The sequence below is a fragment of the Diplotaxodon limnothrissa genome, linkage group LG7, assembly GCF_057381915.1.
Source record: "Diplotaxodon limnothrissa isolate DT_005_m linkage group LG7, D_limnothrissa_male_GT1.1, whole genome shotgun sequence".
Lineage (NCBI taxonomy): Eukaryota > Metazoa > Chordata > Actinopteri > Cichliformes > Cichlidae > Diplotaxodon > Diplotaxodon limnothrissa.
Window position 1 is genome coordinate 10,854,180 of NC_140602.1, and position 253,772 is coordinate 11,107,951.

General features: G+C 40.9%; 15 protein-coding genes across 18 annotated transcripts in view; 9 read left to right on the plus strand and 6 right to left on the minus strand.

Moving 5' to 3' along the window:
* Positions 1-46,131: 46,131 nt before the first annotated feature.
* Positions 46,132-73,988, plus strand: kcp (kielin cysteine rich BMP regulator). Its single transcript, XM_085357378.1, has 50 exons — positions 46,132-46,228; positions 46,924-47,438; positions 47,764-47,833; positions 48,482-48,753; positions 48,859-48,922; positions 52,625-52,698; positions 52,824-52,913; positions 53,038-53,127; positions 53,237-53,326; positions 54,326-54,412; positions 54,539-54,625; positions 54,747-54,822; positions 55,429-55,511; positions 55,597-55,690; positions 55,774-55,853; positions 55,939-56,024; positions 56,133-56,223; positions 56,341-56,440; positions 56,527-56,612; positions 56,793-56,886; positions 56,969-57,118; positions 57,489-57,595; positions 57,679-57,772; positions 57,864-58,037; positions 58,129-58,211; positions 58,296-58,389; positions 60,029-60,211; positions 60,322-60,492; positions 60,592-60,765; positions 60,857-60,939; positions 61,011-61,101; positions 61,176-61,258; positions 61,354-61,527; positions 62,589-62,847; positions 65,595-65,677; positions 65,773-65,866; positions 65,936-66,109; positions 66,274-66,356; positions 67,494-67,614; positions 67,703-67,785; positions 67,912-68,011; positions 68,104-68,192; positions 70,344-70,446; positions 70,571-70,713; positions 70,973-71,145; positions 71,967-72,078; positions 72,165-72,266; positions 72,363-72,527; positions 72,628-72,928; positions 73,706-73,988. The coding sequence occupies exons 1-50, from the start codon at positions 46,135-46,137 to the stop codon at positions 73,942-73,944; spliced, it is 6,408 nt and encodes a 2,135-aa protein (XP_085213504.1). The 5' UTR covers positions 46,132-46,134; the 3' UTR covers positions 73,945-73,988.
* A 4,792-nt stretch (positions 73,989-78,780) lies between these two features.
* LOC146627814 (uncharacterized) lies at positions 78,781-81,090 on the plus strand. The gene is made up of 8 exons (XM_085359073.1): positions 78,781-79,020; positions 79,114-79,432; positions 79,519-79,916; positions 79,998-80,294; positions 80,376-80,552; positions 80,641-80,745; positions 80,838-80,929; positions 81,015-81,090. The coding sequence occupies exons 1-8, from the start codon at positions 78,883-78,885 to the stop codon at positions 81,088-81,090; spliced, it is 1,602 nt and encodes a 533-aa protein (XP_085215199.1). The 5' UTR covers positions 78,781-78,882.
* Positions 81,091-81,301: 211 nt separating this feature from the next.
* dnaja2b (DnaJ heat shock protein family (Hsp40) member A2b) lies at positions 81,302-88,342 on the minus strand. The gene is made up of 9 exons (XM_085357379.1): positions 88,212-88,342; positions 87,259-87,318; positions 86,689-86,915; positions 86,525-86,605; positions 86,276-86,409; positions 85,967-86,163; positions 85,678-85,822; positions 83,435-83,562; positions 81,302-83,347 (listed from the first exon to the last, which is right to left on the minus strand). The coding sequence occupies exons 1-9, from the start codon at positions 88,287-88,289 to the stop codon at positions 83,159-83,161; spliced, it is 1,239 nt and encodes a 412-aa protein (XP_085213505.1). The 5' UTR covers positions 88,290-88,342; the 3' UTR covers positions 81,302-83,158.
* Positions 88,343-90,309: 1,967 nt separating this feature from the next.
* On the plus strand, positions 90,310-107,828 carry ppp6r2b (protein phosphatase 6, regulatory subunit 2b). 4 transcript variants are annotated; one of them, XM_085359176.1, is made up of 26 exons: positions 90,310-90,683; positions 92,045-92,115; positions 92,221-92,376; positions 92,504-92,602; positions 92,949-93,135; positions 94,167-94,304; positions 94,425-94,490; positions 94,639-94,751; positions 94,839-94,952; positions 95,167-95,287; positions 95,716-95,877; positions 95,959-96,192; positions 96,310-96,374; positions 96,461-96,576; positions 96,698-96,783; positions 96,889-96,966; positions 97,065-97,162; positions 97,251-97,308; positions 97,456-97,577; positions 97,686-97,855; positions 97,978-98,134; positions 99,904-99,986; positions 101,563-101,773; positions 101,956-101,979; positions 102,674-102,799; positions 104,182-107,828. In XM_085359176.1, the coding sequence occupies exons 3-26, from the start codon at positions 92,249-92,251 to the stop codon at positions 104,213-104,215; spliced, it is 2,790 nt and encodes a 929-aa protein (XP_085215302.1). In that variant the 5' UTR covers positions 90,310-90,683; positions 92,045-92,115; positions 92,221-92,248; the 3' UTR covers positions 104,216-107,828. The 4 variants fall into 4 exon arrangements, with proteins under 4 accessions (XP_085215302.1, XP_085215303.1, XP_085215305.1 ...); XM_085359177.1 differs by having other exon boundaries at positions 99,907-99,986; XM_085359179.1 differs by having other exon boundaries at positions 102,674-102,803; positions 104,182-104,215.
* Positions 107,829-108,537: 709 nt separating this feature from the next.
* Positions 108,538-112,384, plus strand: LOC146627817 (MOB kinase activator 2). The gene is made up of 5 exons (XM_085359184.1): positions 108,538-108,904; positions 110,599-110,738; positions 110,888-110,984; positions 111,248-111,372; positions 111,467-112,384. Exons 1-5 carry the CDS (start codon positions 108,822-108,824, stop codon positions 111,703-111,705), a joined length of 684 nt encoding a protein of 227 aa, XP_085215310.1. The 5' UTR covers positions 108,538-108,821; the 3' UTR covers positions 111,706-112,384.
* Positions 112,385-120,603: 8,219 nt separating this feature from the next.
* adm2b (adrenomedullin 2b) lies at positions 120,604-126,331 on the plus strand. Its single transcript, XM_085359185.1, has 3 exons — positions 120,604-120,661; positions 120,792-120,912; positions 125,926-126,331. Exons 1-3 carry the CDS (start codon positions 120,604-120,606, stop codon positions 126,329-126,331), a joined length of 585 nt encoding a protein of 194 aa, XP_085215311.1.
* Positions 126,332-129,062: 2,731 nt separating this feature from the next.
* On the plus strand, positions 129,063-134,439 carry miox (myo-inositol oxygenase). Its single transcript, XM_085359183.1, has 10 exons — positions 129,063-129,205; positions 129,302-129,382; positions 130,534-130,614; positions 132,301-132,463; positions 132,555-132,622; positions 132,837-132,946; positions 133,248-133,315; positions 133,429-133,478; positions 133,878-133,990; positions 134,068-134,439. Exons 1-10 carry the CDS (start codon positions 129,188-129,190, stop codon positions 134,174-134,176), a joined length of 861 nt encoding a protein of 286 aa, XP_085215309.1. The 5' UTR covers positions 129,063-129,187; the 3' UTR covers positions 134,177-134,439.
* Positions 134,413-139,906, minus strand: lmf2a (lipase maturation factor 2a). The gene is made up of 14 exons (XM_085359182.1): positions 139,753-139,906; positions 138,796-139,049; positions 138,689-138,717; positions 138,322-138,515; positions 138,009-138,187; positions 137,756-137,900; positions 137,462-137,590; positions 137,270-137,375; positions 137,080-137,176; positions 136,822-137,004; positions 136,549-136,717; positions 136,125-136,236; positions 135,794-135,902; positions 134,413-135,339 (listed from the first exon to the last, which is right to left on the minus strand). Exons 1-14 carry the CDS (start codon positions 139,844-139,846, stop codon positions 134,953-134,955), a joined length of 2,187 nt encoding a protein of 728 aa, XP_085215308.1. The 5' UTR covers positions 139,847-139,906; the 3' UTR covers positions 134,413-134,952.
* Positions 139,907-140,582: 676 nt separating this feature from the next.
* Positions 140,583-166,815, minus strand: c2cd5 (C2 calcium dependent domain containing 5). The gene is made up of 30 exons (XM_085359180.1): positions 166,497-166,815; positions 165,956-166,064; positions 165,722-165,808; positions 165,419-165,590; positions 165,232-165,327; positions 164,779-164,934; positions 164,457-164,694; positions 160,861-161,018; positions 158,545-158,769; positions 158,029-158,117; positions 155,205-155,313; positions 150,139-150,253; positions 149,888-149,986; positions 149,669-149,780; positions 149,502-149,581; positions 148,920-149,106; positions 148,586-148,834; positions 146,957-147,001; positions 146,346-146,486; positions 146,199-146,262; positions 146,004-146,065; positions 145,783-145,881; positions 145,558-145,647; positions 145,371-145,449; positions 144,845-144,937; positions 144,381-144,413; positions 143,965-144,096; positions 142,637-142,830; positions 142,405-142,551; positions 140,583-142,315 (listed from the first exon to the last, which is right to left on the minus strand). The coding sequence occupies exons 2-30, from the start codon at positions 166,043-166,045 to the stop codon at positions 142,190-142,192; spliced, it is 3,567 nt and encodes a 1,188-aa protein (XP_085215306.1). The 5' UTR covers positions 166,046-166,064; positions 166,497-166,815; the 3' UTR covers positions 140,583-142,189.
* A 9,211-nt stretch (positions 166,816-176,026) lies between these two features.
* tnni1c (troponin I, skeletal, slow c) lies at positions 176,027-178,917 on the plus strand (the record flags this gene model as incomplete). The annotated part of the gene is made up of 7 exons (XM_085359074.1): positions 176,027-176,059; positions 176,349-176,390; positions 176,548-176,679; positions 176,777-176,866; positions 176,980-177,162; positions 177,263-177,359; positions 178,901-178,917. Coding segments are annotated over 7 exons (594 nt in total), but the record flags the coding sequence as incomplete, so codon positions are not given.
* Positions 178,918-181,507: 2,590 nt separating this feature from the next.
* Positions 181,508-199,730, minus strand: b4galnt3b (beta-1,4-N-acetyl-galactosaminyl transferase 3b). Its single transcript, XM_085359181.1, has 20 exons — positions 199,298-199,730; positions 193,454-193,509; positions 193,291-193,374; positions 191,387-191,482; positions 190,123-190,213; positions 189,913-190,013; positions 189,754-189,821; positions 187,970-188,048; positions 187,763-187,829; positions 187,474-187,608; positions 187,215-187,324; positions 186,375-186,475; positions 185,892-185,959; positions 184,666-185,797; positions 183,839-184,098; positions 183,056-183,209; positions 182,887-182,959; positions 182,630-182,783; positions 182,401-182,527; positions 181,508-182,057 (listed from the first exon to the last, which is right to left on the minus strand). Exons 1-20 carry the CDS (start codon positions 199,431-199,433, stop codon positions 181,946-181,948), a joined length of 3,204 nt encoding a protein of 1,067 aa, XP_085215307.1. The 5' UTR covers positions 199,434-199,730; the 3' UTR covers positions 181,508-181,945.
* A 1,378-nt stretch (positions 199,731-201,108) lies between these two features.
* fkbp4 (FKBP prolyl isomerase 4) lies at positions 201,109-206,044 on the minus strand. Its single transcript, XM_085359187.1, has 7 exons — positions 204,746-206,044; positions 204,214-204,304; positions 204,036-204,119; positions 203,762-203,947; positions 203,485-203,628; positions 202,982-203,077; positions 201,109-202,875 (listed from the first exon to the last, which is right to left on the minus strand). Exons 1-7 carry the CDS (start codon positions 204,790-204,792, stop codon positions 202,774-202,776), a joined length of 750 nt encoding a protein of 249 aa, XP_085215313.1. The 5' UTR covers positions 204,793-206,044; the 3' UTR covers positions 201,109-202,773.
* ddx11 (DEAD/H (Asp-Glu-Ala-Asp/His) box helicase 11) lies at positions 204,791-222,519 on the plus strand. Its single transcript, XM_085359186.1, has 28 exons — positions 204,791-204,926; positions 209,149-209,291; positions 209,381-209,596; positions 209,684-209,770; positions 209,875-210,011; positions 210,595-210,652; positions 210,790-210,897; positions 212,630-212,717; positions 212,828-213,030; positions 213,141-213,215; positions 213,412-213,489; positions 213,578-213,624; positions 213,709-213,788; positions 213,890-213,931; positions 215,102-215,169; positions 215,257-215,295; positions 215,393-215,528; positions 217,117-217,251; positions 217,341-217,453; positions 217,539-217,611; positions 219,019-219,122; positions 219,218-219,367; positions 219,482-219,550; positions 219,652-219,752; positions 220,342-220,426; positions 220,535-220,610; positions 220,694-220,848; positions 222,487-222,519. The coding sequence occupies exons 1-28, from the start codon at positions 204,791-204,793 to the stop codon at positions 222,517-222,519; spliced, it is 2,835 nt and encodes a 944-aa protein (XP_085215312.1).
* Positions 222,520-222,764: 245 nt separating this feature from the next.
* Positions 222,765-228,681, minus strand: washc1 (WASH complex subunit 1). The gene is made up of 11 exons (XM_085357380.1): positions 228,578-228,681; positions 227,941-228,081; positions 226,877-226,988; positions 226,633-226,779; positions 225,195-225,331; positions 224,957-225,092; positions 224,678-224,873; positions 224,369-224,533; positions 224,009-224,167; positions 223,453-223,524; positions 222,765-223,366 (listed from the first exon to the last, which is right to left on the minus strand). The coding sequence occupies exons 1-11, from the start codon at positions 228,583-228,585 to the stop codon at positions 223,221-223,223; spliced, it is 1,419 nt and encodes a 472-aa protein (XP_085213506.1). The 5' UTR covers positions 228,586-228,681; the 3' UTR covers positions 222,765-223,220.
* Positions 228,682-233,489: 4,808 nt separating this feature from the next.
* iqsec3b (IQ motif and Sec7 domain ArfGEF 3b) overlaps positions 233,490-253,772 on the plus strand; it is a 34,592-nt gene continuing 14,309 nt past the window's right edge. Inside the window, exons 1-7 of the mRNA XM_085357381.1 lie at positions 233,490-234,013; positions 239,375-239,449; positions 243,946-244,063; positions 245,096-245,530; positions 246,539-247,266; positions 250,166-250,327; positions 252,549-252,671. Of these exons, the coding sequence (XP_085213507.1) occupies positions 233,490-234,013; positions 239,375-239,449; positions 243,946-244,063; positions 245,096-245,530; positions 246,539-247,266; positions 250,166-250,327; positions 252,549-252,671 (2,165 nt within the window). The remainder of the gene's footprint in view (positions 234,014-239,374; positions 239,450-243,945; positions 244,064-245,095; positions 245,531-246,538; positions 247,267-250,165; positions 250,328-252,548; positions 252,672-253,772) is intronic.

The following is a 253,772-nucleotide window of genomic DNA, read 5'->3' on the forward strand; positions in this document are numbered from 1 at the left end:
AAAGAGCAGACTAGTAATAGTAATAGTAATAGTTAGCTACATGTTTCTCTAACATGCTTTCCTTACTTTTATTCCCAGTTCATCTGCAGACATGTAATCTTAACTCTACTCTGTCAGTGCTGGTAATACTCACATGCCTCCTGTATCAGGGATTTCTAAAGATTTTTTTTTACTATTCATCAGTGTTCTCATTACATTGTCTTATATCAGAAATACTAACAACTCCCAAATTTTTTTTTAATCAGACTTAAGGAATCGCTGGATTTTAAAATTTTTTTTTTTAGAAGAATCTCTACCTTGACCTTGTTTACTATACCACCAAATAGTTTAACTGTGGGTCTGCGATGCTCTTGAGTAACTGTTTGGATCTGTGAGCACATCCCACTGAAATAACAACTTTACCATTTATATGAAGTAAAATAAACACACAGAAGCCTGCCTTTACACACTCATCTGAACAGTTTGTTTTATAGATCAAGATTGATCTGCCATCCACACTGTTTGATAAACTTCGGCTGACTGACCTGTTGTTGTCAAATCCGCTGAAGCTAGTTGGTCAGTCTGCATATCCTCCTGACTTCTGATGGACGTGGCATGTCTGAGTCTCAAAACCCCAAAAATCCACCAAACATGGTTAAGAAAGACAGAGTGACGCTTTCAAAAATAAAAATAAGTGACAGCAACAGGTAAAACACACACATACACACACATTGACACCACCCTCCCCACATACATTAAAAAGCAGACAGCAGCTTATGTGTGTCTGGGGATAAATGCCAGCTCAGAGGCTAAAGGCTGAGGGCGTGGCTTACCTGGCCAAAGAGGAAAACGCCAAAGAGATTAGAGATGACAGGAACCTGACAATGAGGTCAGAGACTGGGGTACCAAGTGAATTCAAGAGATTTGTATGATACTCTGAGACTCTTCACCTTTATAGACATTGTGTCTGGCAAACTCAGCTGTCAGTATTACAGCGCATAACAAGAACATCATTTTGTTTAGTACATTAGGTCTAGGATGGTCATACATAGATTTAAATTTCAGGCTGTGAGATAGTTAAGAAATTTTTAAATGATTCTAAACATTTTCTTTGGCAATACAGCTCGTCCCTGCTGGATTTGTTCAATTAGCAATTAATGTGTGACAACTAATAGACCCTGACAAGGGATTAGCTGTTCATCTTCTGGAGATTAACCCACATGTCTTTACACACTTATCTCAGCACACCCATGCAAAAACAAACAAACAGAAAAACAGAACCTCCCAAAACAATAAAATTAAGGAGTGTGTACACATACCTTTTGGGATCTGGACTGGGACAAAAAATCAGCCCGGGCATTTTGACTAGTGACTGGCCCACCATGGTATTTTAGGAAAAGCCATAAAGCCTTTATAATAAACTTAAACCTACACCATCCTCCCTATTCTGGTATTCTAAACAGTACTTAGAAAAAACATATAACAACATAATAATAATTACATATACCTATCTAATAGGGGTGCAACGATACACAAAATTCACGGTTCGGTTCGGTTCGATACTTTGGTGTCACGGTTCGATATTTTTTCGATACAAAAAAAATGTTCATGCCTTTTTAATTTGTCATTTATTAAAATTATAAATATATATTTTAACTCAAAAGTACAGTTTTTAAATTTAATGTTGCTGAAACAAAAATAATTAAAAAAATAAATATATCTGATTGAGGAATCACTCATCTTTGGAAAAGAGAGTTTATTACAGAGAAATGGCTCTTTCCAAAATAAAAGCTATACTATACGCTTCTTCTGGGCTATATTCTCAGCAGCATATTGTAGCGGGTCAGGGCTGTTCGGGGTTCTGTTTGTACAGTTATGTTTTGTTTATGTTGCCATAGTGACGGGTGACGCCCTCTTGCTGCGACGGTGTGTCCTTCCGGGGTCAGAGGGCGCCCTGTGTGTTGTTGTTGTTGTTGTTGCTGTGCGGTTGCCGCGCTGAGCAGTTAGCTAGCGGCAGTGTTCTTCTGCAGATGTCAATAAACGGCTGTGCTCCCTGGCTAGCTCACGGGAAGCAAGACCAAACAACACCTCCGTCTCCTCGTTGTCTGAGCTCGCCACATTGGTGTCAGAAGTGGGATGATGGTGGCACCCCATGTTCTGACCCGAGTGACTTTAACCACGCCTGTCGTGACCGGCGGTGCGCCAAAAGAAGGCACCTGGATATTTGCAAAGTGAAAGCAAAAAACAAGCGCAAATTCAAACGCGATTTCAATATGTCACATATTGACAGTGGCTCACCGATGCCAATGACATAATTACCCAGCTACATTTCCGAAAGAATGCAAAAGCATTGACATATATCTTTCCTTCCTACAATAGCCCGACGGGCAGGGCAGAGATAGATTTTGGTAGCCCGACTGGAAAAATCGCTAGCCCGATTTTGCAAGCCCTGTGTTACAGGCATGGCCCTTTAAGGATGAAGCCTGATGGGAAATGTATTCGGGATGTGTGTAGCGGGACTGCCTGGTGTGTGTGTGTGTGTGTGTGTGTGTGTGTGTGTGTGTGAAGAGAGAGAGCGGAGAAGGGGAAAAAGTAACGGTTAGCTACAGAAGAGACGGAAAGAAAATAAATAAAAGGAATATAATAACTCCCTCGACAGCCAGAGTTGTGTCGGCGATGCTCGCTGTGAGTAAACTGTTTCAGCCCACTGTACGCTGTGTTCGTGCCTTAGAGAAGAAATAAAGTTCGGTGAAGCAGTTTCCTACGCCTCCTTCGATCTTTTTGCTAGCGGAGTTGACCTGTATAGTAAGCTGTTGCCGGCTACGAGTCAGTTACGGAACCTTCAAGTAACTGCCAGAGGTTTCCTTACTACGGTTCGGGGCCGCGGATCTGGCGCGGTAACACCTGTATCTGATTGAGGAGTCACTCATCTTTGGAAAAGAGAGTTTATTACAGAGAAATGGCTCTTTCCAAAATAAAAGCTATACTATACGCTTCTTCTGGGCTATATTCTCAGCAGCATATTGTAGCGGGTCAGGACTGTTCGGGGTTCTGTTTGTACAGTTATGTTTTGTTTATGTTGCCATAGTGACGGGTGACGCCCTCTCGCTGCGACGGTGTGTCCTTCCGGGGTCAGAGGGCGCCCTGTGTGTTGTTGTTGTGGCTGTGCGGTTGCCGCGCTGAGCAGTTAGCTAGCGGCAGTGTTCTTCTGCAGATGTCAATAAACGGCTGTGCTCCCTGGCTAGCTCACGGGAAGCAAGACCAAACAACACCTCCGTCTCCTCGTTGTCTGAGCTCGCCACATTGGTGTCAGAAGTGGGATGATGGTGGCACCCCATGTTCTGACCCGAGTGACTTTTCCCCCGCCTGTCGTGACCGGCGGTGCGCCAAAAGAAGGCACCTGGACATTTGCAGGACTTTGTGTGGGGCAATGGGGTCGTCGGGAACGACTGACCCCTTAGGCGGGGGCTATGTAGCGGGTCAGGGCTGTTCGGGGTTCTGTTTGTACAGTTATGTTTTGTTTATGTTGCCATAGTGACGGGTGACGCCTTCTCGCTGCGACGGTGTGTCCTTCCGGGGTCAGAGGGCGCTCTGTGTGTTTTTTTTTTTTTAAATAAACTTTATTTAACAAACAATGAGTATACAACATACGAACAGATGAAGTATACAAAACAACAGAACATGAACACACAAAGCCAGGGGTAAAAGAAAAAGGTAACAATTATAAGAATACACGCAAAAATTCACATACATAAATTGTTTTGAGAGCCTTTTTGTTGGTGGAGTCTGATATTGATTGTATGTACATTTCCACATCCTTAAAATAATGACAGAAATATGGTGTTTTGTTAGTAAACTTACATTTATGGATATAAAATTTAGCTAAAAGTATTAACAAATTTATCATAAAAAAACATTTATCATGCTCTGTGTGTTGTTGTTGCTGTGCGGTTGCTGCGCTGAGCAGTTAGCTAGCGGCAGTGTTCTTCTGCAGATGTCAATAAACGGCTGTGCTCCCTGGCTAGCTCACGGTAAGCAAGACCAAACGACACCTCCCTCTCCTCCTTGTCTGAGCTCGCCACAATATTAAACATATCAGGTCCCCATAAGGAGAATCATGTGCTAACGGCTGTCTAAATGACTCGGGTAAAGTTTGTAACATGCATGCTTGTTGTTTTTGTCTGCTTCCACTTGTCTTTGCACTAGGATGATGTCGGCGTAAATGTGCAGTCATATTCGTTGTGTTCCCACTAGTGCTCCGTTATCGAGCTACCCCTGCGTGGGGCTAGACGGCTAACACGTTAACGAGCTAACTGCTCGCTAACACACTAGTTCCCACCCATGTAATTGAGCATTGCGTGGCACATCCAACATACTGTTTTACTTTAGTCCATGACGCGCTTACCTTCAGGGTCATATGTCACATGAAAACCAAAATAATTCCAAACGCCACATCTGAATGAGGGTGGGGAAGGTTCAATTTGCCATGTTGCAAGGAGAGCTTAACTTCTGTCTCGCTAGCTTGCCCTGCGCTCGTCCTTCTGATGATGCTGTCTGTGTTGAGCGCTCAGTGGATCTGCGCTCGACAGTGCAGCCTAGGCTGAGTAGTCGAACGCAGATTTACTGAGCGCTCAACACAGACAGCATCGTCAGAAGGAAAGTTGATAAAATAAATTACAAATTTTGTATTGTTCATACATATGCGTACCGAACCGAAAGCACTGTATCGAACGGTTCAATATCAATACGAGTATCGTTGCACCCCTACTATCTAATAGGGTTGCCAGAATCCCAGCAAAAAAGCAAAAGAAAAAAAAAATAGGGAACCACTCCCCCACCCTCTGCCTCAAGATTTTAATTTAATGCACGTATAAAACAAATGCACAGAAATTTATTATTTTTCTCCAGTATTTAAATATATTCATCATCTTTCTTCAACAGAATTGCAGACTGCACAGATGGTACCTTCCCAAAGGAAAGAATACTATAACGTACTAGGGTATATACTAGACTTAATATTTACTGAATACAATAATGGATTTCTATACATTTTACATCAGATAGAAACTTTGGTTGTAAGATTCAGATAATTATTTATTAAAAGCTAGACATTTTAAATAAGAATAAGGAAGAAAAGTATTTCTTTGTGCCCCCCTTTCCCTGTTAATGCCCTACCTGCCCCGCTGGCAAAACATTGCTAGACCCGCCCCTGCACAGCTACCAGCGTCAGCTACGTAAAAAAAGGATCCTGGTGTTATTTGTCTCTCAGAAACAGTTCATAACTTCCCTTCAACTCATTCATGTCACCTAAAAGGTAAACCTGTTTCTCCATCACCTGTTCAGCTCTGATGATTCAGTAAGGACATCTCCTGGTTTCATCTTCATGTTTCCCTCTCACCACATATCCAAACGGATATCATGACCAGCAGCTTTACAGCTGTGGCTCCAGCAAACATCAGCTGATACTAGAAATTAATATTAAATAAGTTCTAATAACAGCTGATCAAGCTTAAACGTGCTGCTGTTCTTTAGCGTGACCTCCGCCGGTTTCCTCTTCCTGGCGCAGAGAGAAAAGCCGATCAGCTGATCATTAATCAGTTTCATGATTGAATTAGCAACTTTCTAGCTGAAGTAGTACGGGACAAATCGCATTCCTTTTCACCTCAACTTTAAAGTTCGAACCCCTCGGCTGTAATTGGTCCAGTCCAGAGTCGATCATGACCAACTGGCCAATCCACCACTATTCACTTATACCGCTAAAAAAAAAGAAAAGAAATAAAACCCCATCGGCCCATAAAAACGAAAAATCACGAGCGGCCCATATGACGGATGGCCAGTCCAGCCCTGAGTGACAGCCTCAAAGGGGGGAAAACGGCTCAAGACTGTTTAATCTGTATCTTATGTGCACTATATATCACTATATCACAATAATTTTTCATATCATATGATTGTTCCTAGAAGCTTTCAATCGTATTAGTGTGTTTTAATAAGTTAGAATATTCATTTAATATCAACAAAAGACTTAAATTGGATCAAAAAAGGTTATATTGTGTTTATCTCATCAGCCATGACTGAATATGGCCACTGGATGTCAGCAGAGATGTGGTTAAAATAGGAGGCAAGTCAAAGAGTTGACTTTCAAAGCTAAAGTACCCAAACATTTGCTTCTTTTCAGAATGAGTGTATTTTTCTTGTAATAGACTTAAATACTTGCTGTGATTAAGGGAAGGATAAACCATTTATAATTGTGCAATTGTGTTTCTCTCAATAGTAAAATTGTAAGTAAGTTTATTTTATTGTGTTTTTGACTCAAAACAGCTTTATAGAGGTAAATAAATAAAAAGACAACTTCTGAAGATTAAACCTCATATCTTTAGACACTTGTCTCAGCACACCCATGCAAAAAAACAAAAAAACAAAAAATACCCAGAACCCCCCAAACAATAAAATTAAGGAGTGTGTACACACACCTTTTGGGATGATTTGATGTGAAATGTGTTTGGTGACAGACTCAGAGAAAAAAAAGGCTTAAGGCTGTTTAATCTGTATCCTATGTGCACTATATATCATTATGTAATAATAAGTGAAAGGCAAAGTGGACAAGTAGCAGATCAGAGTTTCAGAGCAGGAACACCTGACTAAAAAATTGCCAACTGAAACTCAAAAGCATAAAGACACGATTTTAAGAGCTGTGGTGTGGATTTGTCCTTGATCCAACACAGCTGATTTAAATGGCTAAATTACCTGCTCAACATGTCTTGAAGTTCTTCAGAGGCCTGGTAATGAACTTATCATTTGATTTAGGTCTGTTGACCCAGGGTGATATCTAAAACTGGAGGCCTGGAGTTCTCTACACCAGATTTAGGGCTTTTAATACTGTACCTGTACAATAGGTACAGGTAAATAGAATAATGGAATATATAATCACAGAAGAAAAAACTTTTCCCCTCTTTTTGTGTTAATGGGGGGGGGGGGGGGTTGAAGCTGGTTTGCAGACTCCACTGGGTGTATGACGTGGGTGTGTGGATGGAGTGCCCACCTGCTGCCCAGTGTGTACTGTTAAGTGAATTCACATGACATTTGTTTCAGATGCTGTTTCTCTGCTGTTTCTCCCAGTAGTGAAAGCTATATGTTTAATCTAAAATATATGTGTTCATACTCTTTTTTTCTATTGCAATTATCAATTATTTTTGAGTAGACTAAAGGCAGTGTATGGCCCAGGGGGACAGTTTGCATCCAGCAAATGACCCCAGTCAGATCGGCACATGCGAGGTGTAAGAGACAAATTCTGGATATTAGTATTAGTGTTTGTAATATTAAAATAAGTTTATCTAATGTTACGCAGATATGCCTCTGACAAAATATTGGATATGCTCTTTTGTTCTCTAGTTAATGGCATCATCATATACATGTAGTGCCTCAGTACTGTGGAGCAAATATTACACCAAGTAATAGATGAACAATTAAATGACAGAAAAGTTCCTGTGTTTTCCACTCTCTGTAAACGAAATTTCAGTTGATTACAATGTGTCCACAGTAAAATAAATAAAAAGTAAAAATCAATCAATCAATAAAATAGGACATCTAAAGTATTTTTGCTTTATAATGGCACGATAGTCGGGACAAAGAGCTACCAAACCTTTTTCTATAATTTTACACATTTTATTTTGCCCAGAGAGTCATTTTGACATTTATTTCATTAAATAGAACAGCCTTTCTTTAACATGTAGTAGAACACACACATCCAGCTGAAATTGCACTTTTTTTTCTTATATTGAGATATTACAGGGACTATAGGTGGAGCTAAACTTATTTACACTGACAGAAAGGGTTTTTTTCTGGCCTGGACAACTTAAGATTAAAGTGCACTGTATGTGCACAGCCTTATATGCCCCCTAGAGCTCTTACATCGGGTGATCTTTTGCTCTTGGCCACACCAAGGTCGAGGCTGATTCTTAGAGGTGATAGTGCATTTGCGGTCGTGGTGCCTAAATTGTGGAATGATTTGCCTCTCCACATTAGACAGGCTCCTACCTTCAACCTTTTTAAATCCTATCTTAAAACACATTTCTACTCACTGGCTTTTAATACTGCACGAGAGTCATGTACTTATTTATTTGTCATTAGCTATCTGTCATTGATGTTAATTGATATTGCTATTTTATTGTGTGTTATTTTATTGTGTAATTTGTATGTTTGTACAGCACTTTGGTCAACACCACTGTTGTAATTAAAAGTGCTATATAAATAAATAAAATAAATGTGGCTCCAAGTGTAAAATGAGTTTGACCTCCCTGATTATAGTGTTAAACTGTACGGCTGTGACAGGAAATGGCCACTGGATGTCAGCAGAGAATGAGAATGATTGAATATCCTTATTTTCTTTAATTAAGGTATTAATAAATCAGTGATTTAATAATAGAATCATTTTTTGCTGTATATTCACGTAATAGTAAAGTTGTAAGTTTTATTTCTATTGTGGGAAAAGGAAGAAAAAGAGAAGTCAGAAATGCTTTATAGAGGCAAATAAAATTTTTTTAAAAAAAACAAAACAACCCACTACAAGAGAAAGTGGACAAGTAGCAGGCCAGAGACTTCATGTGAAGATCAAGTCTTAGAGACTGAATGAAATTTATCCCCGCATTTTACACTTAAGCGTATAAAGTGGATAAAACAGATCCCAATTGCTGTTTATTTTGGGCACTAATGCGCAGGAGAAATAATTAAATTGTTTGTCTTGTCAAGATTTCACTGCAAAAACGTATTTGCCATCCAACAACTGACTGCATTAAGGCATTCATTTAAAATGGATAAGTTAATGAGTTTGTGAGGTTTAAAAAAGAAGTAAAGTTGAATGTGATGGACATACAAGTCACGAGAAATTATTTTAAAAGTACTGATAAATAGAGCACCTAATCTAGAACTTTGTAGAACGCCACATGACAGATCACCAACACCTAGACCACCGAAACCATAAGCATTCTCTGGAGTTGCCCCACCCCTGACTTTGTAAACATTCATCAGTTCACTGATTAAGGGAACCGCCTTTAGTCAGCCCTCACAATCAACAAGTTACAAGCTATTCAGAGGGACTGGGCATTATTGTCCTTAAAACAATCGAAGTGCCTTGAAGGTATTTTTGGTATTGGATCTGAGGTGCTTGGATTTTGATCACAGCTTTTCCCCCCCTCTTGCTTCACGACAATGGAGCACAAACAAGGAGCATTTGTGCTGCTGAAGATACATTTGCTCTGTGTACTCTTTATCTACGGACAGTCTAGTGTAAATTGCAAAAAAGGTAAGCTAAGACAAAAGGCGTTTGGGTCACAGAAGTCACTAATTGTTTGGTTTTACTGTTACTATTGTTACTGTTATTATTGTGATGCAAAAGAGAGAGGTCATTAATTAATGTTTCATACAGAATTATATCCTCAACTTAAAATCAACAATGTTTAATGTTTAAGGCTGAATTTTATTTTAAGGCTTATCCTATTCCATTGTTTGTCTTATTTTTTGCTGCTCTAACATTGCACTGTCCAATTTCTGCAATAACACAACAAATTTCCCAAGTGTGGGACTAATAAAGATTTATCTTATCCTATCTTATCTTATCCTATCTGGCTGTTGTCTTTTCACACATCGCTGTCTCCTGTTTGAAGGAAGGTTGGCTCTCGTATCTTAAATTTCTCCACATGTGAGAAATTCTTTGATACTTTTAATTTATATCTATCCCCTTATAACTAATCTTTTTAATAATACCTGTCGTTCCATTTTAGATAGCTTTTAACAATGCAATAAGAGATGCGATGGCTGCCTATTTTTTCACACCTGCAAAGATCAGAGGTAATCCAAAGGTGTTGTTTGACTCCATTAGTGGTATTATTACTCCTCTTGCACCTGCAGCCCCCTTTCTTCATAGGGGAAGTAAAGATTTTCTCTCTTTCTTGCTAGAAAAAAATCAGTAATGTAAGAAAAAAAAATTCCCATCAGTATCTTCATTGTCAGTTCCTACTCCAGCTCAGCCTGTTATTTTAGAAACTTTTTCACACGTTTATCTTACCTCAATGAAAGCGTCCTCCTGTTGACTTGACATTTTACCTGCATCTTTATTCTCCTCGCCTAATCAACAGTTCACTGGTGTCTGGTAAAGTTATTATTTTAAAAATGTGATATCCACCCCCTTTAAAAAAATAAAAAACCAAGTTAGACCCTTCTCTTCTTAGCAGTTACAGACCAATCTCAAAATTGCCATTTATTGCTAAGATTTTAGAAAAGGCCTTGCCGTATTAAACCATTTAGTCGACCTTTGTTTTTGTTGTTATGTATTTTATTTTATTTTAGAGGAAAAAAAGAGAAAACAAGCAAAAAAAAGAGCAACATAATAAACACAACACCATCACATTAATCTAGCTAAGTGTAAATAACAGTATACTAAATATTGAAAGTTGTGCAGCACGCAGGACCGACAGCACCCAATGTGCTTTGAGGTAGCAGCCAAGAAAGGTGTAGTTTGTGTCTCTGAAGAGTGAACACCGTTGTGCACACCTGTGTGGATGAGCACGGCTGTATACAAAAGGTTTCTCCATGTAACGATCTGCTAGAGGGTGTGGACAGGGCTATGGCTCCCTGGGGACAGGGCATGAAGCAGGCATGGAGGAGATCCAGGCCCCAGACATTCACAGGCCCCAGATTGCGAGAGCCCAAGAAGGACCACCAGAGGGGCATCCATGCCACCCTCCTGGGAAGAGCTGAGGAGAGCCCTAGATGAAGGAACACCCAGCAGCCATGGAGCAGAAGCCAGAGTGGGCTACAGTGGTGTGCCAGTAGGCTCCGCCGGCAGCCAGCTGTGCCAGAGTGAACTGAGCCGCAGGCCCAGAGGCCTGAGGGCCCCCCACACCCCGGAAGAGGCCCAACCAAGCCACGGGCGCCAGACCCTGCCAAGCAGCCACCAAGAGTAAGCCAGTACATACCTGAGCGCCCAGCACCAGACACCAAGAACCACCAACGCACCGACGCCTGAGGGCATCAGCCACTGGTAGGGAGTGTGGTGAGGAGAGATAGGCCTCCATACTTTGGAGGGCCTGAGATGTTCCCAGAGAGGTGGAGTCTAACACCCGACCTGACATATAGACACAGACAAACAGGCACACAGAGACACAAACGTGTATTCCCACCCTCATGCACATATACACAAATACTCAGCAATCACCCAACGTAAAGACAGACACAAATGGACATTGTACACACAATCATACTCCCCAAACATACTCTATACCCCAGGTCCAGGTACCCTCGCCCCCAGAGGGGGAAACTGCACCTAGACCCAGGAGATGTTACCCTGTCTCCCTGGGTGGAGGCAAGCAGACCGCCCCCGGCTCCACAGCAGCAGGGAGGCCCCGCATCCCAGCCCCTCCGCCTGATGCCTAATAGAGAACAGGGGTGTGTGAAGACCCCATACCTCCCTCCTCCCGCTCATCCCACATAGCAGACAGGTCTGGTCCGAATCTGGTGTCGAGCTGGCACTGCTGGCTGACTTCTGGCATGGTAAGTGGGATGTCATCCAGATATGGTCCAGGCCTGGCGTAGATGGTACTGTTTATGTGATGGCATGCCATATCTGGCCCGATTATGGTTTGGTGTATGAGGCCCAGGCTCATAGAAAACAGGTCTTCCACAGATCTGGCATCAAGCTGACACTTCTGACTGACTGGTGTCGTTTCAGGATGTATGTCAACCAGATGTGGGCCAGGCCTGGCAATGATGGCACTATTTATGTTCCTATTTTTCCTATTTTAGTTAGAAGACCCAAATGCCACGTTGCAATACTATACTGCTACGGTAGCCAACATTTCAAATACAGGTTTGACAGGTTTGTGAGTGTACACTTTATCCAAAAACTAGTGAGGGTTTACTCATGTTTACCACTGGGTGGTTCTAGCTCAGGTGGTAGAGCCGGTCACCTACTGATCGGAAGGTTAGTGATTCGATTCCTGAGTCCACCAGTCTGCATGGAAAGAGAGTGAATGTAGTTACGAAGCACTCAGTTTTGAGGAAATAGGTAAATGTGGCATGTTGTATAGAGCACTTTAAGTAATCCGGAAGAATAGAAAAGCGCTATATAAGAATCAGTACATTAACTGCCTGAACAGAGTTTCATCTTGTTACTTTTGCACTGTTATGTTCCGGCACATGTTGTTATTACATGGCTTGATTAAGGTTCACATTAGGCTGACATCTGGGTCCAGAGCTGAAACTGTTCTAGGCCAGCACAGGGCCAGCAGTGTGTCTGCAACTGACCCGTGGCTGCACACAACTTACACATGGCCGACATACTGCAAAGAATGACAGCCCTTTGGTGGCCCAGATCAGGTTGGCCAGAGCTAATCCACACATGGTCCAGCACACAACCACCAGTGTGTCTGCAACTGGCCTTGTGCTGGCCCATGTGTAAGCCACCTCTGGCAAACCAGATCTGGGCCACCAACGGGCCGTCATTCTTTGCAGTATGTGGGCCATGTGTAAGCACATTGTGTGGGCCAGATCTGGGGCATACCCATTTTGCTATGTGGGATGTGTAGTGTTATTGTGTGTTGTTCTAAAGTGCATTTAAAACACAGTAGTCAACCGTAGCTTGCCTCCACCAGTGTGTGAATGTGAGAGTGAATGAATAGTGGCATTGTAAAGCGCTTTGGGTGCCTTGAAAAGCGCTATATAAATCTAATCCATTATTATATATTTTTATGAATGTTTGCACAATGTCACCCCAAAAATTGCCGGTTCCATTTTCTTTAAAAAATTATAGAGAAATATGTGGTTGCTCAAGACTTTTGCACAGTACTGGATGAATAAATTATTACCTCTACACATAGCTGGTACATATACAGTATATGCACTGGGCCATATCTCATTATCTTTTAATTCAGGTGTTTTCAATTCCATATGATTTCACACACAGGTGTATAAATCATGCACCTAGTCATGCAGTCTACATTTACAAAAATTTGGCAATGAATGGGTCGTTGTAAAGAGCAAACCTACTCAGGCCTTAACATCAGCACAAACACTGTGGAGCAGGTTTACTTGAATGAGCAGCTCCTATAGGCATAATGTGTACGTAGCCGACTTCATTTTTACCCAAACTATGTATTTTTTCTTAACCTCATTATTTCTCCTCATTATTGCCTCTGATCATTTATTGTATTTTGAATACTCTTGCACTATTTCTATCAGTGGACTCCTCATGAACAGAAAATCATATCTGATTATTCACTGATAAACCAGATTTTTACTAACTCCCAACTATAAGATCCTGTCATTCCCACCCAGTTTACCAGGATTTATATTTTAGGAACCAAAGATTCTCTGACTGACACCAGCCATCATCCTCAGGACATTCAGAGGGATCAGATGCAGAGAGCTGTGGTACTGGAGCATCGAAGAGCTCCTCGAGATGTAAATGATAGACTACAGAAGCTAGAGATAAGGGTGGGGGAGATGGCTCGGGTGCTGGATGAGGTCAGAGCTCAGGTAAAGTGATGCACTTAAAGCATGAGTTTCACAAAACATTGACACAGTGAACCATGACATGACGTACTAGGATTTTTTTTGTTTTTTATAACAGACTGACAGACTGTTGAGCCTGGAGAATAGGATGGAGGAGCTGGCTCGTAAGCTGAATGTGGCCACTGTATGAGCAAAAAATCACATAATGAAACATGACATGGCATACTGGGATTTTTAATTTTGATTTATTACTTATATTTTTACTTCTTTGGCCCAATGGCAAACTATAGAGAAATGATAGCCTGCAACATCTGGAGGATATATCAAGGGAGCTGGATCGCATGCAGAAAACGATCAACACTCAGGTAAAGATTGCACTTAGTGAGTTTTCACAAAACAATGACACAATGAAACATGACATGACATACTGGGATTTTTTTTTTCTTTTTTTCATAACAGACTGACAACCTGTTGAGGCTGGAGAATAGGATGGACAAGCTGGCACATACACTGAACGTGGCCATTGTAAGAGCCAAAATGACATAATGAAACATGACATGACATACTGGGATTTTAAACTTTGATTTATTTACTTTTATTGTTACTTTTTTTGGCCCAATGACAAACTACAGCAAAATGATAGCCTGCAACATCTGGACAATATCTCAAGGAAGCTGGATCGCATGCAGAAAATGTTCATAGCTCAGGTAAAGATTGCACTCAGTCCAATGAGTTTTCACCAAAAAATGACACACTGAAACATGACATAACATACTAGGATTTTTAAAAAATAATTTTTTATAACAGACTGACAAACTGTCGAGGCTGGAGAATAGGATGGACAAGCTGGCACATACACTGAACGTGGCCATTGTAAGAGCCAAAAATGACATAATGAAACATGACATGATATACTGGGATTTTAAACTTTGATTTATTTACTTTTATGTTTACTTTTTTGCCCTAATGACAAACTACAGCAAAATGATAGCCTGCAACATCTGGAGAATATCTCAAGGAAGCTGGATCATATGCAGAAAACGGTCAAAGCTCAGGTAAAGATTGCACTCAGTCCAATGAGTTTTCACAAAAAATGACACAATGAAACATTACATAACATACTAAAAAAAAATTCTTTTTTTTTTATAAAAGACTGACAACCTGTCGAGGCTGGAAAATAGGATGGACGAGCTAGCACGTACACTGAACGTTGCCATTGTACGAGCCAAAAAGGACATGATGAAACATGACATGACATACTGGGATTTTAAACTTTGATTTATTTACTTTAATTTTCACTTTTTTGCCCCAATGACAACCTACAGAGAAATGATAACCTGCAACATCTGGAGCATATATCAAGAGAGCTCGATCATATGCAGAAAACCGTCAAAGCTCAGGTAAAGATTGCACTTACTCTATGAGTTTTCACAAACAAATAACACAATGAAACATGAAATTACATGCTTGGATTTTTTTTTTCTTTTTTTTTATAACAGACTGAAAAACTGTCAATGCTGGAGAATAGGATAGACGTAACCACTGTGCGAGCCAAAATTGGCATAATTAAACATGACATGGCATAATTAAACATGACATACTGGGATTTTAAACTTTTATTCATTTACTGTTATTTTTACTTTTTTGCCCCAATGACAAACTATAGAGAAATGACAGCCTGCAAAATCTGGAGGATATATCAAGAAAGCTGGATCATAGGCTGCACTTGGTCAGTGTTGAGGTAAATATTCCACTTCATATTTCTTGATGCATGTTCAATCATCCAGGTATGGAAATTCCAATGTTGATCCCCCGAAAGAACAACTCTTCTTACAATGCTGTGATTGCAGCCATTCCCCAACTCTCTGTGAATGGTAATCATGGACATTGATAAGTGGTTTTGATTATGACAGTTTACATATAAATGATCAAGAAACTGACATCTAGAGCCCATTGTTAGTCAGTGGTGCTAGTTTCAGTCATTGTGCAAAGGTACTGTTTATAAGGTTGGAGAAACCTGGAGTCAGCTGAGACTGAAGAAGTCACTTGGATGATTGATGAATCATTTCTGCCACTGAAACTGCTACGTCCAGATAAACAGAATCAACCTTTTAGGATTTCACTTCATAATATTCCACAATGGTCCCGCAGGCCCACCACCCGCAGGAGGCGCCATAGGGGTCGGGTGCATTGTGTGCCGGGTGGCGGCCAGGAGCGGAGGCCCTGGCGGACTGACCCCCGGCTGCCAAGACTGGCAATAGGGACATGGAATGTCACCTCTCTGGTGGGGAAGGAGCTTGAGTTAGTGCATGAGGTTGAGAGGTACCGGCTAGATATAGTCGGGCTCACCTCTACACATGGCTTGGGCTCTGGAACCAGTCTCCTGGAGAGGGGCTGGACTCTGTCTCAGTCTGGAGTTGCCCCTGGTGGGAGGCGGCGGGCTGGGGTGGGTATCCTAATATCCCCTCGGCTTGCTGCCGGTACGTTGGGGTTTTTCCCGGTGGACGAGAGGGTTTGTTCCCTGCGCCTTAGGGTCGGGGAACGGGTCCTGACTGTCATCTGCGCTTATGCGCCGAGTGGCAGTTCAGAGAACCCAGCCTTCTTAGAGTCCCTGGGGGGGGGGGGGGGTGCTGGAGGGTGCTCCACCTGGAGACTCTGTTGTCCTGCTGGGAGACTTCAATGCTCACGTGGGTAACGACAGCGAGACCTGGAGGGGCGTGATTGGGAGGAACGGCCTCCCTGATCTGAACCCGAGCGGTGCTCTGTTACTGGACTTCTGTGCTAATCACAGTTTGGCCATAACGAACACCCTGTTCGAACATAAGAGTGTCCATAAGTGCACGTGGCACCAGGACGCTCTAGGCCGTAGGTCGATGATCGATTTTGTAATCGTATCAGCAGACCTGCGACCATATGTTCTGGACACTCGGGTAAAGAGAGGGGCTGAGCTGTCAACTGATCACCACCTGGTGGTGAGTTGGATCAGGTGGCGGGGGAGGACGCTGGACAGACCTGGTGCACCTAAACGCGTAGTGAGGGTGTGCTGGGAACGTCTAGCAGAGGCCCCAGTCCGCGAGATCTTCAACGCACACCTCCGGCAGAGCTTCAACAGCATTCCGAGGGAGACTGGGGACATTGAGTCCGAATGGACCATGTTCAGCGTCTCCATTGCCGAAGCTGCTGCATTGAGCTGCGGCCGCAAGGTGGTTGGTGCCTGCCGTGGTGGTAATCCCCGAACCAAATGGTGGACACCAGAGGTGAAGGGAGCCACCAGGCTGAAGAAGGAGTCCTATTGGGCTTGGTTAGCCTGTGGGACTCCGGAGGCAGCCGACAGGTATCGACAGGCCAAGCGGAATGCGGCTCGGGCAGTGGCTGAAGCAAAAACTCGGGTGTGGGAGGAGTTCGGAGAGGCCATGGAAAAAGACTTTCAGACTGCCTCGAAGAGATTCTGGCAAACCGTCAGACGTCTCAGGAGGGGAAAGCGGTGCTCTACCTGCACTGTGTATAGTGCTGGCGGAGCGCTGCTGACGTCGACTGAGAAAATTGTCAGGCGGTGGAAGGAATACTTCGAGGACCTCCTTAATCCCACTGACACGTCTTCCGAGGAGGAAGCAGAGTCTGGGGATGAGGGGAATGACCCGCCAATTTCCGGGGGCGAGGTCACTGAGGCAGTTAAACAACTCCTCGGTGGCAGAGCCCCTGGTGTTGATGAGGTCCGCCCCGAGTTCCTGAAGGCTCTGGACGTTGTAGGGCTGTCCTGGTTGACACGCCTCTGCAATGTTGCGTGGAGATCAGGGGCAGTACCTGTGGACTGGCAGACCGGGGTGGTGGTCCCCATCTTTAAGAAAGGGGACCGGAGGGTGTGTTCCAACTACAGGGGGATCACACTCCTCAGCCTCCCTGGGAAAGTCTATGCCAGGGTGCTGGAAAGGAGAGTTCGTCCGTTAATCGAACCTCAGATACAGGAGGAACAATGCGGTTTTCGTCCTGGTCGCGGAACACTGGACCAGCTCTTTATCCTCTCCAGGATACTTGAGGGTGCATAGGAGTTTGCCCAACCAGTCTACATGTGTTTTGTGGACTTGGAGAAGGCATTCGACCGTGTCCCTCGGGGTGTGCTGTGGGAGGTGTTGCGGGAATATGGGGTGTCTGGCCCATTGCTACGGGCCATTCGATCCCTATACAACCGTTGCAAGAGCTTGGTTCGCATTGCCGGCAATAAGTCGGACTCGTTCCTGGTGGGTGATGGGCTCCGCCAGGGCTGCCCTTTGTCTCCGGTTCTGTTCATAATTTTTATGGACAGGATTTCTAGGCGCAGCCAAGTGGTGGAGGGCTTTCGCTTTGGTGGCCTCAGAATCTCATCTCTGATTTTTGCAGATGATGTGGTTCTGTTGGCTTCATCGGGTGAGGGCCTCCAGCTCGCACTGGAACGGTTCGCAGCCGAGTGTGAAGCAGCGGGAATGAGGATCAGCACCTCCAAATCTGAGGCCATGGTTCTCAGCCGGAAAAGGGTGGAGTGCCCACTCCGGGTCGGGGATGAGTTCCTGCCCCAAGTGGAGGAGTTCAAGTATCTCGGGGTCTTGTTCGCGAGTGATGGGAGAAGGGAGCCGGAGATCGACAGACGGATTGGGGCTGCAGTAATGCAGACGCTGTACCGGTCCGTCGTGGTGAAGAGGGAGCTGAGTGTAAAAGCGAAGCTCTCAATTTACCGGTCGATCTACGTCCCTACCCTCACCTATGGCCATGAGCTGTGGGTAGTGACCGAAAGAACGAGATCGCGGATACAAGCGGCAGAAATGAGCTTCCTCCGAAGGGTGGCTGGCCTCTCCCTTAGAGATAGGGTGAGAAGTTCGGCCATCTGGGAGGGGCTCAGAGTAGAGCAGCTGCTGCTCCACATCGAAAGGAGCCAGCTGAGGTGGTTCGGGCATCTGACAAGGATGCCCCCTGGGCGCCTCCTGGGTGAGGTGTTCCAGGCATGTCCCACCGGGAGGAGGCCCCGGGGCAGACCCAGGCTGGAGAGATTATATCTCTCGGCTGGCCTGGGAACGCCTTGGTATTCCCCCGGATAAGCTGGAGGAGGTGGCTGGGGAGAGGGAGGTCTGGGCCTCTTTGCTTAGGCTGCTGCCCCCGCGACCCGGCCCCGGACAAAGCGGATGAAGATGGATGGATGGATGGAATATTCCACAATGAGTTTTCATGAAAAATGGCATGAAACATTGCAGGACATATCTGGACATATATTTTTGTTTGTTTGTTTTATAACAGAATGAAAAACTAAAGAGAGAGATGTACTTCCTGAAATCATGTTTGAAGGAGCAATGCAAAGAAGGTGACTCATGTTCTTTCTGTGAGAGCTATTATCTGTCATATATCACTATCGGTGTTTCTTTTCATTTCATTCAACAGTCAAATGCTTGGGCACACCTTCTCATTTAATGGTTTGTCTTTGTTTTCATGATTATTTACATTGTAGTTTCTCACAATGTAAATAATGTAAATAAGGCATCAAAACTATGAATGAACATATATGGAATTATTTAGCAAACAAAAAAGTGTGAAATAACTCAAAACAAGTTATACATTTTAGATTCTTAAAAATAGCCACAATTTGCTTTGATTATTGCTTTGCACACTTTTGGCATTCTCCTGATGAGCTTCATGAAACCTGAAATGGTTTTCCAACAGTATTGAAGGAGTTCCCAGAGATGCTGAGCGCTTGTTGGCCCTTTTGACTTTGCTCTGTCATCCATCTCATCCCAAACCATCTCGACTGGTTTTAAGTTAGGCAACAGTGGACTCCAGGTCATCTGGCAGAGCACTCCATCACTCTCCTTCTTGGTCAAATAGCCCTCAGACAGCCTGGAGGTATGTTTGAGGTCATTGTCCTGTTGAAAGATAAAAAATGGTACAACTTAAACGCAAACTGGATGGGATGGCATGTTGCTGCAGGTTGCTGTGGAAGCCATGCTGATTTCATTGTGCCTTCAGTTTTGAATAATTCCCCAACAGTGTCGCCAGCAAAGCACCCACACATCATCACACCTTGTCCTTGATGCTTCACCGTGGGAACCGTGCATGTAGAGACCATCCATTCACCTTTTCTGTGTCTCGCAAAGACACGGCACAAGGCAGAGGGTCTCAAAGATCTCAAATTTGGATTCATCTAACCAAAGCACAGATTTCCACTGGTCTAATGCCCATTCCTTGCATTTCTTGGTACAAACAAATCTCTTTGCTTGTTTCTTTTTCTTACTAGTGGTTTCTTAGCAGTTATTCGACCATAAAGGTGTGAAGTCGTCTCGATTTTCTGAGGCATCTGAGGTCCTTCAACATCTGTCGTACAATGCTCAGGATTTTCTATGAGTTTTTTGTGGCCAGTGCTATCCTCTATGCTGTTCCATGCTGGGGCAGCAGGTTGAGGGTCGCAGATGCCAACAGACTAAATAAACTGATCCGCAAGGCCAGTAATGTTGTGAGGATGGAGCTGGATTCCCTTAAGGTGGTGTCTGAGAGGTGGATGTTGTCTAAGACAAAACAATGCTGGATAATACCACCCACTTCATGATGTGTTGGCTAGTCACAGGAACTCATTCAGTGAAAGACTGAGATTACCAAAAAGCACCACTGAACAACACAGGAAATTAATCCTGCTCATGGCCATCTCTCTATACAAGTCCTCCATCTAATGCACAGTAAACACTGCAATAGTTACACCCTTTTTGCACACGCTCTTTTCTACTCTGTAATATTCTATTTATTTATAAGACCTCTGTTAGTTCTTGATATTTATAATTGAGTGATGTCTATATGCTTTTACTTAAATTTGTAAAATCTGTAACATATTGTATTGTTTAAATTGTTTAGCCGGTTATTGTTACTGTCTTAGAGCAGTTGTAACCCACATAATTTCCTTAGGGATTTATAAAGTATTCTGATTTTGATTCACGCAGTCTCCTCTGAACAGTTGATGTAGAGATGTGTCTGCTACTGGAACTCTGTGTGGCATTCATCTGGGGTCTAATCTGAGGTGCTGTTAACTTGTGATTTCTGAGGCTGTTGACTCAGTGAATTTATCCTCAGCAGCAGAGGTAACTCTTGGTTTTCCTTTCCTGGGGCAGTCCTCATGTAAGCCAGTTTTGTCATAGCGCTTGACGGTTTTTGCGGCTGCATTTGGGGACAGATTCAAAGTTTTAGCTATTTTCCCAACTGACTGACCTTTAGTTCTAAAGTGAAAGACAGAGATTACCAAAAAGAGATTACCTAAAGTAATTCATTAAAGTAATGATGGACTGTCATTTCTCTTAACTGACTGGTTCTTGCCATAATATGAATTCTAACAGTTGTCAAATAGGAATGTCAGCTGTGTACCAACCTGACTTCTGCACAACACAACTGATGGTCCCAACCCCATTAAGAAGGCACGAATTTCCATAAACGAACCCTGACAAGGCACACCTGTGAAGTAAAAACCATTTCAGGTGACTACATCATGAAGCTCATTGAGAGAAGGCCAAGGGTTTGCAGCGCTGTCAACAAAGCAAAGGGTGGCTACTCTGAGGAATCTAAAATTGAAAACTTTTTTTTTCTTAGCTGCATATGGTAAATGGTAAATGTTAATGGCCAGTATTTGTATTGCGCTTTATGAGTCCCTCAGGACCCCAAAGCGCTTTACACATTCAGCCACAGCCGCACTGACAGAGGTGAGGCATATGTATATACATCTTGCTTCATATATTTGATGTCTTCAGTATGTATCTACAATGTAGAACATAGTCAAAATAAAGAAAAAACATTAAATGACAAGGTGTGTCCAAACCTTTGACTGGTAGTGAAAGCTTATGCATAAGTTCAACAAGGAAGATCTATGGTCTCACATCTGTCCACTCCCAGGTGCTGCTGGCTAAATCTAAGCTTTATCACTTTCCCACACTGGCATCACTGGTCTAGTCCAATCACCTTCTCCTGGTCTGCTCCAGGCCAATCAGCATTCATGACACACGTCTCCGAGTGAGTGTCCAGCATTCAGACAGCTACCTGAGGACACTCTTCATGTGAGAGAAAATCTGCTCACACAGATATGTAAAGCCAAGCTCCATGAACACGCGCAGCTATGGATTCCAGCTGCTTCAATGTTGCATTAACTGGCATTAACTCAGCCAGAGTTGGGAGACAAATCTAGCTGCTCATTAAAGATTTCTGGTTTGATCAGAAAAGAAAACATTGGACCATATACCTGAAAGTCCCAAAAACGCATTGTGAATTCTGTCTCGAGTCTACGGATGTATCCGTGTATTTCCGTGGTGCTGATGCTGTGCTGAGCGGACAGCTCCTGAAGCTTTTGAAACGTTGGAATGTGGAGAGCTAACAACGTCCCTCTCACCAGTAGGCTAAGTTATTTTTAGCCAATTACAAGTTGAATCTGGTAGTTGGGGTTGTTAGCTAAGATACCGTCATTAAGAAGTGGCACAACTAATATGTCTATGTGAGCTAATTTGCGAAAGAAAGAAAAGTATTTCTTTGTGCCCCCCTATCCCTGTTAATGCCCTACCTGGCCCCCCTGGCAAAACTTTGCTAGACCCGCCCCTGCACAGTTACCAGCTGTCAGCTACTTGGAAAAGGATCCTGATGTTATTTGTCTCCCAGAAACAGTTCATAACTTCAACTCATTCATGTCACCTAAAAGGTAAACCTGTTTCTCCATCACCTGTTCAGCTCTGATGATTCAGTAAGGACATGTCCTGGTTTCATCTTCATGTTTCCCTCTCACCAGATAACCAAACCGATCATGACCAGCAGCTTTACAGCTGTGGCTCCAGCAAACATCAGCTGATACTAGAAATTAATATTAAATAAATTCTAACAACAGCTGATCAAGCTTAAACGTGCTGCTGTTGTTTAGCGTGACATCTGCTGGTTTTCTCTTTCTGGCGCAAAGTGGGCGATAAATAAACAAGAGAGAAAAGCCGATCAGCTGATCATTGATCAGTTTCATGATTGAAGTAGCAAAAGGAGAGGGAGGAGAGAGAATGAGAGAAGAAGAGGCAGCTGTGCAGTGTAACGACAGAATAAATCCAGCTTTGTGTCTTTTTCCATTCTAGCTGAAGTACGGGACAAATCGCGTTCCTTTTCAGCTCAATATGAGACGCGTAATATTTTCTCTGAATACGGGACATTCCGTTTTTACGGGACGGTTGGCAACTCTACTAACTAACCTTATAAATGAAATATAGTTCACTATCAGTAACATCATAACACCCACCCAGCTGTATAGACACTCTGTCATGCTAGCTAGCATGCAGTACGAGTTATTGTAACGGACTGTAAAAAGTCAGCACAACGAAAATAAACTCCACCTAAACTTGGTTTATATCTGACTCAGATAGTCTGCAGGTCATAACTTCTTACCTGAAGTTTAGTTCACCTGACACTCGGACCGCCCCGCCTCAGGTCTCTCCTCTTGCCTTGTAAATCTCTGACAGGTGAGTATATCATATATCTGTAGAGTGTAATGTTGTTAGGGCTCCCTTACACAGACTCTTCAGAATCAGAATCAGAAAGGGTTTTATTGCCAAATGTTGAGCAGGTTTACAACATTAGGAAATTGCTGCAGTGCTTCAGTGCAAACATACAGGGAGTGCAGAATTATTAGGCAAATGAGTATTTTGTCCACATCATCCTCTTCATGCATGTTGTCTTACTCCAAGCTGTATAGGCTCGAAAGCCTACTACCAATTAAGCATATTAGGTGATGTGCATCTCTGTAATGAGAAGGGGTGTGGTCTAATGACATCAACATCCTATATCAGGTGTGCATAATTATTAGGCAACGTCCTTTCCTTTGGCAAAATGGGTCAAAAGAAGGACTTGACAGGCTCAGAAAAGTCAAAAATAGTGAGATATCTTGCAGAGGGATGCAGCAGTCTCAAAATTGCAAAGCTTCTGAAGCGTGATCATCGAACAATCAAGCGTTTCATTCAAAATAGTCAACAGGGTCGCAAGAAGCGTGTGGAAAAACCAAGGCGCAAAATAACTGCCCATGAACTGAGAAAAGTCAAGCGTGCAGCTGCCAAGATGCCACTTGCCACCAGTTTGGCCATATTTCAGAGCTGCAACATCACTGGAGTGCCCAAAAGCACAAGGTGTGCAATACTCAGAGACATGGCCAAGGTAAGAAAGGCTGAAAGACGACCACCACTGAACAAGACACACAAGCTGAAACGTCAAGACTGGGCCAAGAAATATCTCAAGACTGATTTTTCTAAGGTTTTATGGACTGATGAAATGAGAGTGAGTCTTGATGGGCCAGATGGATGGGCCCGTGGCTGGATTGGTAAAGGGCAGAGAGCTCCAGTCCGACTCAGACGCCAGCAAGGTGGAGGTGGAGTACTGGTTTGGGCTGGTATCATCAAAGATGAGCTTGTGGGGCCTTTTTGGGTTGAGGATGGAGTCAAGCTCAACTCCCAGTCCTACTGCCAGTTTCTGGAAGACACCTTCTTCAAGCAGTGGTACAGGAAGAAGTCTGCATCCTTCAAGAAAAACATGATTTTCATGCAGGACAATGCTCCATCACACGCATCCAAGTACTCCACAGCGTGGCTGGCAAGAAAGGGTATAAAAGAAGAAAAACTAATGACATGGCCACCTTGTTCACCTGATCTGAACCCCATTGAGAACCTGTGGTCCATCATCAAATGTGAGATTTACAAGGAGGGAAAACAGTACACCTCTCTGAACAGTGTCTGGGAGGCTGTGGTTGCTGCTGCACGCAATGTTGATGGTGAACAGATCAAAACACTGACAGAATCCATGGATGGCAGGCTTTTGAGTGTCCTTGCAAAGAAAGGTGGCTATATTGGTCGCTGATTTGTTTTTGTTTTGTTTTTGAATGTCAGAAATGTATATTTGTGAATGTGGAGATGTTATATTGGTTTCACTGGTAAAAATAAATAATTGAAATGGGTATATATTTGTTTTTTGTTGAGTTGCCTAACAATTATGCACAGTAATAGTCACCTGCACACACAAATATCCCCCTAAAATAGCTACAACTAAAAACTACTTCCAAAAACATTCAGCTTTGATATTAATGAGTTTTTTGGGTTCATTGAGAACATGGTTGTTGTTCAATAATAAAATTATTCCTCAAAAATACAACTTGCCTAATAATTCTGCACTTCCTGTATAACAGCTCTTGTTTGCTGAATAGCCATAATGCAGACAAAACACAAACAACAAAAAGCACAGTTCAAACTGGAATGTAGAACTTATATGATTGAGCAAACAAGGCGCACACATGAGGAGATGACGAGGTGACCAGGAACAGGGATAAACTGAGGGTTTAAATATGCAGGATGATGAGAGGATGGGCAACAAGTGGAAAGACACCTGGAACTAAGAATCTAAAAGCAAACACCAGTAGTTCTGGACGTTGGTGATGGAACTGATCTAGTGGATCGGGCTCAGGAACTTGTACAGGTGCAGGAACCAGCTGGGCCCTAGCCACCCTCACCTGGGGAACTGGAACTTTTGAACTGGGGCAGGGGTAGGCAAGGTCCAATTCCATCTCACTCATGCCTCAAGTGTCTGCATTTGGGTCCTTCTCCTCTCTGCCTCCTCCTCTCTGCCAGTATCACAATCTCTCATTACAGATTTTGTGACACTGGCAGAGATCTGCACAGAGCACTGCTGCCTTTGACTGAGAACATTGTTGAGCAGTGGAAGGAATATTTCGAGGACCTACTTAATCACACTGGCACATCTTCTGTGGAAGAAGCAGAGTCTGAGGACGAGGGGGACAACTCAGGGGGTGAGGTCACTGAGGCAGTTAAACAACTCCTTGGTGGCAGGGCACCTGTGGTTGATGACATTCGCGCTGAGTTCCAGAAGGCTCTGGATGCTGTAGGGCTGTCTTGGTTAACACGCCTCTACAATGCTGCAATGACTGCAATGCAGTCAGTGGTTGCTGGAGTACTTTTCTATGCTGTGGTGTGCTGGGGGAGCAGCACAGCAAAGAAGGACTCATCCAGGCTGGAGAAACTGATCAGGAAGGCTGGCTCTGTGGTCGGCATGAAGCTGGACACTCTGGTGACAGTGGCAGAGAAAAGGACACTAAAAAAACTGCTGGACATTATGGACAATGCTGGGCATCCTCTGCACACGGCCATAAACAACCAGAAGAGTCTGTTCAGTGACAGGTTGCTTCTCCCAAAGACAAGAACCAACAGACTTAAAAACTCCTTTGTCCGACACGCCATCCGACTGTTTAACGCCTCTCTGGAGGGGAGAGGGAGGGGAAACAGGAGGACAAAAGAGGGGGGAACAACTAAGCTGTAGTGCCTCTTCACTTCACTGTGAGATACCTTTTTTGCAATACTTTTGTTAATAGTCAACGGTGCAATAGACCTCAATACTTTAAATGTGCAGTTCACTTGTATTTTTATTTTTATTCCTATTTATTCTATTTATCCCCTTCATATATTTTATTTATATATGTCTCTGTATTTATATATGTGTGTGTGTGTGTGTATATATATATATAATATTCTGCTCACGCTCTGTAACTTCTGTCGGTGCTGTGCTTTTGGAAACCGAATTTCCCAGAGGAACCCACCCGAGGGATTAATAAAGTTTTGTCTTATCTTATCTCTTATCTTATGAGATCAGGGGAGATACTTCTGGATTGGCAGACTGGGGTGGTGGTTCCCATCTTTAAGACGTGGAGAAGGCATTTGACCATGTCCCTCAGAGTGTCCTGTGGGAGGTGTGCTTCTGGAGTATTGGGGTGTCTGGCCTATTGCTATGGGCCATTTGATCTTTATACAACCGTTCCAAGAGCTTGTTCTGCATAAATGGCAATGAGTCTGACTCGTTTTTGGTGGGTGATGGACTCCACTAGTGCTGCCTCTTGTCACAGTTTCTGTTGGTAATTTTTATCGACAGAATTTCCAGACATAGCCAAGTGGTGGAAAGCTTCCACTTGAGTAGTCTCACAGTCTCATCTCTGCTTTTCGCAGATAATGTGGTTCTGTTGGCTTCATCGGGTGATGGCCTCCAGCTTGCACTGGAGTGGTTTGCAGCTGAGAATGAAGCAGTGGGAATGAGAATCAGCATCATCAAATCTGAGGCCATAGTCCTCAGCCGGAAAACAGTGGAGTGCCCACTCCAGGTCAGGAACGAGTTTCTCCCCCAAGTGGAAGAGTTCTATCTTGGGGTCATATTCACAATTGACGGGAGAAAGGAGCAGGAGATCGACAAACAGATTGGTGCTGTGGCTGCAGTGATCCGGACCCTGTACCGGTCCATTGTTTACCCTCACCTATGGCAACTAGCTGTGGGTAGTGACCAATAGAACCAAATCTCTTGGGTGGCTGGCCTCTCCCTTAGAGATGGGGTGAGGAGTTCAGTCATCTGGGAGGGGTCAGAGGAGAGCTGCCGCTACTCCACATGGAAAGGAGCCGGTTGAGGTGGTTTGGGCATCAGATAAGGATGTCTTGGGTGCCCCCTGGGTGAGGTGATCTAGGCATGTCCCACCCAGAGAAGGCTCCAGGAAGACCCAGGACACACTGGAGAGACAACATACCTGTTGGCTAACCTGAGAATGCTTTGGTGTTCCCCCAGACATGCCAGGGAAGTTGGCCAGGGACAACTTCCCTGGTAACTGCTCAGGCTGCTGCCCCCACGACTTGGCCCCGGATAAGAAGAAGAAGATCCATGGATGGATGGATGTTTCAACCAATTCTTGTCATTTCACACAGTGAAGGCACTGTGTGAGCAGTGGTTGGCAATGAGATTGTCTTGCATATATTTTTGCCCTTCGGTTGACGTGTACATCACTATACGCTATACGTGCTACACATGGTGTTTTCAATATATTCCCCGCAGCACTTATCATGACTTTACGTACCGTAGTTCCATACTATTTTTTTTTATTACAGTTTCCTTTATTTATTAAAGAAGTTCTTATTTTCTTGTTTGTTTTAGATGCTACTGTGGTGTGTATATGTATGTGTATATGTGTATTGGCATTAAACCTTGTGAACTGACTGCATGTCTACAGCTCATCTCCTATTTAAATAGTGCCTGTTACAGTTCCCATATGCTTGGCTTGATGACAAAAATGCCTTTTGGCACAGTGGGCAGCCTCACTCAGAATAATGTAGCTCAGGCGGTAGAGCAGGTCATCTACTGATCGGAAGGTTGGTGGTTCGATTCCTGGTTTCCCCTAGTCTGCATGCCAAATGTCCTTGCGCAAGATACTAACCCCAAATTGCTCTCCGATGCATCCACCGGAGTATGAGTGTGTGTGTGTGAATGTTACTTAGAAAGCACCTAGAAAAATGTGCTTGTGTTAATGGGTGAATGCACAAGTTGTGTAAGCGCTTTGAGTGCTCAGAAGAGTAGAAAAGCACTATATAAGAAGCAGTCCATTTACCATTTAATGACCTCTCTAAAATGACTCTGGAAGACATTGTTTTGAGTCTTTTGGAGTCATTAAAACAACTAAATGCTGAGATGACTTTGCTGTTTAATAACTTGTTGATCTGTTTGGTAGGGAATCTCCCAGAAAAAATGAAACCCTGTCCAGATTTCTTTGCTCTTTTTTCCACAGTAAATATCATACATTGCTAACAGGCTTGTTTACTTAGTATGTGGAAGACACTTCTGGTTATAGTTAGAGTCTATAAAGTGTGTGTGTGTCAACATTGCATCCAGCAAATGATATATGCAAACAGACTTACTGAAGTTTTCACAGATGATGTGGACTAATGATTTTGTTTCCTCTCCATGGGATTGTCCTGGTCACGTGTCCCCCTGATTCTAAAGATACATGTGATGTGAGTATTTATGTTCAGCCACAATAAACAGCAGAGACAAATGGGTAATGAATTTAAATAAGTCTTCTTGTCCTGTTTTTCATTTCATTATTTCTGTCATTTTTGTATCTCTTGATTTGAATAGAAGGACAATAGAGAGTGCCCATCCCGGCCATGCCCTACTCAGAACTGTGCAGAGAATGTGCCCGGCTGTCCAACACATACATGTGATGTGAGTCTTTGATGTTCAGGCACAATAAACAACCATCAATAATATTTAATGAGCTTAAAGGAAGTCTTCAGGTCCTGTTTTTCTGTTCACTCTTTCTCTAATTATTTTTTTCCTCTGAATTTGAATAGACGGGCAAGAGGGAGTGCCCTCCTCAAGACTGCAAAGAAGAGAATTTACCTGGACACTGCACTGAGCAAACCAGAAGTAAGGACAAAAAACTTTACTAACCAATACATCTGGGAGAAGCATAAGAAAAAAAAATTAAACATGTCTTTTTTAGCACTTAAAATAATAATTAATTTTCTCCAAACTCTTTGGTAACTCTGTCTGGACTATTTATTGTATCGCTTGTTCTTCAGCTGCTTGCTTTAGGGATGACCACAGATCATCTCCCTCTATCTCACACTACCCCTTCCATACTTTTCTATTACACCAACCCTGTGTATGTTATATACATTATATATTCTGATCATTTTTATAGTTATCCTGACATAACTTTGCTTTCTCCTTTTTACTTTAATTCACAAAACTTGACAGGACAACAAATATATATTAAAAAAAAAGGACCTTCTTGTTGGTTTGGGGTTGTTAGAAACAAACTCTGCACTGAGCATCTTCATTGCAGAAAGGTTTAGGGTGGATAAAAACACATTTTGATGTACAAATAAAATGTATTTGCTTTTTTCGCTGTAAGATTTTGCACAAATATTTTAATATCTTCATACCTAGAAGCACAGGAATAATACAATAATGTGATGTGTTTACAGGTTGCACCCATTCTGGTGTAAATTATAACAATGGAGACTCTTGGAGGTCGGTGGAGAGTCCTTGTGATATCTGCCAGTGTTTGGTGGGTCTGACAGCAACTACATGCTCAGGTTTTCATCTGGTCACTCACCTTCATCTCTAATAATGCTGTTCACTCTTCATCACAGGACGGTTATGTTCGCTGTGAGAGGGAGCAGTGTTACACTCCCTGTAGAAACCCTGCTGCTCCTCCTCCAAATACCTGCTGTCCAGTCTGTGAAGGTGGGCTTAATTGCTTTGTGTAATAAGGTTTGTATATGTGTTAGACTGTAGAGGCATAATGTGTCTATTTGTGTGTCTTGTAGGCTGTGATGTGAATGGACATGAAGTCCCTAATGGAGCTGTGATCCCTGTTGGAGACCCCTGTGAAGAGTGTAGATGTGAGGTGTGTCTATAAGTTAACATTAGATTTGATTTTGATATGTGTAAGTGAATTAAGGATTATTTTGTTTGTTCTTTCTCTCAAAGAATGGAAATATGGTGTGTTCATACGTTTACTGTCCTGCTCCATCTTGTCACAATCCAGTGTATCATGCTGACGAGTGTTGTCCACGGTAAGGAGCCTGCCTGCTGCGATCATCCATATCATATTTTAAGCCTGTAGAGTTCTTGTCCTTTTAAAATGTATTTAATCAATGTTTACATAAACCTGTAGATGCGAACAGTGTGAATATGAGTCCAAAGTGTATGGAAATGGAGAAAGTTTCACCTCAAAGAGTGACCCCTGCCTCCAATGCTACTGCTCTGTGAGTTTAGTTTGATAGTTATGGTTACATGATGTTCATGTGACTGAAAAATGGATCTAAATTTATTTGTCTTTCAGATTAGCTGTGATATATGTGACAACTAAGTGGAGAATTTGACATATACATTCAATATTTTTCTTTCTCTGTCTCTTAGGCAGGTGAAGTGTTTTGTAGAAATATGGCTGCATCATGTCCTACATCACACTGTACTCATCCAGCTAGGCACAGAGGAGAGTGTTGTGCCACATGCAATGGTCAGTGTCAAAAATATGCGTCTAGTTCCCTCACATATTTCAACTTTTACAGAAACAACCGATCAGCTATTTGTGTTTTTTCTTCCAGACTGTCAGTATGATCAGAGGGTGTATGCTGATGGGGTAATGCTCAGGCTTCCTGGGAGTGGACCCTGCTTGCACTGCAGGTGTAAGGCAGGTGTATATAAAATGTTTTGTATCTAGTGCAAAAAAATCAGGCAAAGTGTGCGTTTTATGGCTTTTCCCACATCAGGAGACATATTTCTGCTTTCTTTGTGCTTTTTTCTTTTCTGGATTATAACACAGTTTGACTTCACACTTTTCATGCCTGTTAATATCATTGACAGTTCTTTTGGTGCTTCTGTTTTAGGGTGGGAATATAACTTGCCATGAGAAGAAGTGCCCTCCTGTCCACTGCTCCAACCCGATTACACATCCACATCTTTGTTGTCCAAGCTGCTAAAGAAATTTCTGACTCACACACACACTTACAGTGCATGTGCTGCTTACAAGTGAGTGCCCTATATGAAAACCTTCTCTTGCTATTGTAGCATGTATATTGGATGAGGTGGAATATGAAGACATCCCCAAAGACCCCTCTCATTCCGTTACCCACACCTTTCCAAAAATGTCAGTGTGAATTTGTGCTGTACACAGAATTGTAATTTTTGGATCCCCCATTTTAGCCAACCTACAGAGACCCCGGACTTGGAGGTTTTGGATTTTTTTTTCCAGGATTCACATGTTTATTTTTAATCATATCTTTTTTTTCTTGTTTTTCCCAGGGATGTTTTAGGAAGACCGAGGTTGGTGCCAGTATTCTTCTTTTTTTTTTTTTGTAAATAATAGCCTAACAGCTCTGGATCAGCATGAGGCTATGTGGCAAATCCTGACAAGAAACCACAGGGGGATGCCCAGCGGAGAGACTAAAAGATTCCCCTATGTTTTGAGGGTAAATGGGAATCATAGCACTGCAACTGGCTTATTTCAAATCAAATCAAATTCAAATCAAATTCAAATTTTATTTGTCACGTACACAGTCATACACAGTACGATATGTAGTGAAATGCTTGGACAACTGCTCGTGACCTAAAGAGAACAAAAAAGGAAAAGGCTATGAATAAGATAGGAAATAAATATGAAAAATTAAAAAGGGTAAATTTAACTAGGAAGGAATAAAATATAAATTAAGGTTAAAAATGAAATAACTGTACAACACAAATTAGAATGAAGGGTAAATTTAACTGGGAAGAATAAGATAAAGATAAATATATAAATTAAAGTTGAAAATAAAATAACTGTACAACAAAATACACAATACACAATATAGAACTATATAAGAATGTATGAAGAAATCTAAATATAAATAAATATATACACAATAACAGCAGCTGTACAAGTATTAACTGGAAATGAAGAATATAGTGACCAGTGTTGTGCAAAACCAAAGTCCAGAAAGTCCAGTGTGTGTGTAAGAACCATATGTGTGGGTCAGTACTGTGTGGTGGTGTGATTGAGAGACCGTATCGCCTGCGGGAAGAAGCTCCTCCTCAGTCTCTCTGTGTTGGTCTTCAGGGAGCGGAATCGCTTTCCTGACCTCAACAGAGAGAACAGTCCATTATTGGGATGGCTGAGGTCCTTCACGATCTTCCTGGCCTTGGTCCAGCACCGCCTGCTGTAGATTGAGTGCAGGTCAGGGAGCTCGGAGCGGATGGTGCGCTCAGCTGACCGCACAACCCTCTGTAGAGCTCGTCTGTCCTGCATGGTGCTGTTCCCGAACCAGGTTAAGATGTTTCCCGCCAGGATGCTCTCTATGGTGCACGAGTAAAAGTTCCTGAGCACCTTGGAGGGCAGTTGGAAGTCTCTCAAGCGTCTGAGGTGGTAGAGACGCTGTCGGGCCTTTTTCACCACGGTGTTGATGTGACAGGACCATGACAGGTCCTGCGTGATGTGAACTCCGAGGTATTTGAAGCTGTCCACTCTCTCCACTGGGCACTCGTTGATGACGGGGGTCTGGTAGTTCCTCTCCTGCTTAGTGCTGAAGTCCACTATCAGCTCCTTTGTCTTACTGACGTTTAGAAGGAGGTTGTTCTTCTGGCACCAGTTCTCCAGATTCCTAATCTCCTTCAGGTAGGCCGTCTCGTTATCAGAGATCAGGCCCACCACGACGGTGTCGTCAGCAAACTTGATGATGGTGGTGGAGCTGGTAGTGGCCACACACGTTGAACGTTGAACAGCCTGTTTTTGTTTTGTATCACAACTGTGTATGTTTTTTTTATGGGTAAATCTTGTTTTATGCATTTCAGCATTTTCTCACATCTTTTAGTAAACCTCATTAAACAGCATATCACATATATAGCAGTAATAGACATTTTAAGTCACATAAATTTCTCGTGTATTTGAGAAATGTCACATTTATCACACATCACTAAGACATCAGTGTCGATCAGTAAGATTTGAGTATTGATATAAGATGAGTACTCTACATGTGTGCTGAGATATTACTGTAAATTTTTACATGTAGTTTTTCTGATTCCGAGTATGATAGAAGACAGATACCTTGTGGCAAAAGATGGGCTGGCTTTGAATGGAGTGAAGTACGCAAGTCTGTGGGATCTCACAGGACACTCATCGGAGAAAGTGTTTTAGAAGAGATTGTACACAAGGAGAGAACTGGAACATGACAAATTTTCTGAATATCTGCCGCAGTACATCAAAGTGTAAAATTCTGCAATTTTATGATCCTGAGTGTTTGAGTCTGCATGCTTACTACAACAACGGCCAGGCTTTGCTGCTTGTCTATGCTATTGTTTTGCTATTACAAACAAAAAGTAAATCAGGCCTTCAAGCCCAGTTTTTGGTATTACCTATTCTGTATTTTGGGGCTAAACAGTAATCAGTAATCAGATACAGGGTACCTGCCAGCTAACGAAGAAGTCAAAACAGTAAGATAATGCCACCATCTGCTTCATTTCTTGTAACTATAACTTACAGTAGCCACAGTCCAAGTACAGTTGACATTGACTATACATAGAAAGGCTATTTCAGTTCACTAAAGGTAATCAGAGACATTTTTGAAGAAAGAAAAAGATTGACTGTGTTACTTCCTACTACTCAAAAACCACCAGATTCCAGTCAGGTTGCCAGAACCTTGGACCAGAAGTAATACGATAACATAAGTATCCATAAAACATATTTCATCATCTCATCCAAGTCATTTATACTGACAGAGATTAGAGTTCAGACTGGCTCGTGATGTCATCAGTAAACGCTAAAGAAAAAGAGAAAAACAGTGTGTTACTTACGTAGTCAGCTACTTCCGTGCAACTGATATAAGATGCGGTAAGCTGAACACAGCTTCAACTGTCTGTTTGTTGAAAAATAGTAACGGACCGCATTTTCTTGTTAGTAACTGTAACGGCATTGTAACGATAGGAATAGTAATTAGTTAGATTACTTGTTACTGAAAAAAAGTAACGCCGTTATTCCCATCACTGTATATCAGTCATGTGTTGTGTTTGTTGTGTTGGCGCAGTCCAGGGTCACAGGAAACACTTTCCACACTCCAACTGTAACCACTCAGTGCACCAACCTGTAGGGATGGGAATCAAGAACCGGTTTCCAGCAGTCCGTTGTTGATTCTTGCACTCTCACTACAATCAGCTGATTCATGGGTCAGAGCATTACTTTTATTTTTATAGGAGAAATGATGAGAATGCAGTGGTAAAGTGGAGACAGCTCCAGGATAGAAACAGCTGCATCATACTGTTAACACAACTTTGGCTCTTAGCAAGCACCTGCACAGACAGCATGCTAACAACTCAAAGCACTTGCCTCATTCACACAAGAACTTTTTCTAAGTAAAGAATACATTTAAAAATATCCCACTCACTGATTGTTTTCCCCAACCTTATGTTCATCAGGATACACTGGCTGCCTGTCCATCAGAGGATAGACTTTAAAGTTCTGATGCTGGTCTATAAAGCTCTGAATGGTTTAGGACCAAAATACATCAGTGACCTCCTGACCCAGTATGAACCTTCCAGATCCCTCAGGTCATCTGGATCCGGTCTTTTATCAGTTCCCAGAGTCAGAACCAGACACGGAGAAGCTGCATTCAGCTTTTATGCTCCTTATATCTGGAACAAACTCCCAGAAAGCCTCAGATCAGCTGAAACACTCAGTTTATTTAAATCCAGGTTGAAGACTCACCTATTCTCAGCTGCATTTGAATAAAGCACCAAATCCACACTTTTAAGCTTAAATTTCAAAACTTACATTTAACTACTGATTTTATCTACTGTTCTGATTTTATCTGTTTTGATTTTATATACTGTTTTGTTTGTTTGTTAATTAGTTTGTTTGCTTGTTTTAATCTATTTTAAATCATGCTTTTTATTTGTTTCTAATGTCTCTGTAAAGCACTTTGAATCACCTTGTTGTTGAATTGTGCTATACAAATAAACTTGCCTTGCCTAGATATTATATTATCATTACAAATATCAATATTGTGTAAGTGATTAAGGATCAGCTTACTGTCACAATCTGGTAGTAGGAACTCAAGCGCAGAGCGGTTAGACGTCTCCAAAAACAGTTTATTTACAGCACCAGTGCACGATATATACAGTGAAGGGAAATCCAAACTCCAGGGAATCACGGGGAAGCTCTCTCACACTCGCTCACGTCTTCTTGCCCAAACTCACCCACGTTCACACGGCAGGGAAGTCACAGGTCCGGGGAGGAAAGTCTGTAGCAGAAGAAAGGGAAGTCACTCACAAATCACAAAGCAAAGGTTCACAGGAGCTGGGAGAATCACTAACGTCTGTAGTACAATTATCCAGCAACGAGAGGAACTGTGTTCCAGCCTCAAATAGTGCTCCTAGGTGATGACAGCTGATTGTTGTCAGGTGTGTGGGCCAGGGGCGGGAGCCCACAGTGAGCTCCTCTCTCCCAGGCAGAGAGGGAGAAAGAAAACCAAACAACACATGTAGCCTTGTGGGGCCGGCCAGGCAGGCACAGGGACCATGACACTTACATTCCCAGATCCATTTTTCAAAGCGTATCAGAAAATTCTCTACTCTCTGTCTGTCTCATCTCAGTGTGCATGCTAAATAGACAGGAGTTCAGTAATGGGCAGGCATGGACGCTGGGTTCCTCTTCATATTTGAACACTACTGAAGTGATGGTCTATTTTCACATGTTGGTGAGGTGCAACTCCCGAGTGTCTTAAGTTCCTTTTTTTAGGTGTTGTTTGTGTCACCTTTTTTAACTGAGTAGTCAAAAATCAGTCAGATCAACAGTAATCTGTCATCCAAGGTCAAGTAAAAACAAATTTGAGAATCTACTCATGTTGGGTTCAGTTAGGATTGTAAGGAGACTGGCAGTGGTAACTCAACTTAAAGAAGGAAAAACCCTCCACTCAGAATGAGACACTGACAACAACTTAAAGGGGAAAAAAAGTGATTTGAGTGTATTCTACATTTAAATGGTCCAAAACATAGACATGAACAAAACATTTAAATAATTTCAAACAAGTAATCTTCAACAATGTACAATATATCACTTAAAGTGTCCATAAATGTATTAGGTAGCTGTCCTTTCAGTTCAGTGCACTTAGTATCCAGTGTTCTTAGTAAATTATTTGGACTGTCTTTGGTCACGGGTTTGCTTTTTGATGCATCAGTTTTTGTGTTAAGTGGAATCAGATCTGTACGGTGGCCCTGAGAGGCCAAACGGACTGCAACTTCAGAAAACACTTGCAAAAAGGAAAATGCCTGCAAAAAGAAAAACGCTGCAAAAAGGAAAATGCCTGCAAAAAGAAAAACGGTGCAAAAGCACACACAACACAGCGGAAATGTTTCTGGGGAGACAATAACCCGACCGACCAGTTGCACGAACCAAAACATGCTAACAAGTGCACTGGGACTGGGAGACACTTCAAAGAAGTGGAAGCGGGGCGGCCAAAGAGTAAACTTTCAAAAGTAAGTTCTGAATATTATGTCACTTATTTATGTGCAAATGTTTAATTACAAAGGATATTAAAACATTACTGTTGGCCACATGCCGGCAAAGTTATGTGACATTAGCGATGTTTGTACTTTCAGTGTTTACTTTGTTTTAAAGCCTTTACTTTATACGCCATTCGATAGTTGACCTTAATCTTACAGAGAATGTGATGATTTTATGCGTAATTAAAGTCAGTCATATATCCACAAACACGACAAGCTGAAAGTCAGTGATGCTGCTCGGTTTGCAGTCCTGAATATCACGGCACAAGCAGGATTCACTGAATATATGTATAAAACAGTTGTCACAGTGTTAGCTTTATTACACTGATATTTTTTTGAGACATTCAGTGAGATTCTGGGTGTGCCATAATTGTAGCGACACAAATGACAAGATATTATCTCATGTGCATGTGTGTCATAAACATTATTAAAATGTGTTTGTGTGACACCCTTAGAGTAAACTTGCACTATCTCACTTGCCGGATATCTTTATTTTGTGGAGCACTTTGTTTCTCTTCTGGACTTTTATGTTTTTGTTTTTTTGATATTTATCATTTAGATTTTTGTTGATGTATTTGCTGATTTTGATTTTCTCATTACAGCCTCTACATTGCCCATTTTGAATCTTGTTCACTGTGAGTTTGTGTCTCACAGCTTACTTGTCTTCTGGGTTTTCTGTTTAACTTGGTTAATTATCAAGTCTTTGGTGTGTTGTTTGGGGTTTACTTCCCATTCCTGATTACTGTAATTATGTTCAGCTGTTTCTCATTCCTTTCTCTGTTCTGACTTCCGCAATTAGCTTTTAAGTACAAGTCTTTTTTTTTTTACAAGTCCCCTTTTTGTTGTCCTGAGTGCATTGATTAATGGACTTTAGGTTGTTTTCTTTTTGTTTTTTTTTAATAAAAATTACTGCCTTTTGTTCTGTCTCCCTCCCACATCCGGTATTTGTGTCCAAGCAATCGGGAAAAAAAAAATAAAGAATGTCAGCAAAGGTTCCAGTGATCAGTGCAGTGTTAAATAAATTTACAGTCAGTTTGATTAATCAAAGTTAGTTAAGCTTCAGCTCCTCATAACAAAATCAGTAGAAACAAGAAAAACAGAAAAACACAGAACTGATTTAAAAATGATGCAAAGCTTTCCCTTTTGAATTAGATTTGACTGCATGTGTCAGGTTTGCCAAATGGCAGCTAATAGGAGCTAATTGCAGGAGTTCCTGCTATTAGAGCCAGTGAGTTTAGGACTGTTTGTTTATAATGCCAACAGTCCAAACAAAATGGGATTCCTCCCCAAACACACATTTTCCATTTCCTGAACACACAAGGGCTGTGTCCCAATTCAGGGTCTGCACGCTTGAAGTACGCGCACTACGCGTACTACGTACGGTGCGTACTATAAGTACGAGAAGTGCGGAAGTGAGAGGCTTGTGAAATGGGACGGTATACACTTAGTCGTGCTGCTCAGGTTGCCTAGCAACCATGATACTAACCGCGAGACACGTTACATACAGCATTGTTTGACAGAAATGGAGAAAAATGTTTTGTTAGTCATTCATTTTTGTCATGACATCACTGTTGGCAGAGGTATGAAAATGCACAGGAAAATCCGACGTGCATGGCAAACTTCATCAACAGCATTTAGGGAGGAATAAACACACATCAGCCTTCGGCCATTTTTGATGAACGCATACGCCCCCTAGAGCGCGCTAACTTTATTAACAGCCACACAAATGTAAAGCACACATCAAACATAAATAAACCATTTGACTGTCTCCATAATTGAGAGCATTTTCTCTTCTTATTTCAACAATCACTTTGATTAGTTGCGTATCTGAGGCTGAGACCACGGGACTGTAAAACATGATTGTTGGGCTTCATTTCTGTGCTGAACAGTCATGTAAGATTAGTTAGTAATTAATTAGTTAGTTAGTTAATGTTGTTCATGAGACTAAAGTCATCTCACTGTGGTAACTTTAATTATTAAACATTCGCACATAAATAAGTGACGTCATATTCAGTACTTTTGACAGTTCACTCTTCGGCCGCTCCATCTTATTAGGGAAATTCCATATACATAAATGTAAATTTCAAAACTCAACCCCATCATTTAATTTGTTTTTGATTGAAATTGAATATTACTTAAACTCCCTTAAATTAACTTCCAATAAAAAAGGTTTATCATTGATTGAAATTCATTCAGAAATGTTTAACGAATGAGCTGTCACAACTTTCAAGTACAAAGTTGTTATGAAGTCTGTCACATTCCCCCCCTTTTTTCTTTTTTTTATCCTTTATTTATTTATCCTTCTTATTTCATTGTACTGTATATTGTTACTCTTATTTGCCTTGTATGTCTACTGTACAAACTGAACTGGAATGACTGACTGTTCGCTTTATAAGTTCAATAAAGTTTGGGAAACAAAAAAACAAAAAACCTATTCAGCCGCTCCCTTCTGCCGGCAAAATTATCCAGACCCACCGCCGCGCTATGAATTGTGGGATATATGGGACCACGAAGCGTGCACCGGACCACGCTTGATATTTGGGGAAATCGACGGCGCATTTGGAGTATGCATTTGAAGTACACTTCGAATTGGGACAGCCGTCGTTGCGTGGCGGTGACGTAACCGCACTTGAAATGCGTACTTCAAGCGTGCAGACCCTGAATTGGGACACAGCCAAGGAGGCAGAGGTTTTCTTCACCTAGACAAGCCCCAATAAGATCAGCTATTTTGCAAAGGCTTGGGTTTCACTGATTATTGTCACTTAATGATCCGGCGTCAACTGACGCTCAGCCACCCTGTTAAATAGAGCCCAGTGATGAGCTTATCAGCTGCAGGTGAGTGTGATTATCAGCAGGTGTGAGTGGTTCGAGCGGAAACTTCTCCAAGGACCTGACACTGCACAAAGACGAGAACACACCCATACATACTATTACAGTCCTCAGCTGCTTTGGTGATTTTCTCAGATCAGAATGAAAATTCTCAAAACCATTAGTGCAACATCCACAACATTTGGTCATTTGTGCACATCATAGTAGCAATTTCTCCTTCCTCTGAACAAACTGCAAATGCTCTTGGACATGTATCAGTTGCTTTCATACAATTCTCTTCCGTTTTATAACACAATCATTTGCTTATGTCATGTCAGTCAAAATGAACTATACTTTTGGAAGCTGAATAGTCATTCCCAATAAAACTAATAGTCTTCATTTCATTGCATGAGTCATTATATACAAAATTAGTTGAATTAGTTACCAAATTCTGTCAAGCAAGTTTTATACCTTTTGTTATTATTTTTTCCTGGAAATGTCTCCTAAATTGAACAACTGTTGTCCCCCCCCCCCCTCTCTCTCTCTCTCTCTCTGTGCAGCCATCTCAGACAATGGCATGCTCACCCATATTCCCTTTCCTGACTTCATTAGACACTTACAGGGACATTGTCCCTGAGAATGAGAGGGGTGGAGGTCATTGTTGTGGGATAATTTCCGTTTTCACCACTCACATCTGGTCAGACAGTGGTTTGCGGCACATGACAGAATGCTGGTTGAATATCTCCCTCCCTACTCCCAATTCCTTAATCCCTGAGGAGTTTTTCTCTGCCTGGAGGTAGAAGGTTTATGACCGGCATTCACATGCACAATTGGCCGTGCTAGCAGCCATGGATGCAGCATGTGACGAGATCACAGCAGAGGGTGGATTCGCCACTATAGGAAATACTTTCCTCACTGTATCGCAAGGGATGATATCCGTTGTGATGTAGATGAAAATATGTGGCCAGACAGACAGGAACATCTGGATGTGCTAGAATGATTTACGTATGTTCAGTTACAATATGTACTGTTATATTGTTTACATTTGTGCACAGCTCTACCAAAAGGGTGTTTCTCAGGTTTATTCTAAATACGTGACTGTAGAGTATTTTTCTTTTGCACAATGTTACAAACAGCCTACACAGTAAAAATGTGAAACATGCGTATTCAGTGGAATGTCTAACTTTACTGTAGATTTTACTATAAATGGCTGTGCAAAAAGTGTATAGTGCTGTCTTGAGCATTTTCAGGTAGTGTCACCGAGTTCTGACCTTCTTTTTTCATTGGAAAACACTGAGAGAATACTACATTGTCCATTTGACTATCTTGTTCATAAAGATGGTTTCACGACTTCTCATTTTGATGACAATGGCAGTTTCATTGACACGAATATTTGCTTTTGAGGAATGGATTATCGAATTTGAGCAAGTGGGTTTTGCAGTTTGCACCAATTGTTTTGAGAAATACACTAACTGTTGTGCAAATGTTAATAGTGATGTGAGCAAAGCACCAAAGCGACTGAGAAAAACTGTAAAACTGATTTAAAACAAATTACTAGTGATGGCCAAACGAAGCTTTCTGAAGCGTTGAAGCTTGTGTTAAAAAACGGTTCATTACTATAAGCTTTTCAATAGTCATCTCTGGTGACATCTGGTGGCCAAAAATATGAAGAGCAGCTTGAATGTACAACTTAGGATGAACTGTTTCATTATGATTGCACACTTTACAGAGCTGAATTGATATTCTGTTTGATATTATGTAATAGTTCCGTCTGATATCAGCCCGATATCAGACAGACCTCAGAACATGTATTTTTGGGTGAAAAAACTAAAGTTATGTCCATTTACCCAATTTCCTTCGGGGTCAACCTTCAGGATCAATAAAGTTTTATTGAATTGAATTGAATTAATAATAGATCATTTTGATGAGTAAGCCTTCCTTGTTTAAACATGTGCCATGGTGTGTGCTCCTTTTGCTTGTGACTTCTTGATGTTTTTTTACTAATAAAAAGAATACACTACATATAACAATCTTATAGGGAATATGCTTGTGCTGTGAGGTCCCTGCCTCTATGTGTTTATGTAATTAACCAGCGGACTGGTAGGTTTACATATAATATACTACTATAAATATAACTATATGTCTAGTGTATTTCTTATTTAAATTTTAGACCTGCGAGCAGAACTGCTGATGAACTGTTTTTTTTATTTTAGAATAGGCAGAGCATCCTCCTTTCCTGGCTCCATGTCTCTAATTATGTCACACACTGGTTCAATCTCTCGCACAAAATCACCACCAAAACACCACAAATCCTGCCAATGATTCATTTCCTTATAAACCCTGAATCAGGTATTGAAGCAGTGATGTGCCGAATGAAGCTTGGAAGCTTGGGACGTCATTGATCACTTGACTCTGTTCAGACGAACCAAGCCTCGGCACAATGTTTCTGAAGCACTGTGCTGATTTTTTTTGGGGGGGGCACATGCACCAGAGCTTCAGTTTCAAACAGACCATCGTTACCATTGCAATAGCCACCGGCGCACAAGGACCTCAAATTAAAGCAAATGGCTCAAAAATAAAGAAACGGCTCAAGACCCTGTTACGTCCCGCTGCAGCTTCTAATCGTCTCAGTGTTTTCAGCTGGTGCTAATTGGCCACACCTAGTCAGGTGTGGATAAAAGCATACCTGAGGCAAGCTTTCCGGCAGTGCACTAGTCTTTGCCTTGGTGGCACCAGCCATTTTAGCCAACCTGGTTTTCCATTTTAGGATGAAACCTCTTCTCACCCACACTCTGTTGTTCGTCTCCTTTTTTTTATGTTGCGGCTTTTGAGCCGGGTCGTAACACCCAATACTATTACTTTTTTATTCAATTATATGATAAAATAGGTATTGCATACTTTGAAATGAGTCATTTTCCAAGAGAGAAACTTTGTGAACAGACTCTATCAAATACATTGGTACAGAAAACAAGAAATAAGACTTCTTGACCTTCCTCAGCTTACACTGTCAATGAAACAAAAAGAAGAAGAAGAGGAGGAAGAAGGAGAGTGCAAAAATACTTAAATCTATGGCATAAATGTGAATTTATACTGTCCATTTGTTCAATGTAGGGTTAGTGTTTTGTGGGGGTTGGAGCTTCCACTGTGTGACTGCAACTACAACCCTATTTTTACATACAAAACTTTTATTTTAACTGCTGTAATTGGAGGTGGCCACTGGATGTCAGCAGAGAAGCAACTTTAAAAAAATGGAAGATAAATGACAGAAAAACAGCGGACATTAAAAAATAATGACACTAACATCATTTTTGTCATGGTCTCGTCCTCCATGTGTGGACCAGCCCTCTGGAGGAGCGGTGGAGAACATTGTGCTGTCTGCAACATGATTCAGTGTGGTCGGTTTGGTGGTGAGTCATGATGGTCTGGGGAGGCATACCCATGGATGGACACACAGACTTTTACAGGCTAGGCAACGTCACCCTGACTGCAATTAGGTATCGTTTTGAAATCCATAGACCCTGACAGGCTTTACCCTGATAAATAAAGCATATATAAAATTCATTTTGCTAAAACCTGGTTGAAGCTTCTATACTGTGGCAGGAGTATTGTTTCCGTCTCAAAATGGCTTGATATAATTCATGAAAGATATTTCTGAGCTATGTTTGACAGATTATGCACCAACAAATAATATGCAACAGTTTAAATACCAGAAATCACTTTTGAAGGAAGATGAAGGAATTGATATAATTGTTTGGGCCCACACTCTCCTGACCTAAATCCACAGAGCACCTCAGGGACAACATGTTTCCATTCATCTGCACCAGGATGCACTTCAGTCTGTCCAGATCTGGGAGGAGATACCCAAAGAGACCGCCTGTTGTTTTATTAGGATCATGCTTCTATGCATACAAGCATGTGGAAGCCATACAAACTACTGAGCACCACTTTGAGTTGCTGCAATAGAGCTTCAGCGAAATGTACTGGCCTGCTGAATCATTTTTTCTCTTTGATCTTCAGGGTGTATTCAGCTGTCTGTAGATTGATCATTTTCAATTCCATCAACCAAGGTTTCGTCATTTTGTTCCTAAAAATTACCCAGTCAATATCAGTATGATATCAGTATGAGCAGTGTATATACATTAAAGAAATGACGTTCTGCAAGTATCTTTATGATATTGCATTATCGTACATGCTATAATCAATCCAGCCCTCTTTGGTTCAATTACTATAGATTGTGGTGTTATATGCTGTGATTTCTGTTGGCTGGTGGTCAGATCTGTTTTGAAAAAGGCATTTTTAATGCCAGTAACAGGCTGTACCCTGATAAATAAAGCATATATAAAAGTCATTTTGCCAAAACCTGGTTGAAGCTTCTATACTGTAGCAGGAGTATTGTTTCTGGTTCAAATTGGCTTGATAATACATCAAAGATATTTCTGAGTTACGTTTGACAGATTATGGACCAACAAATAATGTGCAACAGTTTAAATACCAGACATCACTTTTGGCACATCGGGAGTATTTAAACTGCTGTAAATGACTTGCTGACCTATAATCTCTCAAACAAATCTTTCATGAATAACAAACCACTTTGAGCCAAAAATGACATTTCTATCACAAGGCAGACGCGGCAATCACTTTTTGACAAAATAAATTTTACGTGTTCTTTAAAAAGACTTATTTACATAAAGGATTGTGTCTGTTTTTGAAGACAGAGCTGGTCAGAAGGATTTCAAACAAATATAATACTTGTAAAATTATTATATATGGATATTTTCATAATAAGAAATGAAGGACTAAACAAAAAAGGAAGGAAGGTTTTAAGGACTGATTTACTGGAATGGTATACTTAACCTGGAGTTCATGTTCTGGTCCCAGAAGAGGTTTCTGCATAAATTGTTGTGATTTTGTTCAAAATTCCTTCATTACTCTGTTAACTTGCCCCAGCTGTGTCTCGGCAGTCCTCCTGTAGTTTAACCTTGACAATGTGAGCATCTGCCTTTTTTCCAGAAAGGGTAACAGTCTTACTTGAATTAACAGTCACTAAAAACTGGGAATGTTTTGGTGTTTTTTGTTTTTTTGCCCCCATGTGGGTTCAGTTAAGAATACTCCTTTATTCTCTTGGGCTGTGGGCTATGGGTTGGTAGATTTTTGGGCAGTTTTTTTTTTTAAATTATTATTATTTGCAGATTAACTGTGAAACTAGACCACATTTCCAAAAGGAAAGAGCCACTGTACAGTGATGGTGAGTGCAGCTTTTTACTTTTCACTGATTGTTACAGAACAAAATGCCACTCTGGTGCTACATTGAAACAGCAGTTCCTTGAAAGAGTTTCTGCATCTACAATCAACCCTCTAGGAGTTAAGTGAGGAATTCCTCTGGGATGGGGTGGATGGAGGACTTGTAACTTTGATTAAAACCATCTAACTAGCACGATGGGTGGGTCTTTGTTCAGATCTACAGTAATTGTGTAGTTAATGGATGGAAAGCAATTTGGCCTGATAAGAGAATCTCCCATCAACTCCATCCATTAAGAATCACTTGGGTGTTGTATCATCTCTTCATTAAGATAAAACAGCATGTCTTATTTGTCCTGTAAGTTTCACAGCTAAGAATTATGAGATTTGTATGGGAAAGAATCTAAAATAAGAGTCATTGCAGTGATGAACATGTCAGCAACATGAGGGATATAGATTCCTGGGACAGAGGGTGGGTGGATAGGCATAGTGGGATGCAAACTGGGGTTATTTCCAAAACAGTAAGACATTAACACTCACATTTACTCTCTCTCTCTCTCTCTCTCTCTCTCTCTCTCTCTCTCTCTCTCTCTCTCTCTCTCTCACACTCACACACACACACACACACACACACACACACAAATATTTTGGGATGCTTCAGCATGGCTCCCTTCCAGTCTCCATACCAGGTTTTAGCTGATTACCAGAAACAGGGGTCTCCACTGGGTGGAGATGTTTTTTCGAGGAAAAAACAAGGAAAACAAGACAAGAAAAGGCCGTCACGGATGTCTTTTTGGTACTAGAAACTAGATGAACTCTGCACACCTGAACATTTCTCTTACGTGAATATCTGCGGCCTCGACCCCTTTCATGTAAAACATGTGATATCTTGATAAAAGTTGTGAATGAACAGAATTTCACTACTGCCTTTTAATCACTGCCCAAGGGGGAATGTAAGACTGTGTCAGCAGAGGAGAGACTCAGCAGTGTTGTAAGATCGGGTGGGTTTCCGCCCAGTTAAGCGGTTCTAAAGATTTATCGTGCGGGTTAAAATTACGATACAACAACAATCCGGGTGTTTGGGATCATTTTGGCGGTTATTTCTTGCATGTAAATTTTATGGGTTAATTCGAAACAAGTACCATGAGTACAAACACACACACGCGCTCACACACGCACGGCGGTGCAGTGGGACCTACGTACAGTTAAGGTGCTCACGGTGAATAAAGCGCACGGACTCCTATACGTAGTGTACGTATGCAGTGAGTGCAGCACTGATGTGCACGGGTTGCTGTTTGGGTTGCTTTCAAGTGATAGGCGGGACTATGGTCCAGACCTCTGGCAATAATCTCTCTCTCTCTCTCTCTCTCTCTCTCTCTCGCTCTCTCTCACACACACACACGCACGCACACATTTGTGTGTCTCCGTATGTGTGTCTGCAGTGCCTGTGTTCATTCCTCTTCGACGCTAAGCAGCACAGTGGAGCGTAAACTCGGCTATAGGATCTTTATATTTTGAAGAGTTTTGAATAACTTTTGGGCTGAAAACCATCTGCAATATCTGGCAACACTAGATCCAGATGTTTCACGTTTCCCCTGAGCGCTTTTTGGAGAGGTCTGCTTGACGAGGAGCAGTGACACACTGAACGTTAAACTCAACGATCCATGGCTAAAAGGACGATAAATGCTGTTATATTTGTGTAAAGTATTTTGATTTTGAGCTTTTTTTTCCTTTTGGCTGAGGAGAATGGAGAGGAAACTCAGAGCGGTTGTGCTGCTGGAGATACATTTGCTCTTCGTGTTCTTCTTGCACGGACAGTCTAGTGCAGATAACGAGAATGGTAAGTTAACACACAGGGTCACGGGGGTCATGGATTGTTTATTTTACTGTTTTGATCGAACTTTCTTAAATTATAACTTTAAGTGTGAATTAATCTGTTCACAGTCAGTGGAGCTATAAATGGTATGTGGGGAGTTGTTTTTTGTTTTAGTAAACCCTGGTATTTAAATACTTAAGCTTGATATAATGTCTTTTTAAAAAATCACAATACAAAAGCTGACATGTAATTAATGATTTTTAATGTTCATTCTTGCCCAGTCCCACATTTGTTTATATTGAGTGTTCATTTTCGAAGAAACTATAGTTTTAGTTTTTAAAAAGTTCAAAATCTGACATTTGGAAAGGACAATTTGCCTCTAGCAGTGATTGCTTTTCACCTTGTATGCATGTCCATCTACTTCACAATACTTCAACATAATATAAATACATCTACGAACAACAAAACAAGCTTTTATTGTCATGTTCCATTTCTATCTGGTCCTGAAGCACCAGATATCAGATTTAAAGAGAGTCATAAGTTGAAATTGCAGACAGATGAGATAAGGGTGATCTTGGTTTCAGGTCACTGAGGTCACTGACCAGTAGATCTCTCACACAAAGCTTCACAATCATCATAACCCAGAAATCACAGTACTCTACTCCAGAACTCATGTCATATGGATGTGAATGTGACAGTGTCTCTTATTTCTTTTATAGTAATTGATCTTGTGGAAGCACTAAACCTACCTCACCGAAAAAGTGCGAGCAGCGGCATGATCTACAAACTACGTAACAGAGCACCCCACCTGACACTTCCCGCTGAATATTCTCACTTCCTGTACTCCAACCTTCAGGGTAGCATGGGTGTTCATGTGGTGGGGCGCCAGGCGCCTCGATCCACTGCCACCATCTTTTCTCTTTCGTCTGCATCTTCGCCTATACTCCAGATCATCTCCTCCACTGTCAATAACACCCTGCGTGTGGACTACCAGGTTGAAGGAAGAGCGCACGACTTTGCCAGCATTAACCTTCTGGACACAAACCCTTTTGCAAGTGAAAAGTGGGGTCATCTGGCTGTGAGCCTGGAGCCTGACAGACTGGCATTTTTTGTGGACTGTCAAGAAGCTGCAGTTTTTCCGATAGAAAATGAGAACAGGATCAACCTAGAACTGCCTCAAGATGTTCTCATCACTCTTGGCAGCACATTAGGGAAGAGAAGCAGTAAATTTAGTGTGAGTTTACTTTGCTTACTGCATATTTGCTTCCACACAGAGAACATAGAGAGACATCATCTGAACTTCTTTATTAACAGTACTCTGTTTGTATTTTACACAATACTAGGTATTGTCCTATAAACCTTGTAATCGAAGGAGACTGTCTTTTGTTGAAAATAGTACCAGGAAATATAGTCAGCTTAGATTTACCGTGTGCATAATTACAAATAAAACATCAGATAGTATATCCAAGTATATGCAGTATATCCATAATCAATGCCATTATTCTACATAACAAATACATTATATATTTTATGTACTGACTGTATTTTTTCAAATGCAGGGATATTTGAAGGCAGCAGAAATTTCACTGAAAGCATATCCAAGGCGCCCATGGAGCTGCAATCTTACAGGTAAGAGCAGATTCCATCTCTCCGTCCGTCACAGTTTTTATAGGAAGGTGGGGTTACATCCTGGAACGGTCACCTGTCGATTGCAGACATAATGTATAGAAACAGACAACCATTCACAATCACAATCACGCCGATCACCAATTACCCAGTAGCCCTAAGAAATATGTGAATATATGAAGCCAGAGTATGTGAAACAGAGTACTCACACAGGCAGTGGTGCAGTGAGGCCTACCAAGGTTTTTAGCAGATGATTTGATGTTCCTGGCGACGGGGTCTAGTAACTGACTAACTTCCTATTATTGCAAAGTGGAAGCAGCTAAGAACCACAGCAACTCAGAGGGTTGCAGACCAGATAAAGTTAAAGAGCGAGGTCGGCAAGTGCTCAGGAGCATGATGTGTCAAAGTCACCAACTCTCTGCAGAGTTTCAAACCTCTTCTGAGCGCAAACACTGTGGACCCAGAGCTTCATGGCATATGTTTGCATGGCTGAGCACCGCCTGTAAGCTTAATGTGTAGGTGGCCCAGTACTTTTGACCATATAGTGTATGATGATATCATTCTGCCATTTGGTCAGAACTTATAATGTGTCAAAAATGTAGTATATTTCACTTCTGAGGAGTTCCACCATTTGACTGATTCTTATTTTAGATCATCTATTTCCTCCAGATGCACATGACCCAGATTCCCAGACTGACTCCAGCAAACCTCACAATGATTTACCCAGTAAACTTCAAACAAACCACAGATCACAGGACCAAACCAGCTATCATCCTCAGGAGATCCAGAGTGATCAGATGCAGGGAGCTGAGCCTCCTCGAGGTGATAATTCTGCTTCTCAGGAACAGAAAGATGAGACACTGAGGAAGCTGGAGAGACAGATGACAAAGCTGACTGATGAGTTGGGCATCATAAGAGAGCAGGTAAAGATCACACTTGGTGTATGAGTTTTCATGAAAAATGATATAATGAAACATAATTGCAGGGTACACTAAGATTTTTTTGTTTGTGTGTTTGTTTTATAACAGAACAAAAACCTACAAAATCGTGTAAAATTCCTGGAGTTATGTCTGAAGGACCATTGCAGAGAAGGTGACTAAGCTTCTGTCTGTTTGTGAGATCTGTCACGGGTGTTTTATGTTATTGTTTTGTTTTTTCAAATTTTAAATTCGTTGTATTTACGAAGATACGGAGAAAATGTAAATATGTCTTTGTGTCTCCTGTCAGCAACAATATTGCACATAATTAGTAGCTCTTTACTGATAGCTATCACGGCTTTTGTTTTTCCTGGGGGACACAAACAGAACAGGCAGGTATTTTTGACCCACACTGAAGTCAACTAGACTAGCTTCATAAAATGTTTATGAAGAACACTGCTGTCCAACCTCTGTGTGGTGAAAATGTATTCAGGGCCTTTCAACAATGCTACTGACACAATTATACATGAAAAGATTGGCATTAAATTTGTGTTTCTCAGAGATTCCTTAAGAGAATTCCTCCTTCCTCCTCTGTGTATGTCTGTTATACTGTCTGTAAATATAAAATCTCATAAGGTTTTGAATGATCGCTGATAAAACTTTGTAAAAGTCCAGCGTGGGGTGATGTTAACAATCCTTTAAAATTTGGCTTAGATCCACCGAGGTCTTCAAGGTGAACTTTATTGGTGAAAAACTGACAAAAAGCCTAATAAATTAGAAACTATAATTCTTAAGTGTGGTGTGTATTGTCAATGTAGAGAAAGTACCATATAAAGATTTAAAATATGTCATATTTGACCTCTGACCTTTCCTTCAAGATCAATAGATTGATCCAAAGGTCAAAGTGATGATAATGCTACATAGAACTATTTAAAACTTTTTTTCTTACTGCCATTATTTGTGTTGACAACATATAAGTATAAAATAGGGCATATGGGGATTTTAAGTATTGCGATCGTGGCTCAAGAGTTGGGAGTTCGCCTTGTAATTGGAAGGTTGCCGGTTCGAGCCCCGGCTTGGACAGTCTCAGTCGTTGTGTCCTTGGGCAAGACACTTCATCCGTTGCCTACTGGTGGTGGTCAGAGGGCCCGGTGCCGCCAGTGTCCGGGAGCCTCACCTCTGTCAGTGCGCCCCAGGGTGGCTGTGGCTACAATGTAGCTTGCCATCACCAATGTGTGAATGGGTGGATGACTGGTTGTGTAAAGCGCTTTGGGGTCCTTAGGCACTAGTAAAAGCGCTACACAAATACAGACCATTTACATTACTTTTTACCTCTGATCTTTTCTTCAAGGTTAAATAAGGTCAAGCTTTCATAAAATGGCTTTTATCTTTTAAACTATGTTTAAAATTCTACTGCATTTGTTTGTATTGGCAACATTTGGGAAATGATCATTTGCATCCAAATATGTCTTACTTGACTATTTCCTTATGTTGAATTACATGGCAGAGCTTCAGAACGGCTTGAGGTTGGTCACAATTGCTAATGAAGGCAAGCTTAGAAGCCACCTTCTTTCAGGTTTTGTATTACTATAGCTTTCTTTTAGTTTCTAATAGTGTATGAAGTATTCTCTTTCATTGTCATCGGCTTTTGATTTGTTATTTACAGAATGCAAACCTTTAGTCTCATATATGGTAGTCAGTGGATTTTATCACCCTTTCCTGTTCAAGTTTATGTATCTTATTGTGTTTTATATTTTCTGTCTGTATCTACATAGTAAACCAAAATTTTGGATTTGCGTCAAACTACTTCTTAGTTCAATTTTTAGACAGAATTTCTAGGCATAGCCAGATAGCAGGAGGGTTCCTCTTTGGTGGCCTCAGAATCTCATCTCTGCTATTTGCAGATGATGTGGTTCTGTTGGCTTCATCGGGTGATGTCCTCCAGCATGCTGGAGCAGTTCACAGTCAAATGTAAAGCGGCAGGAATGAAAATCAGCACCTGAGGCCATGGTTTTCAGCCAGCAAAAAGTAGAATGCCCATCCCGGGCCGGGGACGAGTTGCTGCCCCTACTCTGTGAAGTCTTCCTCCTCTCCCCTGGGAACAGCACTAATTTCCTCTCATTTGGTCCCTGTTGGAAATAGTGCATGTTGGGAGGATGCTGTATCAGCAAACAAAGGCAAGGGTTCCATTACATGTGTAAACATTTAAAATCAAGGCATCTCTTATGTGAGCAGAAGAAAATGACAAGTTCAGCAAATTATAAAAAACAGCATATGTGTTTTCACCTCTGTACTTCTCAATTCCATATAATGCGTCACTTGTAGTGACAACATAGAAATGATCTCTGCAGTACCTCTTAGATTCATTAGATTCATTCTCATTCTCTACTTTTTTTTGGGGGGGGGGGGGTGATTATGTGTATACGGCTGTCTTATGAACATGGGCACAAACGATCCACATCATCGCCCAAAGGGTATGAGAAAGCCAGGAAAATACTGGGAAAAAAGGATTTCAAATGGTTTCGTTCCATCATCAGAAAAAAACTATCCAAACAACAATATGTCTATCTTTTAACTGAATAATTTGTCAGTAATGTGTTGCTACACTGAAACTAAGCAGTTCCTGCGCGTTCTCCTTGGTGCATTTGAAGAAACTGTGTAAAAATACATGTGCATATGAAACAAAGACATGGGGCTTTTGCCGATGTTGGACTAGCCTCATTAAGGATTCCTTTAATTAAGTATTCTCTTGATTTTCCCATTTTTTCCCCCACATTTAGCCCACTGTCCCCTTTCTTACACCCCACTGACCTACCTTTGGCACTTGCTTCATTGCTAGTACATACGTAGAACAGACAGCTGCAAGGGCACCATGATTACACACACTTGTGGACTCACACTTTTAGCAAATGCATTCTTGGCTTGCTAAAGGAAATGCCTTTAGGCACAGTAGGCAGCTTTACTAACCTCTTGTTTGCGCGGTGATTATTGCCTTCTCTTGCACACAAACACATTGTTTGAGTCATTACATTGATTAAAGGCTGAAATACCCAAGGTCAGCAAATTATATTCAACGAGGAATGTAAATGCTTATAATAAATGTGACTTTTCTCTTCAGTGATTGCTGTACTATAAACATAATCTTTTAAATGGACAAAGACATAATAGAGGAAGTTATTAAGACCGTGATTTCATCTGTTTGGTAGGGAATCCCTCAGAAAACTAACATTCTGTTTCGCCCACAGTAAATATCCTGCAGTGTTAATAGACTTGTCTGACTTAACGTCGGAAAGTATGAAGACAATTCTGGTTATGGTTACAGTCCATAAAATGCGTATGCGTGTGTAAAGGCAAGCCCGTGTATATCACATGAGAACCATGCTGTTTGTTATTACTGGAAAGGGAGCAAAGCCAGATGTTCATCAGTGACTCAGTGAGAAAAGGTAAAGAAAACCTGTGGAGACAGACAGAGATGGCAGAGGGTGGCACCAGAAAAATTTAGATTTTCTTATTTACAGTATACACTCCAGCATAAACACAACCAAAGAGCAGAGTCAAGCAACTGGCAAGGTTTATTTACAACAAGATTTCAACTTGTAAACTTCAATAGGAAATGAAAGCTTTACTGCTTGTAAAAACACAGTATTTAGCTATGTTAAAAACAGCACTAATGAGGCAGGCAGTGAGTTGCAGGTGCAGGAAGCAAGCCATGGGCAGAATCAGAGGTGATCGATCCAACAAAGAGTAAAGAGAAAAAGGTTGACAGAGAGACACAGAGAAAGAAAGCAGAATAAAACTCCAAGCCTGCATAAAATCCTAACTTACAATTAAAGACGCAGAAAAAAATTGTGATCTAAAGACTTTGTTTGATTTCCAGGGGTCCAGTCAGATTGTCCTTTTCACAATGGGTCCAACTGTACTGAAGATCGCTGTCAGACAAGAGCGTGTAATGTACGTGTTTGATATTCAGTCGCAACAAAATAATAATGAAAAACAATAAATGAACCTAAAGAAATCTGCTGGTCCTGTTTCCTGTTCATTGCTTATGTTATGTTTATTTTTCTTCATTTAAATAGGAGGATATCAGGCAGTGCCCTCAACAGCCGTGCGCTCCTCAAAACTGCCCAGGAGAGAATGTACCTGACTGTCAGAGAAGAACATGTAATGTGAGTATTTAATAATTAACCACAACAGATGATTTTCAAACACATTTAATGAGCTCAAACAACCTTTCTCACACTGTTTTCTGTTGATTCTTTCTCTCATTTTTGTTTCTCTTCATTTAAATAGGAGGATAACAGGCAGTGCCCTCAACAGCCGTGCCGTCCTCAAAACTGCCCACAGGAAAATGTACCTGACTGTCAGACACGAACGTGTGATGTGAGTATTTCATATTTTTCCATAAGAAATGGAAAAATGTTTAATAAGTTTGAAGAAGTCTTCTGCCCCTATTTTCCATTCCTTTTTTCTTATTTTTTCATTTTAATAGGAGGATAACAGGCAGTGTCCTCAACAGCGATGCCCTAATCAAGACTGCAGAGAGGAGAATGTACCTGACTGTCAGACAAGAACGTGTAATGTGAGTATTTAATAATTAACCACATGACAGTCAAAAACATTTAATGAATTTAAAGAACTTTTCTGGCACTGCTTTCAGTTCATTCTTTCAAAGAGCGATATAAAAGACCCCTGTGAGTATACGATCAAGGGAACAATTCATCCTGCGTAGGGTATGGTCACCAGGGCCCCGCCCTGAAGCCAGGCCCGGGGAGGGTGCCTGAAGGTGAGCGTCTGGTGGCCACTTGTGTGTTCTCAGAATCAAATCCCTGCTTTTTGCAGTTGATGTTGTTCTGTTGCCTTCATCGGGCGATGGCCTCCAGCTCGCACCGGAATGGTTCGCAGCAGTCAAGTGTGAAGCAATGAAAATGAGAATCAGCACCTCCAAATCTCAGGCCATGGTCCTCAGCTGGAAAAAGGGGAAGTGCCCACTCTGGTCAGGGACGAGTTCCTGCCCCAAGTGGAGGAGTTTCTTGAAGTCTTGTTCACGAGTGACGAGAGAAGGGAGCGGGAGATCTACAGACGGGTTGGTGTTGTGGCTACAGTGATGGGGATGTTGTACCGGTCCTTTCTTGGTGAAGAGAGGGCTGAGTGTAAACGTGAAGCTCTCCATTTACCGGTTGAACGAGATTCCAACCCTAACCTATGGTCACGAGCTGTGGGTAGTGACTGAAGGAACAGATTACGGACACAAGCGGCAGAAATGAGCTTCCTTTGAAGGGTGGCTGGCCTCTCCCTTAGAGATAATGCGCAAAAAGATGGATGGATGGATCTTTCTCTCATTTTACTTTCTTTTCATTTAAATAGGAGGATAACAGGCAGTGCCCTCAACAGCCAAGCCCTCAAAACTGCCCACAGGAAAATGTACCTGACTGTCAGACACGAACATGTGATGTGAGTATTTCATTCTTTTCCATAATAAACAACAATCAAAAATATTTAATAAGGTTGAAGAAGTCTGCTGGTCCCATTTTCCATTAGTTTTTTTTTATTTTTTTGTTTGTCTTCCTTTTAATAATAGGATAACAGGCAGTGCCCTCAACAGCCATGCCCTAATCAAGACTGCAGAGAGGAAAATGTAACTGGCTGTCAGACACGAACGTGTGATGTGAGTATTTCATATTTTTCCATAATAAATAACAATCAAAAATATTTAATAAGCTTGAAGAATTCTGCTGGTCCTATTTTCCATTCCTTTTTTCTCAATTTTTGTTTGTCTTCCTTTTAATAATAGGATAACAGGCAGTGCCCTCAACAGCCATGCCCTAATCAAGACTGCAGAGAGGAAAATGTACCTGGCTGTCAGACACAAACGTGCAATGTAAGTATTTGATGTTTACTTCATAATAAATGACAATCAAAAATATTAAATAAGCTTAAGAAGTCTTTTGGCCCTTTTTTCCATTCCTTTTCTCATTTTGTGTTTCTCTTAATTTGAATAGGAGGATAACAGGGAGTGCCCCCCTCAAGACTGCCCACAGGGGAATGTACCTGGAGGCTGTGCCCAGCAAATCACAGGTAAGTACAGAGAAGATAAAGCATACTAAACAATACATTTGAGAGGAACTAAACTTGCCTATTTGGCAAGGTACACATTCATTCATTTTATGCACACTGGTAACTCTGTCTGGCATTCATTGTATCATTTCTTTTTATTTCTTTTGGCTGGTCCCTTTAGGGGTCACCACAGCAGAGCATCTCCCTCCATCTCACCCTATCCCTTGCATCCTCTTCTGTCATACCAACCATCTGCATGTACCCCTTCACCACATCCATGCTTTTTACTGTATCACCCATGGTGCATAACTTGTAAGCCTACACTGGCATTTTTATAGCTATCCAAAATAATTCTGCGTTCCACTTTTTTACTATAACAAATAGCATGTGCTGTCCTAATCACATATACTCAAATTTCCAGTTGTCAATGTCACAAAAATTGACAGGACTCAACAAATATGAAAACAAATGGACCTTCTTGTTGGTTTCGGGTTGTTAGGAACTCTGTACTGAGAATCTTTCTTGCAGAAAGGTTTAGGGTGGATAAAAATCTGTTTAGATGTACAGATTAATATCTTCATACCTAGAAGCACAGGAATAGTACAATAATGTGATGTGTGTTTACAGGTTGCACCCATTCTGGTGTAAATTATAACAATGGAGACTCTTGGAGGTCGGTGGAGAGTCCTTGTGATATCTGCCAGTGTTTGGTGGGTCTGACAGCAACTACATGCTCAGGTTTTCATCTGGTCACTCACCTTCATCTCTAATAATGCTGTTCACTCTTCATCACAGGATGGTTATGTTCGCTGTGAGAGGGAGCAGTGTTACACTCCCTGTAGAAACCCTACTGCTCCTCCTCCAAATACCTGCTGTCCAGTCTGTGAAGGTGGGCTTAATTGCCTTGTGTAATAAGGTTTGTATATGTGTTAGACTGTAGAGGCATAATGTGTCTATTTGTGTGTCTTGTAGGCTGTGATGTGAATGGACATGAAGTCCCTAATGGAGCTGTGATCCCTGTTGGAGACCCCTGTGAAGAGTGTAGATGTGAGGTGTGTCTATAAGTTACAATTAAATTTGATTTTCATGTGTGTAAATGAATTGAGGATCTTTTTTTTTTTGTTCTTTCTCTCAAAGAATGGAAATATGGTGTGTTCACGCGTTCGCTGTTCTGCTCCATCTTGTAACAATCCAGTATATCATGCTGGGGAGTGTTGTCCACGGTAACAAGCCCGCCTACCACCATCATCCGTATCATATTTAAGCCTGTACAGTTTCACCTTTTTTGTTGTTTTTAAATATATTTAATCAATGTTTACGTGAACCTGTAGATGCGAGCAGTGTGAATATGAGTCCGAAGTGTATGTGAATGGAGAGAGGTTCACCTCAAAGAGAGACCCCTGCCTCCAATGCTACTGCTCTGTGAGTTTAAACTGACAAAGTCTGAATAAAAATGTATCAAAACTTACAGAGTAGCCATGATATTTGTGACAACTAAGGTTAAAAGAATAAGTGATACATATTCAATTTCTTTGCTAGGCAGGTCAAGTGTCATGTGAACACATGGCTGCATTATGTCCTACACCACAGTGTACTCATCCAGCTAAGCACAGAGGAGAATGTTGTGCCTCATGCAATGGTCAGTGTCAAAATATGCATCTAGTTCCCTCTACATTTCAACTTTCACAGAAACAACCAATCAGCTATCTGTGTTTGTTCCTCCAGAGTGTGAGTATGAACAGAGGGTGTATGCTGATGGGGAAATTTTCAGCCCTTCTGGGGGTGGACCCTGCCTGCAGTGCAGGTGTAAGGCAAGTTTATGCAATATACACCCAAAGAAAGTGTGTGTCTAGTGCAAAAATCTCTTTGTTTTTTCACTCAAGAGGAGGCATGATTCTTCATTTGTTTCATGCATTTTTCTTTTCTAGATCATAGCACTTTTTATGCCCATTAATATCTTTGACATTTCTTTTGTTGCTTCTCTGGTTTAGAGTGGAAATGTAATTTGCAACGAAGAAAAGTGCCCTCCTGTCCGCTGCTCCAATCCAATTAGACACCCACATCTTTGTTGTCCAGTCTGCAAAAGTAACTTCTGACTCATACACATTTAGAGTGCAGGTTCATACGAGTGAGTGTCCTGTATGAAAACCTTCTTTTCTCATTGCAGCATGTGAACTGGATGGAGTGGAATATGATGAGGGGTCCAACTGGCAGCCTGAGGGTCCTTGTTCCAGCTGTACCTGTGCAAATGGAGAGGCCTTATGCACACGCACACAGTGTGCTGCCAACAACTGTCTGCATCCCACCAGGATTACTGGTAAGACTGTGACCCTAACTCTTATAAATGCTATATTTATTACACATTAATTGAAATATGTCTTTTTTGTTTTGTTTTAATTTTGATGATTAGGCCGTGTGTCTGGTGAAAATCAGGCATCTATATATCAAACTATGATCAGTCAAGCCAGCCTACTCGGCAAAGGCTTACTCTCCTTGAGGAGTGTGGACATTTTCAAGTCAGCAGGCTTCCCCATGAGTGTGGTTGTGTCTGCTGAACTTTGTGAAATGAATGTGTAAAATATTACGTTTATGTTTCTTAATTAAATTATGGAAAAAATGAACTTTTTCACAAATTCCACATTTTTTGAGATACTTTAACAAACTGAATACTCTGTCTCGTTTTTTAGGCTCCTGTTGTTCAGTCTGTGACAGCTGCACTTATAACCAACGTGTCTATAGCAATGGTCAGAGTTTCGCGACCCCTGACCAACCTTGCCACACCTGCACTTGTCTGGTAAGAATCCATTCATTAACACATTCCCTATCACTTTTTATCTTTGCACCTGCTAACATCTTCTCCTTTCATCTTATGCTCAGCATGGCACTGTTCAGTGTGAGAGACAATCTTGTCCTCAGCTTAACTGCAGGGACTCCTACACCCCACCTGGAGACTGTTGCCCCAGATGTCGAGGTACCTAAAACTCAGACTGTGATTCTTATCATAGGTAAACGTGATCTATTCTGAGTGAGGTGACTGTAATGTGTGTGTTTGTTCTTGTCAGACTGCTCCTATGAAAACCGTGTGTTTTTGAATGGAGATGTTTTTCCCAACCCCGTGAGTGTGTGTGAGGAGTGCACATGTGCGAGTGGAAGGATTGACTGCCATCAGGCACAATGTTCTGAGCCTCGCTGTAATGCACCGATGCCTGGGCAGTGCTGCCAGAACAACTGCAATGGTGAGAAAGTTTACATTTGCTGTAAGGAAAATAAACAACTCTGAGAAATTAGGATCTCATAATTACAACATTGCTTGTTTTACTGCTGCAGGCTGCAGCTATGTAGGGAAAGAATATTCCAATGGACAACAATTTCCCCATCCTACTGACTCATGCAGGACATGCAGCTGCACTGTAAGAATAATGAGTACAACACCTAATTCAATAACATGTTGCCTTCTTAAAGCAGGTTTTCATTTCTGTTTGTGTTTGTCATAGAATGGAAATGTCCAGTGTCTGATGAAGAGGTGTCCACCACTGACCTGCTCTAACCCTCATGTGATACAAGGAGAGTGCTGTCCCCAGTGTCCTGGTAAGGATATGCAAGAACAGAGTCCTTCTGGGGCGCTTGTTTGAAAAGTTATTTTAAAGCATTAGCTAAATGAATTTCCAGTGCAACAGTAAAATTGCATGAGAGAATCACCAGCCAAATATGCCACAAAATAGAGTTTTAAAAAGCCTTTTTTCACTGTTATACAAGCCATTTTTGCTCTTGCAGAATTCTCTTTATCTTTTTTGATTACTTAAAATATCTAGAAAAAGTAGTACAAAGCACAGTTACCCCCCTCAAATAAAAAAATTCACAAATCTACTTTGAACCAAGAAAAAGGCACTCTTCGTCACTCCACAATTCAAAAGTTTACACTAGTAATGTAAACTACATCTAGTAATAGTTTTTTTGAGTGAAGACAAAGGTAGGGGAGTGGGGGAAGGCATATACAGAAGCAGCAAAAGAGGGGGAAAGGTAGGAGTAGGGACTCTAAATGTAGGAATTATGATTGGTAAAGGAAGAAAGGTGGCTGATGTGATGGAGAAAAAGGACGCTAGATAGGAAGGCTGTGTGCACAAAAGCAAGGAGCATCGGAGGTGGATTTAAACTGTTCTACCATGGTGACAATAAGGAGCCAAATGGAGGGGGGATAATCTCAAAGGAAGAGAGATTGAACAGACTTACATGGACACGTAGATATTGACAACCGAGGCAGTGAGGTGCTGGATAGGTATGTGATAAGCAGAGAAATGTGGAAGGAAAGATGGCAGTTGGCTTTGCAAAAAGGATGAAAATTTTTGGGAAAGCATATTTCAAGAAGGGAGAAGAACAGGGTAGGATAGGGTAAGATAGGAAAGAGTGGAGACAGGCGGACTACATCTTGTGCAGAGGGTGCAATCTGAAAGAGGTTGGAGACTGCAAGTGGAGAATGTAGCTAAGCAGCTTCATTAGGTAGTCTGTAGGATGAATTTGGAAATCAAGAACAGAAAGCAAGTGAAGGCAGAGGCAAGGATTAAATAATGGGAGTTGAAAAAGAGTGCAGAGTTCAGGAAGGAGTTGAGGCAGGCTCTGGGTCGTAGGAAAGAATTAGCAGATGACCGGGAAATTAAAACTTAGGTGGTGAGGGAAACGGCCAAGAGTGGAGATGCTATGATTTTTGTTGGGAGTAACCAGGATGGACAGGATTAGAAATATTAGGAACAGCTTAGGTTGAGGTTAGAGGCAACGCTAGGGAGGCGAACTTGAAATGGGCTGGACATGTGCAGAGGAAAGAGAGTGGATGTAAGGGGTAAATGGTTTTGAATATGGAGTTGCCAGGCAGAAGGAAAAGAGGAAGACCACAGAGGAGTGTCATGGATGTAGCGAAGGAGGACATGGAGAAAGTTGGTGTGACTGAAGAGGATGCTAGAGATTGGGTGAAATGGAGGCAGACAATCTGCTGTGACGATGGAGGAGGAAGAGGAATAATAGCAGTTTCAGGACTACACTGCAAATAGGAACTGGTCAAATACTGTGTTTGTATGCTTTACATACATATATAATGAGAGAATAGTATAATATAATTTAAATATAAATACAAAAATGATTTGGTGATGGCAAAATATAAGTTATACCAACGACTATGAAGCTGACTCCTGAAAGTTTTTATGGTAAATAATTTCACAGTTTTTGTTTTCTTCAGCTCCTCAGTCAGACTGTGTGTATGAACAAAGCTCCTACAGTCACTTGGAGCATTTCAGCGACCCCAATAACGACTGTCGATCATGTGCCTGCACCAACGGGACAGTTCGCTGTAAACGAAAGCGCTGCCCGTTCGCTCACTGTTCTCACCCCATCAAACAAGACTGCTGTCGGAGCTGCGAAGGTACAAGTTGTCATGTCCTTAATTAAAGATCAGAACACTACTGATATTTGATGCAGTTGTTTATTGCGTCTTTATTATCAATTATTTTTCTCTCTCTCTCTTTTTCTCAGGCTGCTTATATGAAGATCAACAGCGAGTTAATGGGGAGATGTGGGATAACCCATCAGAGCCATGTGTTGAGTGTGCTTGCCGTGACGGCTCTGTCCAGTGTCAGAGGAAACGCTGTCCTCCCTCCAACTGTAAACACCCAGTCCAGAGAGATTGCTGCATGTCCTGTGATGGTGAGAACCTGAGCCAATGCACCAATCACTGGCCTCAGTTAAAGTCATTTAAAAATGATCTTTTTTTGCATGTATTAAACTGTAAATTTCTTCTTGCAGGCTGCATGTATAATGGTAGAGAATATCTTGACGGCACTGAGTTTCATGATGGCAGCGACCCCTGTGTTGTCTGTCACTGTTACGGAGGCGATGTCACGTGCTCCAGGATACCCTGTGATGAAAAGTGCAGTCACCCTTACAAACCACCAAGACAATGCTGTGGAGAATGTGACCGTATGAACGCTTAATAAACTAACTGTGCCCACACTGATATTTTCCCCCAATTTTTACAATTTGACCAACTAAACACATCTTTATTTGACAGGCTGTTCCTATAATGGCGCAGTCCTCATCAATGGACAGTCCATTCCTGACCCAGGAAACCCTTGCTATGAATGTATTTGCCAGGTAGTATCAGCACACCCACACAGACATTCCTATTAGCTTTAGACACCATGTCATGCTTATTTCTCTTACAGAGAGGCTCGGTGCAATGTAGGAGGAAGCGGTGTCCTGAAGCCCTTTGTCCTAATCCAGTCGCTGATGCTTGTGGTTGCCCAGTTTGTGGAGGTATCAGCGATCAACACATCGCAGCTCATGTTAAGTAGAATAAGTAGGTAACTGATGCTTTATTGTGTATGCAGGTTGTCGTTTTGAAGGTCTGACTTATGCTGATGGACAGATTCTCCTTGAACAAGAAAAAGCGTGCGAGGACTGCAGATGTTCAGTGAGCGAGAGCAACGCATTATTTAAACCGCTTATTAAGTTCACCATCATGGCATCATGTTTTATTTTTGTTTGGGTTTTGGTTGTTTTTTTTAGAGAGGAGAGGTAGTGTGTGAGCAAAGAAAATGCCCTGCTGTGTCATGCCCACATCCAACTCTCAACAGCTGCGCATGTGAAGTGTGTGATGGATGTAACTTCTATGGACGCGACTGTTTGAGTGGGGAGCAATTTGCACACCCTACAGATAGCTGTCAGCGCTGCTCCTGTCAGGTACTGCCATGCATCATTTTCAGCTCTATCAACTGTGACATTCAGTATACACAGAAAAATCAGAAATCAGAAACTTTAGAGATTACAGGCTTATATTAAGAACCAAACCTGCAAATATCTGTCATTTCAGATTATGTATGCTCGGAAAGTTTATAGCTTGCTTTTTCACAGAAGATGGCAGATGTTATTTGATATGCACCAGTTGCAAATGATTCCCTAGTTCCAACTGAGCATTGTTCAAATGCCACAACCAACCCGAGTATTGTTTCTGCCCATGTCTATCACTTTATGACCACAGAGCACCATACTGCTGCATTGAGCAGGATAACGCACAAAGCTCAGATCATCTTAAACTGGTTTGTTGAGCGTGACAATAAGTTCACTGTAGTCACATAGCCTCCAGAGTCACCAGAGCTGTAAAGAAACATTTGAGGACTTAAAAGAAGCAAGCTACAAATGTTTTGTAACCACATGTAAACCATTTAAACAGTATATGTTACTTAAGGAAGATACATTTAGCTAACAATTTGTTTAATAGCACAACCCTAACCCCATCAGCACATTACAATTTGGTGAATTTTTCTTTTATTTTGAAAAACTGCCAGGAAATGTTTTCACTCCCTGTTGTTTTAATATTTGTTAGTTTGTTTAAAAAATATTATTACAGTTTCCCTCATGAGGCTTTGATGGATATTTTATTTTTATATATATTTATTTTATTATATCTAAAAAGACTTTGGTTTAACTACTTTCAAAAGGTTATGTGTTTTTATTGTAAAAAAAAGTCTTGTCTCTAACATATGTATCTATCCACAATTCAAAAAGACTAAATCTAACACTGAAACTAATAAAAACATAACTAAAATTAAATATTTTCAAACAATAAAAACTAAACCGAAACAAAAAACTGAATTAAAACTGAAGTAAAAACAAAAAGTCAAAATGAAATAAAATTAAAAACTCATTTAAAACTATAATAACTCTTCATATTAGAAGTGACTTTTTACCAGGCATTAATTTGCACTTGCTTTTTTGTGTGTGTTTGTATGTGTGTTGTGTAGAATGGTGGTGTGGTATGTGAGCAGGAATCTTGTCCAAGCATTACCTGTAGCAATCCAGTGACACGTCCTGGGGAATGCTGCCCCATCTGTGACTGCTGTTTCTATGAGGATGCTGTTTATTCTAACGGCGAAAGCTTCAGGCCCCCATCAAACCAATGCCAGAGCTGCACCTGTGTCGCGGGCACTGTTGAATGTGTGTCCGACGGCTGCCAACAAGCACCCTGCGCTCAACACGTTTCCATGTCAGAGCCGTGCTCAGGTACATCCTGAAACGATAAACACACAGCCAACAATTCATTATAAAGAAAGCTAGGATCCCGTATGTATTCACTTTTTAAATATAACAAGGGCTTCACAGAAAATTAACCTGCATTAGTATGTAATCTTTACTGTTTTCACACTGTTAAACAGAAATGTCACAGAAGTACAAAGAGTATAAATCCCATTTTGAATTCAAGCACCTGATCACAAAAATTACACATCTCAACAACTTGGAACACGTTATTTTCACCTTTTATGGACTAATTTGGAAATCTGCTTCCTTTGGACGAAGACTATTAAGACGCTCACTAACTTGAGATGCTGAATCACTGACCTTTATCATTTTGTTCCTGGTTACAACCCCTGTAACAAGAAGTCAGTTGTCTACCCAGACCCCTTGACCCTGTCACCACTTTATTTTGTCATAATAAGTCTTTGTTTAGTCCTTGATCTTGTCACCCAGTTGTTGTCTTCCAGACCCTCCACCTTATATGTTTTGTCACTGTTTAACACTTGCATGTAAACCATACCCAGCCCATACTCTTGTTCACCAGTATAAATGTTGTGTTTTGTCAGTGGGTCAGGGTTGGATTACCTTCCCAGACCCACTCTCTGAATTGGTACCAGAATACTCAATAAACATACCACCACAGCAAACTTTCAACAGTTTGGTCCCGTGATCCATTTGGTAATACGTTTAGTTGGAGACTGTTACTAAGTGGTCAGTGATCCTTTTGAAAACACAGTTATTGTTCCTGTGTGCTGTCTAAGGTCTGTGGAACTGCATGGCCTTAGGATTTGACTAAATTGCTTAAGGTTTTGACATTTTAGTTACCAGAGGACTGAAGAACAGAAAAAATTTTTTTAAATGCATCTGAGAGTTTTAAAAGTTTGAAAAGAAAAAAGAAACTAAGAAAAATGAAATGACATATGGGTTCATAGTGGGAGTAGGAGTACATCAGGAATGTGCTTTGAGCCAATTCTCGTTTGCAATGCTGATGGACAGTCTGACAGAGAAAGACAGACTGGAGTCTTTGTGGACTTTATATTTCTAGACAATATTGTGATCTATAGTGAGAGTGGTTTAGAGTCAGTGGCACTATTAAAAAAACGAAAAAAAAGACAAGAGACGGAGTTCAAGGTGGCAGAGTTAAGATGCTAAGATTCTGATTAGGAGTAACCAGAATTGACAGGATATGAAATGAATATATTAGAGGCTCAGCTGAGGTTGAGCATTTTGGAAAGGTTAGAGAGGCAAGGCTGAGATGATTTGGACATGTGCAGAGGAGGGATGGTGTGTATGTTTGGCAAAGGATGTTTAGGATGGAGTTGCCAGGCTGCCAGGAAAAGAGGAAGGCCACAGAGAAGATTCATGTAGTGAACGAGGACATGCCGAGAGTTGGCGTGGCAGAAAAAGATGCTGGGGATAGGGTGAAATAGAGGCTGATAAACCGCTGTGGTGACCCATAATGACAGCAGGTGAAAGAAGAAGAAGTTAGAGATTATTGGGAAAACATCATAACAATTTGTGTTTTTCTTTGTTGTGACGTCATTGCATGTTTTCTTTTGTTTGTCAGAACTTGTCTGTTTCTTTTGTGAAATGTCGTTTGATGTTTTCTTTTCCCCCCTTCAAAGTTCTACAAGAAAAACCAAAGAACATATTAATGTGATTCTGCTGGGATGAAAGGAGCCTTTAGGAGAAGTTAGTGGAGCATTCTTAATGCTGAGAATGAGTGTGAGGTTGAAAGCGAAAGAAATTCATTTAAAAAAATGTGGGGCCCAAACATCAATCAGTGAGATTAACAGGTCTCTTCAGCACATGGGCTCTACTTACTCATCACTATCGGTACCACAATATAAGGCAATGCAGACAGTGAAAAATGTGGTGCAAGACTCAAAGCCTACATGTGGCTGAAGAACAAGCTGAAAATATAGATACCTAACAGAGGAAGTTCCAGGTGTACTGTATGACCTTCTACTGGTCAATGAAGAAAGAGGTCATGACCATCATCCAGCACATATCACCACCTTGCACCATTCCCTGGCAGCTGCAGTGTGTGTGTTTTCGTCCCAATGATGGCTTTGCCTGCAGTATAATTTCACAAACCCGGATGATTTCAATTACAGCCAACATCAGGTGAAGGCTCAGCTGATACCCTTCTGTGCATTCTATTGGCCATATCTCATATGGGATATGCTACTTAAGCTGCTTCAGCCTGCAACAGCTACTGTTACCCCACAAGCTCCTTTACACACCCACATTTTCCATTTTGTGCTTTTAATGCTATTTCTGACTTAATTCAATGCTTATTGTCACCGATAACCTGCTCTGTTCTGTCAGGACTCCTGATCGTGCTCTCCCTGCCTTTACCCTTTTCATGCAGAATGATGGGGAGGCTCAAAACCCTTGTGTCCAATTTTAAATTACTGTAGTTGAGAGAGAAGTAATATAAGTAATTCTGACAGAACTAATAATATATCCTACACTACAACTTTACACAGTTTTTTCTTCCACACTCAATCTTCTACCTTTTTGTCAGTTTTTAACATTTATGTTTAAACCATGGCCCACTCACAGTCGCTTGTTCATCAGTCTTAATGCCATATTTTGTCGGCTTACCTTCCCAGGCCTGCACTCTGGGTTGGTAATCCCACCCTGTACTGTAATATACACAACATTAGAACAAACTCTGACTGACTTCTCCAACATTTTCTTTCTCTGCTACTCTTGGTCATGTGACTCAGTATGTATGCTGAATGGACAGGAGTTCAGTGATGGGCAGACGTGGACCCTGAGTTCAAACCACTGCTCCACCTGCATCTGTAAGGTCTGACTTTATAAATCTTGTTTGCAGATATAGATTTTATTCTTCTCCATATTTCCTTTCTTGTATTGAAGTGCTGATCTGTGATATTCTCACAGGCAGGAGAGGTGCATTGTGCAGTTCCTGAGTGTCCTAAGCTTGCTTGTGTGCATCAGGTGACTGATCCAGGAGCCTGCTGTCCTCGTTGTAGAGGTAAATAAACTAATGGAAGCTCTGATCACAGGTGGAATAGTTTGTCAGTGACTCACTTTTCCTTCTCAGGTTGTGTTTATGCGGGAGAGGAGCATACAGAGGGCAGCAGCTGGTTTGCAGACTCAACTCCATGTATGACATGTATGTGCGTGGATGGTGTGACCACCTGCTCTGAAGTACACTGTCTGTCTCCATGTGTTAACTTCATCAGTGTGCCTGGGGAGTGCTGCCCAATGTGTGCTGGTAAGCATATTCGCCTTACATTTTCTTAGTTTCTGTTTCTCTGCAGTCTCTCCCAGTAGTGAAACCCATACGTAGCCATACAGTAGTGAAAGCCATACATTTAATATAAAATATATGTGTTCATATTCTTTTATTGTCACAATCTGTCATTATTTTTTGAGCAGACTGTGTATTTGAGGGCAAAGTATATGGACCAGGGGACAGTTTCCATCCAGCCAATGACCCCTGTCAGATCTGCACATGTGAGGTATGAAACAAATAAAAATCATCTCTGTATTGGATCATGAAATTTTGGTTTAGGTAATTTTTTTATTATAACTTATTGGCTATACTAAATCTGTGTTTAAAACAGGGAATTCACAGTCTTACAGTTTCATTACTCAGATTGATAGTGAGATTCTAGATATGCCATTACTGTACTGACACAAATGACAAGATATTATCTCATGTGTGTTATAAAAGTGGTATGAAAATATCATGTGACAACCTTAGAATAAACGTTTTTACAGTTCTCAGATCTGATCCTTGTGTTGTGGAATGCTTTTTCAATACTGTTTCCCAGTTTTCCTGTCTTTGTGTGTCTCTGTGCTTAGTTATCTTCTAGATTTCCTGTTTCACTTTGTCAGTTAGCATCTCTTTGGTGTGTTGTCTTGGGCTTGCTTCCTGTTTGCTGATTACCTTGATTATGTTTAGCTGTTTCTGATTCCCTTCCTGTCCCCACTTAGCCAGTTATCTTTATATATAAATCCTATCTTCTCTTCATTCTCTGTTGTGCCGTCTGTTATACTTCCAGTTGTGTTTCCCGTTTTTTTCTACTAAGTGCCTTTAGTTTTTGTTACTTTGCTTTATGGTCAGAGGGCCCGGTGGCGCCAGTGTCCGGCAGCCTCGCCTCTGTCAGTGCGCCCCAGGGTGGCTGTGGCTACAATGTAGCTTGCCATCACCAGTGTGTGAATGTGTGCGTGAATGGGTGGATGACTGGATATGTAAAGCGCTTTGGGGTCCTTAGGGACTAGTAAAGCGCTATATAAATACAGGCCATTTACCATTTACCATTTATGGAATTTGTTCAGTCTGCTTCCCACACCCTATTTGTGTCACACAATGTGCGATCCGTGCAGGGTTTAGTATTTTAAGTCAAAGTGATGAATGATGTTTTCAAAGTCAGTTAAGCTTCAGTTCTACTTACTGTAGCAAAATTGCTTGAAGCAGTAAAAACAGAAAGACAGAAATAACGTAAAAATAATGCAAGGATTTCTCTTTGGAAGATATTTGATTTCAGTGAGATTTCATCATTAAATAAATATAGATAGATGGATAAATGGAGTGATAGAAGCTGTAATAGTAAAATCTGAAGCAGTTTCTTGACATTTTGTGTGTTTCTCAGGTGATGCCGGATGGAGAACAGCACCTGAAGTGTTACCGAAAGCAGTGTCCCAGTCTGGTTGACTGTCCTAAGGGCAACATCTTGTTCTCTGGACCGGACTCTTGCTGTCCTGTCTGTGCACGTTAGTAGCAAACAAATGAATAAATAAATTATATGTGTATTATCTCTGCAGTATTGCTGAGCTCTCTAACATATGTGTCTATATTTAGAGCCTCTCAGTAACTGTACCCCTGCACTGATTGGTAATGAGGTGTTGGCAACAGATGACCCCTGTTTTACCTGCCAGTGTAAGGTAAAACAACAACACTTTGGTGTGATACCTCACAGATATGGAATAAAATATTTACAGTTAGGATATTTCAGCAACTACAGAGTTTCATTATGGGGTGATGCTGTCTTTGGGTGATCTCCCGTACAGGACCTGACATGGACTTGCTTACACAAAGTCTGCCCACTACTCACCTGTCCTCTAAATGAGCAGTTCACCCCTCCAGACTCATGCTGCCCAGTGTGTAAAGGTATAATGTGATAGAACAGCAGCAGTCTTAACATTTAGATTCTTGGTATTAATACATCTCTGTATATGTTGGCTCTCCTCTGTTCTTCGCAGATTGTGTAATTGAGGATCAGAACAGGCGTGTTGTGAACGGCACCAGCTGGAAAGACAGCAAAGATGACTGTGTCACATGCACCTGTTTTGTAAGTCAACAGAAATCTAGACACCCATCATAAAGAATATAGACACCCATCATAAAGAATATATATATATATATATATATATATATATATATATATATATATATATATATATATATATATATATATATATATATATATATTTGTATGTATGTATGTATGTATGTATATATATATATATATATATATATATATATATATTCTTTCGGAAACGTAGCTGGGTAATTATGTCATTGGCATCGGTGAGCCACTGTCAATATGTGACATATTGAAATCGCGTTTGAATTTGTGCTTGTTTTTTGCTTTCACTTTGCAATCGCGCGAACTGTGTATAGAGAGCGACAGCACTGATTGGTGAGTGATGATAATTTGCGCACCAATTCCTCTGACATCGTCTTATCAATCGTTAGCTTACTACGCAAACATGACAAGTGAAATCTCCCGCAGCAAGCTTAAACATGTGAGAGGTTGATCACGCAGAGAATCGCTGAGCGTTGTGTGAGTGCGTGTGTAAAAGCAGCAGGATATATATTTTAGTTCTGCTGAGCCAAATAAGACAGGTCAGGGTAAAGAAGTGACAGCCAAAGAAAAGCTTACCACAAAATGGAAAAGTTATGACAAATCAGACTATAAGGCAAAAATAAAGTGCAGCTTTATGGTTTCATGGACAAAAGAATTTCTGTGGCTGCAATATGACGAGCTAAATAACCAGGGGTGCACATAAGTGGTCCGCAGGTGCGCATTCGCTGTCAAAATAAAAAACGCGCACAAGATAAGAAGTTGCAACGCGTGTTTGCTACATAAGATTTTCAGGAGGAGGACAGACATTTGTTTAGAACTCTTAAAGATGTCGAAGAAGCTCCTTTAAGCAATTACTGTGATGTTCCTCCACCTCCAAAGAAATGTCAGAAGGAGTCCGAACCACAAAAGAAGCACGTATTCTCGGAAAAGTAGTTGCAGGAGGTGAGCTGGCTTCAAACAAATGATGAACGCACAGAGATGTGGTGCGGAATGTGCCGTGAAAATTTAATAAACGACAAATTAAAAAGGCATGAACATTTTTTTTTGTATCAGAAAAATATCAAACCGTGACACCAAAGTATCGAACCGAACCGAACCGTGATTCGAGTATTGTTGCACCCCTAATATATATATATATATATTAGGGGTGCAACAATACTCGAATCGATATTGAACCGTTCGATACAGTACTTTTGGTTCGGTACGCATATGTATGAACAATACAAAATTTTTCATTTATTTTATCAACTTTTCTTCTGACGATGCTGTCTGTGTTGAGCGCTCAGTGGATCTGCGCTCGACAGTGCAGCCTAGGCGGAGTAGTCGAACGCAGATTCACTGAGCGCAGTGCAATATTATATTATATTATAATTTTAATAAATGACAAATTAAAAAGGCATGAACATTTTTTTTTGTATCGAAAAAATATCGAACCGTGACACCAAAGTATCGAACCGAACCGAACCGTGAATTTTGTGTATCGTTGCACCCCTAATATATATATATATATATGTATATATATATATATATATATATATATATGTATGTATGTATGTATGTATGTATGTATGTTAAAAAATAATGTGGTACACAAATACAAGTGGAAGGGTTTAGTTTTTGAGGAATGACTTAAAAGACACAAAAAGAAGGGTCCAGCGCTCTCCAGCTGCAAATACTGAGGGGTTGATTTTGATCGTTAAGCTAAGGAAAACACTTAAATTTCACCTAACTGAAGACATAATATTAATATGATTCTCCATTCACACATACATACATCTGATCCAACTTATCCCCTATCCAATTCATGGTCTTGGGAGTGTTGGAGCCTATCCCAGTTGACATAGGGCGAGAGGCAGGGTATTCTGGAAAGATCTCCAATCACAGGGGTTAAAATTAACACTTAACCTAAACCCATGCGTGTCTTTGGACTGTGGGAGAAAACTAGAGAATGCAGAGAGAACCCACGCAGAGAACATGCTAACTCCACACAGAAAGGCCACAGACTTAGGTGGAAGGCACACCAGCACGTTGCCACTAATGTTATATTTAAAAAAAATAGCATTTCTAAAATAGACCTTTTTTTATTTACTGAGATTATTTTCTTAAGAAGTCTGTTTGTGGTTGCATCCTCAGTTGGGCTACATTGAGTGCAGCATTGAAGAGTGTTTACCTGCCATTTGTCTGGAAGGACAAAAGCAAGTGAAACTTCCTGGGAGATGCTGCTATGAATGTCAAGGTATCACAAAATAAAAACAGCTGCTGGCTTTTCACCTCTGGGTATTCGACACTGGAATGATGTGACAGATGGATGGGGTGTATTCTTTACAAAGATTAAACTTTGTTGTGCATATGTGTTGTAGACTCGGAGGTGTCGTGTTTGTACCAGGGGACAGTGTTTCACTCCAATGAACACTGGGAGGTGGATGAATGCACCAGCTGCACGTGTTTGTCTGGAGACGTACACTGTCGCAGTGAACGCTGCCCTCCCCTCACCTGTGCAAATGTGAGTGTTATTGAAAAACACACACACAAAAATTTTTTAATGGCGTTTCATGATTATCTGAAATGTTCCCATGATGCTCACCCATCAATTTGCAGAGAATCAGTTATTATCTGACGTTTCTCATCTGTGTTCACACGCTGGCTATTTTCACAGAGCACATTTTGTCACTGCAGACTTTTTGTTTTTTAAATCATTTTAGGTTCATCATATTCTCACACAGCCAGTGTTAACACAGTCTGTTTGTGTGTTTTACTGCCAGGATGAGATGCCTGCAGTTATCCCAGGTTTGTGTTGTCCTCATTGCCTTCCTCGTCCAGCTACTTGCAGTGCCTTTGGCGATCCTCATTACCGGACCTTCGATGGCCGCATGCTGCACTTCCAGGGAACGTGCACATATGTCCTGACACAGGATTGTGAGAGTGGAGATTTCAGGTGAAATTCATCCCAAACAATATCTATAATAATTAATTGTATAAAAAGTAGTGCTGTCAATAGATTAAAAGAAATTAACAAATTAATCTCACAATTATCTGTAATTAATCGCGATTAATCGCAATTACTTGATCCTGATAACTTGATTTTTTTCAACTTTATATTTAAGCTTCTAACTGACATTTATGCAATATAATAAAGTAAATGTAGAATAAACAAGAAATTCAAATAGAATTTGAATAGTTTTCTTCAATCTTCTCCCGGATGCATTAATTGCGTTAAAAGTTTTAATCGCAATGGGGATTAATTCGCGTTAACTCGTTAATTTTCGGTGGCGCTAATATATATATATATATATATATATATATATATATATATATATATATATATATATATATATATATATATATATATATATATATATATATATTAGACATAGACAGAATCGTTTCGAGTATTTTGAGTCATTGTGTGCTCCAGATGTGTTCATCGAGTTAAAATTTATAAACGCGTTAAGCATGATGGTGGATTATTTTGCGTTAATGCGTTAATTTTGACAGCACTAATGAAAAAGAGATTCTTTTTCTGTTCAAACAAACCAGAACAGTACTGGTTCTGTGTTGAGGTTGATGATATGGAGTACCTCCCCAAGAGGTGCAGTTGCCATCATTGCCTCACAGAAAAAATAGTCTTGGACATCCTAGCTGGCTGGAACTGGAGGTGTTTCAGAAAATAGATGCATTGTTATTGTATTTAAAGAACAAAATTTTGCTAAAAGGTAACAAGTAACAAAACAAGAAAGCACATTTTTGTTTTTACAGTGTTCATGCTACAAATGATGATCGTGGACGTAAAGGAGTGTCCTGGACTAAAGAGGTTACTGTGTTTTTGGGTGATGTCACAGTGCAGCTACTGCAGGACTGGATTGTGAAGGTTTGTATGTAAATAGACCATAAAGGGTTTTACCCAGTGAATTTTATGCTTAGTGCATTCACTCATCCATCTCCTCTTTTATCCAGGTGAATGATGAGGCTGTAACTTTGCCATTTCTCAGGGAACCATACATCTATATCGAACGGCAAACCAACACAATTTTACTCAACACTAACATTGGTCTGAAGGTGCAGTACTCTTTGTTTTTCTGTCTCTTTACCTTCTCACAAATTTGGTCACTCCCAGTTTTGTAACAAACTGGTACATCCACTCGCCCACCTTAGGTGCTGTGGAGTCCTCGTTCACATGTAGAAGTAAGTGTGCCAGGCTCCTATAAGGGCCACACCTGTGGTCTTTGTGGAAACTTCAACAACTACTACCAGGATGACCTCCGGATGCCAAATGGAGGAATCACCCTATCTGAGTCTGAATTTGGAAACAGCTGGAGGGTAAAATCAATACACAGCAGTAATACAGAGACTCTATAAAATACATAGCTTATCACTGATTTTGACTGCATGCAAATGAAATAACTTTTTGTCATTTAAGGTCACAAATGGTACCCATTTCCGCTCCTCCTGTCGTCCTGGCGAGAATGTTGACCCTTGTAAGGATGCAGGCTACCAGGCCAAAAAGGGGGCCAACACTCGCTGTAAAATCCTGAAGTCTGCCATCTTTAAGCCCTGTCATCCCGTGGTGCCTCCTGAACAGTGGTACGGAGCTTGTGTTTACGACCTCTGTGCTTGCGGTGCCAATACTGATGACTGTCTTTGTGACACGTTGGAGGCCTACGCGAGCCAGTGCAGAGCAGCAGGAGTCATCGTGCAGTGGAGGAGCGCGTCTCTGTGTGGTGAGTAAATCACCAGAAAGTGGCAAATATACTCTAGGATGTATATTATCATTTCACATCGAGCGTGCATGCCGGCAACCAGCTGTCAGCTTCATAACCAACTTTAAACTGTCACGGGCCCAGCTTTTTAAATTTTGGGTCTTGTCTAGTTTTCAGTTGGTTTCAGTTTATGTTTTATATCCTGAGTTTCTGTGTATTCCTGTCTTCTTAATGTTCCCATGTGTGTCCTAACCTCATCCCTGTGTTTTGTCCTTGGTGTTTCCTTCTTTGTGTTTGTTTCCTTTTCTGTCTTTGTTTCAGGTCTGTGTTTCTGTTCTCATGTTCTGCTACTTCCTGTTTTATTTTGATAGTCTCTCATCTTGTTTGCTCTAATCTCCTCTTGGCTATTTTGACTAAAATGTGTTCTTTGTCACGTCCTCCCTTTTGCTGTGCGCTCTCTTGTCCGTGTGTTCTCCTAGAGTCCTATTTTTCGGTTTGGTTTGTGTAATTTCTGTAATTTGCCAGCAAGCAAAGCTGAGTTTTTGAGTTTATTTCTCTTCCTGTGTCCTGCCTCTGGGTCCACAGTCTGCTTGCCACACGGCGTTCCATGACATAAACTGCTTAATGTTATAAGGAAGTAATGCAATATGATTCATTCTGAATTAAAAATAAACAGCCATTGGCCTCACTGCTGTCAGCCACCCGGAAATTTCTGCTGAGGATCAGTAAAGGTCAAAATAAGACATATGCTTGAAGCTATAGTGCTCACAGTTTTTTCTTTGCTCCTGTCTTCCACAGCTGTGGGCTGCCCAGTGGAGAGGGGCTTTGTGTTTGATGAGTGCGGCCCCCCTTGTCCTGTAACCTGCTTTAATGTCGATGTACCTCTGGGAGTGATAGAAAGCCACTGTTTCAAGCCCTGTGTTCCAGGATGTCAGTGTCCTGCTGGTCTGGTCCTACACAACAACTACTGCATACCACAAGAGAAGTGTCCAAAGATCATTCATGGCAGCTCCTCAAATGCCACAGTTACTGAATAAGTGGACACTCACTTATAATTTCACACGCATGCACTGTCACTGCATCAGCCCCATGTTACTGTATACAATGGAAAGATTTCCAGATGAACCTCCATGACCTGTGGACTCCACATACTGTGTTTGTTGGTTTTTATAAATATTGTAACACTGAATATTTATACTACTTAAAGATTTGTCATTTAATTCCATACCTAGTTTGTTTCACACATTTACTTTAACAGTATTAGCAATTATTTAAAGTTGTTTATCATGCAGGTTACATTTTTAGCACTGTGCAATGTCTGACTGTTCATACAGGAAGCCATATAATCTCAGGTAATCTTTTCCTTCTCCATTTTATAAATAAAAGTTTCACTAATATTTCTGTTGTTTCTTTTTCTGTGTTCAGAGACAAACTTCATGTTGATATTTAATCACCCATTTGGCAACACTGTCCTTTCTGCACACATTGTATTTATTTGAGTAGAGTGTATTTTAGTGAGTACACATCAGGTCAGCTACACATATGAAAATGTGTGAAATAGCTTTACAATTCAACAAATATGGTAAGCAGTTTTCAATAATAAATCAGCTTATTTCAGGGTGATTCTCAATGATCAACTGCTTATAGACCTAACTACCTCATTATTATTACCTTTATTTGACCAAGAAATCCCACTGAGGTCTCTCTTTTTTTTTTTAGGGAGAGCTGGCCAGACATGTTTACATTCACTTCTTTCTCTAAATTGTCCATGGTCCAGGGTGCTTTGTAAGAAAACACTGGTGTCCCTAGATATGTCATAACTTTAAGCAAATCAAAAAAAGAAACCGGCTCATATCCCTTTGTTTTCCTCTTAACAGTGATGTTTTTCTACAATAAGACAAAGAAACACAGCCACTTTACAACACTATAGTCTGTATATAAAAGTTGTATGTAGCCACCATGATATCATCTATTATTTTCTGGACTCTGGACAATTTGAAGTTTCAACAGGTGAAATGGTTAAGTGCTAAGCTATCAGATAACTAGTAAGCTTGTTAAACAAGATATATAAGGTATATGGGTTCATCACATGGAAGCAGATTCCTTTTAATTATTGATAATCATGCAAATAGTATAGCAGTATCATACAGATAAAATACTAGAATTCTACACAACAAAACTGGAGCATAAACTTTTGCAAACAGAGGTGAGACCCAGGCAACGCATACCTGTCAATCACAGCACCCACACCCCTACATTTAAGGCTTAATAAAACCCAAAATGGTTAGTTTTTTTTTTTTTTTAAGTTGATCCACCATACAGCTTTTGAAGAGAACAGAAGCCTAAATCACATACTAGGACTTTGTATGCCTTAAAAATAAAGTAAATAAATCATTTGACACCACAGACTTTAAAATAAAGACAACACAACACTAAAAGGCATGGAGCCACTGACTTTCACTACGTGTTAAATGTTACAGAGCACTACACTCAGGTGTAAAGCATCACGTGGTCATGTATCACCTTTCACTCTCTGACAGATACACTGTCACTTTTTGTTGCTGGTAAGCTGATCCAGCTGTTTCCCAGAGGACTGCCGTAACCATAGTAATATGCTGCATAATTTATCAACCTGAAAACATGGAGCAGGTAGGATACTTTGCTGTGGCTGTGTGAGAAATGCATTTGTTTTCCTTTTGTATGTACAAGGTTGAATTGAATGAACTGAAAATAAATGTAATTACAACCATGTGCTTTGCTTCAGGATTACATTGCTGGTCTTTACCAGTCTCTAGGTATGTCTGTTGGCGCAGAGTTTACCCCTGAGGATGTGAGTCTCCTTTACAGCAAAGTGTTTCATTTTTCTTCCAACATCACTGAAGCACATACAGCTATGAGGAAGGTACCAGCTCACACATAATTAGACACAAACACAAACAAACAAATAGTAACAGAATACTACAATGGGGCTGTTTGTGCTTCAGATTGCAGGAGGAGACAGTAGCTGGACCTGTATTGGTGAAAATGTTTTGGATGTTCTCTTAGAAATGGAAAGGGAAAGGGAAAAGAAGGAAATGGTACAATTTTTCTTCTTTAATATGATAATATCGTAGCTTAACTCCATAATCAAAATATTATTACTACTGCTCTTATAAATACTCTTATCTTCAGCTATACTGGGACCTCCTGCTACTAAATACTGGAAATCCCAATGCTTTTCATCACACGATGGATTCCCTGCTCCAGAATACAGACTTTAATACTTTCGAAAAGGCATACACCTCAGATTTAGGATCCCTACAGCAGGTTGGTACAGGTATGTACTTGCAGAACTGTACACTTTCTCCTGCATTAATGCAGTTCATTATTTGCCCTCTTTTGCTTTCCGCAGATCGGAAGATGGGGAGGGGGGAAAGAGTTCTCTGGGAAAAAGACATGTGTGAAAAGGCTCAAAAAAGCAGCCAGGCAGTACTGGGCTAGGTGAGCATCTTTTATTGAGGGTGAGAAGTTACTCAGTTTATAGCAAAATGTGTTATTTTAATATTAAATTTGTACATGTATTGATTTTTATTGTGTGTATGTATGAACCACATAGTACACCGTTGTTAGACTTACAGCCACATCACCCAGATTACTGTGTTGCATGTGTGAAAAGCCAAAGATTAAAGAACCTAAAAGGAGCAAAATTCGTAACTGCTTTTTCTTTAATACCCTAGTCCTTGTGGCAAATCTGTGCATTATTCAATAATATTAAATTGTGGTTTGCATGTAGCACATCAAATCGCTAAAGCAAGTAGAAAACAACTCGGTGACTGCAGCTTAACTGGGTGTACTGATGTGAGCAACAATTGTATTGCCAGTTAACACAGCTTTTTACTAAGGAGGATGTTTTATCTTTCAGAGGTTATTCAATATTACTTAACCTGAGTATTAAGGAGCAACTGAGCATTTCAGAGATATACAGTTTTCTAATATTACAAACCACCCCTTTATAGTGAAGTGCTTACTTGCAATAGCTATGTTGTTAATGTGTCTGCTTCTACTAAGATTGGCATCACAGGGTGTGTGGAGCATACTGCCCTCTACATGGCAGAACCAAAGTCAAAGGATTACAGGCCAGGCGTGGGGCCATGTCTCCTTGTCAGACGTCCTCCTCTTGGTGGATGTCAAGTATGATGTGGTCACTCAATTGCTGTATACAGAAATGCTTCAGGAGCACCATAGTAAGGAAATGTTCCTCTACACTGTCACCTAAGTACACCTTAATCACAATGAAGGAGTCTGCTTTGGATGCTTCATGTTTCTGTCATTACTTCTTTGTTGATCCACAGCTAAGAGCGTCTGGGAGATGATGCCGACATGGCAACAGCATCAGGAAGTAGAACAGTTGGAGGATCGTGCAGATGAAGCTTTGGCATCTGTTGATATGCTCAGCTTAGCTGAGCTGCCAGGAGCTTTCAGGATGTACAAGTAACACACATAGATCATGTTTTTGCTACTTTGCTTGAGTGTTTGAACTTGGCTACACTGCCACTGGTCGGGGATATAAGGAGTCAGTGTGTTATCCAAAAACTAAAAAAGGATGTGCATAAACAACTTTGTTAAATAGCACACGTAACGGCAAAGAAAATGGTTTATCAAAACAGATGGGTTAATTTGTAGATCCATCAATTTTCCTGACTGCTTATTTAACTAAAGGGTTGAAAAGGGATAGATCCCATCTCAGGTGGCATAGGCCAACAGGCAGGATACACTTTGGACAAGTTCAGCACAGGGAGAACAAAAAGCGACAGACGATTCACACTCACATTCATACGTACTGGCACTTTAGGGTCTACTATTAAGATGGCATTCATATATTTGTATTATGTCTGTATTATGGATGGAAAGCATTTAGTTTGATTCATGTTAAGCCAAAGCACCATGGTAAAGCTTATTTCCCTTCAGGGCCTGTATGAGTGCATCTTTTAGAAGTTGTCCTGAGCAGTCCTGGTCTGCCGTTTCTCTTCTGAATGAGTTGCACAAATTTTGTCAACAAGAACATGATGCACTTACAGTCCTGCATGAGAGGTAAATTATTTCAAGTAGTTTCATACATTTGACTTAAGAGAGTTTTTTGGGGGGAAATACCACCATGAAACCCTGAGAGGGAAAGGGTTGATTCATCAATCTTTTATCTTCCAGGCTCCATGGGGAGAGCCTGAAACTGTTGTGTCTGTACGTCAGGTTGGCAACTATTAGAGCTCAGAGAGAGAAACTTTCCTATACAGCTCTTCTGGCTGCTCACCAGTCCTGGGAGACATGGTGAGCCAAAACAACACTCAGAGTATACAACAGTTTGTATTCACAATCATCAAGTTTTCATATCCTTTGTGTACTGTCTGTCCATTCAGGCCACATGTTAACGGTCCACGTAGAGCAGAGCAGGCCTCCTTGTGGCTACATGGAAAAGCACAAGAGAAAGAGTATGACTTTGAGACAATAGAGCAGGTATTACAAATCAGACTGTGGACAGCAAACTCCTGTTATAATATTGCTCTCAGATTATATACATGATCTTTTTTAGTGGGTTAACATTACTTTTATAAGTAATAGAGCTACATTTTTGGTCCACTTATAGCAGTCAGTGCTGCAGCTGCTGGTGCTGACTCAAGAGGAGGAGAGGAAGCAACTTATCACATTAATACATGGAATCTCCATAAAGGATGTGCAGGCACCAGCATTCACAGTGCCTCCAAAATATGGTAATAAATAGTTTTATTTTTCCCAGCAGAATTTATTTAGAATTTACTTCTTTTTGATTTCCATCATTTCTCCACTTCATTATCTTCTTTCCTGTTTCCTCGACAGACAATCATCATCAAGTTCCTTTGAGGAATGGCTGTATTAAAAGGCTGCATCAAATTCATGCTTGGTTGCAGGCACACAGTGGTACTCAGAGCCCTCTACAGCAAACTAACCCTGAACCACAACCGATGGCCCAGCTCAAAGTGCAGGCCTACAGAGAATGGTCCCAACTTCTCCTGGAAGACTGTGCCCTGCTTCTTCTAACCCATCTAACAGAACTTCAGGAAGTCCAAGCTTCTGCTTTACTGCAAGCGATGATGGATGGGGTGAGTCGAGGCAATCACAACATACAAGTCAAAGCAAGAAAACCTACAAAAGGCTGTAATGTTAATAGTGGTGCATCTTGTCTCTTTGTTTAGAATGCACAGCTTCTCCAGGCTTTGCAGGATAAATATAAATCTGAATTTCAAGCTCAGTGCTTTAGCAACCTGCTCCACCTCCTGATCTCAGATGCTCCCCTTAGTTCAGGCTCTATGTTAAATCCTTATCCAAACTTTACTGAAACCAGCAGCAGCAAGCAAATCATAGTTCAGTCCTCTTACACTGGACAGGCAGAAGTCCAAAACATGAGTGGGGGATCAGCTGAAGCTGAGACGGTTGATTCAAGCAAAAGCAGCAACGGTGTAGTGAATGAAGTCCAAAATGCGGATGGGACTTACAAACACGATTTCTGTTCAGGTATTAAAAACATTTAATAACTAATTATCCTAATAAAATAACATTTTCCTAAAACTGTGGGAATAATATGCTTTGAACTCCAACAGGTTGTGGAGCAGTCATGGAGGACCTGCCCTACTTGGAGATCCTGTGTGTGTCAGATGCTCGTGAGGGTCTTGCTGCAGATGGAGGAGCCAAAGAGGAAGCAGAGGGCAGTGAATTAAAGAGCCCCCAGAGCTGTGAGAAACAGGGCTCTTTAATCACCCTCGCCTGGAGCAAACCACCAGAGGATGACATAGACAGCGCAGCAGAGCCTGCAGATGGGTGTACAGGACAGATTCAGGATGGTGCAAGAAGTCTGAAGACGCAAGCACGGCCTACACAATGTGATGTGTCAGATCAAGAGAGAGGTGGAGAAGAGCTGAAACCTACTGGGTTGAAGTCTGGTACTCCAGATCACTGTGACACACAGTCTGCAAACCAGCAGTGCAGCACAGTAGAAGAGGTACTTCATAAGAGTGTAGCAGAACGTAATTCACTGTGACTGTCACTGAACTCATGTGTTCACTTTCTGAATTCTTATTAGCTGGCCTTCAGTAACAGACAAACAGCCGATCAACCAAATGAAGGAGAAGCTGTATTTGAATGTGGCTTACAAACACATGCTTTGGTGGCAGAGAGCAAGGAAGCCGCACAGCCACACCCTATGGCTGATTCCTCTGAAGCTAACCCACATGCAGACGACTTCTGCTATGGGACATGCAAGGACATAACTAATGCTGACAGGGTTGTGACTGAGGTGGAAACAGAGTCCAAGCAGTGGGACATGACAGACCCTGAACTTGATTGCTATAAGGAGCAGAAATACTGTCCAGAAGAAACAGTAAGAGTACTCTTGACATATTCTGGTTAGATCGGTTCTCATTTAAAACATACAACCAGCTATTTTCCCACCATGTTCCAGGTAGACTATAGCCTGTCAGAGTGTAAGGCAAAGAAGGAAGCTTCTCTGATGGAGAGAGAACGAGTGAGCGAACCGGTGTCTGCAATGGAGAGAGAGAGGACAATGCGCAACCTAGTGGACATGCAAAGAAAAGTTGAACAAAGGCAACAGAGAGACAGAGAGAGGCAACTGCTCAGGGTGAGACAAGGTGTAGAGAGGGACACTGCATGCTCATGACTCAGAAATGAAAGCAGAATTGATGTTACATTGTTAGCATGTCTTTCAGGTTCAGGAGCGCCTGTCAATCATCCAGAACAGAAAGGCAGAGGAAGACCTGCTTGGCCTGAAACACACAGACAGGATAAAGCACCTTACTCAAGATCTACCACTGGTAACTACATATTGAGGAACTGTATACTTAAAAAAACCCTCAAAAACAATGAATTAGCATGCTATCTTATCATCATATTGTCTACTTTTTAGGAAGATAAGAACAAGCAGAAGACTGTTGTGAAAGAGCGTCTGGAGCAACTCAGAAGAGAGCGCTCTTATGTCATGCAGTCTAAAAGAGATAGGTAAATGACACCCTCTTGAATCTGCCAGTCAACACCAAATTAATATTGACCGCATTTATTTCAACACTATTTTTTAATCCTTTAGAAATACCACAGGGTTTAAAGAACTCCTGGGTCCAGTTGCCCTCCAGAGCAGAGACACGGAGGATGCAGAAGACTGAGTCACAACACAGTCACAAAAATACCAACAAATGTACGCTTTTCTTATTTTGAATATATTGAGGCACCAATTGTCTAATGTGTTTAGGTTTAATGGTGCAGATTTTCTATCAGCAGTATTTCCTTTTGTTCGGGGTTGTAACAAAACTTATACAGAATGCTCAGAAACCAGTACAGGTTGTACATATGAAAACAGAACAGCTCAATGAACTTGCAGTCATTTATTGTACAGTTTAATCATAATCTCGACAACCATAAGCATCAACAATAATGTAATTTACCAATGACCCTTGTGTACAGACTATCCCGTGGGCTAAATTAAATACACAATGAGTCACAGAGGTGCGTGATAACGGTCTACAGTGGCTCCATTAACTTCTCTTCATCTGAACATAACATTTATTACCATTATGTAAGAAAAAAAGTTGTGGCTAAAGAAAGACACTGCTGTTGACTCTGAATGCACCTGTGGAGTAGGACTGTATTTATTTACAGGTATATGGGGGTGGGACTCTTATAACATGTTGAGGGACAAAGGTTTGGCTAACAAGAATAGGGAGATATGTATAACATAGAGGGTTTGGTGCAGGCTCAGTGGTTTTCCTGCAAGCCAGGAGAACTTCTCAGTCCTGGTGAGAATAAAACTGTCCATGTGGGGAAGATTCTCAGCAAATAAACATTTTTTCTCCTTCCCTAACTTTATATAATATCCACTCGCACTGCAGTCCAATATAAAGCAGGAATACCTACCACCCTAATAAGCCGGAACATTCCACAGCAGCTCCCACACACTGAGCCACTGCATAACACACATACAAGTAGTATACAAGTTTGACCTCCACTCAAATGAACACAAAACTTCAAGTTCAGAGGTCTCAAACACACTAACCCCCCGCTTCAGACATGCAATTGTTTCCATTAATCAACTGAACTTGTCGGCTTCATGTCTGAACATTGATCGTCTCTCTTCAATAATGGCAAGACTGTGAATGTGCATGTGTCTTGAATCAGTAACGACTATAATTTGAAGAGTTGTATATGATGCTTTTTTCCTGATCCAGAAGAGAAATGTTTGTCCCTGGGTGGATGTGTTAGGGGAAGGGTACAGCTCTCCAAGGAGCACCATGCAGTACAAATACAGAACCTGCCCCTTTTTACACTATTGGAGAGAACTAAACATTCGAAAATTTACTTGTCTTCAATTAAAGAACCTTAACTAAAGTGCTATACATCTGCACAGCATAATTTTCTCACTTTAAAGATTAATGAATGTTATCTCTGTCTGAATGTCTGAAAAGGGGCTTATCATTCACACCTACATAGACAAAAACAGCTTACATATGAGAAAAAAACAAAACAAAAAACAAATGTGCCTGGCAGGCAGGTAACTTTAGTCAGGCCTTTAATATGTGTGTGTGGCAGCTAGGAACTGAACAGAACCAGCAAATCCCATTTTCAAAATATGACACGTATAATCAGGTTAGCGCTGATGGGAGCAGGGCACTTTAATAGTGGTGACACACTGAAATCGAAACACCTGTGGTGCCAGATGTTTATGTAATGTCTGGACCCTAGTTTTACACGGGCAAGCTCTTTAGCAAACGGCAGCATGCGCTTGTGTGTAAAAGATTTTAAACTATATTTTTTACAAGACAGTCAACAAAAATTGAATTTTATACATTACCTTTCATTATAGGAAAGACGAGTCTAAACATTTAGGATGAAAACAAAGGGATCTAAATCATGTTAATTCAATAAACCTCTGAAAATGGGGCCACCTTCCTGCTGCTGGCTTTGAAGAGCACTACTGCTCATAAACATAAAATGATCATAACACATCCAGGATCACTGTCTTATGGGCACCATGGAGCTGAACGAAGGGGGGGGAATTTTGTGTGAGACTAAAAAACAAAAAACAAAAAAGAAATTATATATATATATATATATATATTCTCTTTTTCATGTGAGTCTTGAGAGGAGGAAAATGTATGAGTCGCAAATCTTGAATGGTGTTAGCAATGGGACTTTTGTGTTTTTATGCTTCTATGTGTGTGCAAGTCTGTAGTCTTTCTATTGGTGTGCGCACTGCACTCCTGGGCCATGATGACCGCCTTCCTCATCAGAACTATCATTGTAGGCCTCTCTCCTGGCTCCGCTTCCTGAACCTTGACTTCTGTCAAAATCTGTTAGGTCAACTTCCTCGGCATCTGCTGCAATAACGGGAGTCTCCGCACGGGCAGGCAGCAAGCACTCGAGTTCCTGAAAGAAGACAAACATCCATCACGACATTGTATTCACTCTAACATTTTGCGAGTTGTGATTTTTGTTTTCTCTATTGCAACTCACATTCAGCTTTTCAGGGTTAATCCAATTGTTTTCAGGGAACTGGACCTCAAACTTAATGTAAAGATCTCCCTTCTCAAATGGATTTCTGTACTGAGGCATCCCCTCTCCTTTCACCACTCGAATGCAGCCTGCCACAAACACACAAAGGAGAAACGGCACACAGATTCAACAACAATTGTACACTAGAGTGCGAGGTCTATGTGCTCTCCAACAGAGTCTAAATATAAGATGGATCTAGCCACAGTGATATCATCCACTGACATCATCTCTCGCACTGAGCATTATCACAGTTGCTGTGTTAGTGAGGTATTGATCCGACAGTGAAACCAGGGGACACAGTAAACCCTAGGGACTTGTCAACCACAAGGTAGGCTTGCCCTAAACCATACTGTGATTTATGGTCCTTTCAAATCTGATAGGTAGGGGTGCAACGATACACAAAATTCACGGTTCGGTTCGATACTTTGGTGTCACGGTTCGATATTTTTTCGATACAAAAAAATGTTCATGCTTTTTTAATTTGTCATTTATTAAAATTATAAATATATATTTGAACTCAAACGTACAGTTTTTTAATTTAATGTTGCTGAAACAACAAAGGGATAAAATAATAAATCTGATCGAGAAATCACTCATCTTTGGAAAAGAGAGTTTATTACAGAGAAATGGCTCTTTCCAAAATAAAAGCTATACTATACGCTTCTTCTGGGCTATATTCTCAGCAGCATATTAAACATATCAGGTCCCCATAAGGAGAATCACGTGCTAACGGCTGTCTAAATGACTCGGGTAAAGTTTGTAGCATGTGTGCTTGTTGTTTTTGTCTGCTTCCACTTGTCTTTGCACTATGGTGATGTCGGCGTAAATGTGCAGTCATATTCATTTTGTTCCCACTAGTGCTGTCAGCGTTAATCTAAGATAACCTTTATTAGGTTAATCTGAAATGACGTTAACGCCACAACACGGCAAATCTCCGTTAATGAGCAAACTGCGCTAACGCAGTAGTTCCCACCCATGTAATTGAGCATTGCGTGGCACATCCGACATACTGTTTTACTTTTGTCCATGACGCGCTTGCCTTCAGGGTCATACTTCACATGAAGACCAAAATAGTTCCAAAGGCCAGATCTGAATGAGGGTGGGGGAGGTTCAATTTGCCATGTTGTAACGAGCTTAGCTTCTGTCTTGCTAGCTTGCGCTGCACTCAGTGGATCTGCGCTCGACAGTGCAGCCTAGGCGGAGTAGTCGAACGCAGATCCACTGAGCTGTCAACACAGACAGCATCGTCAGAAGAAAAGTTGATAAAATAAATTAAAAATTTTGCATTGTTCGATACATATGCGTACCAAACGGAAAGCACTGTATCGAACAGTTCAATATCGATACGAGTATCGTTGCACCCCTACTGATAGGGTCTAATATTTTCACATTTAAAATTTTTTAAAAATAATGAATGGTTAAAAGTAAGATTTGAAACTAGAGACACCAAAAGAAAACCCAAAACAAAACAACTTTATCACAAATTTCATAGCTCAACTTCGCTAATTGGTTGATTTCCTAATATAAACAGGCTTCTTTTTGGGAACAAGTGACGTCGCCCCCTGCTGCCCATTAGACAAAATTAGTTATACTATACATCAGCATTTCGACTTTTCTGACATGGAAGCTACATCTATCTTTTATATACAGCCTGTGGTTTCCATATTTATTCTGAACCTGGAATTTATAATATAATATAATATAAACTATGGTGCAAGTTGTCAAAATTGTCATGCAAACGATATTTTAAGACTTAGATTATACATGTGTCTGTGCTTATCATACATGCTAATGCCACAGTTTTAACTCAAATGCAGTTTTATAGTTACATGTTTATTTAGAAAACTAGTGTTAGATTTTACATTGTTAAGTTTGAAATGTCCCAAAAAAGTATATGTATTCTCAACAACTTGAAACAATGACAGCTTTTTCACAAGACAGTTAATTATATAGCACAACCTTGAGAAATTACCAGAAAATTCTACAACACCAAGGTGACTTGTTAAAACAATCTAATTTTGTTTTCAATTTGGTTCACATTAGATGTTTATATTCTCTCTTTTATGCTGTCCTAAAAATAAATGCTGGCACCAACACTTGCAGTAAAACATAAGTATTCATCCAATAAATTTCCTTCTGTCCAACCAAAAAAGAAAGAATGTCATAACAGAAAAAATAAATTAAAGTAAAGGGAAGATGTTTACCTGGCTCAATGACCTTTCCAGGTGGGTATTTAACAAGCAACTGACGTCCGTCGAGGTGTGTGACTGTGAACTGGAAGCCGCACAGAGCCTCAACCAGGCCGATACGATGAACCATGTGAAGATCGCTGCCATCACGGCGGAAATCCTATTTGAGATATAAAACCCATATTTGTTGCTTAGGTTCATTACATCAAATCGCTTGGATAAATGTAGACTTTATTCATTATCCAAGTTATTCTATTATTAAAAACAGTTTTGTAATCAATAGGAGCTGTCTGTTTTGGGGTACCTCATGTTCTTTCTCTTGCAGCACCAGAACTATATCTCCTGGTTCCATGCCTGGTGCTTGGTCAGCTTCTCCAGTGAATGTGATCTTCTGTCCATGTCTCATGCCTTTGTCCACGTGAACTTCAAGAACCTTAGTCTCCTTACAGACTTTATGACCCTCACACTTTCTGCAGCGGTCCTTTTCATTTATCACTTCACCTGGACAACAACCACACACACAGAATAGAAGACCTCAGAGAGCTGTTTTGCTGCGGTTTGTACATTAACTTTGTTTTTAATGTCAGTTTGCAGGTGTGTGGGGATACATTACCCTCCCCATTGCAATCTGTGCAGACTGACTGCATCTGCTGAACCATTCCTGGGGCCAGCTGTCTAATCATGATTCTCATGCCCCGTCCTCTGCATGCTACACACTTCTGCACAGCTCCTGCCTTACCACCCTGACTAAAAGCCAACAGTAAAGTATCAGCATTATTATCCATTTAGAGCAACTGCAAATCATTCATCAGACAGCCTTAAAACTACAAATCAATATAATTTTAACAAAAAGGAAACTCACCCATTACAGGCACTACACAGCACATTCTTACTGAGCTGCAGTTTTGTGGTTTTACCATTGTACAAGTCTTCAAGAGAAACCCTGTAACAACACGATTTGTAAGTACACATACTGCATTACATATGCACCATCCACTGAAGCATCCATCAAACAACAACACTTACTTCAGCGGGTGTACCATATCATCTCCTCTCCTCCTGCCTCCATTGCGTCCTCTTCCTTGTCCCCCCATGAACCCAAACAGTCCTCCACCAAAAATGTGAGAGAAGATATCCTCCATGCCAGGTCCTCCTCCTCCTCCCTCCCGTAAGCCTTGCTCTCCATAGCGGTCATAAAGCTCCTTTTTTTCTGGGTTTGTCAATACCTCATATGCAAAACTTATCTCTTTAAACTGGAAAATGAACAAAGCACAATCAGACAGGTTGAACTGGTGCATGAAGAAAATAAATTCAGTGCACCTCAACAACAGTTCCCTTTTACAAAGCACAAAGGACTTAAAAGAGGCTTTAAGATTTGAGTCATAGAGAAATAAATATATTTTTAAAAAGCATTCTTCTCTAGTGGAAAGCCTGTGTCACATTTTGTACTCTAATCTGTGCCTAGGAGTAATCCTCAAAGCACTGGGCTATGTGATCATTATAAATGGAGGCGACATCATTTCTGCATGCCCAATTGTTGATCAACTGAGCATCCTTTGGTGCTGTTGCTAACACTACTGTTTTGGTGCATCATACCTTGTCTCCAGCTTCAGGGTTCTTGTCAGGGTGGTACTCTTTGGCCAATTTGCGGTAGGCCTGTAATAAACCAAAAAAAAATAAAAAAATATCAGCGTGAAGAAAGCTGGGTCACAGACCTAAGCTCATGTGCCTGTAGCAAGACGCTTCAATTAGCTTGCTGTCTAAAACAACAGGATATAGTCAAGATCATGGTTGCATGTAACATGTCAGAAACTCAACAACACTGCTTCCAAATAGTCAGCTTTTGACTTGCCAGCGTTATTTTGAATCCCGATAGACGGAAATACAAGGTCTTTATTACGAGACAAAAATAAGATGAATACACAAGCTGTATAAGTTGTGTTATGTCGGGTTTTGCAGAGGACGCAGCAGTTGTCAAATATGAGCCATTAGCATCTGCTTGATGTTTGAATGGATTTTAAAGGGAATAACGCCTGGACGTTGGCTAATGTAGCTGCACGAATGGTGGCATGAACGTTAGCTTGTGACCATCACACACGTTGTTTATAGCGTTGCCTAACATCAATACTGATAAGCATGATCAAGTATTACACTGGGGTTGGCAGTTTATTAAGCTAAGTGTCTCGTTTAGCGAGTGTTGTTTCGTTACTGAGTTGGTGGGGACTATTTGCTGGAATTTAGCATTAGTAGCCGGCAAGCTATCACACTCGTGTTTACCAGTGTTATCTCTGTTTTCAAAGAGACTAACTTCATCCTTATCACGTATTTAGAAACACTTATAAGCAATCATTTAATGCCAATGTGTCGCTTAAATTATGTTTAAAAGTCCGGTGATGTATCCCGCTGTTATCCAGCTCATTTTACTGGCTAAGCTAGCTAAACATCCATTAGCTTGTTTGTAGGCCACATTTGCTCTGGTGACCTCTCTTCCTCTTTTTTCAATTTTGTTTGAACTCCAAGACATTCATTTCACTGTAGCATTTACGTACCTTTTTAAGTTCATTTTCAGACGCAGACGGCGAAACTCCGAGGATGTCGTACAATTTAGTATCCACAACGCCCGACATGACGCTAACCGGCAACTACAGAGAGACCTTCTCCGGAGGAGGTTCAGCTGTGCGACGATACGCGGATCTACCGGCTGGGACTGTCCGGACTTTTGCCAGAAGCAGCACAGACAAACACCCCATGACAAAAAGATGCTGAAACATGGCACATACTTATTATTCCAAAACAAATACATTTTCGTTTAATTTGTATGATATACGTGTAATTAATGACCGATTTTGTGTGTGTTTACAAAAAAAAAATACATTAGGGACTGTGTTAATCTGTTACAAAACATTGTTTAAAGCATGAAAGTCACACTTTCCACATTGGTAATCTGGTTAAAAATATGTCCCAGAAGATACATTTTCCGGACTTATTATATGTTATGGTTATTTTCTTTTAGAACTTTGAGTGTACCATAATACCACCACGCTCAACAGCTCTAAGCCTTGCAGTCTTTATTTAAGCTGAGCCTATGCTTAATAGCTGTTAGGCTGACACAACATAAATGTAATTTTAACAAGATCACTGATCAAATATCAGTCAGTGTGAAGATTTTCCATCCTTTCATGCATTTTCTTCTGCTTTTACTAGACTTAAATCTTAATAACTACAAGTGGCTCTAAGCCTGATAACGTTTTCTTCTTCTTCTTTTAAAAAAGAAGCCAGTAAACAAACAACGAAAGTCCAGACTATATATACAAGAAACCACGAGCAAAAAGAACTTATGGAGCATACTGCACAAAGGAACCGAAAACATGAGCTTTGGCACAGGAATGACTACCTGCACAACACAAGAAGGAAACCATAACACATGCTGACCAAGTACTCTTGCATTTGACACAATGCAGACTATCCCTCTCCTTTCTTCTGTATATTTATCTCATTCTATATGCACACATAAACCAGTCCATGCAATGGTATGATAAATATAAAAGAAACTGAGTTACTAGACAGATTGGTGTGCAGCATATTTCCTCAACCGTGGCTTTTAAATTGCCTTAAGAGCAGAATAAAGAAAGCTTGTATGAGAGTAACTCGTTCATTCATAATAAACTAAAGCAAAACTAAACATTTTTCAGCAATAAAACCTAAACTGAAACAAGCATACTGAAACAAGTGACTCCACCCTGTGATACAGCTCCACGGTGCAGCTTAAGACAAAATATAATTAATGAATATTCAGACCCGTAACCCTACACAGTGGGAATTCATGTGCAGGTAGAACAGGGACATGTTCAGGTGTGAGTTTTCGTAAAAAAATCAAGCCGGTGTTGTGCCAAAAAGTGATTGTCTGCCAAAACCTGATTTCCAGTGTTTCTGTGTATTTTTTTATGCGTGATATCTTTACGTATGTTCGTAAATAGACTTCGGTGAACAGGGGATACAAAGGGGTTACATAAAGAATTAAAAAATTATCTGTTTTTTAAGTATCTTTACAACTTGTACTTACATTATAACCAATCCGGTCCTTTATCCCCACTTAAAATATTTTTACAGAACTATTGTAATATTTGCTGCCATTTCTGCTGTCCTGTTGGGCAACTTACTCTTACAAAATACATTTTTAATGTTAATGAGATTTTTTTTACTGCATAAATAAAGGTTATATAAAAGTCGCTGCCAAAAACTGATTGCGGCTTGTATCTTGTTACACGAATGTTGTTTGTGGCTCAAGATGACTTTGTGTCATCCATAAGGGATGCATTTGACATATGTTTAACATATTATAGCCCAACAAGTTACTTATAGCACTTTAAATATGAGCAATCGCTTTTTGGCAAATACCGGAAATCACTTTTTGGCAGACAATCACTTTTTGGCACAACACCGGAAAAGACAGTCCCTGCACTTGTCGCTTACTTTACGTGCACAACTAAATAATTTTCCTGCAATATTAAATAAATGCTCATGTATGCATTATTGCATTCTTCACCCCAGTTTTAAACTTAAAGTGTTTATTTTCATAAAGAAAAAAAAATGTTTGAGAGCATGGATGTGAATGTTAAATGTTGCTGCAGTGCTTGATGACAGCAGATAAATATGGACTTACTGGATGTTTACACAGTTGATGGACAGCCGAACTTTTTGATTACGTTTAGGTTTTAGGTAGTCGCCATTTTGATTTCCAAACCTGACTATTTTTATGTATTTTTTTTCCCCATTTGGTCCTTTGGACTCCTGAATAATAATTTACACCGTGTCAACACAGCCCTCCCAGCAGCAGCAGAGCTAGCCGCTGAGTAACACGGCTGTGTAAATGACATTGCAGCCGGTGGAAAGGGTAGTATCGTTAAGCTAACAGCGCAGCCCTGAATAGGCTGCGATGGGCCTCCGAGTGACCTGACAACCAAAGTCGCCGAGTTGCAGTTCAGCTTCCAGATGTCCACAGATTAAACAATGGCTCAAAGGTAACGGTGGTATGTCTTTTTGGGAGGTAAACATGTGTAGCCCAGCGTAAAGCCTGTGCAAGCGATCAGAAGACGGTGACTTCAAGCTAGGTCTGAATCAGGAGCACGTCGTCCGACCACCTAGCTCACCAGCGGCGATAAATACTGACCTATATTAGCTTTAATCTGAATGTGGTTTGTCTCCAGTAAGAAATAATAATAATTTTTTTTTTTTTTTTTGGGGGGGGGTTGTTAGCAACTCGACTGTGGCACTGCTTGCTTTGCTAGCGGGCTGCTTTACGATCTGCAGTCAAGGTACGGTAAGTGAAAGTGGTTAAGGGAGACAGTGATAAAGGAGATAAGTTAACGTGGAGTTAAATGCACGGATTCGCTATCTAACACGGCTCCACGCTGACTTGACTGTTACCCTGTTATAACTAAAATCCGCTAACAGCTCAGAGTAACCGTTTACAGCTGCTCTTAGGACGCCTTGGCAGGCCTGTCACGGTTATGCTGTTGTATTAAATTTTAAAATCCACAGATGGCAATGACGAATCTGTAAACCCAGATTCCCGAGACACCTGTTTATCCCCTGCGTGTTTGTTCAAGGGATGTGTGCACAAGGGTGGCGTACTCCGACACCGTTCAATGTTATGCAACTACTTTTAATGGTCTCTAGATATGTGTAAGTTATTTCCAGCCATATTTTGTGCTGTAAAACGATACGCTACCCTCTTGTTTTCTCGCGTTGACGAGAGTTTGTTTGTAAACATGTGTTTGCATCTAAGAGATAATGGACTCATGATGGATGCTTCGTACAAAGTGTGGTCTGATTTGGTTTAGTTTGCGGGGTGGGGTGGCTTTAGGTGAATATTTAAAGCCTTAACAAAGCAAGCAACATTTCCTGCCTCTTACAATATTCAGCTGTCATCACCACCACACCTAGACTCAAGTTTGCTAGCTCCCAGAAACCTCCCATACTCAGGCATTTCTGTCACCGAAGGGTCAGTGTGTGCATCTTTCTTATCTCCAGTCATTCTTTGCTGATGCAAGTGCATGTGTGAGTCCCTTCCCTAAGCAAAGTGGTTAATGTTAATACACGAATGAGCAGCAGTAACTCAATTACAGATGCATTGCTTCCTGTTCTTTCCAGAGAGGAGTCCAAGCCTCTTAGCCTGAGTTCAGCCCTTCATCTAGCTCTGAAGAAGGCAGAGGCAATATTACTGTAAATGATTCTCCAACATTTGTTGTTCATTTTGCTGCTTCCCTTTTTTGGGTTGAAGGCAACTCTGCTGGGTTGGTGTGTCTGGTGTTTAGAATGAGTAAAGTGGGTGTGTTTCCACCTTCGCTATACTCAAATGAATATTGTCTCTGATGTACAGGTTGCACAGTGTCTGTGAGGCAAATGGCTCTTTAGCAAGATCCAACTGAGTATACTTCTCCTTGTCCAAATGTAAGCATTCATAAATAAATTAAACTAAATCAAAAATTAACTGTTGCATGCATTCTACACCATCCTGTTGCTTATCTCCGCACCACATCCTCTTTTGCTCAACAGCAGAGTGTATGCTACGGTGACGTCAGTCATGTTTTGGAAGTTTGATTTACACACATCTTCTCATCTGGAGGCTTTACTGGACAAGGAGGATGTCACTCTCGCTGAGCTCATGGATGAGGAGGATGTGCTGCAGGAGTGCAAGGCCCAAAACAGGAGGTCTGTTTAATGTCTACTTTGGTGTAGCTGCAAATTATTACCACATTTCGCATAATCAATCACCTTTGCTGTAATGCTTACTAAATTAATAAGTTGTGCATCTTATGTCACCGTTGTGGTTTTGCAGGCTTCTTGTGCTCTTGTGCCAAGACCAGAGCATGCAGGAGCTGGTTCGACTGATTACTACAGAGCCTCCTACTGGTGTAGAGGAGACAAAGCGCTTCAAGTAGGTGCTGTTGTGTAGAATATTCTAATGTAGTTTATTATATTCAGGGTAAAAATATATTCCTGGTGCTGCACTACATTATATCTGTTACCAGCCACTTTGTAGATGAGCCTGGATTTTAAGAGGATTCAGATTTGCTTAAACAATGTTTTTAATCCGACTAAAAGAACAGAAATGATTCCCCTAAATTAGCAAAACTATTTAATTGCCCGGTTGCCAGCAAACCAATGAAAGTCCTGTCCAGATAATTTTATCTTGTTTTGTTTTTCTTTGAAGTGGAAAATATAGCAATAATTTTGTTCCTCCATCATTTTACTGCAATATATGTCCATGCCATTTACAACAGGTATCCAAATATAGCATGTGAGCTGCTGACAAGTGATGTGGGAGTGATCAATGATAAGCTGGGTAATGAGGAGCCACTCCTGGAAAGCCTGTATGCCTTCCTGGAGCAGCCATCCCCACTTAACCCCCTCCTGGCATCCTTCTTTAGCAAAACTATTGGGAACCTCATCACACGGAAGACTGAGCAGGTAACACACACGTACACCGCTACATCAAAAGGGCATGCTTAATAAAGATGACGGTTACATTTTTGTGATGTTGTTTTCAGTTAATAAGTCTGAGGCAAGTTAATGGAAAATACTCACAAAAAATGTACTTTCACCCAAAATTGTTTTAAAATTCTGTTTCTTTTGAGGTGCCAACATGCATGGTTTATTTTACCCTTTTAGTGTCCGAGTTGATGATTTTAGTGTAAGATTGCTTGTTTATGAAACAACACATAATCAAAACTGTCCCGTATCAGAAGGGAATTATTTTAGTGAACCATTATTGTCCAAAACAACTTAACTCAAAAATGAATGGCTGGACTGCAGCTTATATAGTCTTCCATTTAAGGCTAACATTCCTGCTTGTATTAAGCCAACTAAAACATAAAGAAAGCTTATTACCTCTACATTTCATTTGCTCTGAACTTTGTATATATTTGTGTGTGTGAATAGAAGCTCATTTGATTCTGATGTGGGGTTTCAGATTTTTTAGAGTAGCTTTTTAAGACTTTAAGTAAGGCAACTATCTCACCTATATCATGACCATAAGGGACAGTCACTGGAGCAGCTGTCACCGGGTGAAACAGAGTACAACCCGAACAGTTGCTCATGATGAATTGAATCATAATTGAACTGAATCTGAATCAGAATACTTGAAATTATGTGGTTATAGTTGCTCGAACGAAGTTAAACAAATATTGCACAGGGAAGATGGCGTAATAGAAGCATTTGCTGTGTGTGTGTGTGTGTGTGTGTGTGTGTGTGTGTGTGTGTGTGTGTGTATAATGGTTTCTGTCTTTGTACTACGGTGTCACCCACAGTGTTAGATTTTATTGCATTTCAAGTTGTATTGCTCAAATAGCAGTATATCGTTTGGGAAATAGTGTCACATTTATGCAGCGCGAGTCAGTCTTGAGAAATAATACCACTTGTTTGACAGCAAGCTCCTTATCCCATTCTTCAGTTTCCTGTTTTGTATAATCATTATTTTCTCTGCTTTCTGTACTGTTTAGGTGATTAGTTTCCTGCAGAAGAAGGATGGATTTCTTTCCTTGGTCCTGAAGCATATTGACACGTCAGCCATGATGGATGTGCTCCTACGCCTTATCAGCTGTGTGGAGCCACCGCCTCTACGACTGGAGACACTTACTGTACGAGACAAATAGACCCACATTCAGAATTTCACATAAATCTGATTTTTTTTTTTTTTTTTTTTTTTTTTTAATTATTATTATTTTTGTCTAGTTGTAAAGCAATATTTTTCTCAACAGTGGCTGAATGAACAAAAACTGGCCCAGAGACTCATAGAGCTCATTCACCCTGAGAGGGATGAAGAGGTAGTGGAGAATTTCATAATTTTTAAATTTAACAAATATTTTATTTTGGTCTTTAAAAGTGTGCCATTGCTTTTATTCACAACGAAACCATTCATAAGACTGAGTGTCCAGATGTGATTGTTGTTTGTTTGATTTTTGCCCAACACAGAGGCAGTCAAATGCATCGCAGACTTTGTGTGATATCATTCGTCTGAGCAGAGACCAGGCCAGCCAGCTCCAAGAGATTTCACAGCCTGACCCACTGCTGACCGTGCTTGAATCGTAAGTTGGAAAGACTCACATGCACGCAGGTTTATGCTCTCTAAACAGGATGCAGCGATACTAACGTACTCCGTTTTGTTTATACAGGCAGGAGTGCGTGGAGCAGTTATTGCAGAATATGTTCTCAGGAGAGAGAACTGAGAGCTGTATCGTCAACGGGATTCAGGTTCTTCTGACCTTACTGGAGATCAGGAGGCCTGTGTAAGTGAGAAACCTCGAACAATTTCTAACAGTGTGAAGCTATTTCAGCTAAGTTTCTCTTTACAAAGCTCTCTGACAAGCCTTCTCATTTAAAATTTGGGCATTTTAATCTCTTTTTAAACATTTGTTAAAGTTTATTTTATATCCCTATTTATTAAGCCTTCCCAACATCTATTTTGAGTTTTCTGTTTTTGTTCCTCTGTCTTTATGGCAGGGTGGATGGTGTAATGGATGCTCAGGGATTTGAGAGAAGCTACACTGTTAACAGCAGTATTTTGTTGGCCATCCAGCCACACTTGATACACTTCCACCAGCTACTTCTGGAGCCACCCAAGGTACATAAACAAGTCTTTCTATGATGAATGATAATGTAGCCGCTTGAGGGTATTTAAGATTGTTGTGTGAGCGTTTCCCTAGGTGAGAACGGGCTTTTAGGAAATCAGGTATCAATAAATTCAGTCTGTCCACATACATTCCATTTTGTATGGAAAATCAGGAATCCCCTGTGTATTTCATCAAGGTGTTAGTGCTCAGTTTCAAAAATGATGAAATTGCCCAGTATAAAAGTGCAAGCTCTTTTAGCTCAAGTCATGCTGCATGACGCAGGCTTTCTTTTGCTTGCTCCACCAGCCTCTTTCTTTATCAGGTATGTTTGAGTCTCTGCTGTTTACATGCCGTTGTTGTACAGTAGTCAGACCTGTATAACAAAACAAAAACCTCTAGATCGTGTTTCCCCAAATTCCTCTGCCTTTTATCCATGTAGCGAGAGCCTATGCTGACAACTTTGGGTGTGCTGGAGGAACCGCTGGGGAACACGCGTCTGCACGTAGCCAGACTAGTGGCTTCTCTGCTTTATACCAGCTCTGCTAGCCACGCAGTCGTAGCACAGGAACTCTGCAGACTCAATACACTGAACCTCCTTCTGGTGAGAAAATCTGCTGCACTTTTGACAATTTATTTATGTTGAGAAAACATTACGTGTTAAATACCCCTTTGAAAAATACAGGACCTGTTCTTCAAGTACACCTGGAACAACTTTCTGCATCTCCAAGTGGAGCTTTGTGTTGCTGCTATCGTCCGGCCCTGTGCCCACGAAATGAGACTTCAGCCTGGCTTGGTTACCCAGGAAAAAGTCAAGCCTCATCCAGATGCAGCACCAGAACAGGAGTTGAACGAGACCCCGACTTCTGAACTATCAGACAGATCTGAAAACTCTGCTCATAACCTAATGGTGACTCATGTGAGTGTCTCTGCTTGTATTTGTGAAGTAGAAGGGTTGATCTACAAGAATGGGCAATGTGGCATCTCTTTCGGAATAAATAAATAACTGATTGACTCAATGTTTTTGTTTCCCAAGTTGTTTCAGCACTGCCACCTCGTCCAAAGGATTCTAGAGGCTTGGGAAGGAAATGATAAAATTCAGTAAGTAACTTTGAGATCTTTACATGAATTTGTGGCAATTGGCGGTAATCTCTGGGTTTCTCCAAGTGTCATATCTATTTGTTCAGGTCAGATCGTGGTATGCGACGAGGCTACATGGGGCATCTGACCAGGATCGCCAACACAGTGGTGCACAATCTGGAGAAAGGCCCGGTTCACACCCAGATCAGTAGCCTCATTGCAGGTGTGTATGTGTTTGTGGACACATGGACTCATTTCTGTGTGGAAGAAAGCAGTAACTACCACGAATCACACCAAACTGGCTTATGGCTTTCATAATGCTGCTGTTGTGTGTTTGCATGTAGAGCTGCCAGAGGACTACAGAGGGCGCTGGGAAACCTTTGTAGATCAAACGCTGTCTGAGACCAACAGAAAGAACACCATAGACCTGGTAAATCCTAATTCGTGCACATCTGTAGAATTAAGAACCTGTTTTTCATTACACACACATTCAGAGTTTTAAGCACTGCACAAGTGTTGATCTTTCCATGTTAAGGTTGGCACTGGCAACCCTCGTCCTTCCTCAGAGGATGATATGGAGAGCCCCTTCCCCAAAGAACTGACAATACAGCAGGTATGCGTACACACACACATAAGCACATATTTAAAATATTTCTTGCTTCTCTTATGGGCTTTTGTGCTGTAATTATATTTGTTATGATCTGTTTTTAGGCCTTTTCAGACTACCAGATCCAGCAGATGACAGCTAACTTTGTGGATCAGTTTGGCTTTAATGATGAGGAGTTCACTGATCATGATGACAGCATTGGGTAAATTAGCTGACATTTTTCTCAAGTGATGGTTTATTCTTATTTCACTCGTGTGTGCGGAGGGTGTGAATCCTGGTTCTTTTTGCAGGGCAACTTTTGATCGGATTGCAGAGATTAATATCAATATTGATGCTGGCCATGACAGTGTAAGTTGATTTTAAAGGGGTTTTATTTCTTTCCTTAGGCTGTAAATACTTTTGTTCATTCTTAACTATACATTGTTTTTTGTTTTTAGGCACTGAAGCTCAGAAAACAAACCTGACAGCTAATTATTTTGTTTGTTTTTTGTGCAGGCTAACACAGCTGTATTTGAGGCTTGTTCCAAAGAGAGGATTCAGCCCTTTGATGATGAGGAGGAGGACATCTGGGAGGAGAAGGAGATTAACTATGCAACACAAGCCAAGTCCCGGAACAGGTAACTACATGGCTTTAAATAAAGATGCTCTCAACATCTTTATTATTATCATTATTTTTGCTTCAAAATGATGGTTTTGTATTCCGTGCAAATTTCATATGTTTCAAGGTTTGGTGGGTCACAGTCCTCCCAAAGCCAAGCAACCAGTAAGACCTGTGACATGACAGAAACTTGTGAGAGCTCCAGCAGAGCAGCAGACTCAGACTCTGACGAGGGAGAAGACCCTAAATATGATCTGGACCCTTTTGCAAGTCCGGACCAGACCGAGGCAACAACGAGTGAGATATGATATATCGTGTAATCGTGTATAATTGTTTTGCCGTAGTTGTATTTTAGGTCTAAAGCAGGTTTTAAGTGTCACATGTCATGTATGTATGCTCTTGTTTGTTTGTTTTTTCAGGCACTGGATGGGTAGCAGACTTTGGAGAAGTGAATTCAAAGGCTCCTGCAGCAGGAGCGGGCTTCTCAGCCTGGGACGCTCCAGTGTCTCAGCCAGCTGCAACAGAGGCCGAGGAGAAGGGATGGGCCAAGTTCACAGACTTTCAGCCTTTTTGCTGGTGAGTTTGGGTGCATTATATGTAAGGAGAGTTCATTGTCTAAAAAGCATCTAATTAAAATTATAAGACTATATATCTCGTGATGATTAATATTTTATTTAAAGGAAATGCTCATTTGGCATAATTTTTTCTATGATAGAAAGACGTACTTTTCAGAGGAAACTCGAAGTAAAACTAAAAAAAAAAGGTGCAAAAATGTCTAAAAACCATGAGTTTTTCTTTTTTAAAAACATTACAAAATTTCCTCCCTGCCCAGTGACACGTTTTTTGAAGTGGTAGTGCAAAGGAGAACATTTGTGTTCAAAACTAACGACAAACCATTTTAGTCACATGACCAGTATTGTTAGGATATGTTCACCAACACTGAACACTGTGCATAATTTTTCTATTTGAAACTATTTAGATCGGCTCTTAAAAAAAAACAAAGATATGGACTTCTCCATATCTTTTCCATATCAAGGTTTTTTCCATACAGTGCACATTCTGTTGTAGGCTATTCCAATCACTATAAACAGCAAGTCCAAGGCAGAGCTTTGCTTTACAGATGTTATATCTTCTTGAGACTTTATTACTTTTCTCTGGATTTTTGATCTGGATTGGTGGATTCTTTAAGAGGTGAAGTAGACAAGGTATTCATTATCAAAGGTGATAGCTAATAAGCCTTTCAACATTGATGCATCTGTCATTAGTGGCAGGGTCACTGTTTACAGCATAGTGGGGCAGTACAGATTAATAACATTAAAACTTTTGTTAGATTAACATTAGGGCTGTGCAATATGACCAAAATCTCATATCCCAATATAAAACATCTATTGTCCCGATAATGATATAACTCACAAAAAATTTAATATTTTCTGTAAATTCTGTGAATCTCGTGTAGGTGAAGTGTCTCCAGCTGGGCGTCATGTACCTGGAGTCGAGTGCTTTAACCGATGCATGAAGCTATACATTTTTAGACATAAGTTGTAACGGCCGCCGTTTTCTTTGTGAGTATTTATTGCACGGCGTGCTGCAGGGAAAGCCTGTTCTAACATTTGAGTCAAAGGTTTATTTTTTAGCACCTGACGACTCTTTTTTTTTTTTTTTTTTTTTTGCTTCTCATCCGTCAATACTCTGCATACTTTTTCACGTGATTCAGTTTCTTTTGAAAATTCTCAACAGGATCTTGAGCTTTATTGTGAAAGGTTTATGTGGAAAATAAACAAGCGGACATGCGATGGCATTACCGTCGTTGTTGGTAAGGACAACCCATAAAAACAGGCGCTTGTCTGTCTGTAGTGTGGTTATATTAAATATAAGAGAAAGAGAGAACTTTAAGAAATTAATATAGCCACTACAGTGACCATCAAAACGATGAAAAAATATTGCCCTAAACAGTTTATTTTGCGACACCACGAAACAAATGATAGCGTAAAATTAAACGATAGACGTTTTTATATCGTCATCCGATATATATCGTTATATCGAACAGCCCTAATTAACATGTTAACTTGTGTTAGTTTAAATCATTGAAAGCTTGAGCTGTTGTGGGGAACACAAATCGTTTATGCGATTTGGCTTCTACTCTACATTCGCATGCAGTGCCATACTGTGTTCTTTGCTAGCTGTTGTGAACAAACTGAGTGCCTTTTCCTAGTCATTGATTTTGCATCTGATTTTACAAGTATCACAGGTAAACAAATACAACCTCCACATACAAAGGGTGTGTGTAGTTTATTAGATGCAGTGCATTTTCTCTCTGTTTTATTATTTGTGTGACTTATGTCCAGCAGCTCTGAAACAGGCCCGAGATGCAGCTCACCTGTGGACTCAGAGCTCAGTGGATCAGACATCCCCAAACCAAACCAAAACCGTAAGTAGCCTCAGAATGACTGACTGTGAATATTTTGTAACACTTCACTCAAACATAAAAAAACGACAGAAATGGTAAAAAGTCTCCACTGTATTTCTATTCAACTCCATATATCATGGTCCACAGGAAGGATATCTAAATGACAAGGCCTCTAACATCTCTATCAGTCAGTTGGTTAACTTTATGGCAGGTAGGGCTGCTCGATTATGGCAAAAATGATAATCACGATTATTTTCACTGAAATTGAGATCGCGATTATTTGACGATATTTATTTAACCCTTTAAGACCTACCATAGAACCAAGTCCGCCAGAGCTTATATTATTTTTTTACATGTTGTAGTGCCATTTGTGGGAGCATTTCAAGTTGCTAAATAACTGTTATAGCCCATATTTTAATAATATGTATGCATTAAGTCCATAGTAACTACATTAATTGCAAAAAAGTGCAATAAACTACAAAAAAATTTATATCGTTTTTGTTTTGTTTTTTTACATATATTTCTACTTGGAGAAATTTAAGAGGTTTATCCCTCAAAACTTTAAATACAAAAAAGTTGCAAAAAATAGTTTACAACAACAGGAAATTTATTTTGAGTGTCTTCATAGTTTTATTTTGGAGATACACCAATTTTTATATACTGCAGGAAAAACAAAAAAAACAATCCTATGATGCAAATTTGCAAAGAAAACAGCATGTGCATCAAAATAAACTATTTCCAGCAGTGCAAGCATCCCAGAAACTATTCAGAAAAGTCAAACATGACCAGTAGATGTTTTTAAGGCCTACAAGTAAAAAAAACTACATTTCCGCGAAAATGACGTCACTTCCGGTTTCGGCCAGGAAATGGCGGACATGCGACAGTTCGCGCTGACGTCTGTTTCACTGTGGGAAGTGTTACGAACAGCTGATCGGATCGGCAAAGCGTGTTTCTGGAATATTATGTTTTTGTTCCTGCAAGCGCTTTTTATGCAATTATTGCAAAGCTTTATGTGGAAGGAAACCGTGACCGAGGACAAGCTGATGGCATCAGATGTAAGTACAACTCCTCCGGTTTCATATGCAAAACAAATTATTGCGCTAGCTTACGTGGTTCAGGTTCTACAGGGATTTAAAAATAGTTACACAAAATGGAGCATGCTGCTCTGACCGGATTTAAAGGGTTAACAATGACTTTAAAAAATAATATAAAATAGTGTGCAACACCACTGAAGTTTTTTTTTTTTTTTACCTCTCTTTTCAACCAACAGCAGTCACTCTCCTCTCCAAATAACTTCTGCTTAGCTTTCCGAGCTTTCCGAGCTTCCCTCGGGTCCTCTTAATCAGCGGTCTCCAACCTTTTTTGCGCCACAGACCGGTTTATGCCCGACAATATTTTCACGGACCGGCCTTTAAGGTGTCGCGGATAAATGAGGGAGGGGCTAATAATCGGCTCCGTCATTTTTAATGATCGTTGAAAGCCCAGATCGTAATCGTGATTAAAATTCGATTAATTGAGCAGCCCTAATGGCAGGTAAGCTTTTCAGATAACCATGCATCAATTTTACAAACTGTTTCTTTCCTGTTAATCTCAACAGCGTGTGTGTGGAGTGTTTGCGTGGCAAGGAAAGCACCACTAGTGGCATCAGACAGCTCCTCCTCCAGCAGCTCCGACAGCGATGAGGAAGAAAGAAAGACAGAATCCACATCCAGTGAGACGGTCACCACAGAGACCATCACCACAGGTGCTGGCAAGGAGACCATCCGGCTCACCGTTGACGCCAAAAATGAGAGGGCAGTCTTCAGCAGGTGCACATTCTCTCACACAAATAGGGAGCTCCTGTTCTGTCTGGTCCAGTGTGCCAGGCTTTGATAAAGCCCTCCTTTCCCTTTGCTCTCCTGTACAATTTTGCTTCCCCTTCTCTGCTTTTTTTCTGATTATCCTCCTCCCCCTGTTTGTTCCCTCCTTTCTCATCTCCCCTTGACTCCAGAGTATTCAGACCTGCAGTCAGACGGTATGTTGTGCTTGAGGTCCTGTGCTCTGAAGTGTGGAATGCTTCCTGGAGTTGTGTTAAGGATTTAAGATGCGTTTTGCTTGTTGCCTTTAACAGGATGAGGAGTAATGATTCCTTATGGCATAATTCAGGCCAAGCCTAATTCATAAAAAAGAAAATCCACTAACTCCAACCTGGTGACTTGTAGAGTCTCTGTATTCTCTGTGATTCTCAAATATAACAGAAATTCACTGTGCATTTATGAAAGAAAAGATGGTTGACTATTTGTTACCTTACTTGTTTTATACAGTATAATGATGAGAGAAGAGTAGCATATTAGTGCTGATTGTAATGATGTGATATTTTGGTTTTATTTTTAATCATAACATTAGGGCTCGATATGATTTTTCATTCAGAGAACCCTCACCACTAACGGTCTGTTGGATAGCATGCTATGAATAAAGGTTGCCACCTATCCAATTTATCAACATCCTAACAAACCAGTACATTAGCAAATTACTAACAGTGCACCAACGAGCATGCTGGAGTTAAAGTCCAATCTGAACTCAGTGGACAGCGGGGACAGAGGCCACAGATCAGAGCAGATGGAGACAATTTAGCAAGCAGCAGAAAGGAGCATCTACAGTACTCAGTTCAGCTGTCACTTGTTTTCGTAGCTAAAGCTGTAATTCTTGTTTTGTTTTGTTTTTTTCAGCGACGTGCCAGTGGAAGGGCTCGCTAACGATAAAGAAAGTGGCAAAGGTGAAAAAGGAAAGCAACATGAGAACAGTTCCAGCCCAGTTACTGCTGATTCGGCTAACCAGGCAGCTGCTGTTACACAGTAAGTTTGCATTTGTGTGTTTTGTATAGAGATGAATAGAGGGATGAGATCACCAAACATTGCATCAGTGATTCATCCCTGTCAAAGCACCTCTTTATGTGAGAGCTCTTTGACGAGTCACCGCACAACCTACGCACATTTCTGACCTCAAGAACAGAGGTGTAACCTGTCATATCTAATTGGCTGCATTTCTTAGAAGCTTTAAGGAGTATTAAATCATGAATGTTTTATCTACGTCCAGGGCAGCCAAAAATAAACAATTTTACATCACTTACAGGACTGTTGTGGTGATTTACAATTCCAGAAATGGGAGATTTTTGGCCTCTTTGTTGAATAATTTAGTTTCTGTCATACAACAACATACAGCATCATTGCATAGGCTGTAGATGGATACTCTGCTGTAGTTGAGCAGTTTTTCTTTCTTTAGTAAAAGTTACTGAACCCCAAATTACAGTTGGAACAAATGAAAGTTTATGAAGTATGTAAATGGTACAAATTTTTCTTTTTAAAGATCTATTCTTTAGAGACACGTGTCACATGTGACACAAGTGCAATATAGATTACATGCTGAAGGAATATGTTGTACACATGCAACCTGCTGAGCACTGAATAAATCCCAGTTGCAAAGTTATTACATGTATTCACCATGCGATGCAGAAAATATATAAATTAATTTAAATTTTTTAATTAAAGATTTGTAAAATATATAAGCATAAGTTAAATTATACTTGGTTCTAATCTTTTGTAATGACCCCTTTGCACAGCTGGAAAATCAATTAATAGAATACAGGTTAGTTAAGAATACGTATTCAACAAATCAAATTTATTTCACTTTGATCTCGCAAAAAAACTACAGGGAGGCCATAAGAGGATGTGTGGAACAATGTAAGAACTGTTTGTAAGGTTATATTTGTAAAGGTTTATAATGTTCAGCTGCCATGTTAGAAACAAACAGCAGCACATATTGTAGAGTCCAAGGAATGGTGCATTTGTGATGGTCATGAATTCACAAGATTAAGATTTTTCTGCAGCTTTACAATTGAATTTTCTTTGCAGCCACAGTGCATATTATAGTCCATTTTCCTACTCTCTTGTCAGTTTTTAAAAAAATATTTTTTATTAGATCATCTCTCCTTCCTTTAGGTGAAAATATGGGCTAGTGAACAAATAGACTGTACATAAAAGATGTACACACCCATCATGATATTACCTGTTGGTTTTGGATCTAAAGCCTTGGTGTTGTGCTAAGGTAATGATAACAAGCTGGATTTCCAAACTTGAATGGGCCAGTGTCGTTTGACATGCATAGCAACAGTAGCCACAAGGAAACCAACTCGTCTGAATTCTCTCTTTTTTTTTTCTTTCTTTTTTTTAACTGACAGAGAGATGCAGTCCCCCGCTAATGGACCGGCCTAACGAAGTGGTGCAGGAACACACTTCATACCTGATCATTCAACACACAGCCACGCCACCTTTGCTTCCTGTTAGCAGTCCATCAATACCCTCGTTTGTGTCTAAAAGACGTGTAAGTGAATGGAAGATCCTTAGTGCAGAGCTCGAGCAGTATTTATAATGGATACCAGAAATCAACACATGGGTACTAGTGATGTCTCTAATGCGCCTTCATGACATCATTATAAATGAACCGCTTCAAAAAGAATTGTGTGTTTTATAAAAAACATTTCATTGTGCCAGGCACACCAAAGGCAAACTGTGTTACATACGAACTTTTTCAAGATGAATTTCTTTCCCGTTAAACTTGGAAATGTAAACACCTTTATCTGTCGGGATCTACTGATGTGCCAGCTGCACTTTTAATGTTAAGAAAACACCCTATTCTGAAATTTGACATTTTATTAAATTAAGCACCGGGATTTCAGATTATTTGGGTCTGTCTGCTCTCCAGGTATAAATATGGTCCAGTGGATTTTTTTCTGTTTTCTAGGAGAGCATTTGACTGTTTACACTTTAGTAACAAAAAGCATTCAAATAATCAGCCAAGATTACAGACGCCAAGATGCTTGCAAAGCGCTAGCTAGCTGCCATTTTGTGTACAACATTTCAGTCTTCGTGCCGGGCAGACAGGTCATTATAGCAAATATGCGACTTATCTGATCATTTCTCAGTCAAGTAAGTTTTTATCTCCTTTGATCACATGACGCGCAAGTGCTCTCTATTTGTTAGTTTGGAGCATTGGATTTGGAGGCCTCGCGTGTGTCACTTCCTCCTCCTGAAAGATTCAAGTAGTTTAGGGGTACGTGTGTGCACGCGTGTGTGTACTGTTGTGTCCATGTGTATAGACGTGTGTGCCGGCGTGTGTGTTTGAGCTCTGTCTGAGGTACAGAGTACGTTTCTCAGGTCAAAGGAGAGGTATGCAGATAGAAAGAAAGCACACCTGTGTAACACACACGCAGACACACAGTGCCATACACACACAAGTGTACACAACCATATCTAGATGCAAAAAAAAAGGAAAAAAATGGCAGCCCACGTATAAGTTCATACCACCCTCAGAGCTGTTTAAATGTAATATTGTGAAATTTGAACCTGTATTAGGTTGTGGCTCTTCTTGGTAATCTGTAAACGTAATATAAATGTAAACAGTATATATATATAAACATCATATCTATTTTTGGAATAAATCCAGTGTACGGCAAGGCGGTTGTTTTGCAGGTTGCGATGTGTGTATCGTATGTGTGTCGTACTGTCGAAATGAGGCAATAATGATGTCTGTGTTTCGGTTAATAGGCCAGCATCAGTTCATGTTTCTTTGCTACATGCTTCCTACATGGCAGTTTAGGAGTGTGCATGCTGTGAATACGAGTTGGTCGTCTACGGTACGTCTTCCATTTTGTTTATTTTGAGGATGATTCTTGTTAATGACAACTTGGGTCTTTTTTTTTTTTTCTTTATTTCCACCCTGTATCAATTTTAAACCCATTTTGCATAATTTAAATAGTCAAATTCAGGGGGAAAATTATGATAAACAATAAAATAGTCCATGTACTGCTTTTTGATCATATCGTTTGTGTACGCATGTGTTTCCACTGTAACAACGGTGATTAATTTAAACTGGATCTGAACAAATGTGTTTGTTAGAGCAATAATAAATCAACAGAAGCACATTAGGCACAGGTTTTTATAATCGGTAAATTAATGTTGCCTAATTTAGCTGCTCCATTTCCTGCTTTAACTTCATTTTGGATTTTCAAAAGACCGGTCAGACCAAAACACTTAAATTTACTTGGCAGATTAGAGGTGCCCAGTGGAGTTTACTTACAAAGGAAATATTGTGACCTCAGGTGTCATTCACCAAAACCCATTGTTCTCTAAGAAACGTCTGGAGTGCATTTCCTTTTGCAATGCTAATTCATTGGTAGATATTTCAAATCCAGCATTGTTTACATTCTTGCTTACTTGGTAGCAGTCTTGTTCTTCCTGTCGATCAGTGTAGTGTCTGCAGCCACTTGCAGGAATGTGTAACATTACTCACATTCTTGCACAAGTGGAGCAATGGCAAGACGCAGAAAAAGGTGCGATAGAACTGCTAGAGGCCAAGAATTCCGGGGGGGGGGGGGGGAACTTGAGTCGGTAATGAAAGTCAACATTAGTTGCAGCAACACCATCAGTGCTCACTGAGGTGGCACGCCATTAAGTTAGCTGTCTGATCTTTCCTGCTTCATCAAATCTATGCTTGTTATAAACAGTTAACCGGTTTAATCCAGTCTGGTCATAATCAGATTACATTAAACAACACAATACGTAAGAAAACGTGACCCAAGTTGTACTGAATTATCCTTTAAAATCTGTGTGTGCCAGACAGTCATCCTTTACGTCATCTTTCTCCTCGTCTCTCTCTTTCTCAGGGTAGGAGTCGAATTAAATTGCATTTACCTATGGAACGATTCTCTGAGATTGTTGTATTTATTTTAAAAGCACTTTTTCAAGAAGCACTTTTTGGTTTTTGGTTTTTTAATTTGGTGGCGCTAAGCGCCCCTACGTAATTCCCTCCCTCAGAGCGATGGGAATGTTTGACTTGACGAGTGAATCACGTAGACACTTTAGAATATCTTTTTGTTGTTGTTTTTTCTTCAATGCTTTCTGCCAAAGTGTGTCTTCCCACCAGTGTACAACTGGGTTTCATATCTGTGAAGTAGCCTCTTTTCTTGCAGTGGTCTTAGAGGTGTAGATTTATCTGAAGCAGCCTTTGTTTGATCCATTGCTCATGTTTTTTTTTTTTCTTTGTGAATCATGTGATGGAGTTATTAGCTGGAGAAGAGAATGCCACAAGTCAAAGAAAGACTTTGAAGATTCGTCTTAGATCACAGCTCTTTCTTCCTCCTCTGCTTTCATCTGTTCACCGCTTTGAGCCGTTTGAAGTGAAACTGCACAGAGCTAGCACCGCTTCGTTGTCAGGGTTAAAAGAGGAAAAATAGGGCTGCGTTTGTCAGGGTTGTTCACATGGTCAGAATATGACATCCCACCCGTCACTAAGCCTAAGCAGTGCTTCTGGCCTATACCATTTGTGTGTATGTGTATTTAATGCGTGTTTATGTGCCCCCTTCAGTTTGAGTGTTTTAGCTACGGGTATGTTGTCACATTATGCATAATGGTACGTTGCATTCATCTCTAAGTGCCATTAAGTTTGCACATTAGCCTCGTTCACCTCTTTTTGGGCATTCGCTGTATTGCACAGTGTGTGCCCCGAACTTTATTGAGAAACAATGGGTGTGAAGTTGTTACTTACCAATTACTTATTATTTACACTGAGACCATTTCAAAGTTTTTTCTCACATTATAGCTTATTATTATATTAGGGCATGTGTGTGCAGATGTGTGGGGGAGTGGTGGGAAAAACAGCCGTGTGGTTAAATGCCTTTTTTTGTAAAGCGGACTGATGCTGGTGTCTTTGTTTTTGGGTTCTTTTTTTCATTTAGAGTAATGTGTCTGTTACCTGTTGTCAATTTAGCTTGTACATTCAGATATGAACCTAATAAATATGTCAAAGATAAATACGCCTCTGTTTGTGTGACGCTTACTGTAAAACACACACACACCACACAGTACACAGAGAGAGAAAGAGTCAACAGGACATGGTCTTTGGAATATGTTTACCTTAAGGGAAGTTGAACAGGTGGATTATGTTGGGTCCCCGTCTCCCACACATACAATCAGTGCTACACCCTCACAGTGTCTCCCCTGCTGCAAACATAAACCTGCCTGTCAGTTAGATGTCAGTGTGCTGCAGGCATCAAGTAAAGTTGGTTCACATAACAGCTGAGAAGGACCTGAAGAGCCTTCATTTGTGCTCATTCGCTTCACTTACATTTCAGTTTTTCAGCCTGTGGTCCTCTCTATATGTAGCTACCGTTTTACCCGTGGGTGTATGGCTTCTTTCCTGAGCTTAGATGTTTGTCATACTAATCCTGGAGCACAGATACTGTTAAGTCTTAAGAGGTAAGACTCTTTTCTACCATTCTCCCTGCCTTCTTCCCTTCTTACTTACTTTTGCACCAGGGAAAAACAAACAAACACCTTTTTAGGTTTTGATCCACACCTGCCTGCTCTCTCTGCGCAGAGTGCATGAAGGAGAGTCTGTTTGCAGTGGGTGGAAAAGGGAAGAAGGCGGAGTTGTGTTTTTGTACTTTTAATGGGTTGTGGAGAAACCTGCCTGTCTGCTTGGAGCTGGGAGAGGAGGAGCCTGTGGGGTGTGGGACTTCAGACAAAGGAGACATAAACACACTGACACTGGATCACTGGAGCAAAAAAAGAGTAGGAGACGACTAAGGGAGACGATTCCCAACTCTTGGACTACTTTTTCGCTATATTTTGGAGAAAACAAACTTTATGTAGAGGAGATTTTTGAGGGGGGGTGTGATACCTTGGATCGGTTTGTGAGCTGAGACATGTTTGTGTTGGAGCAGTGGTGGCCATATGTTGCCCAGACTGTGTAGAAGTGTGTGTGTTTGGGATGGAAAAGTGGAGCTGGCACGATCAACATTTCTGCTCTTAGCTTCACGCCATGGGGGGGTGCCATAGTTACCCCTCGGCTAAAGAAGCAGACGGGAAGACCCTTCAGCCCTCTGACATCAGCAGTGACAAATTGTAAGTTATATCTCTTTTTCTCCTTGTTTTTTTTTATTTTTTATTGCATTTCTTTGTTTGTCCTGTCAATCTTTTACTACTTCTGTATTTTTGATAGAACAAACACTCATGTTAAAAAGAGGACAATACTTATATCTGTTAATGGTGTGTAAGAAATGTGACTAGAAAGCTGGTTGCACATGGTTTACTCAGGAATGTTCTCCAGATAAGACTGTGTGCGTGTGCGTGTGTGTGCGTGTGCGTGTGTGTTACATATTTGCCTGATGCCATCAGTGACGGTGGATTCCTCTAACAGCGGGAACACATTATGAGCAGCAGTTAAAACTAATATGAGGAAAGGCACTGGGAAAATGTGTTTTATCTGAGTTACTAGGCAAATGTTTTGCTCCAGGTTGAATCTTTTACAGCCAGCTCGCTGTAGCGAAGAGAAACCCGCTCATGGACAAAGTAAAAGTGGACAGATGGCCGAGTGCAGGAGAGCAGGGTCACAGAGGAGAGTGTTTACACAAAAAACACAACATGACAACTAGCTTTGGGTTCTTTGTTTTTGTGTGCTGACAACCTGTAGCCAAGAGAGGAGGTGACTGAGTTAATGTCAGTGAGCTGTAACAGAGCAGGATGTGAGCAGCTGATGTTCCTGTGGACATTAGGAAAGTTTGTCATGGCTTGGCAAAGCTTTGCTCTACTGTACCTTTGCACAGCTAATGTTTACATTGATTTCTGACACTCTTCCTCCCTTTCTGACTGCTCTGACCTTTCACGCTTGACAAAAGACCTCCTGTTTAAACCTTTACACAAATGATCCCTGGCAGCCACTCTCTCTCACACACACTAACACATTTATACAGGGGGGAGTGAAACCCCATGGAGAGTACTGTGTTTTCCTTATCACAGCAGGCAAGGTCATACTAAGTAAACCCTCAGCTGTTGCGTGTGTGTGTGTGTGTGTGTGTGTGTGTGTGTGTGTGTGTGTGTGTGTGTGTGTGTGTGTGTGTGTGTGTGTGTGTGTGTGTGCATGTGTGTAAGAAAGCTGAGCGTGACAGCTGCCTGATCCACTACACTTTTAATATTGCAAAGTCTTGACTAAAAGTCTGAGTTAGCCTGCTCTGATCAGGAGCAACTATCCTGCATCCCTGCTTTGAATAAAGTCAAATTCTGCTGCCAGGTTTGACTCTCCATCACACTGTAAACATCATACATTCCCAGTATTCTCTATCTATATTGTCACACCTTCCTGATTAATAAGCCCTGTCTGTAGCTTATCAGTAGGTGCAGTATATAAACCGATGTAGGAAAAAGAGATGTTTTCCCAAAGAGGGTTGGCCTCAGCACTCGGCTCTACATTATCCTGCACAATCTTGCTCAGTTATTTGCTTTCCAGCATTGACCGCTGCAGCAGTCTGCTTCATTAACAGTAATTACGCTGGATCTGAATTGACTGCCTTCATTACATTAACTGCTGCTGTATTGGATGTTTAGGTCTGCAGTCACAGCAGTGCTCGTATGTTTCAATGTGTGTGTGTCAGCCAACACAGAGCAAGATAGATGAAAGAACTTAAAACATCATATCTACTGAGTGCAGCAGCAGTCATTAATCCACTGACCCGTTGGTCGTTAGACACAGCGATATTTTTCGGTCTCCCACTCTTTCTCTTTCTGTGTCGGCTTCATTAACTCTGAACTGTCTTCTCAAGGGGGATTAATAACAATAACCAGGAAGCGCGTCCATATCTGCAGCAGCAGTATGTGTGTCAGCGGATCACACATGCAGACATGTATGCCCTCATAGCTCTGCCGCCTGGCGTCGACAAGGCAGAGTGGCTTGCCAGCAACAGTAAGTAGTAACAGATTTGTGTTTGGACTCATTTCTCTGTAGCTCTTTAACTCCCAACACTTTTCTTCTTTCTGCAAAAACAAAGAAGAAGAGAGAACAGCAACGTGCGCAAGATATAATGTTGCTGTGCTTATTTATTTTCTTTCCAGCTGTGGCATTTTTCAAGCATATAAACCTGTTCTCCAGTGCCCTATCAGAGTTCTGCACTCCCAGCACATGCCCAACTGCCTGTGGACCAGGCAACGCGTAAGTTACTCAGTATTATACTGCAAATTGTGGCACCGTATGCAGATACAAAAGCTGTTCTTGATGTATAATATAATATTATATTCATATTATATATGGGTAACCTTGCACACTATATCTGTTGCAGTCATTGGGGTAAAGTGCAGCTTCTCAGTCTTTATCAGCCCAGGAGTGACATCACAATATTTACCCTTTAAAAAACATCAAGTACGGATTCTGTTGTTTCCATGTTGTGTAAACTTTTAGTACGCTTTCGTCCTCAGGGTTTATGTTTGGACTGATGACCATGGCAGGAAGCTTAAGTGCTCTGCTCCACTTTACTTTGACTACGCCATGTCATACATTCAGGACCTACTGACTGATGAAGACGTGTTCCCTACAAAAGCAGGTAGAGTGCATTTACATCGTGTGTTACCTAATTGCACGGCACGTTTCAGTTTCAGTTTTAGTTTTAAACTGTCATCTCTTCCTTGTTTCTCCAGGTGCAAAATTTCCGACAGGCTTCGTGTTTATGGTCCAGAAGGTGTTTCTGTTGTTGTTCAGGACAATGGCTCACATTTATTGGTCTCACTACACACAGGCCCAGCAGGTGGGTCTGCACCCGCACCTCAACACGCTTTTCATGCACCTGACGCTCTTCTGCCGGCACCATGAGCTGCTGGATCCAGAAGACACTGAGCCACTGCAGGACCTCATCACAGCTTTGGGACGACAAGGGTGAACTTAAAGGGCAGCCGCAGATATTGTACAATCACATCATTGCACGCTTATTTATTTCTTAAAGCTGATTGTCTCTCACCACTCTGGGCCAAATTTAAACGTATTCCCCAGTATAGATTTTTAAAGAAAGCTCTATAAGGAGAGCAATGCAAAGAAACAATGCTCCTGTTCTGTAGAATTGGGCTGAAGTGTATGACTATTGCATGCTTTGTTTTGTTGTTGTTGGGTTTTTTTTTGCTTTTTTAACATAATGGTGCACTATTTTACTTTGATAAGGTCAAGATCTTCAAGGTCACTTAACCAAACAAACCCAGTTTGTGCCATTTTTGTATTTTGTGCACCGTGCAAAAATGCTGCATCTGCATCTTCATGTATTTTAGAGTACTTTGTAATAAATATTTGTGAGCCATTATCTGTACAGTGGAACTGAAAAGCATGCATACTTTATTTTGGAGAAATTAGTGAATGCAAAAAAGTGGGAAGAATTGGTTAAAGACAGGGAGGGACTTTGTGTTTGATCCTGAAGTGGGTGCTGGTGCTGTTTTATTTAGCATATTTTCAGGTCTTTGGTTTATAATCAGCGCCACCTGCTGCTAGTAAAGGAATCCAGCACGTATCACATTTTCCCTGCACCATCTGTAAATATTTGTTTACATACTGGATTTATGATTAAACTGACTTATGAGAGTTAAATGGTGGTTTTTCTGTTTTAATGTAAGGGTGTTGACAAAACATCTGGCTGCACTGGTTCTCTCATTTCAGATGTGAACGCCGTTTGAGGCCCACAAAGCTAAGGGATCACATACTGTAAACACTGAATTGTATGAATATTTTTGTTTCTTTTCAGAGTCGTCTTTTTTTCTTTTTAGTGCTGCAAAACAAATAGAAAATGTGCCTCTTCAACATACAAACTCTACTGTACATTCTTCTTGGTTAACAGCGTTGTTTCTGGGAAGTGTCAGGCCACTCGAGCCACACTGCATTAAATGAGCCTAACGGGCCCTGTGCCATATGCAGTCTTGATCAAAAGTTTACGTTTAAAAATAGCGAAAAATCATATTTTGCATATTTGTATCTTAACATGGTTCCAGGTAGAGTTTCAACATGCAACAAGAAGAAATAGGAGTGAGACAAAACATTTTTTTAAGCATGCAATTTATTGAAAACAAAGCTTAAACTGAATCAAGCTGTTTGATTTCTGATTTGGGGGAGCTTAGTTTTTTTTAAGATGTGGTCTTAAACTTTTGATCAGCCATAAAAGTTCTAAACATTAACTCAGTAATGAGTAGCTCCACCGTTATTGTTGATCACTTCAAAAAATTGTTGCGGCATGCTTGATGCAAGCGTTTCCATGAGGTAAGTGGGAACATTTCTCCAAGTGGTGAAGAGAGCCGCAAGAAGGGCATCTACTGTCTGGAACTGTTGCCCATTTTTGTAAACTTCCCTAGCCATCCATCCATCCCCAAAGGTTCACAGGGAACATGCAGGATGGTCCAAAAGAGTGATGTTATTGTCCTGGAAGAAGTCCCTTGTCCTGCGGGCATTGTGTACTGTAGCGTTGTCCTGTTGAAAAACCTAGTTGGTACCACACAGACCATGGCCCTGTCATGAGGGATGCTTTCTGCAACATCTGGACAAACCCAGCGCCCGTTTGATGCCCCTGCACCACCTGAAGCTCCTACTATTACTAATTATCCTTACGTATAATTAGTAATTTAAAAATGATGTGCTTACCCCTGATGGCATATATGTCAGCTATGCTTCCATAAACAATAAGCTCTCACCTCACTGCCCCCCCTCTTCTATTTATTAACACTATTTATTTACATATTTCTATTTTTACCCGATTGTATATTTGTACATTTTATATATTTTTTCTCTAAATACTGTTCATATGTATATAGTGCTGCAGAAACTCTGCACCCCCCACCACGTTTGCACCGAGTAGGAGATGCTCTGTATGTCTGTATAGTGACAATAAAGGTATTCTATTCTATTCTGTAGCTTCCAGGTCATATGAAAATCTGTTTTCATCTCTTTTTCTCGCATCTCATGCCCCAGATACAGACATAATCAGGATATATTATTGCTTGGCTATTTTTATTTAAAACATTTTTCCTTTGCCCAATATAAGCATGTAGTCCTATATTTCTCCACAAAGAGGCAGCAAAAACCCCTACATTTTACCGACAGACTTAAAAATACAAAGAAATTTGAAAAATGATTAACCTAAAAGAAATGTATTTATTCATTTCATAACTTCATTACTGAACAACACTGTTGCAAAAAATGATTGATCTCTCATTTCAACTGCAAATTCTTTTCAAATTAAAATGAAAACATGCCTCTTTCATTATACAGGGTTGGCCATTTATATAGATACACCGTAATAACACGGGAATGGTTGGTAATATTAAAGTCCTGTTTGTGGAACATTAGTATATGTGAGGGGGAAAACTCCTCAAGATGGGTGGTGACTATGGTGGCCATTTAGAAGTTGGCCATCTTGGATACAACCTTTGTTTTTTCAATAGGAAGAGGGCCATGTGACACATCAAACTTATTGGTAATGTCACAAGAAAAACAATGGTGTGCTCGGTTTCAACGTAACTTTATTCTTTCATGAGTCATTTACCAACATATTACTACAGCACATCTTGTGGTCACACCCACCCTTAAAAATAAACGTTTATTCAGCACATAAGCAAGCCTTATATGGAGTGCTGCAGATGCATTAAAATACTTACGACTGACTTACTTGGGACGTAAACTGAGGAGGAGAGACAGGCCCTTTGGCCTACATACTTCAGACACCCTTAGTACTCGTGTTTCAGACCAAATAAAGGGTTTTTGTCTTTGTTTTTTAATCTTTATCTTGTTTGATTGTAGTGATATATATATGACATTTAGACACATAAAAACCTGCAAATGTAGACACAAAAGCCTTGGTGGAAGTTCCTTCCGTGATTTTTACTGTGATGAACCTACTGTGTGCCATAGTTTTGTGGTAATCATTCCACAGTGAAAAGAGAGCTCAACAGAAAATGGAAGTTCTGTATTGCAAGTGTGTATGCGATGTGAATTCTGATTGATTTGAGTTGGATTACAGCTCATAACTGCAGCCAGATGGCTGATTTCCACTCAGATTTCAACCTGAGGTGTTCAGCAGACACAAAAGACTGAAACTGAAACCCTTCAGAGAGGAGGCAGGATAAGTCTGGATACATGCACACACTCCCTCACACACGCATACACACAAAGGTTTGTTCTTTGGGTAGATAGGAGATGTGTTAATGCACATGTGGGACTGAGGTAAGGCTCACCGTATTGGAAACTGAGCTTACAAGGTAATACTGCAAACTGCTGAGTCACAGACAAGCACAGCCATGGCGCTTTAATTAAGACCTGAAGCCACCTCCACATACAGAGCATTCTTTTAATCAGGTTCAGACTCTGAGCTGCTCATCTGTGTCCTCCTTCACAGTAAAGAAGAGTTGTTCTTTTACAAGGAAACTGAAGGGAACAGTATCTGACAGCCTCTGGCCAACACAGAGACTGATTCTCTCTAGTTTTCCTTACTTTTTTGAACTTTCATAATCAGGGGATGACATAACAGTAGCCAATCTGTCTTAGCTGAACTTGTTACATGATGTTAATTTGAACATAAAAACATTGGGTTTGCATGCGTTTAACTGGCTCGTGCATCATGTCACAGCTGTTCAGATTAACTCCATGCGAGAGTTCTGACCCCCATGTGGGAAACATGTGGGTACAATTTGCACAATGTCATCTCTTTACAGGTCAAAAATATGAGCAGCCATAAAGCCAGGCACTGGGGTGCAATATGAGTTCATATACTGCTGTTGTACTCAGGTTTCTTCAACAAAACACATCTTTAATGGAGATGGTGGAGGTGTCATTTTTCAGGCAATGTTTTTTTTTCTCCTTAGATTGGACCATATTCGGCTGTAAAGACAAATGTCAGTTTTTGTTGATAACTTTATAAATGTCACAATAACCTGCTCTACACTGCAGGGAGAGTGATTTAAATTGGCATGTTGGGATAAAAACACTCACTAACCACTTTATTAGGTATGTCTTGCTAGTATCTGTTTAGACCCCCTTTTGCTTTTAGACCTACCTTTGTTCTTCGTGGCACAAGATTCAAGAAGGTTCTGGAAACATTCCTCTGAGATTTTGGTCCATATTAACACGACAGCATCACACAGTTGCTGCAGACTTGTTGGCTGAGACTCTCCTATTCGACCACAGGTCAAAGGTGCTCTATTAGATTGCAATCTGGTGACTTTGAAGGTCATCTGAGTACAGTCAACTTATTGTCATGTTCAAGAAACCAGTTTGAGATGATGTGAGATTTGTGGCATGGCACGCTATCCTGATGGAAACAGCCAGAAGATGGGTTCCCTCTGGACACGAAGGGATAAACATAATCCGCAGCAATACACAGGCAGGCTGTGGGGTTTAAATCATCTTCAGTTGGTGCTAAGAGACCCAAAGTGTACCATTACCATTATGCCATATTCTAATACTACAATCCAAATATTGCAGCAGAAATCAGGTTGCATTTGAAGTATAGTCTCAGATTTCTGTTCTTATTTGACAGAAGTAAGTTGCATCCAGTAGTCTTCTGCTGCTGCAGGCAGTCAGCTTCAAGGTTCAACATGACATATTTTTCTGCAAACTTTGGTAGAAATGAGTGGTTGTTTGAATTACAGCTCAAGCCAGTCTGGCCATTCTCCTCTGACCTCTCCCAGCAGTGAGGCATCTTCACCCAGAGAACTGGGCTCACTGGAGATTTTTTGCTTTTTTGAACCATGCTCTATAAATCAGCATTTTCTGGAATACTCAAAACAACAATGCCACTTTCTAAGTCACTTAAAATCAACTTTCTTCTGCATTCTGATTCTCATTTTGAACTTCAGCAGGTCATCTTGACCACATCTACTTGCCTGTGTATCTAATAAAATGTCCTCCGAGAGCTTACAGTAACAAAGTTTTTATTGTATGTATACCAGAGGTGAGCAGTTAATTTTCCCAAGGGGTCACATCTGCCAGTTTTTCCCATTTCATCCCAAGCGTGTGGTTACCTCCATGAACAAATATTGTTCCTTGCAATCTCAAACACTTTAGTTTTCCCATCCATAAAGATGAGTAACTTGGCTGTGTCACAGACATCACGTCCAGTTCAAAGTGTCCACTTTGTCAGCGTAAGTTGCAGATTTCCCACAGTGTCCTTGATCAGTCTTGTTATGCTTCGCCTGGATAGAGACACATTCTCAAATGCTTCTTTTTTTCTCATGGGCATAATAACAGTTCACCAAATAAACTTCCCATCGGAGAATAGTTTACCTTTGTTACTGCTATTTGTGCAATTTTATGGGAAAAGACAAAGCTGGTCTTGACTGCTTCTTCCTTGGATGTGTAATGCTTGGTAAAAAAAAAGTTCTTCTGTCTTCACATATTAGTTTGCGCTCTGCATCATTCAAGTTCTTGTATTTTTATGTAGGTGCTTAGTCTCATAATGGCAATTCAAACTGTAATCCTTCAACATAGCAATCTTCTCACCACAAACTAAGCACACTGCTTTATCTCTAACACCATCTCTTGTTCAAAACGCTACATTCTGCATCAATCTGTACTCACATAGCAAGCAGGTCTGGCCCGGATCTGGTATCAAGCCGGCACTGCTGGCGGACTTCTGGCATGATAAGACGTATGTCATCCAGATATGGGCCAGGCCTGACATAGATGGCACTGTCTACGTGATGGCATGCCATATCTGGCTTGATTGTGGTTTGGTTTATGTGGCCCAGGCCCACAGAAAACAGGTCTGGCCCAGATCTGGAATCAAGCTGGCACTTCTGACTGACTGGTGTTTTGGCAGAGTGTATGTCAACCAGATGTGGGCCACGTCTGGCAATGATGGCACTATTTATGTTCCTATTTTCCTATTTTAGTTAGAAGACCCAAATGCCACTCTACTGCTATGGTAGCCAATGTTTCAAATGCAGGTTTGACAGGTTTGTGAGTGTACACTTTATCCAAAACCTAGTGAGGGCTTACTCATCTTTGCCAGTGGGAGGCTGTAGCTCAGGTGGTAGAGCAGGTCACAAACTGATTGGAAGGTTAGTGGTTTGATCCCTGGCTCCTCCAATCTGCATGTCAAGAGTGTGAAAGTAGTTAGGAAGCCCTCAGTTAAGCAAAAGTATGTGATTGGGTGAATGTGGCATGTTGTATTGAGCACTTTGAGTAATCTGGGAGAGTAGAAAAGTGCTATATAAGAATCAGTCCACTCACTGTCTGAACAGAGTTTTGGCATGTTACTTCTGCATGTTCTGGTGTTACGCCCCAGTCTAGGGGTACAGGAACGCAACATAAGTTTGAAAAGATTGCCCCGCCCTGGTCCCCAAAACCATACACAGAGGGAAAACCAATTTCTTAGTGAATGGTGGTTTATTTATCTACACTGCAAAAATGAAGCTCCGGGGTGAACAAAGGCCAAAATAACAAACAAAACAAGCTAAGTCAGGAGGAGGTGTTATCTAAAACCCTATGTGAAATCAAACATCAAACAAAAGACAAGCGCTACACCTAACTCCCTAACTGAAATAAACAGGAGAAAACAGTGCAAGGAAAACGATAAGGCAGCTCACCCCTTCTGTTCCGGTGCTATTTACAATGAAAACTAATGTACACACTATATACAGAACTCAGAAAGTGGCACAAATGGCTCAGGTTTTAGAGGCCAGGGTCAGGTCTGCTGCTGCTGTCAGTGGCTGCCTGGGACAACTGCTGGTGATGGATTTTGAATGCGACCACATGATCAGCGGACCAATCGGCAGCCGTCAGCTCATCCAATCCGGGACCTGCAAAGACTTAAAGGCACAGACAAAGAAAACAACTACTAAAGCAGATTATGGCCAGGGCCATAACATCTGGTACATGTTGTTATTGCATGGCTTGTTTAAAGTATACATTAGGCTGACATCTGGGGCCAGAGCTGAAATTGTTCTGGGCCAGCAGTGTGTCTACAACTGGCCCGTGGCTGCACACCACCTACAGATGGCCCACATACCGCAAAGAATGACTGCCCTTTGGTGGCCCAGATCAGGTTTGCCAGAGGTAATCCACGCATGGGCCAGCACAGGACCACCAGTGTGTATGCAACTGGCCTTGTGCTGGCCCATGTGTGGGCAACCTTGGGCAAACCAGGTCTGGGCCACCAAAGGGCCGTCGTTCTTTGCGGTATGTTAGCCATATGTAAGCACATTGTGTGGGCCTGATCCGGGCCATACCAATTTTGCTATGTGGGTATGTGTATCAACTGAACACACACACGTCTAATAGCAGTCACCTTCAAAATAAAAGCAACAAAGTTGCATTGTGATTTCCCCAACCCACAAAACCCCCAGAAATCTCCGTTTTCAAAGACCTAAAATGGTGCTAATATGTGGGCAAGAGGCAAAAAGGCTATGTTTTCCAAAATACCTGTGTAGGTGCTGACCTGAAGCTATAATGTTAGCTTTTTGGCTTCTGCCATGTTGGTTTTTGAAGCAGATATTATATTATATGAACAAAAGAACAGACTGCTAATTTATTAGCTAATGCTAGCTAGATTCATAGCAAGCTATATTCATAAACTGTATGAGTGCAATGCAGCTAATCAGTGGTAACAAACAGAAAACACAAACACAAAAAAGTTACTCACCAAAACCGAAGTACGAACCACACAGCAAGCCATAACAGTAGCCAGTCTATTAAAGATAACACAAAAAGGATCCAGTTTAACAACTTGAGGTAGTGGATGAGGCCTAGCAGAAACTGTAGCTGCCCTTGTCAAGACAGCTATCAGCCAATGCAGACATGTACCTAGTTCAATTATCCAGTTAAGAAAGTCATTTAAAAAAAAATTTCTTAAAAAATTACCCTACTCATAGTTGTTATTAAGGGGGGAATTGTCCATAGACATTCATATTAATGTGTGTTAAGCTTTAAATATGCTTTTTAATGATGGTAAGTCGGACATTCTAACATGGGACTCTAACATGGGATAGCTGGTGAGACAGCTTTGACAGGTTTCGACAGCGAAACCTGGTTTCGACAAAGGATGTTGAAGATGGAGCTGCCAGGCCGGAGGATAAGAGCAAGACTTCAGAGAAGGTTAATGGATGTATTGAAGGAGGACATGGAGCAGGTTGGTATGACGGAGGAGGATACCAGCGATGAGGTGAGATGGAGGCAGATGATCCACTAATGCCAGCAGGTAGAAGAAGAAATAGAAGATTTATGCAAAGTAGAAAGCATTAGACTAATAAAATGCAATACCTTTTCAAAGTAAAATTATTTTTTTTTATAATGACTTTATTTCAGGTTTTATAGGAAGTTATTTGTTAGTTTTCCAGGCATGCATTGAGTAGGCTACTGTATGAAAACCCGTGGTTGTCATATAAGTGAAGTCCTGTTACTAAAAATAACATTTTCTTTGTATTCCAGGGGGTTTAATACGACTTCACTGTGTTAATAATAATCGGTTCAGCAGTTATTTCTAAGTGGGTCAGCCTAGGCTCATTGGCCACAAGGACACTGCTTAATGGGAAATGAAATCCAAAAATATAAGTTACCTTACATAAAGCACAAAACAAATATGGCAGATCCACTTCATACCCAGGATTAGTGAGAGGACTGAAGCTCTTGAGGTTTAATTAGGTTGCGAGGTTCATTGGAGGTGAGGTTGGTGAGCAGGACACGCAATAAAACTTCCTCCTCCCTCCTCCTCCTCCTCCTTCGGACTTTATAAACCAGAACACTCCATTCGCTCCTGCTTTGCGCCCCAGTGAGCATCACATTGGATTACACCGCGGAGGTCAGTGTGCCGAAGATGCAGGAAACAGAGATGATGCTGACCGTGTCGTTCATGAATACGCGACATTTTACATGTTAGAGATAATTTTGTAAAAACAAAACAACAACAAAAAGACAGACCATATTCTCGGATTTTTTTCTAATCGATTCTTTTTAACATTTCCGGTAATATCAATAATATTTTGGTTTACTGCTCCCGGACAGTGTGCCTCCGCTACCCTGTCATGTGCACCCTCCGTCCGGCGTGGCTGTGCGTGCTGCTCGGGCTCTTGCCTTTGGAGATCCAGTCCCAAGCACTGACTCCGCAGAGAACTCACAGACCCAGGTACCCGAACCCCGAAACTTTTAGGGGGATTTATTTGTTTTTAAGTAAATTGTTAAATTCAGAATATCTTCTTAACTAATAACCTTAATGGAAAACAACTTTAATTTTGCTGCTTTACTTTGATGCACATTTTGTATTTTTCCTCTTTTCCCCCCATACAAGATAAAGTATAAAGCAATGTTAAAAGGTTTTGTGAGTAATTGTGAATAAATTTGCACCACATAACACCCTTTAAACTCTCTCTTTAGAAATAAAAAGCCTTTGTAAAAAGGTAACTTTGGCAAAACAATGACTACACATCACAGCATTTGAAGAAAAGAAAGAAAGAAATAAAAACATAAAAGAGAAGAAAAAGGGTCTAGTGACAGAGTAAGGTAATTCCTCTCAGTAGCAGCAGGAGGTGAGACAGAGGTGAAGGTGATTTAGTGGGATTTGGGACAAGGATACATGCGCATACCGAGGGGCCAAGCAGCAAGCAAGCAGTCTGAATAAGACACCAGCAGCTTGTAGGTTCCTTAAGAACATGTTATGATGTGGCTGCTTCAAGGCCAGCAGCACGCCGTTTAAAATTACCGTCACATGCAAACCCACAGGTCGTTACTTTGTTTTCTGCTACCTTGGTAGATCTAATCAGAGAAAACTTCTTACGCTGTTTTGTGTGTGTGAGAAAGAAAGCGTAAGAGAGGGAGAGGGGTTATGCTCCCTGAGTCTAAGTTATATAAGAGGGATTTCTCCCCTTATTTGCAGCTTTTATAAAGCTTTAATCCCACATTAGTGTTAATACACCTTATCTATTGTTCGAGAGCTAAATTAGTGCAATAACAGTGTAAGATAAAAAGGCATCAAGGCAATGCATTTCATACAATTATTTTTATTTTTATTTTTTCAGAACTATTCCTGCTTGTTTATTTGATTGTTTTTCCTCAACAACACCAATAAGAATTATCAATTTGATTAAGTTGTGTAGCATTATATACTAAACATCTCTGGCTAATGGGGGTGGGGGTTGTGGGGAACCCCATCTCAAACGTCTCAGTGTGATTCAGTGCTGTTGGATGTAACGTAATATTGCTGCTGGCTCTCAGCAAAGTGAGCCTAAAGAAATAAAAGAGGAGAGAAAGAAAAATGAAAGCATCCTGCTGTAATTTAAAAAAGACAGAGCCAAAAGGAGGGAGGGGGTCGTGCTGTTAGTGAAGCTGTGGGCAACCCATAGGGACAAAAGGGTGTGTGTGTCTGTGTACACGTATGTGTCTGCATGTGTGTTCAGTCTCTCTGTGAACAGCCCCATGCTGAGCTCTAACTGGGGAAGAATGTTGGAGACGCTCCTTTTGGTCTCTCAGATTCAGGTTCACATCCTGAATCACACATGAGAGGTGAGGGAATGGGGGTTGCAATAGAAAGAAAAACACAAAAGGGGGTTCAGCTTATTACATACTGCTATCATGGAGTGTTAATTGCTGCCAGATATTATAGGCAACAATCGTTTCTGTTTTCCTTCCTGTGAGTTATGACCAAATTTCATTTTAAAGCATCTCAGCTGCTCAAAAAATAACTTTTTTACAACTTTACAGTAAGTTTCATTGACGATAAGCAATCCCTCTCTGTTCTCCAGCTAGTACCGCCATTAAACAGACCAGGTGGGCAAAGAAAACTGTGACTGGGAAATGGATATCACTATCATCAGATCTTGTCAACTCATAATAAAGTCGTACTTTTAATGTAACTGGCTGTAACAAAGCCAGGGTGAGATGCTGTCTAAAGCTATCCCTTCTCACATGTAGCACACAGCAGGCGATGTGAGGTGTGTTCTCACTTCTGAAGGAAGAAGGTGAGGTTGGTGCCTAAGAAGGCAGGACACATGAGGTCCTCTCACTCTCTGTTACATATATCTAACTGCGTCTGACATTTTTGTGCTCGCATGCACCTCTGGTGGGCAGTTTCTCATCTACAAGAACTCAGGATGCAGTGAATTCATGTTCACAGCTATAAATCTACAGCCAGTGGAGACTAAGGATGCACTTTAAAGAATGCAAGATGGTTTTTCACTGCACTCTGACCCATCCACTGCTAAACAGAAAAGAAAGAGTGGTATTTATGCAAATGTCTGAATGAGGCAAGGGAATGTGCTATGAAGACGATGAAACATGGAAAGCTGATTTGTCCAGATGGCATACCTGTGGAGGTATCTCCATACCTCCACAGGTCTGGAGTCTAGGAGAGAAGACAGGAGAGTTTGCTTATTTTTGCCAGATTGTTTAACATAATCTTGAAAAATGAGAAGATGGAAAAGTTGTGTACTGAATTTCAAGAACAAGGGTGATGTTCAGAGCTATAATAACTACAGAGCCACTCACAAAGATATGAGAAAGAGCTGTTGAAGCTTGACCGAAGCTAGTAATGATTAATGAGCAGCAGTACAGCTGAAAAGGAGCAATACGGAGAAGGTCAGGAGGAGTTGCACTGTGTCCTTGTAGGTCTATAGAAAGCATGCGGAAGGGTGCCAACAGAGGAACTGTGGTACTGCATGAGGAATTTAGGAGTGACAGAGAAGTGTGTGAGAGTGTTGCAGGACATGCATGAGGACAACGAGACAGAGGTGAGGTGCGCAGTGGGAGTTCAAGGTGGGGTTGAGCCCCGTCTATTTTGCAAAGGTGATGGAGAGGCTGACAGATGAGGTCAGGCAGGAGTCTCCGTGGACTAGGATGTTCACACATGGCATTGTGATCCATAGTGAGAGTATGGAGCTGGTGGAAAAGAGTCTAGAGTGATGTAGGTATGCTCTGGAGAGAAGAGGGAGGAAAGCCAGAGGAAGCAAGACAGAACATTTGTGTGCATGTAAAGGAGACAGGTGGAAAGGTGAAGAAGAACACCCATCCCCGTATCTTGTAGTACAGTGGATAAGCAAAACCTTTTCACCACAATGAAAATGCAGACACTAAAAATTACTGGAAGTAAAATAAAAAATAGGCATATGTGTTTACTGTATTGGTTCTTTGCTGTATATTAGCTTACCTGTATTAGATGTGTTAGAAACTAGCAAGTAGCTCAGTGGCCCAGATTTCTTGTTACTGGGAGGCAGTTTGGTGCCAAGTGCCTTTCCCTTCATTGGCAGTTGATTTTAAACCTCACCACAGGGGGCCATTCAACCATGTATGTGTGTGAGTAAATGCACAAATGTGTGTTTTTTTGTGCAGAAAGAAAAAGAGACAGGCAACTACAGATGTCAGCACACGCATGTAAAGATGAATAAAGCCAAGAGTTTTCTTACGCTGTGTACCGCATGCATGCAAAAGTCTGCATCTCAGTTTGACAGTCACGTGTCACAGTCACGTGTTTTGACTAATTCTCCACCATGCAACATTATGCCAGTGTGTGTGTGTCTAAGTGTGCACGCTTCATTCACCATCCATTAAAACCAGTTCAGTTCACCTAGCCTAAAGTCAATGGTATAACACACAATGAATGTGTGTTCTCGTGTGTGTTGGCAGTGAGAGCTAAAGGTGTCCAGCCAGAAGAGTGATCAGAATACCAGTCAGGATTAGTTACAGGATAAAATGGTAATCTGGCCCACTTTTCACAACAAACAAACAAACATTATCTTACTTCATCCATCCCTCTGCCTTTATTCTTTGTTCCTTACATACTGAATATACAATATCATTTTTTGCAGTACAGAATTATAAGTCATGCGTAAGGCAGTGTTGTGTTTGACAAAACTATAAAAGTATTAAAGAGAATTAGGGACGATGAGGGTTTGCAGTCATTTGACTTAACCACTTGCTCCTGTCAGCAGTATAAAAGGGCTGGAATAAACAGACAATTGCTTTATTGCAAACCTTTAATTTACCTGTGCAGTATTATGTCATCGCTGGTTGCTTACATGACAAAACATACCCCCTCTTTGCACTTGAACTTTTGAGCATCTGGGAGAAAGTGGGAATTATTTTTTTCTTTTTTAAATAGAAAAGGTATTGTGATGATGTGAGGGGAAAAAAACGTGTGCAGACAGCAGGAGACTGAGAAATAAAGTACTTAAAACCCACTCAAGGGGAGTGGAGGAGGTGTAGGAGCCCCTCACCACCAATCTACATTGTGCTTTGTCACTTCCCGGAACTGTTGTGAGATTTGCCGACTTGCATACTGTTATTGATTAACCATGTCTTTTTTTTTTTTTGACTGAGCGGATGTCAGTGTCTTGGTTCTCGACTCTGTTGGTTTAAACCACTTTGGTCCGGTTGGGAGCTGGAAACAGAGCAGCCTTTAGATGTCGCTAGCAGAAATTTTAGACCGACTGGTTGCATTCTTTTTTAATTATTGACTAAAATGAACTTATCACCCTTTTAACTGTGTTTTGAAGATTAATGGGGGAAAGCAGTGCTTTAATGTTTAAGCAATGCACATAGACGGTTAGATAGCTACAGGCAGAACTACTACCTGTGCACCACTCTGTCTTTCTTTATCATCTCTTCTCAAAAATGAGACCTCAGACTGAGCACAGCAGACATTCCTGCAGTGCAACCGTGAATCCTGTAAGGCGTTTATCCAGTTTCACTGTGAAACTCAAGCAGGTGACATGCATGACTGCCAATCATCACATTTGAACAGGTATTGCTAATGTTGCGCGTTTACACAGTCACCCTTTCATATCCACACAGTTGTTCAATTTTAAATTGCTGCGTTAGGCGGGGATGAGGTTAATTGAAGTTATACTAAAGGATTCACTAAGTCTTCAGGAAATGAATCTGCACCAACGTAATGTACCCTAAAGTCATGGGGGCTCCATAGTAGAGTCAGAGATCCTTAGTTTGATCCTGAGAGGCGACATATATCCCTTTGGGGTTGCATCAATAAGGGAACCTGCCAAGTCAAACATGCAACAAACCCACTGTGACAACCCTTTGTGAATAAGGCAGCAGCTGAAAGTAGTATTATTACCCTAAAGTCACGTTTATATGACGTATGTGAATGTGATTCCCTGGAAATATTTTCTGTCTTTCTGTCTGTTTTTCTCAGGCTGAGTTTTCCCAGAACCTCTAAATTCCCAAAGTCCTTTCACCCCAGCATCGTGCCAACTGTGTCTGATCTCTCTGTCGCTGCTCACAACCAAATTACAGAGGAAGACGGACAGATCATCTGGAGGGCCTTGCTCCCACACAAAGATCCCCCGCCAAAGCCCTTTGACCTGTTGGTCGACCAAAGCCACAACGTGCTACCGGAGGTGCCAGTCTGGCAGCACGGGTCACGGGGTCGTCGCCATGCTGGTAGAGGCAGGGGCCACCCCCACCTGATGAGGGTGGGGTGTGTCCTAGGCACCTGTCAGGTTCAGAACCTCAGCCACCGTCTGTACCAGCTGATTGGACAGAGTGGGAGGGAAGACTCCTCCCCAATTAACCCCCGCAGTCCTCACAGCTATGGATAAGGCCACACCCACTCACCCACACTCAAGACAACTTCATCAACACCTGCTGGCAAATTACCCAGGTCCACTGTTACACTAACTATATGTTCAGGCTCAAAAATATCGCTACTGCTGTCATTCCTTAACAGAGCAGTTGTGGGGTTTTTTACAGCTTGGGTCTTATTTTTATAGTTTTGACTAAAACTCTCATCAGTAATAAGAACAAGGTACTCACAGAGTAAACTGTTGAACGCTTTGAATGAGGCAACATCATGAAAAAGACAACAGCAAAGACTAAGAGGCCATTTGGAAAGGTCAGAGTCCCTTGACTGGAAACAGCAGACTGCTTTTTTTTTTTTTATGTCAGAGTGCTTTGGTCACTCAGGAGTCTTTCCCAAGACAACTTCCTGCTTCAACTCATTATCACCAATTTGAGATTGAATCTATCAATTATTCTGACGAGTACATTGCTATTGTAAGCTACAGATACGATTGTCAAATCTGTAAAAATAACACTTTTTAAAGATTATTACCTGTAGTGTGGGCTACAGCATTATACCGAGCTAAAACTAGAGTCCTATATGTTTTGGCATTTACAGCACGACTATCTTTGTAACCAGACAAGCCTCTCTCAACCAATCCCTACCTGACTAATGTCTGCTGATGAATGGTTATCCTCCTCCTCTTAACTTACCTGAGCTCAGTGTTAATCCACAATGTGTCTTGAAAGCACATTTATCCCTCTCTGCTTCAGTGCAGACAGAACCCGAGAATAACCCCCAATCAAACCCAATTAACCCTTCACCCAAAAACCCACAGTGCATATGATCAGCCAAAATAACCACTAACCCTAATCCGTAATCTGTCTGTACACTTAACAGACACCGTAGCAGGTCTCAACTCTATTAAACCAGAGGGAGGACAGCCGCACTCGATATTCTCTGCATCAGTTTGAGCCTTAATTGATCATTTATAAGGCCTTACAGTGTTTTGCCTTTCACCAGCGCAGATTAAGCATGCCAGTGAATTTAGACCATCATTTTTTAAGCTTTATAGTTTGTTTTATTCTTTTCTCTCTGTGTGCACATCAGCTCATTATAACTCCCGTTTTGGTAGTTCACACAGGCTATTATTAGGAATGCATGAAAGCACTTTATTATCCTTTACATTCAATATGACTTGAATTTTAAAGGTGTGTTATTTAACTTTAAATGAATGGGTCAGTTTTGCTGTAAATATCACACTTTAGTAAATCTTTGTTTTCATATACACTCCATTCAAAGACACAAGTGTCCTTTTGTAAACCATTGTGCTGTTTTCTTCTAACACTGATGTTAAATAAAACCTTTATAGTTATTTCACCTGTCAACAGCAAATCGAGGCGTCAGTGTGAAGTTTTTTGTGAACATTTCATGCTGTATTATACTGACAATATTTTACAAATGAAGTAAAGTTACAAACCAGCATCATTTTACCCTTTTCATATCCATGTTGCCTCCTTTATTCTTTCACTATGAAACACTTTTTTGTCCATTCCTAAAAGGTGAGTGTGACTTACATTCACGTTTCATTTCCTGTACATGCACAGAACAAAGCAGGTAGAGTTCAAATGTTCAGAAAAAACACACATTGTAAGTCACGTTCATAAACAAAGAGCAGAGGCAGGGGCTAATGAGGCTACCAGACTTGATCCAGCTCCTTCTACAGCCACAAATAGCTTTAGATATAAAACATATTTTACACAAGTATAATAAACCCCACGGTTTGCAACATTGCAACATCAGATGTGCCATGCTTGATCGCATGCAGGCTGTTGTTTCTCAACAGTTTTGGGAGGCATTTAATGTGGCCAATTAGATTTAAGAGTGGGCCAAGCCTCTACCACCCCCAGATACACCCCTTAAACGCAAATCAGAACTAGAAATATTTAAGCTTTTCTGAGAAGTTATCTTGTTTGTGTCCAAAAAATTATGCCCAAAAATGTTTTTTTATGCCGTACAGTATTATTAACACATAAAACAAAATGTAAAGATCTGTTGTACTCCGTGTCCTCTCCGAGGGAATGTAAAGGTTGCAAATCAAAATTCAAATCCAAATATCTCATCACAGCAAAGCGGAAAAATATGAAGGTTTTCCTGTCGTCTGTTCAGTCTTTACAATGTTCACCTTGTGACCTGGTAAAGAGGCAGGCATTTGGTTTATGTGACAGACAGCAATCAATAAAAAAAATAGAAGTCACGAAGTAACGCTTGTTTGGACATCTTTGTCAACTTTACCTCTGTTAATCTGCGTTTGAACCAGCTGATACTTGAAAGACAGGACCGTTGATACTGAAAAATCCCAAGTCAGAGCCTGCCTTCATGAGGACCAGTACCCATAGATTACAAGAAAGCAGAATTGTTTTGCTATTTAAATAGTTTGTGATATAGTTCGCAGACATGTAAATATGACAAATCTACTGTATGTAATGCATACATAGTATTAAAAACAGATCTACATATGTGTAAAAACTTTTTTCCCCCGATAATTATAAAAAAAATAAAAACAACTTAACTGTGAAAAGAAGTACTGAGTCATTCTACATAAGCCCAAACATGCAATCTGCTGATCACTGAAAAGCTCTTCCTGGAACGGACAGACACTCTGACATACAAAAACACACAAACAAGGCCAACGTGCAACACAGCGTACCCCATTACATAAAATTTGGTTAAAGTGTGACAGGACATTGCTGTAAACCTAGCCCCCAATGCACGTCAAAAAGGTTACAGTTTGAACCAGGAGGATATATATGGGCAGGCGGACAGTGACCACCAGAGCATCGACGCATCACAACCCATCACAACCCAACAGTAACTGTGATTTCACCTATCAGCCATGAGGATCATTAACATTGTAAGTGTAATTTTTGCCCATTCACACCATTCATTTGAAAGCAGAGTTGCTGCATAGCTTTGTAAAATCTGAAAATGTACTTTTTACTGCTCAAAGGGTCCGGACCCGTCTCTGGCATATCGGCCAAATTTGGAGACAAGTAAGGCGAAAGACAAGGAAGACTACAGAAACTTTGAGGTAATTAAACAAACCAGCTTAATTCCACATTAATTTATGAGTTGAAGGAAAAAACTGAGGTTATAATTACAGGCAGACATAACTGGCTTTAAGTTAAAAAAAAAAAAAAAAGCTGAGCTTCAGAGTGAGCCAAAACTTAAGCAAAATATCAAAATGTGCCTAACACTAACCCAAGGCTGACCACAAGGGGAGTTCAGGTTCTTATTTTCTACTCAATAGAGTCTGACTTCTGGCTAATTTGATCAGTTCTGTAACAGCAGATCATTCACTCAGTTCATTTAGTCATTCACTGAGTTTAAGCTTCCACAGTGGGGTCAACTCACTGAAAGATAGTTGAGTTTTTATCAGCAGAGGCTGACACAGTTCTGCATATGTCATCAGATTTTTAACTAATCAAACATTACAGTCTAATGCAGATTTTCCGAGAAGCTCATTGATTTGATGGTCTGATCTAACTAAACAACTATGTAACCCAGTGTTAAAAACGGGATTAAAAGTATAAATATTCATACTCTCACAATGGGAATAAATATTGATAAAAACAAAGTTAATTATAATAAATACTGATAAAAAAAGCATGTAAATATAAGTTTAATTAATATGTACATATGTATATGTAATATATAAATGGTGTGGGGGCAGAACTTAGTCCTTTAGAGTGTGTTTGTTAGATCCACTGAGCGACCAATCATTGGCCGGTGTTGTGCCAAAAACTGATTGCTTGTATTTAAACTGCTATAAATAACTTGTTGATCTACAATATGTGAAACATATGTCAAATATATCTCTCGTGAATTATATCAAGTCCTCTTAACCAACAAACAACATTCCTGTAACAAGGTAGAAGCCGCAATCACTTTTTGGCAGGGACTTTTATGTATCCTTTATTTATGCAGTTAAAAAAATTATTGTTTATTGTAAGTGGACAAAAGGAAGCTGATTGATTACAATTAAGTACAATAACACAGCTACAAAGATAATTGAGAAACAGGTAATTTTTTTAAATTTTGTATATAACCCCTTTGCAATACCTGTTCACCGAAGTCTATTTAGCAACATACGTAACGATATTACACATAAAAAAACACACGGAAACATTGGAAATCAGTTTTTGCTTTTGAGAATCTGTTGGTGTTGGTCTGTGTTTTCAGAGCGGAAACCTAATTGACCGTGTCTTCAACACGTACAGCCTGATGCACACCTATCAAACAGTGGAGTTTGTAAACCAAAAGGTGAGAAAATTAGAAGGAAAAAAAAAAAAACAGTGAGTAAAACCTGGTACAAAGAGAACATTTTAAAAAAGAGACCTGGATATTAAAAATAAGGTCTGTCACTGTGTGAAATGATCAGTTACAGATTCATGAATGGCAGCTTTTAGTCAATCACACTGAACTTGTGCGACCTCTGGATTTGCCTCTGGATGAGCAAACTTGACTCAGACTGAGCAAACAAAAAAGAAAGAGGTCTGAATCACAGACCAGTCTCTGGCCTTAACATTGTTTACTTAACCTAATTCTCCTCACAAAGTTATACATTGAATATATTGTCATATATTTGACAACATGATGTGCTTTTGCTTTATTATAAACGGCAGAATATTAGTGTTAACTGCTGAATAGCATCGTGTCTGTGAAGGTTCTCAGTCATCCAGGTCATCGTAGTCAAAGGAGCTTGCAAAGAAAAGCGTCTGGACTTCTTTAAGTTGCTTGAAGACGTTTCACCTCTCATCCAAGAAGCTTCTTCAGTTCTAAGGTCAAATGGTGGAGAGTCCCAGATTTAAACCTAGTGGGAGTATCCCCCCACAGAGGGAAAAAAGGACCCCCTGATGATCCTCTAATCGCCTGAGCCAAGGTGTGGAACTGGGTGTGGGTCCCAATCAGCCAGGGTTTCGGGTGAGCTCATTGTGAAACCTGGCCCCACCTTATCATGAGAATTCCTGAGGTCAGATGGCCCAGGATGTGCGTGGTCGTTAAGGCGTCTAGGGGAGGGAACTCAAAACTGGATTATAGATGGCAGACAGTTGGTGTCGTAAACCCCCGCCTCTGTTCAAAGATGGTCGCTCACAGTGGACATAGATGGCTTCTTTCAAACCATCTGTCCTCTCTGTCCAAAATGTGAACATTGGCATCCTCGAAAGAGTGACCTTTGTCCTTTAGATGCAGATGGACTGCTGAGTCTTGTCCTGTGGAGGTGGCTCTTCTGTGTTGTGCCATGCGCTTGTGAAGTGGCTGTTTGGTCTCTCCAATGTAGAGGTCTGGGCATTCCTCGCTGCACTGTACAGCATACACCACATTGCTAAGTTTGTGTTTTGGAGTTTTGTCTTTTGGGTGAACCAGTTTCTGTCTGAGCGTGTTGCTGGGTCTGAAATGCACCGGGATGTCATGCTTGGAGAAAACTCTCTTGAGTTTTTCTGATACACCGGCAACCTTTACATGCGTGTGTTCCTTCACACGCATGTGCAAGGAACACACGCATGTAAAGGAAGCACTCAAAACGTGCAGCTATCCTAAATGGGCGTTCTTAAAGTCAGCAAAGAGGCACAGAAAAGAAGATCAGACACCAGCGAGGGAGGATAAGAAAGACAGACGCAACAACATTGTCATCCCCTATGTAGCCGGTGTATCAGAAAAACTCAGGAGAGTTTTCTCCAAGCATGACATCCCAGTGTATTTCAGACCCAGCAACATGCTGTGGGGAGACACTCCCACTAGGTTTAAATCTGGGACTCCCCACCATTTGACCTTAGAACTGAAGAAGCTTCTCGGATGAGAGGTGAAACGTCTTCAAGCAACTTAAAGAAGTCCAGACGCTTTTCTTTGCAAGCTCCTTTGACCGCTGAATAGCATCACTTCTATCTGTTCACCAGAGCATTTTTCACACACCGCTTGGAGTTATTTAACTGTCTAATATTGATGCAGCACACTGAATGGAACGGTTGTAACCACACCCGGATGGGGATGATGGATGCCATCATGTCTCTAGACCAGCTTGTGGATGAGTCTGATCCCGATGTGGACTTCCCCAACTCCTTCCACGCTTTCCAGACTGCTGAAGGCATCCGCCAAGAACACCCAGACAAAGGTAAAATGCAGAGAGAGAATCAGAAATGCACCGAGACTGTGGAAAAGCTCATGCTATAGAGTAAATATCTTGTACTTACTGTACCTCTCAGAATGGTTCCAGCTGGTTGGTCTGATCCATGATGTCGGAAAGATCATGGCTCTCTGGGATGAACCGCAGGTGAGGGATGGGTCCAAGATAGGTAAAGCTGGCACAGCAGATTCATCTGTTCAAAGTTTTCAGAGCTGCTTTTCCTCAAACGGAAGTTTTAACACAGTTGTGTTCATTTAGTTTATTGCTCATTATTGTTATTATTACTATATAAATCCCATTTGTTTCATGTTTAATTTTAATAGGTTTCTAAGGTAACTGTCTGTGTCTCTGTGTCCTGTAGTGGGCTGTAGTGGGCGACACTTTTCCCGTTGGCTGCAAATTTCAAAACTCCATTGTGTTCAGAAACAACACCTTCCTGAAAAATCCAGATGACAATAATCCCAAATACAAGTTGGTATTCTGACGTTGACTCTGCGAATTTCACAAAATAATTGCACATATTTTACAGATGAGAACATTGGAAAAAAAAGTTAACGAAGTGTGCTTGAAAGCAAACTGCTCAGTGGACATAAAAACACACATCTGCATCTGTTCAGTCCACAGTCGGTGTTAATCAGCTGACCAAAAATATTTTTTTTATTTGTGCTATTGAAAATATGCTCCTTGTAAAATTATGACTGCTGACAGTAAATTGTAGTCTAATTATTAAAAGTGCAGGGAGTTGATCCTGTTATGTTTTTTCCCCCTTTAGCACTGAGTTTGGGATCTACGAACCAAACTGTGGCCTTGACAATGTCCTCATGTCCTGGGGCCACGATGGTAAGAAGCATCATCAGCCACGCATGACTTAAATTATTTTTAAAAGTTCTACTACTATAGAAGAGCATTTATCTATTACACTGTGATCTACACCCTTGCGTTCTTGTCTTCAGAGTATCTCTATAGAGTTATGAAGTTCAACAAGTGCCTCATCCCAGAGGAGGTGAGTTAATTATTACCTTAAATTGTTTTTATCGGGGGCAATTAGCTTTATAGTTGGCACAAAAGTGTTAGGCAACAGGAAAGTCTTGGCTCTGAATTAACAGCTTAAACACTAATTCCTCTTTTCCTCTGACATGGTGCCAGTTCTGCTTGGTGCTCTTTGAGAACCAGGGTAGATTTCAGCAGGTTTAAGAACCAAACATTTAATTGGATTAATTTGTGGGGAAAGACTGATTGCAACTCCAACACAACCGGAGTAAAGGTCAAAGATTAGGCATCAGAACAAAAGGGGTAGAATAGAAGAATTAGTGGATAAATCCCGATTATAGTGGAAAAAATACATTTGTTTTTTCCATGCATACAGTGACTGGAGACACCTCTAATTTGTGTCTCCCTCCAGGGCTTATACATGATTCGCTTCCATTCCTTCTACCCCTGGCACTCCCATGGAGATTACATGCATCTGTGCAACGATAAAGACTTGAAGATGCTGCCCTGGGTCAAAGAGTTCAAGTGAGTATCTTAAACACACATGTAAAATGTGTTCAGTCAAGTTTTGTACCCAGGACTTAACTCTGATTCATCTACAGCAAATTTGACCTGTACACAAAAACCACTGATCTGCCTGACGTCAACAACCTGAAGGTGTACTACCGGTCTCTGATTGACAAGTACTGTCCTGGAGTACTGCAGTGGTAAAACGGACCAAAAGGAACGCTTAAAAAGAAAAATCAACGACAACACTGTTAGAAATCGGTTAGTGGAATGATTTTCTATATTGTGACACTCTGACTAAATGTATAGCTGGACTTGGTGTCTTTCTGTATATAGTTTAGTTTTTACTGGATAAATCAATCTTATTTTGTATATTCTAATCATTATAATAATGCCTATTTTATACAATAAAGCATGTACAAATCAAAATTTCACTTTTATTGTACTGTTACATATATATAAAAAGATTTCAAAACACTACAGTGTTCCATGTGTTTAATTTGAAATCTTAAACAAAACCCAAAACACACGTTTGTAGAAAAGGGGAAAAGTGCTTGTGTGATTTAGTTCTGTACATACAGCAAGACGCAAACAGCACAGGCGGGAGACAAACTGTGCCGAACAGTAGCGTCAACGCTAGACAAACCAGAGCCCACATCATCGTTTCTCGTTTCATTCTACATGATTTGTTTGTTTTTTTTAAACTGGGTTTCTCCAGGTGTTCAGCTGTATATGTCAGAACTGACAAGGAAGGCATTAAAATGTTTAAAAAACTTCTGCAAAGTGATGAAGCAGAAATAGAGAGATACAGTGTGGTGCAGTGAAGTGTTGGTGAAACAAGGCAGGCATGTTGTTAACGAGTGGCTGATCGGGAAACACAAAAATACAGAAAACATCTTCTTTGGTCATCTTGGTAACATTTTATAAAGGCAGACGTGATAACAGTCTACGATGGATTACCAGTAGCTTTTTCAAGGCCCTCATCTTTTTTCTATCCTTTCTTCATCCTCATCTTCTTCATCAACTTCGTTCTCCTCTTCTCCCTCCTCTTCCACCTCGTCTTCACTGTCTGCTTCTTTGTCAGCCTCCTCATCTGCCTGCTGTTCATCAGACTTCTCATGATGGTCTGAAGAAGAGCCGTCGGCCGCATTTTCAGTACGATCGGTCGCTGTGGCCTTGTGAGCGTCTGAAGGCTTCTCTGCATCTTTGCTTTTATGTCGCAATCCCTGAAGTAGACAGAAGGTGGCACTGCAGGCAATCAGGGTCCAGATAAGTGTGTGCGCAGGGACACCTCTGACCTGAGAGCGCACCCACCTCACCGCTTGGGCAACAGTGGTGTTGGACAAACGGCGCGGAGGAGACTTGTCCTATAAACAGAAATCAGTGTGGATCAGTGGTGGTGCTAACACTGGATCTTTTGAGCTGGAAAACTAAGGCTTGTGTTTTTATTACATCACATCACCAATCATGTTAGTTTTGTTTTCACACTGAAATTATGAAACCGACTGCTTCCTATACTGGCATACGTCATGGACATGTAGTCTAATTCATGCAGGAAAATAGAACTGCATGCCGCATCTCATTTTCACCCTCCCCCACACTTTTGACCACTTGTAATATTCTCTACAACTCATCTGAAAAGGATGACACACTGGTGTACAGTGGGTCCTCTTTTCTCTTCTGACTGGTCTGCCTTTTTTGTCCCAGGGAGGGCTTCAAACACAAAAATCTGGTTCTGTGGAACAACTATCCAGAAGCCTAAATCTAATCAGGAGCGAACATTAAGCTCTTCGAATACAGGAAAGCATTTTCGAGAGTTACCTTAAGTCCATATTGGTTGAGCATGCCCTCTAGGAAACTGTTTCCCAGATGCACTATGGGATAGAACTCCTCATCATAGACCCTCCTCCACCAGCGCTCTGGGAAAGAGCTGCAAACAAAGAGTCGGTGAGGTCTAGTTTTAGGATAAAATAAGTAAACCTGCATTAAATTTAGTATGCATGTCTAAAGTCACTTTTTTTTTTTTTTTTTTTTTTTTTTAAACACCAGAAAATGAAATAAAGGAATAAATCAAGCCGTGAAATGTTTCCAGTGAAGTTTCTTCAATGCATGCAAACACAATGAAGCACGAGGAGAACCAGAGAGCACTGACCTGTCAGCCTTTGATTCGGTAAACCAGTATCTGTAGCGGTGAGCTCGCAGATAGGCAGGCGGCTGCTGGTGAAATGGATACTGGGATACATCCGACTGGATCAGTTCAACAACTGCAGAACACAAAGCAAACTTTAAGAGAACTGTTTGTTCCTGACCAAGGTAATTGAGCACTGTAGAATAGTCTAAGTCAAGACTAAGGTAGAACAGAAAACTTGTAACATGGATCTCTGGTGGATTTTTATTTGCCTCCTGCTACTTTTTCTTTTGATTGCACCACCTTTGAAAATACCATAAAATGTGGCTTTCAAATAAAACCGTATAAACAAACAACATGGGATTTTTTCCCCCTAATTTGATTAACTGAACTTCCCATTAAGCAGCTGCACAAGGAAAATGCAGCTCTCCGCTCTACGTGTTCATACCGTCTCTTTTTCCTTGCAGGAGTCTGTACATCAGGCTGGTGAACCATGGAGATTGCGTATTGGGCCCAAGAGCAGCAAACCACATTTGCCAGTCCAGCCTGGGCTGATGGGGTGTCAGCACAGGAGGAGGTGCACTCAGATTCCCTGGCTTATACATGAACTCAATCTCCTATAAAGAAAAAAAGATTTAAATGAAAATAAGTTAATGTTATGAAATATGCAGTTTTCCTAATTTACAAATTAGAGAATTTTACATCTTGTTTAAGTTCTCACCGTCCATGTGACCCCATCACTGCTTCCCTCAATGACAACCTCGGGTCGCCCGCCGACTCCGGTCATCCTTCTGAACAAACCGTACGAGTTGACTACCTGATAGCGATCAACCATCTCATAGGCTTGGCGCACTCCTGGCCACAACCTGGAGTTGGAATCGTACTCTATGAAGGTAAACGGCACCTGAAAGAGAATCAGGCGATTTACAGCTGATCGCTTATGAGCTTTATCAGTTCCCATGTTTCCAACAGAACTCACCAGGCTGACAGCGAACATTGAAGCTGCAGCCCCTGCGAACACCGTCCACTGGACCGTTCCCCAAAACCTCTTAAAGAAACCAGACACACACGCACACCTAGAAATAAAAGTTAGATGTTAAGTTGCACAACATCTAAAAGGCAACTGCTCAACAAGCAACACATCACAACCATTTATAGGTCAATCTTACCTGAAGAGAGAGGTAACCATCTCCCAGGTGAGTGAGAGGACACCGATCCAGATACAGGGAATAGTGACGGTCTTCAGAAACAGGTTAAACTGGTGGTATGTAAATGCTGCCAAGGACATTTTAAGGAACATGAAAAAAGAGAAGCAAAATTGGTTACAGGCACATAAAAAGAAAAAAAAAAGAAACACTCACCTGTCCGCGAGGAGATGCCTTTCTTAGCTGTATCCAGCTGCAGGTCAAAGCAGATGATTGTTCCAACAATCAGCAGAGCCCAGACCACCAGCTCCAGCAGGTAACACAGCCACGACCACAGCTTTGAGTCTAAATACAGTGGAGAGAGAGAGAGTGAGCAAAGTTTGTCCTCAATATTTCTTTTAGTCTGAAGGAAGTTGAGATAAAACAAAATGTGCATTCTTCGTGACAAACAGCTACGCCTTAGCCTACGAAACATCGCCTGGGCTGCAGCTGTGCAATGAAGTTTCATACCATCATTCCCGTTATCAGTCTTGTATGCCTTGCGCAACCAGAAATAGACATGGCGATCATCCAGAAGTGACAGACAGAGGGTCACAGTCAGCAGGTTGAAGAAGTTGTAGTTGCCAGACAAAATGATGAAGACTTGAAGCAGCACCTACACGAGGAGAGAAAACAGACTGATTTCATTTTAGAGCCAACATTGAAGTTGATAATACTGCAGGTGAAACTAAAGCAAAACGTGAAAAAATTCATTTCTTTTCACCTGCAAGTAAAAAGCTCCAAGTCGGAGCCTCCGCAGTGGACTGAAGAACAGGAACGGAACAGCGATCTCGATAACGAAGGCTCCCACCACGCTCAGCTTCTGCCAGCACACCGGCAACTGGTGGGCAAACCAGGCCAGAGGGGTTGGGATACACTGAGTCTCGTAGTGATACGTGAGGGCTGCTCAACACACAGCAAAAAGAGGGAGAGAGTAATCAGATGGAGGAAAATGACAGAATGAAATGGGAAAAGAAAACATGACACCACTGTGTAAAGACAGCATAAATGGCATCCATACAGTCACTCATCCGTACCTGTGAGGCCCCACCAGGTGGGACAACGTGAGGTTAGCTTCACCACCCCGGATGCAAACATGAGTCTGAAGAGCAGCCAGCGAGTAAGCCAGAAGGTGACACGATCGTGCTCTCTGACCCCTCGTGACCCTCCGATTAAAGTCAGGGGAGCAACAAGGATACAGAGGAACCCCGTCTCTAGGAGCAGGTTGTCCCTGAAAAGCAAGCAATCAAAGCAAGAGGAGAGACTAGTAAGAAATTGCATCTACAACAGTGTTGCACAGCAGCAGAGACCTTGCAGCACACTGATAAAATGATCTCCTTTAAGCAGCTGCTGTTTTAGAAGCTGTGTGGTATTCAGGAAAAAAATGAACTGCATTGCACTCACCACTGGAAGTAGAGGAAAACCTGGCCTACCTGTAACAGACAAAAGTTTAGTGAGAAATACTGTGACAGGAAAAAACAGAAGAGCGCATTACCACCGTGCAAAATCACCTCATACATAGACAGGTACAAGACCCAGAGGCAGAAGAACACCACACTGTCTCGAAAAGCCTCCACCAGCGTGGCAGCAAGGCTCAGTGCCGCACCGATAAGACACAGCAGCTCCATGGCAGTGTGAGTGTCCAGGCCAAGCCGAGGTCCCAGCCACAACAGCGTGGGAGAGGAGAGCAGCTGCTCCACCAGAGGCTTCCCGCTGTATCGCAGCTGCCAGCGGGCAGGGAGCAGCCCCTCATTTCCATACAGACCTGCACACAAACACGGAAAGCAACAGTACTGATTATGCTGGTGGTGAGCAGTGGATTCATTATGTTACTCTTTTTAATGAATTTTACTTCTCAGTGCTGGAGATTATAATCTGAGTCATTATAATCTGGTGACCTGCTGGGTGGAATCGAAAAATAACAACACTGGTCATACATATGTGATGCAGTTCTATAAGTAAAATGAATGAAAATATTTTATTATAACCACCAGTTCTTAACAAGTTTAACAATGTTGCAAATGTATGTACTATGGCGTAAAAATTAACGAAAATAAACAGTAGTAACCTTTGCAGTGGAAAGTCATGTTACCATTGCGACTAAATTAAAAAATAGCCCAAATACATTTCCTTTCAAATATGGGCGGAGGAAATTTTTTTTTTTTTTAACTTAACTGGGCTGCAGAGATACCCCTTACATTAAAAACATAGTTCGGGTGTGCTGTGACTCAAAATGCCACCGTATGTCTTTTTTTTTTTACAACAGGTTGCTTGTAAATTTGGCCCAGTTGCAGGCTGACCGTGCCCGGGATGAAGAAACTTCCAGGCGGTTCTTCACCACGTCTAACGGCGTGGAAAGCAGAGGAACGGACACACAGGAAGCGCCAAGTTCCCAGCTAACAGGCTAACACATAACATTAAGGGAAGTCAGCTAGCCGCTTCTTGGGCTGCAGAGTTGAGAGGCTCACCTGGTATCTGCACGTAGAGGGAAACAAAAGCAGTCAAGTAGATGACCGCCATGCACCAGAGGAACATGCGGCGTGGCAGAACAACTTCCCCCATGTTTGACCGACTCCCGTTCTGCTTTTTTACCCCTTCACCTATCGCTGCTACTCCTGTGGAAGCTGGGAGCGGGATTTCACGTAGCTGGGGGACACGTAGAAACGAGCTGCTTACGCTAAATTCACCCGAATGGTCGCTAGGTGCCGCTGCAGGTGGCTTGAACGGTGTGGTGCGTTAAAGGTACACGGGAATTTAGATATATAACCCGATTTAAGGATTAGCTTGTTTCTGACGATCAGATCATAATTAATAAAATACATTTTACAAGAACAAATCAATGTCGTATACATTTATTTTTTATATTTTCATATAGCTGATATTTTTCATCACTTATTTCGAGGGATACCTCACGTTTATTCTATGAAGCTGAATGCAAAATAAACAAAACGATACAAACAGAAGAATAAACTTTGAAAATGTTTAAAATAAAATAAAACGCAGGGTCACGACTTCAGAAGGTTGTTTCTACGGCTACAAAAAATAAATAAATACATTATTTATTGAAATTCTAATGAAATTTTTTTTAAAAAAATTATGGTTTGGGGAGGGTTTTTTTTGTTTTTGTATTGGCAGAAATAATCTTTAAAAAGACAACTACAGATCCCGTTCTATTTTTATAGCTCATCAAATTAAACAAATAACAATAAAAACAAGAAACCAATAGCTGTCACTTTGACTCAGGTTTATTGTGCAAGACCTATCAGGCAAGCATACAGGGTCATGGCAATAAAAAAAAAAAAAATGGGTCTGCATGCTGCTAGTCAAAGAGCCAAAGCTTCCAAGTATTTACATTCAAGTTTTAGACACAAACATATGAAACTAATCACAAACAGCTGATCACACACAAAACAGAGTACCACTAATCCTCTGACACAGTGACACAAAAACATCATGAAACTCATTGCACAGCTGAATTAAGTAGTAGGACTCTTTAACTTACAAAAATACTAGAAATCTGATTTTTTTTCTCTTTTTTTTTGGAGAACATTTACAGTCTGTTTTCAGGTGGCACAGACACTTGTAGCTGCTCCCCCCCCCACCCCCCACAATAGACAGAAGACCAGCAGCAAGACTCTAAACATAAACACGAGTGCCCACGAAACAGCGATTAAGCTTGGCGAAGGTATGTGAAATTTGACACACACAGATAAATGCATCAAGAGGACGTCAGTTGCTTCGATACCCAGAGATCAAGGTTTAAATACTTCAAAACAACCTCATTTTTTATATTCTATTACAGATCCCTGCTACGACATCCCAAAGACCCGCTTTATATCAACTCACCAGTTTTGTTTGTATTCATCTGACATCACACCTGTCACCATTTCCCTGCTCACTCCAGTTGCATGTGAATAAAAAACATACCTGCTATGCCACTTGAATTTAAGATAAAGCAATATAATCTAATAGTTTTAAATAGCTTTATACTGAATATATGGTAATGGCTATTCTAAAGGGAGTTATTGCTCTACAAAAATATGTGCATATAACACCTGTAATTTTGGCTTGTGTTATCTATATGCATGTAACATGAGTTTCCTCCCAGAAATACAGCTGTTACACCATCGTTCCACACTTGCAGAACAATTTTGGACTTCCTCTGAGAAACACTTTAAAACTAATTAGCAAGATTCTCAAAAATTCAACATGAGCCCAGTTTAGACATAAAACATTAAAATTGGACAACAGTGAACGGATCACATGTCCACCTGGATTCTTTGGAATTAGCTTCAAAATTTTCCACTTCAGGCTATTTTTTCTATAGTTTAAGAAAGAGCACCACTCAGTTGAAATTTAAACACTTGCCTTGCCTGATGCATAATCTGTTCACTTGGTGCTCAACACATGGGATGAAAATAACTGAGTAAGAATTTGACTGTGTTTTAAAATCATTAGCTTGTATCCCTTTTACTTCAGTCATTGAGCGACATCTGTGATCCGTGGATGGACAAATCAGTCATAGCTGCCTTACTCATACCCGACTGGATGACCAATATACCGTGGCTGCGAGTGACCCCAGCATGGATGGCTTTAATATGAAGGTTAGGTGTAAGGAGTCGGTGACTGGTTTTAAATTAAATGTTTTTAAATACTTTGAAATTCCATAATATGTCCTGCAAAATATGTTCTCTTTAAACAAAAAAGAAACATCCCACACTCCTATATTAATATAGATTGCTTTGCATGCTTGAGCAATGGTTCTTTATTCGCTGTGTCCAAGCCTTTGGATCTTTTATAGAGTTTTAAGGCAAACATAAGTTAGTCAGATTTGGACGGCTAGACTTAAAGTGTGTTGACTTAGTGTGTGTTTCTTGGAGCCAGAATTGGGGACCAGTGTCATTGTCATGTAGCCCCATCAGTTTCACTGCCACCGGTCTGTCCAGTATTTGCCGTAGATGCTGAGGACTCCTGGTCTGTTTCGCTGATGCAGATAACCGCATCACCGCTTACATTTATGAGACACTGAGCCTAAGAGAAGAACAAGTACACAAAATTTAATCAATTGAACAGCCAGTATTGAGATAAACCGCCTGTTAGTAATGTGCAGTTTATATCACCTGATTTTTATTCGGATTTTCCATGAACACACATTCTTTCATGCTGTAAGACACAACTGCATTGCCGCCGAGGGCCGCTACATGGGCTCGAACCATCGCAAACACCTCTGCGATGAATGAGTGAAGGAAGCCGCTGACACCGCCTTCCTGCACAGAACAAAAACACACTTTACGTTTAAAACTGCGCAAAATGACCGCGGGACTTTGGATATTTTACTGACGTCGCTCGTACCTCCCGTAATGATGTCGTCTCTCTGATAAAAAACATGTTGATAATGCCAAGGTATTTAATGATGCGTGTCCCGGGAAGGAAGGAGAGCGGCGTCATCTTCACCACCGTTACCGAGCTGCCTCCAAACGAGCGACTGGAGCGCAGCGAGCGGGAACGTCCCTCTTGAAGCGGACTGCAGCGCTCCAAAGATGAGACTGCAGGTTCAGAGAGAGTGTAGGCAGAAGCAAGTGGGAGACGTGAAGAGAAAAATAAGAAGAGAGGAGAGGGGATATAAAGAAAAAGAAGAGATAAAACGGGAATGGAGATACCAGAAAAAACTCAAAACTAGTGGAAAGATTAAAAGCAGACATGAGCCTTGAAGCAGAAAGAAATGTCATAGTGGAATGAAAATGCAGAAACTCAGCTGTTAGGGTTTGCACAGCAAGAGTAAAATGTGCACTTACATGTGCTTAGGCATGTGTGTGTGTTTGTTAGATTTACATGCAGCATTGAGAATGCAATAGACAATCACTTGGCGCGTGTGCGCTGCCATGCATATCATGCAGTTGATGCAAACAAACAATTACACATGTCTGCAGACAGAGAGACAGACCTGGGCACAGCTGTTTACAAGTGTGAATAGAGTGCTTACAGCAAAGTACATGAGAGATTTTATTCTATATGTTGGCATTTGTGAGGAAGGCTTCAGACATGGAGACAGACAGAAACAGCTGTGAGGCTGAGGCTGGGCACATGTACACAAGCCAGAGTGTGAAAGATGCTCCAATATCTTATTGCAAATTTACCTGATGTGGCTTACATCCATCAAACCAGGAACCTTCAGAGCCACATATTAGACTGTAGTTTACTTAACATGCACAGATCTGAAAAGTCACACGAGCTCTTGCAGAAAAGCTTTGACCCCCGCCCCACCGTGATTATCAGTGTGTTCCCAAACAAATCAGACATGAAATCCTTTAGCATTCATACAGTGTCTCCTCCTATCTTCCAAGCATAAGAAGAATCAGTGATGCAAAAGCAGGGGAGGGGAATAAAAGGAACCCTCCGGAGGTTCTCATGAAATTGCTGCAACCAACAAGCTATTTGAGAAAAATGCTGCACACAAAATGCAAAAACCTTTCTAATGTGACACACTGTTTTTGGCAAGCTGCAAATTGTGGATCCCTCTGAGGGGCGGGGCGTCAACTTTCACACTCTAGCCAAAAAAACAAAAACAAAGCTGGTGCTTGATTTACAATGCTCCGCCCCCCAGTGGCATGCATGGAGGGGTGTGTGCGCGTATGTGTGACCGCTTGTGAACCGTGTTCTGTATTTGTGGGTATGATCACCAGAGTGTGCTAGAGACTGTGTCCTCCTACTTGTCTTAACTGATCCTCGTCTTATGGTGTGAGCTTTCAGCCTAAGCAGCTCTAGCCAGGTGCTGCATCTGTCTGCAAAGGAACCGTAATCAACGGAGGCAGCTGGAGAGAACACACACGCACGCACGCACACACACACGCGCACACACACACACACACGTGCATTCACAAACGCAACAGCAACAACAACAACAAGAAAAGAAAACGAAAAGACAAAACAGAACACAAAACAAACGAACAGAAAAGAACAAAACTGGATGAGGGTTGGGAGCTGTGCAGGATAACTCTGTCCGAGACTAAAGGATGAAAAGTCAAAACAGGGCAGTGTAGTAGTTTCGGTAGCGGGAGAAGGGGCTGGGAAAATAAAAGACAAGAAGGTAGCTTACCTCTGGGTGACATGTTGGTACTTTGTCCGACACCTGTCTCACACACACACACACACACACCATCACAGTCTAACTTTGTCCTTGTCGGAAGGTGAGAAAAGTTCAGTAACAACCGATTACTGCCACAAGGCGAACACAGCAGGCGCTGCCTAGCTTTAACCATCACCCCCACCCCATTATCCCATGGCTGTGTTAGCCTAATGCAAATGGGGGTCACCAACACAAAGTCTCTTCTAGACAGCGTCACAGACTGTTATCTAAGTTCACGGCAAAACAAACTCTCACTTGTCTACTACAGTTCATTTACCTGCTGATCGGACTATAAGCAGCTGGTTTTGGCAGAGCTTTGCAGCTGGGGTGAATAAAGAGACTGTATCTGATGTGTTAGTGGACGAGATGGGTGATACCTGTTTAGTGAAGCAGGGTAACGGAGGTAAGGGAGGTAAAAATACAGTTAAAGATACCTGAGATTTTGGATGCTGTCTGAATGTTGGAAGAGGACGAGTCTGCACACAATTCCAGGGGAAACTGCAGCTGCTCTTCAGCCTCAAGGCTCCCTAAAAAGATACACACAAAAACCACACTCAACTTTACACACAGCACTAGCAGGGATGTTTCTAAAAAGCAATACACTATTTAGAGCAGGGGTGTCAAACATAAGACCTCAGGGGCCAGAATCAGCCAAAGTGGGTTGTATGTGGCCTATCGTGTAAAATGAGTTTGACATCCTGGCTTAGATCCTAAAAGAATATTTGTTTTCCTACTTCACTAATAATCATGCAATAATTCTCAGCTTTGCTCAATATTGATATCAACTTACCTAAGCTGAGTTATTGCATTATTTGGAGTCAAGTAGTGGCTCACTTCATAGATACAGCTTGAATTTTTTTTTCCTTGACTGATGAGTACTGAGTGTATTAAACTGGACGTGAAAGCTTTCCTTCATCTGAGCAGAGCTTTAACTGAAGTAAAATTAACAGAGAGACTGACCTTTGTTGACGGGCTTCTCAGCTGTCTTCTCCTGAGTCTGTTCCTTGTCATAGGTCATGGCAACGGCTGTCACTGTGACCTGCGCAGGGAGACGAGCAGAGGAACAGCAGTAGATAAAATTTTTTCTCTCAATTACATTCACTGCTCTGGCAGCTTGACAAATGAGTGATAGCCTGAATTGTCTCACCTGTATGAGCTCTTCTTCTGGCACTGCTACGGTGAAGTTGAGATGACAAAGACAGCAGGGGATCATAGAGCGCAGCTTGAAGTAAAAACTCTGAAACAAACATGATGAATTGTAGACTTGTAAAACCCAAAACTAAACACAGACAACCATAGCAAGTTCAACTAAGAAAAAAACCCCCCCAAAAAACAGTGCCAGTGTGAAACCTGCTCCATGATGGTTTCTTACCTTCAGCAGGTTCTCACAGAGGTCAGTAAAGATCTTGTTTAAGCCTTGGTTAGTAAGATTGGCATTGCTCAACCTCAAAACCCTCACTGATGTAAACATCTGTCAACATAAAGGATGACACAGATTTACACAGATCTAAATTAATACTTAATTGTATTTATTTCTAAAATAATTATTCTGCAATAATGGTTAGTATTGCTACAACTACGTTCAGTACGTACCTGTACTCCTGAAGTCCAGTTAGAAATCCCAGGCATATTTTCAGTGTTGCAGCTGTAGAAACCTGAAGACATTGAAGCAGATGCAATGAAGCACAGAAACAATGGCACCTGCTAGAGCTTGGACTGAATTATTAACTTGTGTGCAGTGCATAACGATCCATTGTAACTGAACCAGAGTGAGTGTGCAGCATGTACCTGTGGGGGGAGGTGCATCGATCAGGAGGGAGTGGATATCCTCCACGGCATCGGTGTCATCAATCTATAGGAGTGATCAAACATTGTCACCATTTAAACTGGCATTTACAACTGGCGTGTACTGATTTGATTTGTACAGATACACACCTCCAGGACGAAGGCATCCTTTTTGCCGTGGGACAGATCCAGTTCTGATAGCTCGTCTGAGCTTTCCGAGTGGGAGCGAAAAAGTCTGGATCGATGCCTTGGCTCAGGGATTGGAGAGCCCACCCCTTCCTCTGCAAGCTCCTGCAAGCAAAACAGACGCAGCGTCCGAGCAGACGGGACGTCAGAGAGAAAACCAGAACACCGCAGAAGATCACATCTGTATCTAACATCTGTACATCTGTACTGTAACTAGTAGAATGACTGTGTTAGTAACAATCCACATGCTCTCACTCACCCAGTCAACTTTACTGACACACACTCATGGTTGGTGTTAATTTGGGAAAACGCACACTCGCACACACACAAATATATATGCAGGGGAGAGTGTGATTGGTCAGGGGAGATGGACATAATCAAAGTACGTTAACAACTTATAAAATGAATTTGCAGTGAGTCATCTGAAGAGGTGACTCTGGTGTGGGTTATGTATTATCCCCACACACAAAAAAAGTCCCCAGTTAAGAGCTGCAATTAATAGTGTGAGATTAATAGTGTGAAACACTTGTCATGCTTTGCTGCGTCTCACAGCTAAAGGTTGGCATGCTCAGTACCATGTTTATGCCGCAGAACACCTCAGGGTCCAGGGCAAATAATTTCTTTAATGATCAGAGAGAGACAAGAGGGGTAAGTTTATCACGATTCACAAAGAACAGAATATACAGCCCAGGCATATATGGACAGTTAGAAGTTGTTCAGCTTCAGCACAGAGGATTTAAATAAGATGACATGTACTACATTAAAGTGTCAAGTCTTAGATTTCACTTGAGAAGGTGTGCATCAGTATGGAAAGGACTGCTTCCTATGCACGGCAGACAACGTTTAGGGACTCTTTCTTTAATCTGACCTTCAGCAAATTGAATAGGTCTCAAACAGATTTGGCTCAAGTGATTAACACAGCGATTGAAAGACAGCTCACTTCTTCACCCTGGAAGGCTCTTTGGTTGCTTCGGCTATGTGCCTGATGACCATTTTTAATGCATCTAGAGAATTCACCTACAGTGCACACCTGCACACTCGTCCCTATGCTTTTTTTCAGCAGTGAATTAATTAACAACTAGCAATATGACATTAGCAAACACAGCCATATGGGCTGAAACAATAACAGAGAGGGGGCTTTAAGTCAAAAGATCTATCTATCTAGCTATCTAGATCAGGGGTGGGCAATCTCAGTCCACGAGGGCCGGTGTCCCTGCAGGTTTTAGATGTGTCCTCGAACCAACACAGCTGATTTAAATGGCTAAATTAGCTTCTCAACATGTCCTGAAGTTCTCCAGAGGCCTGGTAATGAACTAATCATGTGATTCAGGTGTGTTGACCCAAGGTGAGATCTAAAACCTGCAGGGACACCGGCCCTCGTGGATTGCCCACCCCTGATCTAGATATATATACACATATGACTTGGCCCCTTTGTTCTTCTGATCCTTTAATCATGAATTAATCTGGTCACGAATTCTTCCTTTAAAAGGTGAGAACAAGTTATGTACTTGTGAAGCATTTCTGGCTTGCTTTTCAGCAAGTTTTTTTTTTTTCCCTTCACCATGATTTTCAGATTTTCTGGAAAACAAATACCAACATGGAGTTCTTTCTCTTTCATGTTCAATTCCTCTCTTCTCATTTAATGACACATAACTTCTACTTGTAACTGAAGGTTAAGTGTTGATAGTCAGCTCTGAGCCATGACACACAGCCACCCAGGAAACAGTTTCCAGTTGGCCGGGCACTTTGAATCTTTGTAAATCTTGACCCTTTAATGTTGTATCCAATCAACAAAGCTTGGAGAACAAAATAAAAAGGTAACTGTCCACATAACTATAGTCTGGACTGTATAGTATGTCTCATAAAATGTTTTTTAACACTGTAAAATATCACCAAAATAATGGAAAACACTAGTATTGTCCATACAATGTAAAAGCCTGATGACAATGCACTAGTCTTTAATATTCTTGGTCATAGACCGTAGATATTTTTTCTTTCAAAGTAGAAAAAAATGTGAAAACTGTTCCCACTTGTTGCAGTATAAAATGACCACAAACAGTGATGTTATAGCGTATTCATCAGGGTAAGTTTTTACCATGTCTGAACATCATAAATTTTAACTTTTTTAGTTCTGTTGTGCTAAAAGGCTTCATACATGACACCACAGCTACTGCAGTTGGAAACAAACCTACATTACCACAAACCTGCCCTGAAAGGTGAGACTTTTCAGGCTTTATCACAAAGATCAGCTTCCATAAGTTCACTGTATCAGCAAGTGTTGACTGTCTCACCGGAGGATTTATTTGATAGAGCTCTTTGTTCACAGCTATGGTGTCATTAATCCTTTTCTGAATGGATGATATATGCTCGCTGCTCAAGTCTCCTGGAGTCTTCCCTGCTATCTGGATACCCCCTGGAGCAGGCAGAGCTGTCAGGTACACACCTGTAGCAGACTGAACACACACACGTTTTCTTCGATTAAGATCCACCACACATAAAAGCGACATAATCACTTGTTAGCATGAAAGGTTAACCTACAGCCAGACCCAGGAGCATGTTCTCGCCAACACTGATCTGTATGTGCAGGCCAAACAGCGCGTTCATGCTCCGCAGTTTCAGCTTATTCATCAGCTGAGTGTGTAGCTCATATTCCATGAAAGGCAGCAGGTTAGAGATGGCCGTTGCATTCGCTTCTCCCTGGGCTTTCTTCTTTAGACGGCACAGCCTGACAGATAAGAGGCACTGGCATTGAAGGTGCATTGATTCACTCATAGAAAACCTGCTTGACTGAACCCAATTGAGGTCTAAAATTGACCTTGATTGGTCAAAATTGCTCACTTTGATAACTTCCTTTGATGTCAAAATGCATCGTCTGAGGTGTATTGTTTAGTCCACATGATACCACTGAAGAATATTGGGTCTTATAAATTATGTTATCTGAAATATCTACTGTAAAAGTTATAATTTATAGCTAGATTATAGAGTGAAATGCTTGTAATATTCTTTACTTTTATAGATTTGATTTGTGTGTTTTTTTCCCTAAGTAATATTTTTTTAAAGCCTTTTAACTCCTTTTCTGCTAATATCAAGAAGGGTTTGTGGGTTTGTGAGGTGTTATACCTGGCCTGGATAAGGCAGCCCTTTCCTGCAACAGCTGCTTCTGATGGCAGGTCAATTGTTGTGAAGAGCACATCAGGAACCTTACAAAAAAAGGCAGTAGTTATTGATATTTTTAAAGAGCAGAAACCTTTTATTTAACCTAAAAAGAAATTAACTGTATTTGATACCTTTTGTCGTCTACAGTGGTAACAATAGGTGAGCTGTGCAGGGAAGGGCATGTTGAGCTCATCGTACGGGATGTGACAGAAGCCACAGTTCGGTGGCGATGGCTCCTCAAACCTGGAGAACAACAAAAACCAAAAAGGTGCATTGTCATAAACACGTGATGACTGACATTCAGACTGTCCGAGACTTTGAGCTGAACAATAAGAAAAAAAGAAACCAACCTGTGGTCGGTGCAGCCGATGTCCAGGCAGCCTTCACGCATGTACCGAGGATTCAAGATGGCTGCTGTGCCAGATGCGGACAGAATACACACCTCCTCGCTGTTTTGAGCCAATGGGAGAAATGAAAAGAGAAAAACAAAAAGGCGCAATGAGAGCAGGACACAAAGAGAGAAATCACAAGGATCCAAGTGTTTTGTACCAAACTCGGGATTAAAGTGCATCACTTTTCTGTGTGTTTACGCAGTACATACCAGATGCTTGTGCTCTCACTGTACCCTACAACCGCATGGCAACCGAGAGCTCTGGCATGAGATTTGATCTCCTGGCGAATCTCCTCCCACCAGGCATCGCGAGTCTCGGGCTCATCTGCGAAACACACAATTCTAAATCAAACAGCCTTCACGAGGCATTTCTAACTGAATTATTTATCAAAACACCTCACTGAACACTAAAATATAGGTTAAAAATGCAGTACCCTCACAAATCCAAACAACACTAACAGGAAATCTGTGCATAATCCGGTGCCTAATCTGACTGCTTTGACTTACCAGAAAATCAACAAACAGCCAACATTACAGTTTGTATTTTCTGATGTTTTATGGGTTAATCAGTGTATCAAAGCAGGCCAAAACCAACCGTGAGTTTGTAAAACAAACTGACACTGAAAATGGTTTGTGAGAATTTCAGAGAGATGATGATGATGAAGGCAGAGTCAATGGTCAGACAAGATTAGTTCATTAGTGGACATCATATAAATGTTCATGTCTCCCTTCTCTTTGTCTCCTTTCAGCCAGCTGCACTAACCGAAAGGACACAGCCACCAGCCATTATGTGGCTCTGCTAGTATAGATAGAAAATCTGGTATAAGAGAAGACACTACGCCTAATTTTAAACGTGCTTTCCTATCCTGGTGACAAAGCTAGTAATTTTAAAGCGATCGAGCCTTCATCATACTTATGCTAAACCATGGGTGTGTTTCAATATTCTCATGAGGCTTTGCTCCAAACATCTTTTTCTTTAAAGCCAAATCATTGCAAGTTGAGAGCTTAATCATAGAGCTGGGCGATATGAGATTTTTTCATATCACGATATGTTTTTTTCATTTCAGGCGATAACGATATCTATCACGATATAAGCCAAATAACTATATTTGTAAGATTTAAATGTGCCGTTGCTCACAAGTAAAATGTGAAATAATCAGCAGCTTGTTTTTAAATATTTATTTCCCATAATAAGTTCAACAGGGTAGATGTACTTAAGGAACATGAGACTTTTTCAGATAAATAAAGGCAAATATTGCAAACTACACAAAAGGCAGCCGCTAAAGCGTTTAAGTTTCAAAATAGAACAAATGAAACAGACTAAATTGTCAATTCCACTTAGAAACAAAATATTAATTCTAAAAATAAATCTTAGTTTGTTTTACAGAAGAACAGACAAAACTGACTAACTTTTGTCAGTATCAAATAAACTGAGAACTAAAAGGAAATTCTCAATCTCTCCTTGTTGTATAGCTGAGCTTTTCAAACAGTTTTAACAGTTACTTTAGTCTGACAAAAGCCGAATGACGAATTAGCGCTTCCAGTCAGAGACTGAGGCTACGTCCACATGTACACGGGTATTTTTGAAAACTGAGATTTTCCGTTTTCGTTTTAAAAAATAATCCCGTCCACACATAAAGGCAGAAATGAAGGAAAACGCTGCTATGAACATGCCAAAGCAGCAGGTGGCGCTAGATTCCTAACCGTGCAGAAATGTTGGCCAATCAGAAGTCTAGAAGCCTCGGTGGGAAAAAGTAAACAAAGCTGGGGCATAGAAGCAGAACCGAGTCGTATGTGTGGAGGGACAGTAACTGTGTGTATATGTAAGCATTTAAACACTGCAGAGAGTAGAATTAACAGTAACAGTATTGTAGAAATTCATTTCACCGAAACAATAACGTGGCGCACAGTGTGACGCATGCACCAGTTTATTGTATTTCCAGACTTGCTTTCGGCACAATTTACAGTGCACGCTACTCTGTTTTTTGTCAGACTTGAAATAGCCGAAATACCTTCAAACTACGGAACTTCTATGGCTCTTCCGTTCGACAATCTCTCCGGCATTGGAACCATCATCTGTTTTCTCTTCGGTCACGCTCGGTTGATTTTTCTAGTCGGCACACTCATTTCCTCCATTATGCGCTGGCTCCATTACCCGCTGGCTGCTTCCCAAACAAACACACGTGCGGCTTGGCACTTGTGCTGTACGTAACAAGTCACGCGACGTGACGCTGCGGCTGTGATTGGTTCGGCTCTGCGCTACTGAATTTGGATCGGCTGACCTTTTTTTTTTTTTTTTTTTTTAAGAGAACAAGAGCGGCGAGGTCTATCGCGATAGCTTAATTTCTCTATCGAGTAAAAGTTATATCGCGATACATATCGTTATCGTTCTATCGCCCAGCTCTAGCTTAATCTGACTCATATGGTTGTTTTAGGCTGTTGAACAAAGAGGACATGACCAAAAAAAAGCTACATTAGAGTATTGAGCTTCACCCCATGATTCCCTGGGAGCGCTACATGCTGACAGAGCCTCCCAAATACAGAGAGAAACTCAAATGGTAGGTGAGACAGGGGAGAGGAATGAATGAGGGGGTGAGAAGAATGGGCTGTGAAACTGAAGAGATGAAGAACAATGACTGATGGTCAGGCATTAGGCCCACGAGGTGGGTTTCTTTAAACCAGAAGCAGTTATGTCAAACAGGCACAGGCTCACCAACGTGCACACTCATGACCACGTGCACAGTCATGGGCAGAGAAGGGCCATATTCATTCACTAGAGTCCATCAAATCTACTCCATTATTTAAGTCAGCTCACCTCTTTCCCTCCATCCCCACCGTAAAGTCCCAGATCCAGTTAATTTTCCTCAACTGCACCCCCCAACGACTTCTTTCCATGCATCCATTCATCACTTTTCTCTCTCTTTCGCTTTCTTTCTCTCAGTATGAATACGGCCCAGTGAGTTAAGGATGCACATGCCTCAGTGGCTCTTTGTGACAGAGTAAACCTCCTAAACCTCCTCTGGTCTAGACAGGTTTGACCACAATGTTCATTCGGGAAGCGTTAGAAACAGCGCTGGGACAACGTTAGTGAAGAGCAGGAGCTCTTCTGTGCAGCAGGATGAGCTGGGTGTGGGGTAGCCAGGCCAGGCTGGATGGGGTGGGGACGCAGGGCATGCTCAACTAAACTCAGCACACACACACGCAAACACACAGATTAGAGAGAGGAAGATGGCAGCTCACTGAAGTCAGAAGTTTTCAGCAATATGAGGCTATGCTGAATTCTACTTAAGCTTTCAATGGGGGCGTTATAGTTTAACACTAAGCAGACATGGGTTTAATTTCATTGAGCTGCCATCATTCCTGTGGGTGAGAGCATTAAAAGGGGGGAAAATACCTGCAGTGACACTATTCCAGTCTAGCAGTTTGTATGAGCGCGTGTTACCCAAGGCTGGGCCAGAACACACCGTTAGTACAGAAAAGAGAGAAAAAGAAAAGAAGAGACAGTCTAACAAACCGACACAGCACAACGGAAGCACTCCACAATCACTATGCAAAGACAGACACCACTTCACAGTCACTAATGCGACGACAAACTAAGTTAGGTCCTATTGAAACAATCTGACAGAGAAGAAAAAGACTGATGAGGAAGAGAGGAGAACTGAGATGAGTAAAAGCGTCAGGCTATATTTACTTATTTTGTTTTTAACATAAGGAGAAGAGAAGCTCTACAACACAAAAAGGAGCATGCAGCGACTGTAAGTACATGTAGGCGCACTGTGGAGTTTTCACGTAAACAAAAACGAATGCGTCTCATCATAATGCACCAGGCATGTTCTTACTGTAAATGCCCCCCTGCTCCGATTTTAAATCATCAGTCAACAGGTTCAAACGGTGCCAGTCTGGAGCAGGCCGACCAACCTGAGTGAGTGATAGAAGTCATCTGGGTTGCCAACATTTAGCTGCAGTGATTCAACAACGACGGCCTTGGATGCATTTATAAAACATTACATGAAGTGCTTTTACATGCATTAGCTAATGTATTTTGCTAATAACCAGCAGATCAAGCCTGAGTTAAGCAGAGCATAACTGTTAAGTTATTGTTGTTATTGTCGAAGTAAAAACAAGCTAAAAAAGTAATGCACTTGTAAAAATATCGCTCCCCGGTGCTATTTTTGAAGAAAAACTCCACAGGGTACCTTTGATGTTTTTCTGTAGTAGAAAGGCAACAGTGAACAGGGCTCTTTTCAGACTGCTTTCCAAGTTAATCCTGGAGTTTCAATCAGGGTCATTGAGTCTAATTTAAACAAGACTACAGGTTTAATCACAGCACCTTTTTTACAGTCTTATTTTAGTTCCCCTGTCCACTTCTGACAAGAGCCCTGCTTATCCTAACCCAGCCCACATTCATCAACACTCCCCTTTGATTAGATTCTCAGACATCCTTCATTCATATTGGTAGGCTATTAGTAAACTGAGCTAAAAGGTAAAACTACTAAGTCTATAAACTGGACTCAGGCATTTCAACACTGTTAACAGGCAGGTGATCACCTGACGAGCAAATGTCTGTAAATCTCATTTGAAGGTGTATTTATTATGCCCCTCTTAACACAAGAACAGATTCAACACACTGAGTTCAATAAAGACAGAGAAAGGCTGGCAGAGCTTAATCAAGACACCACAGCACCCCGATATGTTGCCACCTACAGCCAACCACACACACAACAGAAGTAGCAGGCAAAACACTGGAGCCATGCGCCACTACTGCAATTCAGCCGCAGGGGGCAGCACTGCACGACAACAACACAGCAACCACAGCACAGGCACACACACAGAGCCACCACATGACCAGCACAGACTATTAATTACATAAAGCCAGTGAGTCAAACGACAAGGTGAAAGTTGCCCCTATCCATAAAAATGTTTGACACATGTGATGATAGCCCATCCTAAAGTTTAGAACAAACTGCAGACGCAGCCTATCGGCGTGACCAGGAACAGCTTTCACCTGCTACCTACAGGACTTGCAGATAAACTTAAGTCTGACCGTCAACTTATTGTTTTTTTTTTCCTTTGCAAACAAATTGGGAGTAGGACCATACACTGGAAAAATTTGGCAACACAAGAGGATAATGGGTAGCATTGACTAACAGCCATTTGCAACGAGATCAAACACACACAACACTGTAGGGTCAATGGAAAAAGCTCACTCTTATCTTTTCATGGCGCGATGGACGAGCTACGTTAGGAACTTGTGTGCTTTTGTGTGTTGAACTCACCGGGGTTGTGTATCCGATCCAGTAATTTGACAGATCGAGCGCTGACCACTCCACCAACATGAAGCAGAAAACCAGGCGGGAACGACGTCAAGGTGAAGAAGGGGAACTCCTACACATTTAATTAAAAAAAAAAAAAAAAAACACACACACACTGGTCACTTACAGAAAGGGCCTTTCCAGTATTTTTGTGTCTCATGTTTACTTATACATTGGTGAATATTAGGTTCTCAACTCAAAACTGAGTTCAAATATTTACTTTTTGCTGACAAGGCTAATTTGTTCTGCGTTAGGTAGGTGGTTAAAACACCACTATAAGATACAACACCTACAGTAGTGGGCAAAAGTCTTGAGTCAGCCTATATTTCTTTATATTTTACCAAGAAAATGGGAATTCTACAAACATAAATGAAATACAGTACATAAGGCAAAAACTGTTTTTACAATTCTAACTAGCCTGAAAGGTCAATAGGACCCCTTTTAATCTTCACTAAAGTGTGAAGTCTTTCAGCCAAGCGTCCTTCTCAGTAGTCTTCAGGAAAAGTTCTCCAGGCTTCTTAAAGAACATTCACGTGTTAATGTTTCACTTCATGTGTTTTTTTTTAGCCATGTATGCTTTTAACTCTTTTGTGTTTGGAATCACTGTTGTGCTGAAAAATTAAGCCACAGCGAGGTCCTGTGTCAGGTCTTTGCTGGATTTTATTTCCTTTTTTTAATATATGAATTTCAATTACTGTTCATCTGGTTCTCAGCTAATAGCTCTTTAAAAATCACCTTGTTGGTGCAAAAATACATCTATCTAATCATGTTACATTTGCAATTTTTCATAGAGTCAACTAAATAAAAGTGAACAAAGTGTTTTTTTTCTCATGGTCTGCTAGTAAAAAAGTCCCTAAAGATACAACTTAAAAATGTTTCTTTGCCAAGTTGACTGTAATGTGCAGACATATGTGGGTTAAATTCCTTTTTATGTTTGCATGATTAAGACATCAGTTTTTAGTGGCTTGACAAAAACAATAAGAAAAACTATCACGTACAAGGACTGGACTGAAAATGAATGAAAAAGCAGCCAACATGCAAATCAAAAAACCTAGAAAGACTTTCAGAACACTGGAGAACTACTGCTCAAAACCACCTACTTCCTGCTTGGAGGTAATTTAGTTTAAAAAAAAACACACAAAAAACCCCCAGAAAAAAACAAGGGCTAGCTCAAGACCTTTGCACACTACTAATAAGATCTTTATATTGCATAACAAAAAAAATTAATTTGTAAATACTTTGAATAGAGATCATCCTATATTTTTAATATTTTTCAACCCCAGAAACCTCACAGTATCAATTCTATGCAAAAACTGAGAAATTGGAAAATCCTAAAGCAGAACCAGATATCAAACTTCACATTTTTTCCTCTTCCAATACACACTGAAGCAGGTGATTATCAATCAAAACTGTTTTTAAAGTCTAAAACATGATGCATGTAGACTTAAGTTACAGCAGGTATAGGATAAGTGGAAACATGCACCAAGGACAGAGTGTGATGAGCCCCCCATGCAGGTTTTGTCCACTGAGATTCCCCACTACAGCCTACCCATGTAGGAATAAAACTCAAAAGCATTTCAAATACAGCTGGAAATGATTGAGAAAAACATCTATGAAAGCCTAGGTATTTAGTGTCACTGATGTAGTGATTGAATTCTTTTGAGTCTACTGTATACACATGCATTCATTAGGTCTGGAGCTGAAAGTGAAGGACAAAGACAGACAAAGTAGTTTGCGGCTGTGAATCATTACTCTGATTTACATGCTTGTCTCTGCCCACTAAGAACACAGCTGGTCTTCTGTCTCTAGCCAAGTAATGTGATGCAAATCCATGCATTCACTCACACAAGGAGCAGGAAACAAAGCCTGCTGGTATTCATTCTTAGTTGAAGAGACAACACTCTTACAGAAAAGCAGAGGGACGTAGTGATTCCCAGCCATGCAGGACCAGTATGTGATGGATGGCTTCAGTGATCAGAAATCAGGTGGGAATGCCACAAATTTCAATCGTATCCACTACTCCACAAAAGGAAGATGTCTTCCAATTTGTCTGACAGCTCCTCCCACTCTGAGCCAGGTCACAAGAATGAGCTGATGAGATGAGTATGCTCATTCCTGTTTTTGATACGGGAAACCAAAAGTCAAACTCGGGAAATTTTTCTGGAAGGAGGGAGGCACTTGAGATGAATATCCAGACGAAACACGAACAGTCTCAAACACACCCCTTCGAACAAGAAGGGAGCCCAACTCCTAACCTCAGGCACTCTGCCTTACATGTTTGTCAATCTTTTAGGGTTTGGAGGGTGCAGAGCAATAAAAAAAAAGAAAAAAAAAAAAGAGCTAGGTTAGGAGTTGACTCAGGCTAGGTGGTGGTCATCCGCTTGGTTAGGGTTTCAAGGGAAAGGTGGAGAGTGAGAAGGTGTCACACTGATGGGACATACCCTGGCGTTTAACAATAACCCAGAGGAAGACGCTCCCTGAATAGCATAAGTGGTCGAGACACAAAAAATGGAACATTACTTGGTCTTACACAGACCGATCCCCATTAAACACCTCTCCAATGTCAGTTATGAATTTGTCACAAAGAATGCACCTGTGTTAAAACTCACCATTTGCACAGAGATCTGAGGCTGATATGCAACGCCAACACAAATGTCAAACCCTCAACTCTCCAAAATGGCTCGTCAGCTGTGACACTGCATTTCAGTCTCAGGTGTCTGCACCAGTAGTGAGCTAGTAATTAATTGTTTGTAAGCGTGGACGATGAGTGACACCATTGTCACCGTACCCGCTGCTCAAGAGCTGTCTGCGTCTGTTGTCTGAGGAGGGTCCTCAGAGGTCCCGCCTCCTTCCCGGCGCTGCCTCCACTGCCCATTCCTGATCACAGAGGAGAGCCTGGCTTCAGTTTTGTCATTTTAAACACAAAAGTCAGCCGAACACAAAGACAAACAAACTGTCAGGTGATTATTACATTGCAGCATTCATGTTAAAACAAATCAAGAGAAAGTTGAACTTGGATGAAAAAAAACCTAATGATCTTCAGCCTCATGAACCTCAGACTAACTTATTCTGATCATTTAGTGCACTAGAAAATACATCAAACCACATGCTGGGAGTTAAGGTATTCAGAATAGGACTCTCACAGTAGTTTTGTGGACTGTGAGCAGTTAGTGTTTCTGACAAAACCAGTCAAGACAATTTGGGTGTGAACAGTCCTGCTGTTGACCCATCAAATGAGTGAGATGCCAACACTTCACTGTTATAAGGTTCTGGCACTCGGTGACACACAGCAGGCCTACTATACCGGAGGCTGCCAGCAGCAGGTCCTCAGTGAAGGACACGCTCTTTCTCAGCAAGGCAGAGTCTGACTGGATGGAGGAGAGTGGGGCTGAGGTGGTTGCCCTGGGATTAGAGCCACGACCACAGCCCACTGAGCCAGAACCAGGAAGGGACAGAGTGTCTGTGGAAAGGATGGGGGAGCTGGGGCAGAGGAAGATCCCAGGTCTGCATCTCACTGAATGGGGCTCCTCTATCCAACAGCAGAGAAAAAGATGGAGGGTGCATAAAGAAAACAGATATATTGAGAATGGATAGGCAGAGAGCAATGAAGAGAGTAGGTAGAAGCACAACAACTGAGAAGATGGAGAAGAGCACGATGAGGAGGAAAGTGGACACAAGCATAGAGAAATGAACTATGCAAAGTAGGTAGCTAGTATTAAGTAAGCTGGGCATTGTACTGATACTGACCTTGGTGAGCGGATCAGCTGTCAATACATTACATGGCTGGTCCACATTTTAATTAAATTAGCATGCTAACTACAAACTGATGACTTTCAGTGTTGCAGAACCCAAAATATACTTTCGATTCAAATAATTTAATGACATTTATCAAATGTGCACTGTATGTACTGGTTGTAAGGAGAGAGAAAAAGGAAAAATGCTGAAGAATGATGGGAAGCAAAAGCCATTTTCACACATGAACTCCAGACAATCAATGCTTCTGATCATGAGTCATTTCTCTTGCTCTCCATAATTTTATCTTCCCATCATTATGGTACAAGTTGATCTTGGTTTCAATCTGTCCAAAGATTTTTCTAGAACTGTGAAGGCTCTTCTAGATGTTTCCCGGCGGTCTGATCTGGCCTTCCTGTCACGACCTGTGAAAACCTCAGTTCAGGCATCTCGTTGATTGTTCCAACTTTACCAAAAGTGCTCTTCACTCGGTTAGATGTGAAGCTGTTTTTCCTAAACATGGAAATAATTCTGTTATAGTGGACTTTACTTGTCTTCTGTGGTTTTTCAAGCCTTTCGATGTTGCTGAACTGGCTAGTTCATTTCTTCTTTTTAAGAATACACCAGATGTTGTTCCTTAAAGCTGATGCTCTCTGTTTTCTTTTGGTCTTTCAGCCAAATGATGAGCACTTTAACTTGTATTTATACATCTCTTGATCTCATATTGAGGTCAGCTACTAAATGCAAGCTCTAAACTTGGAATCAGCCCTAGATTTTTTTATCTGCTTTTAAATTATCACGGAATAACAAAAGAACATTCCTCTGAAATTGGATGTAATGGACTATGTAAACAATTGGCTGTAATTCCTAACAAGTTAATGCAATAACTTTGTCAAATGCCTCGAATTAAAGCTTAAAAGTCTACAACTCAGTCAAATCTTATTGAAAAAGTGTTAAATCCTAAAGACTTAGCTATACAGTGCACCCAAAAAGTATTCACAGCTGTAGCAGTTTGCCATGTTACAGCCTTATTCCAAAAATTGATTAAATTCATTTTTCTCTGCAAAACTTTGAGTATGATGCCACAAGCTTGGAACACCTATTTTTGGGAAGTTTCTATCATTCTTCTTTGCAGAATCTCTCAAGCTCCATCAGAATGGACGGGGAGCGTTGGTGCATAGCCATTTTCCGATCTCTCCAGAGATTCAATCAGATTCAAGTCTGGACTCCTGCAATCTACATGTGAAAATGGCTTAAGAGGAAAAGAAAGGAGGCACAGAAGAGGAAACATGAGCAAGAAAGATAATGAAGTGGAAAGAAAGGAGGAATGTGGATTAGGGGAAAATGTAGGTCCAATCCTGAGGGCTCGGGAGGGCAGCTGTGGTGAAAAGTTCCTCAGTTTTTGTGGCATTTATTAGTGGCCTGCGTTAAAATGTGCTTAAGTTGTCCTTAGGGCAGAGATGATTAACCATAATGACTACTAATGGAGAAGTGACCTTCAATCAACAACAGCCCCCATGAGACACAGTGCTTCTAAAGCTACAACAACAAGGGGACGGAACAAATACAGAGATCTGGTGTGCCTTCAGGCTATGAAGCACATGTTTCATATTACAAATATTAAAAATGTTTTTGTTTTTTTTTGTTTTGTTTTTCAAAGTGTGAAACAAGAAGACACACCAGGCCACTGAGGACAAGTGGGAGACGAGGCAAGGCTTAATAAATATTTATAATAAAACTTACAACAGAAAATAATGTTAAAATATTCTTAAAAAATGAACTGAATAAACTGAATTTGAAAAACAAAACCACACAGCAGCACCAATATGAAGTGTAGGAGAAGGGAGGGATGAGAATGGGAAAGAGGGACGGGGCCAAGTATTCTTACCCGTCTTGGGCGTCAAACTGAGGTCTGTGTCTGATGATGAGGACTGGCGGCTGCATGGCTTGGAGGGAGAGAAGGGGGGAGGAGAGGAGGAGGTGGGAAGGGCTCTGAAAGGGGTTGGCGGGCCGGAGGACGAGGGCAGATCCTCAACAAATACCGGCCTGCCAGGAGAACATGACACACACACACACGTCAGTCACCACTGCACCCCTCTGAGCGTTTGTATGTGTGCGCATATGTGGGTGAGAGTGAACCGAGGTTGTTAAGTGGAAGGGTGACTTTTTAATGTGACACTTGTTTGCTTTGGGTGAGGTGTGTTGTCAGGTGCTACGCATGGCTGGAAAACAAAAAAACAAAAGCAAGCGTGAAAAGCAAAAAGTAAGGACGAAGAACAGCACACGCACACACACATAAATGAAACTAAAGAAAGCAATATGGCAAAACAGACAAAAAAAGATCAGATTAACAGAGGATGACGAGCTGAAGCATGTGTCCCAGTAGAGTGAAGCAAAGGTCAGGTGACTGTAGGGTGATTACAGGCCCTTCCTCAGAAATGCTGATGCAACTGCAAACCCGACTGCCCACCCCGCAGTAATTAGAAAATGAGAAGTGGAGGGATTCCAGACTAAAATCATTTTTAAGGACATAAGGGTCTGTCTACCTTCTTTGCCTTGATGCTTCTATCTTATAGCTTTATTGCTACACTGCATTTCTGATTTCCTGCCTTTCTCCTGCACCTATTTCCTTTCCTGCCTCTGCGTACCAGTGAAGATGAGTGTGGGTACAGAGACTGAGAAGTTCTGGGACAGTCTCTGGGAGCTGCAGACCGAATGCACTGGGCTGTTGTGGGTGGAGCGGCATCCGTGGGCAAGGGGAGACCTGGGCCAATCAGCAGAAAGAATGAGAGTGAGAGAGAGAGAGAGAGAAAGACAAAGAAAAAGAGAGAGAGGAAGACGAAGGGCCGATATGGACACGAGCGGTGAGAAACGTCCAAATCCAAATGTTGGCAGAAAGGAAGAAAGAGGTGCACACAAGAACCAACACAACACAACATTGCAGTAGAGTGAAAAAGGGAGACAAAAAAGGAAAAGAACAGCAAAAAGAGGTTGTTGGGTTTTTTTTGTTAAAACTCCCACTTTTTGCACTGTTATTCAATTTAAAGTCATGTGAAAGAAGCACAAAAACAACACGCAGCTCTCAGTTTGAAATCTCAGTCTCACACATATACAGAGCAGGGATGCAAACACGAGGGGAAAAAAAGGTAACGAAAGCTCTACAGCAGTACAGATAAGTAACCAAAAATAAGCTAGCCTGGAAAGAATTTCTTTTTATATGGCTCCCTGGGAAACCTTAAAATTCTCCATTATGGCTGAAATATTAAAAAAAGAAGTAAAAGAAAATAATCGGCAATCATTTTAATACATGGAGTAACTGTGGATATCAATTTTAAGCAAACTGATTAAGAAAGGTCCTTTATTTTATAATAGTGTAAAATATCCAACCGCTACATCTTGAACTGTTGGTCAAAAAAAAAGCAATCTGATGACCTTGTTTTCCACTTTGGCACCATTTTGTTCTCATTATGTCTTTTTTGTTTGTTTGTTTTTACTGAAAAGTAAGTAAAGGAGGCCTAAGCAAAGATAGATAGACAATTAAATAAAAAAGTGACTGTATTTTTTTGTAGTAACTAAAAGTGCATTTATTGAAGAGAAGGAATTGAGACTGTAAATGACTGGCAACTGCCAGCGCTACCCCTCAACCTCCTAGTGTTTGATATAAGATATATATCGGATGACGACATAAAAACGTCTATAGTTTCATTTTATGCTATCGTTTGTTTCGTGGTGTCGCAAAATAAACTGTTTACGGCAATATTTTTTCATTATTTTGATGGTCACTGTAGTGGCTATATTAATTTCTTAAAGTTCTCTCTTTCTCTTATATTTAATATAACCACACTACAGACAGACAAGCGTTTGATTTTAATGCATTGTGGTTAGCAACAACGACGGTAAATCCACCGCGTGTCCGCTTGTTCCACATAAACCTTTCACAATAAAGCTCAAGATCCTGTAGAGACTTTTCAAAATAAACTGAATCACGTGAAAGATGCAGAGTGTTTACGGATGAGAAGCAAAAAAGAGCAGTCAGGTGCTAAAAAATAAACCTTAGACTCAAACGTTAGAACAGGCTTTTCCTCGCAGCACGCTGTGTAATAAATACTCACAAAGAAAACGGCGGCCGTTACAACTTATGTCTAAAAATGTATAGTTTCATGCATCAGTTAAAACACTGCACTCCAGGTACGATGCCCAGCTGGAAACGCTTCAGGCAAGTCGAGCTGCCCGAGATTCACAGAATTTACAGAAAATGTTACATTTTTGTGATTTACATCGTTATCGGACGATAGATGTCTTAATATCGGAATATGAGATTTTGGTCATATCGCACAGCCCTAGATACACCTATGGGGAAATTAAAAATCTGTTATTATAACCTTATCAAGTTATTGAATTCACAAGACTTGACCTCTGACCTTGAGGTCAAACCCAAAATTACTAAATGGATTTAATTTAGTGGAATTTCGCTTTATACTCACTACTGCTGAACAGTGTCAGTAAATTAAACAACAATAAATACCCGAAAGAGATTAAACGACAAGAATCCCGAATCATGGCAGCTTTAGCTCATTGAATAACCAGTTTAAAAACAATCAAGAATGTGTGTAACCACAGATAGCTGTTTAGATTCTGATAACATAGAAGAAATAGGGGTTTCTTTTACAACACTTTCTTAATTGCAAGAAAAACCAAAATGCAGGTAAGTCTTAAAGGAAAGATGAAGAAAGACAATCATAACAGAAAGAAGAAAATGAACTCCGGTACAATAATTACGCTCGCTTCGATTCATCACTTTGTCCTATTTTTAGTGGACATTCATGACTGTTCTCCTCACCGAAAAAAAAAGTTTTCCAATTAAATTCACACATTTCATCTCACCACCAGCAGATGTTTACATCCCCGTTACACAAAATCTCACACGCCGACACACAGATGTAAAGTTTGAAGAGAATAAGAGGCACACAAGCGCACCAAGTCGTTAAGGTTACAGGAACTGGATGTAAACCACAAAACAAATCACTTATGATGGGAAAAGCAGAAAAAAGTGAGTAACCACATAGTTAGAGGCACAGCAGAACATGTGTACTAGATACACACTAAAAAGATGCAGCACTAGAACATGCAGAGGCAGAGCAGAAAGCCATGCAAGAGGAGTCTAAAAGAGCAGACACAGACAAGGGAGGAGGAGGGGGTTGAGGATGGCTGTGTGTGTACTGTACATGTGTGTGTCTCAGGTTATGTCGTGTGCTGTTAGTTTTATGATGCACTATACGTGATACAATGGACACACCAAGTGCAAAGGGGAATCAAGAGATACTGAGACACACACAGGAGTGTGCACATAAACCTTTATACAGTACACGCTTTAATCCACACACTCTCCCTCTCGTGCACACACAATCGTCTTTCCCAAAACTCACAGTCTTGCACATAAAAGAGGTAGTAGTGTGCATGCTCGTGATGTTGGTTCATACTCACTCCTTTCCATCTTTAGAGGGGGAATTGCAGGCATTGGAAGCAGGAGCTGTGTTTGGGTGCATGTGTGTATTGGTGTTAGGGGCACTTCCAGAGCTGAGTTTGTCCAGCGTGCAGGCGGTACCTATGGCCCGGACCACCAGGCCCGACTCTCCTTCCAGGTCGAAACACTGCAAGTAGCCCACTACTGCATTCCCACCCATCTCCAGCACTTTAAGCCCTATTTTTCTCTGTAGTTCTCCTGGACGGGGGGGGTAACACACGGCCATGTTAACAAAACAGGGAAAATTGGGGCACTCATTCCTCCACACCTGAATTTCCTTACCAGACATGAGAGAGATGAGCCTCTGTCGCGCTTCATTGGAGGCCCTGGGAGTTCTGATACGGTCAATCCACTGGTACTCTGGATCTTCATTTACCACGAGTTCCTCAACAAAGCCGTGCACCAAAGTTGCCCTGTAGCACTGTGGAATACATGTGGCTGCCATACAAAAACAGAGGGGAAGGAACTTAGATTTCACTAGAAAGGTTTGTTATAGCTGATATTCCATCTTTATTGCACAGTTTTAAGTGGTATTTCCTTGTTTACAGATGTGCTGATGGCACTGACACGGCTTATAATTTTGCTGATTAAGGAATAACCCCTTTTTTTGTTGGCAAGATCATTATGACACAAAAAACTTGATTACAATGCCATCTAATGAACTGCTCTCCCTCACATAAATCTGAAAATTGTGTCTTATGACGCATTTAGAATCAAAAATCCACCCAAACTTACTGCAGAAAAACTTGACCCCGCATGAAGACTGTCTGAAACGGTTCAAATCGTTGAAGAGTTCCACTTTAACAATGACGTTTATTTCCCCTCGAATTCCTGATGACAAACAATAGAAATATAGATAAGGCCATGAAGAAAACAAAATAAAATTAGTGATCATTGTGGATGGATTAGCTGATTCTTATACCATGGATGGTATCATAGATGGGAAACCAGCCAGAGATGACAGAAGCAGCCTCACTGTAAAGCAGTGGATCAATGTCAATGTAAACTTTCCCTATGGCATCATTAGCACTGTAAGTGTCGTGGTCCAATACTGTGATCTGCAATGGCTCATCCTGCAAGTCCTCATCATCGACCTACAGACAGCAAGGCATGAAGAGGAACAAGAGGCAAAAGCGAGGAGGAGAGTTTAGAAATCTACAGAATCTGATTGCAATTTAATGTAGTAATAACATCGGTCCCTCATGTTCAAAGAGAGGCATTTTACCTCAAATTTGAACCACTCCGAGTTCCATTGTGGATTGAGGGATTTGGGACAGACATCCGTTTTGAAGGTTGTGTTTCCAAACTTGACCTGGAATGTAATCAGACACCTTTTTAAAATGCCTAATTGCTTTTCTTGGCTCATTTTAGAGGGGAAGTGACTATCAGCATTAGGACAAACAGTTCATGTACAGCCACACTGCTGTAAACAAATTAAGTACATAAATTCTTCTCTTACCTCTACGAAAGCATCAGTAAGGTCACTGGCTCTGTCCATCACAGGCAAGTGGCGCCCTGCCACAATTTTGGCCTTCAGTTTCCCAGGCATGATTCAATTTTACGCTGATCTGTCAACATATATAATTAAATCTGTCAACACTGCCCTTAGCAACAGGAAACATCGAGGCGTCGGTAAACATGTTTTGGTGATAACGTGCAGAGCCCCTTCCTCTGTTTACAAGCTCACTAGCTAATTAGCTAAAAGCTAAACTAGAATTTGTATTTCTTGTTTTTCAAAAAGGTTGATCCACTCGGTTTGAGGTTATCTACAGGATTGCCGTTTATCAAAACAAAACAAAAAACAAACTATCAGTGTGCTAGATTAAGTTAGCAACACGAGGCTAACACGAAAAGCCACTTAGGTTAACTGCATTGCAGTCAGAATCTCTTTAGCTCTAGTTACCTGATCGGCCATGTTTTTACAGTCACACGGCAAAGCCTCCACCTATGCAGCTACAAAATAAGCATGTTGTCTTCAGTGCAGACTGTAGCATCCTTACCAGTGCTAGAAGATTAACATACAGCTGGCCAAGCAGCAGCAGTCTCGTTTTACTCGGACATTATTGTTGACAGTCCACCGTTCGTCTGACCTCCGTGTCTCTCCCATAACACGAGACGTGAGTTCCCAGTACACCACACAGGAAAGTGTCGCTCAACTTAGAAATCATCCAGCCGCAGATATTGCGGCTTTACAGATACTGGCGATGCTCTACAAATGGCATTACTGTTCACTAACTATTTATTACACACGTCCCGCGTAAATACAACGGCTAGCTTGACAGCATGAAGCCCATGATGAATGAATTCTCACTTGGGGTTGTTGTGTGCTGCGTTTGTGTGTACCTCGTAAAGATGTACTTTAACATGCGAACGTTACGTCGACGCGCCCCTGCTTCAAATAAAAATAATAATATAAGAAATAATATAATATCTTTTTCCACTAGGATGATTAAAACGTGCTTATATGCAGTCAAATTAAGTTTAGCTTTTCAGTAGTTCAATTTCGCTTAATTTTATCTATTTCAATAGCAGCTCCCCCGTTAAGTGTATCCCTTAAAGGCATCTTAGAGATTTGGTTTGAACATGCGCAACTTTGACAACTTCGTTTACCTTCCATGTGACCGTAGCACGAGGAAGCAAACACTCCCAGTATTATTAAAATAAATGCAAAATGTTTTGCGTGCATGGGTACTGTAAGAGGTTACGTGATAGATTTTTTTTTTAACAATCCTGCTGTTGTATTTTTTATTTTATTTTTTTTGCGCACGTTGAATACTTTATCCGGAAAAAAATATATATCTTTGCAGAAATGACAACAGGAAAACCTATAATAGGAGGAGGCTTTCCTAATAATCAGGAAAACCCAACAAAAGACCTAAACTAGAAGTAGCCTACTGCCTGAACCGTAGTCCTCCAAACATCTCAACAAGAAACTGTTGCACTGTTGCAGGTGCTTTGTACGGTGGCCCCTAGAGACAAAGCATGTATAAACTCCAAAACACTTACAAATTCCAAATAGCACGCACAAACTCCTCAACACATACAAAATCCAAAACACATGCAAACTCCAAAACACATGCAAAATCCAAAACACGTACAAAATCCAAGACACGTACAAGCTCCAAAACACATACAAAATCCAAAACACGTACAAAATACAAAACACGTGCAAAATCCAAAACACGTGCAAACTCCAAAACACATGCAAACTCCAAAACACGTACAAAATTCAAAACACGTACAAAATTCAAAACACGTACAAAATTCAAAACACATACAAAATCCAAAACACATGCAAAATCCAAAACATGTACAAAATTCAAAACACGTGCAAACTCCAAAACACATACAAAATCCAAAACACATGCAAAATCCAAAACACGTGCAAAATCCAAAACACGTACAAAATTCAAAACACATGCAAAATACAAAACACGTACAAAATCCAAAACACGTACAAAATACAAAACACATGCAAAATACAAAACACGTGCAAAATCCAAAACACGTACAAAATTCAAAACACATGCAAACTCCAAATCACAACGGAAGTGCTCCAGGACGCTAGGGGCAGTGTTGAGCTCGATTTGTAAAATAAACGGCAAGTTTGTTGCAAACACATGGGCTCTAGTCTCCGTTGCGCTTCCCAGGTTGCCTAGCAACTATGATACTAACAGCTGGAAACGTGTCATACAACTTTTTTTGACAGAAATGAAGGAGAACATATTTTTTTTCATTTGTTTGTTTGTTTCTACAAGAGCTTTGTGTGATTTGATAAGTATCTGAGGCTGAGACCACAGGACAGTAAAACATGATTTTTGGGCTTCATTTCTGTACTGAACAGTCATTTAAGATTAGCTAGTAAATAACAATTAGCTAATGTTGTTCATGAGACTAAAGTCATATCACTTTGGTAATGTAAATATAATATGGCCAATATTATGGTTATTATATTAGTCATTATTAGGTATTACAGCAGTGAACATGAACTCTTTGTCAAATACTGAGCTTCAGTACAGATTCAAGTTGCAGTTATTTACATGTCTTACCACCTTAAATCTTCACTCAAAGACAAGTATATAGGAATGACTGCCAAATTTATTTGCCACTGAAGCCGAAGGATGGCATCTGAATAAAACCTCTCTTGACATGCCTAGATGACATTAAAGCTTGGTTGGCTCTAAACTTTTTAAATTTGAATGAAAAGAAAACAGATTTGTTGGTGTTTGGACCCAGTGGCCCCTGTGAGTCCTCTTCTTTTCATTTGGAACCCCTGGAGGTTTATTTTAAACCTGTTGTTACTGCCCTTGGTTTTAAGTTGGACCAGTCCATTTTTATCATTTAAGGCGACTGGCAAGAGTGAAATCGTTTCTTTCTAGGCAGCACTTTGAAACCGTGATCCATGCTTTTATTTCTTCCCCTGTGGACTACTGTAACGCACTTTATGTGGGGGTCAGTCAGTTGTTACTCTGACATCTGCAGCTGGTTCAAAATGTATATTGACAGTGCATATATAGGTGTATCATATATAAGAGACAAATGTTGTTCCTTCAGTATGTTGGCATTACTAAATTTGGCTCAAATGCTTACATACATGTGTAAAAAGAAAATGTACAAGCTGTGAGCTGTTTCAAATCAAATCACTTTTATTGTCACATCACATGTGCAGGTACATTGGTACAGCACATGTGAGTGAAATTCTTGTGTGCGAGCTTCACAAGCAACAGAGTTGTGCAAAATACAATAATGTAAACAAGCAAAATACAAGAATGGCTACATCTGAAACTAATAAATATATGTACAATATATAATAGTATATATATGTTTCTGATAAAATGAAGAGTAGACTGATGTATTAAATATTCCTTTATTGGGTGAGAAAATCAGACCATGTCATAACTGCTTTAAGTCATACAGAATAGATATCAGAGCTTTAAACAGGCTGACGTCTGCTAAATGGGTCAAACTGGGCAGAAAGTATACAAACACATAACATCCTTATAGAATATGATGTAACACTATAGATCAACTTACCTCAGAATATATAAAGCATATAAACAATTACAGCAATATGATGCAACAAACACAGCAGTGCTACTGATCCAAAATACTCAAAGCTTCATAGAACTGAAACAAACATTTATTTTTAGTTCCATTCTGCTGCTGATACAGACTTTAGGTTTCTGAACATTAAACTTGTTGCTGCCTTTCATAGTGCGTAACTTGAAGGCCCTGAGTACTTTCTCCCACACTGGAAACACTGGAATGATAAAATTATTTGAACATTACCTAATAAGACTGATTCAGGACAGACAATTAGTTATTTTAAACGTTTCTAGCAGTCCTTCACAAACAGGGAACAGTCTGTCTATTCTCTCCATCTGTCAGCTGCTGCTGGCTCTTCCTCCTCCTCTTCCTCACATACTGCTGAGATTGTCCTGGTGGATCATCAGGGGTGCAAAGCCTCACAGATGATGTAATGCAGTGGGTCCCTCAGTCTGTCCTCACTCTGGACACTTGCAGGTGTCACACATAGAAATCAAATGTGTGATAAGCTGCAGGATTCAAACACAAGTGTGACTTATAAATACATGTTCATACTTTTATTCCACAATCAGAGAGAAAGAAACAGAGAGAGAGTGCAGGACAGACAGACAGGTGACAGTCTCAGGTGTACACACTGCTACAAAACAGCACCAGAGAAGGAGGATTTAGTGTTTGTGTCATTACGAGTGCTAAACAAGAAGAGTTCCCAGATGGTACAGTGGACACATGTGTGACTCCTGTGATTAAAGCATCTTTCTTTCAGCTTAAGGAGTGAACCGTCAGCTGACTGACATGACTGACTTTAATTACGCATAAAATCATCACATTCTCTGTAAGATTAAAGTCAGCTATTGAACGGCGAATATTTTGAAGTGAAGGCTTTAAAACCAAGTTAGTACAAACGTCGCTAATGTCACATAACTTTCCCGACATGTTGCCAACAGTAATGTTTTAATGTTCTTCATTATAAAAACATTTGCGCATAAATAAGTGACATAATATTCAGTACTTACTTCTGGAAGTTTACTCTTCGTCCGCTCCGCTTCCGCCGTTTTTTTTCGGCAAAATTATCCAAACCACCGCCGCGCTATGAAGTCTGGGATATGTTGGGCCATGAAGGCTACACAGACCCATCCTTAAAATTCAGGGAAATTAAGGACGCATTTGAGGGCCGCATTTCGAGCAGCCTTTGAATTGGGACAGTCTTTGTCGTGTCGCTGTGACATAATCGGCCTTAAAATGCGGCCTTTAAGGCTGCAGACCCCAAATCCGGTCATTGGTACTTCCTGGCTTGTGTAGTTACTAGGTAACAAAAGCTCAACACTGCCCCTAGCGTCCTGGAGCACTTCCGTTGTGTTTTGGATTTTGCATGTGTTTTGGAGTTTGCGCGTGTTTTGGATTTTGCACGTGTTTTGGATTTTGCACGTGTTTTGTATTTTGTACGTGTTTTGTATTTTCCATGTGTTTTGTATTTTGCACGTGTTTTGTATTTTGCACGTGTTTTGTATTTTGCATGTGTTTTGGAGTTTGCACGTGTTTTGTATTTTGTACGTGTTTTGTATTTTCCATGTGTTTTGTATTTTGCACGTGTTTTGTATTTTGCACGTGTTTTGTATTTTGCATGTGTTTTGGAGTTTGCACGTGTTTTGTATTTTGTACGTGTTTTGTATTTTGCACGCGTTTTGTATTTTGCACGTGTTTTGTATTTTGTACGTGTTTTGTATTTTGCATGTGTTTTGTATTTTGTAAGTGTTTTGGAGTTTGCACGTGTTTTGTATTTTGCACGTGTTTTGTATATTGTACGTGTTTTGTATTTTGTACGTGTTTTGTATTTTGCATGTGTTTTGTATTTTGTACGTGTTTTGGAGTTTGCATGTGTTTTGTATTTTGTAAGTGTTTTGGAGTTTGCACGTGTTTTGTATTTTGTAAGTGCTTTGGAGTTTGCACGTGTTTTGTATTTTGTACGTGTTTTGTCTTTTGCATGTGTTTTTTTATTTTGTAAGTGTTTTGGAGTTTGCACGTGTTTTGGATTTTGTAAGTGCTTTGGAGTTTGCACGTGTTTTGTATTTTGTACGTGTTTTGGATTTTGCATGTTTTTTGTATTTTGTACGTGTTTTGTCTTTTGCATGTGTTTTTTATTTTGTAAGTGTTTTGGAGCTTGCATGTGTTTTGGATTTTGCACGTGTTTTGGATTTTGTAAGTGTTTTGGAGTTTGTACGTGCTTTGTCTCTAGGGGCCACCGTAGTGGCTTTGAGTACTTAGAAATATTGACTGAAAATAAACCCTCAGCATGTTCTCCATTTGCTCAAGCTTGAATGTTATATGTTTTAAAACTACAGCCCCCGTGAATTTCAGGGAAGGAGTTGTGCCCGTTTTTTGTTTTGTTTTTCTAAATTAAAATTATACATTGTTTGTTTCATTTTTTAAAAGATTTACCATTACATCTCAACCTGAGAGCCTTTTATATATGTATATGTAATATGTTATGTGTAAGAACTGTAAAAATGTTCTGCAAAACAAAGCAAGAAAAGACATCAGGAAAACATTACACAGTGTTCTTTTGTAGTACACGTAACTCTTGTGCCAGGTGGATTAGTCTATATCAAACACAGCTTGTCACCTTTGTCTACTGAGGGGAGTCAAATGGTATTTTTAGTATGTATGATATGTGTGAAGACAAACACCTGTCACATAAAAAGAGATTTAGTTACACATGTATGACTACCTATATTTGTGGACCAAGGTTTAAAATTAAATCTCCCTTACACTAATAGATTTTAATCACAATACATGAAATAATCTGAAAAGGACAACAAAATAACTTAACAAAGTAGGGAAAACTAAACCAAGGGCACCAGAAGGCAGGAGCTATGGTTCACTAGGTTCATGGCTCTTTCTAACATTTATGGCTCAAAGAAGAAAAGTCCTGCAGGGTTTGATCGTGCCCTTATTATGTCTCCAACACAACAAAGTGGGTACTTGTGTTTTTTTAGTGGAACCTCTCAACATTTATTATAAGTCATAATGGAAGAGCACAGTTTCACAGTTATAGTTTTAAATCATAATTAATTTATATAGTCTGGACATACTGCTTATGAAATTATGTCTAACCAACTGCAACACAAATATGCAGTTTGGGTTGCGATTTGTCTATATTCTATTCCTGCAGAGCTGGCACAGTTGACGTTGAGCACACACAACTTTGTTGTAAAGGGCTATTCTATTCTATTCTATTCTTTTCTTTTCTTTTCTATATGAATTACTGCCTTGCCGTTTTATCTCTATCTGTCTAGACTCAGATACCATATCTAGTAAGGATTAAGTACATATATATAAATATAGTAAGGGATTTAATATGTTGTGGTCACATCTCTTTCATATTTTGACTTTTGGGTTGAATAGTGGCCAGAAATCTTTTGTAGAACTTTATGAACTTTGACACCTTTTTGTTGATAAAATCTCATCAACTTCTCATTTTATCTTACAAAATATATTTTTCCCCATAAATTATGACTTTATATAAGTAACCTGCATTTCATTGTAATATTGTTACACGAGTACAATGTAAAACATTGAATTTGATTGAATCAGGTTCAATTTCATTTATTTAATTGAATTTAAATAAACCTTTGATTTTACATATTTCAATTGCATTACATTTACTTATTGGATCATGATGTGTTGATGTCCAAAACATTTGGTGACAGTGATCTTGACAGTTGATCACTTAATAAAAAAAATAACTTTAACCACTTAACATAAAACCTTATTATTGAGCAATACAAAAAAGCAAAACAAAACAAAAAACAGTTATGTACTGGGAACTCTGTTCTCTGCACCCATGGGCCACTAACAGGTTAATCCAACCATGTGTTAATGTCTGAGCGGGTTTAACACATTGTGCGGATAGCTGAAATAGTTGGAGAAAGGGCACCAAGTTTTTAGTGTGCACAAGAATAAAGGACGTTTAAACTATGCATACATCTTACCCTGAAGAATACAGTTTCATAGTTGTGCAGCATTCACACAATGAAGAATATTGTATCTTTCATTCAGATCAGATTCTGGTTCTTATTCCAGACACCTAATAGTATGCTTTAGTAGGTGGAAATCCTTTTGGTTTATTGGTAGGCCAGGAACTTTTTGCCTTTAATAAATAACATTATAATACCGACGCACTGTAAACCTCTCTGGAGATGCCATCACTGTACCACAAATATGAAGATGAAAGCTACCAACGACCACAGAAAGTCACGCATTTCAGGCTGAAAACGTTCCCCACTCAGTCTTCCTCCCTTTGCCACGAATTTCTTTTATTTATTTATTTTATTATTTTATTTTTATGTAGAGTCTTATCTTAACAGTTTTTTGTTTAGTTTTGTTTTTAGCTAGGTGGCCAAAAATAAAGTGCTGAATTTGTATCTTGGTGAGAAACCTCTGTTCTAAAACAAAAAGAAGAAAAGGGGAGATTTATTCGTCACAATAGACGATCTTCGATCTACAGGCGCTGCTGTTTCCCGCTTGTAAAGTAACTCGTTCCTGACGTGAGAAGTGAGAACTTCAATTAGGCATCATAGTTTCTTTCTTTCTTTCTTTCTTTCTTTCTTTCTTTCTTTCTTTCTTTCTTTCTTTCTTTCTGTCCATTTTCCAATTTAATAGCATCCAAATTGTGTAAAGGAAAAACAATGTCTGGCGAGTAAGTTGTCACTTTTTTATTCTTATTTAAATGGCCTATGAAGCCGGATACTCTTTCATATGAGAATAATAATCTCATGCCTTTTTTTCGTTTGTGCATCTTTGATTTTGCTGAACAACCAATTGGGCACTCAAAGCGGTGTAAGTTACAGCCTGCATGACCATATACTTTCTCAGCTAACAATTATACAGATTTGTGTTTAACATAGTTTGAATTTCTTGTGCATCCCTTTCTCCTCAGTATACAGGGAGTGCAGAATTATTAGGCAAATGAGTATTTTGTCATGCATGTTGTCTCACTCCAAGCTGTATAGGCTCGAAAGCCTACTACCAATTAAGCATATTATGTGCATCTCTGTAATGAGAAGGGGTGTGGTCTAATGACATCAACACCCTATATCAGGTGTGCATAATTATTAGGCAACGTCCTTTCCTTTGGCAAAATGGGTCAAAAGAAGGACTTGACAGGCTCAGAAAAGTCAAAAATAGTGAGATATCTTGCAGAGGGATGCAGCAGTCTCAAAATTGCAAAGCTTCTGAAGCGTGATCATCGAACAATCAAGCGTTTCACTCAAAATAGTCAACAGGGTCGCAAGAAGCGTGTGGAAAAACCAAGGCGCAAAATAACTGCCCATGAACTGAGAAAAGTCAAGCGTGCAGCTGCCAAGATGCCACTTGCCACCAGTTTGGCCATATTTCAGAGCTGCAACATCACTGGAGTGCCCAAAAGCACAAGGTGTGCAATACTCAGAGACAGGGCCAAGGTAAGAAAGGCTGAAAGACGACCACCACTGAACAAATCACACAAGCTGACACGTCAAGACTGGGCCAAGAAATATCTCAAGACTGATTTTTCTAAGGTTTTATGGACTGATGAAATGAGAGTGAGTCTTGATGGGCCAGATGGATGGGCCCGTGGCTGGATTGGTAAAGGGCAGAGAGCTCCAGTCCGACTCAGACGCCAGCAAGGTGGAGGTGGAGTACTGGTTTGGGCTGGTACCATCAAAGATGAGCTTGTGGGGCCTTTTCGGGTTGAGGATGGAGTCAAGCTCAACTCCCAGTCCTACTGCCAGTTTCTGGAAGACACCTTCTTCAAGCAGTGGTACAGGAAGAAGTCTGCATCCTTCAAGAAAAACATGATTTTCATGCAGGACAATGCTCCATCACACGCATCCAAGTACTCCACAGCGTGGCTGGCAAGAAAGGGTATAAAAGAAGAAAAACTAATGACATGGCCACCTTGTTCACCTGATCTGAACCCCATTGAGAACCTGTGGTCCATCATCAAATGTGAGATTTACAAGGAGGGAAAACAGTACACCTCTCTGAACAGTGTCTGGGAGGCTGTGGTTGCTGCTGCACGCAATGTTGATGGTGAACAGATCAAAACACTGACAGAATCCATGGATGGCAGGCTTTTGAGTGTCCTTGCAAAGAAAGGTGGCTATATTGGTCGCTGATTTGTTTTTGTTTTGTTTTTGAATGTCAGAAATGTATATTTGTGAATGTGGAGATGTTATATTGGTTTCACTGGTAAAAATAAATAATTGAAATGGGTATATATTTGTTTTTTGTTAAGTTGCCTAATAATTATGCACAGTAATAGTCACCTGCACACACAGATATCCCCCTAAAATAGCTAAAACTAAAAACAAACTAAAAACTACTTCCAAAAACATTCAGCTTTGATATTAATGAGTTTTTTGGGTTCATTGAGAACATGGTTGTTGTTCAATAATAAAATTATTCCTCAAAAATACAACTTGCCTAATAATTCTGCACTCCCTGTACATCATCCATTGCCCCCAAGGGAGAGGCGAAGGTATTTATATTTTTATATTATCATATGATTATTAAATTAAGTCTTATATTTCTAACCTGTCAAGAATGTGTTTTTATATTTGCAGACTGTATACTTTCATGCAGCAGAAAAAAGAAATAATTTCAGTGTCATTGTGAAATATTTATGTCAGTTTTATTTGATATGATCTGACATTTAGTTTCTCATTATAGAAAAAAAAAGGTAATCATTTAAATGGTTGATGAGCACTTAATTAAGCAATGTGGCATTTCAAGTCATCAATAATATGTAAGATTTGTATTGTTTCCAGCCTAAATGCAAGATTTCTGCGTCACGCAAGCTATCACTAAAGGTAAATAATTTGGCAAAAAATGCACGAGCCATAATAACTCCTGAATATATAATAAATAGAATGTCATTATTAGAATGTTCTTTCCTATAACAACCAATATTAAAATTATAAGCGATAACCAGATGACACAAATGAAAACCTCTTTGACTTTTTCGAGATCCTTCTCCTGACTCGTGCAACGGAAGACTTGGAGGCAGAGAAAACTGCAAATGAGGAAGCGAAGGTTCGATACCTGAGGGAGAAGCTTCCACCGCTGCAGCTCAGAGGGTTAAACATTGATGATCTGCAGGTGTGAGCTTATGATACTCTGAGTAAGCATATGGGCTTGACAATGTTTTTAAAGCCCATTAAGTGTCATGAATTGAAACTTATTTTTTTCTGTGTAGAAAGTCTGTAAGGAGATTCATGAAAAGATTCATGTGGTGGACGAGGATCGCTATGACTGTGAAGCAAAGGTTCTCAAGAACTACAGAGATGTATGAGCTCAGCAAACATCATAATACACCTAGTTAAACTAAAATATGTTGACACGCTCCCCCCCCCCCCTTTAACAATAAGCCACCAATAAAGCTTTTCCCTCTATTGCTAGATCAACAAGTTGAAGCTAAAGGTACAGGACCTTGGAGGAAAGTTTAAGAAACCAGCTCTCAGGAAGGTGAGAGTGTCAGCAGATGAGACGTTGAAAGCTCTGTTTGGATCGAAAACTAAGGGCTCCATGGATCTGAGGGCCAATCTCAAGTCTGTAAAGAAAGAAGACATCAAACAAGAGAAGGTTTGCTCTAGCAACACACATAATTGGTATCTAGGTACATTCAAATAAGCAGCCAAATAAAACTGCAGAATCTGATGGTCTGAATGCGGCTTTACTTTAGGAGCTGACGATGGAGGTGGGTGACTGGCGTAAAAATGTGGAGGCCATGTCTGGTATGCAGGGCAGGAAGAAGATGTTTGATGCTAGAGTATTTAAAAGTAGAATGGGAGGGAGAGCCTTCAGTTTTCAGGCCCCTCTTCTGTGGAACCAGCTTCCAGTTTGGATTCGGGAGACAGACACTATCTCTACTTTCAAGATTAGGCTTAAAACTTTCCTTTTTGCTAAAGCATATAGTTAGGGCTGGACCAGGTGATCCTGAATCCTCCCTTAGTTATGCTGCAATAGACTTAGGCTGCCGGGGGATTCCCATGATGCATTGAGTTTTTCCTTTCCAGTCACCTTTCTCACTCACTATGTATTAATAGACCTCTCTGCATTGAATCATATCTGTTATTAACCTCTGTCTCTCTTCCACAGCATGTCTTTTATCCTGTCTTCCTTCTCTCACCCCAACCGGTCGCAGCAGATGGCCGCCCCTCCCTGAGCCTGGTTCTGCCGGAGGTTTCTTCCTGTTAAAAGGGAGTTTTTCCTTCCCACTGTCGCCAAAGTGCTTGCTCATAGGGGGTCATATGATTGTTGGGTTTTTCTCTGTATCTATGAAGCGCCTTGAGGCGACTTTTGTTGTGATTTGGTGCTATATAAATAAAATTGAATTGAATTGAATTGAATGCTGCTGGTGGGGCCCAGTGAACAAATTCCTTCATGTGCTGACGCTGCAGGATGGATGGAGGAAGATTTAATGAAAGAACTTTAATTGAAAGTGAAAAAAAATTAACCAAAATTTAACATAACATTTATAAAATCAAACTAAAATGAGTCAAAAATAAAATGGGATAGTCAAAAACTGAAAATTACAAACCTAAAAGTAAATGAATTCATAAATTACTAGTGGAGACTAATACGCGATGAAGTTCAGAGCTTGACCATTACAATAAGATATACTCCATGGACAACTGGATTGGTTGGACTTAGATTTTAGGCATATTATCATATGGTGATAATACTGTATTTCATTTGTGAGTGTAGCAGATTTACATTGCTTGGCATTGTCCTTGTACACGGTAATGGAGCTGTATTTCTTCTGTCTCCACTAAGGAATGCCATAAACTTGCAGTGCCACCTGAGATATTTAGAGCAAGGATATACTTAGCCTTTCTTCTTCTATGGAATGAATTCCTCTCCGGTTAAAAACAGCAAATATTGTCACACATACTGATACTTGTCCTTGAACTAGCGTCAAACACTGTCAGCAAGACAGGGGGTTGAATAATCAAGGGTGTTGTGGATGGAGTCAGCAGCCTTTAAGGACTCTAAGGGTGATGGAAAGAATTTGTGTATGACTGACAATGCTATTTTTACTGCGTGAAGTTATTTCATTTAGTATAACAGTGGCCTATATGCACTACAATAGTACAGCTTCTGTCTATATGAGCTATGAAATAATCTGCCATAACCCAGAAATATCAGTCTAGCCTCAAGAATAAGAAAATCACAGAAACTGGCCTGCTAGTCTCTATTTTTACTTTTACAAGAATCAGGATGTATGTATAGATATGTACCTAATGCCCAAATCAGAGATTTTGGCCCAAAGTTTCTGCAGATTTGTCAGCTGTATATCCATAATGCGAATACCCCAAAGGTGCTCTGTTGGACTGAAATTTGGTGACAGTAGCAACGACAGTACCCTATTTATTTCCTATCCTATTCATAGTCTTTTATTTTAGGTCACAAGCAGTTGTCTAAGCATTTCACTGCATATCGTACTGTGTATGACTGTGTTTGTGACAAATAAAATTTGAATTTGAATTTGATTTGAGTACAGTGAACTCATTGTCATGTACAAATATCATGTAACATGATATTCTATTCTGATTGAAATAAGCAGAAGATTGGTAAAGTGTGGTCATAAAGGATGGACATTATTAGCAACAATACTCAGGTAGGCTGTGGCATTTAAACAATGCTTAGATGATAAAAAGGGGCCCAAAGTGTGGTAAGAAAAGAACTCCCATAACATCACACCACCTACAGCAGCCTGAACTGTTGATACAAGGCAGGATTTAATTCGTGCATGAATTAAATTACGACTTGTCAGACCAGGTAATGTTTTTATAGTCTTCTGTTGTCTAATTTTGATCCGCCTGTGTCAACTGTAGCCACAGTTTCCTGTTTCGAATTGATAGGAAGTGACACCCGTTGCAGTCTTCTGCTGTTTTAAGGTTTGACATGTTGTGCCTTTGAGGAAAAAAAAGCAGGACATGTTTTCTGCATACCTTGGTTGTGATGAGTGGTTATTTGAGCTACATTTGCCTACCTATCAGATCGACGCACCCTGACTATTCTCATGTCACCTCTGACATCAAGAAGGGATTTCCACCTAGAGAACTACTGTTCACTGGATAGTTTATATTTTTCATACCATTGTCTGTAAACCCTAGAGATAGAGATGGAAATTTTGTGTAGATGAACACATCCCATCCTTCACCAGGTTTTAACTTCAGCTAGTTAACTATGCCTAAATTCATTAGATTGGCTGATAAGATTGCCGACCGGCAGGAACACAAATGTCTTTCAAGTTTATCTGAATGAGTTTAAGAATAATTACTACTTACCAATTAGATTATTGTGAAAATGTGCAGAGATGTACCAAGGAGGAAAACAGTGATGATGCACCTATAAAGCTTGTTTCTCTCCAAAGGTAATTTAATCAATAACTAGAATACCTCTCTTTTTTTTAATTAAAGGTTGTCTCAGTTCATTACTTGCATCCTGGGGCAGTTGTGGCTGAAGAGGCAGAGCAGTTTATCTTCTAGTTGGAAAGTTGATGGTTTGATCCCAAATTTCTACAGCCTACATGTTGAAGTATCCTTTGGCAAGACACTAAACTCAGAGACTATTCTGATGCACCTATATGAGTGTGTGTGGGAATGTTAGGAAAACTCTTAGGCAGATAAAAGTGCTATATGAATAAGTGTGACTGGGTGAATCAAGCTTCCAGTAAAAAGTTCTTTGAGTGCTCAACTGAGGTACAAGTCCACAGTATACCTCAGTATATATCAGCTATGTAAAACAACACGGTAATCAAACGAACACATTTAAGAGGACTTTATTTGCCAGATTTGTCAAGGCAGCGTAACATGGAATAACCTGTCCCTGAGAGAAAACGCTTCAGAACATTAATGGAGAACCTATTCCCAGCATAAAGACAGTGCTGAGGTATTTTAAAAGTAAACCAAGAGCACTTTAAGTCATGTGAAGGAGTGTAAAGGAGGAAAGGGGGAAGTATCCATTATTCCAGCAAACTCACAAACCAAATTTAGAAAGAGGCAATGCTCGTAAAAGGAAAAAACAAAAAACAAACACAACACACTACTCTTAGCAGTGTTATAAATTATAAATGTCACTTTCAACTCGTCTTCTGTCTTCATTGCCCTGAATGACAAGTGAAAGAGTTCAGCACCTGTCAGTCATTTTTACAGGTTACGCTAAAAGACAACTCATTTTCTGACATGGAATGTTAATGAGAAAATGCTGCCATTACTCCAACATTAACTAACAACATAACAATGCGACAAAGCGACAAGAATTTTCACTCATTAATCACATTTTGAGGAATTTCTCTGCTGTCAGAAATGACAACCTAAGGAGAAGCATGATCCATTGATGAAAAAGTAGAGCAAAGGGACCATCAAACACAGGACTTAATGCTATGATTAAAGGTTATTTTGGTTATTTTTGGTTAGTGGCAGTGTAAGGAGAACTGGCAAAAGTGGAAAATGTACTTCCACAGTGGATATGATATGGTCATTAATTGCCTGTGCATTGACAAAAACAAATCTGTCTAAATTAAAGCCATTATTTTTTGTTTCCTTAAAAACAACTTAATGCTACAATTAAACATCACTTTAACATTAACTTATTATTTTCAGCTTTTTTGGATTTGCCTGTAAAACAGTTCTCATTACTTCGAGTCACAGCAGAGTAAGGACACTTAAACATAATGAGAACAAACAGGGAAGAGCACTGAGGTAAGTTCAACATTTCTAGCATTAAATATAAAAGGGGGAAAAAAGAACACCACAAATATTTATTCAATAAATAAAATGCTTTCTCTAATTTACAACAAGACAAGTAAGGCTGTGTTTTTATCATATAAACAATCTACAGTAAAAATACATTTTGGGACACAAATAAAATAAAATCCCCCCTCCCCCCCTCCCCCTCCCACTAGTTAAGACCTATGTGCAAGAGTGATGTTTATAATAAGGGACACTTGTGAGCTTACATATATGGAATCCAGCTTTGTCTTCAGATTAGGAAATGTTCTTCCTGCCAGTAGTGCAGATCATGATCTTGGTCAGCATCATTGTGCACGGCGGTATCCTCATACATTGAATTTTATATTCACTGGCACTCAGTAGCCAGTACCCTCTTTGGAGTCCACAGCATATTCAATGAAATAAACTCTGAGCATATCAGTAGTATCTCCTAAGCAATGACCTTCAGTGCTGCCACCTGCTTCCCAAAGCCTGAGTGAGCAAATACAGCACCGGCTCATGTGCTACTCTCTAACCGTCAGCAGGTATTACCATTACATAGCAGGAATCACCCTCCGGCTTTAAAGTGCTCGCGTTGCCTTGGTTGTAACCGTGGTGATGTCATTGTGCAAATGCAGGTGACAAGGTCACCTGGGACTTGTTGACATTCGCCGGTTCCACATGCCACGTTTGGAGTGATAGTGGTGGAAAAAGTTCCTCAAGTAGATCCTCTCCACTTCCAGACCTGCCTCAAGGATTCTAGATGAGAAAACAAGAGGAAGAGTGCTTACTCAACCTGGATCACAAACAGGAAAGAAACGATTTTTCGCCAATTAAGAGCTCCAACATGCTTTGTTGTCATTTCTTAGACACAAATCATGATTGGCTGAAAAAAACCCTTGCACTAATAAATCAAAATTTTTTTGAGAGTATGTCCATCTGTTCTTTGCCTTTACCAGCAACCTTTTAACCAGTCTGCGTCTTACTTGGAAGGTGTATTGCTTCCAAGTATTGCTATCTAATTTCTTTCAATGGATGAAATGGATGGAAAAACTCTAAACATATCTATCCATTTAGAAAAGATAGAAAGTGTGAGACAAACCTGTCGAGAAGCTCCCAGTCTTCTCCTCCCCAGCGATCAGTAAATTCCTTGGTGTTCATACCTCCCACTGTGTCAAGATCTGACTTATAGATACCCAGCAAGCCAAAGCCATTGATCTCCCAGTAACCTACAACACAGACAATCACATAGCCCAAGACATAAATACTTGTCATTTTAGTGGCTAAAAAAATAAAAAACAAAAGGAAGTGAATCTGGTCCCATTTCCCACCTCTGGCCTCTAAAGGTGTATTACCACAGCCCAGCCTCATGACAATGGGAGCAAAGGCCATGTATCCCTCTACACAGTGCATCCTGATGGTATCAATGATTGAAGGAGGGAAGTGGATGTGGAGGTCGCAAAGAAACACGATGCTGTGGTCATCCTAAGGAACAGCGAGATGGGAAACATTAAATTCATGAAATTTACTATTGACATCTATCGGTACACTTTTATGCTTCCTTGCCGAGCGATGCCGCAGTACTCACAGTTATCAGGTCGATACCTGCTTGCAGACCAGCAGAGCGCTCAAAGTTCCCATCCATCTTCACATACTGGTACCTGATCATTTCCACAAGCATACATACAGCTCAGTTACACCATGAATAGTTTGCAATAGGCTTGTATTGCCTGTAAAATTAACTCACAAACACAAACCTGGGCAGTGAGGACTTCTCAAGAGCCTTCCTCACATCCATGTCAGTGCTTTTGTAGTCAGTGATTATGAGGTTGAAGTTACTATCTCCAGTTATTTTGAACAGTTCCTCCATGTCAGTAATCAGCTGCTGCACCCATCTAGCCTGGTTTTTTACTGAAAAAGACATACAGGCCAATTATATGACAGATAAGTGACTTATCTCTATCTTTTATCTGGCAGAGGTGTTTTGACCTTTGCATTTTTTTTAAAGCTATTAATTCTCAAAGGGAACACAGGTCATTCCCACAGACAGTATAATAACAGGCTTGCCATGCCCATGCGGTGCTCGACAGTTAAACTGCATTAATAAAGGGAAGCTCTGTTATGTGCTTTACATACCAGTATTAATGCATTACTGCCAAATTTACATTAATATTATATTATGCTGAATTCATAATGTGATTCAATTTCTGTCTTCAGGTGATAAGAGTTTTACATTTTACCGTTAAGGACCTTGTCTCAGAGAGATTATCCTTTATTTCTGCATAGTTTAGAGACATGGAGCCATTATTTAATCCCACTGAAGGGTTTTCTTTTTCCTCTAAAAAGGTCCACTTACATCTCACCATGTTTTTTAATATGACACTGTCAGGCTGTAAGAACTTCTATCTTTGAAAAATGAAATATTAACAAACAAGAAAATGAACATGTAAATCAGTTGATTTTGAGCAGGTGTGGGAACTTTTTTTTAGATTTGGCTGATTTTATGTGCAATCACCAAGTAAGTGTCAGGTGTACAGTACCTGGCACTATGAAGTGGACCATGGCAACAGGATTCCAGCGGAAGCCCACCGGGTTGCAGAGCAAAGTCTTAGATTTTGACTGTTGGAAGTCTGAGTCCCAGCCGTTGGACCAGCTATCGGTTACCAGAGCATAGATGTAGTGTGATACACGCAGCAGCTGGCCATTCACATCTTTCAGTTCCAGTTCAAGAAGGTAGCGGCTGCCCTGGAAGTCATCCACACGCTTCACCATGTTAACCACACGTACCAACTTAAACCGCCTGCAAGAGCAACCACAAAAATAAAAGTGCAATGTGCTGTAAAGGAAGTACAAAGGTTTTTGAATATTTTATCACCTAATTGAAAATGGCATGAGCTTACAATAAGAGTCTTATATCATACGTTGACTTGTTACAATTAATCTGAAAAACTTAATTTACTACACCAAGTATAAAATAACTACTAAAAAAGTAGCAAAAGTTCTCATGTTGCTACAAAGTGGCTCTTGTCAGTGTAATATTTTTGCATACTACAATCAACAGCCACGTTATTACATAGCCCTGTCCAACTGCTGGTTAACGCATACATCTAAGCAGCTAATCATATGAAAGCAGCTCAAAGTATTTAGGCAAGTTATAGCTTTAAAAATATAGTAGCAAATGAAGCAATTTTAAAAAAAAATAAAAACACTTTACCTGAGGAGGTATACATAAATTAACCACTGACTTTCAAGATGAGAAAAGTTAAAATCACCTAAAATACTTATTTTAACAAATTCTAGAGGATATAGCAAAATCCAATCAGATTAACATTTTCCACACACACACATCACTAGATGCACAACTTACCCATGATGCTTTTTATTCAGTTGGTCCATGAACATCTTGACTATTGGCAAAGCATCATTGGAGTGAAGCAACAAGTTTCCAGAAATGTTGCACTGCAGGTCGATCCAATCTGAACGCTGGGCCTGAAGATCCAGGTGGTTGACATGGAAGGTCTGGTTCCAGTTGACTTGAGTGTCAAAAACTGGTGCAGGTGTAAGATCTTCATCATCAGTACCTTCAAAGTCTTCTTGTCTTTCCCAGAAGTAGCGTTTCTCACCCTCTGTGGTGTCTTTCCTTTTCTCAGCCCTGTTGGAGAGCTCATCTTCCTCCCCTTCTTTCCTATCTGACCACCTTTTGTCAATATTCCCTTTAGCAATCTTCTTACCTCTAACAATGCTGTTTTCTAAATCTTGTTGTTGTGGCATAGTCAGTTCCATATCCTTATCATTGGGGCTTTTTTTGCCATCCAAGTCCCTTTGATTTGATCTTTTTAATGGGTGGTTGAAATCTCTTTTGGGAGGGGTAAAACGCTTGCTGTTTGGCAGCTGAAGTTCCTTCTGTTTGGTTACAAACCTCCGCTGCTTGGCCACTGGTGGTTTTTCAGGCTGTGAGTTGTTGAGTCGCTGGATTTCGGTATTATTCGTTTTACCAAATTTCTGGATTTGATCCTGTTTAGAGCCAAGTTGCTCTGATTGGACAACTGGTTGCTGATTTGCTTTAAGGTCTTTTTTATTACCCAGTATTGGTAGATTATTCTGTCCTGGTCTCTGAGCTGCTTTTACCCTTTTTCTTTTTACTCGTTTTCTGCTTTTCTGCTGTTCTGCTTTTACAATTTGCCCCTCCTCTTTTTGTAACTTTGTCTGATTCAGTTGCAGGTTATGTTTTAAGCCTTGCTTTAGCACTGACTGGGGCTGAGACAAATTTTCTTTATGTTCCCTCTTCCCCAACTCGCCTCTGTGCAGTCCTGAAGAGTTGCCCAATGTGTTGTTTGATTTTGGGACAACCAAGGAGAAGAGTTTGCGCCTACGTTTTTGTACATAATCATCATAGTCTTGATAATGGGCTTTATCCTCATGAGCAGGCTTGGTTTCCGTTTCTTTTTTATGAAAGTCATTGTCCTCCTGGTTAAAATTCCTCATCTGGAAATTAAAATCTAATATACACCAGATATAAAAAAAGGACAGTTAAATGGACTGAAACCGCAAGCAGCTTATGTTTGCTTATGGGGAAAAACAAGGGCAAAATACCTCTGTCTGGATTTACTTTTTCCTCTGTAGCTGGACGGTCAAATCTCATGTATCTAGAGAAGCCGAACCTAGATATGACATTTAAAAAAAGAAAAAAGGACGGAAGTTATAGCAGCCTTGCTTGGTGATACTCTAAAACTAATTATAGTTCAACTTGTCACACTTTTCCAGCATTATTGTTATTAGTCCTTTATTTATCCAGGTAGAAAATCCCATTGAGATTAAAAATCTCATTTCCAAGAGAGACATCATGACAACAAAAGTCAAAATACATGTACCACATAAGTATATAACATTTTAAACAAATACAATATCCTGTACAAACATGTGAAAAATATACATATAGATCAAATTAATCTTAGGAGACGTAGATAACAATTCTTTGCCATTTGAGAATAACATGAACTTGGATTTCTCTGGATTTAACATCAACTTAAGTTGAGTTGAGTGGGACAGTAAACGTATTTGTAACAATTAGCTCACCTCTTTAGGTAGTAAGAGCTCTCAGAGTAGAAACAGCTGGTCTGCGTCTCCATGTGTGTTAGTCGAGTGTAGTCATTGGGGTAGATGTAGGACAAGTGGACCTGAGGATATGAAATGAAATGACATGGTGTAAAATATATGACATCTTATTGAAAAAAGTTGAATATTTTGAGGTATGTAATTATTGTCCTTTGTATTGAAAGTTGGATAAAAATCTATTTGGTAAATATGAAGGTACAATTAGAGGCTTAACTCAGCAGACTGGAAACAAAGAGAAGGTAAAGCTACCAGTGGCTTTCTTTAAAGATTAAAAAACATCTACTTTAGAGCTCTTCCAAATCTCACTAACGCATTTCAGCTGAAGCGTGAAAGAGACATTGAAGACTATTTCTTGGCCAGTAAATGACGTCCTGGAGGCAACCATTAGAGATTCCAGGAAGTCACTGCAAATAACTCGACTTCAGCAACAGTAGTAAAATCAATACGAAAATCTCAAGCTATTTTACTGTTTTTTTTTTCTTCCTAATGGATGCAATTAGCACTAATTTATTTTATATGGTCCTCGGAAGACATTAAGAATGTGGGTGCAATTTAAAGGCCTCAAATAGATAGCATAACTCAGTATACCAGGGATACCATTAGAAGACTGACATAAAAGCCATAAAAGATTGAAAAAGCTTCCCAGCGTTTCTTGCTGGCATGCCTTTCTTTATCTCTTGAACAAACAAAAGATTTTAAAAATGCACCTGTAACCTTCTGAGAATAATGGTATAAGGTGATTAAATATCAGAAAAGTAGTGTAAGTGACGTAAACAAATTATCAGTACAACAGATACGTACAAACTGCAGTCCTTGATAACGAAGCAAAGGGAAGTCTTTGATTGTGTAAGAGGGGTTATATGAGCAGTCAGGCAGAACACCTTGTAGGTACTTGCTGTTTAACATGCGCACTGCAAAAAAGCGAAACAGATAAGAGGCGAGATTACTTTGTGCATTCAGTAAGAGGAAATAACTTGCACAGTACTTGCATCCGGGATGGTAGGAAACAGACAGCTGATGTATCTGCTTTGTGTTGAAACAATCGAGCGACGTAGCTGACCTTTGTAGAATGAATCTCGACGGTCTTCAATTAACATATCTGCATCAGCACTGCGCTGCTTTGTGGGGGTTTGCCGGTGGCTTGCAGCTGTCTGTGGTATGTGGGCGACATCATTCATTGACAGTGCTGACTCATCTGAAGACACGGAGCGTCAGAAGAAGATACAAGCTTTTTACTTACTGTGCTTTTTAGCATCTATGCAGAATAAAAGGCAAATGTTTCATTGCGATCTAGACTCATGAACATTCATTCTGAGGGATATATTTTGAGGCATGATGTGTGTACTCACTAGTATAGAGGGAGATGTACTTGGAGTCAATAATCTTAAACAGACTGCTATAGTCCAATTGCAGCCACTGTGTGAAAACAAAACAAACTTTAAAAACTGCACATCTTTTCCACTTTATTACTCACATAATACAAGAGCGCATACTCGGCGCGGGAGTTTGGAAACAAGGAATGAGATAAGAAAACAGAGAGGGATCCAGCTACTTACTGCCACCTCCACGTGGTCAGTCCCTTCGTCGTTTTGCTTGTGAATAACTTCAAAAAAGTATCTCCTCTGAGCAGACAGCCTGTCAGACAGTAAAGGTACTCAGTATCATGTTATAGTCATAAAAAAGACAATATAAACTACTTACCCAAAGATAATCTCAAACCCTTATTTGCTGAATCTACATAATAAATTATTTAAGACTTCAATATATACAATCATGGTAATGTTTTTACATATCAGGACATAATAAAACCATACTGTCCTTAATAGGTCTTAAAATTAGGTAATTACAACCTCAGATGAAAAACAGAAGTTACACATGTTCAATAATTATTTATTGGAAATTAAAGGAAAAATGTGGAAGTTTATACCATCTTCCTGTACCCTTGGATGAACCTTTCTTAAATAAATAATGACACATGTCATGTGCTGTTTTTTTAATCTCAGGTTGTATTTACCTTTTAAGAACAGATGAGGTCCAGATCATTTTTTTTATTATCCTGATACATAAACCCTTATATATATATATATATATATATATATATATATATATATATATATATATATATATATATATATATATATATATATATATATATATATATATATATAAAAAAACTATGAGTAGACATTAACATTATTTAAATATTTGCATTAATGTGGATTTAGGCCGGTTCTGTATATCTTGGCACGAGCATACACGCCACTCCTATGGCAACTCACTAAACTGCTTTAATAAAGCAACAAATTTTATACGCACAGGGTGTAAAAGGGTGTGCTTTCCAGCATGCCATTAATTATAATTCAACTGTTAAGAAGTGTCATTTGTGCTTTTGAAACAGGTTTGATGCCTCAAACCTAATTTCTTATCCTCAAGTACAACAAGTACAACTTGTAAAGTTTTTTAAATTTAAAGAAATATTTGTGACTTGAAAGAGCTGAAATTTCACCTTTCTGCCTCATTTAATATACACAGAAAAACCAGTACACAAACAAATCCCTAACTGCTACTTCCCCACTGCAACATGCAAAATATTTATTAAAAACTGACTCTGACAAATTGGTTAATATATTCATGTCAGACAGGTTAGACTACTCTAACGCTCTATATGCAGGTTCTTATCGTCAGGTTGACTTCAACTTGTTCTGAGTGCAGAGCCCAGGGTCCTTACACATACGTGGAAATAGGAACATATGACCCCAGACCTGAAATCACTAAAGAATTACCTTCTTTTAATTTTAAAATTTGCATAGCTTTGAACCTGCTTAATATAGAAGAATTGTTGAGACATATTTCAGCATGTCAGGGCCCTATGACTGTTCACAATCGTTTTCTTTTTTGTGTGTGTCCAGAAAATACCACGATTCTGACCTTGTAGCCTTCAACATTGTCTCTCCTCAGCCCATCAGGCTGGATGCTTTAGTGCTCACGAGTAACTGTGTTTTAAAAAGCTCCATACACAGAAAGTTGTTATTATGAGGGAACTGCTTTGTTAATATAAGGAGAAAGAATGAGGACACCCAGGAAAACAGTAAGGGTACCAGATGGGGGGAAAGAAAGTAGCGTAAGTCTTTGACTGCTAACGATGCTTTACCAGTGTTAGATAAGCCTTGTTCTTGTTCTCCAGTTAGGTCAGTTCCACAAGTTCAAAGCATTTGTTCGTTATTTGTTAAATGATAAACCCTGGCAGTTGGTGGTAATGCTTTTGAGACTCTTATCAGTTTGAACTGTTTGTGTAAGATGTCAAACCAACCAATGTAAGTACGTTCCCAACTTCACTCACCAAACTGGTCTGGAGGTCTGACTGGAATACTTCTCAAACTCACCCGGGGCCGTCCATTCTTTTCCCGTCTAGGAAATGAAAATTAAACACTGAAGGAAATGTTACAAAGACTAGTATGAGAAATTTACCCCGGAACACTTGAGATGACAAAATGCATACCATTCCAACCCACGCAATTAACTTCAAATTAAGGGGAGAGTCATCTGTGCTCAGCCAGAATTCAGAGTTGTCGTCAGAGCTCACAGCAAACACAAAATCTCCTGAGACAAAAGAAGAGGAAATGAGATAAAGGAATGAAGAGACAGACTGAGTCTGTATAGCATAACATACACGTATTACATGCTGAAAATACACAAAGTGAAAAAGTACCATCAGTATGTGGATGAAGATAGCCAAATATTCTGAGCCCATAGTTGGTCCACTGAGGAGAGACGGCCAGCTTCTCCACTGTGGTTCTGGACTAAAGGAGTAATGAAAGACAAAGAAAATCAGCCATGATTTGATGTCAAAGTGATGGTGCATTCCCGAATAAGTCAGAATTTCTGAGTTCCCAGTCGACTTTGAATCTGGAACGCTTCCTTACCTCGGTTTTAACACTCAGACCAGTCAGAGTCGGAACAGCCTAACCAACCCCAAGTTAACAATCCAAGTAGTAAAATCCAGTAGTAAAACTGTAAAACTTCATTTGTACTGCCACTGCTGTGTATCTGTGACTTATTAAATCACTTAGTACTGACTAGACTCTGCATGAACGTGCAGCAGACATGTTTTTAAGCATGAAAAGTATTGCTCTGGTTTGCTAGTGAGTCCCGAATGTCGCTTTTCCTGTAATGCACTAACCTGAGATTGACATTACTCCCGAGTTCCGAGGTATCTGAACCATGGCGTGAACTCAGGAACGTGAAAATCTGGCATGAAGACGTATAATGTACCACTGAGTAAAACCAACTGTGCGTGTGTGAGAGTGTGTGCACGAGTGTCTTCTTTCACATCCAACCACAAATACTTACATGCAAGAGGAGGTGATATCTATGGGTTATCTGAGTTTGGTGGTATTCTCTGGTGACAATCTTCTGCCTATGCTTCTACTACTTTTATACTTTTACACATAAAACGTGAAAGAAATAAAAAAACTTTTTTTTAATGAAGTTTTACTAGGAATATAACATCACACATACTGGGCAGTTTTCTGCAAAACCAGTATAATATGACAATGAGAAAGGACTCAGTACTAACATAATTATATATAGCAGGAATAATGTTTACTATGTTTACCTGTTACATTTGGCATGTTAGCATCCTAGTACAGTTTTTGCAAATTACCATTTTTAGCCTGGCTGGAATGCTATTTGGTTTTCATATATTTGGTCACACAATGGCCACAGTGGCTAAAAATGTAAATCATCAGTTAAGCAAGATTAATGAATAACCATATTCTAACCATTAATAAAACGAGTTTTATTAAGAAATGGGTTTTTTTCGCCAACATGTTTAATGATTCCTTGTAAACTGTGCTTGTGCTCTTGTGAATGTTTCCTCTTCTGAGGTTTGTCAAATCTAGTTTAAGATTGTCTGACTCAGTGAAGGTTTACATTTGACTGTGACAACTGAGAAGTTGGGCATTTTGACTCACATGAGGGTAAAGCGGGTAATGCAGGTTTTTGCGAAGATCGGCCGTTGAACTGCCACACCAGTCCTCAAACACATGCAGATTGGCCTGTCCCTTATACTGCAACACAGGAGAGTGACAGTGACTTTAACACAGAACTTGTATGTTTACTGTATTTAAAGGCACAGAAGTTGGAGCAACAGTCTAAATCACTTTTCTCATTTGCAGTTCAAATGCTCAGTGAAAGTCAATAAGAAACACTGGAACACGAACACGTAAATGAAGAAGCAGCTGAGTTTCAGTAGATGCACAGATGTCCTGTAAACATATACCTCTGTGATATCTGCCAAAGAGGCCATGTTATCTGATCTGTGTGTGCGTGTGTGTTTGAGTGTGTGAGTGAGTGTGTGTTGGTTTCGCCAAAGGGACATAACAGTGCAGATCGGAGCCAAATGTAGCCAAGCAGCTCATCAGATTTCAGTAGTGGTCAGGCTAGTTAGTTAAATATTAGCATGACTGAAGCTCACAAGTTTACACAAAATGCCGTAAAATGATGACTGAGAGTGTAGCTTGTAATCATTTAAGGAGATTCTTACTCAAAATCAAAAGGCGGTGAGTTTAAGGAGCCCTTTTGTTGTAAAGCTCAATTTGCTTCTGCTAAAACTCTATTTTTCAATAACTAGCCTGCTACGTGTGGCGCTTCATCAAAGCATTTTTGAGCTTTGTTAATTCTCCGAGACATTAGCCTAGTTTTACATCGTTTTTCACAGCAATATTACTTATAACTCAATAATAACATTTTGTAAAAAACTTATCAACCTCTTCCTTGACAAAAAACACAAAACTATAGACAAATCTACTACAGGGGCATACAGTGTGCACAAAATCATGTAAAACTGAGGAATACTGACTGTAGAACTAATAAAGACATTGATATCAAAAGGGTTTTTTTCTCAAAGCAGATACGTGACACTTGTTTGTTGTTGGGTACATGTGGCTTTCCTTTCACTTGACTGTACATTAAAAACCCCAAAGTGAGTCAGTTTATCAAGAAAGATTTCAGCAAATTAACAGGAAAGTAAGTCATAGTTAGATGGAATAAAATTACAGGTATTTCATCAAAACTAACAAAAAATGTTTTATGGATAAATATATTTTATATGCAGTGGTTAGTATTTGCATTTCATCTACAAAACTGAAAATTAAGGTTCTTTTTTTGTTTTTCTCTTTGCATGATTTCTGCAACTTTTGTTCTTGCTCTTTATCAGTGCACCTGATCAGGACCCAAAGAAGATGTATACTAATATTGTGCTGTAAATTGTGTGTAAATCCTTGACGTCTTAAAAGGGTGCAGCTATGTAGCAATCTATGCATGTCTGCAGACTTTTCTGTTGGTTGTTTTTTACATTTCAATATCTGCTTAGGCTGGTTTCCTCTTATCCTCCTATGTTCCTCGCCTGTGCTGTCTCAACCCTTGTGATATTTTCCAAATGTTTGTCCCCAGAGTGACAATAGAAGTGAGAAAAACACTTTAAAATATGTGGCCAACCCCCCGATTACCAGTGAGACATTAAGTTGATAATAAAGAAGAAAAATGTACCCTTGGTCAGTGTGAATGCTCTTAAATTTGTTAGAAACCGCACCTTTTTTGTTCCTGATTTGTTATTGTGGATGATTTGTAAACTGTGTATCTATAATAGAATCTCTGATGCCCTGTTTGCCAGGTCTGTCTGTTTAATCATGCAATACTGCTGTTGAAATAGGCAACACTGGCTCAAAACAAAAACATAAACAGGAACCGGTTACACCTGACATGAAATATTCGAAACATTAACACAAAGCAGGGAAGCTTCTGAAATGGAGTCACACTATAAACGGAGGGACTGAGGGAGGCCACTGGGCCACTAGGTATGGGCAAGCGCACACACCTCTGGTTTCCAAGGTTGTGGAGCATAACTGGAGACCCAAGCACTGCTGTCCCCAACAGTGTTTGGCTGATGGTCCTTTTTTGCCTGTAAAAACAAATATTAAACTTGGTTTAGTTTTGGTTTCCTTTCTGAAAAAACAAACACTCTCGGGTGCCATCCTTACCCTATTTTCAAACACGTCTCTCCTCCAGCTGACGTGGTCAGCGTCAGTAATTGGACCTGAGGATATAGGTGAAGACAATAGTCAACATGGTCACATCATCTCTGTGAAAGTTGTTATTTTAAAGCGACTTGAGGCTTCCCCAGTAGGTGCACATCCAATCAAAATGCATTCTAAACAAAAAAATCCCAATCTGCTTCTTACAACTTGTGACATAAAAGAAACTCTATCTGGGTTGCATGTGAGGAGCGGTAGGCACGCTACACGTCCATGCATAAATGATAAACTCTGCCCATGCATTGCACACAACAATCAGGCCCGGTGTCTAAGCAGAGACTCACTGCTCATAGTCCCTGAACATAGCTCATCTCAGTGACAGGCTTCAAAGAGCTGCTATGGCATAGGGCTCCCGCGTTGGCAAACATCTCTGGCGCTCTGGCAGAGCAGATGCTCAAATATTATTCCTGCTGACTTCTTCCATCATCCTTCAAATTACAGGACAGGGTGTATTTTAAAACAGGACCTATTTGTCTGTCTTTCTTTTCTTTTTTTACGACCATGTGGTGTCAGCAGTGAACTGGAGTTACTGCAGTGATGGTCTGTCATTATCGCCAGGGTGGAGATCTCCTAACACACACCCTTGTGACATACGTTCCAATTTTAGCAGCACAAGTAATTCTAGAGCCGTGGATAAGGAAAACAACAGTGGAGTACTTTTCATCTCTATGTGCACTCCTCTCCTCTTCTTACTAAACCTTCCCTGTCATGTTTTTTTCTACTTTCCGTGGAATGTATTGCGAAATTTACTGTCAGGGTGGACACTTCAGGTGATAAGAAGGATGCAGCAGGGTTTCACTAGCTTTCTGTGTCCATATATGGCAGGAAAACAATTTTTTTTTTTTAAATCTCTTGTCACATTGTTGCTGTTTTAGTGTTTTTTTTTCTGTCCACTTTGGACACAACATACCAGTTTAGCAGTCCTACTCTTCTTATTCTGTCAAAAACATGTTGCTAACAGACATTTAGTTAAAGTGTTGAATAAAAGGGAGAGGCTGTGTGATAACATGTAAAACAGAATATAATCAAATATATCATTTACAACATTTAAAAAAAAAAGCTTCATTTGCATGTTTTAGCATGCAAATTAAGTGTCCACAGTATTCTTTGGATTATGTGCTTGAAGTTTTAGTGTTAAGAAGGTTTACAACAGGATTTTTTTTTAAACTGTTTGTGAGATGCATAGATTTTTATACAGCAAGTTTTAAAAGCAATGTGTCAAATGGATGCATAATATTTCTTGAGCTTCTGTGTTGTTTCAGCTTGAACTCATACACCGAGAGTTAAACGTTGCCTTTTTAACTGAAGTGGAACTGGCTCTGAAAATGAGAGGTAAGAGGTGACCGGCAGATTCTTTGGAAGATGAAAGGGGGGGGGGGGGGGGGGGGGGGGAATGACTGTGCAGTAAATTTCCAGGATGTAGGCGTACATTTTTCTTTGCAAAGACGAAAAAAAACCTTCATTACCAAAGCCTCAGACAACTCACCACAAGAGACAAACCGCTGGTAAGCCTCAAAAAGCATGAAAGCTTACTTGCAGTTGTTTTAAAAAAAAGTGGAAACAAGCGGAGGTGTAACGCTGTGTTCTATGTTAACTATGCAGAAAACTGGAATCAACCAAACGTGGTAACTGAGCAGTTATGGTTTACTGAAAGTAGTACCTTTGCACACGAGATGATTTGTCTCCTGATAGATGCCCTGAATGCACAATATATAAAAACCAAAATCCTATAAGCAAACAAAGAGTTTCTGTAAAGTGTTGCAATGTCCCCAAGTTGCCAAATATATCTCCTGATCCCAATTAAGCTCAGCATACGGTTCACTTTCTGTAAACCATAGTCAAAGGCAGATCAAGAAGTGAAGGTGGCGGCAACAATAGCCTGGGACAGCGTCTCCAAGGTGGAGATGGTGTGTGTCGATGAGTATGGATCAAAGATCAAAGATCAGGAAGTCATATCTTGAGATGGATGTTTCTTGACCTCTGGGTCACATCTTTTAATCTTTTAATTCAGGGTTTTTAGTCCCATTACTACATGTGTATAAAACCAAGCATCCAGCTATGCTTTCTGCCTTTTGCAAACATTTGTGATACAGTAGGCCTTTCTAGTGCTCAGTGAATTTAAGCTTGGTCTTGTAATAAGATGCCTCCACTGCCCCAACTCAGCTTATGACATGTTTTACCTCTCAGATCTTCCACCATCAGCTGTGAGTGGTATTGCTGCAAAGTGGAAGTGTTTAAGAACCACAGAAACTCAACCATGAAGTAGCAGACTACATAAACTTACAGAATGGGATCACCGAGGTGTATAGAGCCACCGACGCTTTGCTGACTCATTAACTGCTGAGTATCAAAGCTCCTCTGGCATTAACATCAGCAAATAAAATCTGTGCCACGAGCTTCGTACGTAGAATGTGTTTGCATGGCTGAACAGCTACTGTAGGTGTAATGTGTAAGTGCCCCAGTACTTTTGTCTATATTGTGTATTTACCTCAAATAAGAAAGCTTGAAACCTTTGAACAACGTGCACAATTTTCACAGAGGAAATCCAACAGAATGTCTTTGATCCACTTGTGCCTGACATCTTGGATTTTATGACAAAGATTTTTTTTTTCCTGGTAACATTTCTAAAAACGTGCCTCAGAAAGGTTTTTATAAGGACCTTTGTGGCGTAGTTTTACAGAATAATAAAGCCAAATGGTAGCTACCAAAGTGGCTGTGAGGTCATGTCTTTGTACTCCCGCAAAGGGGCTTCCATATAAAGTTGGACAGGTGGACAGATCGATCTAAATATCGATACTAACCCTGGTATTGGTATTGGATCAATACTAGCACGACAGGATCGATACTATGTGTCTAGCCTCTAAGTTCAATATGCAGCCCACTGAATTGTGTTAATAATTTTTTGGGAAACGAAAAATATACCTCCCACATGCACGATGAAAGAGGAACCTTTTTGTGTTGACTGTCATGTCTATTTTATTTGTAGCCTCTTGCAAAAAGTAAAGTGCCATTCAAATCTCAAAAAGTACCAATATTTACTTTAGGGGCACATTCACATTCCGGGTCTCAAAACACAAACAAACCCCAAAAACCAACCCAGTTTCAAAATACATGAAAATCTGAAATGTGTGTGCTGTTGTGTTAAATTATTGTGGACAGTAAAAATCACAGTGATTTAGGGGCTCATTAAAATGTGTTCAGAATTCGGCAAGTGACGATGATTCGTCTTATAAATCATGACACACTGCTCCCCCTTACACAAGCTGTCTTTAGAAGTTAAAAATATCAGTGTCGGTATTGGTATCGGCAGTACTGTGTTTACTTGGTATTGGATTGATGCCACAATTTGCATTATCACACAGCACTTCTTCCCCAGTCCAAGCATACAATGCATAAATCAAACAATTTTGTAGTATTTCCCAATAAGGGCTCCTGCTGTGTGGAAAAATGCCATTTTTAAAGATATTGTTTTGTTTTCGCTTACAGATATATATCACACAAAGCTGGACTAGAAGCCTTAACTGAGGCCTATGCTCTTCAAGCTATTTAATTAAATAAGTCACTTGACCTTGCATGTGGCCATTGGATCTTTGTCTGCATCACAATTTTTTTTCTGTGTGTGTAGATGTCAACCAAATTAATTGGATAATAAATTGCACATTATGAGTTTAACTACTAGTTCTCGACTTTTACCAAAGGGTTATTAAAAATCTAGGCCACGTGTCCATTGCATGGAATTATCACATATAAGTCATGCACACAATGGCCATCTTTATTCTGCTGGGCCAGTTATTAACTGCTTTACTGCAGCAAACATTATCTACGTTGTTAGTTGTAGTGCTCATATGATCTCAGAAAAAAAAGCCCGTCCCATAAAAACTGCACATCTCAAGTCCTGTTTGTCTAGTTTAAAGGTGATTAACCTGAGTGAGTGAGTAACCTGCTGCACAAATAAAAGATCTGCATGTGAAGTTTCCTGATGACTTACGCACTTCCTTTAATTCACCTTGATGCACGTTTCTCCACCAAGGTGATCTCTGCAAAAACTGCAAAAGCAAATTTCACAAATGCAGTGGTGATGGGTGAGGGGGGAGAATACATTAATTGCAGGTGTAGATCGGGCATGCATTCTTAAAAAGGTGGGAAATAAAACGGAACTTGGGTGATTATATTTTCCCAAAAGGTAGAAAAAAACCAGAGTTGTGGGGGAGTCGTAAACCGCATTTAGGGTAAAAAGAAATTGGACTTGTGAGAAGTCGTTCTTAATGAAAGTGTGTGTGAACAGATTATGACCCATTAAAGATATAAAGTGCTGCTCTGACCCACAAAGTGTACTCTAGGATAGCACATTTTAAACCTCAGTGAATTCCACATGAAGAAGACATTTCTGCATAGCTCCAAAAGTGCAATTCAAGCTGCTGGCGAGCCATGCAAATCACTCAACAAGCATACTTTAAAACAGCAGCCACATGGCATCACGAATAGGCACAACATCCCCATAGTGGACCTCATTTTGACCCTCAATACAAGGTTCTAAAAACTCTTAATAAATATCATTTTTAATTGCTGTTGGTTCTTTCTCTTGTAATTATGTAACAGACTGACTTGAATTATGTGTTTTGGGCTTTTTTTATGTGAGCCATGACACATTTTGTTCACTCAAAGTCATGTACATGTATGTTATAACAATCAAGTTACAACATTTTTAAAAACGTCTGTCTTGTCTTATGAACTGTGTAAAAAAGGGGGGGGGAAAGAAACCTCATACTGACCACTTGCAACTGAAGTCATGTGCTTAACTGCACCTGCCAATTATTTATCCATGTTAGGATTTTAATACAGCTCTGTTTGAAGAGCTTTGTGGAGTCCTTCTCTCAATAGAAGCCCCACTGTGGCCGGGGGGCTTCAGCCCAGGAATGTGTGCACATATAGGCGAGCCCTCTAATGTAGATCTAGGCATGTGTTTACATGCTGATGCTGTGCTCAGACTGAGCGTGTCATATGTTTCTGTTTCTCTCAACAACCCCACTGTTGTTTCCTTTCATCTGTTTTGTGCTGTGTGTGTGTGTATGTGTGCTGCGACAGACGGTAAGGCAACGTGTGAGGGTAGAAAGCAGGAAATCTGGTTACCCAGTGTGAGACTAGATTTCCTTCTGAGTGTAAACCTACTATGTGACCTCCTGACCTCCCCAACCCCCTTCTTACTGTCTTTCTTTCCCTAAATCAACCTGCTGTTTCACCTGCTGAAGGCTCAAGTTTCCTGAGGAAATGCATCCAACATCATGAAAGCTAAAGCAGATGTTAGATGTGAAAACTTGTTTAAAATGCACATGCATTCAAATCTTTCATGCAAATAAACAAATCTTTTGCGACTTCGTTTTCTGACTTCCAACTTCACATAATAAAAAATGTCACCAAACAACTTCATACATTGTTTTTGGTGATGACTCATTTTTACAGTGGCCTTAGCAGTATTTCATGTTTGTGTTTCCTTATTTTTGTAAATGATGTGGACTGTTCAACACCACAGTGCCATGGAAATGTGTGATACGTGACAAATAGCTTATATCATGCACGCTCAAATGCGTAATACAGTCCAAACCTTTTTACTTTTGTTCGGCTATATTTCTCTCCCCCCCCCCTCCCTCCCGCATGCGCATGTTCACTTGCTATCGCTACTGCATAATTATCATAAATAGAAACTCCGTCTGAATGGTGCATCAGCAAAGGTTTGAGTGACACTCTGTGAGTAGCAGTGCGCGTACTGGAAATCATAAACCATAAACTTACTCATATCACTCCTCCATTCTTTTGCAGCAACCATCTCGTGGTACACGGCCACCAATCCCGCCAGCAGGATCGCACCGAACAGGAGATATTTGCCATTTCGCCGCAGTTTCTTCAAGGGGAAAAACGACGTGATCATTTTGACTCCCGGGGGAAACTTGCTCCCGAGTTCCTCACCCGCTTTGTCATGAGTAGGGGACGGAACGCGCCCTGAGCACGTCCGCCTGCCGCCCACCGCTGCTCCCGGTGGATGCGCACTATCACCGGCACCCTGGATATCCCCGGCGCTCGGGTCCCCTGGTGCCTCTCATCCGGAGAAAAATCCCACCTTGCCCTGGGCCAGCCGGTGACCTACACTGGGCACTCTCGATCATCTAAAACTTTTAATAGGTCTCCTATTGCTCCTTGAGCGCCCGGCTTGAGACCTGACCTCTGTTCCTGCTAGTACCACATGAAGCGCACGCAGCTCGGTACAAAGAACTCAGCAAGGAATGAAATCTTCACCTCCCCTCCCCTCACCATCCTCCACACAATTTAAAGAAGCCAGATGGAAGGAGCTAGTAAGCGGCCAGAATAGGACCAGCTTTGCCGTCAACGTAAAAGCACGATCGTGATCATGTGAAAGAAAAAATAATACTTGATCTGCGAATACTCGCACAAATATGGCAAAATTACTTCAGCGCAAAGTTTCATCAACGTGAAATATAATGATATATTTTATTTCCTGTAGCGAAACGTTTCCCTTCTTTCCGAGCTCCTCAGGTCACAACTTTTGCACGCTTGTGATTTATTTTGAAATCTGAAACAGGAAACACTCTTTAGTATTCTAGCTAGCTCGACGTTACACACCGCTGAGATTAAAGGGAGGAGTAAACACGTTCAGCGAACACACACACACACACACACACACACACACACACACACCCTTTACCCTGGGATTTACCTGCAACAGGTATAGCAACAAATGCTTCCTGGATTTTGTTGCCTTTCGAGATTTTTCCTACGTTTCACACGTAACATGTATTCGTATGTTACAATTACACATTTGTAATAAAGTTAGACAACGTAAAAATTGTCTTCAAATCTAAAAAGCAAAACAAAAAAATTGTTGCCAGACTTTGAGGGTGCGTGTGACTTTTCTGAATAACAAACACGCCTAAGAAACAATATTACCAATGCTTTAACAGCCACCATGACTAATCCAAAGTGCTATTCAGTGGATGCATGGGATCATTAAGGGATAATGGTTAAGACTATAAACAAATAAAAAGTAAAAGGGTTTTTTCCCTATTGAATTAAAATTGTTTATTTTTTTTTACATTTATTTATATCCAGTGTTGCCTCCATCTGTTCATAATCGTAGACATGATCAAAAATGCCAGTGGCTATATGGATTATATAACCACTCTGATACTGTATGTCTAAAATCAAGAGCAGCAAATAAAAGAACAAAGGGCTCATGGCATAGGGAACACAAAAGAAAGCAGACCCTCCCAGGTAAGCGCGATCCCCACACCTGTCTGCCTTTAAAATGCTGAGTCACTAAAAGGAGATCTTCTCAGAAGAAATGTCTGTAAAAAGTTAAACACTGTAAAGAAAAGATTTTTTTAATACTTTTGACTTCTGTGGAGAATAAGCAGTACTGGGTCATAACTACCCCAGAGGGAGAGAAAGCACATCTGTAAGCTGAGTGAGAGAGCTTGAGGATCAGATAAACACCTCTTCCTCCTCAAGACAAGGCCTCCTGACTGTCACAGGTGCAAGCTCGGTAGTTTTAATTTTCAAAATACACACAACACTGGTATTTTTGCACAGAGATTTTAATATTCCTCCCATAAAGATGGAGAGTAAACAGCTTAGTTAACCTTATGTTTCATTAAAGCACAATATGAAACAATAATAATTTTAAAAAAAAATGCATTTACCGTCCCACCCCATCACATCTTTTTGCAGTAGCTTACTTTATGTGACAGACAGTGCAAACACCAAATTCAGTTAACTTGCAATGCAAATATTACAAATCAAACTTATTACAGGTTAAATGGCTATCATCAACTCGTACAACCTTTAAACATTTAAAATCAGGTCAATTTAATTTTGCTTAACGTATAAACAAATTCCTCATCATAGAGCACAAGTCCAGCTGAGGAGTCGCCCTCCTCGTGTGACACTGTCAGCAGATTCTTTATTTTGCACACTTTGTGTCGATGGATACATCACAGGTTCTCAAGTTCCTCACGTGACCAACGAAAAGTGGGAGGAAATGCATGTACAAGTCAAAAATATCACACGCAGCTGAGTTGTATCCATTTGTTTATTAAATCCTTCTGTCAGGACAGAACAAGCAGTGACTTTTCCCCCCCAACAAAGATGAGCTGTACATACAACCCACAGCCATGTTTTTAAAAAACCGGGCCTCTCATTTGGTTTTTCATCCCTTTCCTGCAGGCACTGCTGACTAAAATGAATAAAGGTTCATTTAATCCTCTCGTGTACAGTCTAAACCTGAATCTGACAAGCCAAATATGTACACAAGTATACAAGTACTTTTTTACAGTAAATTAAGACTTAACTGCTTAATACTCGAGGGCGTCCAGGAGAAGCTAATTCAGGTAGTTTCTACTGTAGCTGCTTTAAAAATGCACATATTCCAGTTAAGTAAACTGTTGTATTTGTAGTTTTGAGAACAATACAGAATCACAAGCACAACACTAGGAAATAAAAAGTACAAAAAAATCATTTCCAAAGCAGAAGGTGAACAGTCCTGTACCCTAGGGGTTAAAAGTGAACTCCATTTTAAACTGAGAGAAAAGCTCCAAGTCTGACAGCTATTTCACACCAACATCTTATTACTCCACCTATCCACAGTGCTGCTACATACATACTTTGGGACATAGGCACTAACATTGAAAACACAGTGGATCTATGCACACAGCCATCACAACTCTAGGAATTGATCAGTAGGCCCATGAGGAGGCTCGGATGGACAGCAAAAAACATAGGGTGGGTCATACAGAAGGTAGTGCAAGGTGGGGGATGGTCTAGCCCTTGACGGGTGAAGGTTCTGAAATTCAGCACTTAACATTTTGGATGCAATTCCCCCCCACACTTCCCAAATTCTTTTGAAACCACATGCACAGTTCAGAGTTGAGGGGGAGGGGTTTGGGGGGGGGGGGGGGGGGGGGGTAGGACTGTAGCATACAATTCATTTAAATCCACGTCCCACGGTGCCTGACGACACCCCACCCCACAGTCGGCTAGCTGCCACAGCAAAAAGCCCAACAAGAAGAAAGCCAGCGAGGACGTGCCCAAGGTCAGTGTTGTCGATGACATACTCATTCTCACACACAAACAATCACACCTTAAACACAAATGGCCAGAGTTACAAAAGTCTGAAGTACAGATGAACCGCAGGAGAGAATAGGAAAGGGGGAAAAAAAAAAAAAGAAGACAAAAAATAAAAAAAGCTGCGTCTTCATCTACGCTTTTGCTTCACCCCCAGCTTCCTTTTCTCCGTTTTCAACCTCCATCGCATCTTCTCCGTTCTCCACGCTCTCACTCTTCCCCTTCTCTGCTTCTTTCTGTTCACGAGACACAAACCAGTTCAGCACACCTTCACTTTTTGCCAAACCTAAAATCGTGCTTATCACACCCTCTTGTGGCTGTTTTAGTAAACAGATCCATCACCTTTGAATCCCTCTCTGCAAATTTCTGGAACATGTTGGCATAGATGCGTTTGTCCTTCTCGTGCTGCTCCTTTATACGTTTCTGACAAAGTAGCACCTGGAAGAACATAAAGCAGACGTCACCCTGCTGTATTTCCAGATATGTTATGGGTACAACAACAACTAAAAGACTGGATATGCAGAACAGTTGTTTTATGACCAGTGACCTAAAAAAAAACAGCGTTTTCAATCCCAGAAGCACAGTCATATTTGTTCACCCATCCTGGTTTGTTACTAAATGAATCCAGTATAAACTTTCGTTTACACCATGAAAATAAATTAAACATTCACCTGTCTCATTTTGGATGGTAGTACAATAAAATTAGACACATTAACCAAACTGAATTGTAACTGCCATAACAGAGAGAGACAGATTTTTTTAAAAATTAAATATCATCTTAGATTGATTAAATTTCAACATTGAAAGCTGCTTGAATTACACATCAAAGGCACACTGTGTTATACCTGGTTCTTGGCAGCTTTGTTGGCAGGATACAGCTGAACCACTTTTTGGAAATCATCTCTCGCCTTCTCAAACTCGTTCATTCCAAACAGTGCCTCTCCCCTTCGGAATAACGCCTTTTCATTGGATGCATCCAACTCCATCGACTATAACATAATTAAATATAATTACATAAATATAATTAAATGTTTTCAGTATTTAAGCAAAAACCAAGACAAACCACTGATCACACACACACACACACGTGCTGCTTTAAGACAAAGAACAGTTACCAGATACCTTGTCACAGTGTTCCAGGGCTTTGTTTGGCTCCTGTAGTTTAAGGAAGCACATGGCCAAATTCAGGTGTGCAGCGAGCTGCAGTGCTTTCGCCTTCTTATCGTCCTCTTCTGACAAACCAGATTCATGTTCCAGCCATGACACAATCCTTTTGTACTGCACTGATGCATGCTTATATTTTCCCTCCTGAAGCATATAAACCATTGCATCACAAAACATCTTGAAATCCAAGACAGGATCACTTCTTAAATTTAAAACAAAAAACAAAACAAACCTTAAAATACTGTGTTCCCTTCTCTTTGACAATGCTGCTCTGCTCCAGCTTTTCTGAGGTGTTCATTTCCCATGATTCCTTAGCCTAAAATAGAAAGAACACATTTTCCTTTTTAGATGAAAATATTGTAAATGAGCATCTAAAGTGCTGCTGTGTTTGCCACACACTCCCACCTTACCTTCTCAAAAGCTGTTAGTTTAATCTTGTACTGCAATGTCGCTCCACCAGGAATGTTAAACTTTGCGTTTCCTGCATTCCCGAAACCATATCTAACAAATCAGACAAACATATCATTAGTCATGAGTAAAGGGCACAAAAATCACTGCTGGTGTGCAACTTAAAAACCATTTAAGTTAAGGTATTGGATACTGCAAAAAAAGAGATAATTCTGCAGCCATTTTCCTGTTTAATCACATTGCAAAGCTTAACCGTTATAGTTGATTATATTAGTCATTACTCATGCTGTCACTTAGCTTAAAACCAAAGACTGCACAACTATCCAGTTAAAAATTCATGTAGCTAATTCTTGCAGGAATTAATGTTTATTTACTGTTACAGCAGCATCTTTAAACTGTGGAAATATTCTGTAAAGAGATGCTTGAGAGCTGCAGAAAAAGCAGTTCAAGAGTCTAAAATTGGACTGACTTCATATGAACATAAAATGTCACCACTATGAAGTTAGTGGTAAGAATTTGCACATGTGAACATACTTAGGTTTAATTGTGAAGACCGCCTCCTCTCCCTGTTCCATAGCCATGATAGCCTTCTCGACTCCAGCTGGCAAACCGAAACTCTCACCATCTCCAATTTCAAACTTTAATTCCCTCTCGTCAAATACACTGTCATCGCAGGTCCCTATCACGGTTACTGAAGAAGACAGAAAATGTTCAGGTTAGTTCATGTCCCACTCAGTCTTGATTTCTTGGCAGACTGCCACGTTACAAAGTCAGCCATTTCTAAAGTGTCAGTGAAGTTCTTTTCCATCATTCGGTCTCATTTTTAGGAACCTTAAGAATTCCGTGTAATAGTACTTGTATGATTACAGACTCAGTTTCTTAAAGAAACCAAAACTGTCTTACAGTCATCTTTGAGCATTTACAGTCACACTGATGAGCTGGAGACCCGAGTAGACATTCCTGTTTTACTTGTGTGCATATTCGGTGGGCTGAAATGTAAATTCTCCCCGAACTCCCAAAAAGTTGATTTTGTTCATCTAGACGTAGCGGTTTCAGTTGGAGAAACATTTCGTCACTCATCCATGTGAGCTCTTCAGTCTCAGCTGATTGCAGGTTTAACCACGCTTATAAACAGTACCTTTGCACAATGATTGAAAGTAGCCCACTGAGTGATCATTAATATGCAAAATGTCATGACCATTGATCAAAGACCATTGATTAATGGCCATAAGTACCATTCATAGAGAGTTGTGGAATGGCTGCAACCACAGCATTGTAACACAGTTGGTCCAAAGGGGGGGGAACAAAACAAAAGTGAATGCCACTCAAGCTCGCAGACTTGGAAAGTATAATCGAGGTTTTAATCAAGCCCAATACATCACCTGGACCATTGCTGAAAGTGGATATCTGCAGGTTTACCTTTGAATAGCTCTATATTGTAGTGGTTTAGACAGTGACTTGGCAAGTAAAATGCTGCTCGTTTAACTCCAGCTGGAGTCACAAATCGCCTAGAAGTGTAAAACTCACAAATCAAACATGCAAAGCTACTTGCTCTAGCGACCCCTTGTGACAAGGGCGCAGGAGAAAGTAGTTTCTTCGTTATGTCTGCAAGTCCACTCTTGGTGACAAAACCAATCGGTTACTGAATTATTATTCAGTGGGTTTGTTAAAACATAATAAGGGACATATAAGACCATAACCAAAGGCAACGCTGTTTGAAAAGATTATTATCCTCAATATGCTCTTACTTAAACACATTTAACCAGGGACTCTACTTTCCAAGGATGGAAATATAAAACATGAAATTAATTGTATCAAACACATTTCTGGATGAATTACCTTCAACAGCTGCTCCTTCATTAGGTTTAGAATATCCCTCTCCTTTAGTGATAATGCGTCGGATGATTCCTCCATCCTCTTCTTCCGTTATGTCTTCCCCTCTAAATTCAAACAGTTCCACCTATAAGCATGTAGACATGTGACAAAAAATGTATATCTTTTCATTAAAAAAACAACAAAAAACAACAACTTTTTCAATATAATTTCCAAAGTTCCCAATTTTTTCCTCAAAAGATTAGTTCTTTTGGGGGCAGGGGGTGGGGGGAGCAGTCATTCAGGTTTGTATTTTTTTCCTTTTCTTTTACTGTAGTCTTTAAACAAAAGGTTACAACAGTTATCCTAAATGTATGAAAAGGTAACAACTGGTTTTATACAAAACAATAAAAACAGAAGGCTGTATAACAATTTTTAACACCATCAGAAGCAACAACTATAAGCACAGTGGAGATTCAAATTGTGAAACTGCTTATCATGATTTGCTTTTTTGCAAGTCTGGCCACAGAGATACCACTTAAAGAGATAAGCATTATCAGAAAAATTATTTAAGTTATCCTAAATGCTAAATTTAAGCATTTTATGATCCACAGCTGAAATTCACTGCAAAGATAACTGAGACAGACTGACTGAAATATGCAATGTGTAACCTGAACTGTAAAGGTAATTTATAAACTTGGAAGCAAAAAGATTGTAAAGTATTTTGTACTTGCTGAATTGAAGCCACTTCTCAATTTCTATCCTATCATGGGAGCCCAGATATATAGTATCTCAAACTACACAGTTAAAAGTACTTAATGGACAATGAAAACTGGCATCCTTACCTCAAAAACAAGAGTGGCACTGGGTGGTATCTTGGGTGGGCTGCCTGCAGAGCCATAGGCATACTCTGGCTTACAGATGAGCTGGCACAACTCTCCAATTTTCATTGTGGCTACACCGATGTCCCAAGCCTTTATTACTTGTCCTATGGGGGGAAAGGTAGATTACATGGTAAATGGCCTGTATTTATATAGCACTTTACTAGTCCCTAACGACCCCAAAGCGCTTTACACATCCAGTCATCCACACATTCACACACTGGTGATGGCAAGCTACATTGTAGCCACAGCCACCCTGGGGCGCACTGACAGAGGCGAGGCTGCCGAACACTGGCACACCCTTGTCTCAAGGGGCAGCAACCCCTTTTGTGGTTATGTGGGGTTATGTGTTACCTTAAATGCATTCTGGTTCATTTCCTTTATTAAAAGGTCATTTTTTAAAACGTAGAGAAAATCCTGCACTGGTTGTGCAGCTATAACAAATATGAAACTAACCTTTGCCCAACTCAAAGGAAAACTTCTCTCCTCTGTCTCTACTGGAGTCAAAATGAGTCCCGTCCAGAAGTGTGCCCACATAATGTACAAACACTTTGTCGCCGGACATAGGCAGTTCTGTGCTTGTACCTTCCCTTTTGATCACCTGGAGAAAAAGGTAAGACGAGAATTTATCAAAGAACATCAGAAAGCAATTTCTTGAACATGCTTGTGATCGCTGCCTTGCACGCGCACCACGCACTTCGCTTAGTGAACGACTAAATTGCAAACTTGTTTATTATGAATGAAGGCCTATATATTTAAAGCCCTCAGTATGTGTTTAATTGTGGGATGAAATATAGAATGTGTCCATCAATAAAATGACAGTTGTTTCTTCAAGGCTCCAGATCCTTCTAGAAATGCAGACCGTTTCATTGACAGCTAGTCTTGTTTCTGACATTCTGGTACTGAGTTAGTTCTCATAACTGTGACGCTGCATACCATTATAAGGTGTTCCTAGCATTAAAGTTAGCTTTCGTTGAATTTTTTTTTTAAAAATCAGTGTATGCGACAGCATAGCTATCGATAGCTAACGTTAACCTAGCCGAACAGTAAACAAGCTGTCAGCTAACCACTCAGCTAGCTAGGTGCTGAGTACCAAATCAAGCACCATTTTTTACCTTTAAAACACCCCCATCTTTCTTTGGTGTGATGTCCTCTCCTTCCAGGGGGATTGTATGTTGTACTTCACTTGTTTGTTCCTCTGCAGTCATCGTCATGAAGCTGATCTGTCCCTTCTCTGCCTTGCACAACAATCCAAACTAACACTGGCTAATAGTGACGGTGGCTAAAGCCCCTACTACTCCTCAGATCAAGTGCTGCAAGCAACAACCTGATCAACGTTTACTAGCTGGCTTAACTTCCTCGAGAATACAGCACAACTAGCAACAGAGGTCCTTTGCTATAGTTCACCAGTCACGCTGCTATCGGCTTATAATACGAGGTTTACGCAATGTTGCCTTCAGTCCACGTTATCCTGCAATCTGGCATCTCACAGACGCTTAAAGAAGGGCAGAGAACTTTCCAGACAGTCTAGGAGGTACCGGGGGGGAGGGACCAGCGTAGGTGACGTTAAATATAGTTTAAAGGATCTACCTGGAAGGCGGCAGCAAATCCAACGAGCAATACTCATGCTTATTTTACGAATGTTTTAGGTCAGTACTCAAATTGCTAATATCAAGGCTATCTGACATTCTCTGTCATCAAACAGTGTTACAGTAAATGACAAAATCGTGGATAAATACACACAACCCCGTCCGGACAAACGTTACTGTACATTAAAACATGCACTCCTTCTCGTAGCTCGTTTCCTATTGGCCAGACTCTGTGACCGCTTCTGTTTTTTGGCGCGGTTGTTGAATAGCCGGGAATTGACAACTAAAAACAGACATTATTTTACATGATATACACGGTAAGAAACGGCAGTCCTATTTTCTCAGATTTTGATTGACGTTCGATAAAAGATACGATTGTAAGGAGAAAGATTGCTAGCTAGCAGAACGCTTCACTTTAAAGATAGCTGAAAAGCTGTCGGTTTTAAATGTTAGCTGCTTGACGCAACGTTTTGGTGAACAGGTAAGGTCTTTAGTTAATGAAGATTTAGTTATTGTAGTAAAATGAGCCCTGCCGAAAAAGGAATTTGTCGTCGATTGAAAAGGTGCTATAATCGGTTGTTTGTAGAGGCAAGTCAAAGGTCCATATCAGAAATGAAAAGTTGAAACTAACCTTTGCTTTTGTGTTTCCTTCCAGGAAGGTTTAGGAGCATGGAAAATAGTAGGGCACAGTTTCCATTTCCCTACCAGCCCTATAACATCCAGGAGGAGTTCATGCAAGCCCTGTACAGCGCACTTGACAAAGGCAAAGTTGGCATCTTTGAAAGTCCCACTGGAACGGTGTGTACTAATGCATGGGGAAAAGCATATCTGTGCAGAAGCTGTTGGACTTCATTAATAAGTGTTTTTGTCTATTTATGTCAATCTAGGGCAAGTCACTGAGTCTGATATGTGGAGCACTGAGCTGGCTCACAGATTATGAGGAGAGAAAGAGGCAGGAGGCAGCTGCTCTGTTGCAGGAAGGAGAAGCAGCTCTTTCCACTAATGCTGCTCAGTCCTCTGCAGTCAGTTCCTCAGCAGAGCTGGACTGGATCACTGACTTTGTACAAAAAAAAGCAGAACGTGATTTAGTGTCAAAGTTGAAGGTGAGGAAAACTTGGATGTGAAGTGTATGTGAAGTCTGAATTTTAACTTGCTCAACATTTGCTTATTGTTGATTGGTTTGGTGTCAGGAGGAAGAATTGAAGAGGAAGAAGAGAGAAGAACGGTTAGAAATGATCCGAAACAATGTCCAGCTAAAGTATGCGGTTAAGCGAAAGGTGAGCCATCATGCACATGAGCATTTAATGGAACTTTACTTGGATATTAAAATTATTCCAAGTCATTTAATACAAGTGAATGAAATGGTTTCGTCTGTTCATAGAGCTATGAAGAGGATGAGGCATTCAAGCTGCTTCAGCTCAGTAAGGAGGAGCAGGTCGAGGCAACAGGAGATCAAGAAGACGAGGAGCTGATCATTGCAGAATATGAGAGCGATGATGAATCAAAGATTAAGAGCAGGTGAGGAAAACTGATTGTTATAGTTTCATATTTTCTAATTAGTTTGAATTCATCTTGAGTTTTTGGTTACAGTTCAGTTTAGTCTTTGTTAGTTTCCAGAGTGGATTTGCTTGTTCGTTGGCGCAACTGTTGCAAAGCAGCAGTCCTAGTACATGTTATTGTCATTGGCTATTTTTCTTCTTCTTTGCCTGCTAACTAGTCTCGCACCATGTGTCATAGACAGAGTGTTCATATGCCAAAACGAGCAGCTCAGTTATGCATTGCGTGCTTCTATTTAGATTTTCAAAATTTTGTTTCTGAAATATTAAACTTTTCTCTGACAATACAGTCCCATTGATTTTGAATGGTGCATCAGTCCTCTCTCAGTATGCTAAAGGTTGCTAGTTCAAATACAACGTGGTACAATTTTCAATTTTTTTTATTTATTTTTTTTGTGTATCATACATCAGTTATCGTTATTTTGAGTTTATCTCTAGTTATATATTAATAAACTAAGTGAGGACATGAATTAATGGGTAAAATTAATAAATAATCCAAATGAGAGTCTGAAATTGACAAAGGATTTCTTTGCTTGCATCCTCAGATTCTTTGGAGCTGAAAAAGATGAGGATGATGAACTGGTTGAAGAACATGTTACTAAGGTATGAAATTTCACGTTGTAGCTGTAAGAGTTAAATGGGTTGGATGGAATTAATATATTTATAACAAGAACATTATTATAATTATGAGCATCGGACATTCTCCTGATGTGGAACTGTGTTCATATGCATATCTGTAGATTTACTACTGCAGCCGCACTCATTCCCAGTTGGCCCAGTTTGTCCACGAGGTACAAAAGAGCCCCTTTAGCAAGGACATCAGTGTGGTCACACTGGGTTCACGGCAGGTATGTACCCAGCAGTGACTGGGGAAAAAATAAAAATCTTTTCTACTGTAGAAAAAAAATGTTTATACAGTCATTGGTACACACACACAGAAACACACAAATGGCATAATTGGTTGAGTACATAAACATCTTATCTCATTAAAGTAACACAAACAATATATGAACATAAGCTGGTAAATTTTTGCATGGATCTCTTCATCCTGTACACTTATTCATTCAATAGATGTGATTATACTTTTTTCTTGAAGTTGCTTTTGACTGTTTCTCCATGGTGCTTTTTTTGTCAGCTCGAGTACTTGAGAGATTTCCTTTAATTCCTCAAAGTAACTGACTGGTATAATTTGTCTCTATTATTATTATTTTTTGTCAGTAAAAGTACAGATTGTTCATAAAGCACGCCACCAAGTCTTTCTGTTTGTTTACCTACTGGCAGTTTTTCCTTCATAGACGAATTTTTACTGCTCCCACCCAAAGAGGTTTTAAGCATAGCTAAAGGAATCTCACCAACGTGCTTTGTTAACTAGGTTTTATTGGCCCCCACACCCTCTAGCAGATTATTACATGAAGGAACCTTTTAAAAAAACAAAAAACAAGCGCGTCCATGCTCACAGGTGTACACACGGGTGATCACACCCACAAACTACACCCTTTTTGGCTCCTACCTCAAAGCACACTGTGTTCTGTTGATCTTATGTGCTGCACAATAATGTTTAACATTTAGTATTTACTGTCATATTCCCATATATCATTGTGATGTTGTTTATTCTATTACTCTTGTTCTCTTCTGCTTGCTTTCTTTTTTCTTTCTCAGCAGGTGATCCAGGTGATTGATATATGCATTTTTTTTTCTCTGCCCGTTCTGTTGGTTTTTGTCTTTTGCCCTTCTCCCCTGTCCCTCTTCTCAGCTGTTTCTCTTTCCCTCTTTCTTTCTCCCCTTCTTTCCCCCAGTCAAGTCTGTCCCGTATTTAGTAAGTGAAAATAAAATAAACAATAAAAGGTGAATCAAATGGACCATTACGGCAAGGCTGGGATGGTCAGTTTGGTAAAGTAAATCCGTTGGGCATCTTTCTTTGCCTTTAGACAACAATTCTGATGGCAAAAGAGCCAAACGGGACAGGCCAAAAAAACAAAAACAAAACAAAACAAAAAAAAAACTAGGTTTTATTACACAGGTGTAATAACTAAATTTCGTTTATCAAATGGTCAGAAATAACAAATAAGTTAACAAAGGTTCATTGCCTTTGACATATGCAGACTCTTATGTGTGTAATCAGCCCGTTAGAGGCTTTTTCAAATGTAGGAAAAAACCTGATCTTGATTTTCAGAGGATAATAAAGCCAAGAAGACATTTGCAGAACAGGATATGATGGGGAACAGTTATGAAACAGTCTAATTCTGAAAGAGTCCTTTTAGATTCTGACAGAACTATCAAGTAGCACCTAACAACAGCCAGCGCTGGGAAGATTGGCCTGTTAAATCCTCTACATGATAGAAAAAATGGAGAAACAAATGCAAGATAAATGGTGTTATGTTCTCTTCTATAGCACATTGAACAATCTAGTTTGTGTCTATGTAGAAGGAGGGTATTTCCTTTATGAAATACACAGTATTCAAAGACGCTGTACTTGAGACTTTACTTGGGATTGCACACAAACTATTACATTTATTCAATCAATAAAACTGTGACTCTTGACACTGACATCTGACATTGTCCTGTTATAAAATTCTGCAGAATCTGTGCATCAATGAAGAAGTGCTGCAGCTGGGCAGCATCCAGCGCATAAATGACCGCTGCATGGAGATGCAGAAAAACAAGCACGGTGAGAGGCATTTTGTGGAAGAATTGCTCTTCTTCCAGAAATTATTTTAACCTCAGGCTTTATTGATTTTTCTCGAGAAAGCCTCTTTCATCTCTCCTTCCATTTTGTAGAGAAGCATCATCACGAAGAGGGTGTAAAACGTAAGCGAGGCCCAGCAAAGAGCGTGTGTCCCTATTATAAGGCTTCAGCACTGCAGCAGATGCGAGATGTAGTTCTGGGGGCTGTTCATGACATAGAGCAGCTTTTGAAGCTGGGCAGAGAAACACACTCGTGTCCTTATTACTCTACACGTCTCGCTATTCCCCCTGCACAGGTAACTGAGTCGCCAGTCGATTTGTCAACAAGAGCTACTTGGTTACTGTATTTCTCCCACAAGATCTGGTTTTCATTTAATGTCTTTGTGGTTTGTTTATGTTGGTGTAGCTGGTTGTGTTACCTTATCAAATGGTGCTTCATGAAGCTACAAGACGAGCAGCAGGTGTCCAGCTAAAGGGACAGGTACAATTATATGTCTGGTATTCTTCTTCCTCTCTTAAAAATATAGAAAAATAAGTGTTTAAAATATCTTGGCAGTATTAAGAAATATATTTTTTCTCTTTTCAATTGTAATATCTGAAAATAACGATACAAATATGACCAAATGACTGAGTGATAAAGGGATATTTAAAAAAAGTTGTTGGGGTATCTTTTACAGGTGTTGATCATAGATGAAGCTCATAACCTTAGTGACACTCTCTCCTGTATACACAGTGCAGAGCTCAGTGGAGCACAGGTGAATACATTATTCTATAACATGCACAAAATACAGATTTCTGAGACGATTCTTCCTTGTGATGTTCTAATGTTTCAATTTTCTGCAGCTTTGTTGTGCTCACTCCCAGCTCAGTCAGTATGCTGACCGCTATAAGTGAGTCTCAGAAAATTCGCTTATTCGGAAATTGATCGCAGTCTCTCCTTCTTTGTATTGATATTTTTGTTTCTTAAATGCCAGGAGCAGATTGAAGGCAAAGAACCTGATGTACATTAAGCAGATCCTGTTTGTGATTGAGGGACTTGTTCGGGTGCTGGGAGGTGAGTGTCTGCAACAAGCTTAGCGAGGGTAATAGCTGGACAGTAAAATCAAATTTTGCAATGCACCTCATTTTGATATTTGTTCCTATTTGTTCTTCCAGGTAAGGTGGGGCAGAGTCCACAGAGCCAGACTACACAACCAGGTCAGTCAATGATAAACACATAAAGTTATGGTCTAAAGTTTGCATGCACTCATGGTCATGAATATCAAGGTAATGTGAGGCTTTTAATGATTTCTTTGAGCTTTCCTTTTTCCAAGATGGAGTGATTGTATAGCATGCATCTTTAGTGTCTTTAAAAAATGAATTAGTTGTGCAAGTTTGAATTTATTTTGGAATTTCTCTAAGGAACACAGGGCCAAAAATTATACATGCATACTCAAATGTGTACATACTGTATAATCACTTAAAACTTTTAATAAGTAGTGGTGAAGGTTCTACGGTTTCTTTTAATTTAACAAAGCTAAAGTCCATAAACCTCTTGTTACTGATTATCATTGATTTACTGCCAGCAGGTCTGTGTCTGTATATTAACAGGAAACCAACCATTTTAAATGAACTGTACCAATTCTGCCAAGAGTCGTCAAATATTCAACCAGAGTTATACCAGAAGCTTGTTGATTGCTACCAAATCAACTGGTGAAGATGCAACTTGCTAAGGAACATTTAACATTTAACCGAAGGTCTTGCACAGTATCTTAGCTGTTCCTAGAACTGCGCTCTTCTGGACCACTGTTACCATCACCTTCCACATTTTCTCCAGCTCTTCTCTGAGCCCTTGGTATTTCTTAAGCTTCTCATGATCCTTCTTTCTGATGTTGCTGTCATTGGGAGCCGCTACATCTATCACTACGGATATCTTCTTCTGTTTGTCTATCACCACTATGTCCGGTTGTTAGTCACCACCATTTTGTCCGTCTGCATTTGGAAGTCCCACAGGATCTTAGCTCGGTCGTTCTCTACCACCCTACCTCGGGACTTCCAGGCCGTATTCGGCACAGGTGTTTCTGTACACTATGCCACCCACTTGGTTATGGCGTTCCATGTATGCCCTGCTTGTTAGCGTCTTACACCCTGCACCTGGGATCTTGCCTGGTGTGAGATATATATCCCAAATAAATTCAAACTTGTGCACCCAAAGATGTATGCTGTATAATCATTCCATCCTCAAACGAGTGAATGACTTCTAATAAATTATTAAAAGCCCTAAATTACCATGACATTTACATATGATGAGTGTAAACTTCTGACCACAAACTGTAAACACGCAGTCATACATATCAAGGCACAAATCTGGTTTTTTTGTTCTTCTAGGAACAGAGATGCTCACCATCAATAACTTTCTCTTCAAGGCTCAGATTGACAATATAAATTTGTTTAAGGTAGTTGGTAATTCTATTAGGAATCACAATCATTTTAATTGCACACCTCATCGAAACTACAAGCTCTCATTGTCATTCTTGCTGTAGTTACAAAGATACTTTGAGAAGAGCATGATCAGCAGGAAGGTAAGTGTGATTTATCTCATACATACAAAGACGGTAAACGTCTGAGAGTTCACTTATGTAAAATTACATTTTTACCACCCTGGTTTTCTCTCTGCAGCTGGGGGGTTTTGTGGAGAAGTACGCAGGCTCAGGTGTGACTCTGCACACACACTGCAACAACAAGGAGAACCGGCGCACAGAAGGCTTAAACCGCTACCTTCAGACCCTACAGAGCAACCAGAACCCTGGAACAGGTCGGCTGTGTATTTTGTTACCCACAAAAATAATATTTAAATAATTTTCAGGACAAAATAATATTTCTGAGAATTGCATCATTATTGGAGGCATAGTGTATATACTGAAAGAACGCCTCACTGTACATAGTTTTTTTTTTTTAATCAGTCACAAAAGTACTTTTGAAGATCTAAGATGTTCTGAAAGTTTTTTACACTTGGCTTTTTGCACGATGTTGTATCAGAAAAGTGTAAAAAGAGACAATACAAGCAAATGCAATTAATCTCACATGATTTTTACCATATTTAGCTACTACCTAATTTCCATTTGTAGCCCCTCAGCAGGAGAACAGAACTGTGAAATAAAAAAAAATTCATGTAATAATATTCAATGTAGTAGATACACAATGGATGATATATTCAAGCATAGATATAAATCACAAAGACACAAATAGTCCCTGCTTCAGGGGTTATACTACCATCACAATATCATATAAAGATTAGAGTTTTATAGAAATAATTATTCTGATTGTTTAACACTAATTTTTATCATCACATCTTCAGACTTTTGAGGAGCTTGTTCAATTCCTTGATGCTGTTAAATGAAAGGCAGATTGTGTAAAAGCTCTTTTTAGGTATTCTATACTAAGTTTTACAAATTATTTCAACAGTTCAGTACGAGAATCAATTTCTAAAACAAACTGCTGGCGGAGAAAGGCGGAGCACACTCTGGATTTGTCTCCAGTCTGAAATGAATCGAGTATATCACAATCAGAATTTTGTTGTGGTTTCTTAATTATAATGTTTATGGCTCATTTATAAAGTCCATCTATCCATCTTCTTCCGCTTACCGGGGGCAGCAGCCCAAGCAGAGAGGCCCAGACCTCCCTCTCCCCAGCCACCTTGTCCGGGGGAACACCAAGGCGTTCCCAGGCCAGCCGAGAGATATAATCTCTCCAGCGTGTCCTGGGTCTGCCCCGGGGCCTCCTCATTTATAAAGTCACCTGATTACTTTAAGGTGGTCAGACTCACTTGAGACGAAGAAGAGCTAAAGTAGATGATAGCAGAAAGTTTCACAGTATTCAGATGCACACTCAGCTTTTGCAGTGAATCAGTTTCTAAAGCACAGAAATAATTACTGTTTTAATTCAGTGCATTAAAAATGTATAAGGATTTGTAAAACTGCACTTGAGTTGCACGGGTAGACATTTTTAAATGGAAAAATAAAAAAATATGTCTCTGATTCCAACATGCAAACAAACTGGAATCCAGCCCAACATAAAACATCAGGCTGAACAGTATTTCTCTGCTTTTAGTGAGTTTTACCAGCCAATATACCCGACTGGTATTGTTTTTAACCTTATGACTCTGAGTATATGTTATAAGGGAGCAAAAACTGCCACAAAGAGGCCTTTGAGTAGCTTGGCAGGCATGTCTCTCTGTCTGTGGACAGATTTTGTCAGTGCAATAATGTCATAACTGTGCGGGATGAAGTCATAATATGTGATGATACCTTATGGTTAGGTTATTGTTTTTCTTTTTGTTTGTTTTTGGGGGGGGGGTTTCAGCATTCTTAGAAATTTATTTTGTATTCTTGTTTTGTGTGCAGTTCCTGCAGCTGACCAGCAGGAGTCCGTAGAGACGGAAAAAGTCCTGTCTGCATCTCCAATGATGCAAGTGGAGGGTTTCTTCATGGCTCTCACTAACAGCAACACTGACGGCAGAGTGGTGGTGCACAAACAAGGTGCCGTTTTAAACACACAGCACAAAATAAAGAACAGTTATGACATCAACGCATTACAGTGTAAAGTACACCCTTTGCTTGTTTTACAGGGTCTTTGTCGGAGAGCAGCGTCAAGTTCCTTCTGTTGAATCCGGCAGTCCACTTTGCCCAGGTGCTGGAGGAGTGCAGAGCAGTCATCATTGCAGGAGGAACTATGCAGCCTGTGAGTTGTGTTAAATCCTCTAAAAATAAACTGAGCTCTTGCTGCGTATCTTTTATCTTTCCACTCTAAAGGATGTTATATGTAGGTTTCAGACTTCAAACAAGAGCTTCTGTTTTCTGCTGGGGTGGGAGAGGAGCGCATCACTGAGTTTTCCTGTGGTGAGTGGCCCATTTTATAACACAACAGTACTTTGTGGAGCTCCCCCTTTTGTGTTTTTATTATGCACTCTCGCTAAGTGACGAGATTATCAAGATTTCTGTTTGTGGGAAATTTTGATAAAGGGAATAATTAGACTGCTTGACAAAAGTGATGACAGACATTTAGATGGAGTTCTAATTTTCCAGTGAGGTTACCCAGACTGTTATAGGAATAAGTTCCTGAAGTCAGGTGATGTCACACGAAGGTGGTTGTCAGCACAATACGTTAACCCAGGCTTTCCCAATCTACCTACGAGCATGTTTACAAGAAGGTGGTGTCAGCTTATAGCCAATCACAGCAGAGAGACTAATTTTACAAAAGAACATAAAACTATACTATGTGGAAAATACAAAGAGGTTTCACATATAATAGAGTCTGAAAGGGACACAGCTGCTGCAGACAAATCAGTGGTGTCACTGTCTATAACAGGAAAAGTGGAATGTGAATCTGCTTACATATTAAGCACTTTGTTCAGCAACCTGGAAAAGATCTATTATATTAATAAAGTTTAAGTAGAAATAGGTGCCCTGTTTTAGGCTCACATATTAATGCTTAATAAAATGAAATAATTTAAATTGTTTGTAGCCGACAAGCAAAAAAGTTGTCTAAGAATATATATTTATTATTCATCATCATTATTTATGTCCATTAGGAAATAAACTAAATGTTTAGATTCTTTGAATCTAAACTATTCCCTCAGACAAAAGTCTGAGGGAATAGTGACTTTTTCTAGAGAAATAGCTGATCAGCATGCAGTGATTTATTTATTTATTATAATTTTTGATCTCTTACCTCAAACATGGTCTGCTCTGGAGCTGGTTAGATCTGCTGCACAAGTTACCATGGAGATGTCCCGCAGTACGTGGCAAACTGCCTTCATGATACTGAAAACTCAGGATTTACTCCGAAGTTACCTGGACAAGCACAAATCCTGCTTATCCCATCACGATAGTTATGTTATTTACTTATATTGTATTGTTACATTATTATTGTTCAGTTACAGACTTAGGGTAAGATCTACAGAAATAGCCTTTGTACTTTTTGAAGACTCCCAAAAATTGATGTGTTTAGATGGATGATTGTTTATAGGCAAAGCAGAGGAGGAAATACAAGACATCTCATGAACTAAACCATAAATTAATCCACTGTACACAAACTTTAGCCCAACCTATAACAAGTTAAGTTTTGTGCTCTGTGACTCATTTTGTGACATTTGAACATGATCTTAATTCACAACACATGCAAGCCTTAGTGGTAGTGGTTGTGCATAGGTTGACTGAAGTGTATTAGTGCACGAAAATAACATAAGAATATTAGTTTGCATTAATGCATTTAACATGATAAATAACAGAAATTTTGCCCTCTAGGTCACGTAATTCCTCCGGAGAACATCCTTCCCCTCGTGTTGTGCAGTGGCCCGTCTGGTCAGGAGCTCGAGTTCACTTTCCAAAACAGAGACACGCCTCGAATGGTAACTCACACATGCAGAATACTGAATGAAGTTTGCGTTGTTATTCATTGGTTACAGTGGTGTCATTTGACTGATGCACATTTGTTTGTTTGCAGATGGATGAGACCGGGCGCATTCTCTCCAACATTTGCAACGTGGTTCCCGGGGGCGTGGTGTGCTTCTTCCCTTCTTACGACTACTCGAAGAGGATCATTTCTCACTGGGAGGCCAGCGGTACACTTACTCGATTGGCTAATAAGAAGAAGGTACATTAGCTTTATATATTACTGGAAACTACTTAGTAAATACTCAAGTCACTAAAAAGAGTCAAAAGACATCTTGTCCTATAGTCTCTTAATTATCTAATCACACCTCTTCAGATCTTTCAGGAGCCAAAGAAGGCCAACCAGGTAGAGCAGGTGCTGAATGAGTTTTCCCGTTGTATCCAGGTAAAACTGCACTCTTGACACAACCGATCTCATAACTAAACTGATGATCATTAGGATTGTGTTTTACCACTGCCAAGCAATGATTGTCTTTTTTACTTTAGAGGTGTTCTGCGGACTGCAGTGGACTCACAGGAGCATTGTTGTTCTCTGTGGTTGGGGGAAAGATGAGTGAGGGAATCAATTTCTCCGATGATTTGGGCAGGTAATTGAAGGGCGCCGAACAAGCAGTTGTACACCGTTTTAAAGCAGGGAAAGTCAAAGTCATTTTACATCATGGGCCACATTCAGCCCATTTTGATCTCAAGTGGGCTGGACCATTGAAACTGGCCTTTCAGTCAGTGAAAAGAACTACACTTTTAGCTGAGATGTGTTAATATAAGAAAAAGACAGAATTATTTCCATTACCCAGACTGTGCTGTAATTATAAAACATGAAGTTTCTGTTCTCAGAAAAAATTTCCTATTTTTTTTAATTTTATTTTATTTAAAAAAAGAAGACATTTCTAGCTGATAGTGGGGGAAAAAACAAGAACTTTTATGTCATTTAATTGTTTGTCTATTACTTAATTACTTCAATGTAGTTTGAATGGCCATGGGGGGAGGTCTTTATCAGCAAGAGAAGCAGGAAAATGTATTAAAATACAGTTAAAATATAAAATGTATTCCCTCCTTCACATTTTCTAAAACCGTGCAGTGAGCCAGATTGGAGTTTGGCCACTGGGTCTTAAATTTGAAACCCCTGGTTTAAAGTATATCACACTAATCAGTGTGGGTTTGTGCTTTTGATAACAGGTGTGTAGTGATGGTGGGAATGCCCTATCCAAACATCAAGTCCCCAGAGCTGCAAGAAAAGATGTCATATCTGGACAAACACCTGGTGAGACTCTTTACCAGCAGCTTCTACTGTGACTTCATTGTAAATAGAAGATTAGAGGGAAGGCGACATGCAGCTTAGTATCAAATCTCATCTTTTTTTCTATTTCAGCCTCACAGTCAGGGGAGGAGTCCAGGACAAGCTCTAATAGAAAACATCTGCATGAAGGCTGTCAATCAGTCTATAGGTACAGATAATGAAGTCATATTAATACATATCAATATCAAAATACAGTTTTATTAACTTGTGCGTGATATCCTCTGTTCAAAGGAAGAGCTATTCGTCATCGGGGCGATTATTCCTCCGTTGTGCTGTGTGACAGGCGTTACTCCCGGCCTGCTACGCTCTCTAAACTTCCCACATGGATTAAAGATCGCACTACCACGCACACGACGTTTGGGCCTGCTTTTGCTGCCTTACGAAAGGTGAGGAACATTACAGGGAGTGCAGAATTATTAGGCAAGTTGTATTTTTGAGGAATAATTTTATTATTGAACAACAACCATGTTCTCAATGAACCCAAAAAACTCATTAATATCAAATCTGAATGTTTTTGGAAGTAGTTTTTAGTTTGTTTTTAGTTGTAGCTATTTTAGGGGGATATCTGTGTGTGCAGGTGACTATTACTGTGCATAATTATTAGGCAACTTAACAAAAAACAAATATATACCCATTTCAATTATTTATTTTTACCAGTGAAATCAATATAACATCTCCACATTCACAAATATACATTTCTGACATTCAAAAACAAAACAAAAACAAAGCAGCGACCAATATAGCCACCTTTCTTTGCAAGGACACTCAAAAGCCTGCCATCCATGGATTCTGTCAGTGTTTTGATCTGTTCACCATCAACACTGCGTGCAGCAGCAACCACAGCCTCCCAGACACTGTTCAGAGAGGTGTACTGTTTTCCCTCCTTGTAAATCTCACATTTGATGATGGACCACAGGTTCTCAATGGGGTTCAGATCAGGTGAACAAGGAGGCCATGTCATTAGTTTTTCTTCTTTTATACCCTTTCTTGCCAGCCACGATGTGGAGTACTTGTATGCGTGTGATGGAGCATTGTCCTGCATGAAAATCATGTTTTTCTTGAAGCATGCAGACTTCTTCCTGTACCACTGCTTGAAGAAGGTGTCTTCCAGGAACTGGCAGTAGGACTGGGAGTTGAGCTTGACTCCATCCTCAACCCGAAAAGGCCCCACAAGCTCATCTTTGATGATACCAGTACTCCACCTCCACCTTGCTGGCGTCTGAGTCGGACTGGAGCTCTCTGCCCTTTACCAATCCAGCCACGGGCCCATCCATCTGGCCCATCAAGACTCACTCTCATTTCATCAGTCCATAAAACCTTAGAAAAATCAGTCTTGAGATATTTCTTGGCCCAGTCTTGACGTTTCAGCTTGTGTGTCTTGTTCAGTGGTGGTCGTCTTTCAGCCTTTCTTACCTTGGCCATGTCTCTGAGTATTGCACACCTTGTGCTTTTGGGCACTCCAGTGATGTTGCAGCTCTGAAATATGGCCAAACTGGTGGCAAGTGGCATCTTGGCAGCTGCACGCTTGACTTTTCAGTTCATGGGCAGTTATTTTGCGCCTTGGTTTTTCCACACGCTTCTTGCGACCCTGTTGACTATTTTGAATGAAACGCTTGATTGTTCGATGATCACGCTTCAGAAGCTTTGCAATTTTGAGACTGCTGCATCCCTCTGCAAGATATCTCACTATTTTTGACTTTTCTGTGCCTGTCAAGTCCTTCTTTTGACCCATTTTGCCAAAGGAAAGGACGTTGCCTAATAATTATGCACACCTGATATAGGGTGTTGATGTCATTAGACCACACCCCTTCTCATTACAGAGATGCACATCACCTAATATGCTTAATTGGTAGTAGGCTTTCGAGCCTATACAGCTTGGAGTAAGACAACATGCATGAAGAGGATGATGTGGACAAAATACTCATTTGCCTAATAATTCTGCACTCCCTGTATTGTTAAAAACGTCCCCTTCATGATTGACATTTTAAATTTTCATATTGTGTCTGTATGTTCTTCTTTCCTAGTTCTTCCTGGAAAAGAAGCAGAAAAAAGCATAGTTCCTCTCCCAAAGGACCCAACTAACATCTCCCTAATATTCACGGAGACTTGTGTTAGGATGATAAGAAAATGATGTGCAACTGCAAGAGGGGAGGGGGGGGAAGAGACACAAAGTTCAATATCACACTACAGGCTTTTGAACATCTTGCACCCTTGTGAGTGCTGCTGGTTAAAAAAAAAAAATCAGTCAGGCAGTTTTTCAGTTTTCATATTTATTATATATTTCATTTTTTGTACACTCTCTACATCTCGTTTTATTTAATGGTTGGAGAATGATGAATTTGATGGCACGATGCAAACAAAGGCTAACGGGGCAATTAACACTTCTAGTCAGGGTTATCCGTCTGAATCTCATAAAAGAAAATAACTTCTCTATTTTTAAGTTTGGCTTGTTAAAAACTACTTACTGAACAGCTACCACACATATCAGGCACAGCGCTGGCATAGCAAATACATGTGACTGATTTACTCCTGAAGTTTGAAATATTCGTAGAATTCAAAGCAATGTGTTATGTAATGCAAAGCCTGCAGATCCGTTCCATCATCATCGTTTAACATGTTCTGCTTAAATTAAACATCAGTAAATTGTTTGATCATTTGCATTTTCCTTTTTTTTTTTTTTATAGTATTTCTGTGTTAGAAGGAAATTAAATCATTTTAAATAACTGTATCAAAGGGCATCGAATGTGGTGTTTGTCCATTACGCTTCCCAGTCGTCATCGTCTGTTGTCGCTGTATGTGGGGCAGGAAGTGGAGGGATGACATCTGACATCCTCGCAAATGCCCCAGAAGGACCGGCCGGAGCATCACCTGACTCTCCACCAGCTGGACCCTTACCAGATATTCCTGAACAGAGGATAGAAGACATTATGCAAATTCAATCACTAATATCAGTATTTTCAATTTCATTTGACATAAAACGGGCCTCTAACCTTTTCGTCGCATAGCAAGTTTGTTGAAGAGATCAGACATAAAGTCTCCACCACCGGCGGCCGCTCCCACTGCTATTTTAGAAGGAAAAAAAAGAGTAAATAAATAATCATGCTACCAGTATTTTTTTAAATTTGCAATTGGAAGAGATTATGGTCTCACTAATTCCCCAGTGCTGCACTTCAAAGTGAAGCATATAATTACAAGACTTTTTTTTTCTTAATCTAGTTATTCAGTCAAGGCAGTTCTCTTGAAAAAAGAAAGAAATGTAAGGTCATGACCTGGCGAGAAAATGAAAGGGCCAGAGATATGCTGTCTAATATTAGGTAAAACAGTTTTTAAGTACAATCGTTGGTTGGTATGAAACTGAAGTCACACAGTTAAGCATATGTGATAGTCAAAAACGATCTCATCTTAACATTCAGTGTGAAATACTGTATAAACTCCTGGTTGAATACTAATTAGGGGCTGGTCACGCTCCACTTTGCCTGGATGACTGCCGTGTGCTCATTAATAAAACATGGGCAGAACCACATCCACGCTCAAACCATCTGACACCTTGTTCTTGCTCCTTTTGTTTCTTCTTCTCCAGCTTGCGTTCCTTAACGTTGCGTAACTTGGCTTTGCCGATGCCCCCGGCGTTGCGGATAGACTCCAGCAGGCTGGCACGGCCATCTGACGGCTGGACCACCTCGCTGGGTGCACCCGACACAGGACCTGTATTTAGAGGAGCCAGTGAGTCAGTGTGGTCTGGGTTTACATCACTGAGGTCAATCTAATTTATGAGGACAAACATCATTTAGTCCGTGTGTGCGTGTGCATAACTGAGGGAACAGGCTTTAAGACACTGTCAGGTTCGCTCCAAGTCAGCAGTGTAGAGCCTGTACGAGACTACTGACGTGCATAAATGTGACAAACCTGAACTTGGCACTTGGGAAACTTCTGCGGAGCTGTCTGCAGGAGGGGGTGGTGGAGGTGGCGGAGGAGGAGCTGACGCCGGAGCTGCGGGAGGGAGGGAAGGCTCCGGAGGAGGGGGCGGGGGAGGTGGCGGAGGTGGTGTGCCATCAAGCTGGAGCTGAGTTCCTGAAACAAGCAGATGAAATACTGTATAACACTGGAAGAAAATTTGATCTATTTATGTAGCATCTTTTCAGATATCACAAAAAGCTTCACAGTAAAAGACAAATGGGCACAAAATGATTGAGGTTCACAACATAAGACATCTACCTGGTGCACTGCTCTCCTCAGAGAAGCAGGGCAGCTCGGGGATGTTGTGTGTGGGTCCCGAGGGGGCAAATCCAGGTCCGAGGTCTGCGCTGTAAGACAGGTCGTCTGCAATACCTGGCAGGTCTGGCAGGTAGGACGGCACATCTATCTCAGGCACTTGACCCAGGTCTGGCACATAGAAATAACTCTCTGCTATCTGTTAAGAGAAAAAGAAAACCATGATTAAGTTTTAACAGATCTGATCCTTCACAGAAAAAAAAAGGAAAAGTCAGAAGGTACCTGTCTCTCCAGTTGCTCTCTCTTTGTAATGGACAGAGGAGCATCGAATGGTTTATCTTCTTTTTCCGTCTCTAGTGTTGTGTGCGTTTTTGTCACTGCTCCCGCCAAAGGATCAAGAAACACATATTTCTTATATCTTTAAAAAAATAAGACACAAATTAAAACATACGAGAGAACATTGAAATCAGTCAGTGTTTACAATAAACATCTGTGTCTGTGCTGGCGTGTGCAGACTCACAGATTTTCTGTGGTATTAAAGAGCAAAAGAGAGCTGACAGATGAGATGTTACGCGGCAGACTGCCCAATCCTTCTTCTGTCTCATCCTCAGTCTTCTTCTTATTTCTCACGCACACAGGGAAATACATTAACTTCTCCTGAAAGGAAGAAAGCAGGACTTGGAGTGAGAAGGAGATCAAGAAAATGTTAACGAAATCTTTAGCAACGCATATCGTAAATGTCATCAAAGTGCTCCTGCGCATAGATGCACACAAACTACAACACCAAGTTATATGTTAGGGGGTATTGCTTCTATTGAGGGGGGTACTGAATAATGCATTTCTGCATCAGAGACAAATGCCAGCTCTATTTTCTTTTTTGTTCCCTTCCCAAGCCGACAAATACACACAGATACACAAACACGTGCAAGCACAGGCAGGAAAAAATATTATTTTTATATTTTTTCCTGTTAAGTTTTCTGTAACGGTGAAGGAAAAACAGTGGTGTTTGCTATAAATAATGCAGGAACTTGTGCTGAGCAGAGCACGTACACACAAGAACCACTTGGGGGAAAAAAAACACATCTCTTGTCACTGTGCGGTGACACAAATACAGCTGGGTTCTGATATCCCATTTACATACGTCACATACAGTATGTGACAACTTCAACTGTGACTCATGTGTAGTTAAATCTACAGAAAAGAAGGGACATGCCTGTTGCGGCTTTCGATACATGGTTGACAAGCTGCATTTTTCTACAAGTCTATGTTGTTTTCACCTCCATTTTACCTCCTAAATAAGTACTAAATTGCAAGTAAAAGCAACAGAGTGCACATACAATTGGCTGCTGTGTACTACTTTGCAGTATTTTTTAAACAGACAACATAACCTACTTGGCCTGAAAATGTTTACTTAGCAAAACAGGAAATACGCAGGCCGAGTGGAGATTTATGCATAAACATGTTTCACAAGGTTTACAGGGCATTCACATCCAGTCAAGCATTCACTTGAAATATCAAAGTTTTAAATCAGGTCAAAATAAAATGTGTGTAATTTAAGGTATTACCCACATCACTATGGATATATCCAAGACCAAGACTCCTGCAAATGCTCTAAAGCTTTAAAGTGGTTTGCCCAGCAGTCTGCATAAATATGACCAGTGTGCGCAGAGTCCCCATGCCCTCATTTGACTAGAACGTGAGGTGTGGATAAAAGCTATGTAAATAAAGTTAACCGTGTCCATATTCCTGTTTTCTACCTGCTGTTTTAGCAGCATGAGCTGAACAAAGAAGCAGCAACACTAACTAGTCAGCAAACTCTTTTAAGACATCAGCTTTGCGAAAATAAAATATGCAATGTGGCTCTTAGCAAGTCACAGTCATCATTTTCATAATTTTGAAAATTGCTTTTCAAAACCTTTGCTCTTTTCCCCCCCAACATTTTAATGTGTTGATCTCACCTGCAAAGCCTTTTCATCAAAGGGTCGCAGTTTATTCTGTATTCTGTGTCGGGGCCGTGTTTGTGAAGAGGGGTCTGTAGCTCCAGCGAAGATAGACAAGTAGTCCTGAAGTTGATCTGGGGCTGGGTACTTGGCACTGGAGAAAACCTATATGCACATAAAATAACATTTTTACTCTTTTTTTCTCCTATATTCTGTATCAGAACTTAAAAAGCTGCCTTCTAGGGTGAAGATTCAGTGTTACCTTGGTGGCTTTCTTGCTGCCTTTAATCTTGTCGACACGGGCCTGAGCTAGTCTGATCCGGTCAGTGATGCTCTTGAGCTGGTGACGGTTTTTCTCGACACTGTCTGACACCCTGCAAGCAACAACAACTGAATATGGGCATATGCACATCTACACACAAAGGATAACCGTATGTCAAGGATACTGCACAATCCAGTTCTTTATTATATATCCTGCAGAGTCCCGAAACCCCCCAAAAGGAACTGAAGACTCCTACAATTCATTGAGATTATGTATAAGTATCAAATGCCACTCTCATGTTTTATCAGTGATCTACTTATAAAAAGCTCATGTTTCAAAAGTTTACATGGCCAAAACTGTTCTGTTCATAAATGTTATTGTTTCCATGCTGTCACAGGCAACACCACCTCTGTTTTCAGGGTGCCAGACAGGACCATCTGTCCTCAAGCAGCTGCTGTTTGTTAACGGTGCAATCTATTAAATATGACAAAGCTTTTTGGCCCATGAGCAAACTTGCAACAGCTGCTGTTATATCTGCTACCAATTCATTTTGTGCGTTATTAAAACCTGTTCTTTTGTTGTTAAACACTCTTTGCTACCTAGCCTGAGCAAATGCAGAGATCACTACTGTTGAGTTTTTTTAAAAACTCTGTAGCTTTAAAACTTTTTGCTATTTTGAAAATCTGATAAGCTAAAATTGATCAAAGTAACCTTTAAATAAATGACACTAAAAATGAAACAATCCCTGAAACAGGCTCTGGAATAACATCTGGCTCACTCCTACCCTGAATAAAATGTAGTGGTATAAACTGAAGGAATAAAACAATATCAATAATAATGAATTTGTATAATACATTGTATTACTACAATGTAACCACAAACAACAATGTAATTTCCCTATTAATTTCATATTCATCCCGTATTTGCAACCATGAAAATGTAAACAAAGAAAAAGACTGCAGACCCAGTGATTCAGTTTACAACCAAGAGTCAAACACTGCGAGACCAACCTGGAAACTGTGTGTGTGTGTGTGTGTGTGTGTGTGTGTGTGTGGTGGGCTTGCCTTCTGAAGATGTCTGTAGAAATGTTCTCCAAGTACATCAGTGCGTCTGCTATCTGATGAACAGCCTCCTCCCTCCTCAGGTCGGGCTGGATGAGAGGCACAGAGTACACCTGGCCCTCCAGGCAGTGCTTCTGTGTCATCCTGCAAAGCAAGAGAGCAACAAAGTTGAATCAAACTGTACCACTGTGTTGTAATGGCATATTCTCATAGTAAGGATTGCATTCCTGACAAACAATATTGTTAAAAATACCATGCTGAGTATCAAATTTATGAGGGCTTATGTCATATGGCAATCTCTCTCGCTGTCTCTGACTGACACTGACACACACACACACACACACACACACACTTCACGTCTGACTCTCACATGACGGCGCAGGAATATTATATCATTTCTTTAACCACAGCACTATGTGGACTCTTTTTATCGTCTTCAGCTGGTCAGAATTTTCTAAAAGCTAATAGCTCGAACGGTAAATAAATCTGCACCCAAATTGCTGAAGATATTATATTTCAAACAGCTGATCTCCGTAATGAAATAACCCGACATCTGACACCTCTTAATCCTAAATGCAGAATATCCGTGAGCATAGCCATACCCGTTTAAAGACTTGTTTTACTAGAAAGACAGTCTCACCTGACCATGAGTGTTGTTTACGACCACAAAAAGAGTATAATGGAAAAAAAAATGTGTCGACGATAGCCACTCGTTTAGCAAAACAACAGTTTCGCACTTCCGCATCCGTGTAGCACGTGACGACTCAGCAATTATTGTGTTGCTTTCAGGAACACTCGGAAATCTCTCGTTTAGTGCAGCCTACGCTTGAACTACGTCAGTAAACCGAAGTATTGGCTAAGAGCAGAAGTAAATGGCAAGAGCACTTCTCAGAAAATGTGTAGGCTTTCCTGCAGAATTCTAGAAAGAATTCTGGACGATTCTAGCACCAGTTTTTTACAGAACGTTGTTGGAAATCAAAGAAAAGGGCAGACTTCCATCAAATATGAATTCTGCAAACATTAATCTCCTGCTAAAACCAGGCAAAGACCCTGTATATCCCTCAAGCTATCGTCCAATATCCCTTATAAATGTAGACCTTAAAATAATCTGCAAAGCTCTCTCAAAGAGATTAGAGAAAATAACCCCCCTCTTAATTCATCCTGACCAAACTGGTTTCATAAAAGGTAGGCACTCATCAACAAATACACGTAGATTACTTAATTTGATGGACTACTTATACAGTAAAAACCTTGAAACGACAATATTTTCTTTAGATGCAGAAAAAGCATTTGACAGAGTAAATTGGAAATTTCTATTTGCAACTTTACACAAATTTGGTTTTGGAACCTCTTTCATTAACTGGTTAAAAATATTATACAATTTCCCAACAGCTTGTGTCAAAACAAATGACCAAACATCCTCCAGCTTCTGTCTCTTGAGGGGCACCAGGCAAGATGCCCACTCTCCCCTTCACTGTTTGCAATTTTTATTGAACCACTAGCAGCAGCAGTTAGACAGAATTCAGTAATTAAGGGCATAAAATGCAAGAACGTGGAACATAAAATCAGCCTTTATGCGGATGATGTGTTACTTTTTCTCCAAAACTCACAAACCAATATCTCTGGGGTGATTGAATTGATAAACTCTTTTGCAAGAATATCAGATTACTCAATTAACTGATCAAAATCTACAGTCCTCCCGATTAATTGCTCCTTCCATAATTCTTCTTCTACACCACTGCAATTGGGAAATATAAAATATTTAGGTATTAATGTTTCTCCCAAGCTTGTAGATCTGACTAAATTAAACCATATCCCACTTTTAAAGACAGTAGAAGGCGATCTGGCTAGATGGAAATGTTTACCCATATTACTCATGGGAAGGGTTGCCGCTATAAAAATGATGGTCTTACCAAAAATAAATTATTTCTTCTCAATGATCACAACTACCAACTTTCAGCACTACTAGCCAAAAGGCTTCAGTTTATCTCAGGATGGCTAAAACATACCCTCTTAGATGAACCTTGGCTAGATGTAGAACAAGCACTTCGCAATAATCTAGAGATCTCAGACCTACCATTTATCAGCTCAAACATCCAACGACATCAATGCTTCAAAAGCATCAGCATCAGCTCTTCTCTGACAGCATGGTGGGAGTTTCTAAAATTGACGGAGTCTTCATTAATCCCATGCAAACGTACACCTATCTGGAACAACCCTGACATATTACAAAACAATAATATGATAAACTTTCCAGATTGGAGTGGTAAAGGAATCAAATACTTAGAACATATATTAGAAGGATCAGAATTTATTCCATTTGATAGACCAAAACTTCTGGACTCAGATTTGCTTAAAAACCTTTCATTTAATTAGAAATCCCAGTCTTCAATTAATTCAATACAAAATATTACATAGAGTGCACTATACAGGTCATTGGATGTTCAAGATGGGCTTTACGTCTACCAACAACTGCTCACACTGCCAAACCAATTCACCGGACAATTATATCCATGCTCTTTGGTTCTGTCCACCAGTTCAGAAGTTTTGGCGCGAGATATGTGAAGACTTATCGAAGTGTCTGAAATGTAACATTCCAACTTCCCCTTTAGTGAGTTTGTTGGGCAGCTTAGATAATGTCACTACAGAAAAGAATATAGCCCATATGGTTTTCACTGCCCTATGCATAGCCAAGAAAACAGTCCTCATGAACTGGAAAAATAAAAATAATCTTAATAATAATATAGAAATGATCTATTAGATTACATTAGTCTTGATACAGCCTCTGCCACCACATCAGATCAATTACTCTAGGCTCCTTTGATCAGCTCCATCACCTAGTGGGGGTGGGGGGTCATAGTTTGGTCCCACCTTTGCTGTTGTGATTGGTGTGGGGGCAGGGATAGGCTTGGGGCGTCGGGGGATTCCCCAGGAGCATCTTCCTTGGAGGGCTCAACCCGGGGTTGCGGTCATGGCCTATTAAGGGCTCTGTTGGCTCTTAGGTGACGGTTTCCTCGTGGTTGCGTGCAGCGGGGCTAGGGGAGGGTCTGTGCTGATGGACGCGGGTTACTGACTGGTAGCCTGGCTGCCCCTGGGTGGGTCCGGGACGGGCGTGGGGTTCTGGGGGTGCTCCGTCTTTGGGCTGGGGCCCTGGCTGGGCCTTGAGGGCTTGGGTCCTGGTTGGTGTGTTGCTGGGGTTGTGGGCGGGTGGGTGTATGGGGGCCAGTGCATCGAGCCACCTGGGGGGCTCTTCAACTGGTGGGGGAGGCTGTTACATCTTGCAGGAGGTCTCCTCTCTTCAGGAACTCACTCTGCAGGAGGGGGAGATACAGGAGAGGTGGAGGAAGATCTCAGCCTGGGCGTCTATTATCCTGTGTAGTCTGAAAGATGAGTGGATGACGGGGTGGGAGGAGGAGTTGGCCGTCTGATTGGGGTCTGGAATGTGGGGCCTCCCTGCTGCTGCCGAGTCGGGGCAGTCTGCTTCTCTCCACCCCAGGGAAAAGGGTAACACTACCTGGGTCTGGGTGCAGTTTCCCCCTCCAGGGGCAAGGGTACCTATGTCTGTCTCCACGTTGGATGAGTGTTGAGTAATTGCATATGAGAGCATGAGGGTGGGAATGGATGTCTGTATCTGTGTGTGCCTGTATGGCTGTGTCTATATGTCAGGTTGGGTATCAGACGCCACCTCTCTGGGGACATCTCAGGCCCTCCAAGGTATGGAGGCCTATCTCCCCCCACCACTTCCCCTGCCAGTGGCAGACGCCCTCAGACATCGGTGCGTTGGTGGTTCTTTGTGTCCGGGGGTGGGCGTCCAGGACACAAAGAACCTCACTTCTTGGTGGCTGCTTGTCGGGGCCTGGAGCCTGGGGCTCGCTCGGGCCACTTCGGGGGTGGGGTGCCCTCAGCCTCTCGGCCTGGGGCTCGGTCACTCTGGCACAGCTGGCTGCCGACGGAGCTCACGGGCGCGTCACTGCAAACCCCCCCCCCCCCCCCCCCCCCCCCCGGCTTCTGGCTGCCCCTCTGTTGGTCTTCCTTGGTCTCTTGTGTTCTGAGGGCCTCTGGATGTCTGGAGTTTTGATCTCTTCCATACCTGCTTCATGCCCTGGAGGACGGGGCTGTGGCCCCCCACACCCTCTTGCACTTCATTACATGAAGGAACCTTTTAAAAACAAGCGCGACCATGCTCACAGGTGTACACACGGGTGCTCACACACACACACTACACCCTTTTTGGCTCCTACCTCAAAGCACACTGTGTGCTGTCGATCTTACGTGCTGCACAATAATGTTTAATATTTAGTATTTACTGTTATATTCCCATAGATCATCGTGATGTTGTTTATTATGTTGCTCTTTTTTTTTCTTCTGCTTGTTTTCTCTTTTTTCTTTCTCAACAGGTGATCCAGGTGATTGATACATGTATTTTTTGTCTGCTTAATTCGTTGGTTTTTGTTTTTTGCCCTTTATCCCCGTCCCTCTTCCCCGCTGTTTTTCTTTCCCTCTTTTTTTCTCCCCTTTCTTTTCCCCAGTCAAGTCTGTCCCATATTTAGCAAGTGAAAATAAAATAAAATAAACAATAAAAGGTGAATCAAATAGACCATTACGGCAAGGCTGGGATGGTCCATTTGGCAAAGTAAATCCGTTGGGCATCTTTCTTCGCCTTTAGACAACAATTCTGATGGCAAAGAGACAAACGGGACAGGCCAAAAAAAAAAAGTATAGGCAACGCAAACATAAATAAGCAAACAATAATATAAAAGTCTCTAAGTTTTGTATTATTTGACTTTTGTGAATGAGTGTTTAGGTCAAGGCACCATGAGACGTTCAATTGTCTTTGCATGTAATACATCCCCCCCCCCCCCCCCCTTTTTTTTGTTCCGTATTGTTTATTTCTATATAGACAATTTTGTACGAACTAATTTCACATTCTGGAGCATTTATAGTTTTAACTTAGTTTTTATGGGCCTTTAAATTACATACAAAGCTCAGGGGCAAGATGCATCGTAAGATGCACATGCTACACAAATACACCGCCTTGCGATTGTTTAACCAAATTCTTAGATTTAAAAGAAAAAAGGATTTTGTGTGCAATAAATCAGCTTCACATACTAGTCCACAAACTAAAGATGCTCCGTAGAACTCCTTGTAGCTACCTATAGGGCGCGTGCTAGGACCGTGCTCGTGTCTGTGCGTGCAGTGACGCATCCATCCTCGAGCACCTCCCCTCCTCCCTGCTGTCACATCTGGAGCTGGCTGCTCTCATCAGCACCACTCAGCGCAGTGTATGTGTGTGTTTGAGAGAGAGCGAGAGCGAGTGAGAGAGAGTGAGGGAGGGAGTAAACGACTGGAGAAGTGGAGACTGACTTGGTCGGCGTAGCCTCATCCACAGCCGAACAGAATCAAGGAGAGGAGAGCGGAAGGACATCCCACGCCACCTTCTCATCCGCACTCACAAATAGGCTGTTTTGCATCTCCTCTGTCCTCCATCCGCGCGTCCAGGTTCTTCCCCCCCTCTCTCTCTTTCTCTTCCTTCCTCTTGCTGTGGGTAGCGTATGATGAGCTCCAGCCTGCTAGAAAACCCGGTGCAGGCGATTCTGTACCTGCGGGAGCTTACCACCATCGTCCAGAATCAGCAGAGTCTCATCCAGACCCAGCGTGCAAGAATAGAAGAGCTGGACCGGAGGGTAGATGAGCTGATCGGCGAGAACAGACACCTGCGGGACGTCAGGATACAACAACAGCATCCTTATCACCACCATCACCACCATCACCACCCCGACCCCAGCTGCCTTCATCATCACCACCACCATCCCCAGGACCCCCCGCTCAAGACTAGTCCGGGGTCTTTGCCAGATGCGGCTTCACCAGCACAAGTCGAGGCGGCTCCGGCTGTCCAGTCCTCGCCCACCCAACCTATGGACCCAGGAGACATGCAGCTGGTCCCAGCCGAGCCATCCACAATTTCGCCGGTTGAAAGTGAGTCCGAAAACGGTGGAAGTTGCCACAGCTGCCGCTCTTTGGTTCCGATGACCCCGACAACCCTTTGTCGGTCTCTGGCCCTGGCCAGGAAATCCGAGTGAGTAGAAAATATTAGAGCCTTTGATTGTTTGCATGTATGCGTGTGCGCCAAAACGCTCCAGATGCCTATATACATAGCCTAGTGGCTTTTCAAAAAGTAGCTCTATAGCCCATAATTTCAAACCTCTCGCGTTAACCTGACTTATTCGGCTGTATCAACTTCAAGCCAAAACAAATTTCATATCTTCCATATTACGGGCTAGCCTGTTGTCGAATCCAGCTTTTGTCTGAAACTGTGTAATTAGGCGCATCCACGTGTGCGTGCGCGTGCTCTGCAGATTGAGAGGCGTTTAATTAAAGAAGAGGGCGCTTGCAAATTTCCAATTTTCAGCTCTGTGTATGTGTGTGCCGACCAAGGACCGTGCCAGGAGAGGAAGAGGTGGATTATTTAAATGAGAAACTGGATCACGATCACTGGATCATTACATAACAAACAGCTGGAGGCCTGTACGTGTGTTCGTGCGCGGGCGCGCGTGTGTGAGCGAGAAACACACTCAGCGCAGCGGTCAGAGTCAGCAGGAGACAGAAGCAGCTTCACGTGTGACGATGACACACCTCGAGCCGCTGTCCGTGTTTGCTGGCTTTCCTTGTCAATTACCACCAGGGATCTACAAGCTCCCACGGGATCTCAATTCCTCTGATGTTCCCCTGGTAGATGAGATACACAGCTACACACCACAAACCACACACACACACACACACACACACACACACACACACACACACACACACACACACACACACACACACACACACACACACACACACACACACACACAGTACCGCCTCCTGCTTGTCACCAGAGCTTCACAGAATATCACCCTAATGAGGGAAGACCCATGTTTCTCTCTTTGCCAGAGTGTGTGTGGTGTTCTTTCTGTTCATAAGTTTTCTATCAGCAGGAGCCCTTATTGGTCTCTCTGGGACTCCACCCCCACTGAGGGGAGCAACACAGAATGAAGTTGTGATGAGAGGTGCAGAGGAGCACATATTAACATTAGTGATATTAATCCAAAAGTGCACATGATCATGCATCTTACAGTCGCAGCTCCATGTGCACGAGTGTGTGTGTGCAGAGTCCCTGTTGCTCCTCTGGACCCTGTTGCACTGCGTTGACCCCAAGTTGTTCCTGAACGTCTTACTCTGCAACGACAATTTATTGCTCAAGAAACAGTATTACACAGATTCTTAATTATAATTAAGAAGAGGGGAAGAAATTACAATAACAATAATTTTTTGTTATTAAAAGAGCTCAGAGCTTGGAGCAGAACATCCCCCAGATGAGCAGGCTGCTGCAGAGCAGTTGGCTAAATAGCCCTCTTGCTCCTGTGGGTACTGATGTATGTCCTTGAATGCAACCTTACGCCTCTGCTCCCTCAGTGATTTTAAGTCTTTTGGATTAGACCAGTAGCCTAACACCTAATGTCTACTTTTGCTTTTGGCAAGCCAAGCAGGAGAGGAGGAGAAAAGCTTTTCACCTCCCTGCTCCATCCTGTCTGCAGCTAACTGGAAATCAGATCTCTGCTCCATTAGTCCTGTTGCCAGCTAATTAACCTGTATAAGTTGTGTGATTGTGCATATGCATATGTGCTGGCATGCCTTCGTTCACACATCCCACTCTATCAGTTAATTTGAAGATTTATTTTAACTCACTATCGACTTTTGTGACAAACAGAGACATGTGGACTAGAGTTCTACATTGGGTTGGCTGTGAGTGTATTTATGTTTGCATTGTCATTGTTGCAGAAACCAATGGATATGCCTATGGGGGAGAGGCAGGATCCTCTCCTCCACTCATTCTCAGTCTTTCTTTCCAGCTGAGCCTTCTATCTGCCCCACTTAGCCCATGGAGCGAACAGTAATCAGCCATTCTCAGGAGAGGGAAAGGCAGAGAGCTATAAAGAGAAAGAGAGACATGCATGCCCAGTTGTTGTCTTTGATGGAGCCCTTGGAGGTGTCTAGAGGAAGGAGCTTGAGGCTGACACTGTGAATGGACCGCTGAAAGAGAGGGGAGTTGAGAGAGATGGGAGGGTGGTTAAAAGAGGAAGAGGAGGCAAAGAGAAGCACATTCATTGTACAAAAATTGAGACAGGTACAAAGAGAGAGTAAAACACACACAGAAAAAAAGAGCTGTCTCCACGATCTATCCGTCTGGCAAACAAATGCAAAGGCTGAACAACACTTTGCTATCCTGTGGCGGCATGAAATGTGCATACAAAGAACTAGTAATGTTTTTGAGTCCAAATGGAGCTGATCTTGTTGCATGCCAACCCTCCTCCATCGCTCCTCTCGCCTTACACTTTGTACTGGGTACTGGCTGATGAAAGGCATTGCGTTTTAAGTGCTCTTACAAAACAGGGAAGAGGAGAGGGGAGGTGCAAGAGAGAGGACAGAGCTCACAGAGAGAGAAAGAGAGAGAGCCAGAGAGAACATAGGCCAACAGCAGGAGGCATGTCCTGTTAAAATATTCACCTGTTCTCTTTGTAAGTGTTGTTGCAGACGAATGGCCGTTACATGTGTGCCTTGTACAGACAGATGGACCCGCTGAGTGTTTGTGTGCGAGTGTGTATATGAGTATGTGTGTCTGCTCAGGCTGGCCTCTTCTTCCCTGTATGACCAAATAAAACTGAGCAGAGCTGAACTGTTTTATATTAGCCTGACAAAAACTTCCAACTCTCATCATGATGGACAAACTGGAGTTGACTTTGGGAGTTGAGGTCTTACAACAACTGCCTGAACAGTCAGCTCCTATTTAAACCAGTATAGTTAAAAATAGGCTATATTGTATTTGCTTTCCTTTGGAGAGTTAGAGGATGAATGATCTTTATCTTATCATTTTGATACGTTAAACACGAAGCTATAGCCTAGCAGGAGTAGATGAAAAATAAAAGTGAAAAAGCAAACCCACCCCCCTGCATATTTTAAAGTTCCTAAATTAAAATGTCATATTGCTTTATTTAATCTGTGCAAACCCCAAAGTGCAAGCAAGAAAATTTGTAGTTTTACACTGTAGTATTTCTCGGCCAGATTAATTAATTCACTGGACTCAAAGCAAGTAGTCTGGGACAAAAAAATACCATGGTCAGCAACCCCTCTGCAATCTAGTCGTAACTTTAAACTCTTCTCGAGATGTGGCTTCGTGCTGTGCGTCTCCTCTTCTAAACTTGATGAAAGCGAATTAATTTACTTTCCAAAATGTAAAAAGTGTTCCATGTTTTCTTTCAATTGCTGATGTGGTAACAGTATCAGTCATATGGCTCTCCATTTCATCGAGGTTGTGGCCTCAGAAATAGTTTCACCCTGCAATTTAGTGTAAAGACACTCTTTTATATTTGATGACAAAGATCCGTGACTGAGCTGTGTCTTCCATAAACTCTGAGCTTTCACACAATTTCATTTTTCTGCTCACCTGTCAGTCAGATGTGCATTAGACAAAGTATATTTTGGCATCATCTCATCCAAAACCAAAATAGACGGTGAATGGCACAGGGAATGTAGTTTACAGGCTTACGGGGATGTTTAAACTCCTTCAGTTGTTGAGCCAGCGATCGATTCCTGGCTCCTCCAGTTCACGCACTGAAGAGCCTTTGAGCAAGACACTAAATCCCACATACGACCCGTTTACATCCATAACTGATAAAGCATCGTACCCGCAGAATAATACAGTCTACAGTATAAACAGATTTGAATCAGATTTTTAATGCAAAGCATTTTGAGTGCTTACTAAGATTAAGAAATACTAAGAAATTGGCTTTTTAAATGACAATTTACAGCATCAAAACCTCATCAAGTGTAAAATTAATAAAAAGCAGATCAAATTACTTTAAAAACATGGAAACGTCTCAAACTACAAAAAGGTTTGTGGCTATATAGAGTAGATCAGGTGTTAAAAAGTAAGATTTATTCAAGTGTGTAGACTTGTTTTAACCTGCAGGAAAACTAGAGGGGGACCGTGTTACTGTTTATTAAACATCTATCTGCGTACTAAAAAAAAGGGGGGAAAGGGAATATTCTTTGACAAGCATGTTTGAAAATTACTTGTTTCAGATGTATGACAGAGCAGTTTATGTTTTTAGCTCCAGCGATTTCAGAAAGTCCTCTTAGCTTGATATATTCCCTTTTTTGCCCCGCTTTACCTGATGTTTAAAGCGGATCAACGGCACAACAAAGACAACAACTACAATGGAAAAATTTATATTCAGATCTAACATGATTGTTTTGGAAATTTTTTGAACCTCCTGGGATCAAGCTGTTAACAGAAGAGTGTGAAAATTACTGCAAAACCTGCAAAACAAAACCCAAAAAAGATGAATCCAGGTATAATAACTAGTCTATAAATTCCACAAAAAGCAGTTCTTTGTGTCAGAGGTGTCACTGGGGGGCTTAGGTGTTACAACAGATGAAGCAGTATTATTCATACCAAATAAATATGAATAATTTTTGCCATGCATCTTTTAAAAAAATGAAGACAAAAAACCCCACAGTGTCCCTTTAAGTCTGTGGAAGTTGCTGTGAAACGATAGCTTTTTATAGCTCAGACTGTCATTCCTAGTCTTGCACTGACTCTGACTGCCTGTCACTGTGGGTCTGTGTCATGAGCAATATGCTGCGCCCAGGTCAGAAGACTTGCTGTAGCGTAGCCAAGAAATTCACTGTCAGCCGAATCCTTTCAGCTCAGCATGAAAAGACCAATACTACACCAAGACCTCACAAAAACTTAGCTGGATGGACAGTGATGATCATGCTAATTTTCAAGCCTCTGGTAGTGGAAGGTGTCCAGCATTCGGAAGGTGAAAAGGTCGAACGGCAACAGCTTCCACGTGATGCATGGGATTTTTTTGTCCGTTGTTCTCCTCGGTTGTAATCTGCCCCAGATAAAAGGACTAGCAAAGTGCTTAAAATATGAATGTAAATGCAAAATGTATGAGAGAGAAATGAAAATGAGAACTTAAGAAAAACACAGGAAGCAGAGCCAGAATAACCATCTGTCCAGATTGGGTTAGGGGAATTCTGCTAAATCACCACTGATCTGCTGAATTGGAGAGGAGGGGAGAGGACGAGCACATCCAGATACACAAACACATAAGTGCTCCCACTCTATCTAAGCTTTCTCAGCCTTGAATTGACCTACATAGGGTATTTACCCCGGGATCAGTGGCAAGTTGTGTAATGCAATGTTACAATAATCCAGCATCCAAGAAGCACTTCTTCAGGATCTTTTGTGATGTCGGGAATGGGCGCAGAGAAGCGTATTAGCACAAGGCAATCCAACAACTGAACCAATAACAACCTGAAAGACATGCTTTCCCTTCAAGTCTATCCACCCCACTGCTTTCCTCACCTGTCTCTTCTGCTGCAGGAGCGAGACTGTGCTGCATCAGTTTTGCTGCCCCGCCCCTGAGCATCCAGAGACTGAGACCACTAGCTCGTCCAGGTAAGCCAAAGATACTTTAATGGACTTTTTTTTTTTCTCTCACAGTGTGCTCTTGCAACAATGTAAAACATCCAGTCTGCATACATACACTCTGTGCATTAGTGCCAGCTGAGCCATTTCAACACCCAGGCCTTTAAGCATGCCTGATAGCCTGCTTGCTCTTTATTGAACCACATGTGAGTGTGAATTGGTGCATTTATAGACCTATTGTGCATGGATTTCATAAAGATAGTTAAATGTTCTGTGACTAAACTACACCTCTGACAGCCTCAAGGGTAACTCACATATTCATAGGCATATAAATGGGAAGTGTGGGTAACCGAACTGATATTCCCACTATGAAAGCGCCTATGGCAACTCTGACGCAACCCTCGCCGCTACCATAGTAACTGGAGAATCTACTGTAGTGACTTTTACCGTGTGACTGTGCGTGGGCAGTGCTGTCTGTTTGTGATGTGAGTTGTTTGTGAGTATGTAGAAAGTATTGTGTATGAGGATGTGTGGGAATGCATGACATTTCACTTGGATTTTTGAATGAGCCGTTAAAACTGTGAAAAGCTGATTTTGTCATGTTTCTCAATGATTATTGTTTTTCCACCCTCCTCCCGAATGTCTCCCATCTTCTAATCCTCTGTGCTCTGTTTCTAAATCCAGTCGTTCCCGGTCTATTTCTTTTCCTCCAGTCTCTTCATCTGCTATGGCGTAGTTTTCCTCCCTGTGTTGTTTATTTCTTCTCATTATTTATCTGTCTGTTGGAAGACTCTTCTAATCAGCTCACTGCAATTATTTCTATCTCATCCCTCCTTATCAAGTCTCTCACTTATTCTGCTTTTATTAATATCACCATCTGTCTGTCTGGAATCCCTCTCTTCTCTCTGATCTGATGACTTTACTCCTACACCCACATATCCCTGATTGGATGGGCTAATGGCACAGCGGCAGTGGACAGCCAGCTGAGATGATGATGAGATGTAGCGGAGATGTGTAACACCGTAGCTCATTATTATCATCGTTACACAAAGTTTTGTGCTCTCGGTGGCTGCTAACCTGCACCCACGTCTACGCGCTGATGTTCGCTGAATCCATCAGAACACACAAACCTCCCAAGAGATGCTACGAGATCTGCCTCTAGCTTAAACTGGTGTGCCTTTTCTCCTTTACTCAGCCTTTTCGCGTGTGAGCGAGTTCTCCCCTGGCTGTACAGTACTTTAGGTCTCCGTGGGACTGTGAGCAATGCGTTTTGACAGATGTTCAAATCTTGCCACCTTGTCACACAAAAGCAAAGGCAGGAGTCTATGTTTGCGAGCGTGTACGAGAGGAAGAGAGGGTGCCCATATCATTACAGAGGCTTTTGCTGTCCAGATGCATTAATAGCTGACTCTTGCTTTTAAATCCTCTAATGTATTCTAATGTACTCTAATGTATTCTGATGCAGTACTGGGGCATGGCAGTGTTTTAATAGAGTTTTTGATATAGACAGCCTCCAGCATGCACACCCCAACACACAGTCTCAACCTTCCTGTTTCCTCTCTATTTTCCTAGCGCACTCTTTCCTCTGGTCCCACGCTCTCTTTTTCCATCTATTTTCGCTAACTTTATCTCATGTAATGATAAGAGCAAGCGTCTCTGGCCCTATCTGTGACTTTTAGCTCGGTACTCAGAATAGTTGCTTTCACAGCAATCAAAGAAAACAAAGAGGAAATTTAGTGATGCAGTCATTATTTAACCATGAGCGGGCTTTTTGTTCTCCCTGGTCCCGTTTAGCACTGGTCCTCTTCGTGTAAAAATTATTAGAGTAAGCCTTATCTGGGAGGAAGAAAGAGTGAACAAGCACACAACGTCATGCGCACACATTCAAGGAGGTTTCTGGTTTTGACTATGAGAAAAAAATTATTATAAAGAAATGGTGCTGCTAAATTCCAAACAGTATTTTCCATGAATATGTAGACAAAGTGTCTTAAAATGCCTGTTTGTGTATTTTGGACATTTTCTCATGACTTGTCTGGAAAAAGACATCTTATGGAAATAAAATAACCCAAAATTTCAAAATTGACCTCCGTATGAAAAAAAAAACATGCCTTCACCTGTAGTTTCTTTTCATAATCAATACACATACTCACCTGCTACTTTATTAGTTTTAGTAATTATCTAATCAGTCAATTACAATGCAGCAATTTAATGCATGTAAACATGGTGAAGATAACCTGCTGAAGTTTAACCTGAGCATCGTGGTTGTTTGTACCAGACTGGCCTGATTATGTCAAAAAACAGACAACGATCTGAAAAAGAGAAAACATTCCATGACAAAAATGCCTTGTTGTAATCAGAGGTCAGATGATAATTACAAGAGGCATCAGTAACTCAGAGAATGCAGAAGAGCATCTCTGGACAGGCTTATAGCAGCAGAAGACCACACCAGACTCCTCTCCTGTCAGCTTGGAACAGAAAATGGAGACAATTGTTCACACTGGCACAAAAAAAAAATTTGTTTGGTCTGATGAGTTTCATTTTCTGCTGCAATATTTGGCTCTAGGCTCTAAATTTGGCATAAACAACAGGAAAGTTTGGATCCACCCTGCCTTTTATTAACAGTTCAGGTTGTCGTTGGTGGAATAATCAATCATTTCTTGGTACACTGAGCCTCTTAGTGCCACTTGAGCATTGTTTAAATGTCACAGTATTGAGTATTGTTGCTGTCCATGTCCATCCCTTTATGACCAAACTGTATCCATCTTCAGGATGGATAGGATGGAGCAGGTCAGCCACTAATCAGAAGGTCGGTGGTTCGATCCCAGGCTGCCTCCTGGCTGCATGCCAAATATCCTTGGGCAAGATGCTAACCTCATGTTTGCCTACTGGTGGCGGTCAGAGGGCTCGGTGGCGCCAGTGTCTGGCAGCCTCGCCTCTGTCAGTGCGCCCCAGGGCAGCTGTGGCTACAATGTAGCTTGCCATCGCCAGTGTGTGAATGTGTGTGTGAATGGGTGAATGACTGAATGTAGTGTGAAGCGCTTTGGGGTCCTTAGGGACTAGAAAAGCGCTATACAAATGCAGGCCATTTACCATTCCAGCAGGATAATGTACCATGTCACAAAACTCAACATGACAATGGTCTCCAGAGTCCTCGGATCTCAATCTGATAGAGGATGTGCAGCCAACGAATCTGAAACGGGCGTGTGATGCTGTCATGTCAATATGGACCAAAATCTCAGAGGAATGTTTCCAGCACCTTTTTGAAGCTATGCCACAAATAATTAAGACAGTTCTGAAGGGAAAAGGGAAGTGAAGTGGTGGTGTCAGTCTGTTCATGCAATACTCTGGAACAAATCTGAGCAAACTTGACAAAATATGTCCCTCAGATCTCAGTACACAACATATAATGAACATCAACAAATAAAAAGAAACATTCAAACTTCTCACATAGTAATAGAAGGAGGCCTGGAGAGATCGACAGATGTTTGGTAAATATGCATGAGCGGAGAATTGCTGAATATTTTGTCAGATGGTCATCAAGAAGACTTATAAGGAGGGCAAATATGAGAGTGGCTGCATGTCTAAACTAAACTAAACAATCTTCCATTTATATAACACTACAGTGCGAGCTAACCGCAAAGAGGTGATCATTTATGCTTTATATATAACATTTTAATTTACCGATTGAATAGGAGGAACAATCTATTGATAAACCAGTTACTGGTCAAGTGTGAGCTAGTCACCACTGAGGAATATAGGAAAACGTTCACTTCTATTACAGCTGATTCTTACCTCCTTAAGAGAGAGTCAGAGAATAAAGAATCAGTCTTTGACTGCTCACAGTTTATAGACATGCATCCTGCGATGATGGATCACAAGAAGATATTGATTCACATTACCGGCTCACAAGCAAAAAGGGTTGGGAACAACTGGATCAGCACACTAAAGGGAAATGAATCAATATTAACTGAATAGTAATTTAGGTTATTTTGGCTATTAATGGAAAAATAAAATGCTTTCACTGTTTGTCATAGTGTGAGGACTTGTGCATTTTCTCTATGTTGTATTATTGTGATAGAAATGAATATTGCTTGTGGATTGTTCATTTAATGAGTCATTTTTGGGTCCAAGAAATTATGATTTTTAAAAACATTTTTTTTTCATCACATTGACAAACAGCTGATGTGCTGTTTCTTTTCTGCAGAACACAATAAGAAAAAGCTGAGTTTTATGTTTGAAACAGCAAATAAGAGGTGGAGATTATAATTTTTACATAGTTTTACACTGTTACATATTCAGAGTTGCACACTTGCAACTTGCACTCGAGCCACAAATCTGACCAAATAGGACTGGGCACATAAAGCCAGTCAACCTCACCCTGGGCCGCCACAGCTACACATCACTGTCTGCGTGCTGCTCCCCTTATAAGTCTCTTCACATTTCACATACTTGATGACCAGCCACTGACATCAGAGTTTTACTCCGTCAGAAGGACTGATATCTTTCCGCTCTTATTTCTGTGTCAGTGGACAGATGCTGAGCCTGGAGGATGGCACCTCCTCTGGGGACAGACAGGAAACAGAGGGTACCAAAAGGGAGGGACCCAGTGAGTACGAGAGCACCCTGGAGAATAAAAACAAACAGGTATGTCTTTTAGCAGGTGTATGTGGGCTCATGAGCATATTTTGGGTGCTGAGGCAGAGCTGGTTGTTCTACCTGTCTTTGCACGAGAAGGTGTGCATGTGAAGGTTGCTCACTTGACACAGAGTTGGGTGACAAAAAAATAAAAACAGATTCCCATTCAGATCTATTTCTGTCTATGTTCACATGAAAAAAGAGCACCCAGGATACCACTGCCACAGAGACAGGAGCATGAACGATGCTAAGTTGTCATGGTAACAGCTAATAACTGCTTCTGGCGGCTGGAGATGTCTTTATTCCTCATAGGAAACTGCTGAAGGGTCCGCTGTTACTGCTAGCGCTGTTGCATGGATTCACTTATATGAGCGTGTCTGTGTGTACTTTTGGTATGATCAAATCCACGCACACACAGAAACACACACAAATGAGTGGCTGTCCTCCTTTTTCCCTCCCTTTTTGTCTCTTCTCCCCCTGCCTCCCACTTCTCCTTCGATTCCCTCTCGCCGAAAATGTAAGAGGGCAAAAAATTGTGGAGGACAGTGAGATTTTAAGCTGAGCTGCTCTGCCAACAAATGGAACAGAAATAAGCTTGTGCGGGTGTTTACTTTTCTATTCATTTTCTCAACAGCACCTTTGTCACAGCCCATCCATCCTCTTTTTCATGCCCCTTTAGCCAGTATTAGCAGCTGAATGATGATAGATGATGTTTACTTTGGTTCTAATAACACAAACACCCACCAGTTTTAAAAAGAGTGGACTGATAAGTAAGACCCAAGCGGGCGCTAGCAGACTCATGGACTAGTGGAAAGTATAATCAAGGCTTAAGAAGGGTGTGAGTGGGAATTTCATGATTCAAGTCAGCTCTTTTGATCTTTTGCAGGCATTGGCGCAAAATTGTAACATGTTTGCTTACTGCTGGATGAATAAGTATCTTTCATTAGATTTTGTGTGCTTTGCAGTACTATTCCTGAAATGTCTTAAAGTCTCAGAGTCCTGTCAACAAATTTAATATACTCGCTCTCTCCCTTTTCCCAGATAGAAGAGTTGGAGCAGAAGTATGGAGGCCATCTCATAGCAAGGCGGGCAGCCCGTCGTATCCAGACAGCCTTCCGTCAGTACCAGCTCAGCAAAAACTTCCAGAAGATCCGCAACTCATTGTCAGAAAGTAAGCTTCCTCGTCGGATCTCTCTACGGCATCCCAGCCCTTCGGGCAGAAACCGGAACGCAGCTCAGAGACACAGCTACACTCTGCATCCTGGAGGAGGACAGATACCTTTACGCTCTAAAACCCCCCCTCCACCCCCTTGCCGCTCCACGTCTCTGCCCCCATCGTCTCCTGCGTCAGCCCCGGCACCTCCCCCAACTCCTGCCCCAGGCTCAGGCCCAGGACCTGGACCAGGCCCAGCACCACCCACACCTCAAACCCCAGGACCCTCACTCACACAACTGGAAGACTGCTTCTCTGAACAAGTGAGGTTTTTGTTTTTTGTTTTAATCTTGTGTTGTAGGAATGCAAAACTGTATGATTTTATAAATGTTTTATAAACTTTTTATAAACTCCAGATAGAAATATCTGGAAAACCACTGAATGAATTATAACAATTTTTGGTACATTTTAGACATTGACCTTTCCATGACACTGAATCCCAGTGACTTCTTTAACCCTCTAGTCAAATATTTTGACAGGTACAGAGCATATTACTATTAAATTCGATAGATACACCATGTCCTCATCATTCAGAAGATACATTTTTAACAACGTCTTGACTTTTGTGTCATTTTCTAGTAAATGTATTGGCAGAAAATTTGGTGTAGACATTCATAATCTCCTCGGGATCTTTTATAACTTTGATCATTCTTTGATGTCCTCAGGTCAAGATGTGAATGTGTCTGATACTGAGGTTTATGATGAAACATCTGCAAAACTGATGACATTCTTATTATTCTCTGACTTACTTTGTGTTTTAATGCAAATCAGCAAATGTCTGCATGGCATTATGACTTCATTAAAGCCAAGGAGCCCTACGAGCGTGTAGTCATGTTAAATAAGATTTTACCATATTCGTGAGGCACGCTGTCAGTATCAGTCTGTTCCATCATAAATCTACTGATCTCCGTGACAATATTCTCTTACCCTGACTGAACTTATCTTTAAATTCTCTTTAAATCTTGCACTACTTATCCAAGAACAGAGCTGACCCTCAGTGTCCTTGCATCTACACTTTATCTTACTTAGCTAAACTAAACTGACTGGCTCTAGTGACTTGATAGAAATGAGTTTCATCTTAATGCCAGTGGCCCACTCAGTAGTCCAGCTGCTGTCATTGTTCATTTAGTTCCACTAGTCTTACTAAAAGCCACTAATGAGCAACCCTGCGACTATCATAAGCTTTTACATACATGAATCATGGCCCTTGACCTGATTAAATCATGAGTTGTGATGTGAATTTTTATATTTTTTTGTGATCATACTTTCAGCTGCACTCCTTGGCACAGTCAATTGATGAGGCCCTTCGTGGCTGGAGCTTGTCTGAGGGTGGAGAGGGCAAGGGACTGCTAATGGACCCCGGGGCGCTTCGTGCAGCTGCTGAGAGTGCTTGTCTGCCACGTAGTGCCAGCTCGCTGCTCATGGCGTTCAGGGATGTTACAGTTCATATTGACAGCAATAGCTCCTATACCATCTCCTCTGCCACCACCACAACCACCACCACCTCTTTGGGCAATGCAGGTGGGGGACAACCAGGTAGCAGGAAGACTTCTGTGAGTGGAATGGCTGGGGGAGGAGACAACCAGTCAGTGGAGGAGCCAGAGTTTCCTGCACCTCCGCCTAGTGAAGAGCTGGAAATGGTTGATCTAGGATCCAGGAGGGGTTCAGCAGTGCCAACTGCAGGGGGAGGAGGAATGGAAGGGGAGAACAGCACAGACAGACTGGGATCCTCCTCCACTTCTACCTCTACTTCCACTTCCATCTCCACCTCAGCCCAGACTAACCAACAGCCTGCCCAGATTTATACCCAGTACCAGCAGTACCACTACACTCATCCCCAGCAGATCTCCGGGGGGCCGAGCCCCGAGGCCCTGCAGGCTCTGGTCGTCTCTCTGCCGAGGGACCGCTGCCAGGATCCAGCCTCTTGCCGCTCACCCACCCTGTCTACTGACACACACCGCAAACGCCTCTATCGTATAGGACTCAACCTCTTCAATGTGTGAGTAGACCACCACACACACACACACACACACACACACACACACACACACACACACACACACACACACACACACCCCGAGCACTCTCTCAGAAAATATATAATAAATATTTCTGCACCCTCTGGCTCAGGGTTCAAAGTACTCTTACTGCTGTTTGTGTCTCCAACACATCTCCAACAGCCATGCAAAACCGCTTTAGGCAGCTGCTCATTAGCGTTTGTGATTGTTGGGAGGAGCTGCCTGTTCAGTGTTATCTTCTGATGATCTGATGTCCATGGCAAAAAAAAGACATCAAGAGGAAGGCAGGGATGGGAATGAGAGAGAGAGACAGATGCAAAGAGAATAAATGCGGTGGAACATTAGAGGCAGTCAAGGAGGTCATGGCAAGGACTCCAGACCATTACAGACTACAGGACCACCAAACCCTCCCCCGCATCCTCTGATGTCTCCTTCCTCAACGAGCTCAACAACTTTTATGCTCGTTTTGAGCGAGGGAACCCCACAACCACAACCAAAGCAGACGTGACGCCAGACCACCAACCTCTGACTCTCTCCCCCACCGATGTAGGAGCGGTGCTGAGCAGGATCAATGTCCACAAGGCTGCAGGTCCCGATGGCATCCCCGGGCGTGTTCTCAGAGCGTGTTCTGAGGAGCTTGCAGGAGTGCTGACAGACATATTCAACCTCTCCTTGGCCCACGCTGTGGTACCGGCCTGCTTCAAATCCACCTCCATCGTCCCGATACCCAAAAACTCCAACCCATCTTGCCTCAATGACTACCGCCCAGTAGCACTCACCCCCATCATCACTAAGTGCTTAGAGCAGCTGGTCCTAGCACACTTCAAATCCTGTCTCCCCCCCACCCTGGACCCCCACCAATTCGCATACCGCCAGAACAGGAGCACAGAGGATGCAGTCTCCATCGCACTGCACTCTGTCCTCTCACACCTGGACAACAACAACACCTACGCCAGAATGCTGTTTATAGACTTCAGTTCAGCATTCAATACAATCCACCCCTCACAACTCATCAGGAAACTGACAGACCTGGGCATCAGTTCCCTCATCTGCAAATGGTTACTGGACTTCCTGACCAACCGCCCCCAACATGTCCGGCTGGATAACCGCTGCTCATCTACCATCACAATGAACACCGGTGTACCACAAGGCTGTGTGATGAGCCCTTTCCTCTACTCCCTCTTCACCCACGACTGCAGACCTGCTGATGGTTCCAACACCATCATTAAGTTTGCAGATGACACCACGGTGATTGGCCTCATCAGTGACAACGATGAGGCCGCCTACAGGGAGGAGGTGGATCGTCTGGCTGAGTGGTGCGACACAAACAACCTGCTGCTTAACACCGAGAAGACCAAGGAGCTCATCGTGGACTACAGGAGGAATGCTGACCCACATCCACCCATCCACATTAAGGGGACGGCTGTGGAGCGTGTGAGCAGCTTCAAGTTCCTGGGAGTCCACATCTCCGAGGATCTCACCTGGACGACCAACTGCTCCAAGCTGGTCAAGAAGGCTCACCAGCGCCTCTTCTTCTTGAGGACTCTGAGGAAGAACCACCTGTCCTCAGACATCCTGGTGAACTTCTATCGTTGCACCATCGAGAGCATCCTGACCAACTGTATAACAGTCTGGTACGGGAACTGCTCTGCCTCGGACCGGAAGGCGTTGCAGAGGGTCGTGAAAACTGCCCAGCGCATCGCCGGAGCACCACTTCCTGCCATAAAAGACATCTACAGGAAGCGGTGTCTGAAAAGGGCTGGGAAAATCATCAGAGACCCCAGTCACCCATCACATGGACTCTTCACCCTCCTGCCCTCTGGGAGGCGCTACAGGAGCCTCCGGACTAAGACCACCAGGTACCGGAACAGCTTCTTCCCCACAGCTGTCAGACTCCTGAACTCTGCCTCCTGACATCTGACCCACGTTAACTCATGGACTGAACATACACACACCCACAATGGACAACTGTACCCTCAAACACAATAATAACATGGAGTGAACCACCACTCACAACCACTAGCACTTTATATAGCCTCTGTAGAAATTATCCACACCCTCACTTACCTTAACTGCACTACTGTATAGCCCTGTGTAAACAATCATTCTGTACATACGATAATTTTTAACCCTACAACTGTTTACAACTTGCATAGTTCCCATTTCTGTATAGCTGTATATCTCAGATTCCTGTAAAGTTATTTATTTCATATTCTGTATAGTTTTTCATATTTATATCCTGTCCATATCCTGTACATAGCTTGTACTCACTACAGCCTGTACATACTTATAGTTATAGAATATTCACAACATACTTCATACCGTGTACATTATAACATAATAGACCCATTTCTGTAATATACTTACATATCTATATTATTGCTAATATATATTGTAATATATCTATATCACTAAGCACTTCTGGATGGATGCAAACTGCATTTCGTTGCCCTGTACCTGTGCATGTGCAATGACAATAAAGTTGAATTCTATTCTATTCTATTCTATTCTAACAATGCGAGAGCCACAGAGTTCCTATAAATAGTGTCCACGGTTGGACTGCACTTATTATTAGCTAATACAAATTAATGTAAATTAACCCATATGCATCAGTAACACTTGGTCTCTTTCTAAAGTCCACAGCTAACAGCTTTTGCGCACGGATGCGCCTCTCTTTTCCCTCTTTTTCCTAGTGCCTCCTCTGACACACACACACACACACACACACACATATTAGGCACCCTTTCTCTTAAATATAGTGTAAGAGATTTTGTTTCGCGCTCAGCTCAACACACCTCTCTGCTTGAATGCACAAAACTTCTTACACGCACCAGTCCCTCTAACGCTATGTGCTTTTCTCTATTTGTTATGTGCGGACAGGAATCCAGAGAGAGGCATCCACTTCCTGATTACGCGTGGTTTCGTCCCAGACACGGCCATCGGAGTGGCTCACTTTCTGCTGCAGAGGAAGGGCCTAAGTCGGCAGATGATTGGGGAGTTTCTGGGGAACAGCAAACTGCAGTTCAACAGAGATGTCCTTGAGTGAGTTCATGTCATTTCTCTGTCATCAGTCATCATTTAGGTTTATTTGATTAGGAAAAGATATAACTGACTTTATGGTGATAATAAGGCACCCCTTTTCTTATATTCTGATCATTCAAACGTTGTACTTCCAGTTAGAAATATAGGCTTCTTACAAATTTATAGCGTCAGTGCACAAACTTGTATGAACATGATGACATTTTGGGGGTTATTTTGTCAGATTTGACAAAGGTAATCCCCATAGTAATGAACCAATGACATTTATAAAACTGGTTTAAGTGCACCTCACTTTTTGAGTTTCTGATCATAAAATATTCTCTCACTCACTTTGACACTTTTTTCTTATCTTATGTCAAGCACCTTAGATCAGTGAAACAGAAACTGCGCTGCAGTCCAGCATCTGGACTGACAGCAATAGATCTTATTAACATTTACAGCTACATTGTTTAGGAGCGGATGTGAGTTAAGAGGTACAGTGGGTCATCTACCAACTGTAGGGTCAGTAGCTCAGCTACTGCTGTCTGCCTATTGAAGTACCCTTGGGCAAGATACCGAACCCCAAGCTGCTCCTGAAGGATCCATGGGAGTATGAACATGTCCATGAATGTTAGACGAGGTGCTTAGGTATAGAAAAAAGTGCTTGTATGTCTGGGTGATTGAGGCTCGTAGAGCTTTGAGTGTTTAGTACCAGTCTATTTAGCATTTACTCATTATAAAGTGAAAAAGTTTTTTTTGCTATTTGCCTATTTAATTTTCTCAATTTGAGTTAATAATCTTAACACAGTATTCATTTTGAAAATTTAAATCTTATTACACGGTTCTCTTCACCAGATTTAGATTGCTTCGTTGCTGCAAAACTGTAAATGCTCACATTTTCAGTCGTTTCACTTCTCATTGAATCGGGCTTTAAGATTAGAATTCCTTCCTGACCTTGGAAAAAAACAAACTCATTCACATGTAGCTGAGGAGCTGACCCCGCTATTTGTGAGGGTGCCCCTATTTTGAGGAGACCTGAAAGAATCAGGCTGTATAGAGGCTTTTTTAGGCACTGAGTTCTTTGTGGTTTCTTTTTTTTCTGCCTCTACAAAGGTTTCAAGGACAAACTGGCTGCTTGTTGATATTGCAGAAAATCACTGTGATACCTTATTTGAGAAATGTCTGCAAATGATAACAATTTAATGATGATCAAAGCTCCTGCACATGTGTGCTTATCTCTCTTCTCCTTGCCAGTATTCTCACAGGAAAAGTCATTTCTATACATACTTTGCATCCATATGGACCTCTTTAAAGACTTTTTCTTTTTCAGGAAAACCTAATCTCACTAATATTCTCATTTAGGTCCTTTAGTAGAGTTTCAATCATACATCATAGTACAAAGTCCGATGGTACTGTTGCTTTATATGGCTAAGAAACTGAGGTAAATAAAGTAAAACATCTGTTAAATTTGGACTTTCAAACTTCAGTTATTTTAAAAGCTATCTCAAACTGAGCTGGTTTTCGAAAGCAATTACCTTATAAATGAGCGTACGCGCAAAACTCACTTGACATGTGGCACCAGTTTGCGGAAATGGAAGACATCCATGAAAACATGCTTTTTCTTAATGCTTTGACACTCACCCCTTTTTGCATCCTCCCAGTGTAGGCTGCAGACTGAGAACCAGCGTAGCGAGGTTTTCTGCTGATGTTGTTGTACAGACTGTAGAAATAGGTCACTGCACTGAACACACACTTAAGCACACACCCTCACTTTCTTTCAAAGAGACACACTTGTATGGACACAAATACACCCATGCACCTAAATGTACATGCGCAATCTTGTACGTACTACTCCCATTACCGCAGTCTGTCCTCAGCCTTTCATGTTACCTCTCTCTTTCCCATTCCCTCTTTTCTTTTCATTTTTTGCCATCTCATCCCTCTTTTCCCACTATTTTCGGACTCTTTCTTCTCCACTGATATTTGCACAGCACGTGGGTATATGTGTGTGCACGTGCAAGCATGTTGTCTCTATGTGCATCATTCAGGTCAGTGGTTCTGTAATGGAACTATGACTGTAATGACGAGATTTGCCGTCAGCACTTGGGTACAGATAGTTTGTCTCAGATCCACTCGCACACTCACTCTGTTACCTTCTCACTACAGTGAAGTACTGAAACTAAACCCAGCTTCATTTTGCCTTTTTTTCTTGTCTTTCCCCCCCTCCCTCTCTGTCTCTTTATAGCTGTGTTGTGGACGAGATGGATTTCTCAGGCATGGAGCTTGACGAAGCCCTGAGAAAGTTCCAGGCCCATGTCCGTGTTCAGGGAGAAGCACAGAAAGTGGAGAGACTCATCGAAGCCTTTAGGTGAGACTGTCAGCTTGATCACAACCCAACCTCACTGACTAACGGGCTCTGGCTTTGATTTTTAACAATGTGCAACACAAAAACAGTGCATCATGTGACCGAGCAGGGCTGGGTAGTGCACTCTGAAGATTTTAACAGGAATGGGCCTTTTGCTTGTGGCCACCAATACAAATCAGAAAAACAATGGCACACAACCAAGAACACACACTTTGGAATAAAATTGAAGCAAAAAGCTTTTTCTGATCTCGCAGCCTTGGGGTAGCAGAATGCGTCCAAGATGGCATACTAATCAGCTCACTGTATAGACATAGAAGAATCGGCTGTTTTTGCTGGCTTACTGCGACAGGCTGTGATGACAGCAAAGCTCTGTGTCATTAATAAGTTACACTGATTTCCTGTAACCTTTGAATAAACTCAACAGTGTTTGATCATCAGCCAATCACAATAGGGATTTACACTGCAGCAAAATCAGCGTGTGTTCCATCAGGACAAGAATAGATGCTTTGTTTCGCAGCTCTCTTTTCACCAGATGACACTTCCCTGGCCAAATCATTTTCTTTTTAGGCTGCTGGTGCATGCTGGGTAGTTGCGTGTCCATCCCATTCAAAATCACACATGAATATGTAGAAGTTTGTTACTCACCAAGATCTGCCTCAGTTGGTTTTGTCCTCATTTTGTGTTGAATCCAGCCCTGAAGTCACGCTAGTGTATGCTGCTGATAAAGGTCTTGAAATGCCAAGTGGAACTTGTTAGACTTACTGCAGTTTGCAGACTACACTTATACCTTTCCTGCAAACTGTCTAGCTTTGCTTCTAACAAATACCTGGATGGAAACTGTTTTATTTTAAAATCATGCTATTTAACCTTTAACTGAGGCAATAAACAGATAGAAGCAACCAGACAAATAAAAGCTGCAACTTTGGTCCCCTGGCTGGCCATGTCCTTGATAAGTCCTAAAGATATCCAAAGCGTCCCCTCAGGACTAAAAATGCAATAAAAATGCCCTTCATTGTTTTCTATTACAGAGAAATTGCTTGAATTGCTCTATACATTTAATGTCCTTCCCTTGATGTACTGCTCTTTCCCTCAGGAATGCCCACA

Coding starts and splice junctions, on each gene's coding strand:
- ddx11 (XM_085359186.1), top strand. CDS start 204,791: ATGATAGCCTTCTCGACTCCAGCTGGCAAACCGAAACTCTCACCATCT. Junction 217,252..217,340: donor AGTGGTGGTGCACAAACAAG/GTGCCGTTTTAA, acceptor CTTGTTTTACAG/GGTCTTTGTCGGAGAGCAGC. Junction 220,849..222,486: donor CTTTTGCTGCCTTACGAAAG/GTGAGGAACATT, acceptor CTTCTTTCCTAG/TTCTTCCTGGAAAAGAAGCA.
- ppp6r2b (XM_085359176.1), top strand. CDS start 92,249: ATGTTTTGGAAGTTTGATTTACACACATCTTCTCATCTGGAGGCTTTA. Junction 94,752..94,838: donor CTGCTGACCGTGCTTGAATC/GTAAGTTGGAAA, acceptor TTGTTTATACAG/GCAGGAGTGCGTGGAGCAGT. Junction 97,163..97,250: donor GATCATGATGACAGCATTGG/GTAAATTAGCTG, acceptor TTCTTTTTGCAG/GGCAACTTTTGATCGGATTG.
- washc1 (XM_085357380.1), bottom strand. Junction 226,780..226,876: donor GCAGCAAGAAAGCCACCAAG/GTAACACTGAAT, acceptor ATGTGCATATAG/GTTTTCTCCAGTGCCAAGTA. Junction 224,874..224,956: donor GAGAGCAACTGGAGAGACAG/GTACCTTCTGAC, acceptor TTCTCTTAACAG/ATAGCAGAGAGTTATTTCTA.
- adm2b (XM_085359185.1), top strand. CDS start 120,604: ATGCAGGAAACAGAGATGATGCTGACCGTGTCGTTCATGAATACGCGA. Junction 120,662..120,791: donor GAATACGCGACATTTTACAT/GTTAGAGATAAT, acceptor GCTCCCGGACAG/TGTGCCTCCGCTACCCTGTC. Junction 120,913..125,925: donor CAGAGAACTCACAGACCCAG/GTACCCGAACCC, acceptor TGTTTTTCTCAG/GCTGAGTTTTCCCAGAACCT.
- kcp (XM_085357378.1), top strand. CDS start 46,135: ATGGAGAGGAAACTCAGAGCGGTTGTGCTGCTGGAGATACATTTGCTC. Junction 56,224..56,340: donor GCCTCCAATGCTACTGCTCT/GTGAGTTTAAAC, acceptor TTTCTTTGCTAG/GCAGGTCAAGTGTCATGTGA. Junction 65,867..65,935: donor CTGCTGTCCTCGTTGTAGAG/GTAAATAAACTA, acceptor TTTCCTTCTCAG/GTTGTGTTTATGCGGGAGAG.
- LOC146627814 (XM_085359073.1), top strand. CDS start 78,883: ATGGCCCAGCTCAAAGTGCAGGCCTACAGAGAATGGTCCCAACTTCTC. Junction 79,433..79,518: donor CAAACACGATTTCTGTTCAG/GTATTAAAAACA, acceptor GAACTCCAACAG/GTTGTGGAGCAGTCATGGAG. Junction 80,553..80,640: donor GAGAGAGGCAACTGCTCAGG/GTGAGACAAGGT, acceptor CATGTCTTTCAG/GTTCAGGAGCGCCTGTCAAT.
- LOC146627817 (XM_085359184.1), top strand. CDS start 108,822: ATGGGGGGGTGCCATAGTTACCCCTCGGCTAAAGAAGCAGACGGGAAG. Junction 108,905..110,598: donor GACATCAGCAGTGACAAATT/GTAAGTTATATC, acceptor TGTCTTCTCAAG/GGGGATTAATAACAATAACC. Junction 111,373..111,466: donor CGTGTTCCCTACAAAAGCAG/GTAGAGTGCATT, acceptor TTGTTTCTCCAG/GTGCAAAATTTCCGACAGGC.
- fkbp4 (XM_085359187.1), bottom strand. CDS start 204,792: ATGGCTATGGAACAGGGAGAGGAGGCGGTCTTCACAATTAAACCTAA. Junction 204,120..204,213: donor AACTAACAGCTTTTGAGAAG/GTAAGGTGGGAG, acceptor TTTCTATTTTAG/GCTAAGGAATCATGGGAAAT. Junction 203,629..203,761: donor CCCTGGAACACTGTGACAAG/GTATCTGGTAAC, acceptor ATTATGTTATAG/TCGATGGAGTTGGATGCATC.
- lmf2a (XM_085359182.1), bottom strand. CDS start 139,846: ATGGGGGAAGTTGTTCTGCCACGCCGCATGTTCCTCTGGTGCATGGCG. Junction 137,177..137,269: donor ATGGTTACCTCTCTCTTCAG/GTAAGATTGACC, acceptor TTTTATTTCTAG/GTGTGCGTGTGTGTCTGGTT. Junction 136,718..136,821: donor GTGATGGGGTCACATGGACG/GTGAGAACTTAA, acceptor TTTTCTTTATAG/GAGATTGAGTTCATGTATAA.
- b4galnt3b (XM_085359181.1), bottom strand. CDS start 199,433: ATGATCACGTCGTTTTTCCCCTTGAAGAAACTGCGGCGAAATGGCAAA. Junction 187,830..187,969: donor CTGACCACGTGGAGGTGGCA/GTAAGTAGCTGG, acceptor GTTTTCACACAG/TGGCTGCAATTGGACTATAG. Junction 182,058..182,400: donor GACTGGGAGCTTCTCGACAG/GTTTGTCTCACA, acceptor TTTCTCATCTAG/AATCCTTGAGGCAGGTCTGG.
- miox (XM_085359183.1), top strand. Junction 129,383..130,533: donor AAGACTACAGAAACTTTGAG/GTAATTAAACAA, acceptor CTGTGTTTTCAG/AGCGGAAACCTAATTGACCG. Junction 133,991..134,067: donor CCCTGGGTCAAAGAGTTCAA/GTGAGTATCTTA, acceptor ATTCATCTACAG/CAAATTTGACCTGTACACAA.
- c2cd5 (XM_085359180.1), bottom strand. CDS start 166,045: ATGCCTGGGAAACTGAAGGCCAAAATTGTGGCAGGGCGCCACTTGCCT. Junction 150,254..155,204: donor GGATCGGATACACAACCCCG/GTGAGTTCAACA, acceptor TGTGTTTCGCAG/ATGAGCCCGAGACTCGCGAT. Junction 142,831..143,964: donor ACAGTCTCTAGCACACTCTG/GTGATCATACCC, acceptor CTGAACCTGCAG/TCTCATCTTTGGAGCGCTGC.
- dnaja2b (XM_085357379.1), bottom strand. CDS start 88,289: ATGTCGGGCGTTGTGGATACTAAATTGTACGACATCCTCGGAGTTTCG. Junction 86,606..86,688: donor GATATGGTACACCCGCTGAA/GTAAGTGTTGTT, acceptor GTGTTGTTACAG/GGTTTCTCTTGAAGACTTGT. Junction 83,563..85,677: donor TGGAAAGGTCATTGAGCCAG/GTAAACATCTTC, acceptor TGTTTGTGGCAG/GCTGCATTCGAGTGGTGAAA.